At 55.5% G+C, this 274631-nt stretch overlaps 19 protein-coding genes across 31 annotated transcripts; 11 read left to right on the plus strand and 8 right to left on the minus strand.

The window, feature by feature from the left end:
• Positions 1-17250: 17250 nt before the first annotated feature.
• LOC117652381 (leucine-rich repeat-containing G-protein coupled receptor 6-like) lies at positions 17251-24492 on the plus strand. Its single transcript, XM_034397242.1, has 9 exons — positions 17251-17637; positions 20850-21256; positions 21330-21445; positions 21521-21775; positions 21859-22360; positions 22435-22761; positions 22838-23100; positions 23191-23460; positions 23583-24492. The coding sequence occupies exons 2-9, from the start codon at positions 20954-20956 to the stop codon at positions 24064-24066; spliced, it is 2520 nt and encodes an 839-aa protein (XP_034253133.1). The 5' UTR covers positions 17251-17637; positions 20850-20953; the 3' UTR covers positions 24067-24492.
• Positions 24493-24551: 59 nt separating this feature from the next.
• On the minus strand, positions 24552-30901 carry LOC117652380 (piwi-like protein Siwi). 2 transcript variants are annotated; one of them, XM_034397241.1, is made up of 17 exons: positions 30776-30901; positions 29511-29601; positions 29410-29430; positions 29234-29324; positions 28873-29151; positions 28596-28810; positions 28269-28463; positions 27973-28146; positions 27587-27882; positions 27328-27436; positions 26943-27253; positions 26701-26855; positions 26464-26594; positions 26225-26393; positions 25813-26080; positions 25587-25734; positions 24552-25485 (listed from the first exon to the last, which is right to left on the minus strand). In XM_034397241.1, the coding sequence occupies exons 2-17, from the start codon at positions 29586-29588 to the stop codon at positions 25369-25371; spliced, it is 2757 nt and encodes a 918-aa protein (XP_034253132.1). In that variant the 5' UTR covers positions 29589-29601; positions 30776-30901; the 3' UTR covers positions 24552-25368. The 2 variants fall into 2 exon arrangements, with proteins under 2 accessions (XP_034253132.1, XP_034253131.1); XM_034397240.1 differs by lacking the exon at positions 30776-30901 and adding an exon at positions 29927-30085.
• Positions 30902-31580: 679 nt separating this feature from the next.
• LOC117652382 (T-complex protein 1 subunit theta) lies at positions 31581-34704 on the minus strand. The gene is made up of 10 exons (XM_034397243.1): positions 34526-34704; positions 33943-34113; positions 33728-33859; positions 33433-33631; positions 33287-33348; positions 33074-33211; positions 32753-32998; positions 32468-32671; positions 32075-32311; positions 31581-31993 (listed from the first exon to the last, which is right to left on the minus strand). The coding sequence occupies exons 1-10, from the start codon at positions 34583-34585 to the stop codon at positions 31799-31801; spliced, it is 1644 nt and encodes a 547-aa protein (XP_034253134.1). The 5' UTR covers positions 34586-34704; the 3' UTR covers positions 31581-31798.
• Positions 34705-34915: 211 nt separating this feature from the next.
• On the plus strand, positions 34916-46212 carry LOC117652379 (PHD and RING finger domain-containing protein 1-like). The gene is given in 16 exon segments (XM_034397238.1): positions 34916-35077; positions 35823-36120; positions 36203-36283; positions 36378-36522; positions 36611-36780; positions 36853-37023; positions 37101-37421; positions 37514-37690; positions 37782-38015; positions 38984-39201; positions 39290-43197; positions 43200-44009; positions 44123-44217; positions 44724-44852; positions 44980-45107; positions 45184-46212. Coding segments are annotated over 15 exon segments (6900 nt in total). The 5' UTR covers positions 34916-35077; positions 35823-35829; the 3' UTR covers positions 45206-46212.
• Positions 46213-46568: 356 nt separating this feature from the next.
• On the plus strand, positions 46569-48085 carry LOC117652388 (c-Myc-binding protein). The gene is made up of 3 exons (XM_034397248.1): positions 46569-46778; positions 47063-47184; positions 47280-48085. The coding sequence occupies exons 1-3, from the start codon at positions 46764-46766 to the stop codon at positions 47581-47583; spliced, it is 441 nt and encodes a 146-aa protein (XP_034253139.1). The 5' UTR covers positions 46569-46763; the 3' UTR covers positions 47584-48085.
• A 58-nt stretch (positions 48086-48143) lies between these two features.
• Positions 48144-49762, minus strand: LOC117652386 (prefoldin subunit 3). The gene is made up of 6 exons (XM_034397247.1): positions 49609-49762; positions 49320-49398; positions 48992-49116; positions 48752-48917; positions 48574-48686; positions 48144-48495 (listed from the first exon to the last, which is right to left on the minus strand). The coding sequence occupies exons 2-6, from the start codon at positions 49392-49394 to the stop codon at positions 48408-48410; spliced, it is 567 nt and encodes a 188-aa protein (XP_034253138.1). The 5' UTR covers positions 49395-49398; positions 49609-49762; the 3' UTR covers positions 48144-48407.
• Positions 49763-49942: 180 nt separating this feature from the next.
• LOC117652385 (60S ribosomal protein L19) lies at positions 49943-52210 on the plus strand. The gene is made up of 6 exons (XM_034397246.1): positions 49943-50095; positions 50643-50749; positions 50820-50983; positions 51064-51172; positions 51254-51335; positions 52042-52210. The coding sequence occupies exons 1-6, from the start codon at positions 50091-50093 to the stop codon at positions 52166-52168; spliced, it is 594 nt and encodes a 197-aa protein (XP_034253137.1). The 5' UTR covers positions 49943-50090; the 3' UTR covers positions 52169-52210.
• A 267-nt stretch (positions 52211-52477) lies between these two features.
• Positions 52478-53738, plus strand: LOC117652384 (cilia- and flagella-associated protein 20-like). Of its 2 annotated transcripts, none has more exons than XM_034397244.1 (4): positions 52478-52678; positions 52889-53087; positions 53178-53294; positions 53369-53738. In XM_034397244.1, exons 1-4 carry the CDS (start codon positions 52521-52523, stop codon positions 53651-53653), a joined length of 759 nt encoding a protein of 252 aa, XP_034253135.1. In that variant the 5' UTR covers positions 52478-52520; the 3' UTR covers positions 53654-53738. The 2 variants fall into 2 exon arrangements, with proteins under 2 accessions (XP_034253135.1, XP_034253136.1); XM_034397245.1 differs by having other exon boundaries at positions 52893-53087.
• A 1817-nt stretch (positions 53739-55555) lies between these two features.
• On the plus strand, positions 55556-56867 carry LOC117652782. Its single transcript, XM_034397876.1, has 2 exons — positions 55556-55929; positions 56642-56867. The coding sequence occupies exons 1-2, from the start codon at positions 55796-55798 to the stop codon at positions 56865-56867; spliced, it is 360 nt and encodes a 119-aa protein (XP_034253767.1). The 5' UTR covers positions 55556-55795.
• Positions 56868-57312: 445 nt separating this feature from the next.
• Positions 57313-58682, minus strand: LOC117652880 (mRNA turnover protein 4 homolog). Its single transcript, XM_034398067.1, has 4 exons — positions 58497-58682; positions 58117-58282; positions 57658-58036; positions 57313-57580 (listed from the first exon to the last, which is right to left on the minus strand). The coding sequence occupies exons 1-4, from the start codon at positions 58522-58524 to the stop codon at positions 57374-57376; spliced, it is 780 nt and encodes a 259-aa protein (XP_034253958.1). The 5' UTR covers positions 58525-58682; the 3' UTR covers positions 57313-57373.
• A 185-nt stretch (positions 58683-58867) lies between these two features.
• On the plus strand, positions 58868-70284 carry LOC117652878 (F-BAR domain only protein 2). Of its 6 annotated transcripts, XM_034398057.1 has the most exons (19): positions 58868-59064; positions 59605-59696; positions 59763-59979; positions 60061-60318; positions 60396-60494; positions 60615-60711; positions 60799-61062; positions 61662-61817; positions 63232-63294; positions 64192-64285; positions 64382-64503; positions 64603-64807; positions 64891-65176; positions 65256-65473; positions 65559-65714; positions 65818-65950; positions 66032-66234; positions 66309-66538; positions 66644-70284. In XM_034398057.1, exons 1-19 carry the CDS (start codon positions 59035-59037, stop codon positions 66706-66708), a joined length of 2988 nt encoding a protein of 995 aa, XP_034253948.1. In that variant the 5' UTR covers positions 58868-59034; the 3' UTR covers positions 66709-70284. The 6 variants fall into 6 exon arrangements, with proteins under 6 accessions (XP_034253948.1, XP_034253949.1, XP_034253950.1 ...); XM_034398058.1 differs by lacking the exon at positions 63232-63294; XM_034398059.1 differs by lacking the exon at positions 61662-61817.
• An 86-nt stretch (positions 70285-70370) lies between these two features.
• On the plus strand, positions 70371-73701 carry LOC117652879 (adenosine 3'-phospho 5'-phosphosulfate transporter 1). 4 transcript variants are annotated; one of them, XM_034398066.1, is made up of 9 exons: positions 70371-70457; positions 70676-70829; positions 71281-71474; positions 71566-71768; positions 71855-72079; positions 72162-72312; positions 72393-72607; positions 72690-72815; positions 72898-73701. In XM_034398066.1, exons 2-9 carry the CDS (start codon positions 70798-70800, stop codon positions 73057-73059), a joined length of 1308 nt encoding a protein of 435 aa, XP_034253957.1. In that variant the 5' UTR covers positions 70371-70457; positions 70676-70797; the 3' UTR covers positions 73060-73701. The 4 variants fall into 4 exon arrangements, with proteins under 4 accessions (XP_034253957.1, XP_034253955.1, XP_034253956.1 ...); XM_034398064.1 differs by having other exon boundaries at positions 70386-70565; XM_034398065.1 differs by having other exon boundaries at positions 70386-70829.
• Positions 73702-74153: 452 nt separating this feature from the next.
• On the plus strand, positions 74154-77125 carry LOC117652566 (gelsolin-like). Its single transcript, XM_034397585.1, has 10 exons — positions 74154-74308; positions 74646-74844; positions 74933-75073; positions 75152-75275; positions 75458-75573; positions 76114-76294; positions 76373-76494; positions 76599-76697; positions 76780-76917; positions 77003-77125. Exons 2-10 carry the CDS (start codon positions 74647-74649, stop codon positions 77069-77071), a joined length of 1188 nt encoding a protein of 395 aa, XP_034253476.1. The 5' UTR covers positions 74154-74308; position 74646; the 3' UTR covers positions 77072-77125.
• A 215-nt stretch (positions 77126-77340) lies between these two features.
• Positions 77341-79089, minus strand: LOC117652218. The gene is made up of 4 exons (XM_034396958.1): positions 78692-79089; positions 78450-78608; positions 78107-78330; positions 77341-77494 (listed from the first exon to the last, which is right to left on the minus strand). Exons 1-4 carry the CDS (start codon positions 78779-78781, stop codon positions 77341-77343), a joined length of 627 nt encoding a protein of 208 aa, XP_034252849.1. The 5' UTR covers positions 78782-79089.
• An 89-nt stretch (positions 79090-79178) lies between these two features.
• LOC117652449 (heat shock factor 2-binding protein-like) lies at positions 79179-81452 on the plus strand. Its single transcript, XM_034397386.1, has 6 exons — positions 79179-79361; positions 79575-79767; positions 79844-80076; positions 80271-80527; positions 80603-80801; positions 80879-81452. Exons 1-6 carry the CDS (start codon positions 79317-79319, stop codon positions 81119-81121), a joined length of 1170 nt encoding a protein of 389 aa, XP_034253277.1. The 5' UTR covers positions 79179-79316; the 3' UTR covers positions 81122-81452.
• LOC117652448 (NF-kappa-B-repressing factor) lies at positions 80404-84163 on the minus strand. Of its 2 annotated transcripts, none has more exons than XM_034397384.1 (10): positions 83927-84163; positions 83432-83610; positions 83208-83341; positions 82526-83042; positions 82206-82448; positions 81990-82116; positions 81708-81892; positions 81454-81627; positions 81191-81363; positions 80404-80540 (listed from the first exon to the last, which is right to left on the minus strand). In XM_034397384.1, the coding sequence occupies exons 1-9, from the start codon at positions 84146-84148 to the stop codon at positions 81201-81203; spliced, it is 1944 nt and encodes a 647-aa protein (XP_034253275.1). In that variant the 5' UTR covers positions 84149-84163; the 3' UTR covers positions 80404-80540; positions 81191-81200. The 2 variants fall into 2 exon arrangements, with proteins under 2 accessions (XP_034253275.1, XP_034253276.1); XM_034397385.1 differs by lacking the exon at positions 83927-84163 and adding an exon at positions 83880-83910.
• A 6479-nt stretch (positions 84164-90642) lies between these two features.
• LOC117652614 lies at positions 90643-179184 on the minus strand. 2 transcript variants are annotated; one of them, XR_004588175.1, is made up of 4 exons: positions 178724-179184; positions 135932-136061; positions 103794-104067; positions 90643-90850 (listed from the first exon to the last, which is right to left on the minus strand). XR_004588175.1 is itself a non-coding variant. In XM_034397660.1 (3 exons), the coding sequence occupies exons 1-3, from the start codon at positions 178738-178740 to the stop codon at positions 103885-103887; spliced, it is 330 nt and encodes a 109-aa protein (XP_034253551.1). In that variant the 5' UTR covers positions 178741-179184; the 3' UTR covers positions 103622-103884. The 2 variants fall into 2 exon arrangements, 1 of the variants encoding a protein (XP_034253551.1); XM_034397660.1 differs by lacking the exon at positions 90643-90850 and having other exon boundaries at positions 103622-104067.
• Positions 163038-165166, plus strand: LOC117652613. Its single transcript, XM_034397658.1, has 6 exons — positions 163038-163556; positions 163663-163881; positions 163965-164101; positions 164186-164399; positions 164475-164681; positions 164764-165166. Exons 2-6 carry the CDS (start codon positions 163675-163677, stop codon positions 165091-165093), a joined length of 1095 nt encoding a protein of 364 aa, XP_034253549.1. The 5' UTR covers positions 163038-163556; positions 163663-163674; the 3' UTR covers positions 165094-165166.
• A 53846-nt stretch (positions 179185-233030) lies between the features above and the next one.
• On the minus strand, positions 233031-239482 carry LOC117652519 (toll-like receptor Tollo). The gene has a single exon (XM_034397484.1). The coding sequence runs from the start codon at positions 239230-239232 to the stop codon at positions 235048-235050; it is 4185 nt and encodes a 1394-aa protein (XP_034253375.1). The 5' UTR covers positions 239233-239482; the 3' UTR covers positions 233031-235047.
• Positions 239483-274631: the final 35149 nt, after the last annotated feature.

Here is a 274631-nt window from a genome sequence, read left to right on the forward strand (position 1 = left end):
ACCTGGCTCACCGGTCGGGCGAGCCACATTTCGTCCTCTCTTGTGACTGTGTTCCCTGTTTCGCACCTCGTCGTGCAGTCTCCTTCTCCTTGTCTGCACCCCCCCCCCTCTCCCCTCCACTCTCACTCTCGGCATCACCTGCCGGCCGCTGCGCTCGGCCTGGCTCGGCCGTGTTGCACCACCGAGCTCATCCTCTCCGTATCAGTTCATGAACGCGCAAGTCACGCAAACCGAACGGCTGAAAAATCTCCAGCACCACTGGAATCGCTCGTGTTTAATCATTCCCTTTCTTTCTCTCGCCGCTCCCGCTGCTCTGCACTGCACCACTGGCAAAGGGAGAAAAAAAAATAAAACCGCCGAACCCAGTGATTACGCGCATCGTGACCCACATCGGCTTGGCGCGGGCACACTGGCAGGTCAAGGAGTCGAGATGCCGCCGCGGCGCTCTTAAATCTACGCCGATCTAGCCGCCCACACTGTTGGCTGCTACCGTGATGGGCAGCCGGCAGGTCTATCGGGGCGTGATATACGGCGCGTGCCGAAACAGAAGGTAATTAACGCCTACACAGTAATTTTTTTAAAGCAAAAAAAATTTAACACACACACGCAGGAATTGGCTTGCTTGTGCCTGTGGGACCCATCCCCGGCCGGACACGCGCGCAGACGCACGCACACAGTCGGCCCGACAGTGCTGCCAACCGATAGTACCGACCGTTGGCGGACTTTTCCCAGGCCGGGCGGCTCGAAGGCGCACCGCCCTGCCGTTTCGCGTTCCCATATTTCGACGAAAAGGCGGTGCGGTGCGGCTTCGGTGTCGTTCTCAGCCTTGTGCCTATTGGAGTGTGAGAGGCCATCTCGTTTTCTCGATCCGCTGCCGCCGTGCCGTGCCGTGGCGTGCCGCCGTGCGAGGCTAGCGCCACGGCGCCATGAGAGCGGCCGGTCCACTCATTCATGTCCATGCACTTTTCTGCCTCAAAATGGAAGGAACAGAACAGTGGTTGTTGCGACAAGGCGTGCTTTGTTGTGCCATTGATGTCGGCTGCCCCGCTCCGCCCCGCGCCCAGACCGCGGTCCTGCATGGGATACTCGGACGCCATGCTCGGCCAGAAAAAAACTATCGCCGACTTCCAGTGCACTTGTCTGTTCTCTGTAGTTGCCATTGACTTCTTCTCACTCTTTTCAGCGGCATCTCTGACGCGTAGCCAAGTTTAACCGGGCCTAAGTGGCCGACTAACCTCTCTCATCCGACAGCCACTAATTAGCATCGCCCAACCAACGAGCAACTTGCGGAAACGGGCAGAGAGAAAGAGAGAGAAAGAGAGAGCAGCAGAGTCGGCGAGTCCGCAAACACGCTGACGCCTTTCGAAGGTTTAATGTAGAACCGTTGGCGCGCGGTTGTCTTCCAGCGTCCCAGCATGCATTGCATCACTGCGGGCCCCACTGCTCTGGAAGGCTGCCGGCTGGAAGGACGTGCTCTGGAACCAGGAACTGGAACAGACATCGCCCGGCGGCCGGGAACCGGGGTGGCGGCAGCGCGGCGTCAGGCCATCTGGATCATCGCGGATCTGGAGGCTCCAGACTGGAGCGGCCATCTTCTGGCGATCTTTTCGGTCCTTCAAAGACAGACCCCTCGCGTTGCAGTTGACCCGCTTCGGCGGTGTCGTTTTCTATTTCATTTTTAGTGTCTAGGCCGCATTTCCGCGAAGAACAATGAAGTAAACTCGAGGTGCAATTAGGCGAACGTGGTCCTTGGGGCGGTCCTGGCCCGTCCCGGCCGCAACGGTCGCACTCCCGTCGACCTTTCCTTTAATGAGCCTTTTGTGGCACCGCGTGTCCTGTCGTGTGCTGTCGTCGCGTGGCGAGTATCAAGGATCTTCCGAAAATTAGGCGGTTCGCGCCGGAACCTTTTTGACGCCCTGCGCGCAGCAGCGGGGCGGCCAACAGGCGGAAAAAAATGATCTAAAGAAAAATGGAACTTAAGAAATTTTTCATACTGAACAAAACGGTTAGGTCAGGTTTTCCGTGCCATCATTTTCGCGCCAACAAATCAACAAATGTTTCGGTCATTTGACAGCAGGCTTGTGTTTTTCGTTGATGTTGTTTTTTTTTTTTGCCGTTGCGGCCTGCGGCGTCACCTCCTCGTCGACACTGCGACCCGCTGGACCCGGCGCAGACGCCGCACCCTGGCCGTGCCATGCACCACGTTGGCCAACATACGCAGCCAGTGCCCGCAGTGCCGCCCTGATGGGAACGTCTCTTTGTTGCCGTGGTGTTGGAGGGTCATCACGCGCGGGTCATCGGGGGTCATCGGGTCGCCAGGAGGAGGTGGAGGAGGCGGAGAGCGCCAAGAAGGAGGACGACGACGAGCAGGGCACGCAGCGGCCGCCGCGGTGGTACACTAGGAAGCCGCGCGCCACCACCATAAAGACGTCGCGCATCGCCTCTAACAGTGGCGGTGGCTGCGCGGCTGCTTCCCAGCGTTACGACGCCGCGCCGCCACGCCATCGGGTGCAGAGCAGAGCGTGCGGAGTGCGGCGCGCGGAGCCTTCGCGGAGAAAGTTGGGACACTGGGAGCAAGGGCAGGCGGGCGACCTTGCGGCGCGCACACTGCCTGCCCGGCCCGGCCGGCCTGCGCCTGCACTGCCGGCCGACTCACCACGGGGGCGTGGCTGGCGCTGCACCACTGGTAATTGTCATTGCGTGCAATGACCAATAAGCAGCGTCGTTAGCGCCGAACAGAACAAGCCGGCCGGTCGGTCGGATTGGGGCGCTGCCACTGCACTGCCACGACTGCCACTGCACTGCCCGCCGGCCTTTGCCCAAGGGCGGCAAAAAGCGCGCGAAAAGAAGTGCGGCTCGGCACGGCGCGGCGAGGCAGTGCCGCAGCGCCGCCAAGAAAGGAAAATGCCAGCCGCCGGTCGCCGCGCCGCCGCGCCGCCGCCGCGCCACTACCGTGCACTACTGTGTAAATGTCTCAACGTATGGCAAAACCGGCGCGGCCAATTAAGTGGAAAATAAATTTGAATAAAGCGGCTAGTTAGGGGACAGTCCTTGGACGGTGTCGCGGCCGGTCGCGGTGCAAATGGGGCGTGCATTGTAGTGGATGGATGTGGACAGCGCGCTGTGCGGCGGACACGGCGGACACGGTGATAGTGGCCGACGGGTTGCCAAAGCGACGCGACGCTGCGTCGTTACACGACGAGCGCGGACAGCGCCCTTGGGGACCTTGGAGGCGCCGGGGCTCGCCGCGGACATCGCCGGGGCTTTTCGTCGCAGGCTTTCGTCGCACTGTCTCTCTCGCGCTCGCGCCGCGTGCCGTGCGGGTGCGAGAGAGGCAGGCACAGGCTGGACAATTTGACTGTCCGGCCGAGTCGTGACCGGCGAGGTCCTCCACGCCACCGGACTGGCGTGGCAAGGACGCCCAATCTGTGGAACACAGCCGAAGCAGCCGAACATTGTACGCCTCGCCCGGAATGTTGACCGACTTTGGGTATTTAAGGATAAACTACTGCCACTGGCGCCGCCGGGGGCGCGCGGGGGCACTGGGAGAGGTCAGGCCGAACACACGCGCAGAAATTAAGCAAGACGGGGAAATGATGGCTCTGGTTGCGGCTGCAGCGGCTGTCTCTCTCGCACCCACACGGCGCTGCACGCCACCGCACTGTGCGAGAGAGACCCCGACGCCCCAAAGCGAGTCGCGCACGTGCCAGCGGGCAACGGGGAAGGCTTGGCCCGGGACGGGCTATCCTGTTTTCGCCACGCCACGCCGCGTCGCTTGCCCAAGGATCGGACGACATGCGCGCCAAGTCAGATCGAGGGGATAGGGTCACTGGACCACAGCCGGCCGGCCAGCCAAAGGCAGTGCACGTCTCTCTCGCACCTGCACGGCCCGCGAGTGCGAGAGAGACAGAGCGGAGGGCCCGAGGGACGAATTTCACGGGCCGCGGACTGCGGACACCGATCAGATGCACGCGTCGGGGGAACGGCCCCGCGAGGGACGAACGCGACCCCGATTCGCGCAAATTTTCATATCTGCCACTTAGTCTGATCAGCCCGAGCGATTCGATAGCGTAACTAACTTCCAACGAGCCTGGACCGACTCCTGGAAAACGAAAGGATAGTTTCCTGGGCCTGAGAAAAAATTGAATAACCCTCGTTTTACTACTGCCGACTGCGTTCTCGCCATACAACGGACCTGCTGCGTGGCCCCAAAAATGGGTGAAACGAATCCCGTTGAAAAGTGTTTCTAGCCTCGTAAAGGGGGCTGGCCATGCAAACCCAGCGGTTTCATAATGGCCGGCTCCGCTCCCCGCGCCCTCTCCCGCCCCGCACACACGTACAGGTTGCCTGGGTTGCCTACCGCTGACCGCAGCGGTGGCAGTGCAGTGGCAGCGACGACGTAACGATTATTCAGATTAATTCTCCTCAAACGGCATTCTTACGTGCTGCCGCGCTCTTCCGCACCGATAGCGAACATCCGGCCAGCGGAGCGAGCGGCGCGGGAAACTTCAAAGCGAGCGAGAAGAGTGGTTTGTCGTTTTGACGCCTGCGGAGCTCGGGTCGCGCAGTCCCGTTGCACACAGGTGTTTTGCAGTGGAGCCTACCCCGAGGTTCGCAGGCGCTGTCACCCGGAAAAACTCCTTGTAGGCGTCACAAGATAAACCGCCCGTTGGATTTTGATCTTTCTACGACGCGGCCGATAGCGGTCTAGTATCGAGTAAATCGTCATAATGCAATGCGGAGAGGCGAAATGACCGATAGCCAATCGCGGCTAAAATTGACTGCGACTGCGTGGAGAAATAATCACCCCGCCGCGACTATCGGCATCCAATCAGAATACTTCAGTTGACCGTTGCGGCGAAAAGAAGCGCGGCGATTGGTCGGCGCGGCGGCGGGCTGAATGCCAGCACCGCCATAGCAGTGGCGTAGCAGTGGCAACCCTTAGCTTGTTGCTCTTTAGCGTCCAGCCCGGTCTGGGCCGGCCTGGGCCGCGCGGCTCATAAGCGGGAACCCTGCCAAGCCCTGTAGATTACAACGTACTTGGCGAAGGAGCGCACGCACCTCTGGCCGGCACTTGTGGGCCTGCCTGTACCGCGGGTTGGTGGGGGGGGGGGGGGAGACGCTCCCCATTCAAAGGGCGACGTCGTGACGCCAGCGCCTCGCCGCGGCCCCAGTGGGCCCCAGGCTGAGCGGCGCCGCGTCGCTCTGTCTCCGTCGCACTCGCGAGGCATCCCGCCGGAGCGCGAGAGAGACAGAGCGACGCGGCGACGGCTCGCCGAGCGGCCGCCGCAGCGCGGGTAGCCCTTCGCGCGCAAACCGATTTCCGCGTGTTTGCCGCGTTTCCCCGTTTTGTTGGGCCGACACCCTAGTGGAGCAGGGACTGGACGACGGCGATGGCTCTTTTCGGCGCGTCACCGACTTCTGTTTGAACGTTGTCGGGACAGTCGCGCGGCGACGACACCGAAGCCAGGCAAAGGGCGGCAGTGCCGCGCAGTCGGCCCCGCACCATGCATGTGAACCGTGCGACTCTGCGAGGGGGGGGGGGGATCGACAGGTGAGGCAGGGAGCGGAGGGGGTTATCTGGAGCTTGTCATCTGGAGGATGCACCGAGCGGAGTGGTGGGGGTAGCCGCATGGAGCCATGAGAGACCTGCTGGAGCCGAGCCATGGCCGAGCCCTGCGACTTCGACTTCGAGATTCGGCACACGTTGTTCCAAAGGTCTGCAGCGCAGGCGAGTCTACGTCCCGTTCTACTTGAGTCAAAGCTCCACGGTTCTTCTATTATTTTTCAGTCTCTGGTTTCATTTTTTCCCGTTTCGACGGGTTGCCTCTGCTGTTCCCTCCCGGAGTGAAAGGGCTTCTGCAGGCCGGCCCGGGCCATTTCCACCAATCGAATCAACTTTCCATGCGAGCGTCCACGGATGGAATGCAAATACGGACAGCCTACACTGCTAACTATGCCCACCTCTCGTTTATTTATTTTTCAAAGAAGCGCAGTATCCGTGGAGCACCGAAGCGACCCGTGCGTTCGCGCGTGCGCACCTGTGCCTGTATTGTGGCATTGTGGTGGTTTTACTCGCAGAAGAAACGGCAGGCATGCAGGCCGAGCGGAGCGACCGTGTCCCCGCTAACCTTTCTAGGGTCGGGCCGGCCGTGCTGGGCCGGGCCCAGGCTGGGCCGCGCGGGCGCAGTGGAGCGGTTCCGAACGCTGCCCTCGCCCTGTCTCTCTCGCACCCCTCCGGCCCTCACGAGACGCACCGACGGAGAGAGACAGAAGTTGCGCGCTGCCAATGCTTTGGCCAATGGCTTGCCAATGCAGATTAGCCGACGCACCACTCCACTCTGTCCAGCCGGACAGCTCCCCCTCTCCCCGCGGGCGCCGTGCCGACGTCCACCCCCGCAGCCAGGCAGTAAGAAAAACATTGTTACGTCGACTGGCTGCGGAGTGGCGCGGCGCGGCACGGGGAGGGGGCAAAATACCATATCGCTCCCACGTCAGTTGGCGCAGCCGCGTGGACGCCGGAGTGGCGAAGTGTGCGATCCGAGCGGCTCGGCACAGCCACGGTTTTGATAATTACTGGCGACCGACACGTTTCTTTAGCTAAGCGGAAGGCAATTTTTTCGACGAGTGAAATTCCCCACGAGGACGCTATGGTGCTTTCCCTATCTGACGACACGGCGACTCGAGCTGCAGCGACTTGAACGCCCGGCGTCGAGATGAGTGTTCCACGGAGAGCGATCATCACTTTCGGCGAGGCGTTCTTTGGTTCGGCTCAAACAAAGGTCCATCAAATACTGCTCGAATCTCGTTGTCGACCACTTTCATGGGCGTGGTACTGAAGAATCGGCGAAACAGTCACACCCAATTGGTCGAATAAACGTCGCGGCCACGCACGGGGCGGGGGGAGTAGAAGTGCAGTCGAAGCAGGCAAGTCGAACGCAACGCAGAATGAGCCACTTTTCCCGTTGCGTCGCTCGACGTAACTTAACGACCGCGGCCCATCGTGGGATCGGCGCATCGGCGCTCGGATCGGCAGGTTGAACGGAAGGGAAGCGGATCTCTCTGGGCGATCATCCTTCTCCCCCTCTTCCTCCTTATCCCACTCCATCCGATCGGCCCTTGGGGCTGACGGGCATGGCGGATGCCAGCGAGGAACGCGGTCATCTCGACGGTCATCTCGGCGAGGACCAAGGTGACTGGGGCAAGTCGATGACGACAAGCCTGCACTTTGGGAAAGCGCATCTTTTCGCGAAACTCCCCGTAAGAGGCGGTCGTTTTGTCGGCGCGTGCAGGGAGGCGCAGTGACTGGGGCCTAACGACGCGAGGAGCGGCATTCCGCTGCGCTGGGTGCTTCGCCGTGCTTCGGCTACTGCTGTTCCTTTCGCAATTAGCGCTATCGACATGTTGCCGCGGCACTGCCGAGGGCTTGGCCGAGGGCTCGCATGAGGTTCAACTGGGAATGACTGCCTAATCTAACCCACTCGGCCTATCGACTCGTGCGCATCAAACCGCCGCGACCCTGTAACGCGCTCGGGCCGCCCCTGTGTTGGAAAGAAGACCCTGTAGTTGGAAAGAAGACCCTGTGCTGGAAAGAAGACCCCGCAAACAGGCGGAAATTGTCGGCCCCACCCACGCACACTAGAGAGCCCCCACTCGGCGTCATGACCTTTCAGAAACAAATGTAAAATACGATTCTAGGCGGGGCCGCAAATTGGCGCATGTGCTGTTATATTCGCCTTTATGCCGCGGCCTTGACCTCTACCGGCCTGCCTGGCTTGGCCTGGCTTGGCCTGGCTCCGCCGGGAAGTGAACATCACGTGGATGGAGCCTTGCCCGGGGCGCATCCCGCCAGCCACCCACGAGGCGCGACCTAGGCCACCTATCGACCACGCCCAGGTTCAAGGAGGACTGGTGCTCCAAAGGCCAGACGCCCAAAGTCAAGATAGTTGATCCTTTGCCTTGTCTCTTAAAGATGATTCATCACTTTTTCTATATACACGCAACCCTCTGGTACTCAGATCAGATCTACTCAAATTTTGGCATTCGTCCAAGAGCATTTTCAAGAGCAAAGTTTGCTAGTTCTTAATTTTTTTTTATTTTTTGAAAAATTGATTTGCTACAGCCAGACAGCGGCAGAAAATTAGGCCGAAATGAAGTCAAATCGCCATGACACAAAAGTGTCCTACTGAATCATCTGTTGGGCCCTAGAAGAGGCCCAGCCACCTGGACTCGCAGTTCCACCAAACTCGAAATGGAGAGTGAACAGAACGGAGAACGGAGCTTTGTAACCACTCGAACCGTTGAATGGCGGTTGAACCCCATGGGTCCACTCAAGCGTTGAAAGTGTAACTGGACCCTGCATCCACTCCTGCGTCCTCCGTGCCGGACGGTGCCGGAAGCCAGGGACACGGTCCGTGATGTGGTGCAGTTTAGCAATGCGGGGAATGGAATGGAGCCACTCCGCTCTGCTCCGCGCCAGTCCGTGCGCGCCGCCTCGCTGCCACACTACCACACTCTCACTCCAATTTTTTCCCGCCTTCTTCCTGGATCACTCTCCTCTCGGACATGACACTGGCGACGGCACAGTCCAGACGGTCGGTACTCCTTGGCGGCGGCGGTGCTTACCTGTGGGACGCATGGCGAGGTGAAGTCCGATCCGAACACACACAGATTACACAGACAAGTGGCGGGAGCGAGGGGCGGCTTCGGCTTATATACGGCGGAGGGGAGGGGGCAGCCGGTGGGGGCGGCGGGGCGCGGCGGAAGGGTGGGGGCAGCGCCGGCGGAGGAGGCAGTCTCGGCCCAGCCAGCCGGCCAGACCCCAGCCAGCGCCCTCTACAGTGTCGTCATAATAATGTCATCGAAATAAATATAATGCTCATACCACTGACCCGATTTTGTTCCGGGTTTAAGACAGTTCAAACGAGCCACCGCCAGGCTCGGGCAGACAGGCAGAAAAATCTGCCGGGGCCTTCGGGTTTGGGACCAGTAACGTCACAAAGTTGGTCAAAGAGTGACTGAATCTCCGAAAGTAGCCGTTTTCGCTGATTTTGGGCGGCCACTGCGTCCGATCTAGTTGCGGCGAACGGCCTCCCTCGACGTCCTAGTATTCTTAAGACCCCACTCTTTCATGCCCTGTATCGGGAAGACGTTGACCACAACGATTTTGGCTTTGACCGCAACGATTTTCCGACCAAGTTGGTCAAAAAGTGGTCGAATCTCGGAAATTTGCTGATTTTACTGACTTTGGGTGGCCACTGTGTCCAATCTAGTCGCCGTAAAAGGCCTCCCTCGACGCCCTAGTATTCTTAAGACCCTACTCTTTCATGCCCTGTATCGGGAAGACGTTGACCACAACGATTTTGGCTTTGACCGCAACGATTTTCCGACCAAGTTGGTCAAAAAGTGGTCGAATCTCGGAAATTTGCTGATTTTACTGACTTTAAGTGGCCACTGTGTCTAATCTAGTCGCCGTAAAAGGCCTCCCTCGACGCCCTAGTATTCTTAAGACCCTACTCTTTCATGCCCTGTATCGGGAAGACGTTGACCACAACGATTTTGGCTTTGACCGCAACGATTTTCCGACCAAGTTGGCCATCTTCGTTTGGACTGGAACGTTCGGCCCGGGGCGACAGCCTGACTGCCTGCCCGACCCGTTGCTGACAAACAATTGGCTAGCGATTATTGTTTTGCCCGTCCTGCCTCGTATTTCGCATTGTTCTCCCGACATTTATTTTAGGCCAGGCTCACTCAGGGCAAGTGCAAGGCCTCGCCGCGTTGATTCCGTTTTGAAGTGACGCTGGAGGGCATTTTTCCCTGGAAGGGCCAACTGTCCCTGGAACTGGCGGCGTTACACTTTTTGACGCTTTCCAGACAAAAGGTGCGAGGCCGTGCCGTCGGATCAAGTACTTCGGTTCGACGCGAGCGCGACGGCCTACCGATTCGGGCCGTAGTTTCGATCGGGTTCAACGGGGGTTGAATGCGTGAACGTCCCGCTTCCACTTTCCCCGATGTGGAAATGCCGATTTGGCAAGCGAACTCAATCAGTCGACCTCCCGCGCACGAAGCACCGAGGAGCAGCGCGCCGCAACGGATACTGACCCGCGCAACCATTTAGCCTGCCACTGCCTGCAGGCACCCAAAGTTTAGACTTACGGTGGTTCATTTGAAAACAGCGACCTTCCCCACGTGAATGCATGCTCGTGTGCAACATTCGTGTTGAGCTTCCACAACTTTCGGCCGCGGCGGAGTCTTTCCGACGAGCGTTTAACGACGGCGCCAAGACCACACCAGCTGGACGCTGCATTGCTTGCTCGGAGGGCGGCCCGGCCGTTGCCGTTTCGGAGTGGAGTGGAGCGATCCCCAGGGAAGTCCCACCTCTTCAAGGTTCCCAGTCTCACGACCAAGACGGAGGGGCTGGCCTGCCGGCGGAGCGGCGCAGCGGCGCGGCACTGCACCGAGTCCCAATCAGTCCCATCGTCGTAAACACTCAAATAACAGGGACCGTAAGAAAAAATTGAGAAAGACTTCTGAAAGGCGAATAGTTTGCGGAAAGCCAAACCGGCGCCCGCACTCACACATGCTCGCGCTCACGTCATGATATAAGGCTGGCAATCGAATTGATGCCTGTGTGTCTTTTTTACCCACTTCACTGGCAAGACAGGGTGTGCTAGTTACCGCCCATGTCTATTATGCGTTTATATAATGCAATTGCAGGCACTGAGAAAATGCGTAAGGCATCCATTGCGCGTGAAAACCGTTCCAAACACCGTAACGTTACGCGGGATGGAAATCCACTGGAAAATTTTGATAGGCAGCTCCACTGACTTTGTCGCCGCGAAGCCTTGCCATGCCGAGGGTCGACTAATTTGGATCCTGAGGCCGGCTAATTCCCTCGTCTCTCTCGCACTCATGGGGCGCCCCGTGAGGGTGCGAGAGAGGCAGCCTGCAGTGGCCGTCGCCGGAAATTCATCACGACGCGCCGAATAGTGGCGCCTGTTGGTCGTGTTCCGCGGCGCCTTGCCTTGGCACGGCGTCGCAGAGGTCGCCCTGGTCCACCGGCCGGCTCGGGGGACACAATTAATGTGTCTGTGGGGCGGCCGAGCGGCGGGCGGCGGCGCGGGGCCGCGTCCGAACGAGCCGACATTTGCCCCGTGACGGCGACGCGCACGCGGCCCCGCAGCCCCGCGCAAGGAGTACGGAGCACGGAGGCTGCCGGCCCATTGTGCCCGTTGCTACTGGCCGGGTACCTTCACCTTCACACTGGAAAAGAACACACTTATTACCGGCCGGCCGGGGCCCCGTGTGTCGCATTACGCCAACCTACTATCTTTTGCGAAATCGTTCGCCCAAGAGCATTTTTCTGCCAAGAGCATTTTCTCCTCCCAAGAGCATCATTTCCTCCAAAAGTATTCATCCTGTTACTGATGCTGCACATCACCTGCAGTGTAGGCATCTGCGGGCAGAGCGCGCGTACAGGTCAATGCTGCGGATTGCGTCAAATATTTATCTAAGACAGAGCGGTGGCGGCGGCCGGCGGCGGCCTGACAGCCGCCCACCTCGCGCCGCTAACGAAGACGAGGCGCACGTATCGCAACCCGCACAATTAATGCACCGAGTCGGAAACTTCAAAGTGGTGAACTCCGCGTCGCAAGTCCGAACCTTGAGGCAGAGGGTCTCTGCGTTGCGCATAGAGAAAGGCCTCCATTCACATGCGTACGCACAACATCCATGCTTTATGTCTTCCTTGGCCGCCTCTGGGTGCTGGATGTATCCCCCTCTGTATCCGGCTGCTGGACGTGGCTGACGCCACGGCGGGGCGGCTAGCCGCCGACGGCGACGCGGCACCGCCCATCGCGCTGGATCCTGGACGACCGGCCGCGTCCCGCGGGGCGCGCAAGGACGGCACTTTATGGAACTTGGAGCACTACAATTTCCCATTAGAACGCGCACAAAGGAGTGAACTTCGTCCCGAAAAACAATCGTAAAAGGACCGGCGGGCGAATCCTCTTCCTCTACTTCATGCAGCAGTTATTTTCGGGCGAGAGAATCGATGCCGACTCTTTCACCGATGATCGTCGTGAACGTGCCCCGTCTTCCCGGACGTGCCCGCGTGGGCGTGGGAGTGAGACGCCCCCCTCTCCCTCTCGGACCGCGTCGGCCACGTCGGCCACGTCCACGCGAGCCGTTCCAAAATGCACGCAACGAGACGTTCGTACGCTCGGCGTAGCGCAGCGTAGCTCGGCTCGCCGGACGCAATCGGCTTTTGAGTCGCAATGACGGTGCAGGCCGCGGACTCGTGGGCGTGGCCGCTGCGGGGGATCCCAGGCGTCGACAGAGAGAGAGAGAGAGAGAGAGAGAGAGAGAGAGAGAGAGAGAGAGAGAGAGAGAGAGAGAGAGAGAGAGTGAGAAAGGTGAAGGGGAGGGTAGGGGCTGCCCGTGGCCTTGGCGCTACTACTCCGGTGCCGGCTGTTGCGTCACCGCTTCCGCGCCGGGACTCCCTTTCCGTCCCTTCAACTTCCATTTATTTCTTCCGTCTGGCGCCCTTTTGTCTTTTCGTTGCCACCGGTGGCTCCCAGGAACTATATTTGTCAGAGTGTTTTATTTTTACGGTGTTTATTATCGGTAGTGGAGTGGTTGACAGTGAGGGACCCAAAATGGCGGCAAGTCACTGTGGGCCATTCATACTACTCGCAGTGAAGTGATAAGTATATCGCGGCTCCGCTTCCCGGCGCGGGTTCTGCGGTCAAAGACACTTTTCGGTGAAAGGCCCGCGGGGTCCACGACGAGGAGGACGATGACGGCGTGGAGGATGCGTCGCCGCAAGGCCGCGAAGGGCGTCCCCTCGGCCAGCCATTAGCGCCGACCCGAGCCGGCCAGCAGGACGGCGACTCCTGGTGCAGGCGATGCAGTGCCTCGGCCGCTCTGTCTCTCTCGCTCGCCGACCCCAGCCGCGAGTGCGACAGAGACAGAGCGACGAGAGCACTGTTCGGGCTGCGCCAGGCTGCGCATGCCGGGGCCCCGGTAGGCAGCCTTGTGATCTGTGAAAGTGCCGAGTGGCTGGCTGGCAGTGGCGCATGCAGCCTAATACTTGCCGGACTATCTGCTGCGATGCCATCTCTCTCGCTCTCGGTCAACGGCCGGCAGCGGGCCGCGCTAATGCAGTGCGGCCCAAGGGCGTCACTTGCCGAGTCACTTGCCGCGTGGGATCCGCCGCTCTGACTGGACCAGTCAGTTCGCACCGTAGGACTGCCAGCAGGACTGCCAGGGCTGCCAGGGCGCCACGCCAATGCGTAGTGAGAACAAATGCCGCTCTCAATGACCGGCTTACCGCTGTAAGTGACATCTTAGTGCGTCGAGCGAAGGTTGGCCGGCCTGGCCGCAATACTTTGCATACGAATTATTCGCATTCATTCATTTTTTGGCGTGCAGGCGTTCGGACGCTCGAAGTGAGGCCCGGTACAGTAACTGGTGCGCCGGGCGTGCCGTTGCGTCGCCCTGTTGTGCCCGTCGTGGTGGTACCACTGGTACTGGTTGTGCCCGCGGATTATGCCACTCGCGTGATTGTAATGTTGGCAGCCCTCTTGTCATGCGGCGGTTCTCTGCCCCGATCGGCGCCAATTTAAACGCCTGCCACGCTTTCTCCGCGCGACAATCTCGTGAGGAGGGTAACTTGACTTGGTGAGCAGGCTGACTTACAAGTGGTCAGGGTGAGTGCGCTTTGGTTAGTTTGGCCAAATGTTCTAAACTATTGTCATCAAGCTTGAGCGTGTGTGTGTTTTCTTCGTCTTTTACTGGTGCGTGTCATCTTAATTAGGTCCACGTTGCCTCCACCACGCCGACGCGGTGCCGACGAGGTCCGGAGGTGCGAACCGGACCTAGCCTTTGACGCCTTTGACGCGCCAAATCCCGCTCTTTTGTTTTCCAACACAAAAGCCGGGGCACGGCGCGCTGCTCGGCGTGCGAACGCTAACGCTGCGAACGGCTTCAACGACAGGACCGGATCAAAAACGGTGTGCGGGAAATGGCTTGCGACACGGCTCCGGGCCCCGCCTGGCCCCGCCTGGCCCCGCCCAGCTCTGTCCAAGCGGACTGATTCAAAGCAGGGGCACGCCCCGTGAGCGTGCGAGAGAGACAGGCCGCTCGGAATGAGCCTGCAGGGAGCGCGTTACGTGGAGAGCATGCTCCGCACTTAGGCCACGGGCAAGGCTCGGCCCGGCCAGCCCGGGTCAAGACGGCCGCACCGTTTGATCTAGTTCGGACACTGCTTGCGTCGCGGCGACCCTCGCGGCGACCTCGGCCCTCAGCCCTACAGTGTCGGCGACGACGTCTCTGTCTTGTCATATTATTTCGACTGTCGTCATCCCTGTCGTCCCAGGGCCGAAGGGCCGACCCGGGGACGCGCGGGTCAGGGCAGGTCGAACTAAGGGCCATTGGGAAAGCGGCTGCGTCGGGCGGCGTCGGACGGCGCGGCCCGCGGCACGGTACAGCACGGCGGCGAGGCTGCGACAGAACTTAATCAGCAGTGCCCTGAACGGCCATTCACAATTTACCCTGCCGCACCCAGCGGGCCGGGGCGGGCCGAGCGGGCGGCCGCTCTGTGGAGCCAATACCCCGCTCGGCACACGTAACGCGGTAACGCGGTAACCCGAGAGCAGAGGGCGCTTTGTGGCGCGAAAAGGAACAATGTCTCAAAGGCAGGACGACGCCCGCGGGCCGCTGGCTGACGGGCCATGCCGACGCACTCGGTGACCGCCTAAGGGTTTCTTCATTCGGCAAAGGAGTGCCAACTTAACGAAAAGTTAAAAATACGGTTATTGCAACTAGATGTGTGCTAACGAATACGAAACGTTTCGTAGACATGCTTTATTCCAGAGATATGATACACACACGTGGAAGGTGTTGGTTTTCCGGTTAAGTTGGCACAGTGTAGGCCACGATTAGCGCGTATTTTTGAGGCGGTACCCAAAACGCCTTTCCTTTCCGCGTGCCTCGTGCCCGGGGCCCGACAGGTTGCGTGGCGGGGCTGGCGCACGGCTGGCTCGGCTGGCGCCAGGATCCCCGGAGAACGGATCACGATCGCCAAACGACGGCGAGGACGATCAAGATCGCACTTGGCGCCGCCGGTGACGTCACGGGCAGTCAATCATCATCGGGTGACGTCACGCAGGCAAGACAAACGCACACAATTAGAAGGCCATTAACAGTGCGGGCCCTGGTGGCCCTGGCGGGGGCGGCGGAGCGCGCGCGCTGGAAATCGTGTCGAAAGACGTGGACGCGGTCAGCGCGATGGACGGCCCGCGTGTGAGGGCCAAGGGGTTCCCGTCGCTCTGTCTCTCTCGCACCCCTGCGACACGCGCCACGAGTGCGAGAGAGACGGAGCGGCGATGCCGGGGCACGCCGTGTGGGACGTCCGCCCGCCCACCACGCCGGTGCGATGGGCTGCCTAGCTGTGGGCGCTGCCGAGACGAGCCCTGTGGCCCTGTGGCCCTGGCATTTGGAGGTGCTCGTTGCCTCATGGTGTGCCCAGGGATGCGCGATGCGGGGCTGGCGGGCTGGCCCTGATGCGTGCGACCGGTAGGCCGATTTCGCACAGTGGTTCGTCGCTCTGCCTCTCTCGCACCGCTGACACATCAACACTGCGCCGGCCGGTCCAATGGCGCGAGACGTATCGCTGCCGGCACAACGAGGAGCCTCCCTCATTCGGGGCGAGGCGGACTAATGGGACTCCACGGCCACGCCACTGTGAAGCCACGGCGAAGCCGCAACGAGGATGAGAAATCGCCGCCATCGCCCCGGTAGTCGGGGAAGTCGGCAACAGGGCGACGCCAAACTTATTGACCAGGACTCGTCTGCGAATCTGACATCGCTTCATCACTTTGATAGGGAACTGGCTGAGGGGTGGTGCGCTCCGCAGAGAAGAGTGGATAGACTAGGACACTGTGGCGCTCCTGGTTGCTTCGTCTCCGTCTGATTGGCTGCCTAAGCCTGCGGCGCTGCTTGTCCTGCCAGTGTGTTCCGCCTGCACGATGGGTTGCCCGCCTCCAGGGGCGTTGTGGCTTCACGCGACCTCGCCCCACCCCGGAGCATGGCACTCACTCGCGCGCTGAGCCCCTGTGGAAGTCGGGGTAGGCAGTCCCGTTACACAGGGGTGTTTTGCAGTGAAGCCTACCCCGGCATTCGCAGGCGCTCAGCCCCTGTGGAAGTCGGAGTAGGCCGTCCCGCTGCACAGACACGTTTTGCAGTGTGCCCAGGCAGTGGATTCACAGGCGCTGGGAGGAAGGGTTTTCTGAGGCAGCCCCGGTACAGCCCTGTAAAACTTCCACTGGTATGAACGCCCCACCTCCTTTTATGGCGGGAGTTCAGCAGAGGTCATCCTCAGTGACCCTCGACGCTTCTCGTCTGGAAACGTTGGCCAACGACCTAACACCATTCAGAGGGGAAACTTGTGTCTCGACCGTTTCAGCCAAAAACGAATTAGAACGGCGTTACTTGATTTCTGACCGCTTGGCTACAGCATGCAACAAAGTGGCGCGCTGGCGTGTCGTTCTTTCAGCGTGTTGATGATACACTAGGTCAACAGTCGCCTGCTGGACGCTGCCCGCGTCGCTGTCCCTCCAGCCTGCCCCTCTGTCCGGCCGCCGCGCCGCCGCCGTCTTGCAGCATGTGATCTAATGGGCCGTGTCCGCGCAGTCCGAGTGTGCAGTTACTGAGAATGATGCGCTTCCGGCCAAGTAGAGTAAGGCCGCGTACTGCGTCCACGACGTCCACGACGACGTCCCTTCCAGGACCGCTTGAGACGAGGCCTTCTCAACCCGTGCTTTTCTTTGGCGGTTTTTTCTAAGCCACTTTACACTGCCTCAATAATTGGGACACGACGTGTAGGTTGAAAGTCTTTGGAAGCGCAGTGTCGTCCACTCAGAGTTGCAGCAGTAACACCTGATCACGATTCCGTCGCTTCCAGTCACCTCCAGATGAGGAGGGTAGCCGCCGCCCGTGCGGGCACTCGGACGCTCGGACCGCGCGCGCCGCTCACACTCGGACGCTCGGACCGCGCGCGCCGTTCACACTCGGACGCCATCGGGCCACCCAGCGCGCCGGGACAGCGACGGCGCACCGCGGCGCCGGAACGGAGTTCGGGCGACAACCGCATCGGGCAACGGAGCCGGCCGCCCGCGAGCGCCCCTCCCCCTCGTGTGTGTCTGAGGAGGGGAGGGGAGGGGAGGGGAGGGGGAAGTGCCGGAGGGGACCGCGTAGTTTGCTTTGAGGCTTCGCTGGGAGCGGAGGAAAACTGTATCGATCCGAGGCAGGTATTCGCGCTCGAGCCGGTGTTGGCAGTCGCGCCACCGCGATTTGGCCTCGGCGATTTCGGCAGAAAAGCGCACCGCTCCGCTCCGCCACTCCCGCCGCGCAGGGGAAGTTCTGTCCGATTCCCGGCGTTCTGACGTTTGGACGCGCGCCCCGCCGTCGGCTGCTCCACACACTGCCGAGTGCTGCCGCTTCGTGCGACGCGGGCTCGTCTGCTGCGACAGGATCTGCGATCCTGCGGTCGGCCCCCACGCCGCCGCGCTGGGTGCTTGGATGAACTCTCGGGCAGCGGTCACACGCAGAACGGCGCCGCACTGTCGCTGGACACAAGTGAGTTCCAGTCGCGAGGCGGCCGACATAACCTTACTTTCAAGGGCCAGTCGCTAGTTTCCCTTTGTCACTCGTTTCTTTGGCATTGAATCGCGTTGCACGCCAGTCGAGGTGCTGCCTGCATTCACTCGGTCTGCGAACCGATGCATGCGTGGAGCACAGACTCGCTGTCTTTCGCGAACGGCGCGTGCAAAACACTCTGCGTTTCCGGGCGCGGTCTTTCGGCGTAGCAGACGAGCCGCCGAGTGTTTGGCGGTTTCCGCCACGCCTCGCTCGGGCCTCAGGCGGCGCGGCACCTCCAACGTCCCAGCATCAATGCGGTTGGAGAGTTCCTAGAATCCTCAAGTCCGACCCGCCCGCTTTTACCAGCGTTAACGTGCCGTTTTCAAGGCCAGGCAAATTATTGGATGTCCTGTGCCTGGGGCCTGGGCCTGCCTGGGCCTCGGAGCACCGCGGTGAGGCCAGCGCTGCTCGTCAGGGTCCAGCAGGCGGGATGGACGGCTGGGCCGCGTGCCCTGTGCGGCTGAATCCGAATCATCTCCCTGGATTTCCCTCGTGGAGCACCGAGTCCTCGCGGCGGCAGTCTGCAAGCCGTCAACAGCACACGACAACAGAGCAGCTCCACTGGCAAACGGCATGATGAGTCTGTTTGACGTGGTGCGCGGCAGGGCCAGGCAGGGCCAGGCAGGCAGGCCAGCGTCGGCCGAGTCAGCTGGAGGGCACGGCTGTACACTGTACCACGACGACGCGAAGGCCCGAAGGGTTCAGCCTGCCGCTATGCTGCCGCCGAGGTGACCCGAAAGGCCAGCCGAGCCAGCCGGGCCGAGCCAAAGGATCGTTCCGCCGCTCTGTCTCTGTCGCACTCATTGGTCGGCCCGCAGGGCTGCGAGAGAGGCAGAGGTGACTGGACAGCATTGCGAAAGGAATAAACACGGTTCCATTTATTTCCGCGCTGACCAATCTGACCGGGCGTGACCGCACGAAGTACGTGGCCGTCCGCGTGCCGCACAGAGAGAAACAGAGCGATGAATGCTCGTTGCTTGCGACCCCTAGTCCGCCCTGCCTACCCTTGGAGCGCCGCCGCTCCGGCCCAAGGCGCTCAAGGCTACGCCTTTGCCTGACGGCCGCAGTCACGAAAGCGGCAAGGGACACTGATACTGTGGCGGTCTCGCAGTGAGCCCCACCCACGCCCCCGCCGCGAAGGCCGCGAAGGTCATGGCGAGACGGCCGTCGACGGCAGGCCCAGGTGCCTGTCCGTCACTCCGTCACTCCCCGGCGTGGCGGGCTGCCTAGCGCCGCCTCCTGCAAGCTTTACAGCGGGGCCCGAGGGCTGGAGCTGGCCGAAGGCAACCCCGCGGCAGAGGTTGCGTGCCCACGTCGGTTCTCGGCTGGCGTGCAGCCGGGCCGCCAAGGAGCTTCTCACGGCGACGTGCTACGTGCTAGCCTCGCGCGAGGCATCGAGGCATTCTGCCGCGTTCTGCCTCGTCCGGCCGACGCGAAATGAGCGCGCTCGTTGGCGGACGGACGACGGCACGCCTTGTTTGCTCTCGTGCGGCGTCACTTAGACCGGCAACCAGCAGGCTTTACGTCACCCTGGCCGCCCTGCGCTGGCCCTGGCTGGCCCTGGCTGGCCAGGACACCTTTGCGGGGCCCGCGGGCCGTCGACGTCACGCGGCCGTAACGGTGTGCTTGCCCGCTTGCCGGACGGCCCCCGAGTGAGTCAACGCGGACGCCACACTGCCGCCGCCTATGCCAGCCAGCCTATGGCACCGCGGGCAAAACAGTTCCACTGCGGTGCACAGGATTGAAGGGAATGACTGGCCCCGCCTCGCGCCTCGCTGCGAATCGAGCGCGCACGGCCCACACAGACACACTCATTCACTCATTCACTCACTCTCACACACACCTACACACACACACCTACACACACTCACACACACTCGAGCGTGATGTCGCCATGTCACGCCGACGTTTGTCGCGTTTGTCTTCGCGCCGGCGGCGTGGTTCCATGTCGTGGCCGGGATGGCCGGTGTTTGTCTCGGCGGGGAAGTCCAAGTGCCCGCCCGCCTCCCGCATCGCCCGCATCCCTTTCTGGCCCGCGAAGTGCTCGCCGCGGGTCGTAATAATATGGTGCTGTGCGCGGCGGACTCGAAGACCAGAGTCGTCGCTTCGAGCACTACGGTCCAACGGCGCCCGAATCCAACAGACACATGTCCATCGAAGTCACCACGCGCGCGATGAGAACGACGCCACGGAGTCCTTCCTGCTCCCGCGACATTTTGCAAGTACAATGTCCCGGTGTTATAGTGCCGGCCCCGCCATTGTGTTGGGCGCAGCGCGATCAACGCCATCCCGAACACCTTGGCGGCAGTTAGCGCGCGAAAACACGTCCCGAGCCAGTGCCATTACAGGGCGAACCGCGGCACCGCGGGCCGGCACTCCCTTTTCACTCCATGCCGCCAGCGAACTGATTCCGCGGAGCCGTTTCGTCGCTCTGTCTCTGTCGCTCTCGCGGCTCGGCCCGCCAATGTGCGAGAGAGAGAGCGTCAGAGCGCCGTGTGCCCGGTGTGTGAGAACACGCGCCAGCCGTGTACCCAACTCGCCTGGATTTGGCCGTTGTCCCCTTCGATCCGACTAGGCGCCGCGGGGCTCCGCCGCTCGCATTGTAGCACCCGAGCGATTCAGCAGATCGGTTCGACGCTGTGTCTCTCGCACCCTTACGGAGAGCCCCATGAGTGCGAGAGAGACAGAGCGACGAAACGACTCTTCTGAATCGCTCGGCAGCTGAATGGCGCCAAAGGACTCCGCCCACCAAGGTCGCAACTGCAGCCCGATTCCGAGAGTCGCTTTCGTCGCTCTGTCTCTCTCTCGCACTCGTGGCGCGTTCTTGTGGGTGCGAGAGAGGCAGGGCGACTCTCGGAATCAGTCTGCTGCATGTCGTGGGAGTGCGCGGTGAGGGGAGGGGCGCGGCGCGCGGGCGGCAGCGCTGGCGGCGCCTGTTGGGACGCGAGTACACAGTGTAAGGGGCGCGGGGCGCGCGAGACCAGGTGGGAGCGCCTGTTAGCGCTTTTAGCTCCGGCGATGATGCCTCCGGCGCGGCCGAGACTGGCCTTCGGGCACCTTCGGGCCGTTCCTCTGACTGTGGCGGCCGTCGGCCGGTCCGACGCTACTTCTCTAAGTGTGCCTCTGACGTCTCCACGTTTTGTTTGCAGGCGGGCGCGCCTACTATGATCGCTTCCCTGCGCACGGGGAACACCAGGGCGACGAATCGGACGTCGTAGCGGCCAGCAGCAGGACGACGACGACCAGCTCCGCGATGGCGCTCGGCAGGCGCGGCAGGCGGGCCTCGGCCAGGCCCACGGGGGCGGCCCTCTGGGCGTGGGCCGTGCTCGCCCTGGCGCTGACGGGGTGCTTGGCCTCGCTGCCGGAGCTGGAGTGCCCCGAGGAGTGCGAGTGCCACTACTTCCGCATCAACTGGGTGACGGACTGCTCCGAGAGCAACCTCACCGACATCCCCAACGACAACATGAGCCTCAGCGTGTACATCCTCAACATGAACGGCAACAACGTGACCACGTGGCCCACCTTCCCCGCCGACATGAAGCTCCGCCGCCTGCAGGTCTGTATCCCTTCTTGCATGTCGCCGTGCCTGCGCCTCGGCCTTGTCTCACTCGGCGTGACTCGTTTTGCAGGTGGCCGACAACCGCGTGCAGCGCGTCACCAAGGAGATGTTCCAGGGCCTGGGCTACCTCATCGACGTGGACCTGTCCGGTAACAACATCTCCGCCGTGGACCCCGAGTCCTTCAAGTGAGTGCCAGCGGGCGGCGTGCGCTGTGCTTCCATATCGTCGTGCCGATCTTGATCTTGATGCTTGCCCCACAGGGACAGCCCGGGCCTGCTGACGGTGGAGCTGCAGAACAACCCCCTAGGCCTGGAGCCCGTGGACGGACCCTTCCTGCACTCGCAGACGCTGCTGTACCTGGACCTGAGCGACACCAACCTCACCAGGCTGTCCACGCTCTTCTTCTCGGGCATCAGCGCGCTCAACCGCCTCGACCTGTCCGGCAACCCGCTCACCGAGCTGCGGCCCGCCGTGCTGGACCCGCTGTCCAGCCTGGAGCACCTCAAGCTCAACAGGTACAGTGGAAAGGCAACTGCGTTGGGGGGACGATGTGGCGGCTTCATCCGCTGAGTGTGAGCGACACTGTGTGCTGCTGCAGGTGCAACCTCACCGCCTTGTCCGAGCACGCCTTCAGCAAGCAGGAGCACCTCAAGACGCTGGAGCTCTCGGGCAACTTCCTGACGGACGTGGACTGGACGGCCGTGCTGCAGCCGCTGGTGCGCCTGGAGCACCTGGACCTGCGCGCGTCGCGCGTCACCTACCTGCCCGAGGACGTGTTCGCCAACAACATCTGGATCCGCAGCCTGATCCTGGCGGAGAACGAGCTGCGCGACCTGGACGTGGCCACGACACTGGGCCACAACCTGCGCCACCTGGACCACCTGGACCTGTCCAACTGCCACCTGCGCGGCCCGCTGTCCGAGGACGCCTTCGCCAACGCCACGCGCCTGCGGTCGCTGCTGCTGTCCGGCAACAGGCTGTCCGCCTCGGACCTGGCCGTGGCGCTGGCGCCGCTGTCCAAGCTGCAGAAGCTGTCGCTGCGAAACTGCTCCCTGCACCGCCTGCCCGACAACACCTTCCACCGGTTCACCGACCTGCAGGTACGCCTGGGCTGACATGCCGCCTGGCAAGCACACTAGCTATTCAAACTAACGCGCTTTATTCTCTCTTCCAGGAGCTGGATCTGTCCAAAAACCCTCTCCAGGATGCGTTCACGTCGCTGCTGTCCCCGCTCGAGGCCCTGGAGCGGCTGGACATGGGCTACAGCAACCTCGGCTACATCTCTCGAACCACCTTCTCCAAGATGACGTCCCTCAAGACCCTCATCTTGTCGGGCAACCCGCTCAACACGCTCGAGTCGGGCTTGTTCCAGAACCTGACGCACTTGGAGACGCTGGAGCTCAACAACTGCGGCCTGGTCCGCGCCATCAACCCGGTCGTGTTTGACAACGCCACCTACAGCGACTTGCGCGAACTCCGCTTGGCTGGCAACCCGCTCAAGGTGGGTGGAGGCACACTGGAGGCACACGTCCCCCTCAGAGCAGGCACGCCTCACGAGTATTCTCATTCTGTTGCAGGTGACCAGCGACTCGGGGCCGCTGCTTCCCAGCCAGCTATGCAAAGTCCGCGTCCTCGACCTCAGCAACTGCAACCTGACGGTGCTGCCCCCGGACGCCTTCAACACGACGCAGAACATCACGCGCCTGCTGCTGGGCGGCAACCACCTCACGTCCACCGTGGCGGCGGACAACGCCCTGCCCTTCATGGAGCACCTGCCGGCCGTCGAGATGCTGGACCTCACGTACAACAACCTGAGCCGCCTGTCGCCCGCCGTCTTCAAGTGAGGCCCGGCACCCCTTGCCCAGCGATTGAGCAGGCTCTGATCACGCCCGGATCATGCTAACTGATGCGCTCATTCCCCTCCCCGCAGGAAAAACCACCAGCTGGCGACGCTCAAGCTGGTGGGCAACCCTTGGCAGTGCGACTGCTCCATCGCGGAGCTGTGGGAGTGGGCGCTCAACTGGCGCGGCGACCTAGGGCTGCTCGTGGGCTCCACCATCACGCCCGAGGACACGGTGGCGGGGGGCGCCAAGCGAAAGAAGAACCTGGTGTGCTCGTTCCACCCCAAGACCAGCCCGCTGTCGCGGTCCTGGAAGCGCGGCCGCGAGTACACGCACACCTTCAACCGCACCTGGGCCAAGTAAGTCGACTGTCCCCGTGGGGCTCGCCGTGGGGGTGCGAGAGAGGCAGAGCGACAGAGCTCTGCTCGCAATCTGCGTCCGGCGGCATCGCATTGCAGGGTTGACGTTGGATCGGTTGCAGGTACGTCCGCGAGTCTGGCTGCGAACCCAGCAAGACTCTCACTTCAGCGCGCTTCGCCCGCGACGTGGCCGCCATCGAGATGGACGTCTTCGAGATGGACGACGTCGGCGAGGACGCCCTCTTGGAGGAGGCCGCCGTCCCAGGGGACGCTGCGGCGCTGTCCGAGACCGGCAAGAAGAGGGAAGTCCGGTCCGCGCCCGAGGCCATGCCCAAGGCCGTGCCCCTCGCGGCCCGAGCCTCACCGCCAGGCCTCTCCGTCGGCACTGTGGCGGTGGTGGGCGTCGTCTCGCTCGTCGTGCTGGTCGCTGCCGCCGCCACCATCATGTCCGTGGCGGCCAAGGCGGCGCGGCGCCAGGCGCCCGGCGACAGCCTCGGCCTGCACGCGTCCGTCGTTGGCGTGGCCGCGGCGGACGGGCCTGGCCACGACCTCGGACACGGCCTCGAGATTGGCGTGGGGAGCGCGGAGAAGATGAAGCACTTGTGAGCCATGGGGTGCCAAACCGCGACTATGGACTTTTGTTCCTGACGTTCAAATGCATGGCATGTGAACTAGTTCTTTTTAAATAGTGGTGTTTTAGCGAAGCCGTGTCGCCCGTCGCTACTAGACTGACGTTTTTTGGGGTTCACACCGTTCACACGCGCTTCCTATTGCGTGTTCCCTCGGCGTGTCTTTTCGGCTTTTACAATTGTTGCGCTTGTGTAAAACCAAAGTGATATGTGATGCGACATAATCTATTTTAAGTATTGTGATATCGGCATTATTGAGGTAGGTAATCAAGTAGCATACATAGTCTTAGAAGAAATGTATTGTCAAAGTTGTTTTTTTTTGTGTGTAAATTAAGTTAATAGTACCCGTAAATAATGTTGAGATTGTAATTTTTCTATCCCAAATAAAGTGATTATACAAGTTTTTTCCTTGTTCTTGGGTGTCATGCCATCGAGATGGAGCTAAATGAAGACCAGCAGGAGTTTATACTTTGAAAAGTTTGTATTAGTAAAAAAATATTATTATTGGGTGTTAAACTTATTCATTAATTTTGTTAGAAAAATATTTTAAAATATTTTAAACAAATAGGTGCACACTGATAAGATATAAAAGAAATAAAACAGGGTATTTTAACGAATTCCTGGACCAGTCTGCACATGCGCAGAAGCGGTTTTAATTCTTAGTTTTGTCCTTGACTACCTGTCCAGCGATTTGCTAAAATAGTTTATTGTAATATTCATCATAATTGAACTTATGTCAACTTAATTTGTACTTATGAGATTCAGTCAAAAAAAACAACGAACATTTAACAAATTCAATTTAACATAACATAAAATAAAAAAAGATCATTATTATTGCTTATTAAGTAAAGATGTAAAAGAGTGCCATCACCAATATATCATGCATATTTTTGTGTGAAGGGGGCAAGAGCGGGACAACAACAATACATCAGTTGGGGAATTCCAAGATGTCACCACATTCACACTTTTCCTTGCAAACAGTTCAGTTAGATGGGGAAGACTGTATGCCCACAGCACAAAAATAAGTCTTAATAGAGAAATAATAATGATTGCAACAACAATACAAACAACAGGCGCAGATACAGGGGAGGAACAAACAGGTTTTTGCACCCCCATCCCTCCCCCCCGCAAATAGCACCTAGATAGCCGCGAAAGGCCATACTTTGCCCCTGTAAGTAGGCAAACAGTGCTACAATGCACTGGATCTGCCACTGAAATACAACAGAAGTGTATCCGCCACCAGTATTTAAGATAAAATTTTCAAAATTATTCAAAAATTCTACAAGAAGTACAAGAGATCTTCTAATTGTAAGTGAGGCTCTCGGTGAAGTGAATTTCCAACAAGGAATGCCAATTTGTGGGCGTACTGACACGGTGCTGGAACTCGTACAGTGCCCTGAAAAAAAAAAAATCAAAATCAAATGTATTGAAGGCATACGTTTAAATACTGTATTCTACGCATTTACAGTAATGCCAATTCCTTCAAATAAAACATACACTCCAATTATAATAAAGATGACACAATTTATAGGTCAACCATTGGAGGTGATTGGGTTTCAAGCCACTTGTGTCATGTATAACATTGTATGACGTTGGTGTCACGGTTCCATCACGAACAGATTGACTGACCAAGAAAAAGTCGTACCTGAAATAAAAAAAGCATTGTGAGAAACGTGTAGTTTGAGGCATAAAAGGATGCAATAAATTCAATGATGTCACTCACTTTTCCGGATCAGTGATCACATCGTCGGCAATGGTCCCTGGAGGTGGATTTTGATTCTCCTTAAAAAGACGAGTATTGATCCTCTTAGTGACAATAATGAAAGCCATCGATACAGGTTGTTCACCATACGCTTGAGCAAGTTTATCTAAAGTTGTCTGCAGCTCTGTGTCATAGACATATTGTATCTGCCCTTCTCCCACACCATCACGATATATGAAGATTTTAGCAGGCAGTTTGTTGTTAATCTCACGAAACTTGCGGACAGCCTCTGAAAGAAAGATAATCATGGAAGAATTTTAATGAATGACTACAAAGAGGACAAAATTCATCATCATATTTATACACAGAAAACACTCAACACAGAACACTTTTAAATGCAAAAGTTTATTAATAATAAAATAATTATAATTACTGATGATGTTTAGGGCCAGATTGTTGCTCAACTCCTCTCCACTAGTGTGAGCTGTCACTGCTGAGAAGTATCTTGTACAGGCATCGTCCAAAGAGGCCACCATAGCACCATAGGAGCTAGCCTTGTTTTGGCTGTCATGGCATACATCAAAACCAACTACCATGATACCCTGCAACTTCATCACGTTAGTAATAGGAATCTCAATAACACAAACAACACACAGAAGCAGAAAATACCACCTTTGGGGGAATATTTACACTCCATGGAGCACCACCAAGCTTGCAATTCATTTGAATCATCACTTTTGTGGCAACGCTCATGGACCTTTTGGGATCATTCAAATTTTTACCCAATAGTACTTGAGAGGGCACTGGCAAAAAATATTTATGATTTTACATCCAATTAAGAACATGACACAGAAACATGAGTAGACTGCAGATGAATTTTAAGCTGAAAATATGACAAGCAACCATTACCTGGACGATCCACACAACACTTTTTCTTGATTGCTGCATATCTTGCACCATTATTGTTAGGCACAATTACCATGACCATCTTTGGCTGATGGTGATTCAGGATCTGAGTCAGGGCGTCAATATATTCATGTAGGCCATCTTTTGGCAAGTTAGCACTAGCAATAAATTTAGAATAGTTTTTACTGACAGAGAGCATAACAGAGCATTTAAGCAGTTGACAATGTAAATGTACTTGAACTTACATTTGAGGAGGTTGCACTGTGATACCCATCCCTCGCCCAGCTCTTTCCAACATTTCAAGAAACCTGCCTGCATTTTGTTTGTCTCTTGGTGAGACCAGCACAAACCAATCAGTCAAATGCTTGGGCACAATTAGAGGGTTTGACTTGACAGAGTTGGTCCAGTCAATACTGGGCAAAGTTGGCTCCTTTACAATGTCACGTTCCGAACTGTCACGTCCCAAATATATTTTTTCAACACCAAGTTGGCGTCCAGGAACCCTTACAAGCTGATTGTCCAAAGACATGTTGAATCTCCCGAACTCTGTCATGACCTGCCGCACACAACTTTCAATGGTTGTAACCAATTTAAAAATGGAAAGGAGCAATATTCAGTAAAATTACTTACCTGTGGGTTTGTTTGTAAACGCCGGTTGAATGCAAGCAGCCTATTGACTCTTTCTGCTGGTTGGATACGAGTATGCCGTGATACAGCGGCCATAAGCTGCCATTTTCCTCTTAAAAAAAAAATTGTAGAATAGAAAATGTTGAAAGCAAAACGTAGATGCGGCAACACGGCTTAGGCAATCTTAGGTACAGTCGCACTCCAGTCTTCAATCCTGTACAAAACTTCAATCTATTTTTCTGAGAAGAGCAAGAAAACTCACCGCATATTATCTGAAAGTCCTGTGGCATAGCAGACTTCAGGTATCAGATCGATAATTTCATCTCTTCCGGCTCGAATTTCTCTTGCTTTAGCCTTCGAAACTAGCAATGGCTGACGCATATCACGAATTTGAATTTGATACTTTGTTTGCATATACTGAGCAAATGTAATATCAGCATTTTGATAAGTGAAGGAGCTTGCTGGATTTTTGTCATAATCCACATCAGTTATCTGGTAAGTTTTGTTATTGTACTTTGTAAGTACTATACATCCAATTATCTCCTTACTAAACTTATCCTGGAAATTTAAAGAAACCAGTACGTTGAAAAAGTTGCAGTATGATCACATCAGTTGGAGTTAAAAAAAAAAAAAAAAAGCAGAACTTACTCGATAATGATGAGGACCAGCTTCCCTCAAACATTGAGCCAAATGATCAAGAACTGTATCTGTCCTCATGATCTTATGAGTAATTTCAGCACACATGAGAATCCCGGCCTCATGTTGACGAATACTTGTCTTGTATCCAGGCCATAACTCAAGACCAAATTCACGAATCTGAATCTAGTTTCAAGAAGAGGGAATTAAAATTAAACTTAAGGTCAGGGCTTAAATGTTTTCTATGGTAAAAAATTAACAAAATGTAGAGAAAAAAAATAGAAAATTCCAAGCAAATTTGGTAGTACCTTGACACTAGGGTCTGGGTCATAATAATCACGCCCTACTAACTGCAAACCAAGAGCTCTAATACAATTTCGCATTAGAATGTTGAACACCTGTTGATAGGAATAATCTCCATACTTCACTTCATTGACATGTCTCACTGTAATTGTGTATTTGGTACCAGCATCACTTTCGGATGTCCAAGTGATGGATTGTCCCTAAAACATAACAGGTGAGTTAGTGAGTATCATCCCATGTCTTCAAAGCCATCAAACTAGCTCATTTGTCTTGATCAATGAAAAGAAAAGTGAATAAAAAGAAGTAAGTAAAAATCATAAAATTCAACATACTGGTGACGTAGTGAGACGCGAAGATGAGTACAGCACAGTTCCATCAAAAATGTAACCCCCAATTTTTGTTTGGTGAACTTTCAATAATTTCTTTCGTTCAAAAGTCCTATCTTCCTCTGGAGCAATGTCCACTCGGTATTGATGCAATGTCCAGTCAGTGATTGATGTTAACTTGAAATAATTAGCGGTCAATGGTGAGGGATTCCCGGCATTACCTGAAACACAACTCAGTATCAGGATTCACAGTGCAACAAAGAGAAAAAACCATTTAACTCACCCTGCTTGGTTGTGATTGTATCCGGCTTAGTCCTCAAGAATTGGTACTCAATAACACGCCTGCCGCGCATTGCACCGCGACCCACGGGTCCTACTGAACCATCTGATCTAGCTCCATCCTCATCCAATCGACGACTTGGTCCTCCTCGTCCTCCCTCGACAGAACGACTGGGTCCTGCTTGCACTCCTTCAACAGAACGACTCGGCCCTGCTCTTTCGCCCTCAACTTGACGGCTTGGTCCAGGACTGCCTCCTTCTTCAGGGCGCCTTGAGGTCGAATCTGCAAAGGGAGTCTCAATGATGCAAGGCAAATAATGGGGATCATTTAAAAGCAAGCAATAAATGCATGTTTTTTAATTTACTAAGACTCAGTTGCTGCATTTGCTGCATTTGCTGCATTTGCATTTGCTCCAGTCTTCTTTGAGCTAAATTCTGGGCTGGGGGACCTCCTCGCTAAAGAAAGCAATAAATTAATGCGCAAACCACATAAATTTTTTTTGTGAAAATTTGAAAAATGCGTAAGAGCAAATTCATTTACCCCTCTTGGAGATGCATGACCCTGCAAAAGCAAAATAAATATTTTACAAAAACATACAGTTGTGTACGTGTCTTTGTTTGTACTCGCTTTTTGGCACCTACCTGGGCTCTGTCTGATTCTGCGCCTCCCTGGCCCTCACGGTTCCAACCTCTACCTCTACCTCGGCCTCGTCCTCCCATGATTCAGAGAGCCCTAGAAAAAAAATCAAACTAAATCAAGATTGTTGTCGTGAAGATATTTACAATAGATGCAAACTTGCATTTTGAAAAACTATATTTTCCAGTTGAAAGCTAATACAAAATTGGAAATTACCCGGAAAAGAGTTTATTGACCAAAATAGAGAATTTTTGAGGACTTGAAAGGCATTACCCTTGATGGGCCGAAATAAACTAAAGAAACGAGTACGTAACCTCCGACGAAGTGATAAGGGGCATAGTGAACTAAGAACAATAAGAAAACAGACGGTGCGCTAGAAATACTGTAAAAGAACTAAAATTTATAAAAAACAACTTCTTACAGGGCAGCAGTTGCAGACGACTCTATACCAGACATAAGACGGTAATAGCAAACCGCTTGTTTTCGTTCAGGGCGCTCAGGGACCGCCCAAGCCCAAATACGTGTGGAGTCAGAGCGAAGCGAGAGAGGGGGAGCCCGAGCGTGACCGACCGAGCGCCACCGAGCGCCCAAGCCAGCCCAGCCCAAGCCAGCCCAAGCGCCGAACCGTGCCTTGGGAGGACGCCGAGCGTTCGAAACTCCCTTCTGCATGTCCATAGACGCTTCACCTTTCAGAAATGCGCGGTCCAGTCGCTGAATCTGCTTCTCTCATTAACTCATCAGTAAGCGAGTGCGACAGAGATGGGAAACAAAGTGTGTTTCTAGGGCGCGCGACGCAGCTGACGCAGCGCACTTGTGGAGGGGGTAGGGAATGCCAAAATGCCACAACCGACGGTCCCTTCCTGGCCCCTACTTTCTCCGATAAGTAGGGAATTTTTTCCAAAACGAAGCGATTTTTGATGTCTTTAGAATTGCGGGTCGCAGCAGGAAAGAAAGAAAGAAACAACAGTAAAAGCTTGGACGTGAACCACACAATCGCGAAACGTTGGAACATCCGATTTTATTTCGAAGTTGGGGATATAATTAATGCTAATGAGTAAATTACCAGTGAGTTAAGAACGCTAAGAATTTTCCTGGCGGGGCAAACGTAAAGTGGGGAATTGGCCAGTTAGCAGTCGCTCTCCAAGCGTACGTACAGCTAAGGCGCAACCGCAAAGTCGACGTGGTCGTTAACGACATTATTTTCAACTTTAGGGCAAAGTCAGGACAGTCCTAATCTGCTTTACGTTTTACAAGCAAAAGTGGAACTTACACCAGTCACTGAAGCAGCCGGCGATTCTGGGGACGAGTCAGTCCGCAGATGGACCTTGAACCGGCAGCGTACTTCTACGGAGAGAGACACCCACTGGACTAGATCGCGCACAGCACAGCAAATGACGTCTCCCCCCACCCCACCCCTCATGAGGGAGAGGGGGGCAGTCAGAAGGTCTCACTTCGCTGACTCAACAATCCACACTCCCAAAAGTTGAAACACGCAGTTTGTGACCGGTAGCGCCTGTCAGCATAGAGACAAAAGCTTGTCTCCATGCTGGCAGGTAGACCCCGTCCCGCGACACAACTTGGTAGCCACCGTCCTACACCGATGTGATGCGGGACGGATGACGGATCGGTGGTCTACTTAACAGGGGCTCCTCCCTCTCTGCCTCTCCGGGTGTATCACTCCATCCTAGTGTATTTCCATCGCCACCACACTGGGTTCTTAGATTTGGTGGGCCTGGTGGGGCTGTGTTGCGCCTGACTGGAGGGCAAGGCAGGGTCACCGAACGCAGTGCCGCCCTGGTTGTGTCTCCATGCTCTGGCAGTCCCTTGCAACCCTTTGACGAATGCGCTCTATTTTTAGTCACCCCGTTCCCCCCTCTCGCTCACGCACTGGAAGCGCGAAGGGCTCAAGTCACGGCGATCCAATCAGACTGGCTGCGTTAAGGGGAGGGTGAGCCCAACGCGCAACACAAAACCCTATGCCATGTGTATACATATAGCGTGGGCTGTGGCACTCGTGGTGCGCTGCGTAGGCCAAGGTATCCAGGGAAATAATGACTACCGAACAAATTATTAAATTAAGCATTTCATTTTATTCTAAAAAAAAGGGGCGGTTAGATCACATAAATGCATTGCAAATAACATGAGTTACATTAAGCACTGGGTGAAAATGGTGTAGGCACTTGTGATGAAGGTTGACATGAAAGTTATGGTAAAACACTGTCCATAATAAATAACAGTTCTGCAAGATGTGGTTGCACTGGTTAAGGCACCGTCATTTAACTTCTCACGTTGCTCAATCTTCATCATTGTCAGCACCTGGCCTCTGACTGGGGGGCTTGGGACCTCCTGCTCTCTTGGCCATGATGATCTGATCAACTTTAAGAATTGTGCAAGCGGCATTGGCAGCGTACTTCATGCCCCACATCTTGGTGAGGTAAAGGTCCAAGATGTTTCCAGCTACAGCATCACAAGTGCTTGCGACTTCAGCCTGTAAAGAAATGCATATTGTTTGAATATTGAGCAATTCAATGTTGGTGATCATTAAGAAATCACAATAAAGACATCTTACATTAATGTCAAAGCCTGCAGTCTTTTGGCCTTCTTCATGAGCAGCATATAGCTTAGACACTAGTTCATTGGCTTTAATGCCAGTATTTTCAGCTAAGATTTTGGCAAATCCCTCTAATGCAACAGCAAACTTCTTCACTGCATACTGTTCAAGACCAGGTCGTGTATCTCCAAAAGAGGTCAACTGTCGGGCAAGCTCAATTTCAGTTGCACCCGCCCCAGCTACAAGACGACCATCCTGTCCATGAAAAAAATAAAAATTTCAATTCACAGGGCACCATCTGACTCTCACATCCTTGCATGTTGTGTTCAATTCATATGGGGGTTCATGTTAAAAATTAAGAAACCACAAGAGAGACAAAAAGAAACATGTCCCTCTTTAGAAAAGAATTACCTTGCTGATTCCCTTGAAAGTGTTTACACCATCATCAATCGCCCTTTCAATGTCATCCATGTAGTTGTTGGTTGCACCACGCACTACAATCGTTGCTACCTTTGATTCCTTGCCTTCCAGGCGGAAAACAACAACATCTGTGTCACCAACCTCATCAACACAAACAACATCAGCATAACCCATCTCTTCTTTTGTTGGTGCAGTCTGGAACAAGGGTGAACAAAATCAAGTCAAAGTAAGTTAATAACACAAAACATTCCAAAGGGACTTTGCAATAAAGCTTACCATTCGAGGCAAAGCAGTGGCACCCACGGCTTTGCATAGTCTACGAAGATCCCATTTGCTTGTGAGGCGAACACCCATAAGACCATACTTGTTCAAATAGTGCAGTGCCATGTCACCAAATTTGGCCCCACCAACAACGACATCAGCTCCAGCATCAGCAATAGCCTTAATTTGACTTTCAAGCATGCTTTCCTCTCCCCTAGAGAAGTTCTTTAATTCATCTGCATTTTTAATAAGAACTGTTCCCTGTAATATAGGCAAGAAGTGATAACTGACTTATGATACTAGTATAAAAATTAAGTTTCAGTTAAATGCTCATACCTTGGTTTCAGTTTGCATAATATCTACAGCACAAGTGTACACTACAACTTTAGCTTTGTTCTTCTTGGTAATATCACCTTCTACCTGGCGCTTGAAAACCATGCCCTGCACAACTGATGAACCATAAAGACCAGAACCCTGAAAATAACAAAGAGCCTCTGTTAGCCAGCACAGTTTGAAAACTTAAACCTCATCAGCTTATTATTTGCTTACCAGGATTTTGCAGACTCGAACATTGTCCACATTAAAGGATCCCCCTTCCGGTAACACAGAAACTAAGAAAGAAAGAACAAGTTTTGGTTAAAAACAAGCAGATGATAATGCTAGTAAAGTTAAGGGCTAAAACCAGAATAGCTTACTGCATGCTTTGCCGATAAGTTGACTGATGAAGTCCTCTTGTCCATACTGTTTGCTCATGATGGAAGTTCTAAGGGCTTTCATAACTTGAGACTCATTCCTGATGTCTTCAACTTTGTCAACAACAAGGGAGGGAAGAATTTCAAGAGCTTTGTCTAAAGCCAATTCAAAGCCTTCAGAAATTTCAGATGGTGTGAGACCCTATATGATAAATTTTATTTTAGTAAGAAAAGGAATAAATCAGAGCAGACAGAAAAAGATTTAAAATGTTACAAAATAAATTTTATAGAGAATTACCATACGGAGTAATTCTTCAGCACCCTCCAGAAGCGCACCACACAGTATGATAACAAAGTTTGTACCATCTCCCACTTCTTGTTCCATCATTTCTGCTGCAAGGACCATGAGCTTAGCAGCAGGATGTTCCACCTGGTTTAAATTAAAACATAAATAATGATGTGCATGAAAGATTTGGGAGATTTAGCTATAAGACATACATTTAAAATACTTACATCAAGTTCACGGATGATGGTCCCAGCATCACTTGTAACAAAGAGTTTCTCAATGTGATTGATGACCATTTTGTTCATGCCATTGGGGCCATACGCAGTGCGAACTGTCTTGGTAAACTCTTTGCAGGCGCCAATGTTGCGGTACACTGCTTCTTCGAGCCCAGAGAAGTGCTGAGGGAACGGGGCGGTGATGTTAGATTTATTGTAAACTCAAATGAGTAAACAAGAAGACTGCAGTCAGAATGGACAAACTTAAAGCAAGAAAATTGTAGTAGATATGACTAATTAAATTTCAATTCATTGACAAAGCAAACTTTATGGATTGAGATTTTCCTACGATGTGACACCCAACTCTAGCACAATGAAACCTGTGGTAATACGTAAGTTAAATTTGATTCCAGACATATACAAAAATAATTTTCGAACATCGATCTCAACCCGACACGGAGGTGGGCATTGTAAGCAACAAACGACGAAAACTGGAAAGAAAATCTTAGCATGTGTTGATACAATGAAAGAACATGCTCACGACAGAGTTAGGTTATGCTTTCTGTCGGTTTCAAAATAAATGATGAGGACTTACCCGAGCTCCTTCTTTCATCATCTGGGCGAAGCCCGGAGCTTTGGGTACATGTAACGCCATGGTGTCGTGGAGAATCTAAAGATGTTTCGTACTTTCGTGATAAATTGCTTGAATATCCAATTTGATCACACCACACCGCACGGCAGCCGCTCCTTCGCACCTGACAATGCGTGGGTGCGTTCGATGTTGGTCAGTGCCTCACGCTAGTGCTCTTTGCGTTTTTATTGTTGACAGCTGAATATTTTATCAAAATTACTGTATTTTCCGAAACCGACAGTTTTGAACAAGGGAAGAAAAATCTAAGCGCAAACCAAAATGCGCAATTTTTTTTTTTTTAACGTTTGTTTCCCGCCCCGCAGGTCAACGACCAGAGCTGACCGCCGATGAACTACCTTTAAAAGGAACGCCCCCAGTTAGTTCGTGAAGAAAAATGGCCCTTATTTTAGGTCGGCTTGGTTGTCAGTTTTCTTGATTTGTTTGGCCCTATCCAGTCTCTGTGTACACCTTCAGAAGAATATTTTATCTCACTCATCAACGCTCATTCATGCCTCGGTGGGTGTAACATATTTTAAAACACTCCAGTAGAAAGTTCCCTCTGAATTTACAATAGCGGTCGCTCCAGTTGGCAAGTGATGTCGCTGAGCAGTCATTGTAATAACGAACTTTTAACTCGCTTTTCTTTCACCGATTATTTTCTTTGGGTTAAGTCAAGCTCTATCAAGGTTCAGCACTGTATTACTTACCGATCCAAGCACCCACTCTTCAAACCAATGTACCACTGGTGCAATTCAACCTACAAGTCACCTAACCCCTGTAGCTGCTATCTTTCGATTCTGTTGATTTCTTTATTGGTTCCGTTACTTTTCCGCTGGAATCAAGTTACTCTATTTTTTGGCACTCCCTTATTGTTTAAAATATTTGTGTATCGGTCAATGGTTTTGTTTGTTTACATCTGTAGTACAGTATGACATGTATAGCTACTCTGAGAATGAGTGTCTGTTTACTGTTGTTGCTTTTCTGGGATTTAATTTGTACAGACTTTCTTGCATCAATTTTTTTGAACCCTTTGAAGGGATCGAACTTTGTTGTAGAACCTAAGAATAACTATATTTCTGTTTAAGCAGTACTGATATCACTGTTTGAAACTCATTACATTGTTTTTTGGTCTTTCTCTGTAAGATTTTTGTTTTTATTGACCTCCTCCATTCATTTCTGTCTTTCTCATTTAATTTAGTTAAAAATGAACTTTTGATTATGAGCCCTTGTTTATGACTCGTGACTTTGTCTTGCTTTACAGTTAGAAAATGCCATCAGATAGTGAAAATGAATCTTCAAGTCTGAAGGCGCGTCTTAAGGCCAAATTAAAGGAAGCTGGTGTCGTCAACTCAGATAGCAGTGATGATGAGGACAAATCTAAGAAGAAGAAATTAGGACTCAAATCCGGTACCTCTGCAATACCAGGAACACTTCCTCAAAATGGTCAAGGTGGGAGCCGTGTGAAAAAAAATAAAAAACCAATTGCAAATGGAATTGATAAACCTGCCTTAAGTTCAGATGATGAAGAAGATGTAATTACTTCTAAGTGTCGTAAACCGGTAAGCTGCAGTCATACATTTCCAAGCATTTCTTTCATCAAAGAGAAACTGAAATAGACTAATTTCTGCCTCCTTACTACAGAAGCCATTAGAAAGTGATGAATCTGAATCTGATGAATCAACAGTGTTAAGTGCTCGAGCATCTTCTAAAAAGAGATCCAATGTGAGTTTCAAAAGATGAATTAAAGTGCCTAGTCATTTCATATATTAATTCATTCATTCATTCATTCATTACAAATGTATGAAATTCTTTTCAGGTGTTGTCTAGCTCTGAGGATGATGGTCCTGGTGATTCAGCAAGCTCAGGATCAGATGCTTCTGGTGATGAATCAGAAGGTGATGATGTCAATAGTGATGAGAGTGAAGACGATGATTCTGACGCCTGCAGCATGATTGACAATGGTATAGTTTCTAATTTATTTTTTTTTTAATGAAAATGTGCACACTTGGAAAAGGAACTGTTTTATCTGGTGTGTGTAATTTTTTACAGAAGCTGAAGAGGGTGAAGAATCAGATGTTTCTGGTGAAGAGGAACCTCATGGAGAAACGTTGTCAACTGAACCATCAGAGTGCTCTGGCTCTGGCTCTGATTATGAAAGTGACTGGATAAGTGATACAGATGAGCCTTGTCAAACAAATACTAAGTCTTCTGGGAGACATGTTAGTGAAGATTAATCATGAGCTGTATCCTCTTCTTTTATGATGTGTTACTGAATCTCATTCTTTGCTTAGGTTGCAACATCTAATTCAGCTGCTGCTTCGTGTGGCTTTGCTTCTGACAGTAGTGACGGTACCTCAGAAAAATGCCCCATTTGCTTGTTGCGGTTCAGCAATCAAGAAGTAGGAACACCAGAGTCATGTGACCATATTTTTTGTGCTGAGTGTCTTGAACAGTGGTCGAAGGTATTTCCTCCCTGCTGATGAAAATCTGTCCTTTCACTGATCTTAATTCTAACTAGGTATTTTTTTCTATTTTGTAGAATGTTAACACATGCCCAGTGGATAGGCAGGAGTTTACTCTAATCTTGGTTAGACGCCGTGTTGGTGGTAAAGTGGTGAGGCAAATTGCTGTGGAGAGATCAGAAGCAAAGGATTCAGATGAAGTTGAAGACCCTACTTATTGTGAAATTTGCGGCAATTGTGATCATGAGGATCGTATGCTTCTTTGTGATGGATGTGACCTAGGTTATCACATGGAGTGTCTTGACCCTCCTCTGAGTCATGTGCCAATTGACAATTGGTACTGTTCAGAATGTGACCACAACGCTTCAACCAACGCAAATGGTCCAATGGCTGAAGCGGTATGTTAATACATGAAGCTGTTGTTTTCCTCAGTCATAATACTGGCTTGTCAATCTAAACCATATGGCTCCAAATGGTGATTTTTTTCTAGGTGGACGTTGGCATTGATGAGGTTCGAGAATTGCTGGATGATGCTCAAAACCTAGTTGGTGGAGCACCTCTAACTCGTCGTGCGCAACGAATGCTTCCAAGAACACAGCAGATGGAGCGCGTCCTTCGTCGCATACGAACAACATTTCTCCAGAGACAGGAAGCTCTTCAATCTCAGGTATCATTTAATGGACTAACGAAAATAGGTATTATGTGCTAGTCACTTCATACTATGTTGCTGTTTTATTAAACAGCTATATTTGTTTCAGCCTTCCACATCATCTGGTATTGAGTCTCAGAGTGGAGAGCCAAAGAAGAAGAAGCGGAGGATTGTGAAGCGTAAATCAACTACTAAGAAGAAAAGGAAAGCCACTACAAAGCGTAAAACCAAACAAACATCTAAAAAGAAAAGCGCTGCAACAAAACGAACAACCAAGAAGAAAACTACAGGGAAAAAAAGGAAAGCAAGAAAACCTATTGGCAGCAAATCTAAAAGGATGAAGGTTTGTTCTGATGGCTGAAATTTAGTGATGTCTTCATGTGCTGTCTTTGACTTGAATGAAAATACTTACTCAGACTGTCGTTCTTAGATATTGCATTTGCATCTTTTAACATGTGATTTACGTTCTTAGACATACTGTGTGCATGGCTTTGTTTTTACTTTCTAATGCAATATCTCATACCTCTGACATAGAAGCAACACCATGCCAAGTGTTCAGTGTCATTCCATTTCCGTTTTATTATTTTTATTATTGATTTGACTAGTTTTTAATTTTCTTTTACAAAATGTCTCCTTTTTCTGTATGTGTTTCTTTCATTGGATTTTTAGTTTGACTTGACTTTTTAATCTTTCATCCTGTAATTATTTAGATAATTAGAAGTCACAGTTAATAAAGCTGCACTTTTGTTTTGGGACAGTTACTTGTTCATTTTTCATTTGATTACACAAGATTGGGTTCACAAATTTCCAAATCCTTAACATTTAAGTTGTGAGAATGGTGGAAATGCTAGTTTTGGTCCGCCATCCTACCCTCTACAAAAATGAAATACATTTGAAAAATAAGTTACATAAATTTGTGTGAGTGGCATAAAGCCTGGTTAGCATGTAGTTTGATTTTATTTCGTCCTCAGTGTCAAATAAAACTGCAGTATTGTTGGAAACTTATTTTTAAAATTTGCAGTTTAATTGTTCTATGCCTGAGCCTCCAGGCAAATTATTATTATTATTATTTTTTTGGAGTGTTTTGCTGACTGATCTCCTAAAGGTCTGCATGGAACAGCAGCATTGCTTATGATGAGAATATTGAACGAGTTCTAGTAGTATGTAGTTTCTCCTCAGATTGTTTTTTCGTGCATTGAGAAACTGTCCATGCCATGAACACTCCTATTTTTCTTCTTCTTCGACTTGTGTTACTGATCTGAGCTGATTCAATGATCATGAATAAGTTTTTCCTTTATTTTCCATGTTTAGCGATCATCTCGAAAAAATTCTCGGAGAGCCAGAGTTATCATACCTCAGTCAGTAAAGGGGAGGCTTGCTGAGCAGTTGGGTATGCGACCACCGCGTCAGCCGTGGCAGACAACTCCCGAGATAAGGTCAACTTCCAATGCATCAGGAATTGGATTGGAGAGAAGCCGTGCTGGAATACCTACCCTTCACCTGTTTGGTCAGGTCGACTATTTCTCTGGGTTCGTTTTTCTTTCTCTTTCTTGGAAAATTTTTGATTGGCGAATTGTATTCTGTTTGAGAAAACTTACGCTGTTGCTTTTGTTGCAGTTCTGATGAAGATGTTGGAAGTGGTGGTGGCGCTGCTGCTGTTGCTCATCGCCCCCGTGAAACACTGTCACTGGCTCAGCGATTACTCAATCGAAAGCGGCTTGCCGCTTCATTGCAGAATCCCAACAGGCGATCTCGAATAGTTGAACCTGTTGCTTCTGTTGGGGTTGACTTAGTGGAAAGCATTCTTATGAGTCAAACCAAAATGTTGTCTAAGAAAACGGATGTGAAGATCAACATTGATGGCACCTTAGATATTCAGTTGAAAGATCCATTGGTGAAACCAGCTTCATCTGACCCACTCAAGGAAAGATTAGGTGATACCACTATTGATGTGAGAGACATTTCGCCTTCATCCACTGGGCGTGTTGCTCAAGCTCCAATGTACTCTGGTGGGAGACGAGGTGGTCAAAATGCTCAAAACAACGCCTATAATCAGAATTACAGTGGTGGGCGGAGAAGTAGAGGTGGCGGTGGCGGCAGTACTGGTGGAGGAGGAGGAGGAGGTGGTGGTGAAGGTGGAAGTGGAGGAAATATGAGCAACTCCGGTTTTCGCTCTAGTTTTAATAACTCAGAAAATTCCCGTGCTCAATATGAACAGTTTTTGGGTAATAACCATAGTGGTGGACGCCCTCCCACAAGAAATCAACCACTAAGATTTCGTTTGAATGCCCCTCGGAGACCCCTGAGAAGAAATGTCATGAGGCGCGGAGCAGCTCCCACTGAGAATGATGAAGAAGAGGAAGATGTCCTAGATAATATCATGGACTGTAGTGGGCAGGACCCTGTCAAAGATGGTGAAGGTGGTAGGGAAGATGATGAAGTTGACATTTACAGTGACATAGAAGCTGAGAGCCACAGAGATGGCTCTGGTGAAGATGAGTTTGGAGCCCTACTTCCACCTCCTGAACCACCTGCCTTTTTAATGAATTTGGGTGACCAAAATAGTGATGAGGAAGCTAGTGACAGTGAACTTGTTATAGATGATAGAGCAAAAGGAGAGACAGAAGACAAATATGACCCAGCAGAACCATGTAACGATTCTGATGAGGATGCATCTGCCGCAAGTATTCCAAAAGCAGATGACATTCCTCTACCCCCTGAACCAGGACCGGCATTGACAGCTGTTGTTGGTTATTCAGATGACAGCCAGTCAGAAGGTACATCAGATAAGGACACTTCTGCAGAGACTAAATTGGACTCAAAGAATGCATCTAAAGAATCAAATGACCTTACTGTTGACTGTAGCAAAGGAGATGATGAGCAATCTATTACTACTTCAGAAAAGCTCAATAAATCTGATGCTGCTATTGTAGATGAGTCATCAGAGGAAGATGATGATGATAATGACTGTCCAAACTTTTCAATTTATTCTGCTGACAGTGTGAACATTGCAAGGCAGGTTGGAGATGAAGAATCTGATGATGACAAAAAGAAGGAAATCTCAGCTAAAGTTAGTGAGGAATCAAATTCAGGAACAAAGGAAGCAACTGCAGAAACAGATAATGAAAATGCTGATGACAGTGTGGATGTTGAGGATGCTGAAAAGAAAACTACAGAAGAGTCCCTACTTCAAGTGGACATTGAAAATAGTGAAAAGAAAGCACTTGAAGATAGTGCTGGGAGGGATGAGTCTGATGAGAGTGGTTCAGAAGAAGCCGGAAGCAACGATAGGGATGGCACAACTCTTGTTGAAGAAATATTTGGTAGTGATGAAGAAAGCCAAGCTACATCTACAGCTCCAACAGCACCTGTTATGCCAGGCTTAGAAGGGCTGGAAACAGAAGTTATTTCTGATTGTGAAGAAGCTATGCTGGATGGAGATCTAAGTGAAGCAGATAGTGATACAGGACGCCGAAGTCGAAAGATTGGAAGAGATGTTCCTGGAGACTCGGCAGATTTTGAAGATGGAGAAATAGTTGATGAAACTCAAAAAGGGAAGAAAGACAAGAAGAAAGATAAGAACCGTAAAGATGGTGATGAGAATATAGGCACAAGTAAAGCAGATGATGATAAGAAGAAACGAAGAAGAAAGGATAGCCCTTCTAAGGACCGAGCTCCACTAAGCAGTAGTGAAAATAGGAACCGAGAGAAGGATAAGGAAAAGGATAGAGACAGAGATAAAGATAAGGATAAGGAAAAAGAGAAGAAAAGGAGTAAAGATGACGATAGGGGCAAAGATAAGAACAAAGATGATATTTCATGGAAAAAACCATCAAAGAGCACCAAAGATAGAAACTATAGAGACGGCAAGGAAAAAGAAAAAGAGAGAGAAAGAGGTAAAGACAAAGACAAGGAGAGAAATAAAGATGACAAGAGAGATGAAGAGCGGGAAAATGCAAGGAAAGAGCGGAAAAAGAAAGAAAAGAGGAAAGATCTTGAAAGGTATGATGTTCGCAAAGTGCTTTCAGATAAAACGCTCAGTAGGCAGAATAAAGATGTCTTTGGGCGCGATCTGGACATCAGAAAACGTTCTCGCACTCCCCGATCTCGCTCCAAGTCTAGGTCAAGATCCAGGGGAAGAGGTGCTCGCTCTCGAAGCCGTTCCAGGAGCCACAGGAGAGCCGGACGTTCACGCAGCAGGTCCAGATCTCGTGGACGGTCGCCAGGACCGGCAGCAGGACGGTCTCGCCCAGCAAGACACAGGAGTGCTTCCAACGATCGCGCTCGACTTCGAAAATCTCGATCCCGTTCCAGATTACGAAGATCTCGGTCACGCAACAGGGCAGGTAACAGGTCCCGATCTCCGCGTCGCTCTCCTAACCGATCCAAGGACCGTCCAAGGAGGAGTAGAAGCAAGGAGAGACCAAGGAGGAGGTCTCGCGACAACAGGGTCGATGCTGCTGTCAATCGTCAGCGGAACGAACCGGCCGCTAACCAGCGTCCAGAAAGGCCAGACAGGCCTGAACGGCTGGAGCCCCGGCGGGAGCGCGAACGGGAGCAGATTCGTTGGTCTCGTTCGTGGTCTCGGTCTTGGTCAAGATCATGGAGTCCCTCCCTCAGTGGCTCTCCACAGTACCCTGCCACCGAGGATGAAGCTCCGGTGGCGCGTTCCTACTCCAGATCTTGGTCACGAGAACGTGTGGAACACGTCAGCACCACAGACATGGCTGGAGGCAAGCACAAAACGCACAAAAATTTGACTGTTATTGTTACGAATAATAAGGAAGATTCTCGCCGAAAAAGGAAAGATGGTAGAAGAGGAGGAAAGAGGCACGCATCACCAGCTCCTTCAAAGGAAGTGTTTGCATCAGGAGACAACATTCTAGTGAGTGTGAACTTCAAGTCAAATAAAGGTGAGCCATCTGCTACTACCTACCCTGCAGAAAAGCCTTCAAAGAGGAAGCGAGATGAGGGTCGCAGTAAGCGATCCAAGAAGGACAAGAGTAGTAGAAATGCAAGAGCTGAAACCCCACCAGTTGATTCTAACAAACCACCTGAAAAGAGACGGAAGCCTTTACCGCCAGAAGCCTCTCACAAACCTGTGGCAATTATCGACCTTGAACAGTCACCCTACAAGGAATACACACCCTCTCCCAAAGACTTGATTATTTTGAGTGACAGTGACGATGAAAATATGCAACAGACTGAGCAAGAGCTACAGCAGATGAAACAGAAACTCCACGATGAAATAAATGCTGTCCCTGAAGAACCTCTCTTAGCAATGGGTCCAAAAACTCCTCCTGAACCTCAGATTAAATTTTCTATTAATAATAAGAATTCGTTAAGAACAATTAATAATCCACTGATGGAAGAGGAGGAAGAAGAGGAAGAGGGGGAAGGGGATGGCACTGTAGGCAATGAGACTGGGACAGCTGATGCAGAAATTGACGGTGGTCACAAAGGGCCCAACACGCCACCCGAATCTCCTATGGGACCCACCACACCTGGATCTTCGCCAACATCACCGATGCTTATGATCCATTCGAACCTACTGCTTCTCCTAGATCAGAATCACCAGATGAAGGGTCTTGTGCTGATGGACCGACAGGAGCAGATAAGTCTAATGAATCTTTAGAAAATGGGTCCATGGGTGCTCGAACAGAAGACGATGCTAGACCAAAGACTGACAATGTGGAAGATGCTCGTGGCTCATCTCCCAAAGTAGATGGTGAAACAATATCTCCTGGTACCACAGCTCCTGAGATGGATGATGCGGATAAATCGAAACAAATGAGCCCCACTTCGTCTGCTGAGGCAGCCGCTGTCAAAGTGCCTTCAAAAGCTATGGCTGCTGCTGGTGGATCAACAGAAGTTACCTCTTCAACATCATCTTCAACCTCACGTTCTGCACCTCAACGAGCAGTTTCTCAGTCTGAGAGGCTGTTGGCTTCTGTTATTAAAGGGGCCTTAGCTATAAGACCTGCATCCAAGCCTGGCACACCGGTTAAAACAGTCCCTCGTCAAAATGGAGAATCAAGTGTACAGACAGATGTGATTGATATGGATCTCGACTCTCCATATTCACCTGGATCTAGTGAAGGAGATGACCTGTTTGAACCCCCACCTGTCTACAATTCCAGAGGGACACCTAGCAAATCGAAGTCGAAATCTGCCTCTGGAAATGCAAACAAGTCTGACAAGTTTGATACATTGTTTGGTAGCTCGCCTGTGCAGAGAGTGAAGTATGGAAATGTTTCTCGCTCCAAGTCCTCAGGGAAAAATGCAGGCCGTAATCAAGCCAAGCTCAACAAAATAGTAAAACACATAAGTAAAATTCGTAAGTATTGCCATAAATTTTACAACTTTTATCGAGGCTTTAACAAATTTTGTTTTTGTTTTTCTTCCTCTCTTTTTAAATTTAACATTGTGTTTTTTGTGGGTTCTCTAAAGGAAAAGATGGAACCATGAGAACAACGGATGAGGACCAGCTTAAAATTCTGGATGAAGTGCCAAGTTCGGCTGTTGAGATGCAGGTGAAGGACAAGGTAGACTTCGGCAACCCCATTTTGTTTCTTTGCATGAGTTTAGGCATAATTTTGCTACATCTTTTATTTTTGTTAAAAACAGCAGAAGGTGCTTTATAAAACTGAAGAGCTTTCTTAATGATTGACCAACTAATTTCTCCTCTTGACAATTTCTCTTTAGTATCCAAATTACTCCACTTGTTATTCAATTCACTATTTAATGCAGTCTTTGACTGGGTTTAATGTCTATCAAAGAAACAATTATGCTTAGGTGAAAATTATTGCAGTAGCAGTCATTCTTCTTTGTTGTTTTGCTTGTATTATAGTTTTGGGTTGCTGAGATACTTATTTTCTTTATAATTTGCTTGTCAAAAAATCTGGAATCTCTCAAACATACCACAACAACAATTTTTTTAGTTCTTATTTTATCTTCTATTTTTGTGGTACAGAAGCACTTCTTCAAATGTGAAACTAAAATCAAAACCAATCTTCAGATGGTGTGAAATGATTTGTTTCTCTTATTTCAGTTTTTAAAGAAACTTAACCGGCAAGAACGTGTTGTTGAGGAAGTCAAACTGGCTCTAAAGCCTCACTATTACAAGAAACACATTAACAAAGATGATTACAAGGAAATTCTGAGACGCTCTGTGCCAAAGGTAAGTAAGACACACCTCTCTCTCACTCTCTTTCCAAGCTGTGTGCTCTTTATTTCCTGCACCAGCTAGCCATGTATTAACCAAGTGTCAATATGGAAGTTTGAATTGAATTTATTTTGTTGTTTAGATTTGTCACAACAAGTCAGGAGAAATTAATCCTATTAAAATTCGAACACTCGTAGAGGCGTATGTGAAAAAGATTCGGTACCTGAAAAAGAAAGCAGCTATTGCGTCTGGGCAGCTTAAACCTAAGACGTAAGTAAGCCACTGCACTTAAAATCTTACTATTGTACAGATTTTATGTTTAACAATTTTCTTTTGTGATATCTAGGACCAAGAAGCAAGCAGACTGAAGAGACGAGTATTTATGATCCTTTCCACCAACTATGTAGGGTTGGTTATGACTGTTGCCAACACTCAACATACAGAAGGTGTGTGGACACTGGAGCTCTCAGGAAGTTACTTAGTTTTTCATTATTCTTGTTTGTTGTGTATAAAATAGGATGAATTTGTAACTGTCTTGTGTTCATTCCTCATGATATGTATTGTAGCAAAGTGTGTATCATAGGTGCATTGAGAACCCGGTCATGGTATTTATTTTGTACCATTGGTCTTGTAGTCCTGTAAAAAAAAAAAATATCGAAAGATTTAAAAAAATTGTCAATTTTAAATGAACTTAATATCTGTACAAACTTACTAGTATGTTTTTACACTTCATGACTTGAGTAAATTTGGCTAGCTTTACTCTAGCCAGAATAGTTTTGTTGAGCATAGGTAGCCCATTGTATTCAGTCAATTGTCAGTGTCGACTGCAAGTGTCAATATATTTTTCTTATTTGAGGTTGAGAGGAGCATGTGATTTTATTTGTTTACTGGCATTGGCATAGTTCTGCCAGTTTTATTGTGATTTTAATTAAAAACAAACAAAAAAACTAATGTCTAAAGCAATCATGTATGAGGCAGACTGCCAGCAATCTGTACATAAAGCAAAATGCTTCATATCAAATACTGTATGTAATTATTATTTAATTAAAATAAGCTTTAAAGTAGTATGAAGCATTGTTTCCGCTGTGAGTCTTAGATGAAGCAGTATTAATTTATTGGCATTGTGTCCACCACCAGACCATCATTGCCTTTGTTATCTTTTAAATAACAAACTATCAGGTACTGATTCTGATCAGATGAACCTTCACTATTGTGTACATAATATGTTTGGATGATTTGCATTTCCAATGTCCTGTTTTGAAATATTTATATAATTTTATTCAATAGTGATTTTTTTTTTAATTTTAGTTATGAGTAACAATATTGTATGAAAGTGATGGGATTTGTGGAAATAAAAAATCAACTCAGTTTTTTACTAACTACTTTCTATGAAAAACATGTAGTCAACACTACACACCGCTACACACGCCCAGTTCTGGTTCTACTCTACCGAATTGACTTGAAAGAAACCGGCTGAGTCCGACGTCCATGGTCCCCCGTTCGAATTTTATGAAATTGTTGCTACCCAACTTCCGCTCCAGAAGGAGAATCACGGGGAATGCTTGTGCGTTCAAAATTATGACGAGCCAAGCTGTGTATCATTGAGACTGAGTGTCTTAACCTTTTTTTAACAGAGCGATGAAAGTTTAATGTGGCTAATTTTTCAGACGCATAGCGGGCGAAATCATTGAAGAATATACTTGCTTAGTGTTGTTGGTTGGTTAACTTGCTAGGTGCTTTCTTTCCCTTCCGGCGCAGTGGATTGTAGCCTGTCATTTGTCAGGCGTCAGGCACCATCACAATCAAATTCGTCCCACGGAATCTATTGAATCTATCATCCAGTAAAATCTCATCCTCGTCTTTCAAAAGGAAACGAGCCAAATTTCAGTAAACGCGGTCTACATTTTTCGTCAGACCACATCAACCATGACAGCTTACAGGGTAAGTATGATAGAGATCCTTTTCTGAAGTCGACATTGTTAGTTGATTTGTAGGATCACCGGCCCGAATAGCACGCCCCCTTGAGGGGCGGTTATTTAACGTCGAGTGACTGAAGCAAGGAATTTCCATTATCAATGGATTTGAGACACATTATGCATTCGAGCTTAACCTATACCTCTATCAAGAATGAACACCTACATGAATAATGCTCGCCTTTCATAAAATCTTTTCTCTTTGATGTCATTCATGTTCTACAGTGACGTTAAATGTTTCTTTGCCAACAGCCAGTCGATTCAAAGAGGGAGGAGTATCGCAAGTACTTGGAACGAGCTGGCATCATGGAATCGTTAACAAGGGTTTTGGTTTCCTTGTATGAAGAACAAGACAAAGGAATAGATGCTTTGGAGTATCCTTTAAATATAGAACTTAAGAGTCCTGTCTTCCTTCAATAGTTGATAATGATAACATATGCAATTGATTTGAACCTTAACTTTCTTTAAGATATGTGCGGAGCCACCTCATGGAGAATCACCCAAGTCAGAATGCTAATGAGGAAGAACTTCGAGCACAAATTTCAAGACTTGTCTCTGAAAACAATATGCTTCGCAAACGTCTTAGTCAATATGAAGATGTTCCCCCTCCCATAGCAATTGTGTCGCCTATGAAAACACTCTCTCTTCAGGACACTGATCCTGGATCAGCACACACTGGGCAATCCAAGACATCTGCTCAACATGGCAGCTCTCCATCTGAAAAGCAATCTGAACATCCACCTTCCACCACTTCAAGTCAAAAGGAAGAATAATGTGCAATCCATTTTGGAAACTCCTGTGATATTTGTAACTAAGACTTTATTGTTTATTTCTCAGTTAATGTGTATTGCCAAGCAAGTTGCTGTGCCGCATCTTTGCACATCTCGGCAATCTAGTTGCAAATAGGAACATTGAGCATTCACTTTTTGTGACTTTGGCTCTTGGATTATTAATTTTTGTTTTCCGTATGTTTCGGTTGAACTTTGAGTATCATTTCCCTACAGTTTGTTTGGAGCAGAAAACAAATTCACTGTCAGTGAAGTCACTGGATTCTACTCAAATTTAGTTCCATCCCCCGCGTGCAGTTTTATATCTGCAGCAGAATGGTTTTATTTTCATGCAAGTATGTTGGGCTTTTGTTAATTTACTTTCGGAAGGGTAAGCACCTTAATGTAGGTGCCTCAAATTAAATTTTTGGCAGGAGTTTTTGTAGTTAGAACTTTCACTTGAAAATAGAAAATTAACAAGTAGCAAATAAAAGATTTAAGTTGGAAATCTGCTGCATTTTCCCCCCTCCAATTTCGGAAGTGAGTTGGGATACAAACACTCATCATTTGTTAAAATACCAACATTATTTTTAATACAATATTACAGAAAGCTGAGCATACAGTTACTAAACATTTTTAAATAAAGCAAGAGTTCATAAAGATACTTCACTGATAAGATTTGAGTTAGTTCTGTTCAGACAGTACTCAATGAATACATCTGATGAAAGTGAATGGCAATATAATAGTTTTCAAGGAATATGAGCAATAATAATTTAAATCAAAATCAACAAGACACGCAGTGAATAGATGTGAAACCATGGAATCGCAGATCAAGGAGCAGCTTTAGCTGCCTGTCTTCGTTTTACATCCCAATTATAAACTCTTGCCATGTTGACCTCAGTGGTGGTGAATTGGTCCCTGCAAATAAATATTTAAGTTAGGCGACTAAAAAAACTCCAAATTTATAAATAAAAGAAATGGAACATGAGACTAAACCTGAGGAAATGTAAATCGTGTTCCACATATCCTAAATTCTTCTTGGCTTGCTCAATATTTTTGGAGAGCAAATTCTTGGCATCATCCAATGTGTACTCCAACATGACATTGGCCTGTGAAGAGAGATTTCATAAGTAAACCACGATATACACATGACAACTGAAGATCAGAAACTTACCCCAAGCCAAAGGCAAACTTTATTTGTAGGTGCAATAAGCGCTTTCATATAGACTTGATCTGAAAGTAGGAATTGTGTCTCCATATCTTCTGTGGCATCTTGCTTTTTTTGAAGCATAACAATCATTTTAAGGGACTTCTCCAAATCTGGTATTTGATTCTTAAGTCTAAAATAAATAGTGAAAAGGAACAAAATTACATCAAAGAAAGATGGGTGGAGTATCTCAAGAACCCAACTTACCGCCTCTTCTTCGATTCCAAGTTGAATTCCATAAATTTGTATTTTTGATGCTGCTCATCCAATCTCTTTAATACCTTGTCAGCATTTTCATTTTCAGACTGCGTCATAAATTCATCAATATTGTCCTGAAAACAACACAGACTATGATCATTTCTGGATAAGTGCAAAAGAGAATTCACAAATCAACATGTGGATGTATAGAGTGCCATCTAAATTAATAAATTTATTCATGTCAGTGTGAAAAATGACTGACATGAAGATGCCACAGCAAGAAAACTAAGACATTGTCGAAGCAGTCGTAGAGTATCAAACAATTAACAACACTCACAACAAAAACTGCTTCTGGAATTCCAGCATAGGACTTCTTCGGGTCATTGTCGATACTTTCTCCGTCACCCGACATTCTCCTGAAATAAACCGAACAAATGGTAAATTTTGAGAAGAAACTAGTACCGGTTGGTCGCCGTATGAGTGAGGTTAGCAAATGTGCCATTCTAATTATTAATGACCCTAACACTGACTGATGCAGACAAGATTCAACTAAACAAGTTCAAGAGAACCAACGAAGGATGGGAATGAAAATCACTGTCATAAATACACAAACAAGTCAAATTCACCTGAATCTTGTATCTCTAAAGAGAAGGTAAAACTAAAACACACACACACTTCTTTCTTCTGCCTCCCCTCTCTTTTTCTTTCTTTCTCTCTCACTTTGATTCCACTCTTCGCTCTTCTATCTGTCTCTCTCTTCTCTCCCTCTCTGTTCCGTGCCTCTCCTCTTTCTACGGCTAAAGCTTCTGCAGCCAAATCTCAAAGAAGAAGAAGAAAAAAACAATAGTCAAGTTCGTACTTCATTTACATTAGTTTACAGCAATTTTTTCATAAAAAATGTAGAATTGCTCAAATTTTTTGTTTATAATTACAAGAATTGTTTTCTCCTCCGTTTACTGCTTTAATTTAGAGTTTGCGTAGCAGTGAAGTGATTCACCACAAGTACCCTTCTTGACCAATGTCAAGATGATATCCCCTTCCGGTCCGGCACTCAGTCCTCCATTTTGTACGTTGTGATCTCTACCACGTCGGGTTCAACGGAGGCACCATGAGGTACGGCGTTTGTCCCCGCATTTTCTGTATTTTTGTGCATATAGACTTCGTTAAGCTTCAATTTTGTTTACGCCCCATTCATGTTATATGAATTTTATTATTTTGATCAATTTTGGGACTTAGATTACCTCTTATTGCGCGTCTGTCGTGCGAATCAGGGGTACCCTAACCACATGTTGTGATGGTGTGGTCGTCTATACCGAGCGTATTTCTCTGACGCTCTCAATTCAGGATTGCTCATCTGTAAATTTGATAAGTTTGCGCTCTGTGCCGTTAAAGTACCTGGCCAATGTTTGAAGTAATGAATGTTTCTATGTCCTGGATCGGCTCCACAGTAGTGCGAGTGCGTGTACTCGTCTCTTTAGTTGAAGTGACGAATCTTAATTTATGGCTTTGTCGGTTTTTTGTTCGCGATGACACCCCGCGCTCGAATTGGAACCAGTGGCTCTGTGTGACGGTCAACTATGTAGCAACCGCACCTTGTTTACCTCTTGACATAACCTAGTCCCCTGCGTACGTAGCTTAATTGTGTCATGTTTTGTTGCAGTTCCCTGAAGCTTCAGAAGCGGCTTGCCGCTTCGGTTATGCGATGCGGCAAAAAGAAGGTTTGGTTGGACCCTAACGAAACTAACGAGATCGCCAATTGCAACTCCAGTAAGTGATATATGTCATTGGTGGGCGAGTGTTCATTGCCTGGAATGATGTTGACATTTTTGACTTTCAGGACAAAACGTCAGGAAGCTGATCAAGGATGGTCTTATCATCAAGAAACCCGTCGCCGTACACTCCCGTGCCCGCGTCAGGAAGAACACTATTGCCAGGCGCAAGGGTAGGCACTGTGGTTTTGGTAAGAGGAAAGGTACCGCTAACGCCCGTACTCCCCAGAAGGTATGCACAATGTTTTCTGTTTTTGTCTTGTTTTGTGTCCCACTATGAAAGATTTTTAAACGTGTGGTATTGTTATGTAGGATCTGTGGGTGAACCGTATGCGAGTTCTCAGACGGCTCCTCAAGAAGTACAGGGAAGCTAAGAAAATTGATAGACATCTGTACCATGCTCTTTACATGAAGGCTAAGGGTAAGTCATTCATTCATCTGTTTGTTTGGGGGAGGGTTTGTAAACATGTTCATTAACGCCATTCACTTCCTCTGTATCTAGGTAACGTTTTCAAGAACAAGCGTGTCCTGATGGAGTACATTCACAAGAAGAAGGCAGAGAAGGCCCGTACTAAGATGTTGAAGTAAGTACAATTGTTCCCTCTTTGTGTTGGCATCCTTAGCCATTGATATGCTTCAAACTCAGTAAAAATGTTTATCTGAATTATCATATGTCCCCTCTCTGATAAGGGAAGCTCCTCATTCAAAGTTAATGAAAATAATATCCCTATGTCCTGGAAAGAGGCATTGTATTTGGGTTGTAATTTTACCATCTATTTCAATATGATAGGCACCACTAATGATGAATGACTTGATTGATTTCCAGTGATGCTTCATAAGTACAACGCTGATGGTCCTATCATAATTAATATTGTTTTTAAGTTCAGCTCAGCATGTTGAATGCTGCTGGGAAGTACATATGGTGGAAAATTCATATTAGGGACTTTTCTTAAGGCTGCATCTTTATTTCACTATATTATGCATTAAGCATTTGAAACAATTAGTGTGACTGAATTTCAGTGATATACATATAATTTTTTTTTTTAATTTGAAGTTTTTGCCTAGCTAAGGGTGCATCTCAAATTGATAGGTACTGCAAATGATGAACAACATGATTGATTTCTAGTGATGCTTCTTAAGTACAACGCTGATGGTCCTATCATAAATAATTTTGTTTTACGAGTTAATCTCAGCTTATAGAGTGGCTGACTTGGATTGCTATTTCTAGGATATAAACCCTTTTAAGACAGCTCTTTGGTGTGATACTAATAACTAATTTCCATGTTACAGTGACCAGGCCGAGGCCCGCCGTACGAAGGTCAAGGAGGCACGCAAGCGAAGGGAAGAGAGGATTGCCCAGAAGAAGCAAGATCTTTTGCAATCGTACCAGGATGAGGCTGTTGTTGCCAAGAAGTAATCTGTCATAAGTTTATTAAATGAGGCTTCTCACAAAAACCCATGTCTTGTGTCCTCCTTCCATCCTTCCCTCCCCTTTTAGATTTAGTTTCAAATGACCCCTATTATACGGACTGGGCTTTTGATTTGTGGACTACTGCATAAGGCATGGCAACCTTGTACGTTGCTGGTTCAAAATTGGCTAAACTAATTTCACGGTGAACAACCTTAAATTGATTTTTAAAAAATGGCATCTTAATATTGTGACACGATCTAGGGTACACAGCACAATGCTCATCTTGAGTAAATCGTCGCATATCACGAAGCACCGCTTGATTGCGCTCTGCTACAGTGCCAATTATTGGCTTGCTGCCATGTCAACGAGGGGCGGCCCAGGACAGGCCTTGCCGGCGCGCGCGTGCCGCACTGGCCACTTTCAACTTCCACCATGTTTAGCGGCGTCCTGCAGACGGAGCTGCTGTCTATACTTTACAGCTGCGGGAGCAAACCGCTGGCCATATGGGAGAGCAAGGTGCATAGCAAATACTCGCAGTGCCCTAGGTTGGCTTGTTAGGTTGCCGGCCTGTACGGCGCTAGATTCAAATTGCCGCGCACCGAACGGGCTATCTCACCAAATTCGAAAATAATACGCATGGCGGCATGCTGAGGGCAGACCGTTTCGGGTCACTTGGATTCATTGTTGGCGCAAGTGTAACGCATGCCTTGCGGTCCCACTGCGGAGGCAGGCTAGGAACGGGCACATCAAGCGCATCACCGACAGCGACATCCGCAACTCGCTCGTCCTGGAGCTGACGGGCACCAACGTGGCGACGACCTACATCTCGGCGCCAATCAACCCGCACGCTTCCCTGGGCATCAAGCTGCCCTTCCTGTGCATGGTCATCAAGAACCTCAAGAAGTACTTCAGTTTCGAGATCACGGTAAAGACGCGGCCCCGCGCTGGCGTAGGGTGTGCAGTGGGGCGCCACCCCGACTTTGACGTCCTTTCTTTACTCGGATCGGATTGCCAGATTCTAGATGACAAAAACATGCGGCGCCGGCTGCGCGCCAGCAACTACCAGTCCACGACGCGGGTGCGCCCCTTCTGCTGCACGATGCCGCTGGGGCTGACCGAGGGCTGGAACCAGGTACACTGGGCAAGGGAGGCACACTGGGGAGACAACACCGCAAGTCCCTTACTCGCCACCTTTGCCCGCGACAGATCCAATTCAACCTGGCCGACTTCACGCGGCGCGCGTACGGCACCAACTACGTGGAGTGCGTGCGCGTGCAGATCCACGCCAACTGCCGCCTGCGCCGCATCTACTTCTCGGACCACCTGTTCTCCGAGGCCGACCTGCCGGACTCGTACCGCATGGGCCACGCCGACGACGCGGAGCTGCACCGCCAGCACATGATGCACCGCCAGCAGGCCATGCAGGCCAGCATGCTGCAGCAGGAGCAGGACATGATGCAGGCCCAGCAGCCAGCGAACGCCGTCGCCTGAATCCTGTCGGGGAAGAGCGACGGAGCGCCCTGTCTGAAAACGGCAACTGAAACTCCCTGTGCATTTCGTTTCTAGCTTTTAGACTCCTCTGTACGAATAAAGACAACGCCAGGACCCCGGCTTCATTGTGTGTGCAAACGTAACAATAGGGGTGGGTGCCAGTTGGTGACATTGCCATAGAAATGAAGGATCGGCGCCAGCCTGCGACCTAGCCGCCTCCAGTCCCCACCGACATGACGGAGGAACTTCCAGCAGGTGTGTCTCTGCGTCTCACTCGAACTCTCCTACAGAACACACTGAGGGAGCGGGAGACAGAATGTCAGAGCGACGAAACGACTCTCCGGTGCGCGAGAGCCCCTCGGCGGTAGGCCGTCGGCCGCCACGGGTGTGCGGCGGGCTGGCCTGCCCTCGCTTCCGCAGGCGTTCGCAGTGCTCTCCCTCCGACCGCAGGTCCGCCGTCCCCCGTGCGGACGACGTCGCGGACGCCCTCTTCCAGGCAGGATGGCGCGGACGGCGCGACCGGGGGGTCGGGATCCGGCCGAGAGTCCCTGCCTGCCCGTCCGGTGGGGTCCGCCACCGGGTCGCTCCCGGGCAAGGCGGCGGGGTCCGCGACAGAGCAGGCGAACCACGCCGGGTCCACGGCCACCAGCACGACGACGAGGTCCTCTACGTCTCGGAAGGCGTCCACAGTCTCGGCGGCCACAACGGGCTCCAATTCGCGGAGCACCCCGTCGAGGAAGTCGTCGTCCTCCGGAGACACGACGACGACGTGCACGACGTGCAGCTGGACGGGCTCCAGCTCCGGGACGACCTCGTCAGGAGTGACTTCGTCCGGGACTCGGCGCAGCAGCAGTGTGTCCGGGGCCTCTGGCGACCCGTCGCTGGGTAAGCGCTTTTCTCGTCGGCCCCCTTGGAGACAAGTCCGCCAAGCCCTCGTGCGGCTGTGTCCCGCTTCCAGGGTCGGACTCGGAGTCCAAGAGCGAGGCCAGCCGGCAGTCCGTTGCCGTCGTCGAGGGGGTGCTGGACCTGGGCCGCGGCAGGCGCAAGGACGTGCTGTACGACCTGCAGGAGGACGAGGAGGGCGAGGGGCTGGAGGACGGCGCCAAGGAGGCGGAGGCATCGAAGAGGACGCCGACGGCCAGCCCCGCGGCCAGCTGGTCGGGCAGCGAGGCCGAGTGGGATGACGAGAAGTGGGTGAGTCTGCAGTGTGATTCGAGCCCATCCGAAGCCCGACCTAGTTTTCAACTTTCCGGCGGAAAGTTGGTTCGGAAAGAGAGTGAAAGGTCAACACGCACGCAGCTCGCTTTCGCTGCTTTCGTCTGGTTTGTTCGAATTACACGGAATTAGAGGTCGTTAGCGGTGAAGCGTGCCGGGGATGCCGGGGCTGACGGGGTGGGGGAAGCGGCCCGCCCTCCGTGCACTTCCGTGACGCGTCGCCGAAGCTTTTCTTCTGCAGAACACGACGCCGTTTACCCTCCTGTTGTTGTCGACGACAAGACTACCCTTTGCCAACACGCGTCTGCCAGCGCGGCGAGCTGTTCATGTTGCCCGCAACCCTGTTCAGGACATCTTAGCCGATCTCAGCGGCATTTTGAAGGACCGTTTCGCCCTCACTCGCCCCTACGGGACGCGCCGTGAGTAGGACAGAGGCAGAGCGGCGAAACGATCCTTCGGAACCAGGCCCGGCCGATAATAACTTACTTGTTATCGGATCGACCGAGGTCGCGGCCCGGGGTCGCATGCGGGCCAAGCCCGGGCGGTTTCGGAAGGGGTAAGGGCGGGCTGTAAGGGCGGCAGGGGCCCGGGGCCGGGGAGGGCTTCCTCCAGACACATGGCGCGGGGTGCGGGGCGGGTTGCTCCCGTCCCGACGTGCCCGTCAAACGAGCAGCGGGCTCCGTCGAGGCCGCATGTCGCGGCGCAGCGGGCGCAGCGAGAGCCCAGGTCCGTGAGAGGTGGCAGAACCCACTGCAGCGACGCTGTCGTCACCCTGCCTCTCTCGCACTCACGGGGCGTCCCTTGCAGGCGCGAGAGAGACAGAGCGGCGCGGAGGCCACCCTTCCGACACCCGGTGCTGCGGGATGCCTATCTCAGGCGTACCATTCCTGTCTCTAAACGTGTCGCCCGCGTGCCTTGCAGCTCCAGATGGCGGACCACTATGACGCCCAGCGCCGCCCGACCACCATGGCGGGGTGGGAAGGGCGCAAGCAGAAGTTCCCGGAACTGTTCCGAAGCGACGTCAGCATCTGCCCCAGCTACTCGCAGTACCAGGTGCCCTAGTAAGTCCGACTCTTTTGGCAACTTAGTCCGCCAAGTCCACGCGGGTGCGAGAGCGACAGAGAGTCAGTCCTCCCGGCCCTGCGGCCTGCTCCACGGAAGGTGTAACAAAATGTGCCAGGCCCTTCCCTGCCGACACCGACATGCACATGTAGGTCAATCCGATAGTTCGGCTCCGCGCTCCGCACCGGCCCGGGCCGATCAACCCCAAAACGCCCACCCGGCAGATCAACTTGCAGGTACTGTCGCGGACGGGCGTACCCTCGTCGCTGTCTCTCTCGCACCCCTAAGAAACGCCCCGCGAATGCGACAAAGTGAATTCGCCGGCCGCGTGCCTGCACGCACGCGATCCGACCTCCAAACCCCCAAGCGCTCGCCATCCATAAATAAAGCTTCAAAAAATAAAATAAAACTGTCGGCGGCGTCGCGTGATGCTCCCTGTCGCGGTGTCGACACATCGCTCGCACGCACGCGAGGCCACGAGGCGAGGCGGAGGGTGGCCGTGGTTATTGGGCACGCCGTGGCGTCGCCCCGTCATGCGGCGCGAGGAATCCATACGGGGAGGGAAGGCCAGGCGAGTCGAAGCAGAGGCCAGAGACGGCGGCAGCTTCATTCCGGACAGTGTTCTCGTCGCTCTGCTTCTCTCGCACCACTTCAAACAAGACAGCCACTTTTCCTGCCTTCTTCACGCCTAGCCCTGTGTCTGGTCGGCAGCTGGTCCGTGTGCCGGCGGCGCTACGCGGCCTCCATGCGGCGCATCAACCGGATGCTGGCCGAGGACATCGAGGACCTGGCCCTGCTGCAGACGCGCGCCCTGGACGGCGTGCGCGTGGTGCGCTGCTTCAGCCTGGGCGCGCGGCCCCACCCGCCGCCCCCCGACCCGCTCACCAGCAAGCAGCGGCGCCGCGTGGAGCAGCTGCTCAGCGGCCAGGTCTGCTAGCCGCGCCGGCCGCACCCCCGCGGGCCGCCGACCGAACACGTTTCACGAGGTGGAAGTCTCCAAGATTGAGGGGAAAAAAACTTACATGAAAATAGAGCTGATGAACCTTTTATTACAAATGATTACATTTATCAGCCCATCCACACCAGAACAATTTTCATACTTCTCAGTTGATGTTAGTTGAACAATTAAGAAGGCATACTCTTAATATAGCCAATGATTTTTGAAACCAAATTTGTATGCGTCAGTATGTTTAAATAAAAAGTCACTTCTTTGTACTTTGAATGTACCTCTCAGAATTCATGCAGCAGAATTAATATCACAGAAGATTCTATGGGGGAAATGCAGAATTTGGCAACACTTCCAGATGTGCAATTATGAAGCTGCAGAGGGAGCTACAAAGTTTTGGAAGCCAAACCATGGCAAAGGCACATGAAAAGCACACTTCACATTAAAGTGTAAAATGTTTACTTTGAATAGAAAACAATAAAGATCTAATACAGAATTCAATCTATGTTTGAATCATCCATTCTATTGTCATCATCTCCTTCAGCATCATTTTCCTTTTCATCAGCTTCCATTCTTAAACTGAAGTCATCTTCACCACCAATACTTGCTTTTTTAGATTCGAACCTCTGAAGTTTGCCAGTAGACTTTTCCCACATGCATTTTAAGGTAACATGGAATTCAGCCATAGTGCGACCAAGTAATTTCTGCGAAAAAAGGAGCAAACCATTAAAACTACTCACTTAAGAACTTAAAACTTTAGCCTCTTTGGAATTTTACTCACCAGTATGCGCGCTTTTTCTGGGGTGAGAACTGAACCTTTCTTACAAAGTTGATAATCCTGAAGTAATGTGACCACTCCCCGCTGTAGACTGGTTGGCATTCCCCACTGCCTTAACTGTGGCTCCATAGCAAATGAAAACTCTTCAAGAGGGCCAGCAGGCAATACAACATCCTCAGTTGCCACAAAACCAGACCGAGCAAAGTCTGGCTCTCGGAAATTTTTAAAGAAGTCAACTATTTCATGTTTGCTTTTGTTGGTGAAAAGCAGGCCACATTGGCTAACTAATCGTTTGGACAACTTGTGTAAATTTGGGTAGAGTTCATCTGCCTTATTCCTTCCAAAGCCTAATTGCATAATTTTGTTCTTGCCGAAGTAAAATCTAGGAGAAAATAGAAACAAGGATATAATAATAAATTTGAACGGGAACCAAGAATCAGTAAAATGTAAACAATTTAATACCTGCTGTCGTCCCTCCAATCATTACGTAGATCCTTCAGCTTGGTGTTCCTCATATTCTCCACAGAAAAGACAAATATTCTTTCATACTGTTCAACGCATTGCCTGAGTTCTTCTATTTTCTGCTGCTTGAATTGAAGATCCTTTGGTTTGGTCTTCGTAAGGGATACTGCAATGAGAGAAGGTACACAGAACATAAACAATTAGCAAATGGAAATGGAACCATGGGGTACAGTAAGAAGATGAAAATATGATTGAAGAGTCATTTAAATAATCTTTAAACCATCTTTGAGATTAATGACAATGATAAAAATACTTCAGTTATTATGAGGTTATGAATCCTACGGAATGCATGCGCTACAAGAAAATGAACAAAACCTTACTTTTAACGTCTCTTTTAGACTTCGGCATGTTGAGAGACTCTTAAAAAATTCACAGCTGAGTATCTATGAAAGTTCGATCCTTCGAACGGAGGCGTTAAATTTATGAAATGTGCAATTTAACAGACACCATGTGCGTTGACGCACGACAAAACATAAAAGAAATCTCGAATTGAGACGATCGACTGAACTCAAATTTCGATTGTTTGAAGTCGATACTGAGCCTTAAAACGCTAAAGCGCCACTTCAGCGTCTGTTACAAAACTGTTTTGGTTCCAATGATTTACAAAAATCATACTCTTCTTATAAAAAATATTTTTTAATTCTGTTTGGCTTATTTCAACATATTTCGATGAATAATGGAGCTATCGATCCATGAGGTTCGATGACTCGGTCTGCTAAGGGCAGTTTCGAAGTGACGGGATGTTAAAATTGGAATTAATACGTCAGTAATTTGTATGATTCGAAAGAAGTGTGATCATCTAGTGAGGGTGATCAAAATTCTAGATCTTGCTGAGCCTGTTATGGGATTGCCATCACAATGACGGTCGACTTCAGTGATTACTTCTGGGTAAGCCCAACCTGTTAATGAAATCTTGTTTACGTTTACTTTTGCGTCTTTTGACTTTCCTGGAGCGTCATTTAGGATAGTATTTTGCATGGGTTCCTCGCGGCGATGGAAGGTCGCTTCCGTTCACTTTGCCGAAGCTTGTTTTTTTTTGCCCCTGCTTGGTTAGGATCATCAGTCAGACAAGGTGAACTTGCCAATTGTTTTTAATTGAATGGGCGGTGGCTTTGAACATTCATCGACCAGAAACCCTGAGTATTAAACCTAATTTTATCAATCGCTCATACTGAACCGGGGAACATTAATTGCGGCAGGTTTTCGCAGTTGCCCTATTCTTCATCAATTGTGTTAGGATTTATTTACATGAGTTGTATCTTTCTTGATTATATTCATAGTTTTCTGCAAATTTTTCTATTTTAACTGGCACACTTTGCTCGTGGGTCTGTATGGGTTCTACTGTATCAATGTCAGAAAGGTGCCACTCTCCATTTGGATGCAGTGACACTGTTCCATTTCTTAATCTTTCCTTGTTTTCCTGTTTAGGGGGAGAAAAACAATGGGTTTGATGTTCTGTACCACAACATGAAATATGGCCTCACTGCAAGTAAGGAGTTTGCAGATTTCCTGCGTGAAAGGTAAGTTAATCTTATCATTTTCTGAGCCATCACTCAATTGTAAGTGTTTTTCTTGTCTTGCTACAGATCATTAATTGAGGAAAACAACTCTAAGATGCTTGCAAAACTTGCTAAGCAGGCTGGAACAGGATGCATCAATGGAACATTTGCTCCAGTATGGCAAGTTTTGCGTACATCTGCAGAAAAGTTACTCACACTTCATGTTCAAATGGTTCAGAAAGTGTCAGAACTGGTAAAAGAGGTGACAAAATATGCTGATGATCTGCAGAAAAAACACAAACAGGTAATTAAATATAAATTGATAGCAATCCTATGGAATATTATTTCTTGCCATTCTCATGGCTTCAAATATTAAAATTTACAGGTGAAAGAAGAAGAAGGTGGAACATTAGAAGTTGTACAAGCAATCCAAGCAACAACTCTTACATTGCAAAAGGTTAAAGATTCCTACTTACAAAAGAGCCAGGAATTAGATCGATTGCGTAAAGAAAATGCATCACCACGTGATTTAGAAAAGGCAGAGGTGAAACTTCGTAAGGCACAAGAAGAATACAAGGCTCTTGTTGAAAAGTATCATGTTATCAAAGAAGATTTTGAGAAAAAGATGATTACGGCCTGCAAGGTTAAAAACTCTCCATTTCTCTAATTTCTACTTGTAAATTTTGGAACTTTATCATAAATGTGGCCCTTTCTTCACAGAAATTTCAAGATGTTGAGGAATCACATTTAATTCAAATGAAAGATTTCTTATACACTTATGCTGAATTATTGCAACAAAACCATGAATTGATTGGTCAGGTAAACATGATTGATTGTGAAGCCGTAAACATGATTCAGCATTTTTGTCTATGTTGAATCCCCCATCTCTTAAGACTAGCTTGTTGCAGATTTTGAGTGACTTTAATTTTCTACCCTTAGGTTCACCTAGATTTTAAGAGACAGTGCCTAGAAATGACTGTGGACAAATTGTTAGAACAATTTGTTCTTGGGAAATACACAGGATTAGAAAAACCTGGTAGGTTGTTTCAAATTTTTTTAAATATCTTATAGAATATGGTTAGCTTTTGTTCCTGTTCTTCAATGTATGCGTGTGTGCTTACAGGCATCATCGATCTTGAAGACTTAAATATTCTCAATACTACACCTTCTTCGTCCAGTAGCCAGCTCAAGAATGTTGTAGGGGATAGTTCTGATAAGGACACAAGCAGTAAGGACGACGGCAATAAGAGTTGGAAGCGTGAAGGTAATGTGGATAATATTGGACAGCCTCCTGGGCAGCCTCCAGGCCAACCACTGGGCAACTCGCAGGCCAAACCTTCCCGACGCACCACCTCCCTCCTGAACCTCTTCATGTCTAATTCACAGGGTATGTTGTAGTTGTGGTGTCTGTACTTTGGAAAATATTGTTAATGTGTGAAACTTTTATTTATGTGTCTCCTGTTTTGTTACATAGTGGGATTGTCATGCTTTGCCCTTCATTTCAGTGTTTGAATTCTGTATCTTTTCTCTGTGCTGGAATTTTAAGTGTCTTTATGTGTAGATGCTTATTTTATGTCAAATTAAAATCATGTGGGGTTCCCTTTACTTCAATGTGAGCAAATTATTTGTGGTGCAGGTTAGAAATGAATTCTTAGTTACAGTAGAAATGTAGAGCAAACTCAGTACAATAAGAATATATGTTTGTTAAGTCTAGAGTAACATTCAATGTTGCCATTTTTAATTTAAATATTTTTTTAACCTCATTAGGTATAAAGTTGGTTTAAACTTACAGTTCGGTACATAGTTTCACCAAAGTTATACTAATAAATTAACAATTTTACTCCAGTAACAATTTGAGGGGCCCCTTCATCGACTTAAAGTGATTTGCTTGTGGGTACAGGAGTGCAAGAGAAACTATAAGCTAGGTGCTTAGTGCATTCGATGGTATCTTGGGGCGATGCAGTAGCCGTACCTTGTGTGTTTCAGGCAGCAAGGAGAGTAGCGGGCATCCCGACGGCGGAGGGCCCGGGGCAGGGGGGAGTCAGGGCGCCGATGTGGCCACCCCGACATCCGCCCCTACCAGCCCCGGTGCCGATGCTGGTATCACCACGCTCGCTCGCAACCCTTTGCGCGGATCCAAATGTAATCCTTTACTCCTCTACCGTTTGTCTCACCTTACTGTTTTGTTTAGTGGCTTTGTGGTCTCTGCTTTGCATGTCATTTGATGTGTGGCCAACATGTGTGACTGGACATTATTCTTTGCAGTAGGAGCATCCAGAGCAGTTCTCTGTTTGATAGAAAAATTGGTTGGTTGTGAAAGATGCAACCAAGTGGTTGCCGTGACCCAAGTTTTCTTGGCTGGTCAATTAATACCACCCTATTTTGAATTTTTTTATTTTCTGAATGCTCCTGGTGCGATTAGAAATATTTTACTGTGTTTACTGACTACCACATATTCTCAACCTTTAGGCAGTGGTATTTTGCTCTCTTGGTGATGGAGACATTCTGATTAGGCTTTTGCATGTAGTTTCAATTTACACCTATGTACTTGAGCACCGTTCGGCTAAACCTGTTTAAAATTGTGTTTAACATTACAGTCACCAGTATTTATTAACTGCATGCCATTTCTGTTCTAGTACAGTATGTCACATTGGTTGCAGAGCTGGTACTCTCTTTGGAAACATTTAATATTTTGATCAGCACCAGCACACAGTTTGGGTAAATGCAAGCTGGTCAATTGCACTGCTTTTTCATATTTGAAACAATGATAGCATGGAACATCAATTAATAAATGTGCAACAGGAAAAGGGCAACATGACAAGAAGCTTGTTAATGGTGTAGATCTAGACTTGTTGGGACACATGCGTTTGTCTTCCATGCAATCAATATTTTAGCTCATAAGCCTTAACATTTTCTTTACAGAACTTCTGCACACAGGCATACCTAGTAATTAGACACTGTTTCTGTCCCTTATCCCCCGTAATCCTTACCTAGTCGGGTAGTTTGCCTGCTTTGTTGCCTGGTGCTTTGGTTTGTGGGGTGACAGCACAGTTGCACCCTTATTATTGTATTTGTTTATTGTAATGTACTCACTTAACTGTTTTCTACCTGTTTATTAATCTGTGACACAGTGCGAATCTACTTTAGTATGTACTTACTGTAGGTATTTTAAATTTGCTACTTATTATAAATAGTTGCTGAGGTACTTAAATCTAGGATAGATGATATTTTTTGTTGTCTGTTTCTGAACAATGTGTGCTGTCAAGCTTATCTTCAGTTTTTTTTTTTTTTTTTTTTTTTTTAGTTTTTGTGTTTAGATGCCAGTTTAAGTTTTTTTTCATCAGACTTGTTTGTCAGCATCCCTATTTATTTTTGCAGTATTTGCTCTAAAGACATTGGTCCATTTTATCAAATCAGTGTACCCAAAATGTGTCAATTAACCTAAATGTTCTTTTATGGTTTCAAGGCAATGTTTTAAATCTTGGTGGAAGGATGAGCTGCTTAACTAGCTGTTGCACTGATGAGTTGATTTCTTGCATTCATGGATGTGTTGAAGGCGATGGAGTCTCTCCTACGGCAAATCGATCTCCGGTCTCCAGCCTCTCATCCTGGACGACAGGTCTTTTGATGTGTTATGTTCTGTGCTTCTAAAAAAAATTGCAAATCCTATCATGTGTGGTTATCATCCAATTTACAATCCTCACTTTTCTTTTTATTCCCCTTCAACCTTTATTGAAAGTGTAATAAGTGCTTGTTCAGTTACACAAAAGTAGAACCTCTTCTTTGAAAACCCTTTTTTACACAGTAAAGTCTAAAGTTAGGATGACTGAGATGCATGCGTCAAGTAATGTAGGTCTTTGTTTATTCTTTCAAGATGAGGAAGTCATCAATTTGTTAATTTATGCTCAAGTCATTTGTTGTTCCTGCTTCTAAATTTATTTGTAATTCAATTTGATGCACAGAATTATTGTTTTAGGACAGATCTTTGCTTAGCACACTTAGTAAAAATAATATTCAGTTCTGACACCCCTCCATATAAAGTCCTATTAGCTTAGTAATCAGCTAGCATGCATGACAAAGGTTGTTGGCCAATGTTTTTTCACAGCTTGTGCTCTTCACTGTATGCTATCTGAAAACATTTTCTACAGTTACTTGGTTGAGCTCTTCAGTATGTTCCTCTGTTATAAACCTATTAGTATTAGCAGTAACCCTTTCTCCAGTGTCCCAGCTTCAGGAAGCTCAATTAACTGTAAGTTTTAAAGAACCCAATTAAGAATATTTGGTCTGGCAATCAAGAAACGGTATTTATTCATTGTCCAATCCATTCATTTGTATGTAACTAAATTTTGTGTTAGTGTAATTGTTTTTGAAAAAAAAAAAAAGCCTGTTAACAAAAGTGAATATTCACTTTCTTTGCCAAGCAATGGCTGAACTTGATCATCCTGAATCAACTTCCACATTCCTTACTATTTGATTTCATCTGCTGTCTTGCATCATAATTCTTCCTCTCTTTCAGGGTTCCTTAGGAGTCGCAGGGACAAACGCAAAGAAAAAAAAGCAAAGAAGAAGAAGGATGGTAGCACAGACAATGCAAGTCAGAAGTCAGATGGGTGAGTGAAGATATTGAAATTTGCTACTTATCTATGAATCAATCTGCTTTCCAATTTTATACCGCCCTCTCCTTTGCTTTCTTGTCTTGGATTCAGTGAGGACAAATCTGGTACTCCCACTCCTGAAGTTGATGATGAAGGGTACAATGTACGACCGAAGAGTGATACATGGGAAAATGATAAGGGCTCATTTTACTCAAGTTCGGACTCAGATTCAGGTAATATTTTTCCGTCAGCATTGCTACTCAATTTTTCTCCTCCTCAGGAAACATCTCTTTTACCCTGTGAAACAATCTGATTTTATAATTATTTTTCAGAGGATGAACGGGAAAGGAAAATCCACGTTGAAATCAAACCATTAAGTAATGGTGCTGCTCCCATGAGTGCTAGTGTAGATGAACTTCGGGCCACTGTGGGCAACCTGTCAATATCTCCCATTGGGGCCACTATGGGAAGGAGAGGATCTACAGCCGAGACAGATTTGCACATGAAACGTTCTCAGTCTGTGTCTCAACAGTTAGGGTATGAACTGTTTAAGGTGGCAGTAGTAACTGTTGTCTTATCCCATTTCTTCATTGACGTTGTTTGGTTGATTTTGATTCCAGGAAGCCCAGCAGTGATTTATTGGGGCTGAACCTTTTCCAAAGTCCTACAACATCTGCAGCATCGACTCCCACTGGCAGTGGCAATCACCCCTATGCCCCTCTCACCAGCCCTCCGCCACCGGGTGGCTCACCAGCTACAGCGTCGCCTTCAGCAAAATATGCAGATCTGGGAGAATTGCTGGCCGAAGTTGAAACACAGCCAGCCCTTCCCCCAAAACAATCAAGGCAGGGTACTGCTGGTGGTTCTTCCATAGCCATACCAAGGCCGCCTTCAAGGCGTGGAGAGGCAAGTCCAGAAACCTGAGCCCTTCCATCATTTGCTATGTTTAGCTTGGGTAGTTATTTTCAATGTTCCTGTTTTGTAGGGGCCCGCACCGAGGGGCCGAGTGAGTCCAGGTCCAAATGCTCTCTCCATGTCCCGAGCAGACAGTGTTGCAAGTTTAGAGTTCAGAGCCGCCGGTGTAGCTGTGGGCTCGTCTCGAGGCCCATCTCCATTGACTATTGGAATGACAGATACTATACCTTTGGCAGTGGCTTTCCATGAAATCGTTCATTCATATTTCCGAGGCACGGACGAAACCAGGTATAGTGACTGACTCAGGGAAGAAGAGAAATCACAAATTGAAAGCTCAGGCTCCAAGGCCTAATCTTTTCTAATTTTTTCCTAGGTGTCAAGTGAAAATGTCAGGGGACATGATGCTTTCATTCCCAGCTGGAATAGTTGCTGTTCTTGCAAACAATCCAAGTCCTGCTCAACTAACTTTTCGAATAAAAAATACACAACGTATTGAGAATGTTCTCCCCAACAAACAGTTAGTTCATATGTAAGTTTCCCTGGTGAAGTTCCACCCTTTTTTGATCTGCTATGTTCATTCTTACTTATGAGTTTCTGCTTCCACATTTTACCTCAAATTAATTTTATTGCAGTGATACGGCCCAATCAAATACTGACAGCATGGTTTTTGAGTTTAATATGAGTTCTCTCACTGGTCTTCTTCGCCGACAAGCTGACCAAAACCCCACTGCGTCATATTTCAACGTGGATATTTTAAAATATCAAGTATGTTTGATAGAAAGTTAGGGTCTCTTCATCTCAACAGCTTGAAGTAAATGTTTCCTTATGTGTTTGTTTCTTTGCTAGGTTAAGCCAAAGAGCGGAGCAGGATCATGCCCATTCCACTTAGTTGCATACTGGAAGTGTGAGCCTACTCATACTGACCTAAAAGTGGACTACAAGTATAACAGCCATGCAATGGCTGCTCCGTCCCCTCTTCTAAACCTTACTGTAGCTGTGCCTGTGGATGGTGGAGTCACAAGTCTACAGTCAAAACCATCTGCGCAATGGTTTGTTCCTAAATTATTTTCTTTAATATGCACTTTCTGTATGTGTTACCTAATTGGTTTAAAATAATTTATAGGTTAGCTGAAAGTCACAGAGTTATATGGAAGTTTACTGAGTTGTCCCAACATAGTGAAAATCATGGAGTTGGTTCATTGAGGGCTCGCCTAGAAGTGACAAATGGACCAAGTCAACAAGGCACAATTGCTACTCAATTTAATTGTGAAGGGACCACACTTTCTGGCCTAGAATTAGAGCTTGTTGGCTCTGGCTATCGATTGTCTCTGGTGAAAAGAAGATTTGTATCAGGTAGGTGGCAGAGTTCTTTATTTAACTTTTTTACTATGTTTAGTAGCAATGGTTCTTTATCCTGAAACCTTTTCACTTTGATGAATATGCCATTCCTACTTGCAGGGAAATACATATGTGATGGTGATCCTGACAACAGATCAAGGTATGCTGCTCCGCCTGGCAGTTAATATAGGCTTATGGCATATATTCTCCCTCCCGTTAACCTCATGGACTGAGCTGCTGGTGTTAGAGCCTAATTAAACTTTGTATTCCTCACAAAATTTGTGATAATCTTCGAAATAGAAATGCTCACTGTGTTACATTTTTGATGATATTTTCTTGTAAGAAAGTGAATATTTGGTGATGGAGAATGAAATGAAATTTAGTGGGCAGAGTGCTTGTTTAGTATCAGGATATGCTTTTTTAAATCTGATATGAAATTTTAACACGGTCTTGTGAGCTGTGAATATTATTCTCAAATGTTAATCATACATTTTTAGTTATTGCAATATATTTAATGTTTGTTAAAATTATTTTGAAGAGATCATCTTCAGCAAATTTGTTCACCAAACATTTTTGTAGTATCACAGCCATTGCAATATTTTGTGTAAAACTGAAAATTAAGGTGACTTTTCTAGCAGGTACATTTTTATGCCATTTATAGCAATGTTTAAGCTTGGATGATGAAGATTGAGCAGTACTGGTACAGAACGTGACTTGTTCATTTCCCTTTATCATATTATGAAACAATTTAAAACATATTTGCTAGGTAAGTGCGGTATTTGCTCATAGGCATTCACATTTCGAGTTACCATTGAGTCTGATTCTTTCTAAAATTATGGCCATGATCGAAGAAATCATTTACTTTGTATTTGATTTGTTACGGCCAAACCTTGTTTGGCTACACTTTACAACCGAAGCTAATGTTAATTTTAGTAATAACTTTACCTACCACAGAATCATTTTGTTGAAAGTTGGGAGCTCAGTTGACTTGGTTTTACACATGAAGTGTTCAAAGAACTGTTGACAATATTGTGAAATCGAACTCTTTGTTGTTTCTTGTTCAAAGATAAAAATTGCACCATGTTGTTTGGGGCATTGTTTCTGTCCACGCTGTTATAATGAATAATTCTTTAATATGTTGATAGATTTATTGTAAATCATACTATGAAGATAAAAAATATGTAAGTGTAAATATATAAATATATATATCTGTAGAAGTATTAAAATGTAAGTATGTTATATCTGTTTTTTAATAAGTAAGAAGGTGTATTTTTTTGTCAGTACATTGGTGTTAGGACTGAACGTCACGGAAGAGTTTCTTGGGATGTTCAACGCACAGCTCGCAACATGTGCATTAACACGTTCCAGGTCACTTTTAACAGTTCTTCGTAACAAAGATCCAATCCATTATGCCCTCAACCATTTCAGGTACTTTATTTTTATGTTGTACCTAACAGTCACTTAGTTAGAGGGTTAGTTCTTCATGTGCAACTTTAAAGCATCATTTTTGTTTTTATTTGATGTGTTTGTCCCTGTAAGTTATGATTTTATCCCATGTTTCCTAACAAACAAGCATGCAATGGACCTCAAAAACATTGTTTTGCCTTCTGCCTGCTGTGGCAGCTTGTCCGCCTATTATTTCAAGCAGCATTCAGCTCTACTTACATGAGTACTGTACATACTGTGTACTCTTGTGTGGTATATCTCAGAGACTCAGTCACTTTGTATTCATATCTCCTCTATCAGGTTATGATTCTTCAACTGACTGAACTGCCGTTACCAAATGTGCACATGAAGAGCCCATTCCTCAGTATTCTCTACATTGTTAGTCTAAGTTAATCTTATGTTCAGTTACATGTTAAAAATGAGAAGTGCCAATTTGCTTTTTTACAGACGTTTTGTTCTTTTCTACATATGGGCTTATTTTTTTATAATTACCATACCAGTCATCTTGTGATGCATGCACACTTTTATGATTATTGTCTTGTTTTGTATAGCAGCCTATGTGGAAAGGTCTTCAAAGCATTGTGGCATTCTATATTTTGTAGTTTAGTCACCAAAGATAAATTGTTTTAAATAGAACATTTCACCTTTTATACAGGTTATGTTGAACTTGTTTCCTGAAAAACAGAACATGTCTTACACACACCATTCCTTGATTATTGTGGTTTTAGACTGATTTAGGCCTGTCAATTTTAGACTTTTTCTCTTTGTTCAATGGTGTTGTGTAATCAGTGAGTCATTGTGTTCATAGATCATTGTTGCAATGTATTTTCATATTATCGATTGTCTTAGATAGTCAAACCATTATGCCGCTACTTTTGGAAGCAATATTAGTGAGAAATTACGTATCAACTTTTGTAGAGCCCATTACTGCCTAAAGTAGGTGCACTACGTTAACTGTAACCTGCTGAGCATGAAAGAGGACATTAAATTTCTGCATTTTGTTTGTCAGTTTAATTTCTGGTCTAATGTGGTATGTGGAGATTATTTAAGGTGCCGCCAAAATGTCAATCATCCCCCAGTAACTCGTGGTGACGGGTCTGATGCACGATAGTGATCATCATGTGGTCGCCACCAAATCATTGATTTATTTGGCATTGGACACATCAGCAGAAATGCATCTATATTAGTTAAATAAAAAATATAAATATTTTTATATAAGCAGAATTTGGTTATATGCCACCATCTTGGCCTCATTTGAAGTAAGGTCCAAGTGCAATGAAGTATTATGATTATCTTTTATCCTCAATGTATCATGTTCTAAATCTCTTTCAATGAAATGGTTGAGTTTGAAGTTGAGTTTTGGATCTCACTTTGATCTACTTGGCCTGCTGTAAGTTATGTTTGCAGTCCTTGCTACTTCCAAATACTGCAGCTGGTCTAATACGAATTGCCCAGGGTGTTTTTCACTAGCTTCTACAGGGCTTCTCTGCTTATTTTGTGGGAGTTTGGGAAAATGCTTCTACCTATCTCTGTGTTAAATTATTGTTTATGCCTAATGTCTTTCTGCTACCTCATACTTTAAGCAAAGTTGATTTTGTAAGGTTTTTACACTACCACTGATACTATTTGCTGTTTTAAAATTGTAGAATTGTTTTACTCTTACCTCTTCTGCCTTTTGACTTAGATATGTATTTTAAAATATTTTGCTGTGGAAGGAAGGAGGAGGAAAGACAGAATTTTTAAACTAGAACATTTACAGTGCACTTTTCACTTTTCATCAATTTCTCATTTAGCATCAGTGATAGGTGATAAGGGATCAATAATGGCTAGGGACAACTTTTCTTTCTTTTAAAGACCGATCTCGTTCAGAGATCATGAAATGAATCTCAACAAACACACATCTTTCAGGAACCTCAAAGCCTTTATTACTGTAATTTTTCCTCTTTATAGTATTTTTTTTTTCACGTACTTTTAGTAATGAGAAGTAGTCATGAAAAACAACTTATGGAAATGAAACTCAGGAGCAAAGATTGAAGAAGAGTGGAAGCTTGAAACCGCTAATCTAATTACTGTATAAGATGTGCAAAGATCAGTGCAAAAATCATAATTCCTAGTTGTGATTTCTATTAAGAAGAAACTAGGGAACTGAATGTGATTTTTTTAGTCCAAGCTCACTGCCAGTTCATTTTTGACTGGGGTGCCAACGATTGGGCTTCCACTCTGCCTTGGGCAAAGACCTTTGTTTGTTTGAAGCATGTATTTTCTTTGAATATGTATGGAAACAAATATTGTTTTAATAAACATGGTTATAATAACATTTATTGCTCTTACTGCACAAACATTTTCCTTTGGTTCAAACCTCGAAGTTACAAAGTGAAAATGATCCCACGCAAGGGAACTCCTTCCCTCTCCATTACCGGAAGTGCCGGGCCGGGGGGAGGGGAAGGGGGTAGGACCGAAAGGGATAAGGTTGACGTTGCGTGTTGAGGTTAGGGGGCGTTTCCAGGATTTAGATAACAGCTGTTGGGTCTTAAAGAAAAATATTTAGGCCTCAAATGCCTATTCAATTTATCATGCTTACTTTATTTCATAATAGGTGAGAATTGGTTCTAATTAATTTACAATCTGCACTTATTTCTGTCTGGTCTGTTGGCCCAGTTCTTTTATTTCATTGTTTCTTTATTTTGTCAAAATTATAAATTACAGGCTTTGAAACGTGCAGTCGTTCGGAGGAGAAGGCCGAAAATATTTTCGTCATCAGTCAAAGTATCTGAAAACTTGATCTCAACTCTTAATAGTCTTAAAAGGTTACGCTACCCTTTAAAATCATGGCTCGAAGGTATCAAGAATTATTTTTAAGGTGAGTAGCTTCTTTCAGTCAATATTTTCTACCATGGCATGATGCCACCCATACCCTTATAGACGCAGTCATCACTATTGGGGCGATTTGCACTGTGATCATGTGAAAGTGCTGTCTTCAGCAACATTTTCCCCATTCATCAGATAAGCTTGTCAGTTTCTGTGCCAGTGTAACCCCGTACATTCATCAGCATTTACTATAGCTGCAAACAACTCCTAGCTTGTGAACTGTTTGATACGTTTAAAATGAGTCGGACTGATTTTTCTATGAAGCTCTGTAGAAAAAACAATAGTTTGAATTTAAGGCAGTGCAGGAATCGCTATTCAATATTTTGGGAAGTCCCACTTAGGTGACTGGATTTGTTTCATAAGTTACTGTGTTGCTTTTTAAAACATATAGTTTTTGTTCTGAATTCATTCTTATTTGTGGTTTCTTTGGATTGCTTTTACAGCCTGCTGATCGTAACACTTTTCTTCCTGTGGTACCTCATCTCCCGCTTCGTAGAAAAAGCTTTCCCTGAAGCAGTCATACAAGATTATTGGTTGTTGCGACTTTGTGTCAGTTCCATTGGATATGGTTGCATTCTCATACCAGGCTTTGTTGCTTATAAATATGTGAATGCAACGGGCTATTTAGACAGAACAGGTCAGAAAACTTCTCACTTAACCCATTTCTGTACACGGCTATGCAATTATTATTATTAGTAATGAGATACTTTTGTTATTCCACGTTACAGATCTTGGATGTTTTGGAAGGATTGTGAAGCTGTGCCTTGGAGAACCAGATCCTGATTTAATGAAAACTGCTGAGTCTTCAACTTCATCTCTGGTTCAAACTCGATCTTCCAGTAAGAAAGCTTTCCAGCTTTTATACTGTTTTGTTGGGTTGCAAGTATCATATTTGGTGTGGGGTGTACTCCAGGAAAAAATAATGACTCAGGTATGTTACAAATAAAGTCAGTGTCATTTGTATTTTAGAAGAATTGTTGTTTTCTGACACAGTGCCCTGTTTTCTTTTGGTTTTAGGAATACCGCAATTCAAGTGACGAAACTGCAAACTTCCGTGATTCTGAGTTTCTGGTGTTTGTGAATCGTGTGTTAGCATTTGCATTCTCCGGCATACATCTCATCTTCACAAGGCATCCTCGTCATAATTGTCCATTATATAAATATATCTATTGTTCTTTGACAAACATTCTGAGCTCTTGGTGTCAGTATGAGGCCCTGAAATTTGTAACTTTTCCTACTCAGGTAAGGACATCTATTGTCCAGTTATTTTGGTAGATTAACTTAAATGAAAATGACATGTATTATATCTGTCTTGTGCTTGCAGGTACTTGTCAAAGCGTCAAAAATAATTCCTGTAATGATCATGGGGAAAGTTGTTTCAAAGAAAAAGTTCGAGTATTATGAATATGTGACTGCAGTAATGATGTCTATCGGAATGGTTATGTTTCTGTTAAACAACAATGGAAGTGACAAGGGTAAATTATGGTGAAATTTCAAGCTTGAATCTTCTTTACAATAGGACTGGAATTCTCTAAAGTTTCAATCTGTTTTTCAGGTGTGAAAGAGACAACAATCTCTGGGGTTGTTCTACTGGCAATGTACATGTCAATGGATAGTTTCACATCCAACTGGCAAAGCGAACTCTTCTCAGCATACAGCATGAGTTCCGTACAGATGATGTGTGGAGTCAATCTGTTTTCTTGTCTTCTTACAGGTGTTTCCCTTTTCTCACAAGGAATTCTGTTCAGATCCTTTGAGTTCATGACAAAAGTGAGTACATCAATTTTGATTAAAATGAAAAATCATGTTCTTTTTCTTCCCTTTTATCACATATTGATTTTTTACCCCACAGTTTCCATCATTTGGAATGGATTGCTTTCTGCTATCCTTGTGCTCCGCCACTGGTCAACTTTTTATTTTCCATACTATATCTACATTTGGACCAGTTGTATTTGTTATTATAACTACTCTAAGACAGGTAAAGTAGGCAAAAATGAAGTTCCTCTGGGTTACCACTTAAATGTTCCTTTCTTCATTTCTTTTCTGTCTGCTTTCAACAGGTCCTAGCTATTTTGCTTTCTTGCTTTATCTACCAACACCACCTCTCAACTTTTGCTGTGTTTGGAGTTGCTGTTGTTTTCATTGCTATATTTTTAAGAATTTACTGCAACCAAAGACTCCGCAATATAAGGAAACAACAGCTGAGAAGCACTCAAGGATAATATTCCTATTGACAAAATATGTATCCAAAGACTTGATGTTCCTCTATTTGGAGACCTGTCTTGTTATTTAATTGTATTGTTCAGTCTTACTAGTGTTGTATATTTTCAGTCCTTTTTGGGAATGTTTAGATATTTTTCTAAGTCTGTGATACTTAAACCTAGTTTAAAAAAAATGTTTTAAAAATATTACACGGAATGTGCCTTTTATTCCTTTTAAATATTGACGATCGTTTGTCCAGTGATGTCTTAGTATGACAAAATTCAAATGTACTTAACTTATCCAGAGGCTGCTTTGTAAGGCTCAAAAAGTATTTACGTTTTTTTTTTTTTTTTACTTCTCCTAAGCCTTTCTGGTTCTATTTTAGGGGTAATGTGACATTTTAGCTTCATGAATTGAATGTGTCCTCTACATAGGTGTCTTGTGGACAAAATGGTTCAATTCTTAGTGTGTGAGATACTGCAATGAATCCAGATGCTAATTACAATTCTGTGATTGTTTTTCTCTTAGGAACTTATCTCTTAAACAATTATTTATTGTGGGAATGTTAGATTAAACATGACAATTTTTAAAGTGTGCTCTTGTCTGTTTTTTTTTTGTGTGGTTGTTTTTGTGGGGGAGAAATAAATTTTGAAAATATTTTTTATGACGCTTATTTCTCCACTTAGAGTGAATATATCCCGTTGAATCCCTCATACACCATGCACCCACCGAGAAAAATGGGCGACATGCCTAGCAGCTGGGGAAGACCAACCGTATGTTCAGGTGTAGTGCAGTGCACCAGCTGTGGTTCGCCCTGCGCCGTGCGGCACGGCGGGCGGGCTAGAGGCTGGGCCTGACGCATTTCGGACGCGGCCGCGTTTACCAGCAAAAGCCGACGTCATCGTCCCGTCCGGCGCGATGACGAACGCCACCTCCCCGCCGCCACGCTCGGCTGGCTGGTGGCGTAGCTGGCGGTGGCTAGCGGCAGGTCTTGTCTCTTTCCCTCTGACTAGCACAGGGCAACAGGGCTACGGGAGTGATAAAGACAACTTTCCGATGAGTTCGGTGGCGGCAACGCGGTGTACGCGAAGCTCTGCGAAGTCGTCCCCCCACCCTTCCTCTTCTCGCTTCTCACAGCTGTTGGTGGAGGTGCGGGGCGGGGCGGGGCCGGACACACCAGCAGAGCAGCAGGGCCGAGCAGAACAGAGAAGACAGTTGCCGAAGAGACTTCGACGCGTTTGGACTGAAGAGCATCGACACTAGGTTCAGGTAGGTGTCCATCCGCACAAACCAGTGGTGGCTAGGGCTAGAGGGGCTATAGCGCCTCGAAAGCAGCTCAGCCTGCGGATTTTCGCAGGCCGACCCGCCGACCGGTTTTGGCAGGGGACAGCAGCAGTCTTTCATAAGTCCCCAGGACAACAACAACAAAAATCAGCATAGCCCAACCGACGCAAACCGTGTCACGAGATCGAAAGTCAGTTTGCTCTGACGTTGCTTGCCGTCGTTATGTTTAGTTGAACTGCCTCCAGTGTGGTCGCCCGTGCGTTGCCGTCAACCCAAAACAACGGGAACGACTGACGGTCTCTGTCTCTCTCTTTCCATCCAGGATGGTGCGCGCCGTGCACATGCTGGCGCTGGCCCTGGCGGTGCTGGTCGCCCAGGCCGCGGCGGTCCCCGCCAAAAGCCAGAGCCAAAGCCGCAATCCCTCGCCGTCGCGGTCCCCGTCCCCCGCCAGGCCCGGCTCCCCGTCGGCTGCTTTCGGCGACGCCGGCAAGAAGGCCGGCCTGGAGATCTGGAGAGTCGAGGTGAGCTGATAAAGCAGGGTGGCGAAACCACTGACGCTACGGGCCCGGTGGCAATATCTGAACTTGAACGGCGTCATATTGTCGGCAGAATTTCGCGCCAGTTCCGTACCCCAAGAACGACTACGGCAAGTTCTACTCCGGCGACTCGTACATCGTCCTGCAGACGCGTGAGAACCGCGGCACCTTCAGCTGGGACATCTTCTTCTGGCTGGGCAAGGACACCTCCCAGGTGAGCGCCCGGAAGCAGCGCGGAGTCGTTGTTGTTGTTGTTTTTGTTGTTGCTTGAGGAATGGGTATTCCCTTCCAGGACGAGTCCGGGGCTGCCGCCATCCTGTCCGTGGAGCTGGACGACTCGCTGGGCGGCTCCCCGGTGCAGCACCGCGAGATCCAGGACCACGAGAGCAAGCAGTTCCTGGACAACTTCCCGAGCGGTGAGCGTTCAAGGAAAGCTGGAGAGGCGCCTGCGAAGTCGCGGGTAGGCAACACTGCGTGGCGGCGGGTCCAGCGGGTTTGCCTACCCGCTCTCGGTCAGGCGGCTTGAGGTCAGGCGGGTATCGCGTCGGCCAACCGGCAAAGCCAACCGGGGCATCTGAACCGTGACTCTTGATTGCAGGTGTGCGCTACCTCCCCGGCGGCGTTAACAGCGGCTTTCACCACGTGACCATCAACGCGGGCTCCGACAAGAAGCTGTACCAAGTCAAGGGCAAGAGGAACGTGCGCGTGCGCCAGGTTGGTTGAGTCTCGAGGCGACACCAGCTTCGCCGCGCTGCGAGTGTCGCGTTTTTGGTGCGGGAAAATTCGTGAAACGCGGTCAAAACATTTACCGCGTAGCGCGCGTCACTGCCGTCTCTGCTGACTGCGATTTTCACGGCCGGTCATACCAACAACACGACCCGGTATCTTCGGTTCGTATCTCCCGCCAAGGCGCGATCAGTTGTCAACACGGAGACGCTGTCCGCGCCGCGCCGTCCGCGCCATCCCCAGTGGGGCCGTGCAGAGGCTTACTCATCCTGGCCGGACAGATTAAGCGACACTGTTTGTGGCGTGCCCATTGACGGGCTCGCCTTCACGGCGTTCTCGGACCGAGTCTCGGACCGCTCTTGTCATCACGGCCGTTTAGGGACGCGGCCGGCGGACTGTCCAGACTGCCAGCAGAATGGTCCGCCGCCCACGAAAATGGCGGGGAGACAGTCAACAAGCGCCAGATGGAAATGACTCGGTCGGTCCAACTCATGCCCTTGCATTTGCCCTGCCCGGCCCGGGCCGCAGGTGTACGCCGACGTGTCGTCCATGAACAGGGGCGACTGCTTCATCCTGGACACCGGCAAGGGCGACATCTTGGTGTACGTCGGCGGCAGCGCCAAGCGCGTGGAGAAGATCAAGGCGACCCAGGCCGCCAACATGATCCGCGACCAGGATCACCACGGCCGCGCCAAGGTGTCCATCATCGGTGAGTCCCGGGTTCGACTCCGCCTCGGATCCGCCTTTGTTTCCCAGGCGCTTGCGTACATTACTCGCTCTGTTGCAGACGAGTTCAGCCCCGTCATCGACGTGGAGAACTTCTTCAAGGTCCTCGGTAGCGGCGCGCCGGGCAAGGTGCCTGAGGAGGCTGCCGGCGGCGACGACGCCGACTTCGAGAAGCAGACCGACGTGAGTTGGATGCGAGTGCGGCGAGTACCGAAGCCCGGAACCGAGCGCGCGCACCGCCACCGTGCGAGGGTTTTGCAAACGACTTGACGGCTCTTTGTTTGCAGTCCACCGTCGTCCTGTACAAAGTGAGCGACGCGACGGGCAGCCTCAAGGTGGACAAGCTGGCCCAGAAGCCCCTGAGCCAGAGCGAGCTCAGCACCAACGTGAGTGCGACCGCCTGCGACAAGCCGCCGACGCGAATGTGCATGGCCAATATTGATTCTTGTTTACATTCCGTGTTTGTAGGACGCGTTCGTTCTGGATGCGGGGGCCTCTGGCATCTACGTGTGGGTGGGACGCAAGTCCACCAAGGAGGAGAAGGCCGAGTCGATGAAGAAGGGCGAGAAGTACCTGGCCGACAACAAGTACCCCAGCTGGACCAAGGTCAGATAAATTTCTAAGACATTGATCCGAGACTCGGACGCCGTAAACAAAAGTATTTGAAAGTATTTGCGTCTTCGTTTAACAGATTCAGCGTGTGGTGGAGGGAGCAGAGCCGGCTGGATTCAAGCAGTACTTCGGTGACTGGAGGGGATGAGCTACAGCCAAAGAGCAACTGAAAGCAGTCTTTTAAAAATATTTATTCGATCGTAAAAAAGCGACAAATGTGAATCTCTAAAACCAATTAGAAATAAAATCTTTTTTTAAATAAAAATAATCAAAACAGCCTACTTTATCACCCTTTCCGAGACGACAAAGACTTGGGCCTTCCCCATCGCTTTGCGCGACAAATCCCTAGAATTTAGATAGTCCCGCAAGTGACGCAACCAGCCTCACTGCGCCTCGCCTGTCTCTGTCTATCCCGAATCACAGTCTAGCACAATCTGCTCCACATGAATCGGATTCTCGGTTTTGCCTCGGCGGCGCCGATAACGCGGTGACCTCTGCGGCCGCCACTTGGGGGTCGCCGACGATGTTGTGCGCGCCGACGTGGGCCGCTGCGGGCACCGCGGGCCGGTCGCTGCAGGGGCAGAGGACAAAACGGAGGTTTAAATGGGATAAAACAGACCGGGGGGGGGGGGGGGCATTGCATACTCGGACCACCAGACAACACTCCGGTACTCACTTTGGAGAATCCTGCGTCGTGCTGTCCGGGACCGCGTCGTCCGAGCTGCGGTCCAGCCGTCCGTCGCCCGGCTCGCCCGGCTCGTCCAGCAGGCCGAGTTCCTGAGCGAGCTGCCTGTTGCTCGCCACGCGCGCCCCCAGCGACGCCGCCAGCCTGCCGGCCTGCGAGTCGTACTCGTCGCGGAGCAGGGCGAGGCGGTGGAGCGCGGCCTGCGTCGTGGTGGCCCCCGCGGCCTCCGCCAGCACCTGCCCGTCGTCGTCCTGCCCTTGGTCCTGCCGGCCGGCACCGTCCAGCTCCACCTCGACCTGCAGCAGCGTCATGTCCTCGATGGCCTCTGCAACAACGAGTGCCCGATAAGCTACGAGCGGGCAGGTCGGCACCCGCATCTCCTACGAGGAGAACAGTGTACCTTCCAGCATGCGGCAGTACGCCGCCTCCGCCTCCGCCGCGTGCCCGGGGGCCGGGGCCGCGCCGGCCGCGGCCATGGCGCTGCGGACCGCCCCGCACACCTGCTGGTGCTCGGCGGCCAGCTCCTGGAACGTCTGCTTGAGCGCCCGCGACTTGGCGAGCAGCGAGGGCACGGCGGCCGGGTCCCAGGCCGGGAAAGGGCCCGTCTCCTGGGACAGGCGGGTCTCCTCGGCCTGCAGCTCGCCGATCAAGGCGCGCAGCTGCGCCGTCTCCAGTTGCAGCGCCCTCTCGGACAGAAGTTCAGAGGCTTGGCTCGTCAGCTCCTGCAAGGATAAGCAGGCGTGGAGGGTCTGTCGAAATGGTTGCCTACGCCACGGGCGTCAGCCGAGCAGGCCCGACCAGGCGTCATGGAGAACACCAGATTCCCCATGGTGGAACGAACCTGAAACTGAACACCTTTCTGAACCAACTTCTTATGAGCATCTTCCGACTCGCGGTTGTAAACGAGTTCCAAGTCTTTCAGCTCCTTGATGCATTGCAACAATTCCCTTTCTTCTTTCTCCGCCAGGGCCTCTTGCTTTTGGAAAATATCAAACTTGGACTGCAAACAACAATTTCGGCATTGAGAAATAACCTGGTCAGAACTAGTGCGCCGTGCTGCGAGCGGATCCACCAACAACGGACCTGATACAACTGCATTTTCCGAGCCAATGAAGCCAGACACTGCTCTGCCTCCTTTGCGAGCTGTTCGGCCACCTGAATATCGCCGTCCATCGTCGGCACTATCACTTACAGAAGCAACTAAACTGTAACTACAAGTTTCTAATTTATATAGCGTTTGCTCAGCTCCCGCCACTTCCAGTTTTAGAAAACTACGGTGTTTCGGTGGTGTGCGTTCAGGTACGCCCTTGTGTTCAGGCCCTTTAACCGACCACCGGTCTTGAAATATGACAGGTATTAATAGGTCGGCGGGTGATGATCCATTTGAAAAATGTCAGAGACGATTCGATAAATTTGTCTTCATGGCTCAATAACTTGAACAAAGTTTTACGCACATCCTTTATTTTCAGACATGTTTGATGGCACTCGCGCGGGACAAGTTGAAAATAGGGTGAGGGCACCGCCCTCTGTCGACAGATGCCTGTCGCTGGCTACGCGCTTTACAGCGTGGCGGCGTCCATTCGAATAGCTTCTGCTAGCCAGTGCTGGAGAGCTTCGAACCAACGGTGACTAGCTGATCGGCTTGACAGTAGTTCATGGCGTGAGAGAAGTCAATTTTGTGACCAAGAAAGGCTTTGAACTCGAAACGATGCAGGACGCAGACAGGCAGCTCAAAGATGCGGCGGAGGGCATGGTAATAGATACTGGCGCGACTGGCTCCTGAACGCGTCCACCGCTTCCAGCCCCCATGGCTAACAATGAATGCTTTCCGCGGGTTTCTATGGCATTGTCAATCACCCCGAAAGCCTAAAATCGCGCCACTTTTATTTCTGCACCACTTGAACCTTCATTTCGGCCCGCAAACAGTTTCCCAGAGATTTGTAAGAATGCATCTTTTGGCCTCCAGGACGAGGCATGTCGCTGTCTGACGCTGGTCGGTGGGAACCTCGCAGGTTTACTCCAGGATCTGAATGGTGCTCCAGAGTGCCTGGCGCTGTTCCAGCCTGACATTGCAAGGCTCGAAACTGAGGCCAAAACCCTCACCCGGAATTTGGAAGACCTACTCACTGCTCGTGCATCGCAACTCAAAACAATAGCAGGTATTTTCATTTAAAACACTCTCGATAGCCACAGAAAAGCAAACATGATTAATTAAACTGCATTCTGCCTTTACAGATATGGCGGACAGATGCAATGAGCTGGAAGAGCTTAGGAGCAAGGTTCTGGCCCTACAACACGAGAAAGAGAAAGCCTGTGCCCAGTTGGATATCATTCAAGGCGACAATGTAAGGCTAAGATCCCAGTTAACACACCAAAGTACCTTCTGTGCTTCACTTGGATCTGTACTGGGCACCCTTGTATGGAAGGCATCGAGGGTTCCCCCAGTTGTGGACCTTCTTCTGTCTGGTGTAAGTTGGAACGAGTCTAATCAGAGCAAAAAACATTTAGCTGGAATGAGGCACAGCACTGTTTATTCTTAAAGCCACAGTTAAGAACAAATAATTTACTTAAAAAAAAAGATATCAATAAAGTGGATAAAAAAGAACTAACACACTCAAAAACAAAGGTACAATCAAAAACTTTCTTTGTTTGCTCAAAACAGAACAAGGCTGCAGATTTTTTATGCATTGTGAGTGGGACTCTGGAATCATTTCTTGAGACTTTCAACACTGAGATGCCAGGACCATCAGCTGATGAAAGCCAATTCATCATGGCCATGGGGGGCATTGTCACCAACATGGCTGCAGCCCCAGCAGGGAGACAGTTTCTTGTTAGCGACCCAAATGGACGAGAATTAATTTTACAAATTATCAGAATCTTGCCTGTGATTCCAACTCCCTCTGGAAACTGCCTGAAGAGGTTTGGATTTGGTCTGGAATAGAAGCAACAAGATCAGGAAGGCAATCTTAATTGTATTTTGTTTCATCCTTACAGGTTGCTACTGATGGCACTCTACAATGTAAGCATAAACCAAGCAGGGCTCAGTTTACTTCATGAAGATGGTGAAGGAGCAATTTTCTCAGTTGCTTCAAATTGTTTAAAGCCAGAGTCCACAAGCGAACTTCGAATAATGGCACTGAGGCTACTACAGTCTTTGACTTGTGATATATCAAACCCATCACTTCTGTCCCAGGTTCAGTAAATCTAGATTAGTTGGCTAAGATAAGATATGTTAGCTGAGATAATTCTATAAGATCCATTTATTTGCAGGTGCCAAAACAATTAATTATGGAAATGGCCAATTCTGAAGACCAAGAACTTAAATCTCTGGCCATTGCAGTGAGTGAGAACATGCAGAAGGCACAAGAAAGAGTAAAGCAAGCAGCTGTCAGAAATGGACATTTACCAGGGTTTTCAGGCAAGACACAGCATGTGGAGGATCTTGCAAAGGAGAACATACCAACAATGGCATCTCCACAAACCACAGCTTGGCGACTGCCAACACACCCCTGATCTTACAGTACAACTTTGAATTGAGCCTAACTATGTTGCAGTTTGCTAGGAACAGCAGATTTGACTTACCTTAAAAAATTTAAACACTTCCTGGAGGAATTACATCATACTTGTCTGTGCTTCCGCCAGCCTCCAAAATTTGTGAAAGCAATCGAGCAGGGGAATTTTTTTTGCTAACTACAAGCTGACGATTTTGATCCTTGCCATAGCTGAGACTTCTTAAATTAAACCTCCTAGCAATACTGCAATGAAAATGAAATTCCATATATAAATAAAATTATAGAAATGTTTTAGTATAAAAATAATAATAAAAATTTGTACATTGCACTCACAGATGAATTTGAGCCCGTTCTTCCTTAGAATAATCAGAGGCAAATACAAGGTCATGACATGCACTACTTTGCTGATACGTCTTCAACATTTGATTAATGGAATTTTTGAATGCAGGACCTATGCCACCTTTTGCGTCCAACCCCAACCCAGTTCGCCTTACTCTTTGTTCCACCCTGAAAGTATCGAATAATTAAATTGTAATATACAAAGGCAAAGTTGTTGTGCAAGGAGAGGCATTTTTTTTCATACTTACTCAACTGGTTTTTCTCGCCCCTGCTGGTCTTTTCCCAGACCCCCACCACCCCATCCCATTAATTTCATCATTCGACTGACTTTGCTATCTTCTGCCAAATGAGCTGGGGTCTCTTGAGGCGCTGTTTGGGCTCCAGTTAAATCTGCGCCTTTTTCAACTACAGAACCTGCAAATCTATCTTTAATCTAAATTAAAAGAGTTGAAAAGAAAAGAAACCCCTTAAACATTAGTATTTTGTTAAATGCCTCTCATATGTAAAGAAACTGAAGATGCAATGCTTACTTTAATGGTATAGCAAGATTCCTTGAGCGTTTCCAAGGCTTTCAGGGCACAATTTTTTCTGGCGTCTGCCTCACTAATGCCTGTGGCTCTTGCCATAAAATGACCATTCAGAGACAACGTCATCTCCCTAAAAAGAGAAACAACAATTAACAAAGACTAAAGCTCTTTGCAACATAAAACACACACATAAAAAAAGAAAAAAAATTCAGGAATTACGGGCCAGCAGATGTTTGAACAACATGTTGCGACAGATTACTATGGTTTTGTCCGGCTGATCTTGACAATATATTATATGGGGTCTCATTAGAGGTCGCACTCTCTATCAAAACAAAATCAGAAAAAGTATTGTTTGTCTTCATTCTCTTTGGCTGCTGAGGAACATGGTCACCAGTAGTCTCCTTCCTCTTCTGAGATTTTGAATTGTTAGAGCAGCTCTGGTTAGGAGCGCTGTTAGGTGAGCTGGAAGAGAAAATACAAGAGATAATAAAAGCATGTTGAAGTTCAAATGCCATAATTTATTACTATAGGGATATTACATGTCAGCAGTAGTAGCACCTGGGGCCACTTTTGGCTTCTTTTTGCCCCTCCGTGTCTTTGCTTTGGGACGCTGTACGGTTTTGGCATCCTGAGGATTTTCTTCTGATAGAATATCACTATCCTGGGGTATCTCTTCTAGCTCAATATTACCATCCTGGGGAGCTTCTATAGTTGAATTATTTACCATTGTCTCAACACCTTTTTTAATCACCTTCTTCTTTCTCTTTTTGTTTTTCTTAGCTGTAGTACCTTCATTCATCTCTTTCTCTAAACTTTGTACGGATTTTGTATCTTTCTTTTTTTTATTTTTTGTCTTTTTCTTAGTCTTCTTTGCTTTGGGCAGTTGCTCGGAGTTGGAAGCTTGGGATTCTTCTTCACGTGGATTTGGTAAGGTATTCTGATTAATGCTGTTTGGTGAATTGTTGTCTATTGTATTGCTGTTGTCATTTTCTTCAGTTGACTTACAAAAATTGATGAACCCTTTCCTTGTGTGTGCTGTGCCAAAATTATTGCGTCCTGCATCCCAAGATAAGAGAGAAAAAAGAAAAATGTTTTAATGTCTCAATAACAGCATTACTATGTACAGAATTGCAAGGTGAGAGCTGAGTAAAAGGAAGAAGAGAGGCAGTGTTCTACATTTGTTTGCTTGTGCAAATAATAAAAACTCACAATTAGATCTACCTTTGGCCTTTGTACTTGCGGCATCTGACGCTTGCACAAAGGTGCGCTGCAGCTTGGTCTTCGTTTTTTCCCGGTGCTCATCAGCAATGCCCTGGGAAAGTTGGGCAACAAGACGCATAGTTTTTTCTGGGTATCTATACAAGAGAAGCAAAATGTATGTACAAAATAAAGGACAGGACACAATAGATCAATAACAGATGATCAAGGGATTTATGATAAGTTACCTGCACCCCATAAACTCAACATTGTAGAAAACTTGTGCAAGGCAAACTAGCCTGTCTTCAGGAAACTTATCCTTGTGTGCTTCAAGAAAACTACGTCGCAACTCCCAGTGGTCATCACATTCATGTTCAACACGATACTGTTCAATATCCCAGTCCGTTGGAAACGTCATTGTAAAGCACTGAAACCAAACATCCCCAATGAATGAAAATTAGTTTGCTTGGAACATGACTTCAAAAAAATAAATCAATATAAGTTAGAAGCGGTTGCTCTCAAGAAAAGAAACAGTTCAGAAAACGAACATGACATGGGTTCTAGCAAGCAAACTGGTGCTTGACGGTACTTTCAATCATCAAACATTGTCATTGAGACATAAATGAAATAAAGTAACGACAATGAAATCGAGAAGCAACAGCTGACAATTTAATCATGTGGCTGGTTCAATACTACCGTTCGCCAAACAGTAAATAAACAATAATCAGGTGATTTAACCTTACCTGGCTGCACAGTGCGTGATGTTGATGTTGCAGTGCAGTGTTGCCGGACTGCAATGAGTTCTCGCATCGACCGCTAGGTGGAGACACAGCCCACTCGCCATTTCCGGCGCAAGGCGCGCGATTTAAAGATGGCGGCACTCTGGTCCAAGGAGCGGGAAACGGACGAACATGTAGGGGTTGCGGATTTGTTCTGTAGAGTTGGTGACGATGACCAGCTGCCATTATGCACGCGACAGTGCCATAAAATCAAGTAAAGACTACGTAGTTGACGGTTGTAGTAGCGTTGATCTCATAGAGGGAAACCACACATTCAGTCGATGTACACGGACGCGTTCGGGGCGGTGGACAAGTGCCCGCGGACCCATCGTATTAAATTAAGCCCGATTTAATACCTCTTCAACCCCTTGGGTGCCTTTCCTCGCAGAAGAGCCGACCGAGACCGAACCAAGCGGTCCGGTTTAAGTCCCGCCATGCATGGCTGATGATGTAAAGCGGTCAGCCCTGTTTGTGTCCGCGGCGAGCGCCAGGGGATGCAAGTGTGTGTGTGTGTGTGTGGGGGGGGGTTGTGTGTGTGTGTGTGCGCGCGTGTGTGTGCGTGTGTGTGCAAGTGTGGCGCACGCACCTCGTGGCTAATTGAAACATTACGTATTTAAGGCTCTGGGCAATCTGGGTGGCGCTGTCCGCAAGGTGGGGAGAGGAAGGGCGGAAAGGGAAGGGGGGGGGGGCTCTCGGCCTTCCCTCCTTCTTAGGAGTGTTAAGCTTGCGGCCAGGGGCGCCCCAGCGGCATGCCGCGCGGCAATCTACCGCACGCTTCGTCGCTCTGTCTCTCTCGCACGTACAGGGCGTCCCGCAGGAGGTGCGAGAGAGACAGAACGACGAATCACAGCCTGCTGTTGCACTTTGCCACAGCAACCGACATTCACTTTGGTGGGACGAGTCTCAGTCGTCGCGTACGCCTTCGGCCCTTCGTGACGTCGGGACACGTTAGGCGGACAGGCGGCGCACCTCGGGCACCTTGGGCACCTTGGGCACCTTGGGCACCTTGGGCACCCACCGCCTTGCTGCCATCCGTCTTGACGCGTCACGGCCCGCTCGATTCAAACCGTTTATTTCCCGCCCCAAGCCACCCGGCACCCGCCCTGCCCTGCGCCCTGCGCCCTCTGGCACTTGGATAAAGTGAGCGTGCGAACGGACGCGAGCGAGACGAGTGAGGGGTGCCGGGCGTAGCCTGGCGTAGCCGCGCCTCGACGGCAGCGGGGCGGCGGCGGGGCGGCGGCGCCACCAGAGGGCGCCGGGACAGGAGGGCAGACTGCTTGTAAATAATGCACGAGATTCACTAACGGGAATATACGTACGTACACACGGCGGCCTTGCTAGCCTCGCCAGCCCCCGCCTGGCTACGCCTGGCCAGTGGGACCACGGACGAGGGCCGGCGAGGCGGAGAGCACGCCGGAGCCTGCGGGAGTTGATTTGAGCGCGGAAAAAGGGGTCCGCGAGGGCTGGCAGTCCGAAGCTAGTCCGAGGGGCGGCCGAGACACTGTCGGGGGTTGGTCATCGCCGCCGTGCGGTGTCGGCAAATGCAATTGGTCAGGCGTCGGATGGGTTGCCTGCCTTCACGGCGACCTGGCTGCGACGCTCCCTCCTCACGAGTGGTGGGTTGCCTACCTCCACGGCTGACTCTCGCTCGAGGGACCGAAGAAAGTGCGCCGTGCCAGTAATCTAAACTGAATGCCCTCCGATCGCCCCGTCCGTCCGTTCGTCCGCCGGGCGCTCGGGCAGTGGAGGGCGCGCCCCGAGACATGTCCAGCTCGCACAATAGTTAATTAGCGACAGGGCCCTTGTTTATGCAGTTAAATGCTTAGCATGTCAGTAATGAAGCAATTATCCGTTCCGGCGGCCAGCCGAGAGCCTGCCGAGAGCGCAAGGGCCAGCTGAGGGCCAGCCGCCGTGGCGTGCTGTCCGGCCTGGGAGCGCGTGGGTCGCAAAGGGCAGCGTAGGGCGGCGGGGGCAGAGCGGAAGTGCAAAGGAAGGGGGGGGGGAGCCGGCAAATCCAGTCTGGTTGCGAACAGTGCTTTGCAAGGGGTGACCAACTCGAGATTTTCATGCACACTGATTACTGAATTATTGAAATTCAAGTGAATATATTGATTGCGTGTTATTTTGATGGTGATATCCAGCGCGGTTTCACCACCGCACTGTAGTCTCCGACGCGGAAAAGGCGGGGAAAATGCGCGCGGTTTTGAATATGGGGAGAATCGACTGGCGGGAAATGTGGGTCGGATTCCGATGGGCGCAGACGCGACGACGCCGGCCGAAGACAATTTCATTATTTGGCGTGCGGAACGCCCGGCGTGGCCGTGGCGTGGGCCAGTATGGGGAATGCCCGGCATGCCGAGGGTGGGGGGGGGGGGGCAGTTTATCGAGGAGGTGCATATCCACAAGGAGATAGAGCCCCACCCAGCAGAAGCAGAACCCCGTCTAGGCTTTAGCGGCTGCAATGACTATGCAACCCAACAATGAGTGCTCCAGGGAATTTTTAAATGGCACCAAGACGCATTAACAATAATAAAATTTCGCCGTTTTTTTCGGTGATTTTAGGGAGTTCTGCCGGACACATCACTGCTAGAAGAATCGATTGCAGAGAAATAATTTCCACCCACGGTGGCTGCCCAGGCTTACCGACTTAGCAACCACCGTTGGTAAGCCTGGGCGTTTGGAAGGCGTTTTGTTTTTGAGTCGTGGCAGCGCTGGCGTGGCCGGTGCGGCCAACGACCTTGGCGCGCAAATGACTCCATTCTGAACCAGCTTATCCCCCGGCGGCGCCACCGTATAAATTGAATTAATTGAATTAACGAGGAAGTGATAGCCGGGCGACGAAACGCGACGAAACGCCACCGATTCGGCGGCACCGCGATAAGTGCGGCCGAAACGAAATTAATAAAGTCGCTCTAATCTATCGTGCGGCTTTGCAGTGGCTTTTGCAGTGCCACCGATAAAGCTCTTACCGCGCGCCCTCGCTTTCTGGTCGCGGGTTCAAATCCGCCTCCCTCGCGTCGGCTTTACGAAGAAAAAGCCACCGTATCAACATTAAAAACGAAACACTTAATTTTTTTTAAATATAATTTTTTTGCGCTATACCTGCTGGAAACTCGTTAAAAATAAAAGCATTGAAAGTTTCGGAATTTTCCAAAGAATTTTTTTAGCACGAGCTCTCCGACAATTTCCAAGATTTTTTTTTCCAACACTGCGGTTTTTCCATCCGATCTACATAAAGACCTGCTTCGATTAAGTGACGCTCACGTGGCAGCGAAAGCGCAGCGCACAGCGCGCAGCCTGCTACCAACGGCGCGGCCGGGCTGGGCACGCATGCCACGCGGCGACGCGGCCGTTTTAGCAGTCAGTCTGGCTGCCAGCACTGGCTGCCGGCACTGGCCACCGGCCGGCCATTCGGATTATGGGATGTTGCACCACACTGCAATTACACGCGCTGCCTGGCTGGCCGACAGGCCGCGCCTCGCACGTCGTCACCGATGCCTCGCTTGATTTGCAAAGTATGATTTACGGGCTATCCCGCCCGGCATCGGATTAGACCAGACTGGCGGCTAGACGGGCTAGACCTCCCAGCGCGCCGCGCCGCGCGCTCGCCGCCACTGCACTGCCCACGCAGTGCCGCGGTACTTCTCCAAAACTAGCCTCCTCGCAGGGGCTGACTCGCCCAGATTCGCTTTCGTCTTCGCCTCCCCGTGCGTCCGCCGTGCCCAAGCACCCCCTCCTCCTCGCCTTATCCCGTGCCATCGGACAATAAGATCGTGAGATGCTGGATACCATAATGAGATAAGGTTTCTGCCGATAACTGCCCAGAACTGGCGCTTCGCTGCACGGAAAACAACGACGACAACAACAACAAAAGCCCGGACGGCGAGAAAAGGGCCATGACTGAGGGCACGACTCGCGACAAAGTCATTTGCAGCGGCCGAGTGGAAACGGAGTGGAAGCCCCTGTCAAGTCGGGGGTAGGCAACCCGCACGCCAGCTGTGCGCATGTTTGCCTACCTCGAGCTGTTTTCGGGCCTTTCCACTGCCGGCCGGCGGATTCGCTCCGATCAGCACTTCTCTACCGGGGCCACGACCCCTGCATCCCCACCGTCCTAGACGCCCTGTCCCTCCCGCCATCACGGGGCGTCCCCCGGGGTGCGAGAGAGACAGGGCGGCGCAGGGACTCTTGGGGCCGCTCGGCCGCTGCATTCGGGCGGTGGGTTGGCAACCCTATCCTCGGCGTCCGTCCGCGCGTCCGCCCCTTGCAGCCCCTCGCCGTGCTTCCCTCAAATGAGGCAAACTTGACGTCACCGACGTGCCGCCCGCCCGGCCGCCCCGCCTCGTAATAGGGGCTTCCCTCTATCCGTCACTAGAAAATGATTCTCTTTTTTGGCGCGGGGGAGTTGGGCCCCAAAGTCGGCGGGGTGGCCGGCGCGTGCCTCTGGGATGTTGTGTGGTGAGCCACCCCGCAAGGGAAGGGGTGGGGGGAGAGAAAGTTGCGAAGGGAGGGGGCCACCACTGCCAAGCCGTATGCGTTAGAACCCCCAGCAGTACGTCAAGCTGTACGCCATTTGACACTCCCACCCGCCGCAGCACCAAAAAAATTCTTGATAATTGCAAAACAACAATGGCGCTTGTTTTTCCACTGGGGGCTCCCCCCTCCCCCTCCTCTCTCCGACGGCCTCTTCCCCGATTCGTGTGCCCCTCGCCGCGCCCGCCACTCGGCTCCGTTCTCATCGTCTGACGAGCTGCCTAATTAAGCGAGTAATTCCAAAATGGCGCGGCCTGTACGCGGCCTGTACTTAGGCCCTTGGGCTGCACGCTGCACGTCTCGGCGAAGCATCGCACGCAGGGCCGGACCGCCGCGCACGCCACACTGGAAAAAACAACAACATCCGAAAACGACAATTAATCAGTACCTCCTAGCTGATATTCTTAGACGCCATCAACAAGTGCGTGAAGCGGGCGGCGGCGCGGCGAGGCCCACCCGTGCGCTGCCCGCCGGCGGGCTGCGCGTTTTCGTCGCTCTGTCTCTCTCTCACCTGCACGGGACGCCCCGTGAGTGCGAGAGAGACAGAGCGGCGGGAAGCACTTGCATGGATTGCTCTAATCGCTGGCGGCCCGTGTAATTTTCTTGTTAGCGGCCGATGGCCAGACGATGGCCAGACGAGGCCGGACGAGGCCGGCGCTCTTCATCAGCAAGACGGACTGCTGCTGCTGCTGCAGGCGTCCCGGCGTCGCGGCGTCCCGGCCAGGCTAGCGCCTTTTGCATATCATTTCGCCCGTACATCATAATCGCCGCACTGCCTCAGCATGCAACGAGCCGCACTTTGCAATATGGCTGAGTTTCGCTGTTGACGCGCCGGTCGTCCGAGCGCCTCGACGAGCCACAGTGGGCCAGAAGACTGGTGGAAGCGGACAAAACTCTAGACGCGTTTTGAGCTCCAGAGTCGCGAAATGGGACTCGAACCGAACGTGTGACCCCACCAATGGATTGCTCTTTGAACGAGGAGTCCATTGGTGGGGTCACACGTTGGGTTCGAGGCCTGTTTAGCGACTTTGGAGCTCAAAACGCGTCTAGAGTTTTGGCCGCCTCCACCAGTCTTCTGGCCCTCTGTGCGAGGTGCCCGTCGTCGCCCCGTCTCCCTCGCACCACTGCGGCCCGGCCCACGAGTGCGACAGAGACAGTCCGCCACGCCTCGCAGCACGTGACAGCACACCGGAAGCGGGCCGTCTGTCCGTGTGTGTCCGGCTGCAGAGGGAAATAATTAAAATGCACGCTTTGCTATTTCCCATCCCCTTGCTGCGCCTTGCTCGCTACAGGCTTGGGATGACGTCATAATGGCCGTCATTAGTCGCTATTAAGATACCCAGGTAACGCAATTAGCGGCAATCTTGGACGGCCCTTCGCTCGCCTTCACATTTTCGGGCCCTTCGCGCGACGTGGACAAACTAGCCCGACCTGACCTAACCTTGCTCCTGCCCAGCTCCAGCCTAGCGCTGGCGGGCATCGCGGCGAGAGGGTTGCACTCCCCACCCCGCATGGCTTCACCTGACCATGGCGAGGCGCGCAGATTCCTTTTCACGCCCTATTTTTCACCCACCGCCCTTCCTGATGGAATAGGGTAGACGGACGGCCCACAAAAAAAAAAAAAAAAACCAACAACCAAAAAAGAGGGATTTTTAGCGACTTCCTCGACACCCCCTTGGGTTGACTTCGCACGCGACTCGCGACAACGCTAATGGGGCATCCTCGCAATTAATCTTGCTGCCCCGCTCCCCGAGGCCCGCCGAGCACCGCGGCTAGTGAATGCTGCATTCTTTTTTATGGCCGGCTTGCGGTGTGATGACCACCGGACGGCCGTGGCGGCCGAGGCCGGGCCGCCCCGTATGTGCACAAAATATGATTAAGGCCTGTCGTATATTACCCCGACCAAAGGGCGCCTTGAAATACGGCTGGCATGTGTGGTCTGGGCTTCGCAGGCTTCGCGGGGCGGCATCTTTTCCGGAGATTTACAGTGGGCCAACACGGGCAGCTCGGCAACGCCTCCGACGAGGGCACAATATCCCTCTTAATCCGGCGTGATTAATAATCAATCTTGTTTTGCTTCACCGTGAGGGCAGTGCTTGGGCGCCGTCATCGGGGTGCTCGGCCGAAACTCGCAGGTGGCGTGTGGTGCTTTCTGGGGAGGTTACAAAAATCAACGACGTGGGCTTGCCCAACATTTATTTTGGCAAATTTCACTTGTGAAACCTCTCCTGTCGGGTGGTTCTTCCCGGTGTGGATTTTCGCCCGGCCGGTACAGTCCTGCGAGGCGGGGCCCCGCTTTCCCACACCGTGGGGCGGATCTTCGCATGGCGAGTCCTGATTGGCCCGGATGACGAATCCCTGGAACAAAAGCGAGCAAAAAAGGAGGACAAAACGGGAGTGACTCAGATAGCGACAATAATTGGCGTGTTTGCAGAGCGGCGTCGTCGCGTGCCTCTCTGCCTCTCTCTCCCCCTCCCATCTCTCCCCCTCCACCGGCCACCCCCTCCTCCACTTCCGGCGGTCGACGGAACGTCACGCACCGAGGGCTTTACGGAGTATTCGGAGAAATCAATCCAAAATGGCGGCTGGTCGCGATGGCGTGTTCGCCTGCTCGGCCTGCTTGGCGTGCTCGGCGTGCTCGGCCGTGCCGCGGGTCGCGCCGGTCGTGCCGAGCGCGCCATTTTGGGTTCGGAGGATGGCCACACGCCAGGCACGCCGGGCACGCCCAGTGGAAAGCACGTTCCAAACAAAAAGGGTTCGACTTGGCATGACGAGCGTGTCACCCGCCGACTTGGACGCCAACAGAGTGTCAAAACGCAACGCCAAAACAAAAACACTTAGCAAAGCTTTGGTTGTTATGGCCTCCGAAAAAGGTCTCTGCAAAATGATAAAGTCTTGGCTTTGGTACGGCCCTTTCCACCTCTCTCTCTGCACTTCCCCCTTCCGCTTTCTTCCCACTCCCTCTCACTCTCTCTCCCTCTCCTTGTCGCCGTCTTCCGAAACACTTGACGAGGGATGGACAGCGCGCCCTGCCCTGGCCGCCGTCTCATGCACCTGTCCCAATCAAGATATACGCGGAGCGAGAGAGAAATTGTGTTTGTTTAACGGAGGGTCCGCGCGGCCCGAGCAACGTGTAATTTTCTACTCATTCTATGCCGGCCGATGGGGCAGGCTGGAAGGCTGTGAGCAAGGCTGTGGACGCCGTCGTCGTTGTGGGCGGTTGCCCTCCGCGTTCCAGGGCCTGCCCGCCCTGGCCCCGCCCTGGCCCCGCCCCTGGAGTGCCCTTTCCTGCCCACCCTTCCAGGACCCCGAGGGGTTCACATGGCCGATGGCGTAGCTAGACAGTGTGTGGCAAACGGTGCGGGTGACGCGCCCTCACGCTCCGCTGCCTCATTTTCGAATCCACTCTCCGCGGCGTGGCGCTGCGCTCACACGAGACGGGCCCCGCCGAAACGCCGGCGCTCTGTCACTGCGTGGCCACTGCAGGGTCACTGCGTGAACCGCGAACGGTGTGCTGCCGTTATGCGGGAATGGCGCACCAAGACCGCCACTTATGCAAAGGGGCTCCAACGGGACCGGAGGACGCGGGGCGTAAGTTACTACTGTTTAGGGCGCCCGCCCCGCCCCGCCCCGCCGGCCTGCCTCCCCCGAGCTACGCCGACGCCTACCCGCCCCGCCCCGCCCCGCCTCGACCACCCGGCCGTGCCAGTGGACCACACCTGGCGATCTGCCCTGCAGCGCCAAGTCACTTAACCTGTTATTACCCAATTCTCGAGAAAACAAACACAGTTTGCAGCGGACGAGGGGCTTTCGTCATCAGCATGAAATTGAGTCGCTGTCAGGGGGCAGGCAGGCAGGCGGGCCGGGGGAGCGGCGAGTGGGAGCGAGAGGGAGCGAGGTTTACAGGGCAGGTGCGCGCGTGCACACTCACACACTCACACACGCGCGCACGCTCAGTCGCCTTGGTGATTAAAAGTGAGTGGGCCGGGCCGGCATGCCTGGCCATGCCGCGCCGCTTGTTTTCGTGCAGCAATAGACGAAAATCTGGTAATAATGTTGTTAGCCGCGACCAGGGCGGCCGGGCCGGTCGTTACAGCGTACTGCAGCTTCCGATACTTTGGATGCACCTGCACTGCAATGCCATGGCAGTGCACCTGCCGGCTGCGTGCGCGCTGCAATCAGCCCGAGCAAATAAAGGTCCCCGAGAAACAAAGAAGCGCCCGAAAAAAAGGGGCAACTCGTCTTTTGATTTCGGCCTGCGCCCGATGCGGCTCCACGGAGATGAAAACACTGGCAGAATACGTCCGTGGAGCGCCCCACTGCGAAATGGCGCGCAGACCGCGAGTGCATACACCAACGGCAAGCCCAGTGCATGGGAAAACTCACGACTTGAACAAATTTCTGAATTTTTTAATTAATTTTTTCTGTTGGCACTAACCGTCGAATCTGGCAGAGAGCATCACTTGGCGGACGCGGCCGCCGCCCCCAGTTTGACTCCTCGTCCTGCGCTTCGATCGTTGCCACGCAAAAAACAACAACAACAAGAAAAAAGAGCCGGCTGGGACCAAAAGTTGGTCGCAGGGGCCGCTGCGCCTAACGATGAAGATGTCGTCGTGCCAATTTTACGTATGTATTCGTGAGCAATCGGCAAACTTTGTGATTTTTTTTTACATTTTTTTGTGCTCGTGCGCACCGACGAGCGGATTGTTCGTTTTCGTTGAACGAGTGTGTGGGAGCGCGCAGTGGGGAGGGCGATTCGTGCCCGCACGGTCACTGTTTCAGGGAAAATCGCAAAAAGAAAGAAATCTCTCTTTGAAAACCAAAAATAAATAGAAGCAGCAGTTTTAAAAGTCTTCCGCTGGCCAAATGGAGAGGCGGCCGCGGAGTCCAGCAGTGGACTGATTCCGAGAGTCGTTTTCGTTGCTCTGTCTCTCTCGCAATCATGGGTTGTTCCATGCAGGTGCGAGAGAGACAGAGCGACGAAAACGACTCTCGGAATCAGTCCCCAGGCCGTCCAGCCAGGCTGCAGCGGCTGTAGCGTTACTTTGGTCAGTCTGGCCACCCCAACGCTCCGCGACTGCAGCTAGGGGAGGCCAGCCTAAGATATTAAAAATGTTGCCAACTTTTCCACTCGAAAGAATCCTCACCCGGTCCGTCCCTGGCTGGCCTGCAGGGCCTGACGTGCGGTGGAGGGATGTCATTCAAGCCAGGGCCCCGAGTTAGGCCCGGGGCGGCTTTCAAATGCCCGGCCGGCAGTCGCTCTGTCTCTCTCGCACTCATGGGGCGTCCCGTGTAGGTGCGAGAGAGACAGAGCGACTCTGCGGAGGGGCTGCCCGGCGTTATTAGCGGGGCTGGGATGAGAAGAAGCCCCGTGAGGACTCCACGTGCGCCGGAAATGAGCAAAGTCCTTTAAAAATCTTTGCTCCTGAAGTCGAAAAGCGGATGGCAGGCAATGGAAAGGCGAACCACACTGGGATTTCGGACTTGTGACGCTCGACACGCTTCGCGGCGATGGCATCTTGCTGCAATGCTGTCCGGCGACGCGGCTAGACTTAGACGGCCACAGGCGTCGTCGAACTGGGTCAGCACTCGCCAATAATATTTGTGTTCGGCGCTGACAGCGGCGGGGAGGGGCGGGGAGGGGCGGGGCGTGGACGGCCTCCGCCACCGACTTTGTCAAGTTTTTCCGGCCACGTCGCCGCCACATCACCCGCAAGCAGCGAGGCAGCGAAGCAGCGCAACTTGGCGGTGCAGCCGCCAGATTCCGCCGCTGTCTCTCTCGCACTCACAAGGCGTGCCGTGGCGTGCCGTGCGGGTGCGAGAGAGACAGAGCGACGACGCCGTCCTTCGGAATCAGACGGCAGGCCGTCCGTCCCCCAACCCTCCGCCGTCGAGAGATTGGCGCCAAAAACAAAGCCAGGCGGATGCAGCATCCAGCAGACTGATTCCGGGAGTCTCTTTCGTCGCTCTGTCTCTCTCGCACCTTTTAGGGGCGCCCGTGAGTGCGAGAGAGACAGAGCGACGACTCTCTCGGAGGGCGGAAGCCTCGGCAGGGCACATCGCCGCGCCTTCAATTGAACAGCGAACAGTGTAGGAGTGACATTTGCGAGCGTCCTGCTTGAGGGTCTTGAGGGCGGCGGGGAGGCTCCGTGCCTGACGGGCCGCTTGTCGTGCCGCGCGTCGTGAACCTGACGAGCGATTCCGGGAGGATCGCTCTGTCTCTCTCGCACCGCAACGGCGCCCCCCGCGGGTGCGAGAGAGACAGAGCGACGGCTCGGCGAGACGCCATAAGACGCCCGCGGCGCCGCGTCTATCGGGGGGACTTGTCGACGGCAAGCCGCGGGAAGCGAGCCGCCAAAGAGGTCGGCGCTGGAGGCAACGTCTCGCGGGGAGGGCGGCAAAAAACAGGCGGAGCCAGTGTTTGAACCCCGGACGGCGAAATCCACAGTGACTACACCAACGCCCGAAAACGGGGATATTTAAACTTTTTGCCGCTGATTTTGCAGTGTAATCCTTTGAGCCCGCTCGCTGCAGCTCAGTGTACTTTTGCGACAGTTGTTCACGGCCGGCAGTGGCCGTGCTGGAGCACTGCTAGCCGAGCGGCGAGGCGCCGAGCAGTCATAGCGCGAGGTTTAGCGGCCGCTTAGTGGCGGAATCAAGGGAAGCCAGGCCCAGCAAGGCCGGCTAGGGGTGGTCGGGGTGGGGGTGGTGCCACACGTTGGCGGGCCGGGCGGGCCTGCAACTGGGGCAACGGGAGCGATTACCAACTTGGTAAGGGCACATGCTTGTCGGGGCCGTTTCGGCCCACAAATACCCCTTACAGTGCAGTGCCACCGATACGGCCTCGATGTGGCCGACCCGCCATGACGAGGCTTCGCTTCAGCTCCAGAGCGACGAAAGAGACGAGAGAGATTTCGTGTAGCGTTTTGCGTGGGACGCAGTCATGCCCGCGGAAACATAAAGACATCACTTCCGCGTCACTGACGCGTCACTGACGGCAGTGGCGTGACGCGGCGACTATTCAGCGAAACGGAGCCGTAGTCTGGCGGCGCTTTTTTAGCGAGAAGAGAACACTCGCCGAGATTCGGCGATTCGGCCACAATGGCCGGCCGGGCACGCATGGCGCCAAGCCTAGCCAAGCCAAGCCGAGCCAAGGGCGTCGCTCCGTCTCTCTCGCACTCGCCGGGGCGCCCCGTAGCGGTGCGAGAGAGACGGAGCGTCCGAACAACGGCGGCGGTTCGGTAACCAGCGAATGAGGGCGCGATGGATGAGGCTGGCCGACGGGACCGACTTAATTCCGTCGGAAAGAGAGAAGAGGAGTCACTGGTAATTTCCACGTCAGCCAGAAGCAGCAGCAGCAGGCAGCCGGGTCATGTCGCGTCCGCGTGCAGACCACCAACAAAGCGGCCGCACCGCATCACTTCGATCATCTGGGAAAGGAAGAGCGGCTGCTTTTCGGCGGGGCGGGGCGGGGCGGGGCGGGGCGGGGCGGGGCGGGGCGCGGACAGCATAATAAGGCCCTACTGCACGCGCTGCGCTGCGCTGCTGCCCAAATCCAGGCTAGGGCTAATTTCTGTTTATGATTGCGTTGCCTTCCGGATGGCCGTGCCATCGCTAGGCCCTGAAATATGAATCCCGATCGGGAGCGGCACGCCGCGCCACGCTGCACTGCACCAGCCTGGCGCGAGGGAATGCCCCACCCGCGGCGTTTGTCGCGGAGCCTGTCTCTCTCGCGCCGCTGGGGCGTGCCGACTGTTGGCGAACTACCGCTCCTCCGCGGGATGACGCGTGTGCGTCCGTGAGGTGGAAATAACGTGAAAAATGAGTGTTCGCCCTCTGCCGGCGCGCTGCCCGGCCCGGCGGTCCGCCTCCCTCCCGCTGATGGAGATGTCCGCCGGCATATGGACCTCCGCCTCGACTTTGGGGGTCATGGCGGCGATTTGGAGAGGCGGCCGGTCATTAGGCCGTCGCCATCGAGGTGATGAGTTGCTGCCCCGCCCCGCCCCGCCCCGCCCCCGGTGTGGGCACAACAACAGATGACCGGCGGGCGGCACGGCGACGCGGCGGCCAGGGCGTGGCCCTCCCCGTCGCCCCCCCCCCCTCACGGCGCCAGACTGCAGGCCTGCCTTGTTTGCCCAACGTCTGTTCTAATTGAAAGGGTGGCAATCATTCAATCCAGTGATAAACCAGCAGGCGCGGGGAGGGAATGCCAACCCCTTCCAGGACCTCCAGGACCTGCCAGGCGGGGCCGCCAACATAAACCACCTGGACGCCGTGGAGTCAGGCTGCTTGCCGACCCAGCGGCGCGGTGGGGGGCAGGGCCAGCAGTGGCCTATCTGGATAAGCGATGGGACTCAATGTTACCTACTTACAGTGGAAAAGTAGTGTGTTTTGCCGAGCTCTCAGTTGGAGACGGCTTGACTGTAGGCAACCAGGACGCCGACGATGACGACGGGGCTCCCGTCGAACACACTGTGAACGCCGTGAACGCTGACGGAAAACGGAACGCATTTCGCCGCTCGCTCCTACACAACAAAGTGGTCGCTGGCACAAAGCGCGCGCACTCGAGACGTAAAATGAAAATTACAGTGGGTGCCATACAGCGTGCAGCCATGGCGTCTCCAACACGAATCATGTCTGCTGCTCCCAAGCCGGCCGGCCGGGCGTGGCACGGCGTGGCACGGCGTGGCACGGCGCGCCCTGCTGCGTCATACCGATGCAACAAGTGTTCGCTTCAGGCGCCGCGTGCCACGCACAGCCACGCCGTGCCGCGCCCTGCCCGTCAATACAAACCCGCGTCGAAATACTGCGCCGGGATCGATAAGAATGTTTGCAACGAGTGTAGTCATCCGCGGACGCGGCGCCCACGAGGGGGACCCGACCGCTTCCCACGATGTCCGTCTGGCCGCGTCTGGCCGCGTCTCGCCAAGGATGGCCGGCACGAAGAAGACCCTAACGGGCTGGGCTGGGACTCTAGGCGCCACCAGGGGGCCTCGCCCTGCAGGCTGATTCCGAGTGTCGTCCATTCGCCGCTCTGTCTCTCTCGCACCTCGCCGGGACGCCTCATGAGTGCGAGAGAGACAGAGCGACTCTCGGCATCAGCCTGCGGGGGCGGGGGCCCTCCTGGGGGCGTGCTGCAAGTGTGCTGCACCAGTTTCCCGGAGTGCAACGCGTCCAGCTGCGGGGGACTTGACCCGTCGCAACTTTTATCGTTATCTCCACGCTGGGGGCGCTGGGGCGGGACGGTTTACGCGTTGCGAATTTCTAACAATTTTCCCGTGCTGTGAGTCTGAAGTAAGGCTACTTCGTGTCCAAGTCTTTGAGCAAAAGAGGAAGGCCGTGGTAATTATTTCGTCTCTACTGGCCGATCAGTTTTCATCAGACAAAAAAAAATTATTGAGCTACATTGGCTAGTTATTCTTTTTATTGTTTTGAGGATACAAACAACAGGTTTTTTTTTCGGACTCGGTCGAAACTGTCCCATGGCACTGTAGGCTCGTCGCGCGCGATGAGAGCCAGATCGCAGCGCTCACGGCGAGGAAAAAAAAACGTGTAACGCTGCAATCGGTGGGACACGGCGCCCGTCCTCGGACATCGCTACTACACTTGTCGACTCACCCAACAGGGGCTGTGAACAGCCTGGTCACAGGCACTGCCCGGCAGCAGGCTGCCCAGCAGTGCGCGCAAAGCGCCCACAGTTGTAATCAGGCAGACAAAAAAAAAGGAGAAGAAGAAGGAAAAAGGCCACCGTTTTTCCCCACTCACAATTTTTATATTTATTTCCCGTATTTTTCTCCCCCTTTCAATGGCGGCGACACGGGCACTCGTTAGCTCCCCGCTAAGGAGGTGTAAGTAGGGTCGTCACCGACCATTACGTGACTTGCAGCTGCCGGGCCGTGGCGAGCCGCAAGGGCCGTGGCGCCTTGCACTTAACAAACAAAATCCCGCCATTATTCCAACCAATATCCACTCGGGGAAACATTTTTTGTGCCCGTCTCGAGGCGCCCATTCCCTCCAGACGCGCGTCCGAGACGACCAATCGCTTAGGCGGAAACGGACCTCTAAATTTAGCGCGGTAATGAGACAATTTCGAACTGCTCCGGAAACACCGAGTTGCTGATCTGCTCTTCCGGCGAGAGGCTGTCATTGCAAGTCGCGATTTCCTTCTCTCTCTGTCTCTCTCTGTCCATCTCTCCGTCTCCCAGGAGGAAGCGAGCGATAAAAGAAGAATGGCGTGTGTGGACGGACAGTGGCACGCCAAATCGGGTTTCGCTTTTGAGCGTGTACACAGAACACGACACTGTCGCCACAATGTAAAAAGCCTCTCTTTTCCCTATTGCGGTCCGGTAAGGGCGCGTCCGTGAATCACAACGCCGCTAAAATTTATTTTTTTTTGCAATAAAAAAAGGAGCATTTTAAGTTTCTGACTTAAAGTCGTGCATTTTAGTGGAAGTTATGTCGACTTAATTTGAAATTTTTAAAAGCAAACGGCAAGTCTGATCAAGCTAAATTTTGCAGAAGTGCTGTCTCTCTCGCTCTTGCTGAAAGAAGAAGTCTGAAAAGAGACAGTTCCTTGGCGGACGGTCCCCGGAGTAACGCGATCATGCGGGATGCACCGGCCAAACAGAGCGTCGGATGTTGCGCTTATGCGGAAAGTATCCGATGCACGGCTCACGCAGGGACACTGGGACACAGAAGCACCGCCACGACCAGGCCAATCGGACGGCAGCCCCGAAGCACTGCCAGTGTGCCAGCCCAGCCAGCCCCAGACGGACTGTCACAATGGACATGTAATTGTCCGGATGGGGCCGTACCGTTTGTGTAACCCTGACCCTGCCCCGCCACGCCCCGCCACCGGAAAACGCATCCACCGTAACTGCGCTCGGCGCGACGCCGACTTACGTGCTTCTTGAGGTGGGCCGGGGCGCGATGTGGGGGCAGATGTACATACTGCACGCCTATCGGCGGTGACGATCGGCTACCAGCCAAAGCGTGCCGCCGTCGCTCCGTCTCCCTCGTTGCTACACTTACGAATGGCCTGCCCCACCTCGCGCACCCAAGAGGGAGACAGCGACAAAAAAAAACAACAATTTCAACTTTTGCTCAAATATTTTTGTTGGTGAACTGACGACGCCTGGGCTACGTATACTTGCCTCCGCTGGTCCCGCTCTGTGACGTGATTTCCATTCCCATTCCGAGATATTATTGTTTGCGGGCCTACCGCAGATCTGCGCCGCTCACTGGAACCGCTCGCTGGAACCGAGGCTGGGCGCGGGGCGTGCTGGAGATGGGGAGGAGATCTGCGTATGATTGTGATTGCAATAAATTCGCTATCACGTTGCCCGGGCCCCGAGTTGAGTCGCATATTCGGAAAGTATTATTTCCCGGACTCTGTAGAAAACGCCCTTCCCGTGGAGAAACTCACTTGAACGCGACAAATTTGAATCAGCGAGCCAACGAGGTTCCCAAGTACCGAAAATTCTTGCCATTTCTAACGGTGTGCCAAATTTCGGAGAGGAAAAGGTATCGAAAAGCAGCTGGAAGAAACAGTGTTTAGTGGCGCCAGAGGCATTGTTCGATCGGTTACAAAACGATTCCCATGCTCGTTGCCGACATTTGCAAGCGGTCCCGCACTTCCGCGACGACGCGACCGAACGGACAAAGTGACGCCCAGTGCTTACAGTGAGGAGACAATGCACATGCACGGTTGCACCACAGAGACCGATGCCGCCTGGATGCACCCGGCGACTCGGCGGGGCGGAGACACTGCGAGGCTCGGCAAAGGCGCTTGCAAAAACATGCATTGTCTGAACGCCAGAAACCCAATCTATGACGACTGTTTCCATCAAACGGTTGTTGGGGGCGCGGGGCCCGTTTCTGGGCCGCTGCGCGCTTTCTTTGATATATCTGTTTCATTCGTAGGAAGCGGCGACGGAGGGCCGACTCCGAACGGTGCTTCATCGCTCTCTCTCGCACTCGCACGGGACGCCGCGTGAGTGCGAGAGAGACAGAGCGACGGAGCGGCCCCACGGAACCTATGCGCGGCGCGCAGTTTGCGAGATGTCCCCCGAGATAGTGGTACGTATTGCATTGCGTTGAGCTGCATTTCATTGACCCGCCTTGCGCATCAAAGTTTCCGTCGCGGACAACGACAGAGCGCGATGGCGGATGTTGCAAGCACTTCACTCGACCACTCGAAAAAAAAAAACAACAACACGAATCGGGCGATACCCGCCTGTGGCACTTCACGGGGCAGCAAAGGTGCCCCCGCCGTGTCTTCCACCTCAGCAGGTCACGCTTTCGCAAACTGGGGCGAATATAAGAAAGGAAAATTAAATGAAATCGTGAAAGTTTCCATGAATGCCGCCAGGGATGACCGGGCAAGTTGCTACCACCTGGAGGCTTTGGCCTTCAGCGACCCGCGAGCGACCAGATGGACTGCGTGTGAAAAACTTTGTAATGAAAGGTCGTATTTAACTATTAGCGGAGGCTATGGCGGGGATATGGGCTCAAATGACGCCATCTCCGTCGGGGGAAACGGTTTACCTCGCGCCAAATTGCCCAATGACCTCCGGAAAAATTGGGGAAAACATGAAAAAGTCTTCCTTCTTCGTCTTCTTCTTTCGGGGCGCAGCGAGGGGCAGCACGGGGCCAACAACCTGTCAAGTTGCTCCGTTCGGTAGTCTATTGAATTCCTTCCCGACCCCCCTTCCCCCCTCTCGGTCACACACACAGACGCTTTTTCCACGTCTCCTCTTCCAGCGTGTGGGATTATCATAAGTCGAGAATACGGCAAAGCAGCTTTGGGTGGACTCTTTAATCAGAGAATGCTTGTGGCTACTCGAACAAATCAAGGTGACAAAACGCCTTATGCATGTGACCCGATCCCTGATTGTGCCTACGAGTGTGCTGCCTGTGTGCGTATCCGTGTGCGCGTGCGTCTGTGTGGAGCTGATGTATGGCTTTTAATTCTTCGCCACTTTGAAAAGGCCAGCCCCGCCTCTAAGTAAATATCCCGGTTGCGGTCGGCCAGCTGCTTGTCGCGGGTTCGCGTCCCCGTGCTGCAACACTTTCGCCTTCGAGGCCCCACGTGCAGGCTCCGACCTTGTGGCGTACATGCACCAAAGATGAGACTTTCCTGCTTTGAGCCGCGCGGATGAGGCAAGGTCCCTTCGCGCTCCGCGCATACGGCAGCCAAGAGGTCATCTCTGATTGGCCCGCCAGGCCGAGAGGACTAATAGACGACCAACTCGCTAAATAGGCAATCTGGCCATTGGGACTTGGTGTCCCTGTGGGTCGCCGTGGCAGTGTGGCAGCCAGCCTGCAGTCGGCCTTCGACCGCCGCATATACGTAGTACAGTACAACATTCACTTTTGCTCGGGTGTTTCGTTTTCTTCGTTATTCCACTCTCCGCGGGAGTCAGGTGAAATACAAGTTTACTGGGCGCGCTTGGAAATGGCGAGACTGTCCAGTGTGGGTGCGTTGGGCGCGCAGCCGAACGAAGCATAAAGCCAGCCCTTGGGCCCCTCGGCCGCTGGGCCCTCGCTCCATTGCATTCGCGGAGTTGTAGCGGGGTAATGAGCAGCAGACCGCGAAAAAATGAATGGCATTCTTCCAAAAACAATCAAACGGCGCGCAAAAACGAGGAAGGAAAACCAGCTTGCTTCCTTTTCCGCTTGCGCCCTTAGCAAGCGGGCACACTGGCAGAAGCGGGATTTTGCTTTTGGATCGCGGTGGTTACGGTGGAGATGTGTGACGGCAAGCTGCCGAACAAGGGCATCGTGTGGGCCGGCCAGAGGAGTCTCCTTCACGGTCACCGAAAATACGGAGGCAGCCAGCAACTATCGCCGGACACACTATAACCTTTGAGCGCTGGAAGTTGCTGGAAGCATTTTTCCAGTGGACTGCGAGGGAGTCGCTGCTACGGCCGGTGGGTGGGTGGGTGCTTCGGAAATTTCATTCATTCATTCACTCAGCCGTTCATTCACGGCGTCCACACACAAACGCGGGATCAAAATATATCGCCCCCTCCCGAGGAGGACCACCCGACGGTCAGTGAAGAGGACACGGGACACTGCCGCGCCGCGAGCCACGTGTGCCAACGCAAGAATTATTTGCTGGCATTCTGCTCGCCTAAAGGCCCAATAAACCGTCGCCATTGTACTGACACGCCTTTTACTGCAGAAAGTTGCGGCGGATCTACCCCACGTTTCATCGCCAACTTTATTTAATTTTTCTTTCACAGTGTGCCTGCGCTGCCTGTGGGGTGCGGTAGTCCGACGCCACGTTGACAACAATAATTCGTCGAAAAAAAAATTATAAATGCTTGAATAAGCTGACCTAGCCAGCCGAGGGTGATATTATTGGAAGGATTGTGGATGGGGTTTTACCGCGTAGTGGCCCACCTATCGCTCGGTGTGCCTCGGCGTGCCTCGGCCCCTGAAATTCCTGCGGGGCCATCACCCGGACCGCGGCTGTGTTTGCGTGGGACCGTGGGACTAAACGCGACACAATAATCCAGGCCAAACTCAGCAGAGCCGCCGCAGAGCCTCCAGAACCGCGGACCCCTTTCCGTGACGAACTTTCCGGGCCGGCGAGCTCGGCCGGCACAACCCGCGAAATCGCCCGCGACTTTTATCAAACACGTTGAATAATGAAGGCAGTGTCGTTTCGGCCTTTCGCACTACTACATCGCTTCGCTCCAACTTGCGCTCTCTTTTGTTTTCTTTCGGAAACTGGTGGAATATTGCTGGGCGTTCCGCTGGGCTTTCCGCGCCGCTTTTCATGGCTTCGGCGCGCCCTTTCGCCGCTCCCTCGCGCAAAGACTGGCGCGCCGCGGCGATTAATTAGAAACGAGTGCAACTTTTCCTTCTGCATCGAGATATCGAAGCGAGATATCGAAGCGAGATATCGAAGCGAGATGCTGGACTTTTCGCAGGCGGCCAGTACAGGCCCGGCTCATCAGTCGAGCGGAAGCAAAAAGGAAAAATTCAGCAGGGAATTACGCTATTTCACGTCAAACTGAGTAAAAAAATGTTGAAGAGTTACAAAATAATTACTGCATTTTCGAAAGTTGCCGTTGGCAACTTTTCCGGAGCAAGCCTTATCGACTTCGAGTCGCTCGGGAATCCCGTGGTTCTGCTTGATGTGCTCGGCGAAGCGGGAGCACGACAAGCTCGTCACGCAAAAATGTGTCCGATTGCGGAGTCCTGTGGGCGCCCGCCCCGCGCCCTTCCCGGAACAGGCCGCACTTTTTGACGACGGCGACGTGTGGTGGCGGCGCGGCGGTCGCTCGGTTACCTGGCCGGCTGATCCCCCACGACGTAATCTGCACCGGCATTGTCTAGGACGCGGGGACAATGAACCTGTCACAGTGGAGGCGCGCCAGGGGTCAAACCCTCCAGGATGACGACGACACCCAGGACGGCGATGACGTGGGGCTGCCGGACGTCTCGTCACCGGGATGATTGGAACAGGCATTGCAGCATGATGGCCTTCTCGGGGTGCAGCCGGCAGCCTTCGCGCATGCCAGGGCCTCCAGGATGCCGTCAACCTGGACAGTGGGCAGCTGCTCCTAGTCAAACAAAATGAAAAAAAATTAAAAAATCCACAAAAAAAATCTGAAGTTTATCAAGTTAATTTTTTTAGCGGTTGATGAATGCGCAAAATTAATTGAGGTGATTTTTTTTCCGGGTGGGACGTTACATTTCTTCTTGCCAAACGCAACTGCCGCCAACTTGCTAGGCAGAAAACGAAGCAAATTAGCCCTCTCCTTCCATGCAGAACACACTGCCGCGCTGCCTCGGCACTGCCGCTGTTTGAGCGCAAGGAGGCAAACATACGCCCCATTCCCGACCGTCCCCGACGAAATGGCCGGCTGCCTCTTGGGCTGCCTTCGTACAGCTTTGCGCAATTATTTGCAACCCTCACGCGGCCGCCCCTGCAGCGGCCTCTCTCTCGCACCCCTACGGCCCGCCCAACGAGTGCGAGAGAGATGGACGCCATGTTCGGCGTGCACGTCAAGTGTTGGATAAGATGTCGCCGCGCCGGTTCGCCATTGACTGCGGGCTGCGAAACGAGCGGACAAATATTTATTTAGAGTGCGATGCCTGATTCCTATCCAGCTGCCAAAGCCACAGTGTGGTGCCGTCCCTCCAGCGTCACTCCGTCACTCCGTCACTCCGTCACTCCCCTCGCCGCGAAAACACGAAAACGCGCCGCAGCAAAAGTTAAAAGGCGCAAAGAATGGCCGGGGCGGTGAGGCGCTCTGTTGGTTCAGGCCTTGGGGCCTTTACTTCGGGGTGCGCACACTGCGCAGCCCGTCCTCGTCGGTGCCCCTGGTGTTGGTGTTCTGGTTCCCCTCGGTGCTCCCCCCCCCCCCTTTGAGCTGTCCGTCACCCGGAATTAGCGACTCCCCGGCCAATCTAGCCGCCAGCAGTCCGATCCCTGTCTGTCTCCCTCGCACCCCTACGGCCTACGGGGACGCGCCGCGAGTGCGAGGGAGACAGACAGCCTGCCAGAGTCGCGTAACAGCGCCGACCCGCCCCGCAGATACAACTGCAAAAAGGGTCGAGCTGCACGCGCCGTCGCTCTGTCTCTCTCGCACGCGCACGCAGCGCCCCGCGAGTGCGAGAGAGACAGCCAGAGCGGCGTTCGGAACCGCTCTGCAGCCGCCAGGGTTGTTCGGTCCTCGCCCCAAGACTCCCCCGAGTGACAGCGCAGTGCAGCAGGCAGCGATCACTGAGAAGGAAAGCCAGAGAGAGAGAGAGAGGGATGGATGGACAGAAAAGTGGTGTAGGAAGACGACGGTGGAGAAAGAGGGAGGGGGGGGGGGCAAGGATCAGTCCGATCAATGGGCGCAAGCGTGATGCCACACACGGGGCGGTCAGATGGAAAGCAGATCAGCGGACTCGACAACGACCTGGACACACACACACACACACACACACACACACACACACACACACACACACGTATCAATCATCTGATAAGCGAGCAAGCGCGGCTCGCGTATATTAATACGAGATCCGAGGCCGCGATGGTCTCCCGGCCGTCTCTCGACACTCTGCCCGTCCCGAATGCTGCCTTTTTATCATTTTATTATTTTATTCCTGGACCACACAACACTCGGGCGAACGCTGACGGCCGCCGCCGTGTCCGAGACGTCCGAGACGTCGGAGCCGCCGAGGCCAGACGACGGCCCGCGTCGGCCCGCGTCGGTGTGAGCTTGATAGCGCGGGCCTCACTTCTGGGGAAGCGTAAAAAAAAATAAAAAAATGATAAACGGTCGGTCGAATGGACGGTGGAGCTTCGATCTCCGAAACGCGCGTCACGGCGGCGCTACCCGTGCGTCCAGCCAATCTCAATAAAAAGCACCATTTTATCTCGACAAATATAACGGGTGCGAAGCGCGCTGAAAGTGGCTGAAAGGGGCGCTGCGCTTTTTTGCCCCGCTTTAATGACTCACACAGGATGTCCCCAGCTGGGGCCCCGGGTATATTTAGGCGGGCTGCGGCGCGGCTCCGGCGCTGGCTGGCTCGGCTCATCACTGGCTCCTCATTGACACCGATTCGATGCTCATTGACAGCAAGTGCCAGTCCGCTGGCGGGCTTCGAGTGGACGCGCGGAATGAGCCAGACGCCTTGCCGCCGGTCGCTCTGTCTCTCTCGCACCCCTACGGACCGCCCGTGAGTGCGAGAGAGACAGAGCGACGAAAGCGACTCTCGGAATCAGCCAGCTGGCCCCGTTCATTCATAACCGCGAGGTCGAAATGCAGCAGGACGTTCACCAGTCCAAAACAACAAAGTGAATTTTCGAAAAAATATATTTTTTTTTGGCATTTCGGATCTCTCTCTCGGCGAACCATGGGCGGACCCAAGTCGGAGAGTGCAGTGGTGAGGCGGTGAGTGACAAAGGCTGTATGGGCGCCGAAAAGTAGCAGGACTCTTATTCCGTCCGATGCCTCGAGGATTGACTCGGGATGACAACGCTCTGCAGCCGGATTTGGTCCAGACGCTGCCGCAAAGGGGGGAGTGAGAGAGCAAGAGAGAGAGAAATCCCCGCTGGGGGACGGAACGGAACTTATCGAGAGCAGACTTGTCGAGTCGGGCAGACGTCGTAACGCGTTGGTGCAGAGAGAGAGAGAGAGAGAGAGAGAGAGAGAGAGAGAGAGAGAGAGAGAGAGAGAGAGAGAGAGAGAGAGAGAGAGAGAGAGAACGCCGCAAAAAAACGAGGGTGGGACGGAAACAGAGCGAGTGAGACGACGCCCCGCGAATGCATCCGCGGCTTCCTGATCCTGCTTGCTGTTGCCGCGCAGCACAAAGGTCATTATCTGGGCTCGGACTCATCCGTCTCTCTCGCACACCAGATCAAGAAGAGGATGACCATCGCGTGCCGCAGCCCTCCCGTCCGCCCGTCTGTCTGTCTGTCTGTCTGTCTGACTTTTCTGTCCGGCCGGGCCGGCCAATAAGCGCGACACCCGTCCAGCAAATCGTGCATGGTGTCGACTGATTGATCGAATTGATTTATTTATGAGTGGAGTGGCTGGGCGTGAGCGGCGTGGTCTAATGGAGTCGGGCCACTGTCCGCTGGCCCCGCTGGTCCGCCGCCAGGCCGAGGCGTGGCGTCGCCGAGACAAGTGTTTTCAACAAAACAGGCGAGCAAAAAAAAAAAAAAAACAACAACAAAAAGGTGACCACGACGCGTGGCATGACACTTCACGGCGCGATGACCCCCTCCCCCTCCCCCTTGCCCGGAGTGTGATCCTATTAGCGGGCTTACGCCGGGCTTACGTCGCTGCCACTCAGACGCCAATCGATCCTCGTCTTTTTTGCTGGAAGCCTGGAAGGCGCCGCCGCCGCCACTGGAAGGAGAGCCTGGAGAAGCCTGGAGAAGCACTGCGAGAGGAGCAGTCACAGAACACGGTTCGAGACGGGCCGCGGGAATTTATTTTGAACCGAATCAAAGCTTTTCGGTAATCTTCGATCACTCAGCCGGGCCGGGCCGGGCGCCGCCGCCCGCCGCCCCAAAGTTGTTTTCCAGTTGTTTCCCCCCCGTTTAGTTCGGCCACCAGCGCGCCGCTCTTTCTTAACCGCCTTATAATTAGGCTGGCACAAATTAAACTTTTAAGTCAATAAGATTTGTGCGGATCGCGGGAGCGGCCAGAAGCCCGAAGGCTGAGGCGGGGGAGGGGGTGGCGCACAAAAGGATGCGCCCCGCCGCACAGCCACGCCACTGCAAGGCCGCTCCCAGGCAGTTACGGCGGTGTTGCCGCGAGTGCATAGTCAGCCGCAGTCAGCGTGTCCGCCCGGGAAAAGAGTTGAATTTCTCGCGCAAAAGCATCGGAAAATGAAAATGGCGACGCCGCGGTCTGTCCGCAATAAATCCCCCGGAAGGAGGAGAAGTGGCCTCAGCTGAGAGGAATCAGGAAAAAGCGAGGTTGTTCGGGTATTCGAACCCGGGGCAGTGCGTCCGTCTCAGAAAGGGTGGCTCCGTTCCGTTGGCAGCGCGGCCGGCACGTCAAGGCAGCTCGCTGAGGCGAGTCCGACCAATCAGCGTGGCCCATGGCGTGGCTCATGGCGTGGCGGCCGCCCCGCCGGCCTGCCCCCCGGGCCGTGGCGAGCCGCGCCTCCACAACGCGTGCGGCCGGCATGATAGCAGCCAATTGGATATTCCGGACTAGATAAAACTCCCCTGCATACAAATAAATACATTATTGCACGGGGGCCACACCGACCGCCGGGGCGCGCCAGGGTGATAGTGCGATCTGCGCGCCGGCGCGCCGTTACAGCCTTACAGCGTACATCCCGCCGGAGTACATTTGGCTCTCCTTGAGGGAGAACACGGCACTGCATGCGACACGCATACATGCATGCCGTTTTTATCGGACAAAGCACCGGCAAGGGGTGGGGGCACTGGAAAAAATTAACTACAAAGTTGGAAGAAAAATTGACTGCAAAACCTTGAAACTCGCGCGCCGGTGGAAGCCGTGGAAGCCACACGACGACATCAGGTGTAGTACGAGACCTGCTTCCCCGCAACCGTGGCCTACTTGGGGTGCAGTGTGCCAGCAGCGTGCAGCGCGGTGCACTACTTCGCGTCGTCCCCGTCATTAAGGGGCCTAATTAAATTGTGAACACACGGTGCAGGGGCAGTGGCCATGGCAGCGCCCGGCAGCGCCCGTGGCAGTGGACCTATCTGGGAACCATCTAGCCTAGATTTTGGATCCGGCGTCCCCGCGTCCCCGCGTCGCCGGCAAAGGCACTCCATTGCCATTTAATTATCCCTCATCACGTCCGGAGCGCCTACACCGGGAATAACTACTTACTTGGACAAAAAAAATAAAATAAATTAAAAATGACATAATCCCAGTAAAGACTGTAAACAGCCGCTTTGTCTTCGCACTCCAGCGCCCCGCTGGCAGCGTGAGTGCGAGTGAGACAGAAGCCGCCCTTCGGGGTGAGTCTGCTGGCGGCTGGATTCCATCTGACTCTCATTCCGTCAAATCATCGGAAGAGGAGCATGGCCCGCGGCAAGGCCCAAACGGAATTTACAAGTCGAGTCGCTGTAACAGTGTGGCGGCAATAATCCGCCCAACAGGCGAATAACGAAATCAAACGGGACGGCCTCCATGTCGATCCCGGCGGCAGAAAGCTGGAAACATCGAGAGCGAATCCACCGAGGAAAACTTTCGCCAGAAAACAGTACAGCTGCGTTTATATTTGATTTTTTTTTCGAAACAAGCCGCGGGGAAGGACCTTCGGAGAGTCGTCGGACGGTCTTCGGAGAGCCTTCGGCCAGTTTTCGGGCACCCTTCGGACACTGGGCCGACGCAACATTTATTAGTACCGACTTGTATTTGTTCGTGCTGCGCCGGCCGCGCCGCGACGCGCTGGCCGCGCGCTCTAGCGGCCGGATAAAGAATGCGCCCTATTTTTCACGCTGCGCTTGGCGGCGGGCGTCCCCGAGAGTCCCGGCCGTCCCGGACCGTCCGCGGCCGCCGAGGTTAAATAGTGACAATGGGCTTTACCCCTTCTGGATGACGTTGTCTGATGACCGTTATATATCACATTACACACACATCACCTGTGGTGGGGCGGCCGGTACCAACCACACCTGTAGCGCTGCGACCGCCGCGGCCTCAGCACCGGGCCGACCACGGCCCGACATGCATTTCGAGCGGAGTGATGTCCCCGCGAGAAGGGCCTGCACTGTGCGACCACCGCGACCGCAAGGCGCAGTTTGGAACAAGCACGTCGAGTACGACTGCAGGCCGTCTCTCTCGCACCCACACGGAAAGCCGCACGAGTGCGAGAGAGACAACGGTTCGCTCCACTGGAACGACCGAAATAAACACGCCGTTTGGCTGCAGTTAATGGCTTTGGCTCCGAGACGAATGCAAGGGACTCACGGCACCATTTTTTAATGCGCCAATTTGGCGAGTTTCACGAAAGGAAATAGATTTTTTTATCTCGTCGCTCGCACTGCACTGGGAACTACACGCCATTTTCATGCGGCGGCTGGAAAGTACAGCATGTAGTACCGTCCGTCTTTATCGCAAGGCGGTGATTCTAATTGCCCGCCTAGTTCCCATCAAACAATAAATAACAATAAGGCGGTGGATAACGCGCATCCATCAGCCGGTTAGCCGGCCGGCCTTGTCTTCATCAGTGTGCAAATGGACAGAGCAACAAGTTGATCACCTCTTTTACCCCGCGCAAAAAAAGGAGGGAAATAAATTACCGGGATTAGCGGTGTGGTGGCTTTAAAAAAGATCACTCCTGCGTTTCCCAAACAGTCGAAACGATATTCTCGCGAGCGCCGCTCCGACAGTAGTAAACTAACATTGCAACTGTTTGCTCTCGAGCTGATTTTTTTTCCTTCTCCGCGTTGAGATGGATGGTTTGATAGGTAGCACCTGAGAACGCGGACGGGCCGTGGCAGATTGGCTGAGAGGCTTCCACGGACGGAGATTGAAAAGTTCGAACCGCCACGCCCCCGGCCAGGCCCCGCCAGGCCCCGCCAGCATTGTATGGTAATCGGAGTAAAGTCAACAAATTAGCGACGGCGGGCTCCTCGGGTACTGAAGCCGCACCTGCAGCAGCGGACTCACGTCGGTCGCTCTGTCTCTGTCGCACTCCTGGGCCAACCCCGTGGGGGTGCGAGAGAGACAGGGCCTTCGGAATCGCTCGGCGGCGTGAGCCATTGCGTGCGCTCCGACGACGGGGTGGTGCAGGTGCTCTACCACTGCCCCCTCGCTCTGTCTCTCTCGCGCGCGCGGCGGTGCGAGAGAGACGGGGCGACGCTGCTGTCAGCCAGGACGCCGTCGTCGACCGGCCCCCCGCGCGACGCAGCGCGACGCAGCGCGTGGGGCCATTCCGCGCGTCCGCCCGCCGTGTCCGGCACACTGTCCGGCACACTGTCCGGCCGCATTGTACGCGCTTACTGTCCGCCTCCAAACGGCAGCGCTCTGTCTCTCTCGCACCCCTGCGGGGCGCCCCACGAGTGCGAGGGAGACAGAGCGACGACGGCGGCGGCGTTCGGAGGCAGCCGCAGCGCCACACAGGATGCATTGGGCCAGTGCGTCACTTTACGACTTCCAATTAGGCTGCCCGTGCATAGCGAAGCCTCTCTCTCTCTCTCTCTCTCTCTCTCTCTCTCTCTCTCTCTCTCTCTCTCTCTCTCTCTCTCTCGCACCCCTGTGGCAGGCCCCTCGAGTGCGAGAGAGACAGACGGCCGTGAGTGACTGCCGAATCGCTACCGGTGGAGGTGAGGCACCCATCTTGCGGCCTGCTTTGCATGAACCGAATTAGGCAGTCCACTGGGATTTATTTGGGAGCGAGAGCGGACGCACTACACTGATAGTGAGCGCGGCCGCACCGCGCAAGATGGCGCCGAGTTTAATTCACTCTACCCCCGCGCGAGGCTAGGCCGCGACCCGCGTGAAAACGAAAATAACGGTGCACTTGCTGTCTCCCTCCCACTCGTGGGGCGTGCCGTTGGCGGTGCGAGAGAGGCAGAGCGACGCGGGCCGTGACCCGCGACCCGGCCGAGGGGGGCGTGTTGACATTCTGCAGTGCACATAACGCCCCTGCGGCTGGCCGCCCTGCCGCCCCGTCCGGGCCAAGGCCCCCCCCCCTTCCCCCTGCCAGCGCATAGATTTGTGGTCCCGGTGCGATAATTAGCATGGGCGTCTTGCTTGTGGCCGCGGCAAGGCCCAGGGCGCCGGGGGCGGTTCCTGTCTCTCTCGCACTCACGCGGCCTTCCGCACTGGTGCGAGAGAGACAGCGACGGAACGCCACGCGGAATCAGTCTGCAAAGGGCGCAGCGGCGCGGCCTAGGGCGCAGCCAAGCCTGTCGCGGACAGGAGCCGCGGGGCCTTCGCGAGGACGCTAGGGGCGACACGAGGCGCCCCGCCCCGCCCCGCACTTGCCCGTTTCGCACGGTGCTGGAAATATGCAGCGGCATGGCGCGTTGGGTCGGATTATCCCCGGGCATTAAAACAAGGTAAATATTGCCAGCACCTGTGGCGTTGGTCCGCGAACTGTCACCGTCACCGGCTGCGCTAGCTGCGCTGCACTGTAGGGTTGGTTTGTGGGCCGGCCGAGCAATTTCCCATACACTGGCGGGGCCGGGCGGGGCGGCCACGTGTCCGCCAGCGCTAATGGGGTTAATCTCCCTGCGCAGTGTCTGCCGGCGAGGCGGGGCGGGGCGGGGCGGGGCGGGGCGCGACAGCGGCAGTCACACGGTGGTGGTGGGCCTGGGGGCACACTCCTCCATGCAGCCCTCAGCTTACACTCCAAGGGTTCAGGTCTCCGCGCAGGGTGCCTTCGGGACCACCTCACAGCAGCAAGCGGTTTTGGCTCGAGCTTTGTCTCATCCAACCTCACAGCTTTCTGTGGACAGCGTGTCCAGTGCAACCCCCACCATTCAGCCGCCTGGAAGCCACCCCGTCTCCGACAGTGTCAATGCCTTTCGCGCGTGACTGTACAGTACGCAGCGCACGCACAGTGCTGTGCGCACGCTCGCTGGGTGGTGGCCGTGCTGCCGTGCTGCACATGGAGTGCGACATAACGGCGGTGCAGCGCCAGGCCACGCCAGGCCACGCCAGACACTCCATAAAGGAGTCGAGCCGCCCCTCGGCCCGGCGCGCGGCCAGGCGGCCAGGCCTCTGCATCTCATTAGTGGATTAGCCAGGCGCCCCCGCCAGGACCGCCAGCAGACTCAGAGTCGCTTTCGTCGCTCTGTCTCTCTCGCACTCATACGGGACGCCCCCATGAGTGCGAGAGAGACAGAGCGACGGAAACGCCCGCCAGGCTGGAGTCTTGTCCAGGGTGCGGGAAGCAAAACTCAGACATCAACGATATGCGGGAATTTCCGTAGGGCGACAGTGCCGAAGACGCAGTGGTGGAGACGATCTGGTGCTGGAGAGGGCGCCGCACTGGTGAAGTGACACTGGAGAATTTTCCAGAGCGAATTTCTGCTGGGGAACAGACTGGAATGGCGCTGCTGGAGCGCGCTGGAGCCACTGGAGAATCGACCAGGATGGCGTCGGGGAACGCAGCCACCGGCAAGGTGCAAACCGCGTGCGGCACTTCCGGTTTATTCATGGCCGGAAACGGCGAGGCGGCGCGGCACACGCAGCACGCGCCGTCCGCGTCGGAAAGACGCGTCGCGACGCCGTCCTGGCCGGCCTGGCACAGCCTGCACAGCCTAGGCCCTCGTAAAAATTTAAAATGTTGAAACATCCCAGAGCAGGCGGCGGCGGCGTCGGTGGCGGTCGTCCCCCGTGGTTCGGCCAGCCGGCGCCGTGCGCCTGCCGAACTGTGCGCGGGGGCGGCGGGGGCGGCGATGAAAAATTGATATTCGAGTAGCGGCCGGCCGGCGGTGCACAATGCGTGCGATCTGCCCGCGCGAAGTATGAAAATAAAAGGGTTACGCGCAAAAATTTGCAATTGTTTGATGTGTTTCTGCCTTTGCGCGCCTTTCTGTTCTTTCCGCCGCTTCATAATATTCAAACAGCCCGGCCGCGCCCTGCGGGGAATCTGTGCCGACTATTCACAGGGCGGGCGATGCAGGGCTGCGCTGCGTTCCCCCCCCCCCTCCCCAACCCCAACCGGCCAGCTCACTGGAAGTACTGAAAGCGCCCGCCGTCGCGGCGCCGCACAGCTTTTTCTTTGTGGAGCAAGCACGACACTTCAATATTTAAAATGCGCGCGCTCCGCCGCCCCCATTCTGATCGCGTTTCGCTTGTTTCGCCGCGGCCTGCCTGCACCCCGCGTCATTCTATGGCGCAAACTGCCACAATGACTGCAAAAAAAAAGAAGTGAAAAGAAGACGAAGTTGGACCAATAGTAGTACGCTCGCCGAGTTCAAATACACGACCGCTGCCCCGCGAATTCTTGCATCTCGCTGCTTTTAAAAGGGCTTTTCAATGGCGGGGAAACCCAAGCTGTTTGCACGCCACGGCCCGTCCCGCCCCGCCTCCACTCGATGCACCCCGTGTCCACGGAGGGGAGGTCGTAGGCCGGAAAATAGAGACGAGGTGGCGAGGGGCGCCAAAGGTTTGTGTCCTGCCGGCCCTCCTTGGGGGACGCGCAGATACACCATTTACAGCATCAGATATGCACGCACGCCCCGCCACGCCCCGCCCCATTCAGCGAACCACCCTTCTCCCTCCGCCCCGATCCCTCAAACAGTTGCATTCCTTTCATCATCTTCGCGCTGCGTGCCGCCACTCTGACGGACAGTGGCTAGAGCTCTGGCGGGGCTTTGAGACTCCGAGACGCGACCGATGGATGGGGAAGCTTGCAGTGGAGGAGGCCCCAAAAAATACACCGTATCTTGATGCCGACCCAGCTGTCTTCGTAGGGGAGTTTCTTCGCCGTGAAGCCGGCCGCTGCTCCAAAAAGATAATTTCACCCTTTTCGGCGTCACCGTTCTCCATCCCTCTGTATCTTCAGTCATCCTTTGGCGGAGTCGCTAGCGCGTCCGCTTATCTAGTGTCCCTGATTTTAGTTTCCGGGTCGCTCGAAAAGCACGTTGGTTCTAACTTCAAGAAGGATCTCTCCAGTGTTCCTCCGCGACTCCACGAGCGTGGTCTCTGACGTCGGCCTCGGCCTCGGCCACCCCCAGCGCCATCAGCGTCTCGCCTGCAGCGCCACCGTAAGACCCTCCCCGACGCCTGTTGTGCTTCTGCTAAGTAGCGTCGCTAGTCGCGGCGCTAGTCGACGCCGGCCGCCAAATTTGCTGTAAAATTGATTGTACGGAAGGGGCCTTTTTGCAGTGCAGTGCCGCCGCGGCGCCTTGGCCCATTTGCATCTCTAAGACCCCCAGGCTTTGCTTGGCGTCCTCCGGGAGCGGAGCGCGCGGAGCGGGGCGTGCGGAGCGAGGGCGCGGCGCAGCAGCAGCGAGAGCGAGAGAGAGAGGCCCGGAGGGGAGGGCTCATTGATGAGCGTAGAATGGGACACGTGTTTTGATCCCGGAACGACGCCCCGGAATGTGCTCTCTCTCCCTCGGCCTTTCTTCCGCGACGCCCGGCGACGCCCGGCGACGCCTTGGAGGCCGTCGTCGTCTCGGAAGGGCGCAGCCGTTTCAATTATTCATTCCAGAGGGCATTTCGAGAGTCGCGTCGATATCTCGCTCGACTCGCCTCGGTCGCTGGCTTCGTCCGTCATGCACAGTTTTCGACCCCCGAAGGGTTTCCAGCGTACCTACCCCGTTTCCCAGTGTGCTTTCAAATTGCCGCGTTGACAGGGGTCGCAACGAACGCTCGCCGTTTGCGCGACACCGATGCCAAAAACGGGTAGAATGGTCAAGTTGGCACTGCCTGCTTTTGTCTCATTTGCGGCCCCCGTTGCGGCCCCCGCCCACCCCGCTCAGTTCAACGGCCGTCCCGTCGGGGTGGGGGGAGGGGGAGGGCGCCGCATGCAGTGGCACCACCGCCAGCACCGCGCCAGCCCCGCCAGCCCGAACAAAGTCTAAATGGCCCAAATTGCTCTCCCGGCACTGACCCGGGACGGCAAAAAATAAGTGCAGTGCAGTGCAAGTAGCGACTGGTGAGTTTCGGAATGGGCGAACGTATGCAGGGGGTGGCCGCGCCGCGCCTCGCTCGCCGCGCTCGCCATGCCCGCCATTGTGTCGGCATGAATGAAGCGCCGCCACACTGCGAAAAACGGAACCCGCGCTCGGACACATTTCCATTACAGAAATTTGGCACGAATGAATGCCGAATAATTACGATAAAACGTCCATTTCCGTCCCTTCTGGGCGTGCCGGCGCCGAGTGCGCGCCGCGTGCGAGGGCGGGGCGGGGCGGGGTGCGGCGGGGGCGCGTCTTAGGGGACCGCGTGATATGGAGGAAGGCCCACGCGCACAAATGAGAATTTACGCTCCTCGATGCGCTTAAGTCGATGTGGCCAAAGTTTGGCCGCAAGAAAAGCTTATTAAACGATCTCCGAGGGACCCGGCCAAGGGCGAGGCCAAGGGGTGGGGGAGGGGGCGTGAGTTGCGGCGAGGGATGATGTCACCCCGAACGGGTACTGGGTCACTTTGGAGTGGTACCGAGTAGCTGCCAACCCAACCGCCGCGCGCAAAAAGGTCAAAAATGAAATCTCCGCCGCCGCCAAGCTCACCGCCGCCATCCACCACAGCATCAGCGTTTACGGCTGCGCGTTGATCCTGCAGGTTAATAACAGGGCCCCGTATTTTGGCGGGGTGGCTGGCGCGAGGGGTGGCTGCACTGATAGCCTGCCGGCCACTCATTGCCGGCTTCCGGAGAGACAGTGGCCCTGCTGGTTCCGGGTTCCGGGAGCCTAGGCCCCAGTCATAATCCAGCAGTGGGGTCGTCCAGGCCGCCGCTGGGGCGCGCCGCCGCTGAGCAGCGCTGAGCCGCTCCCCTCTCTCGGAATGCACGATCTTGTCCGTGTAGTGTAGGGAGAAACTTGGAGACTGTGTGCTGCATCGCTGGCGGGATGCCCAGCTGGCCCACCCCCTGTTTTTACCCCCGAACCCGAACACGCCCCCGAACACCCCGCCACGCCGACCGGCAGCCCCGCTCCATGACGTGCCGCTCCCCAGAGGCCGTGGCCGAGGCCGTGCCGTGGCCGAGGCGCGCCGTGGGCCGTGCGGGTCCATAGTTGAGGATTACTTTGAACTACGTTCAACCCAACCGACTTAAAATTAAGTTTGAATTCCGCAGTCGGGCCGGGCCCTGCCGCCTTGCCCCTGGTCTGGCCGGCGGCCGCTGGACGCAACCGAGTGGGAGGGGGGGGAGGGGGGTGGCATTGCGGTCTGCAATCTGTATACACCAACACCAGGCGCGGGGGAGTGGACCCAAGTTCCGGGCGGCGTCACTTGGCGCCCGACTCGCCACATACCGACGTCGCCGTGCAAGATCACACACACACACACACACACACACACACACACACACACACACAGTCACATTTTGCTCATACCCGGCAGGACTCGCTGCGCAGGTCGTTGGACGCTGTGGGTGTGCGGACTTCAGAGCCCCTAAACGCCCGTGCGAGAGTGAAAAAGAAAATCATTAAAAAGTTTCGAAGAAAAGAAGTAAACCAACAAAAATGAAAGCTGTAAATTATTAAACGCATTTTTTTTTGGGGGGGGACGCGAAAAACAGCGCTCCGTTGGTTGGGAGAGTCTTTGGGCTGCCGGGGGCAGTGCACTGTCCTCTGTCCTCGCCGCTGTCCGGCGTGACGGTGCCGGGCTTTCGGAATTTGCATCATCACGGCGACCAAAAAAATAGCGCGGACAGGAGTGCCCGTCTCTGTCACACCCGTGGGGCTCTCCGCCGGGGTGCGAGAGAGACAGAGCGACAGCGGCAACAACGGCCACCCTGCCAGCAGCATTACACGGTGACTTGATACCGCACCACCAGCGGGCTGTCTCTCTTCCACCCCCACGAGTGCGAGAGAGACAGAGTGCCGCTTGCTCTGCAGCACCGCGAGCAGGGCGCTGTTGGCCGCGCCTGGGATCGTGCTCGCGCCGACCGCACCGGGCGGACCAGGCCGCCGGGCCGCCGGGCCGGGGAGGTGAGGGTGGAGGGACATGAGTTTGTCACGGGAAAGGATTGTTCGGGGGAAGGGGGAGGGGGAGGAAGGGTCTCAACAATTTGTCGCCGCGGTGCTTCTCTGGCTCGGCGCCGAGTGGCACGACGCCGCCCCCCCCCGCCCCGGCCCGCCACACCCCGCCCCGCCACACCCCGCCCCGCCCCGCCACGCGCCGAACGAGGGGCCGAAACCCAATACATAGTTTTGTCTGGCCGCGTCCAATAGAGTGATGAAGTCGGTGACAGCGGCCCCGTCCGCCCCGTCCGCACGGCGCTCGCTGCATCGCAGCCCTCGCCCCTCCGAAGGCGACGGCGACGACGGCGGCGTCGACGGCGCGGTGCTCCTGGGAGCCATTCCCATTTCCCCTCCTTGTCCTTTTCCTGTCACCAGCCACCCAAATCACACAGCCGCACTCACTCACTCACACACGCACGCCGACCAACACCATCGGCGCCCTTTTCCCATTTTCAGCAGTTCTCGCGTCGAGTGGTCACGCAGTCACGCCCGGCTCGTCATTTCGGCGGGTCGACTCCTCGATATGCTCTCGGAGAGAAGAGAGAGCTCGAAAAAGCAAAACACGCGCAAAACAAACTAGTCGAGAAAGCAGAGCACGGCGGGGCTCGGCTGGCGGAGCGCCCGGCGGGTAGGCAACCCGAGCGCAGCCGTGCGGGCGGGTGGCCTTTTTCGCTCGGGTTGCCTACCCGCCAGGCGCTCCAGCTGGGCTCCGCACTTTTTCCCCGAAAAAAAGAAGAAAACCGCGAAACAGCGCGGTTCCTCTTCGGAAGGCGGGGAACGGAGCGAGAGCGAGGCATCCTGTAAATCGATTATCTCTGTCCGGATTACGATTCGGACTGTATTCAGCCGGTAATGACTCACTTTACACGAAAAGTTTTATTTTGTTGCTCGAGGGCCGTGGACTCGGCCGCCCAATATTGGCGGGCCGGGCGTAGTCTCAAGGAAGTCGCTCGCGATGTGTAAGTTACTTTCGCACCCGGGGAAGGGAAGGGAAGTTTCTCTCTCGGTCGAGCGATTTCATAAATGCGACGGCAATTTCGCCCGGAGACGAGTGTTTGTCTTGGACCCCACCCCCACCCCACCTTGGACTGGCCCGCTGCCTGCGCAACCGCGGCTCTTGCGCCTCCCTGCCGCCTCCCTCGACCACCCCGTCAGCTTCAGCCGGCTACTGAGTATCTTGGCAGCCGACTCCCTGCGATCGCACAGGCCCCCGGGGCGGCTTAATTTTTGCCTTTTTTGTTCATAACGAGTCCTACACAGCCCATCGTCATCTCGTCACTCGTCATCTCTGTTTCACCCTCTTCCTCAGACACACACACACACACAGACACACACACACACACACACAACACACACACACACACACACACACACCGCAGGGATATATCTCTGCCCCTCTGGACCGCCACCCCTCCATATTTCTTGGTTACATCTCCGGTTTGATTCCACCATTAGGCGTTGACGCGTGGGGGCAGAGGAGCTCGTGCGGGCCCCGACCCCGCCCGGCCCCAGAGGCCCCCCGAACTGCGTGCTGTAAGTAAGACTTTCCAACACATCAACCCGCAAACGTGTCTCTCCTTCGGGGGATTCGGACTGCCAATATCGCCCCCTCAGTCCCCGTGATGTTCACAGCGCACACACGCGGCCGCAAAAAGAAATAGAAAAATATGAATGGGGCTGTCGGTATTCGAACCCTCGGCGAAGACGAAGACTCGTCTCCTACAATGGAGGCGCCATTATCGCGCCGGAGCACGGCCGCTTCTCGTTTGCCGGAAATGTGCCTGATGGGGCATCCCCTGGCATCGCGCGGGAAGTCGGCGCTCCGGACCCGTTTCCGCACGGCTCGGCACGGCACGCCACGCCACGCCACGGGGACACCACCGCCAGTCCTGCGCCAGCCAGCATGCGCTATCGTGTTTACCGCTCGCTGTGTAATGCAAAGTTTGTTGATATTTTGATGGCGAAATCACCACCATTTATCCCTGGCCGCGGTGGCGGCCTGGTGATGGTGATGGTGGCGGCAGTGCCTCCTCCTCACTCCGCCATAAGTCACGTGGCTCGCGAAACAAAGTGCGCACCTCACCGGAGTTTTCCGTTCCGCTCCGTTCCGCTCTGTTCCACTCTGTTTGCGCGATTAACGCCGTCGATTATTAATGACGGGAGCAAACTATTAGCGCGAAAATCTCCCTGATGCGCCGCGGAAGCCCCGAAGCGCCGCGTCGAGGCGGCGAGTGGCGAGGCTTCAACGGGGAGGCAAGGCGAAGGCCGCACAGTGGGCCAGAAGACCAGTGGAGGCGGCCAAAACTCTAGACGCGTTTTGAGCTCCAGAGTCGCTAAATGCGTCTCCAGCATTGGGACAGGTCAAGAGACGCCAGCAATGCCTCCGTCGCCATCACACACCCTAAAGATGAAAAAACTAGTTCTATCTCTCTCGCTCCGCCGCGGGCCGCGCCAACTCTTTCCCAGTCTCTGGCGCAGCGAGGGTTTCCATGAAACAGCCGGGATTACGGCCAAGAGCTTTGCCAAACTTTCAAGCCTTATGCGCTGCTCTAGCTGCGCCCGCCGAATATAATGCAAACCGTTTGACTTGCATCTCTCTCTCTCTCTCTCTCTCTCTCTCTCTCTCTCTGGGTGAAACCACACCCTCCGTGATAAGTCCACTGCAACTTTTTCCTGGTTGGCGCCGCTGCTGCCCCGAGCTAGCCTATTCCCTTGAGTTCTATCTGTCAAGTTTGGGGCTTTCGGCGCGCTGCGTCCGCGCTGCGTGTATTGTTTGCCAATAAAACGATAGTTCGCAGCTTGCCGATTCCCAGGGACGGCAGCGCGCCCCACCGTGAGAGGGGCCGTTCTGGGGGTCCTGTTCCTTGTCGTCCGACCCGTGCAGGTGGACGCACCCTGCGCGAGCAGCTAGCGAGATACAGCCAGTGGCAAGCATCCACAGTGCAGCGTCGCCAACCAGGGCCTGCCAACTTCAACCCAAGGAGTTTTGCCTGGACAGAAACGGAGATACCGGGGCGTGGCTGCACTGGCACTGCACTAGGCTGGCCGCCTGACCCCAGGCTGGCCAACCCCGATATTAATGAGTGGATTCCCCGATAGTGGGCCTTGATGAGGACGCAAGGGCCAGCCAGTGTGGCGGGCCGGCGGTTAGGCTGCAATCTCTAGGCCGCTCTGCCTGCTGCGGGGCTGACAGCCTGAGGTCTGGCTTGCTGGCTTGGGTCAGTGCTTGGAAGATTGGCAAACTTTGGGAAGCACGGCTAGCCAGGGCAGCCAGGGCAGCCAGCCGCGCGCGGTCCGAGCAGCCGGCGCGGTCCTCCACCCCGGGGAGCCCCCCCTCTCCCCCTTGCCCGGAATAAGGAAAAAGTGGCAAGTTCGATGGCCATTTATTAAGCCGAATACGTTCCATTAGGGGGCGCCAAAGTCCGGCACACTGTCAATGACAAACGACACATCTGTCCGTCGTCGCTGTCCACGGCGCGTCTCAACTCTGCTCTGCTTTCCCGTCCTCCCCGCCCTGTCCCTCTCCACTGCCTGGCCTCGCGCGCCTCGGGGCACAAACCCGAAAAATACACTTCTTCCATTAAAGAAAATTTTGCGAGCCGCCCTCGGGCCATGGCAGAAGCAGCAACTGGCGAAGGGAGCGCGTCGAGGCGATGCGCCCCTCTGGAGCACTTCCTCGCCGCTCTCTCTCTCTCTCTCTCTCTCTCTCTCTCTCCCTGCACCGCGGCGCGGCATTCCCTGACACAACTACACGCACCATGTCGTTATTCTCGTCTTTTGGCAACACATGAAAGACGTCCACGGCAGCGCGCAGTCACACAGCCCTTGTGCCACTGTCGCTCGCATCCAAATGATGACGTTGTTGTTGTTCCTGCATCGCCGGGGCGTGGTTCGCAGTGGCGGGCCTACACTAGAAAAAACCGCCAGGGTACGCTAGAGTGACCATGTTCGGAGTAGGACGACCTGTGTGAAAAGTTGCCACGCTCACGCGGGGCGTGCCATGTCCCTGTCCCGCCCCGTGCGAACCCGGGCAAGTGTCTCACTCGCCCTGCCCGGCCCCTTGATCGGCCGATGGAACGAGACGAAAAAACAAAAACGACAAAAGGAAGACGAGAGGTAGCACCGCGCGGGAGTTGAACCCATGCCCAGGCGTCGTCATCGTGCGCGGCGGCACGCGGTCGCTCGGAGAGTGACGATTTGGCAGGTGCAAGTTGTTAGCGGAGGAACGCGGGACGCGGGGCGGACGCTCGAAAGGGACCGGCCAGCCGAGCGAGTCACAAGAGTCGTTTCGCCGCTCTGTCTCTCTCGCACTCATGGGGCTCTCCGTGAGGGTGGGAGAGAGACAGAGCGATCTTCTGAATCGGTCGGCAGGCCCGCCAGGCCCGGCCGACACGCCGCAGACGACTAAACGAGCAATCAAAGGCTGGGGGCGACAGGGGGGGGGGGGGTTGGTAGCACTGACCACACCTCGCCCCACGCAGGGCGCGCAGGGCGCGCCGCGCGCGGGGCTGCCAGCTGGCATTACCGCAGAGACAGATGAAAAAACTTGGGCCGCACTTTGAAACTGCAGGCCGGCGGCCCCGGCGCGCGTTGAAAAATGCATCCTCGAAATGTAATCGGTCGGGGCGTGGCGGGCCGGGGCCGGCCAGGCGGGCTTAAATCAAGGGAAAATTAGAATTAATGAGCGGGCCTGGCGAACTGAGGCTCTCCAGGCTAGGCGGCACGCGCGCCGCGGCCGCCGCGATGCGCGCGCCCTCTGGCGGAGGCCTCCGGTTCTGTTGCCAGCCGCTGTCATCCGGGCCTAATCTCGTCCGGAAAAGCCTTGAATAGCAATTCGGAAAACAGCCTCCGGACAGGGAGTCGCTGCTCTGCGTCGGATGATGTAATAATATTCCCCGAGCTAGCTGCGCGCTGTCACACGCGGGGCGCGGTCGGCACGAACAGGCACTCCATCGACGGGGCGAGGCGCGAGGAGGGCTGGGGCTGGACAGCGTCGACTCGCCACGGATTCCTCAGACAGCGCGGCCCCCTCGCCGGCCTCGCGGCCCCAACACTCTGTCTCTCTCGCACTCACCGTGCCTCCCGTAGGGGTGCGAGAGAGACACAGCGACGAGGCGCTGTTGTTGGCAGAGCTGGGGAGGCGAATCTTGAACTTTGTGCCGTTCGTCTCGTCTTTCCTGCGAACTACGCGTCGCCTTTCGTCATTCAACACGACTCGCACCTCACGCTCGTCCCGTTGTTCTGCTGCGCCCCGACGGTCCCACGACCCCGGGGCGGGGAGGTTCCCGGGGAGGTTCCCGGCGGCAGCGCGCGCGCCAAACTCGTGCGAGTCGGTGCCTCAAATTATCAGCCCGGGCGATGGGAATCAAATTCAATTGCCCGGGTTTTACTTCAACCGGATGGCCCGCCCCGCTGCACGAGAGCTCGCCCGTCTCCCTCGCACTCGGCGCCTTCGCCGGCCTTCGCCCACCCCTCCCGCGAGGCGCGACGCCCGCGCGTCGGCCAGGGGTCAGGTTAGGCCCAGCCGACCGTGGTGCCGGCCGCCAGCCGCGCCGCGTGTTCACTCCGCAAATTCAATTAGCCGCCAATGTCCAAAACGCACGCAGCGTCTGGGGGAAAAATGAAAACAGCTGACTTTTGCATCTGCAGCCTAAGGCAAGCCAAAGCGCACTTTTCAACCCCTGCTGAAGTCCTGAGAAAACTGCCCCCTCCGTGGTCCCTGACATATGAAGTTGTTGAACAATGTTCATAAAGTTGGCATGAAAAACATGTAATTAGGGTTATGTCGTCGCGACTCCCCTTTGTTGACGCTTTCCAAGCTCGCAACTAGATTCTCTTTAAACCCTTTTTTACCGCCGTGGGTTGTTTTCCCGCTCGTTTTTGGGAGTGTTTCCGTGCGCCGGGTTGGCCGTCCCGCCGGCCGTTCCGGCCAATCACGCGCCGCCCCGCGTTGCTTTGCAGCGGAACGGAGCTTCAAAGCGCCAATTGACTGTCGTTTACTTTGTTTCCCGCCTTTGTTTTTGTCCCTTCTCACTCCGGTGTGTTGGTGCGCCTCGGCACGACGGCTGGCGGCGTCGGGACGCTTCGGGCCGACTGACTTGGCGCTTCGCGCCGCCCGGCAGCGCAGCGCCCGGCAGCTATGTCTCTCCATCGGTCTGTCCCATTAGACGACTCTCAGTAACGCGTCGAATAAGAAGCTCCGTTCGCACACCACGATCCCCCAGATAGCCTGGGGCCTAGCTCCTAGAACCTGCGACCTGGTTTCAAACCCTGCTGCCTATTTATAATCCTTTGAAAAGCATTTCAAACGTTGATTTCGATAGATTTTTCTGAAGGCAGCTTGCTTGGTTAAGGTTACCTTGTCTGGAGTTATCCCGGGCCCTTCCTGTTGTCTGGTTATCTTCCATCATTCGCCCTATCGCTGCCCCGGTCATCGTTTTGCACTGAATTAGACGCTCGCTGCGCATGTTCCTATCAGCCAGACAGACGGACAGACAGACAGCCCGGTGAACAGACAAACAGACAGAGAAAGGGGAGGTGCTTCCTGTCTCAGACCTTGGCTGCGAATGGTTCGTGTTTCCCACCGTGCGCGCAGCGTGCGCACTGGATTATGCGTTATTACTCGTAATTAGATCATTTAGAGACGGGCTAATTGTGCGGAAGGACGTATGGTCTGTTGCCATGGCTGCTGTTTAGCGTGCACCTGCAGCAACTCGCTGTCCGATTGGCCAGTTCGTTTTTTACGTATTGAAATAGAAAAAAAAACGAAACCTGTTAGAGGTGAGGCTGAGGCTCCGCCGGAAATAGACAGGCTGAATTTCAAAAAAAAAAAAAAAAAAAGAGTCCGTTGGCTTGAAGGGAATCTTTTTTTCCGGTGTCGATGATTTGAAATTTAAAAAGCGGTAGTTGTTGTGCGAAACATCGGGGCGCCGAGCCGCGGCATATTGGAATCCTCTTAGGGCTGCTCTGCATAATCATTATTCATTTTCATTCGACCCGCAATAGAAGCACACGGGCGTTATGCTCGTGTTTATTCGGGGTGTTACACAGCAAAAAAAAAAAAAAAAAAATCGCGAGTCGCTAAATGGCGTTGAATCTCGGTCCGCCTGTCGCTCACTCTTTTTACACGCGTTTCCCAGCAGTCCGCCAGACATTCCATTTGAAATTACGCCGAGGTGGTGGAGTGCTCTCTCCAACTTGTGGCGGCGTGGCGCGGGGAAGTCCCGCTGGAAAAAGGGCGAAAAGAGGGGGGAGTGGGGGGTAGTGGAGCCCTGGGGGTCGCTTTTGTCACGTCCCCGTTGTTTTTGATTAAATGTTTCTCATGGGTTATTTCGGAGCCGCATGGCCTAGGGCGGTGCGCTAGCGTTACATTTTCGTTTTTCGCGTGGCGAGGCGGGGCGGGGCAGGGCGGGGCCGGACGAAACAAGTCATGGAGACACACAGCAGGCCACAGCGCAGCTCAAAAACGCCTCCCCGCGGGCTGGGCCCGGCTGGTGCGGTCACGGGACCGTTCCCACTCCCTTGTAAAACTGCGTGTCGCCTAGCTCTCTCACTTTCTCTCTCTCTCCCTCTCGCGCCCCAATTAATTATTTCCGTCCGAAAACGCGCGCGGCCGGGGCGGGGAGTCGAACCCGTGACAGAATTCTTTACTGCCTCGCGGGCCACCAAAGACTCTTATAATTGCCCACGCTTCGAGGGCGGGTGTCGGATGGCTCAAAGCCCCACACGCGTCGCGTCGCGGTCCCAGCGCCTCCCTGCACCTTCCTGCCACGCGCTGTGCCGCCGCCGTGCCGCCCCTGTCCCCGCCTGGCGCCTCGCCCTATGAATGATTCCCCTGTCAAAAATTAGCGGCCGCCTCGCTGTCGGCCTGTCGGCCCGTCAGCCCGTCGGTCACGGGTCTCCACTCTAGCCGCCGGTCTAACAATACGGCGAACCAGGACCGAACTCGTCACACCCCTATCCCTGCTCGTCTGGGTGCACCGCGGCAAAACCGCGCCGCCAGCTCAAACCGATCGCGAAGAAGCCAAAATTAACCCTTTCCCGCGGCCCTTCTACTACATTTCGGAAAGATTTTGGATGTGTCCCTGCAGCTCGCGCCTCGCGCGGTATTGCCTGCGAAGCGCACACACAACAATGCCAGTCTTGCAAACATCAAAGCTGCACCCACATTGATTACGTTCCCATTAAGGGAGTTGCCTCCCCGTGCATGCGTGAGCATTGTGTGTGTCTGTGTGAGTGAATTTACGTGTGTGTGTGTGTGTGTGTGTGTGTGCAGCACATGTTGGGGTGGCGCTGCCATTATACATATTAGTTATTAGTTTGTCACTTAGGGAAATTTACCGCCGACTCGTTGCGTGTCTCTCGCACGTGTCGCGCAGTGTGGTGGCGTCGCTGCACTGTCACTGCACTGTCACTGCATTCCGGCATCGCGCGTCACACTGTGAAACGCGACCCTAAAGTATTGCCGCCCGTTCAAAAACGCGGCGCAGCCACAAAAAATCAAAATAAACCCCCTTAAAAACCACAGTGTTGCGGTGCGTAATCTCCAGGCGACCGGTTGGATTGTCTCACTTGGAACCTGGGCGTGTTCCAGCGTCACTCGCGGCACGCAATCATTTTCCTCCCCCGAGGTCCTCGATTAAGTGACAGCCTGCACCTGTCTCGTTGCGTCCGTCCTTGCTAGAGGGGTCCAGCTGCAGCGCGACGAGGCGCTTCGAGGAGTCCGGCGATAACTCATCGGGAGAGAGAGAGAGAGAGAGAGAGGAGAGAGAGAGAGAGAGAGAGAGAGAGAGAGAGAGAGAGAGAGCGCTCGCAGTAGCATACCGCTCCGAGGAGGTGCCAGCCGGGTGGCGTCCAAATCGAATTACTCGAAACGCTTTTATCCGAACACGATACGGGCGTATTGTGCAGCCTTGTTTGATAAACCAATCAACTGGCCGTGCGTGGATGGAGTGTGTTTCGGGAACTGTTCGGAAGGTTACGAAAGCGATCGGGTGGGAGAGGCTGGCCTTCAAGGGCAAACTGCATTATTTGCCGACATGGTCAGAATTTTTAATTTTTTTTTGTGACCAGCCCTGTTAATATTTTTTGAAACAGTTGATTTTTTGAGTTATGAAAAATCCAGTTGTAAAAATCTCCTCACTCCTCATTTTTCAAGTCATCCTTGATATTTTCGGGGCACGTATGGAAAGTCGCTGCAACTCCATTTGGGGCCCTCGTCGCTTACACCCCGGCGGCGATAACTGTCGCTGGTTCGAGTCCCAGCGGGGGCCCCGCAGTCCAGTCGGCCGAACCGTTGGCGAGCCCCACAAAAGCGACGTGCCAAAAGTGCAGAACGTCATTTCTTTCGGGCGCGAAATTCGGTATGCACCGAGGGTGCAGCGCCCTGCCGTTTGGCCGCGCGGCCCGCATGCAGAATCCTCGCAGAAAGCGCAGCAGAAAAAGAGCAGCAACAGATGAATATGCACTCGCAACTTAATGCCTCGTTTGTAATGCAAGGACTGTTCACCTCGCCGGCCCCCTTTCGCCTTCTCGTCGTTTGCATGTGAATGTGAATCTGTGCGACGCTCACTCGCGCCATCGCCAATTTGGAGCGAAGAAATCGCCCGGCCTGGGCCTGCCAGCAGTCAAGCGGGAGGGCTCTCGGGAGCGGCCGGCCCAAATCCGCCCAGAGTCCGAGTCAGGAGTCCCCAACAGCCCAGCCACCCCTGGGAGGTGGGCAGCCCGTCGACCCGGGCATCAATCTGAATAAAAATAGAAGGGAGGGGGTTTGACGGACCGGCTTGCGCTGGGCTAGGCGAGGCCACTTCCTCTTCGATGGCGGTCGAATTAATTCCCCATTTAGTGGAGGGGCTCACCGCGGCTTAGCAGTGCCGGGGCTGAGCCGCTCGACTCGCTACTGGTCTTTGGCGTCGCGCCGCTCTTTTCTCCGAGGCGTCGCTTTGGACGGACCAAAGGGGCGGGCGGCCGGGACGCTCGGAGGCTGTGGGGCTGAGAAGCGAGGGCTTCGTCCGATCGTTCGTTAACGTCCGCGGGTACATAACACCAAGCTTAGCCTCGGTGCTTGAGGGGGTGGTCTTGTTTATTCACCAGGCCAGGCCAGAGGTTCCTGTGGGACCTCGGCTTGGATCTGTCTCTCTCGCACCCGCAGGGGCACCCGCAGGGGCACCCGCAGGGGCGCGAGTGAGACAGAACGACGGGAGCTACGCTCTTGCCGTGCGTGGGTACGAATGGGTAAGCTGTCCCTCTGCCTGTGCATTTTTAAAACGGTCCGGAGGTGACTTTCCGGTGGAGGTACTCTTATCAGCTCGGCGGTGATAGAAGTCAACCTTTACTGAGTGTTTTTGTCGCTGCGCTATAAATTGGGTTAGTGCCGCACCCCGGCTAGCGCGGCTCCAGCGCGGCTCCAGCCCCGCGTCGCTAATACCGCCAAGTTTCATAATCCGGCCGTTTTGGGGCGGCGCGCGGTCCGCACAGCAAATCCCTTTCAAATAACCCACAGGGCCGAGCCGAGTCGAGACGAGGCTTGTTAAAATGTTGCGCGAATAAGCTGCTTCGGAGGTGAACGCGATCGGAAGTTTGTGTTTCCCCCTCCATTGAGCCAGTGAGCACACAAACAAAGTGGACCAAAAAAAAAGGCTCGGTTCGGCGGATTCGAACCCACGGCCCGCGTGCGGTTTCCAAGGTCACGCTTTTTCAGCAGCCCCACCCGCTTCACATGCTCCCACAAACACCGTTTCTTGAACCAATTTGATAATTGCAACAGCAATGTAAGTAAATAAAATTGTTCTGAATATCTTGTCTTAACAAAAGGCCTTTTTGGGGTGTGATTCAATTGGATAACCCAGAAACCGCGAGAGGACGAGGCAGTGATCCGCCTTCCAGTGACGGAGCTGGTTCTCGTTGGAAAAAAAGGAGGGGTGGGGGCAAACCTGGGCAAACAGTAGTCCCGCCGACGAAACAATGCAACTTTTGGAGCGAAACAGTTACAGAGTGCTCCAGGCACTTTCCCTGGGGCTGCATTTTACCCCGGCCCGGCCCGGCTGGGAACGCGCGCTCGGCTCGAAAAAAGAAGCTCCGCTTGTTGATTATTGGACAAGGCCGTTGTTCTGTCTCAGATTCGTTTCTCCCTTTCCGAAACTTCGTCTTTGTGTCAAGGTCTTGAGAAACGCCCACTTTGCTGCACACACACACAGAGAGAGAGAGAGAGAGAGAGAGAGAGAGAGAGAGAGAGAGCGTGTCTGCGGCCCACGCTAAGCACGCCGCCGCGACGCTCCCCGTCACCGCTTTGACATCTCACTTACGCTAATAAAACATGTTGGCGGGGAACTTGTACACGCGCCGGATCACGGAGAATATTATAAGGGCCGAGCGGCAGCAGAGGCAGTGGTGGTGGTGGAGGAGGTGGTGGTGGTTGTAAGCGTGGTGAGTGCTCGCCTGCCTCGAGGTTCTTATTATATTCATTTCAAATTATCCACCCAGTTCAGCCGTCCACGAGCAGCTACGCACACACAGACACACACACAGACAGCCACCAGCCATGCGCGCACATTGTATCATCGAACGGGCTGGTTGAAAAAGACACCTGAGGGGATGGCTGGGCAAACTGGAGTTACACTTACACGCTGGGCGTGCGCACACAGACTTTATCCATCACTTGTTATACTCTCTGATTTGGCGTTTTTTTGTCGTCGCGATTTTCACCACGGCCGCAACCACGTAGACGGACAGACGAGCAGACAGACATACGAGCAGACAGACAGACAGCGGCACTCCGCGACGTCAGGGCGGTGCGGGCCACAAATGAATACAGACGAGGATCGGTTTCGGAACACGACGGACAGAGAGAGAGAGAGAGAGAGAGAGAGAGAGAGAGAGAGAGAGAGAGAGAGAGAGAGAGAGAGAGAGAGAGAGAGAGAGACAGACGGACGCAACAATCTCGCGCCACCTGCACACGCGGCATGCGTTTGTCCTTCTCCATCTTCTTCTTCTTCTTCTTCTCGCCCGGTAAAAAGTGCAGTCGCGACCCGGGTGGTGGGCCTGGCCGGGCCCCATGCAGTCCCCGGCCCAGCGGGTGATTGCAGCTCGTTAATCGGGAGCCCGTTAGTTACGTGTGTATGTGTGCGTGTGTGTGTGAGCGCGTACAACGCCAAGGCGCCGCGGTGCTGTCAAACCTCCCGGATCCAATCCCGCACAGAGAGCGCGCGCCGCGCGCCAGGGAGGTATAGGTGCCCATGGTGCGGTGCCATGCCATGAGACTCAATGCGTGCCTCTGTTGCAGCCGGGGTTATAGGGCCCTGATGAACGAACACATTCCCGCGAGAAACGCCACACACACACACACACATACACACACACGCACACACAGCTCGTGTGCGGCGGGGCTGATTAGCGCCGGTACACACACTACTTTTGCTGGCATGCGCGCGGAGCACGCCAACGAGTGGGTCCCGGTGATGACACGGTCGTGAACCTCGCCGACGACGGCTGGCCGACGGCAAGCCAAGGGCGATGGGCCGCCGCCCTTTTCAAAATTCGAGCCGTCGCGCCGCTTTCGCGCTTTCGCAGTGGCGAGTCGGGCTTTAAAATGCGGCCGGTATGAGAAATTCCGCTGGGCCCTGCCGCCGCCGTTCCGCCGTTGGCGAGCACGTGCGGCTGCACACTGCTTGACTTGCGAGGCTCGACGTCGTCCGCCCCGTCCGCGCGGGCGTGGCCCCACCGAGTCGGGGCGCTCAGAGAGTCGTGCGACGAGCCGGCGGAGCAGGCCGTGCCGCAGGTAAACGTCCGCGGAGGGAATTTATTTCAGTTTTATGAAGTGAACCCAGGCCGCTCCCTTCTCTTCCCACCCGCTCCGGCGGACGATTGTTGGCTCTCGCGAGCGAATATTGGCAGCCGGCATCCAGCTTTTGTGGCGCGCTGCTCCTCTGCTCAACTTATTGGCCCGGCCCGCGCCGAGCTTTGCATGTGCTTATTGCGCCGCCGGATGTCGTGTCGCCATTGTTGTCGCTTCGGCCGCGCCCCGAAAAAATGTGACACGGGGCGGCGAGTCACGCGGGTGGCAAGCCCAATGCGCGCCCGCGGCACTCCAAGTGCAAATTTGCTTCCGGAGCTGTTCGCCTGGATGTTCATACAGCATCATCATCATCATCATCATCATCATCATCATCATCATCATCACCATCATCATCATCATCATCATCATCATCCATCATCATCACCTTCACCATCATCGTTCATTTATTTTTGGAAACTTTTCAAACTCATTGACAGCCAGAAAATAGCGAGCATTAGGACACGTACGCAATCTGACAGCACGAAAAAGGCCAATAATTTCGGGTGGCGAAAAAGGGTTAAGTAACACGTTCTTCGTTCGGTCGCCCTTGTGCGGATCGGCCGGTCACGACGCTCGGCGATGTGGAATTGCTTCATTTCAAACTTCACATAAATCGAAGCCTCGTTTGGACGGGGAGGTGCGAGAATAAGTTCTGGAAATGATTTCCACGGCCATCGTGTTTACGTTTGCCTTTATGAAGAGGGGGGGGGCGACGGCCCGACAAGAATGGCAGTCCCTATCCAGTGGCGATCCCATCCCATGGACATCAAAGGCAGCATAAAGGCAGCACAGCCCAGGAACAAATCAAAAATGACTGGGCTGCATTGGCGGGGCGTGCGCGCTGTTCCAACAATGCAGCACGGCTTTCCCCCCGGAAACAGACCCCTCGTCCGTCTCAATACAGGCAAGCCTTTACGAGTGCCTATTTCTAATTGCCACAATTATGAAAATAAGCAGACACAGACAAGCCCCGTCGCCTCCAACGGCCAGCGCGCCGCCGGCCCGCTCGCCCCTCCAAACCAATTCCATAATCAAAATTTATGGAAATTCATTTACGCATCTGACAGATTCGATTAGTGATCTGGCCGGGCAGCCCGGGGTGCCCAGTGCCCAGGGTGTCGGGCCAAGGAGAGCCGAGGCCGAGCCGGCCGAGGCGACCGCTCCACTCCCCCACTCTCTCTTTCTTTTTCTCATGTTGCGTCCTCTTGAGGCTCTGTTACTTTTTCACGCCCTTTCTGTAACGTTTCGCGCTGCTTTCTTGAACTGGCCGCCGTGTCGGTGGCGAGTCGGTGGGCGGGGAAGGACAGCTAATTGGGCTTGGCACAGTGTAGAGACATAGAGTCCCGGACGTCCTGCGGGGTCCCCCCAAGGGTCCCCCTCGCGACCCGTCAACACGCCGCCGGGCAGCCGGCAACCACCGGCAACGGCACTGCCACGGCCGGCCACGCCACTGCCATGTCGCCGGGATGTTCCCCGCCGACCCCGCGGCCTGCGCGACATCCTCCAAGACCCGCGCAAGTCCGCTGCGGCCGCACGGGAGCTACGCCACTGCTTCGAGCCCTTTTGCTGCCCGGTCAGCCCGGGATGCAGCGGACGGCGATGTCGCCCGCGCCACCTCTGGCGTCCTCACCTTGACCCCCCCCCCCCCCAACCAGACTTCCCGTTCCTCCCTGCCTTCGATACACGTCACCTGCACTGTACCGTAAGCCACCGAGCGTGTGCCGTGTAGTGAGGACCACTACACACACACACACCCACACACAGGCGCGCGCACACACACACAGAGGCGGTAGCGTCGAGCAAATCGCAGACAAGAGGGCGACCAACGCGAGTAGATAGAAATGACACGTCGATCCTCACCACACCGTGTTCAATAATGCAGCAAAATGTGAGTTTTTCGCGTTTCGCAGTGCATCGGTCGTCACGGTAAAAGGCGTGCGACGGCGAGCGCCGTGTTTGAGAGTGTTGTCGGCGGGGCCGGCGGGGCCGAACGGGGCGGGGGGCAGGCTCACCTCAGGCCGCTGACAAGCTCGTTAGCTCGCCAGTCCTCGCGGTAGGGGGCACACCGGGCTGCCACGGCGCATCCACGCAGCGCGGGGCAGCGCGGCCAGGCGCGGTGCACTACGGTAAACGGCCGCACACACACACACACGCACACACACACCTTATCAAACACGGCGGCAGTGTCCCCGAAGAAGACAAACGTGTATCGCCTGTTGAAATTGACGCGGGCCTACGTGCGGGCAGAGACAGGAAGCCGAAGCGACACGCGGGCGGACGGACGGACAGACAGACAGACAGACGGACGAGGACCTGATTTGGATGGAACGTGCCGAAGTGGTTGAGGCCATTCGCTGCGGATCGCGTACGCGACGCCAATCAGCGGCGGACGCCCCGCGGAGCCACGGCCTGCCGGCCTGCCGGGGCGGCGTGTGTTTTTTATCGACTTTTTGCGGCGACTTTTTAGGGCCGTTTTCACGGCAGGTGGTTTCACATTAACGTCCCGGAGGTGGCAGTGGCCGAGGGGCGCCGAGGGGCGCCGAGGGGCCGTCGGGTGGCAGCGCCTGTCACGCGGACCACGCCGACGAGCCCGTGACACCCACGCCGCGGCCCCTCACAGTGGGCCAGAAGACCGGCGGAGGCGGCCGAAATCGCAGACGCGTTTCGAGCTCCAGAGTCGCTGAATTGGACGCGAACCGAACGTGTGACCCCATCAATGACTTGCTCTCCGAACGAGGAATCCATTGGTGGGGTCACACGCTCAGTTCGAGTCCTGTCCAGCGACTCTGGAGCTCAAAACGCGTCCATAGAGTTTTGGCCGCCCCCACCGGTCGTCTGGCCCACTGTGAGTTGAGCCGATTTTCCCCGTTTGATTCCTCCCTGCGGCTCGGCCGTTGCAGGGCGGCCGTTGCATTCTGAGCGCTCGTTGCGCCTCGCTCTTGTTTGCCTTTTTGACAGTGTGCGTGGCGCCTTTCTCGTCATATGTTGACCCGCGCAACACAGGCCTGCTCATTAAAGCAGACGACGAGGCGAGGGAGGGCCGTCCTCCCCGCGCTGCAACGCGTCGCTCTGTCTCTCTCGCACCTCTGCAAGGCCCCATGTGTGCGAGAGAGACAGAGTGCTGCAGGAGCATGAAGGCGTCCCCAGAGGTCGGGCGTTCGTCCGGCCGGTCGGCGCGGACGGGGTGCATCGCAAGGCCTCTCTTCTGATTGGCGGGGTCCTTTGCCTCCGTGCTCTGCGGGGCTTGGTGGCAATCCAGTCCACCTGGCCGAGCGCCCGGACCACGGCTCCAGGACGCAGACCACGGCTTCAGCCTCCTCGTCTTCACAGCCGTGCTCGCCGAGGTCTTCCGAACTCTTTTCCCCACTTCGTCTCCTGCTTCCGTCACCGGCAGGCCCTCCCCCGGCGTCTGGGCGCGGCCGGCCAGACGGCCTGAACGTCGTTGCAAGATTTACTCAAAAGGCCGTCGGTTGTTACTGTCCCTCCGACCGCCGGGCTGTTTCCAAACCGGCGCCACTCTCTCGCTCTCCTACGACGCCCCATGGGTGCGAGAGAGAGCAGCGAGGCCGCTACACTGCGGGTCGCCAAAGCAAACAACGCCAAGGGAGACGCGACGCGACGCTCGCAGCGGCATTCACTGCCGGCGGTAATTTACGTCTCTGCGCGGACATTGTATGACACAGTCATACTGCGCGAGGAATACCGGTAGCGAGAAAAGCCACTCCACGCGTTCCTCGAAGTGGAAATCAATAAAACGGGACGCTACCTCATCTTATTTGACGTCACTTTTTCTGTTGGGGAAACTGCAAACGGGAATCGCAGTGTAGGCAACCCCCGCTGCGCCACTGCCCCTTTCCCGCTGCTCCACCAGAAACGCAGAGGCTTCCTCTGGGCAATCCGCACCCCTCCGGCCCTCCCCCCTCCACGGGCTGAGACTGGATTTAATTGTTGACACGAATCCCCCAGTGGCGTGGCGCGGCCGATCGGCGAGCATCGCCGTAACTGCACGTCCGGTCGCGCGTAGATACGGGTTTGTTTGGCGACGGCGGCGTGCTCCGAGAGGGGCTTGTGGTGGACGGGGATTCCTCGCTGCGAGCGGCGTAACTCTGCGGACGCTGAAAAAACGGACGCATCTGTGCGCGAAACCCCGGAGCTGTTACTCGGTTGTTGTGGCGGGCGTATCCACCACGCCGCCGCACTGCACCGCCTGCTCGTCGCTCTTGGTGGGGGCGTGGCGGGGCGGGGCGTGTTCCGTCTTTATCTAACGCTAAACTAATTTCGCCGGCGACACGGACACGGCCTTTGCCGCGGTCCACTCGGTCAAGCCGCCTTGTCGCGCAGCGCGCTGCACAGTGGGCCAGAAGACCAGAGGAGGCGGCCGAAAATCTAGACGCGTTTTGAGCTCCAGAGTCGCTAAATGGGACTCGAACCGAACGAGTGACCCCACCAATGGATTCCTCGTCCGGAGAGCAATCCATTGGTGGGGTCACACGCCCGGTTCGAGTCCCATTCAGCGACTCTGAAGCTCAAAACGCGTCTAGACTTTTGGCCGCCTCCACTGTATTCTGCCCCACTGTAGTAAAATAAGTGTCGAAACGCAACGTAAATACACTGACTATTTTTTTTGGCCCGGTAGCGGAGCGCCTAGACGATAGGCAGTGCGCTGGGCAGGGGTGCGGGCGTGTTGCCTACGCGCAAGGCGTCCCGCGCTGCCCGCCGCAGTCTAGCCTGACGTAGCCGAGGCGTAGCCGCCATCATGGTCGCCACGCTCCGCTGGCGCCCGTCCCGTCACGCCGCAGACACGCCCCCTCCCCTCCAGCGCCCCCCACTCCCCCTCCCCTCCCTGCTCTATGCAGCGCGGCAGCGCGTGGCCGCGTGGCCGGTGCACCGAGATAACTGCCAGTCGCCGCGGCCGGGGTGGACTCGTCTCCGGGAGGGGAGGGGGAGGGGAGGGGAGGGGGCTGCAGGTAAATCCAGCGTGTTTGATGGCAGGATCGTGACCTGGGGCCGCTACGCCCCGCTCCTTCCGCGAGGCCCTGGTCCTCTTCGGCGCCCCTCCCTGGGCCGGGCTTTGCAAAGCTCCGAGGCTGAACTTGTCACCCCGTCTCTCTCGCCCTCGCGGGGCGCTCCGAGGGGGTGCGAGAGAGACGGAGTCGGGCTCGGCCCGGCGGCCAAGTGGGTAGTAATCCACTTTGCGGGCCGCCCTCTCTTTTCTCCCTGGATGTGTCAGCTTCCGGGATTCGGGATGACGACGACGGCCTCTCTGGCGGCCCCGCAGCCTCGCGGTGGAGAAAGTCAACACACTGTGCACTGTTTCATTCATTAGTGGAGCGGGTTCGGTGCGCGGCCCGGCCGGGCCCTGGAATGCATTCCGAGTGCCGATCCGAGTGAGTACCTGGCGCCACTGCTTCTGTGAGGGCTCTCTGCTCTATCGCGCGGCGCGCCCGGCCGGGCTGCATGAGGATGTTGGACCGTGCCCGGCTGCCCGGCCTGCCCGGCCCATTCGTTTCGGAGGCTGACCTGCACCTGGAGAGGCGTGGCGGCTGCGGCGCGGCCCTGCGCGATGGATTGATCAGAGGGCCCATCCATACTGCGAACGAATGGAACGCCCGACGTGCGTCGGTCACCCGGGCCGCAGTGCGTTCCCACACTGCAAAGAAGAAAAAAAACTTTCAAAAAACTGAAAAAAAACTAAAATAAACCTGAAAAAAATTGTAACAAAACATGCAGAGCTGAATAAGTAACTCCAGCACTACACATTAAACTTTCGTATCGCCATCTCCTATCGGCCTCTGCGCTGCTGGGTCCTCCTGGATCGGCCCCCGAGGACCACTGCTGTAAATAATTCCGAAACAAAGCATAAATCCTTGCGGGGGTGTCGCCTTTGACCGGGACGCACTACTGACCCCGAGCCGGGCCGAGGCGGTGCTGGGGGTTGGCGCCGTGCCCGCACCTTGGTCACGGTCTTGGCCAGGGAGCGCGCGGCCCTGCACAAGTTTGGCGCCCCACCCCGCCGCCGCGCCCGCCGTGCCCGCCATGCAGATCCAGGGCGGGAAGCCGGCCGCCCAATTCTGCCTGGATAAAGGAGAAACTTGAATGAGGAATCGCTCTTCTTGGGCCGTGCCATTGACAGAGTCGGTATTAATGCGGACCCAGGGCGGCCCAGTCACAGCGCCGCAGCCGGTGTAGCGTGTCACCTGCACTGTCACTTGCAGCTGCAGGGTCCGGCCGCTGCGTGCTGGCGTGCGCTGGACACGGCGAGGGAACGTCCCTAAATAATCCAGCACGTCAGGGGCGGCCGGTGCGGCGTGCACAAGGCGGGCGGCCGCCCAAGCTGTCCGTCTGGCACGATTCACTGGCGGAGCGTTCCAGCTCCACGGACTACCACACCGCCCGAACCGCTGGCGGGGAGGACTCCGTGCTGTAGAGCCGCAGGGAAAATCAGCGCAGTTTGGAAAAAGTGAAAAAAGCGAACGCATTTTTGGGGTGCAGTAAGTCCTCCAGGACGACAAAAGGCCCCTCCTGGAGGACGCAGGGCTCCACGCGACACGCGCGGCAGCCGATTCCCTCCAGGCTCCGCTCCAGACTTTGCTCCAGACGCCCTAGTCCCCAGCAACTCGATGCGAAGGTACCCTGCCGTGCCCCCCCCCCTCGCCGCCTTGCCAGCGGTTGCGTGTGACTCAGGTAACACATCAGGACGTCCCTGGATGGGGCCTAGCTAACGAGGTGTGTGATAAGCCCCCCCCCCTCCCCCAGACAGGAGCACCTTTTATTCCCCCACCCCGCGCACCTTTCCTCAATTCCCAGGCCCCTCCAGTCCCCCCGGGCAAGAGTTTGAACCCACGGGCGCCGTCGTCGGCTCACTCTATTCAGCAGTAAGAGCGATAGAGACAGCAAGTCGGGGTGCGCGCTATAAATAACGACATTTCTCTCACTACTGCGCTTTTATCGTGTAATTTACGGTGGAGGGGCGTCCGTTTTGGCAGTGTGACTGGCGCTCGTCAATGAGTCATCCCGTTGGTCAGAAGGCGGTGGAGGCGAAGCACAGCACAGTGGTTTAAAATGCGATTTTCGGGGGAATAAGTCCTAGCAAGCGTCCCGTGCGACCAAATGCTACCAGAATTGAACTGAATCATCTGTAGGCAATAGGCAAAGACCAGTTCAAAGGAAAGTGGTCCGATAAAAATTGGATTTAAAATGCTAAAAATGGAAAAAGCAAATAAGAAGAAAAATGACGAATATTGAAAAAGTGCAAAACTAAAAAATGCTCAAAATACTTAGTTTAAACTTCTAACCCATTAAACCATTTTGTTACTAAGCAAAACAAAATATTTGAACAGAAAAACAATTGCACTGATGTTTTTTTCCATTTTGAATGGTGTCCACCAGAAGCGATTATCCCAAAACTAATCAATTGGCACGTTTTGGGTTGGTCCCCTTGCGTTCTTGTTGCGGACGAGTGCGGAAAAGTTATCATCGGGGCATCTTAATAACATGTAAGGAAGCGCCTCGCACCAATAACTCCGCCCCATCGGGCCCCATCGATGTCCGAAACTCCAAAAGTGTGTTTTTTAATGTGTTGAACGCATTTGTAGCAAAAACCCGCCACCGTGAGCCAAACCGCGAACGAAATGTTGCGCTGTGTGCTGCTTTCCTTTGATTAATGATGAAACGAAAAGAAAAACACGCCAACATACCAGTACCATCGCCCTCATTGGAAAAATAAGGGTAGGAAACATCTAAGAAAATTAGGTGAATTTGATCAAAATACAAAAGACTAAAATCAAACCCTTCCCAGTGGCTTCCAGCGTCATATAAAAATCTATAAACGTCATTTTATATTGTATTGGAGTATTATAGTTCGTTTCCACCCCCCAGAATGCCCCCTGCGACACTTTTGAAAAATCGATTTATTCCCCCTAAAAGAGGATTTTAAACCACTGTGCACAGGCGAAGCCAGCGGGTGTAGTCGGTGTGCAAGTTCCTAGGCCAGAGCCTGCACTGCAGGTCGTGCCCGGCCGAGCGCCTGGAGTACCAACAGCCGCGGGCCAGCACACTAACTCCCTCGCTCTGTCTCTCTCGCACCTCCGCGGGACGCCCCGCGAGCGCGAGAGGGCCAGACGGCGACTGCAACGCCCGCAACCCATCGTGGTCATTGTTGCAAGTCGAGGGAAAACAATTTGGCCGCGTCGTGTGGAACTCATCGCACAATCCCGCTGCATTTCTGCATTCGTTTCCTTCAGAATGGAACTCGGGTCGATGGGTCCGATGGAAACATTACAATGCCCCTTCGAACTGCTGTCCAACGTCACTGTTCACGCGGGAAAAAACAGTTATAAAAGTAAAATAATTGAGCTCTGCTCAAGGCAAGGCGCTCGACCTATGAAATTTAGAGTCACCCGCCAGAACATAAGAGGCTTCGAGTACTTCCGTCTTATAGGTGACACACCTAGGGTCCGAGTGTGTGTGGGTGTGGGAGTCCACTGTGTGTGTGTGTGTGTGTGTGTGTGTGTGTGTTTTGTGGTCAAGAAGTGGCTCGGTGAGGCCACCGCCCCTTTGCATTTCACGTCGGGACAGTGAGGCCTGCATGATCTTATTATAGATATCTATCAGCTGTAATCCACCCCCACCCCCTCGCCTGGGATGAATGGGCCACACACACACACACACACACACACTAACACGCCAGTCACGGCGTCTGGCCGTCGCCAGAACACGGTTCTATCTCCCGAGCATGATCTGATGCGTGTGCAACTTATGAGCATATTTTTCCCTAAGGAGGTAGTGCGCGGGCGAGAAGGCAAGGCAGCCCGGAGGAAACGGTACGGCACGGCCCGATAGTATCGTGTGTGTGTGTGTGAGTGCTCGCGCGTGTTTACACAAAATGTTTTCGTGGAATGGCGTGGAAATTAATGAATGGTTTGAGAAATGCTTTGGCCTGCGGCGCCTCGCAAGTTGCGCCTTAACCCGCCCCCTACACGTCGTGTCGAAAACCGCCGAATCACTTTCAGGAGTGGGCGTATCAGGGTCGGCCAGTCGGGGGCCTTTTAAAAGTTTTTTCTCTTGTTGTCTCTTCCTTAATTATTGGTGACACTGGAATCCAAGTGGGGCTCCGGCGGTGTCCCCCCGCGTCGCCAGTGTGCTGGCTCACAGTGTCGCGCGTCCCCCGGGGATTAAATTCAATGCGGGGAAACGCTCGCTTCGAGAAACGGAGCCGCGCTGCAGCCCGAAGGGAAGGGCCCCAACAGTAGCGGCCCCATGACTCACGGCCGCGACATAATTCAATTCTAATCAAGTCGACGTGAAAGGCCATTTTTTTCCGGCCTCCCATTGCGGCCGCCTTCGGTTATGGCGAGTGCGGACTGACTGTCCCAAAAGTGGCCAAGTGGCTGCGGTCCTACCGGCGGTACCTGCAGCCAGGTAATGCTGGCCGGACACTCATACTCCCTAAATACCAACACGCAGCCACAAGGCAGCCACTTACGCCCGGTGTGCAGGGAGAGGAGGGGTGAGGGACCCACGGACCCCGCCATCACTGGCTGCCAGGCAGGGCCGGCAGGGCGCATGCAAGAACAGGCACGTTTACTTTTTAGAAATAAGAAGCAGTCTCGGCGGGCACGGCCGGCACCCTGAGGGCTTTCAGGGAGGCGATGGCCCGCGCCGGGCAAGCTCCGTCCTCTTTCCCCGTTTCGGGAGGAAAAAAAATCAGAGCTGTTATAATAGCGAGCTAATGGACGAGACTACGGCCTCTCAAGGAATAAAACTAGAAGCGTCGTGTTTCTCAACTACTGTTCTTTTACGGAACGGTCGCCTCGGTGAAGCAGTGCGCCGGGCGCAATTACAAAGTGTCTTCGTTTTGCGTTTCAGTGGTGGCGCCAAAAGAGAGACATCCAGACGCGTTTTGAGCTACAGACAACTTTAGACAGGACGAACCCATTCGTCCTGTTTTAAGGACTCTGGCGCTCAAAACGCGTGTAGAGTTTTGGCCGCCTCCACCGGCTTTCTGGCCCACTGTGCGAGACTCTCCACCTGGAGTGTACTCGTGGGACACTGGCGGTGCACCGGAAGGGGAAGGACCGAGGCAGATAAGCGCCCTGGTTCCAGCGCGTCCAGCATCGAAGTTCAATAACATGACATCCACGGCTGCCGGACTGCTGGACCGGACCGACGGACGGAGGCAGCGGGACAGGTCGCCTTGTTATCCAGGGATCCTTCTGGACCCCTTTTTGGACCTGGATCGCTGGATCCAGCGCAGTAGCAGCGGCCTGATTGGGGCGCAGACAACAGTTTGAGGGTTTTACTGCCCTATACTTTGGATAGCAGTGTCCGCCTGGAAATGTGTCCAGGAGCCGGCCGGCTGTTACGTACGCTCTGTACTCCGGGACCTGCTGGCCCGCTGCACTAATGCACCTCATTCTTGACGCCTTCCTGCAGACTGATTCCGAGTCGTGTCGTCGCTCTGTCTCTCTCGCGTCCACGGCGTGCCGTAGGGGCGTGAGAGACAGCGTCGAAGTGACTCTTGGCCCGGCAGGTCCCGGAGTGCACCACCGTGAATGGGGCTCCGTCTTTGAACGAGGAAAGTGATGTGGAAAGGGGGCGGCCGTCGGTGGCGCTGCTTATGGTTTTCAGATTCAGGAAAAAATTGCAACAAAAATGCAAATAAGCTGGTTCTTGGACAGTAAAATGTTCTAAATTTCTTCATTTGATGTTTGGTGAACCGTCCGCCCGCGGTGATCCATCTCCGAGGCGTCGCGAATCCGGCAGCCGCGACGGACCGGCGGTGCAGCGGCTGAGGTGTCACTGCGGCCACTCCCGTCCTGCTTGTCGGTTGTCTGAATAATCGATGCTAATCGACCGCGTCACCGATTGATCGATCTGCCGATCTCGAAACGATATGCAGATCGAGAGGTATCGACGGCACGAGTGTTTGCGCGTCGGGGTGTGCCCGTTGGGCGTGCCGGAGCGACGCAAAGCGACCGAGAGCGGTCCCTGCGGCGCCATTCAGAGTTGCGTCTCTCTCGCACGTATGGAGGGTCCTAGGTGTGCGAGAGAGACGGAGCACTGCTCAGTCTGCGGCGGCGCGCGCCGCTCTCGTCCCGTCGGAATGCGCACTGACTTAAGGCGGGTTCACGAGTCGCTTGCGGCGAGCTGCTCTGCGTTGCGGTGACCTGCGACGCGCTGGCGCTCCGCATCAAGCGCGTGGGCGCAGGCGGTGCCGTTCAGGAGTTCCTTGCGCGCATAGGTCGCTGCGTTGCGGTGACGAGCCCTGCGTTGATTTTCAAACACGTTTGATATTCTCCGCAAGCACGTCGCCGTAACGCAAGGACAGGAGTAGTGGGGGATGCTGCCGCTGGCTGCCGGGCGACGCGGGACTGCGCGGGCCAGCGCGGGCCGGCCTGCGAGTGGGGGTGGGGGTAGGGATTCTACAGGGTGGGGGAGGTTGTGTCGCCGAGCCGTGCCTAGCCGCGCCTAGCGTTTCCGCAGCTCTGTCTCCGCAACGCAAAGAAACTCGTGTGCAGGCACGAATTCCGAGCACCTTGCCGTAGCGCAGAGCAGCTCACCGTAACGCAGAGCAGCTCGCCGCAAGCGACTCGTGAACCCGCCTTTACGCCGCCCTACGCCCCGCGGACGAACGGACTGAGTGAGAGAGCAAATAGTTATTCTCGTTTTTGTTGTTGCGGGCCCGAAGGCCTGAATGGGCGAGCGATCCGGCCAAATGGGGAGCAAAGTGAGGGCACTGCCTGGCACTGCCAGAAACAACTGCCAACAAAACGAAACCAAATTGGACACAGCGAAAACCAACACCCGAAAGAAGCCAGTAGGCTGCGTTCTTAGAGGTCACAACCACTGACATTACCGCGTACGTATCAATACAAAATGGAACACAATCACTGTGGTTCGAATCATCGCGTAAGACTGCCACATTAATTTTTAGGCACGAAGTAGCCTTATAGTATACCCAGGACTCAGCCGGCTCGAGATTTGATTTGTGTGGCCCTTTATGCATTTCGGAAGTTTTCTATACGATTTTAATGAGATTTTGCAGACTAGTAGAACTTTGAACGCTGATTCTGATGTTGAAATCTGGTCAAAAATTTGGTGGCCAATTTTGAGAAATTTGCTGTCAAAATCGCCGTTTCCATGGCAAAACTCGACTCGTCAAAGGAAAAAAAAGGGAGTGGGGGGAGCCGAGCCGGGGCGGACCAATAGCGGAGCTTCTTTTTGGGTCTGTACAGCTTACTCCAAAAGCTGAAAAAGCAACGTTCGAAATGAAAAATTTCTTTGACTGCAGGTAGACAAGATGCAACAATAGAATTGGTGCCGGTTCGAACGCAGTTTTTCGGGTAGAACTATCCAATAATACTTCTTGATTGGAGTGTTTTTGGACATGCGCAGTGTTGTTGTTGTGATTCAGTTAGCACTAGGACCACTTCGCTCCACCTCGCGACTTGCAGTGCTCATGTTCCTCGAACAAGACTCACCCGCGTTTCGAAACCATCCCTCCCGAGTTTATGAAGTTTGTCAAACCAACCGTCGTGGTGTTGATACGTTGTAAGGGAGAACTATTACACAGAATTGAAGAAAACATGACTAGAGAACCATAGCCTTTTGAAACAAGCCAAACAATTCAACGTCCACAACAATGGAGGGGCAGTTTTAATGCGCGACTGCTGGCGCTTTCAGCTTCGCGATTTTCGCAAGGGCGCAGACGCCGAGAAAATAGTTGCCAACCCGAGAAAATTAATTTACTGACTTCTTTCTGCTAAGAACATTTTAACCATGATGGACTTCAAAGATGTTCCATTGTCAGAACACTGCGGAATACATTAGCATTGGAATTTTTTGAATTTACCAGCATTTTGATTTCTATTTATTGTCAAGTTTAAATTTCGACGGATGGCACATCGACCACATTGGTACCACTGCCATTGGTAGTCCCCTGAGCCACAACTTCACAACACCACTTCTTTTCTTTCTCCACACTCTTACACAATAATCAAATTGACTTCGTGACTCCTAGGATTTCTTGAAATCGTATTTTTTTTCCCTCGCTAAACTTTTTCTTTTATTACAAGTATTAGAGGGCAGCAACTCCCCTTCATTTTGAGGGGCCGGTCTGCGCATGCGCGCAGCACGATCAAGGAAATGCAAAGTTTCTGAGAAGCCGGCCGCACCTGCACTGCACAATACATCGTTAGCCCGCCAAAGAGCAAACTAGTTTTCAAATCGGTTGTAAAATTCAATTAGGCCTGTTTAGAGCAGCGAGGCGGGCAGCTCCCTGTTGTTTAGGCCATTTGTTTGCCGGTGCGCGCTACAGTTTTTACGCGGCTTTTAACGTTTCCGCGAGAGCGATTCAACAGAACATGAGCCAGCAGTCAACCGGTAGCCGCGGGGAACGTTTATCGAGAGGCGCGGAAAATATTTCGGATATCGGGAAGCTTTTGTCGACAGTTTGCGGATTAAAAAGTCCCGTCAGAGTTGGCGGAGGTTTCTCTGGCAGTCCGCCTCGTCGCTGGCACTGTGCAAACTCGCTCCGCCTGAATGAACTTCCTCAGATTCCTCTCTGCACCCGGTTCCCGGTTGTTCCCGGTTTCTCACGCAAGCGTGCTTGCAGGGGTACGAAACAATAATTGACCGTTTGGCCGTCCGGCCCGTCTCGTCGCCCCGCCCGTCCCTGTCCATAGGCATTCCGTATTCAAATAAGGGGGCAGTCTGCATGCCCCGCACCGCCCTGGATACGGGGTGTCCCAGGACACAGCTAAAACAACGACCAAATATTTTATTTTAGTTAACTTGCAAATTTAAAACTTTGTGAAACTGATTGTGGCTGCGGAGTTGTCAAATACCTGCAGATTTCCCCGTACCTTGGCCGTCTTCCATGGATGCCTGGTTGCTTGTCACGGTGTCCAATCAAGGGAAGAGTGCCTGCTGCAACCCTTCCCGCTTGTCCCCTTTCCTCGAGGGCGCAGCGCAGGGCTGTGCGACGCCCTTCTAATTCGCGGGCTGCTAAGCCAGCAATAAGCACCTCGCTCATTTTTAATCCGGCCCTATGAATATCATACGAGGCAGGGCTCTTTAGTCCCCCACGTGTGTGATTGTGTGTTTGTGTGTGTAGGTGGGCAGGGACAGTTTGCCCAGGGCACGGGGTGCGCTCTTTGGACTTTGTGGGAGTGGCCGTCTGAGTGGGTGTGTGTCGCGTCGCGCGTGCTGTGGGGTAAACCACCTTCCATTTTGCGGCGCAAACATTCAAACCAGCAAAAAATAAGCCAAGGAAAAATGTGGAAAGGACACGGGGGAAAAGCATTTGTCCTTCGAACCATGTGTCCTGTGATATCTACAAACGTTTTTCCACCTTCTTGAGCTGCTGTGTTCACCTTCTGCTAAAACTTCCAAATTAGCATGTTGTGCTCCAACTCCCGGCCGCTCCACCCCGGCGCATCTCCATACGTCTCATCTACATTACAAGATTTCCTCACTTCGCATATAATTTTGGCGGCGTTTTTTATCACGGCACTCCCGCCGCGATGCCTGTCGTCACTCGCTGCCCAAGGAGTGAGTCTGTGCGATGGTACCGGCGGAGCACTCCCTCGCCGATCAAAAAGCAGACGAAGCAATTAAGCGCGGAGACGGGGCGGGTGGGCGTGCACTTTTACATTGCCGCGGGAATCGCTCAGGCAGGCATCAGGCAGGCATCAGGCGAGCGTCAGGGAAAGACAGCGGCCGTCTGCTTATTTGCCTTTCCTCTTCTTTTTTATTTCCTCTTCATTCATTCCCCTCCATTTCTCCCCCTGACCCTTATTAGTCGGCTCGAGTGGAAAGGTAAACATCTGCGAAATTAACTCAAGACTGACGTGGATTGGCGACACCTCGTCAGTCCGTCCATCAAGGCGTGCCTCACTTCCGTACCGCATTAGCGCATCTCCCTCATGTTCTTGCTGTTTTTCCTCGTGGCGTGGGAGGAATTCAGCGAAGAAAGAACAACCCACCTTTGTTTTTGTTTAGTTTTATAACGGTATTCCTTACCATAATTGAATTATAATACCGTTTCTTGAAAAATTTGTCGGAGGAAGGCAGTCTCTTTGCAGGTTACTTACCTTTACTCCTCGTCCGTCTTAGCGGCGCCATCCGACATGAATCAATTATTAATGACTGAATTTCCGACCGGGCTTTTGGGCGGGGTGGAATAAGGGTACACGGGGAGGTAGCGGCTCCGAACGTCCGGGGCACAGCACCTCTCACAGACACACACAGGCTTTGTCTATGCGATGGGTAATCGCTGGGCGGGTCCGGGGGGCGTACGTACGGATACGATGACGCGTACTTGGGGAATGTTTGGACCACCTCGATGTACGTTATCCTGCATCGGCGACCCGGCCGCCCCTCGCCGCCACGCCCCTTCCGCCGGGCCCTGCCTCGAGAATGAATGAATGAATCAATAGCCGTCTTGGCAGTGTAGACGTTGAATGCAAACACGGCGAATGATTCACTGTCATCGCGGTGCCAATCTCGTTGCGACACTGTGCGACACGGCGCGCCGCGATGAATGGCTTGGACTTATCGACGTTCGGACAAGGTACAAAATGGGCAAAGTTATTGGCGGCCGTGCCCGCCGATCCTCTTTCCGGCAACGCGATTGGCCAGGCGTCCGTCCCGTGGTGTGTCAGTACCGACGCACACAAAGTTGCAGAAGACGTGCGGGACGAGCCCCCTTCGCCGGGGCGTGGTGTAAACGTGTCCAGACTGCCACACTCGCTTCAAGTTTGGCGGGAACGCGTACAGTACAGTGCTAGAAGACCTCGTTCTTGGTGAATTGGAGACTTTTGCGGAGTGTAAAGACTTGGAACGAATTTACCGTCGATGCCGAAGACAGCTGGGCTTGAATCAACAACAGGATGGTTCAACACGAGCCCTTGACCCAATTGAGATCAACGCTATCCTTGCACCGAAAACCACCTCATATCCTCCCAGCCCGAGATCCCCTGGGCGAGCTACCTCAGTGAAAGTGGCATCTGAGAGGGCACCACATCGGCCTACTCAAATCCAGGTATCCCGTCCGTGAGGTCGCAGTACGTTTCAAGAAAATGGAAATGTGCTCCAGGGACGCGGCCCCGGTGAATGACTGGACAAAAGTGTCGAAGTGGCATCGGTATCACCGATAAGCCATCGCGGGGTATCCATTCGTATCGACTGTCCGGTTACGGCTAATCCCTGCCGTGATCCGTGCCACGTAGAAAAAAAGAAGGATTAATGAAAAACGCTTGTCGCGTGGCGTGTTTCCCGGTTGTCACTAGCGTGATTGACAAAGTCCGTCTGTCTGTGTGTGTGAGTGTGTCGAGGACCGTGATTCCATTCCCACTGTGTGCACCGGAGGCTGGATCATCATCACATTCTTGCGGCAGCAGCGAGTCGGGATGACCCTGACAGTGACCGAGGCGGGCCGAGCGAGCGCGCTGCCTTTGTGCAGTCACTGGGTGCCCTGTGGGACCCCTCGGTGCCCCCCGGGACCCCCACTGCCTCTGGGATCAGTCTGGGATCCCTGGCCCGTGCGGTGTGCTTGTGGCTTCCAGCGCGCTCATGCCGTGTCACCCGCACCGCGGCCCCATGACCCTCCATGACCCGGCTGCTTCTGGCTGGTGCGTTATGAGCAGGGCCGCTGTGCGGCCGCTATGGGAATCCACTGATCCCCGACTTTTTCATGATTTCGTTCCAGTTTCCCAGGGAAGAATGAATGAATGAATGAAGGGGCACGGGAGCACGCTCGCCCGGTATCGGTAGGCCTCGCCCGACCGGCTCATGCGGGCGTAATTTCCGTACTCCCTCCCGCCGCCGGCCGGCCGGTCAGACGCAGCGTGCGTCAGGCAGCCGGAGGAGAACTCCGGCGGCGAGGCCGGAGTCACCGTCCGCGGGGAACGTGCGGGCCGAGGCCTGGGGGCTCCGGGCCGTGGCCGAGGCCGTGGCCGCGCCGTGCGCTGACCACCGCAGGAGAGCGATTATCGTCATTACTGGAGCTGGTTCGAGCCCCGCGCGGGGCGGCGCGGGGCCCACCGGCCGGCCGCAGAGCAAATACGGCGGGAACAGAGCCCCGGCCGGCGGGCGCCGCAGTACCCACGCATCACCGCGGCCGGGCCGGCGCGGATACGAGAAGACCGGCCAATCAAAATGGCGCGCGGGGCAGCCATTGTAGTCGGGCGGCGGGGCTCGCGGCTCGCGCTCAAGAAGACGTCGACGCCGGCCTGCCCGCGGCAGTCTGCCTCGGCCCCTCGGACACGGGGTTAGGGGGTCGCCGATCGCCGCAGGCGGACTCGGCACACGCCCTGGGCTCTGTGCTTCTTTCGAGAGGGTCGACAGAAATCGAGAAATCGAAGCCCTCTGACGGAGGCGGCTAGAGTAGGGGTTAAATGGACGCCCACACGGTGCTTCCCACGACGAGGTGGGTGGGTTCCGGCCGTTCCGGCTTAGTGGCGGATTACACGGTCTCAAAGGCAGCAGCCCTCGTTGCAACATGTGTTTCCTGCAACAATGATTTCAGCAACGACCTGGGCATCCATTAAAGCCGCCAGCAAAAACAGAAACGGTCGGGCCAACTACCTTTCTTTACCCACCTCTTCCGCTGCCGCCGCGAGGACCTCCACGTGCTGTGTGTGTGTGTATGTGTGTGTGAATCCATATTTGATGGCCTGCTGTTGCTGCTCCTGGAATCGCAAGGAAAACAGTGATTACATCCTTTGGGTCCCTGCAGCCCTTTGTTAAAGTGCCCCGCCGATTACCTACGCCTCTTCAAGTGTGCTGACTGGCGCTAAGTGGGGGGTGGGCGTGGTGGGGGTGGCCCGGCGCAACAGGTAATCGCCACCCCTTGCTGCCCCCTCCCCACACGGGCCGTGCTTCGCGCTCCGCGGCCGGCGCCAGTGGTTTTTCCTCGCCGCGGCGGAAACACCCCGCAAATTCGCAAATAATTTCTCCTCCACCTGTTTGCCGGATGGTGGCGAGTCTGTCGCCCCGACGACGGGCCTGGCGGTCGGTGCCGCCTGCCGCCCCCTCCACCTCGGCCTGTCCAGACCCATCTCGTTATCGCCTTCCCCCTCCAGCCGAATTATTTGAATACAGGCCCGCCGCCGGCGCGCGCTGTGTGAGTGTGCGTGTGTGAGTGCGTGTGTTGTAGGTATGGCTTCAAACCTAACCACTCATAACCGGTTCTGATTCTTCGACTCACGGAGGCCCCACAACGCCCCGCCACCCCCTGCCGGGGTCCTGGCTGGGTCCTGGCGGGGTCCTGGCGGGGTCCTGGCGGGGTCCTCGCGCCTCGCAAGGTAAAGGGGCGCAAGTGCAGTCTGTATCTGATCGGGTTGACGTGAATGGAGGCCGACGCCGGTTCGCCTCACACCCGCTGGCCGCAGGGCCCAGCAGTGCCCGGCAGGGCCCCACACTCGCTTATAGCTGCTGCCGATCGGTCCGTCGCGTCTAGCCTGCCCTAGTCTGGCCCCAGACGGCCCGACCGCTCGGTGGTCACTTCCAGACTGACGCCTTCACGGCGGACGGACCCTGCCACCGTGTTCCTGATTTCAACACCCAGACCTTCAAACTTGTCTTTTAATTCGTCCCTCACCCAACGTGAATTCCGTACGAAAATTAATCGACAGAGGCCGGGCGGCGTCCGCTGCGTGGCGTGGGGTACATCGGGCTGCCGGGGTTCGATGACATTGTCCGTCTCCTTCGCACTGCCGGCGGGGCCCGCGGGAGCAGTGTGCTTGGGATGCAAGCCGTTCGAGTATGATTCATGGAGTTGTGACAGCTTGACTGCATCGCTGAATGCGATCCCCCTCCGCCTCCCTCCAATCTCCGCGCGAAGGGCGAATCACTGGCGGGCAAGCGGGGCAAGCGCTTCAACAGATGATTTATCCGAACGCATTGTGTTAACCCGGTTAGACGGCCATAGACTGCCCATAGGCCTGCCATAGGCTCGCCATAGGCTGTGCGCAGATTAAAACAGACAAAAGAAAACAACTAGCGACAGTTTGGCGAAGGGCCTTTGAGGCAGGCAACCTCGCCAGCAGCGAGAAGGCCGCATTAATTATTTGTAAACTTTACTGCCGCCGCGGTGCGCGCTTCGCTTTCCCGCATCGGGAAGTCGACAGTGCGGCGTTTGTCAATACGAACGGTCGTCTCCCCCTTTTTAACAAGCAGCCTGGGCGGGCAGGGCGACCGAGGCGGGCCGAGGCGGGCCATGCACCGAGTCTTCAAATATTTGCCGGCTCCCTTTGCCTCGCCGGCCCCATAAAATGTCTTCCTCGGTGCTTACCGCCTTCGCCGTGCGTGTGTGCGACTTGTGTGTGTGTGTGCGAGCGGTAAAAGTGTATGCGCGGCTCCCTTTTTTCGTGCGGAACACTCATGGAACAGCTGGCATTATTAATTGAAATCGGCTGCCCGCTGAAAAGTCACCCGAGACAGTGAGGGAGGGAGTGAGTGAGTAGGCGGTCCACTCGCAAAATCGCAGACGGCCGAGCAAGAGCGCGGCAAGAGCCTTTCAAGCGTCGCCTTGCAGTGCAGGCCTTGCATAAGGCGTAAGTCGAGACGGCTCTGCACTGCAGAGAGGGCTCTGCGCGCTCCGCGGGACGGGCGACTTTTAGGGCGAGGCATCATTTATCATGAGGTTAGGCCGGGCGGGGCCGGCCCTCGGCCTGGCCGTATAGTTCGTCAATCACGATGGAGAGTTCGCCACGGCAGGCCTGCCGCGCCGGGGCCGCCAGCAAGGTGAGACAGTGAGACCCTAAAGGATACTCTTGCTACTTCGGGCCGATCGGGAGAAAAATCGGCGGTCAATGCGGCGGGACAGGCTTGATTGGCTGGTCGGGGGGAGGACCTAGCCTCTAGGGCGGCCGTCCGCATGGAAACCGGAAACCACAGCATCCTTCCAGTCAATCGTGGTCCAAGTTATCGCGTCTGCCCGCTGCAGCCTGCTGCCCTACTTCGCACCCACATTCTCATACGAACCGGCGGCGCGGCTCGATGAAAAATTCACGATGCGGAAGACGAATGCGCGGCGGGAGTGCGGGGTGGAGTCCTTGGGTTGGCTGCCCCGTGCGCCCTCTCTGAACAGCGCTAATCGCTGCCGTTCTGTTGGCAGTGTACGGGCGTCATGAGTGAGGCCCTCGCGGGGAGTTCGGCTCGTGATACTGCTTGATGGGCCGCAGGGCCGGCAGGGCCCGCTACCGCAAGGCGGCCGAATCAAACCCGCTAACAACATTATTAATTTCCGCCGAACAAACTGTCATCGCGCTTCGCGTGCTTCGCGCTCCGCTTGACGGACAGCTGACTGCGCGCGGCGCGGCCATCCGCGGGGAGATGGAATCAAGCCGAGTCCTGGAAACTTTTGCGGTTCCGTCCTGAAGGGGCCCCGCTAAATTGCACTCAATTTTCGGGAGAGCGCACGCACGGGCACGCAATATTGAAACTGACTGTCGTCGTCGTCGGCGGGCAGCTGCTGCATCACGATGTGCACGCGAGCACGCATATGGCCCGCATCGCGGCCCACAGTGTACGCACGCACGCACGCCGGCCGAACCCGGCGAGCGCTCATTCTCGATGCAATTTGAGACGCCGGCGCCGCGGCCGCCGCACAGTGGGCCAGAAGACCGGTGGAGGCGGCCAAAACTCTAGACGCGTTTTGGGCACCAGAGTCGCTAAATGGGACTCGAACCAAACGTGTGACCCCACCTATGGATTCCTCGTTCTGAGAGCAATCCATTGGTGGGGTCACAAGTTCGGTTCGAGGCCCATTAAGCGACTCTGGAGCTCAAAACGCGTCTAGAGTTTCGACCGCCTCCACCGGTCTTCTGGCCCACTGTGCGCGGCTAGGGACGGCTTCGATCACTCCACGCACCTCGGCGGCGGTGCAGTGCAGTGCCGCCAGGGTCGCCGCCGAGCCGTTTCGCGTCACGCAAGGAAGTCCTTTCGGCAGCGACTGTTTGTTGATTTTCCTGCTCCGCAAGCGCCCGGCGGGTAGGCAGTCGAGTCCACGCGGTGCAGCGGAGCACAGCGGGATGCCGAAGCCACAGGCGTCCCGTCTCTGGAGAGAGAGAGAGAGAGAGAGAGAGAGAGAGAGAGAGAGAGAGAGAGAGAGAGAGAGAGAGAGAGACGGCAAGACGGCGGGAAGTGGCGGGCTGAGCCCCTCGCTGGTCCACGGCTCCACGGCGCGTTAACGAGATCTCTGACTCACACGGGGTTTGCGGCTAACCGCACCCTGGCCCGCCCCGCCCCGCCGGGCCCCGCTCACATATGCAATCACAATGTGTCTAACCAACCGCAAGGCCGCGAGTATCAGAACACACATATGGATGGAGGTATGTGGAAGGCTGCATAATGCCATTGGCTTTTGAATCGCGGATGGGGCCGCGCCCCGAGCGGGGATCGAACATCGAACCGGCAGACTCGCGGACGAAGACCCCAAGGGTGGTTCACTCGACGCGCATTCGAGTTTTGAAAGAGCATCGAAAGGCTTTTCGGTCTCGACGCTCCGTTCTTACGCCGGCCGGAAGGCATAGGTCAGCCGGAGTTTACTCGACAAGGCTCGCCCGCGGCGACTCCGCCGACAGTGTACGCCCCCGCGGTACCGCGAAACGCGGCGAGGCACACGTGGAACACGTGGAACACCGAGATAACGAGAATAGCGTCATGCCAAGCAGCGAAAGCACACTCAGCCCACAATGTCCATTGATGCAAATCTTGAGTGATTGCTGGGAGCGGCTCGGCTGGGCTCGGCCCTTCTAGCCAATCCGCCCTCGGCCTGCTCGGCCACACCGGTCGGAGGTCACCCATTGTGATGAGGATGCACTGCTGGTCTGGCGAAATGGTGACGTACAGTGCCTCACGAGGCGGTGTAGTGCACCGGGCAGGCAGGGCCCCGCCCCGCCGCGCCCCGCGCTTTGCCAATCACCGGCCCGAGCCAGCCCCATCTCCCGGTGGATTCGGCACCCCGCGACCCGGGAAGGATTCCAGGATCCCTGGGTGTAAAAAGAGGAAAGCCCCCGCCGCCTCCAGTGTAGCTACGCCAGCTACGCCAGCGATAAACCTCGCCGGCTCGGGTTCGCCTTCATGCTTGCCATCATGAGGGTGGGGACCTGATCGAATTTCAGTCACCTTGCGGCCTCGGCGGCCTCGGCCCGGTGCGCCTCGCCGGCCCCAACAATGGACACACCTGCCGCGCGGGGGAAACCCGGAAAACCGCAGCTTTCTCTGCGCAGCGCCGCCATTTTCCGAGCGCCTTTCCAGGCCGAAACTTATTCCAGTGTGCGACAAACCGCCTCCATCACTGCAAATTTCCCGACGGCGGTTCCACTCTCCTCGCGCGCGCTTGGTCGCGCTTCCACTGTGGCGGGGTCGCGTCCGGGGCGGCGCCACGCTGATGCTCTTCTTGGCCAGGCCAGCCTCCGCCACGACTCGGTGAAGGGCGGCCGACGCGGAGGCAGCCCCGCTGTATGATGATGTGTCTCCCCTTTATGCCCGCTTGCTCGCAGCTTGCCGTGACATATTCACTCCGAGAACACACACACACACACACACACACACACATGCGTGCTGGTGGCGTGCCGGCCTGCTCCTTACACGCATGAACGGGCGTTACCGGCGAAGGGTGCGCTCCAAAAACGCGTGCAGGCTGGTGTCGAACACAGCGCCTTCGTCTATCTCTCTCGCACTCACGGGGCGAGCCAGCAGGGTGCGAGAGAGACGGAGGCGTCGCACTGCCGGCCGAGCGAGACGGCCTTCGTGGACGCGGCGAGGCGGCGGTGCATTATGGCCGCCAGGGCCAAGTGGTTTCAAGGTGCGCCCCTGCCCGTCTGGGGACCCGATCGGAAAACTCGCCCCGGAAAACGGACAGCCGTACCCGAAGACGCATATCCACGAACAGACACCCCGCCCGCGCCAGCTAGCAAGCACCAGCTAACCGCCTCGCACGGTCCAATTCGATAAGCGTCCGAGCGAGATGTCACTCCTCCAGTCCGCGCCTAAGTGAAAGGCGCCCTGTTTCTCCTGCAGGGAAGACTAGACCGATTTCCCCGGAGAGCGCTTCCCGCTTCCCCGAAAAAAAGAAGAAAAAGAACAAAAAAAGAGGCGCCACCTTCGCTTGTTCCGCTTCCGCGCGCGCGAAGTCCCCCGAGCAACAGTTGTAGCGCCGCCAGTGACAGATCGGCAGCCTTTTGCATGTCCGAACAGTGGCCGAGTTCACACACACGCACACACACAGACACACACGCACACAAACAAACACAAACACACTCGAACAATGATGAAAGCAGCCCGAAAGCGAGGCGGGCGCTGCGGGTATTCGAACCCGAGGAACACCCCCTTGTATCGACTTTTTTTAATGGATCGAATCACCCACTCGTTGCCGGCCAAACCGCAGGCCAGCCTGCGGCTCCCCCTCGTGCCCTTCGTCGTCTTCGCGTAGTCCTCGCTCCTCGCATTACGGACAGAGATTACCGACATGCAGAACAGAGTCAATGATGTCAGCGACCGAATTGAAATTCCCGACTGTAATTGCGGGAAACCCAATTCGAACGGCGGAGAGAAAAATACCGCAGCGATTGCAAACAACAACAACAACAACAACAACAGCAGAAACCCCGTCGGGGGAAGGGTGGCCGCGTTCTAGGTGCGCCAGGAGGAAATTACACATTGTGTGAGACGCGCCGAAACCCGGCGGCGGCCACTGCAGGCAGACTGATTCCGGGGGAGTGACGCTCCGTCTCTGTCGCACTCACGGGGCGTGCCGCAGGGCCCGCACGGGTGCGAGAGAGACAGAGCGACGTCCGGCCGGCCTCGGCCACCGCGCCGCCGGCGGGGCGTGCGCGTGAAACTGAGTGAAACTGGCGCAAGCCTTTTTCATGACAGTTACTCTCGCGTGGAGGCCGGGCCCGCCGGGCCGGGCCGGACTGGGCGGGCATTACAATGCAAGCGACAAGAATCAGAAGCGGAAATGAAGCCCCCCTCCTCCTCTCCCCGCGGAGCTTTGCCGCTGCGTACTTCACCTGCCGGTCGCGATCCGCGCGGCGATGCTTCAGCAGATCAAGGGGCGTGAGAGGGTGGACGTCGCTCGTACGCACCAAGTCGCCAAAACGCGTCGAAAACGTACAAGCCGCCACGCCACGCCGAAAACCCGAGTGTAATAATGGTACTCGGGAAACAATCTTCTCTCGGGTGGTCCGAAAGGGTGTTGGCCGTCCGCCGGCCCCGCCGAGTGAAAAGTGAGTTGTCGTCGGTTTGGCATGGCAGCGCGGCGGCGCGGCCTCCATGTAGTTCGCACCCTGTTTGTCCGCGGCGCGCGCCCAACCGTGCGAAGCGCGGCAACGCCCTATCTCCAGACACGCACATAATTCAGGCAGCGTTTGCAGCGGTATTGACGACTTTATGCGACTGCCCCGCCGTGCCCGCGCAGTGTGGGAAAACAAACATGGACCGCCCCCGGGGCCCTGGGGCGGCGCGGGGCGGCGTCCCTAGAGTTTGTGCAGTCGCTTTTTTCGAACCGCCTCCGCCGCGAGCGGCGCGGTCCATCATCATCGGACCGGTGTGCGGAGCGGAAAAAGTGGCCCCTTTGATGATTCCCTCAAAGTTCGAGTCGGCCGGCCGGCCAGGGGATTCCACCCGAGTTCACTCGAAAGAAACACAAGTCAATCCGACCAGTCTGAGCGCACGACAAGTGCTTCTCGGCGGGATAAGAAACTTTGGGTGCTGGATTAAAAACCATGCGGCACACTGTGAGAGATCCACCGCCGGAGTACGCCTTTCGCACGTACACAGTGTGCCACACACGCTCCTGATTCATGCCCCATATTTTGTCGTGCGTCATGACGCTGTCTGCCCCGCTGTTGAGTTCATTTCCGAGCCCGCCCAGCCCCAACGGGGCCTCCGTGGGGCCGGCCGGCCGGCCGCCTGGCTGGCCGCCCGGCTCGGAGGAAGGCTGTGTGATTTCACTCATAACTCAGATTGCGCGCCGCGCTACGTGTGCTTGGCTTGCTTCGCTGTGCGACCTGCGGACTGATTCCGAGAGCCGCTTTCGTCGCTCTGCCTCTCTCGCACACGCACGGGACGCCCTTTGGGAGCGACAGAGGCAGAGCGACGAGGGAGACTCTCAGTGTGCTGGCCACGCAGCGACGCCCACGACGGACCCTGCGCGTGGCGAAGATAGCCGGCAGGCAGACGGACGGGCCGACGGACGGCCTAGGGGCCGCGGTGCGGCGGTGGTGGTAGTGGCACACGGAGCCATCGCAGATAGCCTACATTGCGGGCGCGATAGGTAATCGGAAGTCCAGGAGGTCTCCAGTTGCCGCTCGGCCGGCTAATCGTTGGTCGGGCCCTGCAGCCCTGAAGCAGCTCCTGGAGCACGCCGGCATCTGCAGGTGTAGCCCCGCCACCCATCTGCCCTGGCCGGCTCCAGCCGAACTGGAGTGAGGCCGCACGGTGTGTGGCCACGGCGGCCACTGGCCACGCAAGGGGCGGGGCGGTACCGGTCCTCGTATTTGTTGAGCAGCCTAATCGCCCCAGGGCAGCGCCAGGGCACCGCCAGGGCCGTCTCATTACAATGCACCTGTTGACGTGAGCCAGAAAACAGCGAAATGGCTGGGGTGGGTGGCGGGCTCGTCAACGTCCGTCTAGGGCTGAGGGCCCCGCCCCGACCCGCCACGCCCTGCCACGCCCCTCGCCGAAGCTAATTCAAACATTAATAATTCCGAAGGGAAAAAAGGAGTCGACGATGGAAGTCATTTACTCGTACCTAATGAGTGAGTGATTAATGTGTTCGCAGTCTAACCCGATCAGGCGCTGATGAATTTCGCAGGGATCGCGTTCCCTCCAGCTTCCAGTGGCGGTGCCTCCAGCGGCGGTGCCGCCCCCCTCCGCGTACCTCCCAGGGACAGATTTCTGTGTCGACTTCCTGCAGGCTGCTGTGGCGGCGCCCTGTGTGTTGGCCCTAGTGCCCGGGAGCTCCCTTATCTCAAAGGGCCCTTGTCAGATTATGTCCCTACGACTTCCGTCCCCGCAGCCCTTTGTCTTACCTCAGGTGTGTGTGATTCAGACTGAGCAGGTGCGGTCGCTGACCGGCCCTCTTTTCTCGACCGCACAGATGTAAGGGCACTGATTTCATGTCCTTGTAACAGTCGAAAAAAGCGCGTTGGAAAACATTTGAAATTTTCTAGAATTCTGTTTGTTCTCCTCGTTTTCCCGGAGTGTGGATCAAGAGAGTCCCCTGTGGACAGAGGTGGACAGCACACTGCTGGTGATTCGCGCCCCTTTCACTGTGGGTGCCCTGTCCAAATGTGTCCCTTTCAATTTGCTGCCTCCCACCCACAGGGGCCACGCCGGCCAGGCCCTCGACGGGACCCCAACCCCCACACTGTTGATTGATTGCCCGCATTGAGAGAAAGAGGGAAGGTGAAAGAGAGAGAGGGAGAGGGACTCACCTCCCGTCACGGTGGCTCTGCGCAGCTCAGCGAGTACGTCGAGAAATTGATGAGGTTTTTATGCTCTCTTATGTTTGTAAAAAAGGCAGACTCATTTCCATTCACTGAGAGCCTCGCTGCTCTTCTGACTAATTGTCGCTGTTAACAAACCGCCGGCTTCTATCCATCATAGAAGCGCGCGCGAGAGAGATAGAGGACGAATCTAGAGGGCACAAAAGGGAGACAGAACTCACCTGCCATCCCTCAAGCTGCTCCAGAAGCAGGAGAGAGGGAGAAAAATCCATCTCCGCTTATTTCCTCAACTTACACACCTTAAACGAGTGTGACCGCCTCTCTCACTCACACACTCGCACACACACAGGAAAAGCGCGCACACTCCTTAATTTACATCTTAAACAGGGAAACATACCTAACCTGAGACGACTGAAATTATTAATTTCGGGACGCGCGCGCGACAGCGGTACCGCGCTGGCGGCGTCGGGCCCAACAGAGAACATGCCCTCGTGCTGAACTCACACACACAGACATCGCCACGACGTCGGTCATCCATCGTAAGACTCGTGCCAGCATCCAAACGAGGAGGCCTGGGGTTTTTGCTTTTCGGCGTCTATAATTGCTATTTCAAACGAAATTTTTTGAAGGGTTTTACTTGAAAACGACCGATGATTATATTCTCCAATTTCTGTGTTCCATACGACACGCACACACACACATACACACAAACCACCGCGGGCGATGCAGCTAGCCGCGCCATGTGTCCACGCCTATGCACGCGCCGTGTGGACTTAGTCCGCCCCGCGGACCACCATGCGAGCCCACACCGCGGACACGCACACACCTACACACACATCACCACCTCGTCAGGCAACACACACACACGCACACACATACACGTACTCATGTGCGTAGGGCTCCAAAGCGCGCGCTCACGCACGAGAGCAACTTCACGTCACAGCAGCACTGTAATCATACACCGAAATTCTAGATCCTAGATCCATTAATGCAATAATAGTGCGTAGCCAGGTGAGTTTGCTCGAGTGTGTGTGCCTGCCACTCTGTTTTATTTGTGTAAACACGGTGGCTTACACAGCGATCCGGGTGCACCACGAGCAGGGCGTTGTCACCTCCATGTCGAGATTAATTACTGTGCGAGCAGGTAGCGGAAATGTGACTCCCCGTTACACTCCGTTAATTAAATCTATTTCTCTGCGTTATCATTTCCAAATTTCGTGGCTTTCTGCGATGACGGGGACTCCGTGTGGGGCCTGCAGGGGCCGCACCACAGTCGGGTCCCTCCGGCCGAATCCAAGAGCCAAGCCGACACGCGGAGCTAATACGGAAGCGCAGATAGAATTAAATCGAAAAAGAAGCGCCGCCGATCCAACAACAACAGCAAGGTGCCGGGCAACAACAAGAGCGAGGAATTCATCCCGCCGGGCGATTAAAGCTACACCGGATTCCTCTCCTGGAGTCCGAGCGGGAGTCCGAGGGAGTCACTGGGGCATACCTACCGCCCGTCCTCGCCCGGCGCGGCTGGCTCGCCTGGTTAGTGAGATTGAGAGCGTGTGAGGTAAGCGGAGGAGGGTCGAACCGTAGGGCAGGGCAGGGCCTCAGCCAGGGCAGGGCCCAGCGCTAACCAGCCCTTCGTCAGCCTGACGGACCAATTCCACACCAAACAATTATTTACTCTCGAGACAAATCACGCCTCATTGGACGGAAAGAGCAAGGGCAGGGTGGGCGTGCTGGAATTTCGTTCCGTGGCGCTGCTGTGAGTGCTGTGGCGAATTTCTCCGGCCGCTTTTCCAGTGAGTCATCCTCTCGCCCCCCTCTCTGCTCAAATTAATCAAGGCCGTATCGAAAGATGACACCTCGGTAACTAGCTCACCAACTCCAGAGCCGCCGGGGCTGCGGTCGCGGGTTCGACCCCCGATGGCGGCAGAAAACTTTTCTGATGGCTCGGGATATTTAGAGGTCGGCAGCGAGGCGAGGGCGACTGGCCGTTTCATTAATAACGTTTGACACGTCGCGCCGCGTCGCACAACGTCTCTCTCGCACCCACGGCGCGACGCCCCGCCAGATTCTCAATCTTGTCCTGTCATGTCGTATACGTCCTCTATGTAAATATCGGGAGACCAACGGCAATGGAGACGGATGACCGGTCCAAATAGACTTTCCCCGAATTGAAAAAGAAATTCACGACCGCATAAGGCGTTACGCCACTCCGAGAATTGCCGCCACAAGTTTCACTTTTTCGGATGAAAATGGGCGCGTGGGCTGGCGGGACGGCGGGACTGTCTGCATGTGTAAAACACTGCCACTCCGCCAAACTAACGCTCCAGCGGTCTTCATCATCATCCTTCAGGCCTGCGGTCCCTCCTGCAGGCGGCGCGGTCATCAACAAATATCATCGCGCTCCGCGGCGTCGGCGGCGGGCTGGTGGCGCCCCGCCGCGTCCGTCCTGGATGGAGGTGTCTCGCGGAACACAGGAACGGACTAGGGCCTTGCCGTCGATTGCCAACGCTTTTAACAATTTGAAGAGAGTCTGCAGATGGATTTTAGGTGGCTCTATGGACGACAGAGTTGAGGAGGTGCATTTCCCTGCCGGCCTGCCACCGCCATGCACCGTCCCGCCGGTAGCGCTGAGAGCCGTCGCGAATGGCTGAGCCCGGTCGGCCCGCCCCAACATCCAACAGGTTCTGCCTCTTCCGTGAGCGCCGCTACCCTGCAAACAGAGGTGTTTTATTCACTGTGTTATGACACAGCTGGTAACGTGTTAATGGTGTTTCATTGACACGTTTCGAGCATACACACACAAATCGGTGTTATTTTTACACCGGATGTGACGAGACACGCTATAAACGTGTCAATTTTTGGCACGGATGGGAAGACACAGCGCTGCCGTGTTCTGCTATGACTTAGAGGATTTGGTGGACTCTGCCATAATTGAGAAACTTCTCAAAGTAGCATAAAAACAAAATTGTTGGATCAGAATTTATTTAAAACAAACCAAATAATCATTGGCGGAAGTTTAAAACAAATAGAAATAAAATTATTAATTTATTTAATAATACAAACAAAATTATTTACATTTAAAAATATAAAATCATTCACTTATAAATTCAGCCCTAAAAAAGTTGACAAGACAATGTATTTACATCTATTTAAGTGAAAGACGGAAAGAGGAGATGGGAGTAACAAGTTGTCAACCTTAAAATGTCTTCATTTAAGTGCTATGAGGGGAAACTTATAGGCGTTTAGATTGCCAAAGTACCCCAATGTTACAAGCGTTGAGTACAATAGAAGAATAATTTCGTTGTAAACATAGATTGTTTTACAACGCCAAAAATTGAAGATCATCTTCCTCACATGACACTAAAATAATTGAGCCAGACATGAAAGTAGTTCCATGAACTGTTACCTCTGGCGACACCATGACCTCACAAGTCTCTCTATTTACAAAGGGTAACATTCTGAACACAGTGTCTCTGAATTCAAGGTCAAGAAGTTTGATTGTATGACCCTCCTTGATATCGTGACCCGAGTAAAGAAAAGAAGATGAGTACACACCTGGGCCAGAGCTCAGCTCCGAGCACCTCAGACTTCATAACGATAAGCAAAAGTCCAAGGCAAGTTCTTAACATTCCTAGTACTCGCATCAATCCCTAAACCATGCATGGCATGCTTCAACCTCATACAATATTGCTGTCTTGGTGGGCCAAATAATAAAATTTGATTTATTATGTGAATTAGAAAATGAAATTTATGTACCATTTGTTCAGGATACAATGCTTTAAAATTTGACATAAACGACTCAATAGCAAAGGCCAAGAGATGAAGTTGTGCCCGAGGGATTACAAATGCGTAACACATAGTAGAATTTGAAGAAGCTTTGTGTGGCACAACAGGCGCTCCTTGGCTTCAATGAAGATTGTTATCATCACATTTAAGATCTCCAAGAACAAATGGAAGAACATATGCTAAACATAACATCTGGGCTGCAGACTGTCGCAGCGAATTGTCTAAGTGATCACTGTGGATGTCACTCGGCTTGTCACGATGCAGGTGTCCATAATCAAAATGTTGCAGTTTACGATTCAAGATGTCTAGTGAAATGAAATGATTACCACACAAAAATTTTAGAAACACTCTCATTCTACTTCCAGAACTCCCTCCGCTATTACATGCATAATGTCTTGGGGAAAACATTTAGTACATCAAACGCAGCCAAGCCCATAAACACACTACCTTCATTAATGCCATAATGTCTAGACCAAAAAAGTTTGGTCGCCTTTGTCACAGTTCTGTCTTCCACTGCTGCAACATGGTCTGTGTGTGACACCACATCCCTTAGATGAAAGTACTCCTCCCTGAAATACATCCTCCAACGGTCTTGGTCTGTGTGACATCTACGGCACATTCGAATAGTTTTAGTCACAGATTTCTTAAAGCCTCCAAGCAGTGCAGCAGCAGGGTGTCAGCAGCAGCAAATATTACAGAGCCTTTGTAATTCTTTTCAACATTATTAACAGTGATGGTGATGCCCTCTTTTCCAAGACTTTAATATCTTCTATAAATTCAGCCAAATTTTCTTGATCCCATACTTTACAATGTGACAGTACTTTGCTACCATCAGTAAATTATGAGCTTGTAGCGTGGATCTATATTCAGGATAAATATTAGCCAACACCCAATAAAACATTCAAGTTTGTGAGATTTTGAACCCAAAGGGTTATCAAACTTCCATTTCATCATAATAAAAAATAATTGCAAGGGAATTGACATGTTGACTGAATATAGCACTATTTTTATAATAAAGACCATCAAGATTGTTTTAAGGGCATCCCTTGACAGTTTGGGATTGTCTACACAAGATCGCACTTGGGGATTTTGAAGCAATCTTTTTAAACACTGGAGGAACGGAATGGAATATGCACAGTGAATCGTTCGAACTAATTTAGTGGTAGGTTTCCTTTTCCAACGCCAGCCTTTACCCACCTTGACCATTTTTGGCATAATCATACCCAAAGACGAGACCAAAAAACTATCTAGCATAGTTTTTGTCGATACATGTGAAAACACAGATGAGGCTGGAAAACTCCTCAAGTAATCTTGTACTCTGTTGACATGAATCAAGTTTGTGTTGGGGTTAGCTGCCTCCTGGATCTGGCTCTGAAAACAAAATATAATATTTATTTAATGCAGAGATAGAACATAATTTAACTTCACACAAGAAAGAACTAGCTTACCAGAATGAATGAGGCATATCTTGATAAGATGTTCCGAACCTGATAAAACCTTCAGCATTGCAACATTTGATGTTCGGTACTTGTCCCTTATCATAAGGAGAAATTTAACCGCATGCCACTGGACCTGGTCCAACCCAATGAGTTCTTGCACGTATTCTGAAACACAATTTAAATTTGTTGTTTAGTCCAAATAAGGAAAATATGTGATAAAGAGTAGGCATCATTTAATTAACAGATTCTTTACCTGGAGCGTCATCCGGCCTGTTGTCAATTTGAATTTGGTCACCCAGATCACCATTGTCTCCAAGATTGATGTCAGCATTTTGGATTGGATCCTCGTGTGCTGCTCCTCGGTGCTTTCTTTTCATATGTTTCTTGAAACTGTCCCAATTGCTGTATGTTGCACGACATCCTTCGCTTGCACAGGTCACATTAAAATGTGGATCATACCGATGTGTTCGAACATAATGATTCATTAACTGGGCTTGACTTAAACTTTTGAAGTGACCATGTTGCATTTTATGCGATTTCTGAACATAACTGAAGGCCTTCTGCACTATTCTTGAATTTCAAAAAGGTTGTTGATGTTTACTCAAGAAAACCTAACCCTACACTCGCCGCATGCTCAAATCCGTACTACCACGGAGGAAAACAGAAAAAAAATGGGTGCATTCTAATACTTGTTCTGTTTCAAAAGAATCCAATCAAATTTGGCGATTCTAAAACAATAAAATTAAAACAAAGATCCCCCTTTCCTAACAAAATTGTCAGTCTTACTTAAAATTAATTTTGACCATTGTGAGAACGCCGTTGGCACTACCGGTTGACGCATTTTTGTTCTTCTTGGTCCGGGATAAAATAGGCTGTAATTTTTGAACATGTGTGATTTTGAAGTTTTTAACTTACTGACGTTATTCTCTGTCCGGATTTGTGATCTGTGCTGGCGGCCATGTCGCTGAAGATGAAAGAAGTTTATCTTAAACTTGGTAGTGAGCGCAACAAGTGCGTCAAGTTTCAAAGTGGTGCCGGTACTAGTGATGTCGACAGTCTGCGTCTGGCCTTAGGCAAGGCTAAAGAAACGGACGCTGATCTCTGCAGACGAATGGATGGATGCACCGTCGTTTTCCAGAAATTGAAAATCAAGAAGTCTACGCAGGAGAAGGTGCTGGTTGATATTGACGATTTGGAAGATATCGAGGATGAAAGTGATCTCGTGCCAATCTTCTGCCCGATTCTAAACTCTCCCAACATGGATGGGCCTCTTGTCATTGGTACCGGAGAAACAACTCTACAAGTGCAGCCTGATGGCTCTTGTGTGATTGAAAATGGACCGTGTGGCACCCCGTCGTCACCTCAAGATCATTCATCGGCCGACTGCTTAGTTTAGACAGCTCTTGTTCACCTTCAGTGAATAGCATTGTTCGTCCTAAAAGGGCCCGGAAAGATCAGGTTAGTACTCTTGGGTCTTTGACTGTGCTTCTAAAGTCTTTTTATACCTGGACTCAATTATCATTATATTAGATTATGAAACTAACTTTTGTTGTCTTGTCTGCAGAACTGTGCTTTGATGACTTTGCCTGCTTTGCCTTCAAACCTGAAGGCGATGATTGGCAAAGCAAACAGTTGCATGGAGAAATTTATCGCCCACTACGGTCATTACCTAAGAACTGTAACGGAAGACTTGATATCGAAGGCTGATTACAAAATTTTCTCCCTGACAATAATTAAAGCCCATCCTGAGCTGTCGGATCCAACGAATGTAGAAAACCCTAATGTAAGTTCATGGTTTATTTTTCATGATGTATTTTAGGCATCATGCGCATTCACTGTCAGACTAACCTTACTCTTCTTTTCTAGCATCTGGTGAAAGACATGTTAAGCATGTTCGTACGCAATGCTCGCCGCAAGGACAAGTTTGTTCCTTTAAGTCTGACTGATGACCATGAAGAGCCAGCAAGGAAAAAGCAACGCAAGTTCATCATGCCGTCTGAAAGGTGAATAGATGAGTGATGCGGCCAGCATATCTTAGCCTCCTCTTTATATCAACTTTTCCATTTCTTTTCTTTTTCCATTTACAGTGTGACATCACGGACGGAGGCAGAAGCTTCAGAAATGAACAAGCTTCAGGAAGCTCTCAAGGGAATCGGTCCTAATGTTGGTGCCACTACTCATCACACAAGGCTCATCAGAGAAACGTTTGTTCCAAGACGGGAATGGATTTCTCATCTGCCACCAGACTCTAGTCCAACTTTAATTATTCATGAATACCCACACTTACAGAAGGTGGACCTTGTAAGTTAATCATTAAACTTTATTAAAAGTGTTTATAAATGAACTCTTAAGAAATTTATTTTATTTTATTTTCAGATCTGCTATGAGTTTAGTCTCATGAGGAAGAAGGACGTTTTATCTCTTCAGTCTGACTTGGGTGATGCTGTTCAGAGCATTGCCAACTTCATCTCGCTACCATCTCGCACGGAGAGGGAGAGGGCAGACTTTCTTTGTAAACTGTACAATGACGTCAAGCCAAAGAATGTCTCGAAGAAGCTGCCCCCCTGCTTCTCAATTCAACAGGTAATTTTTAAATTAAGTTATTTTATTAGTTTATGCTCTTTATTTTGAAAGCTGTCTCTAACTCTTAATTTTATATTTTCAGTGTCAAGGTGATCCTGATGTACACCTCAAGTCAGAAGCCGGTGAGGGAGCAAGACTGGTGTTTTTTTTTGACACTGAAGACAAACTGGGAGCTGCGTTTATTGTTGGTGACACACTTGCTATGCCTGTTAACAACCCCACTGTCTGTGGCTCTCTCCTGGCACTTCTTGCGTGTTATCATGCTTGGGACCTAACTTATCCCCCAGCATTCAAGTGTGTCCTTCTGATCTTTGACGTTCATGGTCTCGGTACTATTACGAATGATCTTAATGGGGCCTTCAAAAAATTCAATATTGATTATTCTCGATTCAAACTTTCTCAGACTTTCTAAACTTTCTATGTAATGAAGAATTAATTTAAATTGTAATTGATATCTTCGTATTTGACGACATGAGTTTAACTATCTCTCTCTTCATAAGTACTCTATAAGAATTTTATAATTATTGGATTTTTTCATTTTATGTTTTATAATTATGATCTCTTGATCTCTTAATCTATTTATCTCTTGATCTTGACAAGAATTTTGTGATGTATAAAATGTGGTCTGAATGCATGCTGTGCGAGTAAAAAGCTTCAATACTATTTTGTACCGTTTCAGTTTCGAATTCCCCCCAATCCTCTATCCATAACACGGCAGAGCTGTGTCCTTGCACACTAGAATCGTGTTATGTGAACACCTTATAGACGTTTTGTCAAACACGCTTCTTTCGTGTCAAAAGTGGGACGAGCTTGACACCGCAAAGTGTGTTATTTAACACACCTCTGTTTGCAGTGTAAGCAGCGGATTTCCTCAGAACCTCTGAACAAACATTTCACCTGCTGCTCCTCCCCACACCCACACGCACCGCTCCTCGTGGCGTGCGGGGCGGGACGAGACGCGAACACATCCAAACGGTTTCTATATATTTCCACCCAAACGGAGTCGAGCCGGTGCACAAGCCTATAATTATGATGTGCAACCTCGCTGAGTCCGGCGGGCACGCCGGGCGCGCCGTGGCTCGCCGGCCAGGCCGCATACCCGGTACCTGCCGGCCGGCCTGGCGGGGCACTGCGGGGCACCCAGCAGGTCGGCGGCGGCGGGTGGCACGCTAGGGTGTCCAGACGGCCAAGGGTTCCCGACGAACCTGTTCATCGTTCAATCGCCTCCTCCGTCTCATGACAGTGTGACGATTCACCCGACGCAGAAATCCCTCTCGAAGGCACTGCGGTCGCTGCGAGCGACGACTTTGAGGAGTACACACCCGAGTCCCGATTCCACGAACGCGGCAGCTCCTGAGTTTGAGTCGGTACTACTTGTGCACCCGGGGGACGCGGTGGGACGCGGTAGTGATAAGGTGTGCGAGAAACTGGTACGTGCCGCCGCGGTGTTCCCACGGGCGTCGCGACGCCGTCACAGCGCGCCGCCGCCGCCTGGCCACCCTAGGTTTGCCTTGCCTCGCTAGCCGCGGGCAGCTTGTTTGTTTTCCTGATCATCTCTGAGATCAGCCGCAGCCAGCACCATCAGCCGGCCCATCTCTCACGTACAGGCCGAGCCCAGCCGAGCCGAGCCTTGGGCGGGGGAAGGGAAGAGGTACCTGCGCCGACGGCCGCGAGAGCGCGCTGCCTGTGCCTTCGGGTGCCTCCGGGTACCTCCGTCTCCTCCGCCACGCGGCGTGAGCAGCGCGCGCAGCGCGTCGCTGGAGCATGGCGCGCGGGCCGAAGCATCCGCCTCAGGAGCCTCCAGTCAACACACCTTCATCGCGGCTGAGAATGCAAGGAAACGCCCCGACTTTGGGCCTCCTTTACACTGACTTGCTGCAGTGACTGCAGTTCCAACGCCGCACATTTTTAAACCTGGCCCTCGTTGTGCTCCTTGCCGATTTTTCGACTCAAAATTTTGAAATTAAAACCCCTGATTCCAAAGAAATTTCTCAAAAAATGTGCCTTTTGTCTCTGAAATTTGTGGCCGAACCGCTGCGTTTGTAAATAAACCAGCTGCTGATTGGCTGTCGGATCGAACTGCCTGAGCGCCCTGATCATAACTGGATCCCTGGAGCCAAGATAAGAGCTGCCATCGCCCACTGCACACTGACCCACATCAGCGGGGCCACATTTTTCCGCGCTTTCAGTCAAAGCTCTGCCTCGTGCCTGATCCAGTGTTGATGCACCAACTGCCCGCCCGAGTAGGGCGAGGCGAGTGGGAGAGCCTCACTTACACTTTCACTACACTACTAAGTCTTTGTCAATTATCCTTCAAAGGTCGGAACGGACACTCCTTGAGCATTTGGTAGATGATGCCCCCCGCGTCCCCACCCAAAGCCATTCGTCACGTTTTCAAACAGCCGGCCCCCTCTCCCTCCCTCTCTTTTACCTACGTGTATGTAAGTGTGTTTGTGTGCGCGGCGGGTCATATTCAGTTAAACGCCTGTCTCCGTACGGAAATTTATAATTGATACCCTCGATGACCTTGGGTAAAACCATTCGAAATCATCGGTCCTATTCCAAAACTCTGATTGTGTTGCTTCCCACGACTGTGGCCGCCCCGCGTCGCAAAGCTGGATTCCTCATTCGATCGAGACACGGAGCCGCAAGTCCGTCCTGGATTACACGGACAGTCGCACCTTGCTGAATGCTGCCGTTTCTTCGAGGCGGCAGTTCGATTTCGCTGATCCGGCCGCAAAATCCTTGATGCGTTCGGGGCGACTTTTGCTGTTTGTTTGCGGCGTGCGCATTCATGTAAGGAAGCCGCGATTTTCTGCCCGGATGGACTCGGCAGCAAACGATCGGCCGCGCGTCGTCCGGTGTGCCGAATAATTTTTATTCCGAGTTTTGACGTTTTTGGGCGGCCGTCGCGTTCTGCAGCTGTGGTGGCCCTTTGTCACCGAATCAGTTGGCCAGCGTGCGCGCTGCCTCTTAATCCTTCCCTTTGCTTCCCCAGACCACGCCGTCGCACGCAGTCACGCACGCGAACGCAACACGCAGCGACCGTACGGCACGCAGTGCACGCACTGAGGACCACACAGAGTCCTTTGCGTGTGGATGTGCTTTGTGCATGCCCCGGGCCCACTTCGACTTTTGGCCTTTCTTGTGTGTGTCTGTGAGTGTGTCTGCGTGCTGCTGTGCCGCCTCTCTGTCCACAAAGCGAGAAAAAGCTTGGCTGGGGGTCAAATACCTTTCAAATAATGCCGCTTTTTTCACTTATTTTTTTTAGCGTAAATGAACAGTAAAGGGCATTTTTATTTGTTTCCACCCCTTCACTGCCTTCCTCAATCGAGAGGCGCAGTGCGATCGTGTTATGGCTTCGCCGGAATCGCACCGGACGTTTCAGTGCGTTTCCACAAGGCGGTGCTGACGGCCGGCCGGCCAGCTGGCGTGGCGTTCGGTAAATCATCGATTGAAGGGTGCCGAGTGGGCCACGCGGTCTCTCTCGCACGCGTGGGGCGTGCCGGCGTGCCGCGGGGGAGCGAGAGAGACGGCGAGCAGAGCGCGCAAAGAGAGGCGTCGGGACGATCAATGAGTCCATTACCCCGGTCGGCACGTGCTTTGGGAGGCGTCGGGGGCGGCCTGCGCGTCCTGCTCCAGGACGCCGACGACGGAGGCGTGTTGGCGGCCCGTCGGCGCGCGTCAGGTGCATCGACGCTACACTAGCAACTGCAAACTGCAAATTATCCCCTAGGCCTGCGGCGGCCTGCGGCGGCCTGCGGCTTGCGGGCGCCCCGCCGCGCCGGACTGCGGGGCAGAGGGACGCTAGGGGGGCGGGAACAGCCCAATCCGTTTTTGATGAGGTATAACAGCTGGGTTATTTTGACAGGAAGCTTTCATGCCCTCGTTAGCTCTGCCTCGCAATGGCATTAGGGACGCCTTGATAATCATGACGCAACATTGGCGGCATGGCTTGGGCGCGGCAGTCGCACTTGCATATGCAACCCGCACAAAAAAAAGTGAGTTACGTGTTTGGTGCACAGTCCCACTCGTCTTGATACTGTCACAATCTGTCCAGGATTCATCCAGTGCCATAGTGTTGGGCCCCCTAGATAAAAAGGGAAATCAGTCTTCTGAAGTGAATGATGGCGTCATATAGGATCCGAAAGAATTGGACCTGGCGCCAACACTCACAGTCAGCCACACACACACACACATTGAGATTCCGAGATTTCCCCCTCTTGGCGCTATCTAGGTGGCCAGGGGCTCTAATAACCCTTTAGCAGCCGAAATGTTTGGACAATGACGTCCTGTATCTCTTCATCCTCGCTGTCCATCGGAATGATTGCTCCGCAGCCCGCGGCCCGTCCTCCTAGCACCGTCCCAATTTTTATGACGGACATGTCGACGCGCCATCCGGCGTCGTCGCCGCGGGGCGGGGCGGGGCGGGGCGGTCAGCCGAAGGCATTCCGGAGGAGCCCGAAACGAAGCACTAAAGGGTTGGTGGGACGACAGTCGGAGACTGTTGTATAAAATTTTATTCCCAAGCAAGCACAGGACCATGAAATTTTACACATTGCCTCCTTAACGACGCGTCGTTTAGAAGAGGGTTAATGAACCTCCAGGATAGAACAGCGCTTGTGCAGGTGGGCCTGCTGGCGCTACGTGTGTGTATGTGCGGCCTTGCCGTAAATCTGTCGGATGAGGAGGTCGCGACTCGCAGTTCGGGCGCGACCGCCGAAGCCGCGGACCCAGCTAGCCGAGCCGAGCCGAGCCGGAGCCGCATCTCGCTGAACGATCATGACTGCGCTCAGAGGTAGTATTAGCCTTCATGGTGTTCATATTTCACCAAATAGTGGAGAGGGCACACTCCCGCGGCACGGCCCATTCTAATTAGGAACGGGGCAGCTCTCCCGAAACTCTTAAACCATAAACAACGGGAGAAGGTATACTCACCTGGACACTCACCTGGATACTTACCTGGATACTTACCTGGATACCTACCTGGAAACTTACCTGGAAACTTACCTGGATACTTACCTGGATACTTACCTGGATACTTACCTGGATACTTACATAGATACTTGCCTGCGAACTTGTGGATAGATGACTGGATACTTAAATGGCTCACCAGGAATACTTACCTGCAGGACACTTCCCGGTTTCATACCCGACTTTTAATTATTTTTCGGCGCGGTTGGTGCTACTGTTCGGTATGGCTTTCGCCAATTCCACTTACTGCACCCCTCCTATCAACTCGATTCATCTCATCTAGTGGGCGTTGCAGGCGTTGCATCGAAAGGGAGCGAGTGGGAGGAGCGGAATAAAGCAAACACAAACTCCACCCACACCGCCGAGTTATTGCGAAGGTCAAGCCAGGTTGGCCAGCCCGGCCGGCCCGGCCCAGGGCTGGAAGCACATAAACAAGCAGAGGTGCCAACGTAACCACCCGGAAACCTGTTTGATATGCATCGAAAGTCATTGCCTTGGCGATAACGCGCGCGGAGCTCACAACGGCAGAAATGACTAATTTGAATTATTCGAATGAGCTTCCAATGTATCGCCCGCTCCACACACACGTGCACTCACACTCGCGCAAACGGACACGCACACTCATTAGTAGAGCGAATACCACCCCGGGCTGCCCTGGCTGCCTCGGCCGCCTTGGCTCGGTCCACTCCACTGCGATTATCGACGAGCCCTTCGATTGGCCGGGAGGCGGCGGCGTGGCGTGGCGTTGCCGGACCGCGAGACTGCGAGAAGCGTGATTTGTGGCGAAACGCCGCCCTGCGCCTCTCCTACGCCGCCGGCTGCAGCCTCCAGCCGAGTCTTCTGTCTCTCTCGCACCTGTAGGGCGCGCCCAATGAGTGCGAGAGAGACAGAGCGACGAAAACGACTTTCGGAATCAGTCTGCAGCGACCAAATTCCACCATTCAGCGGCCTGTATCTCGCCAACGGTCGCCGCTACACACTTCGCGTACCAGGGTCGGATAGCAGGAAATTTAATTTCCGGATCGACTCGTTTGGCGGAGTACGCTAGACACCCTTAACGAGACGCAGGCGCTGGAAAAATGCGGCGTGTTCGAATGTCCGGAATGTCCGGGTGCGAAAAACGGCGCGCGGGAGCAGCAGGACTCGCCGGTAAAGAGAATGGGCGATGAGATAGGCACGCCGTTAAGGATGCGTCTCACGGCAGGTCCTGCAGGACCCAGTGGTCCAGTGCGGTGATTACAGCGCCGGGGTGTCCTGCCCTCGGTGTTACGCTCGCTGCCCCGGGGACGGGAGGGGGCGGAAACAAACAATGGCCTGGCGAGGCATGAGTCCGTGATGGCCGCGGCTGCACCGCCTGCACAGCGCCGCGCCCTGCCGCCCTGCCCGCCCTCAAGTGCCTCTCGGCCGTCCCCGTCCGTCCGAGCGCTTCAATTTTTCTTTCAAGTCCGCAATATCGTTGCGGGCAGAGCAGTGCGGTGCAGTGCGGAGCCGTCGGCGGGTTTATTGTTAACCGGGCGGGGCCCCGGCGGGGGCTGGAGGGGCCCTCGGCCGCCCTCGGGGGCAGCGGCCGATGCCAGATACGCGCTTAGTGCGCCTAGTCGTCGTCGCCACGCCCGCGAGTGCATCATGGGAAGTCGCTTCGGACCATGAATCAGTCTTCATCCCGCCGGAGAACAAGGCACCGAGACTTTAACGGCGGACGGGCCGGGCCGTGGTGCCGGGGCGTCGCACAGTGGGCCAGAAGACCGGTGGAGGCGGCAAAAGTTCTAGACGCGTTTTGAGCTCCAGAGTCGCTGAATGGGACTCCAGCCTACCGTGTGACCCCACCAATGGATTGCTCTCCGAACGAGGAATCCATCGGTAGGGTCACACGTTCGGTTCGAGTCCCATTCAGCGACTCTGGAGCTCAAAACAGGTCAAGAATTTTTTCCGCCTCCACCGGTCTTCTGGCCCACTGTGCGTCGACGCGCCCACGCGGTCCTCCCCCAAGTGAGTCAAGTCGAAGCTCCGCGCCGGCCGGCCGCCTGAGCCCTTAATGGTAATGGTAATACAGCGTAGGCAACCCAGCCGCTTCAGCGCAGCGCGTCGCGGCGGGCTGCCTACCGCGTAGGCGCTACAGCGGCCCCGCCGTTTCCTCGCGTCTCTCTCTCCGCGCGCTTGCAGCAACTTTTCCGCAGTGTAGTTTCTCTCCCCGTCCCTTGCGCCTGCTTTACGCGGTGCACCGGCAGACGCAGCCGGCTCGTTCCTCGACGAGTCCACAGCGAGTCTCTCTGTCGCACTCGGGGGTGCGAGAGAGACGGAGCGCCTCCTCGGAGCGCCCCGGCCGCGACGAGTACGGCGTGCTAACGCGGCCAGATTTACGCCCGGCGTTAATAGCAGCTCGCCAGGCAGCCAGTCCCTCTGCCGCGGTTCGTCCGAGCGCGGCGGCGCGGCGGCGCGGCGGGTCCAGCGAGGTGAGAGGGAGCGACGCCGCACGCGCCGCGTCCGCCAGGGGGTGGGAGGGAGACGGAGAGAGGGGCGGGGGTGGAAGGGAGAGGGGATTACTGTGGCGCCCGCAGCCGCCCTGCCGGGCTAGGTAGGACCCCGCGACGCTCTTTGACGGCGTGGAGCAGACAAGCCCGCCGCGCGACCCTGCTGCTGCCGCTGCTTTTTCCAAGTTTCGTTCACACAGTGCACCGCCGGCAGAAACGACGCGAATTTCACAGCGTATTTTTCGACGGGCCCCATTGAATTCACACTTGAGGGGAGCTTTCTTTACTGACAAAGACGCTTCTTTCTTTTTACGAAGGCAAACGCCGGGGAAAACTAGGAACGCTTGTCGCGGGTGTGTGTGTGTGTGTGTGTGTGTGCCGTACGTGCACGAGTGTGTGTGTGCTCACGGGGCCGTGTGTATCGTCATTTTATTGACTCCTAGTGTGCCTTATACTGTAGGAATGGACCCGTCCAACGAGGTGCTCCTCGCCAGGGCAAGCCAGGGCAGCGGCCCCCCTGTTTAGGATTCGGCGCGAGCGGCTGGCTTGGTCGTTCCCCCGACAGGGGCCGCCACCGTCGCCACTGTCAGTACACTGCAGGTGAGGGGCGGACTCCAATTTCTTTGAATTGCTATCGCGGGGACATCGCGGTGACCTGCGGCCAGGCGTGTGCGCGAAGGTAGGACTGTCTGTCTCTGTCGCACTCAGGGGACGGCCGATAGGGGTGCGAGAGAGACCGAGCACTGGAAGTGACGAAGCCCCAACCTCCCGCGGCATAATTTGTCGCCGAGGCGACGAAAATGATAGATATCATGGAGAGAATTCGAGCGCCGGGGCCGTCCTCGTGCGGGGCGGGGCGGGGCGGGGCGCATGAGTTACTGGCCTGCAGGACGCATACCGCACGCCGCATTTCATCGGAATTCTTCCATTTTCTTTTGGAAAAACGAGCGGGGCAACACGCGCCATGCTGATGGGATAAGGAAGGTCAGCCGCGACGCCCGCCGCGATCCGTCCAGGATTATTGTCCGAAAACCACAGCAGTGCTGCCACGAGACGCGAAATTTACAGTGGCAATGTCTATCTCGAGAAGCTGCCGAGAACACAGCCTGAGGTTGGCAACCCTTTCGGCACTGGCGCATCGTGGGAATGTTTGCCTATTTACGTGGCACTGGAGGGCTCATGAACCAAATGCACGCGGCGACAAGCTAGCCAAGGACTGCTTCACTGGACACTGCTAGTTTCAGAGCGTTTCCGCCCCAGATTTCCCGGATAAGTCCGTGCGGTAGTTATCTCGGCGCGCTCCGTTTTAAATTGTTTCAAATAACTGCCGCGTGAGAGCGCTGGCGGCGGGCCGGGCCGACATCATGTGGGGTACGGCCCGGCACGGCACTGGTATCGCACGCATCTGGCCTTTGGGCTCCGGCAATGCTGGCCTCCTCAAACAAAGCATTCGTCCTGCTGGCCGGTATGCCGCGCCGCACCGCGCGGCTACTCCAGCCTCGGCCCACCAGCTTATCGGGCATCGGGACAGCGGCACGGCGGCACGGCCCTGCCGCTCACCAGCAGCCACACCACGCACTGCCCTACGCGTACTCATGAAGCAGCGCCCGGCGACGCGAGCGAACGCAGAGCGTCGCAGATTGAACCAAGCAGTGCAGCCAGGCTGTTCACCTCCACGCTGCCACCCTGCTGCTGTCGAACGGGCAATTACAGAAATGGGCTGCCTCCCCCAGTGCCGCCAACTTCCCCCAGTGCGTCTGCCTCGCCGCTGGCACACCGCTGGCCTCGGGGCTTGCTGCAGTCGGCCCGCTCGCAGTTGGCACCACTGATGTTTGGCGAGAGTGTCATCACCCTGCTCCCCCTCCCCCCGGCTCCCCCCGCCAGCCTCCGCCCGCCTCTGCCGGCTTGACATGGCGATGTTTCTGGCAAAGTTTGAGATAAGTACACCGGCTGCAAAGTCCTTGCGAGCTAACACCTACACAACGCCGCTAAGCCCCCGGCAGCCCCTCGCAGCGCCCGGCCGCGCCCGTACACGTCGCAATTTCGTGCAGGACAGCGTGGTCGCAGTGCGCGTAACCGAAAGCGGGGAGAGAGAGAGAGAGAGAGAGAGAGAGAGAGAGAGAGAGAGAGAGAGAGAGAGAGAGAGAGAGAGAGAGAGAGGCAGTGAGGGTTGCCAACCCTCTAACAGGGAAAACCGCCGCGCCGATAGGTAGGCAACCCCACACACGCCGGCTGCCGCGGCCAATTTGAATGTCAACGTCACTAATTACGGTGTGCGCCCGACCTTATCACGCGTGTCGAATTAGGGAAGGTTAGGTGAGGGCGGAGGGTGCGGAAAATGCACCCCGCTGGACACGTAACGGCTACACTGCTGGAGATCGGTTTGAAATGAAATCATCCTAGTTCAAGAGCAGTTGATTCAAACTAAATATTATGCCACCCACGTGCGCGGTGACTTTTATCATCATCCAGGCCACTGTAAAAAGTCCCGCGAAACGTCCCTGAACGTCCCGCCACCGCCACCGCCGTCGCGTTACCGGTGCCCCTCCCATGAGCTCCGGGCGTTGTCAACGCCCGATTTTATTTCCTGATAGAGGTCCCCTAGTGGCGGGTGGCGGCCCTGGCGGCCCGGGCGGCCCCTCGGCCAGGTGCTGAGCAGCAGACTGACTCCGAGAGTCCTTTCCGTCGCTCTGTCTCTCTCGCACCTACATGGGACGGTGCATGAGTGCGAGAGAGACGGAGCGACGAAAAGGACTCGCGGAGGCGGTGCGCAGGGGCAAGCAGGGCACGGGTTTCCGGCCGTCCTCTCGCCTGCAGGCAAAGGCAGACCCAGGCGGGAGGCGCCACCTGGGGACGGGGCGCGACGCGACGCGGGGACACAACCGCTCCACATGCTGCCGCGGCGACGCCACGCCGACGCCAAGGACAAAGGACTCTAGAGGCGCTTTCCCCGGAAGAGGAAGGGCCTCTTCGAACGGAAACCGAGCGGCTGCCCGAACGGCAGCGCGGTAGTGTTTCGAGTGTACGGACTGAGATGCTGGTGGCGGCGCCGTGGTGCGGGCTGCGGGGGCTGCGGGGTTCTCCAGGGACATTAGTATTCGGTGGCGCATCATACCTGCGCCTTGCCGCGGCGTTCCGGCGTGCCGTGCTGTGTGAAGTGCTGGGACACGCGCGACACCAGGGGCGGGAGGGGGAGGGGGTGCATAGGCAACCAGCAGGAAGGCGATAAGCATCGCAAGGTACATAGCAGGTGTTTAGACGGGCACATAGCAGCGCCTGCAGGGCTCTGACCCAGCGGGGCGGGCCCAGGCCTCGGCCCGGGCCGCGACGCGTATGGAACCAGGTGATAGCGTCACCGCGTCGTCACCGGGGGCTTACTGCGGAGGAAGTAGGGGGAGACCGACCGGAGCTTGGGGGTTTTCGTCCGTCTGTCGCGTGGGCGCGGGGGCGGCGGCGCGTTGGCGGCGCGCAGATCGCCGACGACGACAAGAAGTGCTCCCGAGCCATTACGGCAGCGCCCCGCGGCCACGGCGGCGACACGGGGCGGCACGGCGGCGCGCTTGGGGTGGATGCAGAGCGGCTTTCATCCCAACCCTTTTCGCGCCACGGCTGCCGAGGGAGGTATGTCTTCTGACGTGCCGCCCCTCGCGGGATGCTCATGATGCGGTGTGCGAGTGAGTGAATGTGAGTGAGTGTGCGAGAGAGAGGCCCACAGTGTGGGACTTGCCGTGAGTTCACCGTCAAGCGACTTGGCGCGCGCTCTGCCTTTTGCTGGATTATGTCGCGTCAGTGTAGGACCACCTCCCTCGTCACACACTTCCCACACGCCACCACACTCGCGAAGCCTTGCTCTCCGACTGCGTCCCCAAGATACCAGGTCGAAAAACAGCTACATTTTAATTTCAATTGAATTTAAATTTGCCAATGCGCGTAGCGTTTGCTATTTACCGGGCATGCACTGGGGGCTTTCTGCACCCCTCTCTCCAGTCAAGCCAGGGAGGCCGAGGGACTCCGCTGCCCTCCTAGCAAACACTCGGCTAACTCCGGGGCCCTCCGCCTACCCCACGAGGGGCTCCAGGAGGGGCTCGGCCTGCTCAGCCTGCTCGCCCGGTCAATGAATGGGGTGAATGATGCACGCGCATCCGCCCGCAGAACACCCACAGGGCTCGCGCCACTCGCGCCACTCACGCGCGGTAGCAGCGCCCCGCCGGCCGGTCGGTTCCGGAGGATCGTCTCATCGCCCTGCCTCTCTCGCGCCCGTGAGAGCGACAGAGACAGCGCGACGAAACAGCCAAGCAGCCTCGGCTGGTCCCGCCGCAGCCACCGCTTGCAACAGAATCGGTGACGACTTTGGCGACCGCCAAGCTCTCCGCAAACAACCCCAACTCCCGCAGCCCCTGAGCCGCCGCCGAGGCCCGGCCGTGCCGCGCCGTGCCCCCACATCCTCCTCGGAAGCCACATCAGAGGGGAGTCCTGGCGGGGGGCGCGTCTTGATCCTTGACGGCGTGCTCGCGGACGGCCCCCGGCGTGTCACCGGCGTAGCGCGTCGCGGTGCCGCGGAGCCCTCCGGCCCTCCAAGAAGTCCGTCGTGCGCCCCGCCGCGCCTACAGGGTCGGGTCGGGTCGGCCGACGCGGCGCTGCCGCGCTCACGTTTCACCTGCGTCGTAATGGACTCGTTTCCCCGGCAAAACGGCGTGGAGGCGCGACGCGGCGAGCGGTCTATTAATGCGGCGCCAATAAAAGTAGCGCCTTGCAACGCACCGCCGGATTGAGCAAGTTTGCATGCTGTGCGTGTGCGTGTGCGTGTGTCTGTGTGTCTGTGTGTGTAGGTGTGTATTTGTGTGTGTGGAGGAGCCGCCTATCCCCAGCCAGTACCCACGCAGTCTCAACGAGCGTGCATGTGTGTGTGCGGCCCGCGGCGGGCGCGGGGTTCGCATTGCTGCAAGGCAATATAAATACTGGTGATGCGGGGGGCGCCGAGCCGCGCCGCGTGGAGCGGTGAGCGCCGGCCGGCGGCGGGTGACTGCGGGCAAGCCGGGCAGGCCGGGCAGGCCGACCAGCAACTGCAGGCCATGAATCGCGCGCAAGATATACTCTGTTTGCAACCGTCCATTACCTTTCGCCAGGCCTTCGCGGCAATCATTCAAACGTGCCGCCACGCCCCGCGCCCCCACCGCGCGCTACGCGTCCACGCGCCCCCAGCGGCCCCGCGGCTCACGGCCCGACGAGGCGAGAGAGACAGAGCGACGGCGCCCCACCGTCCGAAGACGCCGTGTCACGAAGCCGCGCAGGCCAAGTTTTTGACGTGTCCGTCTTACCCCCGCTGCTGGAGTACGTCGCGGTGATGCAGTTTGCAGGGGCCCGTAATTCCGAAGGGGGAAGGGGGCCCTGGGGGGCGATGGGCGTAGCGGAGGGGGGGGGGGGGGGGGGTGTCCGCATGCTCAAAGACTCGCCTCATGATACGCCTAATGTCATTATTATTCTCAGCAAACGACGCTTGGCAGTCCCGCGGGGAGGAGCCGGGGAGGGGGGGGGCGAAGGGCAGGTGGAGGAGGAAGGGAGGTCCTTGAGAGTGTGGCGACCTAGTTAGGCGCAGGCACACACATTTTCGTCGCGTCGACGAGAAAATGACGTAATGAAATTACCCCGGTAATGACAAGAGTCGGCGATACACTAATGCCCCCTCTGTGTCGCTCACACACGTCTCGACGCACCCATACACTCGCACGCACTGATCAGTGGATGCACGTGTAAAGGACCGCGTTGGACTCCGCGCGGCAGGCTGCTGCCGGACAGAGCTTTGTCTTTGTCGCGTCTGTCTGTCTTAGCGGACGCCCCACGAGTGCGAGAGAGACAGAGCGATGAGAGCGCCGTTCGGAGTGAGCCTGCTGCTGGACCGCGGCACCGCGGCGCTACCCCTTGCCCCGAGGTCCGCCGTGGTCCGCCTCGGCGCGCTGACTCACAAATGCGTCTGGCGGGGCGGGGCGGGGCGGGGCGGGGCGGGGCGGCCGGGTCGCGCGGTCCAGGACAATGGGTGCAGGGCGGGGCACGACGGCGAGGGACCGAGGGAACGATCCGCCCCACAAAGTGTCGCTGGCGTACAGTGTGCCCTCGAACGCCTCGAACCCATGCGGCACGGCCAGCCCGACCTCTAAAAAAAAAAAAAAAAAAAGCCTCTCAAATAATTTTTATTTCCTACACTCTAGAGTTCTTACGGATGAGTCATATCCATAAGGTACGGAGAGTACATACTGATCCTCCGTTATTACATCAATATGTGTCTAAAGTATGGACTTTTATTTCTGTATTACAGTTGACAAACATCTCGAGCTGCCATGAACTTTTGTATGGATAAAATTGTCCGCAAGTACAATCACACTTGCAGGTCTATGAGTATGGAGCAATCTAACCTATCACACTAATCCATGCTTACAACGACTCAATAAAAAATTTTTAAGAAAGGGAGTACAACAGTCATAATACATCCATCACGGTACGCTTGCACAGAAAGCGCAGCAATCTATTGGTAGATACGCAACTTGGACAGCTTTCAATTTTAAAAACACTAACCAACTAGTTAAATTAATCAGTTCTTACCTGTAGTTGTAGTGCATTGGTGCGTGATGCCAAGTTGAGTCTCTCCGACCAAAAATGGGAACGGCTGATCTCCACACGCAGACACAAATGACTTCAAAATCGGAGAATCATGGTCAACACCATATTTTGATCAAGGAAATGAGTCATACCATTGTTCTTGAAATAAAAAGGCACTCAGATATCACCATCAATTTGTTCTTGAAGCTATGAAACACTATTAGAAGTTTCCTCACTTTTGTCCTGGGAAAATGTTTCCCCGCGCTTCGTGAAGATAGGTTAGTCCGCCCGAAGCTGGGTTGAGATTTTTAGGCGCAACGGAACCTGTCAACCCATGTCGCGCACCTCCGCGTTCCCTTGGTTCAATTTGGTTCATGCTTTCACGTTTTTGTAGATCCAGACCGGTGGTAAAAGCTTCGAAACGAAGTAAAAGAACGAACTGGCAAACGGGCAAAAACACTGATTCACAAACAAACAACAACACAGCGGCGAGGCCTGGGCGGGCGGCAAAGCTGCTGCCGCTAGGTGGCGCCACTAGCGCCACTGAGCTAGGCTACTATGACAAATCGCTCGCGCAGAGTACTTGTTTTCATCGAGTTCGACGCTTACAGGCCTCAACAATATCGTACCAGCTCTGCAGCTTCTTCCTACTTCTTCCCTGCTTCATGTTGGCACATCCGCAGGAACTCCAGAGTGTACATTTCCGCCTTGATGAGAGGCCGAAATGAGCCGAGACTTTTGATCTCTGTGCTCGCGCGAGCTGTAAGTACTCGCGCAAGTTCAACGCGCTCTGGCCGCTGTACAGTACGCAGCACCTGCCGTCAAGGGACGCCAGCCCAGCCACCCCCGCGCCGGCTGCACAACGCCCCGCAGCCTGGCGGGGCGTGGCGGGGCGTGGCGGGGCGTGGCGGGGCGTGGCGGGGCGTGGCGGGCGTGGGCGGCGCTGCCGCCGCGGCCGGATTACAAGCCGAGTCGATCAGACGGTTTAATCTGCTTACATCAAACACCCAATTAGTTTGTTGCGCTGACTCTTGCGGGGGCTTTGGCACTGCTTGGCTGTGCTTCCCTCTGCTTTGCGCAGTCCCTCACTTTCACAGTGGCCGGCAGAGGCAGCTCCACTTTATTCCGATCTGGATTATCGCCTGGGCTGGGCGGGTATCGCCGAAAAGCCACCGCCCCATTCCGAAAGCCTCTGTCTCTCTCGCTCGTCCTCAGGCACACTGGAAAGCTCACAGGCGGGCGTAACTCGCGAGGCGACTCGCAAGGCCCCCCCTCCACCAACTTACCTCCAGTGGCGTGTCCGTCAGACAATGTAGTGGTAATAGGATTATTGTTCTAACTCGCCGCGTTGACTCGCTGGATTTGGGGGCGAGGAGTGGAGAGGTGCGCCAAGCTAACCGCTGTTACTGGGAAGCGGCGGTAGGTCCGCGTGCCTGTGTGTGTGCGCGCGCGCGCTGTGTGTGTGTGTGGCCACTCCTCGTTGAGGACACGCATCCCATCATAGCTGAGACGACCACTTCTCCAGCGGCAAGGCTGCCGTTGTGTCGTACGGGTGGATGGAGCCTTGCTGTCTTGTTGTTATTGCGAATGGAATTTCACGAGCGCGTGTGTGCCCATGTCAGTGTGTGTGCGAGCGTGCGTGCGCAGCGTGTGTGTGTTTGTGTGAGTCATGTCACGCCGCCGGACGTCGCGCAGAAACAATGAGACACCTGTGTGATTCGACGCACGCCTCGCACCAACACACACACACTCGCCGGTGCAAACACTTTTAGCTGCAGGACACACGCAGTCTCTGCTGATCGGCTTGTTAGCGTGCATATCTCCTGGGAGCATCACGAGGCCGTAGTGGCCGGGCCGGGCCGGGTCGGCCTTCCCCGCAGGCCGCCTTCCTACGCCAGTCACGTGCTGCGGACAGCGTATTCAAAATATCCGGACGTTTCTATCAGCGGTCTCTTCACCTCTACGTACCCCCCGAGTCTGGTCCGGACGGCCCGCAGACTTTACTGCACATTCTAAGGGGTCGGCCAGCCGGAATGACAGCCAGCCCGGTCTGTCCGGCCGGCCGGCTGGCTGGCTGCTCCGTCTGCTCGTCCGCCTTGACCCCTCCCGCGGGGCCGCGGGGCCGCGGGGCACAGACGGACCCGCCCGCTCGCGTGAAAATTCAATTGTCGCTGCGCTGCGCGTCTCGAGGTGTAAGTCGACGGGGGCGCCTTCATTGTCAGTTAGGCGACAAAGGCGAGCCAACTTGGCTCCGTGTTTTCCGGTGTGGGGCCGAGTTCGGCAAGCGTCGCGCTGCCGCGTCGGAAAGCGACATTTAGTGAACGCTAGTTCGGAGATGTAGTTGACATTCAGCAGTGTTGGTGGGAGGTGGGAGGTCCTCGCTTTGCAGACCAGCCGTTCGCAACAACGAATCCGAATCGTTTACCGCTTGTCTTTTCTGAGCCAGCGCTGCTGTGCTGCTGTCGAGGCACCCCTCGCCGCTGGGAGACACTGGGGGAAGGGGTGCCGCTTTGTGCGACTGTCCGTCCGACCGGCCGGCAAAATTTGAGATTTGCGCGCCGCTGTGTCCTCTTCGCCTCGTCCTCGTGAAATATCCAGGCCGCGTCCTGGGGGATTTTTCGTCCGGGACGCGGCGCCCTGAGAGAGAGAGAGAGAGAGAGAGAGAGAGAGAGAGAGAGAGAGAGAGAGAGAGAGAGAGAGAGAGAGAGAGAGAGAGAGAGAGTCCGCGCAGTTACGACGCTTTGCGGCTGGAGCGGGTTCACAGAACTCTGTTTTCGGCACGCCTGGCGTCGCTCCACAGTCGCTCCGGCGGGCACGTTTCATCGCGTCGTCAAGTCACTGTGGGCCGCTCAAGCCCCGCTAACGCAATCTGGACAAAATCTCTGCGTGATCAGCCTGCAGTGGGATTTGAACCCGAGCCGCCGCCGTCGCCGCGGGCATTGTCGCTGAAATGGGGCATTCCTCTGCTGAGACAAACGCGAGAGCCGACCCCCTCAGCCTCGCCCTCGCACACACACTCTGAAGAGGAAAATTCGCAGGGTGGTGTGTGTACGAGTAAAATCCGGTCGCATCAATAACTTGCCGTGGTGGCCGTTCCGCTCTCGCCGGGTATTGAACCCGCGTCACACAGCCGCACGCGTGCACCGTGCGCGGACTTCGGCCCATAATCAACATTCACTGCAGGTCGTGCCCAGCCAGCGACCTCTCTCTTTCTCTCTCTGCCAGCCGGTCTGTCCGTCTGTCCATCCGTCCGCCCGCCTGTCCAGCAATCCCTGTGTACAGTCACAGAATGATATCAACCAAAGTGTATTGGCTTTTGATGGCGCGCGGCCTGCAGGGCTTTGGAATGTCGTCGCGTTTGTTGGCGTCCACCACGTTCCACTACACTAACAGGCGCCCGTGTCCGTTTTGGCCCTTCCAGGTGAAAGTGGCGGTCGCCGTGTCGTTCGGTAATTTAGAACGACCGCAGCACGGGCCGCAGCGAGCGACGCCCACGCGTCTCTCTCCGTCTCTCTCGCACTCGCGGGCCGCGCCGTCAGGGTGCGAGAGAGACGGAGCGTGGCCACACCGTGTCGCTGGATTGTGTTCCAATCTGTGGCCACAAGTCGTTCCTCAAGTCCTGATTTGGACGCGTGTCCTGTGTGGTGTAGGGCCCTGTAGGGCTGTGGGGGAAAGTAGTTTCCAAAGGGACTAATTTCAACAGGACCTCGCTCACAGACCATGGTCAAAGTTTCTCCATGCTGAATATTCTACATTGTCAGTATGTACAGCTAAATTTGCAACGATCCGAAACAGGGGCACAGAACTGGAAAGGTGCGCTGAAAAGAATTAGAAAGAATTAGAAATTTTAACATTATATCGAGAGTTCAAACAGCACGGTGTGGGCAGCACTAGCGCGCTCGGCTCAACAGATGGGCAAATTGAAAAGGGCGCCGGTGACGAGCCGTGAACGCCGTGAACGAGGTGGGCGGGCGACGCACGCGGCGGCGCTCTGTCGCCATGTAAATCGTGGTGACGGACAGACGCGCTGGCAGACACACAAGTGACACGCGGCGACATTCACGAGAAACCCCGCCTCTATATTTCTCATCCTCGCGCTTCTGGAGGTCGCCGTCGTCGCGTTCAGACTAATGCAAGCCGACTCCGTTTTCTTGTCGGGGCTTTGCCGGCGCCGGGATTCGAACCCCCGTCACGTCGTTGGCGCGCCGCGCGCACCGCGTGGACTGTCCAAAACGAACCAAAGCGGCGCATCGCATCCCGACCCGCACGGCCCAAGGCACGGCCCACGAATCTCAACGCGTCCCAAAGATTAAAACAAATCGGGCCGACAAGGCCCGCGGTCGGGCTGGGCCAGCCGGGCCACTGTCGAATAGTCCGCGCCTCTCTCTCGCACTCCCGGGCCGGCCGGCAGGGGTGCGAGAGAGACGCACTGTTCGGATTCAGCCCGCGGGCCGGCCCTCGAGACGCCGCCAACGGCAGCCGGTTTCAGACTGCGCTCGTGTGTGAGTGTGTGTGTGTGTGTGTCCCCTGAACACGTTCGAACACACGACGTCCAAATCCTCTCCAAACATGCGTGCGTGTCGCCGTGTCGCGCCTTCGTGTGTGAGATGTCACGCCGCGTTAAAAATACACGCGGACAACCCAGCGGGCGAGCCGGGCCGAGTCGGGGCGCACTGCACGGGGAGGGGCGGAGTGGGGCTGGGTCCCCCGCGCAACATGCCTCTGCCGTGCTTCCAAGACAACAACTGTAACGCCGTGCAGTTCAAGGAGGAGAAGGAGAAGGGGAGGGAGAAGAAGGAGAAGGAGAAGGAGAAGGAGAAGGAGAAGGAGAAGGGAGGGAAGGAGAAGGAGAAGGAGAAGGAGAAGGAGAAGGAGAAGGAGAAGGAGAAGGAGAAGGGGGTTGTCCGCTGACCGCCACATGATAAGCATTGCGCGACTCATAAACAACTTTCGTCGCATTCCCCTTCGGAAAAACCGGAAAAACACTTCAAAGTCCGATTGCGACAAAGTCCGCGGGGCGCGCGGCGAAATTTCCATTCTCCATAGCGAAGGGTGTGCGCCTTGCCGCGCCGCGCTGCCGCCGCCGACGACGGCGCCGCTGATGTGAAAAAAGTCACCTCTGAAAAATGGTGGAGGGCGGAGGAAAATAAAAATTCCCTCCCGCGAGTGTGTTGTGTGTGGCACGCGGCGCGCCAAGCGGCACGCCAAGGTGCATAGCCAGGGCCGCGCGGCCGCCGTGGCGGGGTGCGGCTGCGTCCGCGTCGACGCCCCCGCCACCCGGAACGGCGCGACGCCGTGGCGGCCGTCGCGGCGCCTTTGCACGCAGCCCGGGGGTGGCGCGGCGCGCCCGTATATACCTTTGGAATGCAAAGCCCGCCCCGCCCGCCCAGCCCGCCCAGCCCAGGGACACAAATTAATAAAATATGGAACGCACTTCGGCGCCCTGTTCCTCGCGTTCGGGGCCCCGAATGGGGGCCGAATGGGGGTCCGGGGTGCAAGTGTAGGCCGGAGGAGGGGTTCGTGAGTGTCAACGACTCGGCCAGTGTCTCGCCCCCACACTGCTGTAGGTCTCGCTCGCACGGCCGCGGCGCTAGCACAGAGACACGACAAGATAAAGAAAGGGATGAAAAATTGAGAGGTCAAACTGTGAGGGGCGTTGGCGCCCCGCTGGGGGCAGTGATACATACTCGTTCTGTCTCCAATTATTGAAACTAAAGGGTCTGCGCTGTCGGGTCGAAGGGCTGCAGGCGGGGAAGTCAAGTGACGCGTTGGACCCCTTGGCGCCGCGAGGCCGGACTAGGCGAGCCAGCCGGGCACAGCCGGGCAGAGGTGTCGAAGATACCCGAGGGTGCCCGGAGGTACCCGAAGGGGATCACGTTTCACTGGGGCCTTTCTGTGAACACCGCCACCTCGGAGAGACACCGCGGCACGGCGCGACCCCCCTCCCCCCCCCCCTCTCTCTCTCTCGACCGGCCGGTACCTCGCGTTGCTCACACCTGTGGACGATTTCAGAGAGGAGGGCGACGGGGCCTTGAGGGAGAAGGGGAGAGGAGGATCCCTTCGCGTCCGAAACAGGAATAATAAAAAGTAATGAAAGCATGCCTGCACCGCGTCGTCTGTCTCCGTCTGCCCGGCCCTGGCCCGGCCCTGGGGTGAGGGGTGCGAGTGGGACGGAAGACCCCAGGAGGACGCGCCCTCCGCGGCCTTGCCGGCCCTGCCCGGCCAATGGACACTATCACGCCACGGCCACGGCCTCGGCCACGGCAAGCGCGGTGCGAGCAACGCCGGCAAACGCCACGCGGGCAACAGGAATGCAGCCAGGCACTGTAAACAAAAGTTGTGGCCAACTCGGCTGAACTTCTTTTCACAGTGAGGCATGTTTTCCGCTTCGCATTCGGCACACATGTCCGCCCATGCCTTGTTTCCAGCTCCGGCCCCAAAATACAGTGTAGCTCAGCGGTTCTCAACCTTTCTCGGCTCGCGACCCCAAATTTGTAGCCAAAAATTTCCGCGACCCCCAGGAAAAGTTTCACGACCCCACGGGACCCCTCCTTTAGCATGCCACTGCGTCTGATCCGAGGCGGGCATTTTGCTCCCTCAACGGGCAATTGGTCTTTGGACTTTCCTTTAGCATGCCTCTGTTACGGAGTGCGATTATCAGTCTTAGTTTGGGGGCAGTATTGTCTCAAAGTTGGCCAAAACGCTCAGAAATGTCTTTGAAAAATCATGTTTTGGGTCGATTTTAAGCAGCCACTGCGTCTGATCCGAGCCGGGCATTTTGCTCCCCAACGGGCAATTGTTCTTTGGACCTTCCTTTAGCATGCCTCTGTTACGGAGTGCGATTATCAGTCTTAGTTTGGGGGCAGTATTGTCTCAAAGTTGGCCAAAACGCTCAGAAATGTCTTTGAAAAATCATGTTTTGGGTCGATTTTAAGCAGCCACTGCGTCTGATCCGAGCCGGGCATTTTGCTCCCTCAACGGGCAATTGTTCTTTGGACCTTCCTTTAGCATGCCTCTGTTACGGAGTGCGATTATCAGTCTTAGTTTGGGGGCAGTATTGTCTCAAAGTTGGCCAAAACGCTCAGAAATGTCTTTGAAAAATCATGTTTTGGGTCGATTTTAAGCAGCCACTGCGTCTGATCCGAGCCGGGCATTTTGCTCCCTCAACGGGCAATTGTTCTTTGGACCTTCCTTTAGCATGCCTCTGTTACGGAGTGCGATTATCAGTCTTAGTTTGGGGGCAGTATTGTCTCAAAGTTGGCCAAAACGCTCAGAAATGTCTTTGAAAAATCATGTTTTGGGTCGATTTTAAGCAGCCACTGCGTCTGATCCGAGCCGGGCATTTTGCTCCCTCAACGGGCAATTGTTCTTTGGACCTTCCTTTAGCATGCCTCTGTTACGGAATGCGATTATCAGTCTTAGTTTGGGAGCAGTATTGTCTCAAAGTTGACCAAAACAGTCACAACGGTTTTTCAAAGACATTTCTGAGCGTTTCGGCCAACTTTGAGACAATACTGCTCCCAAACTAAGACTGATAATTACACTCCGTAACAAAGGCATGCTAAAGGAAGGTCCAAAGACCAATTGCCCGTTGAAGGAGGACGAAATACCGCCTCGGGTCAGACGCAGTGGCTGCTTAAAATCGGCCCAAAACACGATTTTTCAAAGACATTTCTGACCGTTTTGGTAAACTTTGAGACAATACTGCTCCCAAACTTAGACTGATAATCACACTCCGTAACAAAGGCATGCTAAAGGAAGGTTCAAAGACCAATTGCCGGTTGAGGGAGCAAAATGCCCGCCTCGGATCAGACGCAGTGGCTGCTTAAAATCGGCCCAAAACACGACCCCAGCTACCTCGCCGCGACCCCTTAAAATTTTTTCGCGACCCCACTTGGAAGGTTGAGAACCACTGGTGTAGCTGCCCTGTCCGCCCCGGGCCCACCAACGGTCAATCTCTGAAGTATTTCCAAGAGTGAAATTTCCACGGTGTAAGACGGAAGGCCGCGGGCCGCAAGGCGACGGGCAGCGAGAATGTCCTCTGGAAACAGGAATCAAAAGGGATCCCGTTGTGGTCCAAAGGGCCGGGCGAAACCGAGTTCCAGATCCGTGCCTCCCAGTGCCCTAGCCGCACAAACGAGAACTGGCTGTTTTCCCCTAGATGCAGGAAATTCAAATTTAAAAATTCAAAATTTAAAAATTCAAATTTAAAAATTCAAATTTAAAAATTCAAAATTTACAAATTCAAATTTAAAAATTCAAATTTAAAAATTCAAATTTAAAAATTCAAAAATGAAAGGGAAACTTTCTAGAGCTTTCTTTTGAGTTCGCGCCCCGTTTTTTTCGAGCGGCCGCTGGCAAGGGATTGGTGGGTGTCAAGTTCCTCACGGCCGGATCAAAATCCTGAACGCGTAAGTCCAAGGCCCGCCGAGGCAGGGAGTCCTTTGGGTGCCGGCATGCCGTCAGAGCGCCCCGCCCCGCCCCGCCCCGGATTAGACTGCTGCCGTTTCGGCCGTCCGCGACGCCGTCGCTCTGCGTCGCGACGCCGGCCCCCCTGGTGCCCGCTTGCCACTGCTTGCCTGTCGCATTAGCTGGACGAGTGTCTGGCCGGTCGCGCCGTCGCTCTGTTTTCGGGATTAATTTAAATTCACAAAAAACAACAATTATTTCCGCCTGCCTGCAGTTTCATCATTTCTCCTAACTTTTTGGGGGAGGGGCGTTCTTCTTGAGCGAGCAGGGGCCGCGGCCTGGATTCGATCCTCGGTAGCGCAGAGCGGCACGCTGCGGCATCACATGTGCTACAAGTAAGTCATACACGACGCGCGTGACTTCGGTGCCGAGCCGAGCAGAGCCGAGCCGGGCCGCGCGGTGCACGGCAGAAGAGTACAACAAACTCCTTATTGCATTATGCCGTTATCAAGAAACGAAGATAGCGGGCCGCCTTTGTGAATGGCGAGTCCCATCGGGCCGAACGAAGAGTCGTCCCCGGACTCCGCGCGGGGGCACGCGCCCAAATGCCCTGGCCGGTTTACAGTGGGGGCGCGGCCTAAATCAGCAGGTCACTCCGGTACGGCCCCTCCCCGCTCCCCCAACAAATCAAAGCCTTTCCTTTTGTTGGTGCTTGTCGCGCCTCGCCCGCAGCGCTACTCCACGCAGCAGGCACTTGCGCGCACGCGCGCGCGGAGTATCGACACATCTTTACGGCGGCGACACGACGACGGAGCGGTGGCACGCCACTGGCACGCCACTGGCACGCCAATGCAGCCCGGACAGCCCTCTCATTTCGGTTTATTTCCCTCCCACGGCCAGGGGCGAGGACGTGGCGAAGCCGGCCGGGCCGGCCAGGGGCCAGGGGATCTGTCACTTTGGTGATCCAGATCTGCCCGTGGGTCTCGAGCCGGGCAGGGCAGGGCAGGGCAGGGCCCCGTCCGGCAGCCTTTGCTGGACCAGTCATCACAATAATTGTCTCACCTCCTCGAGATAAGACGCTGCAGGCCTCCGCGGCGGCACCCGTCCCGCTTGATTAGGCGACAGGTCGCTCTACAAATTCTACAGTGTAGTATCAGGCGCAAACGCGTTGCTACTACGTGTCTCTTGCACTTCCGACCTCACGAAGAAAGCCAGTGCATGGAGTGTTCCGACAGGGTTATTAATTCTTTTAAAACAGGTGTGACATGGTCGAGATGCAAAAGTGTACAGAAATTGGAGATTTTCGGGCGGTGTGTTGGGAAGTGTGAGCTGGCGGCGGGGGACGCAATACAGACGGGCAACTTGTCGCCTTGCTCGGCCTGCTCCAGATCCCGGCCGAGGGAGCGGCACTGCCGATGTCGCGATGGTGTGTGCCGATGATGTCCCCGCCGGGTGCCCGGCGTACACGGCGTAGCGGCCGTCGACGCCCCGCCCCGCCCCGCCCCGCCACGGTCAGTCCGAACACGCCGACTGGCCGATCGACAAATGGAATCGGAAACGACTCGTCCGGCAATAAATTCCGGCAGCCGATCGCGATGTAGCCCTTGTTGGAGGAGGCTGGACGCGGGGCTGGACGCTGGACGTCCCCGCCGTGAGGCCGGACCGGACCGGACCGGCCGCCAGGGCCAGGGCCTCGGCCGGGGCCGCCAACACCCACCGCCTGTTTATTTACACAGTTTGCGACCATATTTTCCCGCGCGCCGTTTCGTTTCGGCCAGCCAGTGTAGCCGCAATTTTTCATCCGAAATTGACCGCGAAACGCCGATGACGTGACGCCGATGCTGAATCGTCGTCGGGCGCGGCAGTGGCGCGGACGGGCGCGGACGCCGCGGCGTCGGACTGCTGTCGGCGCGCTGCCGCGCTCTGAAATTTGATGCGGCGGACTTGATGAGGCTCGGCCGGGCCGGCCGGCGATGCGGCCCATCGAACATCGAACACTCCGTACGGCGGCCAGTGGACCCGTCTCCCTCACGTGCCACCCCCTGCGGGTGCGAGAGAGACAGAGCGGACCGCTGGCCGGCAGCCGCGCGGCGCGCTCCTGTTGGAATGACAGCGGCGCGATTCGAAAACGAGGCGGGCACAGGCGGACAGGACGCCCTGCCTTTATAAATGTCCGTCTGGCGGGCCATTGCGCTGCACCGACGCGCCGCGCCACGCCACGCCACGCCGCGCCACGCCACGCCACGCGCTGGACCGCGGAGCGTTGACATACGACCCGGACGTGGAATTGAATCGGAAAGCAAGCATCCCAGAAAGTAATGAGAGCGAGAGAGAGGGGCGGCCGGATAGCGCAGCCAGCGTGCGATCGCGTTCAACACTTGCACCAACCTCGCCAACTTTGAACCGCTCTTTCCTCCCACCCCGCCCGCCGAGAGAGAGAGAGAGAGAGAGAGAGAGAGAGAGAGAGAGAGAGAGAGAGAGAGAGAGAGAGAGAGAGAGAGAGGGAGTCGGAGGCAGAGGGCGGGAGTGTTTGAAAGCCGCCCTGTCGATAAGGACTATGCACTGCGTGCGACTTGCCGTGTAGTACGTGTGTGTGTGTGTGTGTGGCGCGCGCGTGTGTGTGTGCGTGTGTGTGCGCGTGCAGCGCGTTGCAGGCGCACACGTCCGCCGATATGATAAACACGGCAACCTCGTTGCGCTTATCTAGTTTCTTACGGCTCGTATTGGCCGCGTGTTTTTGTTTACGTTTTCGCTCCGACCAATCGGAAATAGCCTGGCGCGGTCATTCGGCATTCTAGACCGGCGTCGGTTTCCTTTTGCAGTCACCGTTTTCGCGCGAGAGCCAAGAACGAGGCTGTGGTTAGGTACTTTAGTCAGCTCGGCTAGACTAACCTGACCTAAGCAGGCTGCCTACGCCGCGGCCCCTAACTGGCTGCCCCACAAGCGCGCCGCCGCACACACTGTAGGTACGCGTCGTCCAGGCCTGCCAGTGGCCTGGTCGTCCTTTCGCGGCGGAGAGGTCGGTGTATGATGAATAAAACAAGTGGCCGTTCGTCTGGAGGGTCCTGCACTGTGGTCCCGCGGCCGTCCTGCGGGTCGGCCCTGCGGCATTACGATCTACTTGACCATAACGCGGCGGTGCGGTACGGCGGCGTGGCGAGCCGTCCCGCCGGTACACTGGCAGAACGGTAATGAGAATCATTACCCAGACGCACGCATGTTTGCTAATGGCCGTGCTTTAATTTTTATATTCGGCCATCGGCCTGGTCGGTCAGGGCTTGGCCGACGCTACGGCCACCGGAACAGAGGCGGCGCGGAAGAGAATTAATTTTCTGCAGGATGTTGATATTTTTGAATGGTTTTGCAACGACGCTAATGGCAGACACTAACAAGGGCTTGTCAAGGGAAGGACCAAAAACAGACACGTCGTGGCGCAAAAAAAGCACACACACAAATTTTAGAGGGTTTTAAACGTTATTTTCGTCAATCTTGCGGCGAAAACTGGTCCTGAGTGTTATCCCCGTGCCCGGGGCATATTTACATCCCGAAACGTACACAAAGCGTACACGGTGTTCACGTAGACGTGTGTGCCTTCCAAAGTGTCCGAGCTGCCGGTAGCGTGGGGGTTACAGTGTGGGTAAGTACGTGACCGGCCGGCCGGCCGCCACTGCACTGCATGCTGGAGCCTCCAGTCCGGGGAGGCAGATGGCTTCCTTATCTCTGCTTATGACAGAGCCGCTCCAGTCTCTCCAGCCGGCGCGTTCCGACGATGCATTTCATTTCGTTTTCATTTCACTGCCGGCATCGCACCGCATTCTATTGCACTCACGACTGATAAGGCGGCGGGGCAAAGAGGGCAGGTGCGAGGTGCGAGCCGAGCGAGCCGCGCACACCGAGAGGGGGGGGGGGGGGGCGACGACGTCGACATGCACGCTCTTCTCCTCCTCCGAGAGCGGCGTCCCCGATGAGACGCGTCTGCGCCATAACTCTCTTCATCGCCGCCCGAATTGGAATCGGGATGTGATCCGAATGACATCAGAGACAACGAACGTGGCTCTGGGATGCGGCGATGCGACGTTCATAGACCAGGCCCCTCTTCGGAAAGAAGTGGGTGCCTCAGGTCGGACGGCGGAGTCACGAATTCGTGGCCAGAAAAGCAGGAGCTTCAAGCTTGAAATCCGCCCCGCGAAGTTTATTGGCAACCCGTCAAGTGAAAAACAAAAAGGTGAATTTATTCGTCCGGGTGATTCCGGTGCGGATGTCGCCGTGCCGGACGCACCGGAGCCGCGGGCACCGGAGGCGAGCACCGGTCGCGCCACTGGCGGACCTAACCTCTCTCGAGAGTCGTCCCCGGCCGGCCGAGTGCTGCACCACAATGATAAAAAATAAAAACAAGAACACTGTGAAAAATAAGAGAGGATGGCGCGTCCAGACAAAGGAATTAGTGCAGTACACTTTAGTGGGGCCGTAAAGGGCGAGACGGACTGGGGCGGGCCGGGGCGGGGCGGGGCGGGGCGGGTACCTTCGACGGACTTGTCTTGTCCTGCCAGCCGCGCCCCTCGCACTGCCTCCGGCGTCGTCGTCCTCTCTCCTTCCTCTCTTCGATTTGCTCCCTCTCTCTCTCCCTCCCACGCACGCGGGACCACACTGTGACACTGCTTTCACACGGAGAGTGAGTTGCGAGCCCGGAGGTCTCACCCGTTTCATCGCATGCGGTGAAGACGGCGGTGATCTGTGAACACTTCCCGGACGGTTTCTTCTACGGTTTGCCGGAGAGTGAAGTTCAACTCCACGGTGTTGTCCTCATAGGAAAGGGATCGGACCCTCCGCGGCCCGACGCGTTGCTTTCGCCTCCCTTTCGCCCGGTTGAATTTCCCGCCCGTTTCCTGTGCCTTACCGGCCGTGCCTGCCTTAGCCTGCCTGGCCGCGTGGGAGACGCGGCGACCCATTGTGTTCGAAGGGCCGAAGCGGGGCGGGGCGGGGCGGGGCGGCACACGTGTGATTTTGGTCCCCGCCAGCCTGTGATTAAGATACAGGGTGTGACGTGGCGGCCGCGAGGGCGTACCTACACTGCAACGCGGACCGGATTCATCGTCAATGGAGCGATATGACTCCTCTCTCTCCTCCCCCCTCCACTTTTATTTATTTTTTTTCGGCCGACGCCTCCACACTGCAGGCGTGTCCCCCGGCGCCAGGCGCCTCCGAGGCCGTCTGAGACGCCCCGAGTGTCATCCACATCGAGATGCTATCTCGATATTGTAATTTTGACGTTTGGAAATGGTCGGTCGCCCGCTTCGGCGGCGAGGCGGCCAGGCGGCGGCGGAGCGCGCGGCGTAGGCCGTCCGCCCAGCAGCGGCCCGCGCGACGGTTGGTTCCATTCAATTTTATTCACTCATTTGTGCCCGTCGCGTACGGATTTGTGGAAATGGATTCCCCTCATCAGTCAGACTCCCACGCCTAGTGTGTGTGCTTCCGTGTGTGCATGTAGGTGTGCAGTGCCTGTCTGTCTGTCTGTCTGTCTGTCTGTCTGTCTGTGAGGCTTCTGTAAGGGTAGGTGAGGCCGCTGAGAATGAATAATCCAGTGTAGTCCCGTTGGAGGCCATTGAAACGGCCGGACGGCGGTTACGCAAGCCGGGCGCACCGCCGGGCGCAGTCAGGTAGATTGACATGGTTTTACTGCCACCATTTCCGTCGCCGACGACGCCGCCGCCGACTACGACACCGCCCGCGCCGCCTCCATCACGCTGGCGCCGGAGGCACGCCGAGGCGTCCCGGATTGAACGGGGTGCCGCCAGGTCGCCGCCGTCGGCCGCCAGGACCCGCCAGGTATGAGAAAAGGCGGCTCTGTTTGCAAGGCTCTTAGCACCTCGGCGAGGATGTTGCGGCCTGCTCGCGGCCTGGTCCTGCCTGGTCGCGCCGATGAGACTGATAAGACGGGGCGCTATCCTTGTTGCAAAGTGCAATGCTGACGTCGCACTCTCATTGCGAAAAAGTCACAAAAACAACAAGGACAACAACAAACGGCGTGTGAAAATAAAAAGGATTCGAGAGCCTTATAGCCTCAGGTGGAGTAGTACTGTAAAAACAAAAGCAAAGATGGTTGTCAGAGAGAAGTTTTCGTTTGCTTTGTGCCCGTCAGCCTGTCTCTATCTGTCTCTCTCTTTTTCTCTCTCTGCCACACAGCGACAGGTCCGGCAGAGAAGCGGGTTCGTTTCCATGTCAGGCCGCTGCTTTCCGGAATTACTGGGGATTACTGTAACTGCAGGCCGCCAAGGTTCCAGGCTCCAGGGTCCCGAAGGTGCCCGTCCGTCCACACACGTCACCTAATGCCAGGTCGGGACCTGGAACCGCGGCAACACTGTAAAAAATTATGTTGTAATTTAGCAGTAAATATGTTGCTAATTTTCTTAGCGATCAAAGTTGTTTTCAAATGACTTTCGTTGTTTACTAACGAGTTGCGTCGTTCGTCCACAAGATGTTTGTAAACCGGTAGACAGCCTTATTTGCATCAATTTTTATTGCCGATTAGGTCACAGACCTAGTAGAGTCCCGGTTACCCCGCAGTAACCACTTCTTAGATTGTCCGGGTTGTTTGTACGCAGCAAAATATTGTTTTTGAAACAGTATAAGTCATAAAAATAATTAGCAACGAATTCGTCGTTTTAAAACAAGCAAACTTGTTCACAAACAACAGCGTTGTCGAGGTTGGTAATTGTGTTGTTGTTTTAAAACAACAATTTTTAACAGTGAAGACGGGGGTCGTCGCCGTGGCCTCTTTTTATTACGAGTCGAGTATTAAATGTAATCCCTTTGTCTGGGTGGGCTTATAGTAATTATGCGAAATTGGGGCGGCCGAGTTGGGTAAGCCCGCGTGAAAGAGCGAGAGAGTGACACGCACGGACGGATGGCGCGGTTTCACTTGGAGCCGTGGACCGTCAGTGGACTTGCCAGAAGGCCGGTGGAGGCGGCCAAAAAATTCTACACGCGTTTTGAACTAAATAGGCCTTGAACCGAACGTGTGACTGGATTGCTCTTCGAAAGAGGAATCCGTTCGTGGGGTCACATGTTCGGTTTGAGCCCGGTTTAGCGACTCTGGAGCTCAAAAGGCGTCTAGAATTTTTGCCGCCTCCACCGGTCTTGTGCAGCCTTAAGAAAATACTCACAGTACTTTACTCAGGAATGGCTGCCCGGTTAGAAGGTTGGGCGTCGGCCGGGCGGGTGAACCTGGATTTCTCCCTTATCCAGCTGGGTGCCCTCGGCGCGCCTTCACTCCCCGGTGCTCGTCTTGTGTGGCGTCTGAGTGCACACACGCATGCACGCCGTGCGCGCGGCCTGCCGGACAATAGCAGCCATATCATAATAAAGCCATAAAACGCCCTGTCCCGTGTGTGTTCTGTGTTTCGGGGGTCGTGTCCAGCAGGCTGACCCCGAAGCGCGTCGCTCCGTCTCTCTCGCACTCACGGGGCGCCCCTAGGGGTGCGAGGGAGACGGAGACGCTCTTTCGGGACGGCGGGGCGGCGCCTCACGCCATATAGCGATGGGGGGCTTTGGGGGGCACCGCGGTGACTCATGTAACATTCCGACGGACAAACTACAACGGATTACTACCAGAAACTGGCATGAAATAGAATTCCGTTCCCGACCGGTGTCGCTTGCAGTGTGCCGCTCATGGCTTCCATTCAAGCTCCGTCAAGTGTAGGAACGGGAGAAAAAAAATATTGCCGCGGCGAGGCGAGGAGTTGAACCCGCGAGACAGCAGCTGTGCGGTGTGGGAAAGGCGGCCTCAGAATCTTCGGGCCGATCTGTGTCAACGAGAGCGTCTTATTAGCGGGCTGCTTTGACGAGCGAGGCAGCTTGGGGTCTGCCATTACATCTGCATTTGGGGTACGGCCCGCTGGATTGTCTCTCCGTCACACCGAGCCGGCACCGCGATTTGTCCGGGTCGTTATCTTCGGGACACCACCCAGTCCGCCCGGCCGGCTCGGAGGGACAGAGACAACGGGCTTCGTACAGACAGTGTACGTCGGGCTGCCTAGCAACGCCCGGCGGCGGCGGCGGCCCTTTGACAAAGTGGCTAACGCAGGAATCGCACGACTGCGTCTCACGCGTTCACAATGCAGCCGCCGTCTCTCTCTAACACACTGCTCACCCTCGATCCCCCCCCCCTCCCTCTCTCTCTCTCTCTCTCCCGCACACACACGCGGACTGCCCCCATTCATCGGACCACCGCGTGGCTTGTTCTCCTCTATGACGTTCAACATCATCATAGGCCGGCCCCCCTGACTCGTATACACTTGTTATGACTCACACACGCAACAGTGTGACGTGTGTGTGTGCGTTATGAGCAGGAGCAGCCCCCCACGCATCCATGTTACAACAAAGCGTGGAAATCAATAGTGAAGAAGAGCAGTGGCCAACAATGATCCGGTTGTTGGTTAGTTCTTCGATATCATTTTTTTCTCGTGTAGTAGGCGGCATGAAGACAGACGCCACTCCAGTGGCAGGAGCATGGCCAATCCTGTATAGTGGTCAAGAAGGCCGCCGTGGCGCGAGCGAGTTTTTTTGTTTTTTGTTTTCAAACTGAGATTGAGAGAGAGAGAGAGTCAGAAAAGACGGCGGGTTTCTAACGGTGTTCCCGAAGGGTGAGAGAGCTCCCTGGTGGTCTGCATGGCGTGGCGGCGGGGCGAGGTGAGCGGACCATCGCACCGGCCCGTCGGCCCGCCGCCCCCACCTCGCACGCCCCGCCACACCGTGCTCCGCTACAATGCTCTTTGTCAAGCCAAGCGCAACAACCCCACCCACCTTATGACCATCCTCGTGTCATTGTTTTCCCAACGTGCATCTCCCGTTGTGCATAAGCACGACGACCAAGTCGAGGAGCGGCGTCAGCGCGTCAGAGATGGACTTGGCGGGGCTTTCAATACCAAAAGTCCGAACAGTAAGGTCACGCTGACAGACAGACAGACAGACAGACAGACAGACAGACAGACAGACAGACAGACAGACAGACAGACAGACGAGACAGACAGACAGACAGACAGACAGACAGACAGACAGACAGACAGACAGACAGACAGACGGACGGACAGACAGACAGACAGACAGACAGACAGACAGACAGACGGACAGACAGACAGACAGACAGACAGACAGACAGGCAGATAGACACAAGCGGTGTGAGAACGCGCCTGGAGACCTCAACGCGCGAGAGGCCCTAGAGCGCCGGGTCGCGCGTCCGTCTCTTTTTCCCACTTTGTCTATCCTCCTCGGAGCGTCGCGGCGCCGCGGCCGGATGTCCGCTTGATGGCTTCGTTTTATGCCCGCTCGGCTCCGCTCAATAATGTTCCGGCGTGTTTTGCTCGTAACCGCCCCTCGCCGCGTCGTCGCCTCGTGTTTCTTTCGCGATTCCTGCGTGTTTTGTGCCGCAGCGCGACCTATCAAACAGTCGTAGTGTATCGGCACTCGAAAAATGAACCTGCCGCGTGCGCAGTGGTGACGGTGACCCAGTTTGAGATCGACGCACCGGCTTGGGTGCAGCCATGGGCGCCACCGCAGGGCACCACAAGTGCGGTTTCCCCATCACCTTTCACCTGATTATCGCCAGCCGGCCGATGACGACCGCGCACTGCACGCCGCGTCTTGTTTATTGTGCTACACTCTCGGTACACATTTACTTGCGTCACTCCACCTGTTACGCTCAGGTCGGGTTAGGCGTTCGGCTTTTCGCATCTGCGCTGCTGTGTGGAGTCGGAATGAGGCGAAGCGTTTCTGGCGCAAGAAGTCCCAGTGTTTGTGGCCTTAAAGGTGTGTGCGTGCGTGCGTGTGTGAATTGGACAGGTGACGCGGCCTCTCGACTCGATTCGCTCCCATTTTTTGCCTAATGACTGGCCTTTGTCACGCCCTTGGTGACAACGCCTGAGACTCTTCCTGCCTTTACCTTCCCTTTCTCTCCGTCTCTCTCTCCGTCTCTTCCCCACGCTTTGCCACCGCGGACGTCGCATTCGGACAAATTCCACGAGATTGGTCCGCACGCACATTCCGTGCGCCAGACAGAGAAAGAGAGAGAGAGAGGGGGGGGGGGACTGAATTGAATTGGCCGTCGCCGCGTCGCAGCGAGAGGGAGGGAGTGGGAGAATGTGTCTGCCGGCACCTCCATCTCCGCTGCCACGCTATTAATTTGGCCACTTTTTTGCCCCTCGTGTGTGTGTGTGTGCCGCAGGGAAGCCGTTGAAACGACTCCAAATGCACCGAGCCCTTGCGGTAAAACTGTCGCTCGGACGGAAAAAATGAAAAAAAAAAATTGAGATGAAATGAAATCTGCCGAGGCTTTGTTGCGCAGCCATTTTCGTTTTGATCCTAAAAAATATGTGGTATTTCCATTTCTTCCAAGGGGCGGTAGGTTTTTGGCTCGCAGTCGCGTGGCCGAGATATATGCCTGCGATGGTGAGAGATCCGTCGGCCGGTGTCGTTATCACGGTTTGATATACTTCCCCGCCCCACCGGTAGTGTCACCCGCCAGACCGCCTGTCTGTCCAGCACGCGCCAGCCAGAGAGATTCCATCATCAAACACATCGGCCCGCTGTCGCCGCCGCAACAGCAGCGCGTGCCAGTGTACCGTCAAGGTACCGTCACCATTGCCGGGCGTGTTTACGAACTGCCCCGCACTTCATTACGCGCACACTGTACTCACCTTTCCCGAAATCCTCCGTCCCGTTTCGGGAACGCGGCGCGCGCTTCGGTTGAACGAACTTTTGTGTGAGTACCGGTCGGCCGGTCGGGGCGGCTCTATGGCCGGCGCCTGGCCTGCACTTCGGCCCCGCTCGGGTCACTGGAGTTGTGACAGACCGAGGCGGCCACGGCGCTAGCGGCCCACCCCGCCAGGCACCTGCCCGACGACATTCCTGGGGACACCTCTCTGTGGCCCAGTAGCACCGCGGCACCGCTGCAGTCCTTGGTCTTGTTGGTCTTGTTGAAGCATACAAGCCCCGACCGCGGAAAGCACGCCGCTCTCTCTCTCTTCTCTCTCTCTCTCTCTCTCTCTCTCTCTCTCTCTCTCGCTCCCGTGCGAAAAGCGACGCCGCGGAGGCGCGACGACGCGACGTGCTGGAATGGCGACCTTCGGCTCGGCTCGCTCTGCGGCCTGGCCGGGATGGCCTGGGTTCGACTCCCCTTGCCGCCGGCAAATAATTTTTTTTTGCTCGCGCCTCGTCGCACTTTGCGGCGCTTTGCGCGGATAAACAAAGACCGACGTTTCTTTCAGGTTTGGCCGCTGCAGGCACCCTTTCTGCTTGCATCAACAGTGTACGCACACACACACACATGGACTCACACGCGCAAGTGTGTGTGCGCGTGCGCGCGCCACAGGATGCCAGACAAGTCAATACGTTAATTGCATACGTAATGCGACGACAAGTGCACTATCGAGCAACGCACGCTCCCTCTGTTTATGCCCGTCTGTCTTCCGATCCGCGCGTTTGTGTCGGTCTGTCTGTCTGTCTGTCTGTCTGTCTGTCCGTCTGCTCGTCCGTCTGCCTGCCTGTTCGTGTTGTTCCACCCGCCGTGTCCGGTCAGAGACTCATCTCTGCAACGAGATTCTGTTCGCGGGAGTATGACGGGGAGGAGTTAGTTCTAACAGTGACGGCTCCGGACGGACAGGCAGACAGATAGACAGGCGGACAGGCGGACACCGAGGATGATTGCGGGAGCCCGACTGATAAGAATCTGCGACGCATGGAAGCTGGCGGGACTTCCCTCTCTGTGTAGCGACGATACTCGTCACGTGGTCACAAGGCGCGTCACGGTGACGTCACGGTGACGTCACGGGTCTTCATCACCGCCCGCTTCACACACACACGCCGCTATGCAGTTGGCCAGGCATTATAATTCCTGCAGGAATATTTGCATTTTTCACCTGCTGCCTTTTCTGCTGTGCTGGCTGGCCACACTGCTGAGGGGAAGGGAAGGGCCCTTCAGACTGCCCCAGACGCCGGTTTGGATTATTGGCGGTGCCGAGCCGAGCCGAACCGAGCCGAGCCGAGACGGTGCGCTTGCTTACTCATATGCAGTGAGGGAGATTCCCATTGCATGCCCGCACCTACTCTCTCTTTCTCTCTCTCTCTCTCTCTTGTCTCAATTAAGCAAAGTGTCACAGCGCGGGCCCTTCATTGTGGTAGACACGCTCTGCGAGACGAGGCACACAGACAGACAGACAGACAGACAGACAGACAGACAGACAGACAGACAGACAGACAGACAGACAGTCAGACAGGCGCCGCGCGCCCGAAATGATGCAAATCACTCGAAAAATAGCAGGCGACCGGCTAACGCAGGCTAACGGCGGCCGGGATGCCCGGATTTCAATAAAGTAACGGTTTGGTTATTAATTGGTCCGCCAGAGGATCCCCGGAGACTGTCCGGTGCCGCAGCGACGAGCCACGCGAGCCTCGTTAGCGGCGTGACAACGCGTCACACGTGCGTGACGGGCGTGACGCCGCGTGACGAGGCGCCCGTTCAGATTCGCGTGACGATTCCTCGCACGCACACCGCCTGCACACTGTGTCTCGGGTGCGAGTGAGACAGGCCGGCCGGCAAGCGTGCGTTCGCGTGCGTTAGCGTGCGCGGGGCCGCTCGGAGGCTGCTGCTGGTTTACGGACCGCCGCGGGCGCAGCGAGCCAAGCGCAGGGCCCGATTCCAGGACGACCTCAAATTTTCTAGTTAATTAGAACGCCGGTGATACGTCACGGAAGGGATAAAAGGGCGATGAGAGCGTCTAGTTACAGCGGCATCGTACCCTGTCAGGCTTTCTAGACCATATTTGGGTTCCTTCACAAATTTTACGATGGTTTAGGCCTAACCACCTCGAGTAAGCTGTCGTTAGTGGGCAATCATTGCCAGGCAAATCCTCACCCAGTCAAAAGTTCAGTTTTCTCCAGTGAGGTCCACTTGTGCTTGTTTTGAACACGTGCATTTATTCCTTCTCCAGTTTTGATGTTTGGTTCAGACCGGTAGCTAGTGGCATTTCGATTCGACGTTCTTTACCAGCACAGCCTTCACCGGCTGCTCGTTGTTTTGCACGAGGGCTCGGCCCAGGGCCAAGACCGGGGCCCTGAAGCGTGCTCAGAGGGCGCTCCGGAACACAATGCAAATATGGAATACTCTGGAATCATTAAATATTGCCCCTGCAGCGAACAGAACCGAGAACCGGGAGCCCTTCGAGGCGACTCCCTTCGGGGACTTGGGCTCTATATTATGTTCAGGGGCCTTTTCATAACAAGGGCCGGGCCCTGGCAACGGCCCTAATGACAATTAAGTGCACCCATGTACGTGCAGTCTCGGTGCAGTCTCGGTGCAGTTGGTGGTCAGGCCCGGGGTCACGGCGTTCAGTTGCCCGTTTTGGAGTTAATGGCGAACGTTAATGGTTGTCACGCCGTTCGCTCTGAACTATTTTTCCCGCCGTGCTCTCTCTCTCTCTCTCTCTCTCTCTCGCTCTCTCTCTCTCTGGCGAGAAAGGGCCTTGTGGGTATCCCTGAACGCCCTGCTGCGGTGCGGGTGTACAGTGTCGCCGCACCAGTTGGCCGCCCACACGCCTCAGACCACTCTCCGAAAAAAATCGCGCACCACGTTTAATTTTTGCATTTGTTCCAGAGGTTCGGTCCGAACAACGCCATGCCCCGTCACGAGACGTTCCATAGACCGTTGCTTATTGAATCGAAGTGGACCTTAAAACACTAGGTACTTTGCTTGGACTTCCCTACGGGCTCCTTGGTGTGTGTGTGTGCGTGTGTGTGTGTGTGGGTGTGTGTGTGAGCGCGCGCGCGCGTGTGTGTGAAATTGATAGGGCGTCCTCTCCCCCAAGTGCATCCGTCGCCTAATTTCATTGGCTGTTTGGCTACTGGTCGGCCACTGGTCTGCCCGCGGTGCTGACAGCGTCTTTACGGATATAACTGCGCGATCCACAAGACCAATTAACAAGGGGGCGTTTGTTTGGGAAGCAATCTACATAACATTATCTCATTACTCCGAGCCGTGCTGCCGGCCGGGATAGGAAGCTATAAGCCCGCGTCCTTTTAAAAAGAACAAAACGAGGAGGATGTGTGTGTGTGTGTGTGTGTGAGTGTGTGTGTGCATGTGTGCAATGCCTGCGCGTTTGTGTGCGTTCCGCCGTGTGGTGGGGTAAGAAAAACCAGTTTAGGAACGCATACAAAGTCATTTTGCGACTTTTCTTCACCTTTTCGCTTTCGTCGTAAACGAAGCCGGAGTGCGCCGTCCGTTCTAGTTGAGCTAGCACCAGGGAGACCAGTTTGAAAAGTTGCTGGCGATTCGCGAGTGCAGTTGTTCCCCTCCCCGCCACCTGTTCACTGGAACAGCCGCCACCACAGCCTTGATCAGAAGTCCACAAAAAGTCAACCTGTCTACGCCGTGCGCCGCCAATTTTTTTTTAAATTGAAGGCTACAAAAAATAAATTAATATCGAAGAGATGATGTGATTGATAGAAAAGACGTAAATGGTCGTGAGCAGCTTATTAGAGCACCTCGTCGTCCTGTAGTGGGTGGCCTCCACGCACGCCGCGGTGGACTCGATGGACCCACTCGAGATCCCCGATAGCATGACCTCCACCGGGACCTCAGCGCCGCGCGCCGCGCCCACATCGCCGAGGCCGCCAGCCAGATAGACAATCCCGGACGGGCGCAGTTGGGGGCAAGTTGGGGGTGGCGGGGCGGGGCGGGCGCTCCAACTGGACCAGCCAGCCAGCCTCGGGCGTAAATGGCAGGTTGGCGGTGGGTCGCGCCGGTGTCCCGCATGCTTTGATAACGTGGCCCCGGGGCCTCTCCGAGCCGCCACCCCTCCCTGGCCCCTCCCTGGACCCCGCCATGCCCGTGGTGGTCTCGTTAGGTTAATGTCGGATCGGACTTATGTCCACACACAAAGAGTGATCAGCTGTGAGCACGATCCGCCCCGGACTGCCCTCGGCGTGCACGCCGCCCCGCCCCGCCCCGCCCCGCCGCGACTGACGAAGCGAATTCCTCGAGGGCTCTGGGCGCTCTGGCCGCTGCGGCCGCGACCCCGTGTCAGGGCCCCGCCGCGCCAGGCCCGCCAGGCCGTGCCCCGCATGAGTTGCATAACGGAGGCAGAGTGGCTCCGAAAACTTGAGCTTCGCAGAGGCGGTCCGCATTCGGAAGGAAGCACCGCCCCGAATACGAAAGACGAAGCCACGAACCGCGCCTCGAAAGTCGTCAACTCGTCGCAGTTCGCTGTCGGTCGCTAACAGTGTACACACTTGTAGCGGGTTGCCGACGTTCCAGGCATCTGCTGCCCCGGTGAGCGGCGACTCCGTGGCGCCCGGCATGACCAGCAGCCACGCCGGGGCGGGGCGGGGCGGGGCGGGGCGCGGCGCGGCGCCGAGAGAGGGGCCCAGGGCTCCAGAAATGGCTCGGCGCACCGCTACCGCCCGAGCACGGTTTTCGATACAGCATAATGAGCAGCGAAAACCTATCGGCCGTTTTTAACGAGTAAGCCGAGGAGTAAGCGCACCGACACTGGAAGGGGTAACAGGGGGGCCGGTACGTACTTACCCGCCCTGCTTCGGCGCCCGCTTACCCGGAGTCCGGCCTGAATCATCCTAAGCAGAATTAATGTAAATGTGTCGATGACGCGGTCCAACTTTATGAATATGTTGCGCCGTTTGATTGGCCGTTTCGATTACACCGTGTTTTGTGTGGCCTAGCCGGGGTAATTGAATCACCCGATCTGGTCCAGCGCGGCCACTTCGCAGGTGTGTGTGTGTGTGTGCGTGTGTGTGTGCGTGAATAAGTTTAGTACCTGCATGTGATACTGTGTTACGCGAGTGTAGTCCTGTTTCGCCGTGTCCAGCCAACCTTCTTTTGCATTGCAGTGCCGCACAGTGGGCCAGAATCCGGTGGAGGCGGCCAAAATTCCGGACGCGTTTTGAGCCGCAGAGGCGCGAAATGGGACTCAAACCGAACGTGTGACCCCACCAATGGATTGCTCTCCGAACGAGGTGGGGTCAACGCTCGGTTCGAGTTCTGTTTCGGAACTCTGGAGTTCAAAACGCGTCTAGAGTTTCATGGCCGCCTTGCCGGTCTTCTGGCCCACTGTGCGCCGTCCCCCGCGAATGCGAAATGATCAGTGCGGCGCAGCCTGCGCAGCCGATCGCTGTTTTCACAGTGCACCAGCGAGAGACGAGCCGGCTGCTGCGGCGCGTGCTTTCGCGTGTCGCTCTGTCTCTCTCGCACTCGCGGGCCGCTGCGGGGGTGCGAGAGAGGCAAAGCGACGCCTGCAGCGAGTCCCTCATCACACAGACTGCGCATATCAGCCGAGCCGCGGCGCACACAATCGTCCTCTTGTTTTGCCAGCGATACCTCTCGTCCTTCCGCAACCCCCCTCCCCCTCTGATTTCCCCCCTCGTCCCGCCCCCGGCTGCCCGCGGCGTGGACACATTTCGTTGGGATTTGTCCCGTCCGCGTCCGCGCCCTCGCCGCCCCCCCCCTCGACCTCCAGCTATAATTTCAATCACGGGCTGCTCTATTAGAGTATCCTCTCCGCGTTTCAGCGGGCGGCGGTCTTGCCGCGGCCTTGCCACAATGTCGCATTGTAGCGACCGCAACATCTGCCGCGGCCGGGCGGACTACCACTGCACTGGGGGAGCGAGCTAATACACACACGATGAAGATTCATATCGTATACATGCGGTTTGCCGCGTTTTGTCGTCGTCGCAGTCGCAGGCTTTTTCTAGGTTACCCCGCTAGAGGACGTGTAGCGGGGTTCAAGGCTGTCCCGCTACAGTGTAGCAAGTCAGCGCAGCGCCACTGGTGTGCTGGCTGGACAGGCTGGGCTTTTTGGCGCGGCTGCTGTGCCTTGCAGTGCGTAAAATCTTTTACAAAGTCGAGTCGTCGTAACGCCTGCTGGTAAAGCCTTTTGCAGTCCGTCCGCACGGGAGCTGACTGCGAGACGAATGCACGGCGGGCTGCCGCGCCACGCCAGTCCCATTACTCACCGCGTGTTTTGGCTAGCGCACCTCAGTGCAAGCCGTGCAAGCAGGGCATTGGTCAAACGGTAGCAGAGCAGTGGTGCGACACCCCGGCTCATTCCGAGAGTCCCTCGCTGTCTCCGTCGCACTCGTGGAGCGTGCCCTACGGGTGCGAGAGAGACAGAGAGAGCGCGCGGCCGGCCAGACGGCATGCACGAGCGGCGTGCTGACTCAGCGGCACGCCAAATCATGTTGCACTTCGCCGGCCTGGAAGTGGCACCTCGACGAGCACCTCGACCAGGCCGTAAACGACACTGGTGTTAAAGTGTCGCGACGGTCCGGCGACACTCCCGGTAGCGATATATTTTCTCTAACCCTTTCCTTACAAAAAAGAGAAGAAAAAAAAAAAAAAAAAGGCCTCTTACTTTGACATTTTATGGGTCTGAATAAAATGTCGCGAGGAGCCGTGACCACTAACATGTTTTTCCTGGACATCCGTTTAAAATTGTCCAAAAATAATTTTGCTGCTTACACAAAAACAAAAATTTCTCAAAAAAAATGTTGTGATTTTTTTTAGTCCTGCTTACACTGTACGTACGTACGTTCAACGGCTCTGCTGTCTACCTCCCGGCTGACGACGCCCACGCGGCTCACGCACACCCACCCTTTCGGCGAAACATTTCATCATTTTGCCGGCGGTCCGGGACGTCCCGGTTGTCACAAAGGGACAGGCAAATCAAATCGACGCAGCCTCTTCGCTGCAGTCTGTCCGGCTCCAGTCCCTTTGCTTGTCCCCTTGCCTCGCTTATCCCTTCGTTACTGCCTTCCCTTCCATCAGCCCTTCCGCCACGCCCGCCAAGCACGGCGGATCGCCTCGTGGAGGTGTTGTCCTTTTCCCTTTCAGCGCCGTCCTTTCAGAAACCCCTTTAGCCCCGTCCCGAGCCGACCCGGCCGAACCGAACCGAACCGTCGTCCCAGAGTCTATTTTCGCCCGTCTATAAAGAACTAGGAAGACAAATGCGGCCGCGAGCTAATTCGCAGTGTGCTACGCTGATCGATCGCCGGCCCGGGGGACGCCAGGGAGGACGACGCGGGCCTCGACCACGGCGTCGACGGCGTCCTCGGGGACAGCGCGGCCGGCCAGCATGAGGACCGCGTATTTACCTGCGGATGCGAATTCCGACAATCCATCCCACTTTGGGCGACTCCCGAGGGGCAGTTGCTGAGAGTCCACTCCAATTCGGGCCGCCCTCGGGGCTGCCTCGGGCGAGGCTAGAGGACCGCTGTGTCATACCTGTCGCTGTTTGCCGAATTAATGCAATGAGTCACCGAGGACCGCAAACAGGACCTTTGTTGCGGTGTGGGCCGACCACTACATGAAGGATGGCGCGCCGAATTTGAAAGGAAGGGTTGGAACTGCTCGGGCACCAAGCCGCGGGTCATCGCACACCGAAATGACGATTTCCAGACTGTCTTTTTGAACGTTGCATCCGGGGCTTCCGTGCGTCGCACAGCCGGAAGCCGCGCTGGTGCCGGGAGACTCGGCCCAGACCATCCAGGCCCATCCAAGTCCCATCCAGGCCCCATCCAGGTCACGGACCTCGGGGCGCTCTGGGAGAGTCCTGGACCCTGAAGCCCGAGCCACCGACCGAGCATCGGCAGAAACGCAGCAAACAGCACAACCCTCTTCCGAGTGCACCTACGGAGACAACATCGAAATCGAACCCACGTGAAATTTCGATTTCGTTGTTATGAAATGTCCAAACTTCCGTTGGGTTGGGCAGCCACGTGTGAACGCACCGCTGCGACACACGTGAGCGTGAGCCTGACGCACTTGCTGTCCGTCCTGAGAACGACACCGTGATAAATTTGGGCCTTGTTGGGAGTAAAAGCCATTACCAGGACGACGAGGGTGGGAATTACCGAGGGGGGCCGGGGGGGATTTATAAGTATAATATGGAAGCAAGGAGTGTGAAATGTTCCGAGTGCGGGGGGGGGGGGGGGGTGCGGGGCGGCGCGGGAACCTCCAGGCACACATGGCTGCCTTGGCTCATGGCACTGCTACCCCTGTAAGAAGGGGGCGCCTCCCCGAGCCAGCCACCCTGTTTGTCGACCATTCATTGCCAGTGAGAGGCCATTGCGTCAACAGGCGGGGAGTGGCGCTGGGCCGCGCCTGTTTACCTGGGATCGCTGCAAACAAAGTGACACTTGCTGGTAGACCTGCCTACCGCGCGGAAGCCCTCTGTACATACAGGACACACACACCACCACAGCACACATACACACACACACACACACACACACACACACACACACACACTGCCTGACTTTTCCGCCGAAATAATTGTTGTTGGCTGGTTGCGCTGCAGTTACCTGCAGACTGGAGGACACCACCGAGAGCGGAAATCTTGATCAACGTCAGTCCGCTGGATACGCGCCATCGACCTTCGATTCCAGTGCAGCGGCGTATTGATGGCGGACGGAAGCACCGCACGGTCTGGCCGCCAAGGTCGCCCCGATGCTGATCCAAAATCGGACGCGCAACGGCCTTTACTCCTTTTTTCCACGACCCGAGCAAAAAAAGTGAGGAGCATGACGGAAAGTCTTTTAGTGTGTGTCGACAGGAGCGTCATGTGCACGAGCATATGCCGGGGGGCCACCCTAGCTTACTCACTTACCCTTACCGCACACACACAAACACGTTCACTCTCTCTCACACTCGCGCACCGCGCGCACAGCGTATCAGCCTGTGAATCTTTCCGAACCCAATAAACCCTGATTCGATCTGTCCGCGACACATGGCGATCGGGCGGCGCGCGCACGCTGCCTTTTTAAATTCGTCACGAGCTCTTTTTCCTACTTTTTTTTTCTCCAGCCCTCTTTACCGAGGGTGGGTGGAGCGGGGCATCAGCGTCGTATCACGGCGCGGCGGCGCGGCGGCGCGGCTCGGACGCGCGAGTTTTTGTGACAAGTCGCGTACACCCTCTGTGGAGAATCGCGATATCAAAACAGGCCGAAATAAATGGCGTTTGAATCGTGGGTGACAAACGCAGGCGGGGGAAGCGCGAGCACCGCGACGAAGCGGGAGGGGAGAGAGAGAGAGAGAGAGAGAGGGAGAGAGAGAGAGAGAGAGAGAGAGAGAGAGAGAGAGAGAGAGAGGGAGGGGGAGGGAGAGAGAGACGCTCCCACTTAGTTAGCGCGCGGCTTTTTGCCTGCCGACCTGTCAAATTAGCGCACAGATACCCTTCCCGCCGCGCAGCCACACTGCCGGCAGCTGCCGCGCCGCCGCCCTGACGTCCCACGCGCGTATTTATACAGCCCCGCTTATTTACAGGTGGAAATTTACAGCGCGGCACCGACAGGGCCGCCAATTGGAGAGAAGCGACTTTTAAAGAGGCCCACCTACCAGGGGCCTTTCGGGCCGGGGCATAAAGGGGTTGGTAAACCTGGGTTGGGTAGTTGCCCTTCTCTCTTTCTCTCTCTCTCTCTCTCTCTCTCTCTCTCTCTCTCTCCCACCGGAGAGCTCCACCGTAAATTTTTCCCGTCGAGGCTGCGAGGCTCGCTGCGAGGCTAGCTGCGCGAACAGGTGGCGGGCCTGGAGAGCCCCTCTAGGGTGACATGTGGCAAGCCAGGCCTGCCATTAGTCCGCCATGTAGTCAAAATATTCAGATGGCCGTGCCTTGTGTGTGTGTGTGTGTGTGTGTGTGTGTGTGTGTGTGTGTGTGTGTGCGTGCGATACAAGGGCGCTAGGGTTTTAGGGTTGTCATCGGGGATGTTGAGAACATCCAGAGCATACTGCCCTGCGGGTCAGCTGCGCCGGCGCTTACAACTCTCTGGTGTGTGTGAGTGTGTGTGTGGACGCGTGCGTGTTGTGTGTGTGAGTGTTGTTCCCGTTTTCACGCCAAGACGGTCGTCTGCTTCCCCGAATCGGACGACAAGCCGCACTAATGTGAGGATGTTTCCTTTCGGGTGCTGCGACGCGACTTGCGGCTGACGCGCGAAAAACTACTGAAGCTCGGCCGAAAATATGCCACGTTCGTTGATTTGTGGCGGGCGCTACCGTTTCAGTTTCGAGAATTTTTGGCGGCACTAAATCAGGCCGTTGTGCTGAAGCGTGGTGTGGGAGAACGGCGAGTGCGAGGGGCGGGTGGCGGCAGGCTAGAGAGGCGGTATCACCGTGATGATCGATCCTCGCCATTTGCATACTAAACGGATAGTAATCCGAATGTGAACTACCTGCTCGAAGTGCACCTGCCCGGGCCGCGCTGTCCTCGTTTTGTTTTTGTTTTTTATCTTTTTCGGCGGCGGCGCGCGGAGAGGGCGGAGAGTCTGCTATCGCAGGTCATCGGGGAGGTGCACAAGGAGGCCGACACAGGCGTCCCTGGCCTCCCTGTCGCCGCCACGGCCCGGCGGGCCAGCCCGGCCGTGCCGTATGTCGCCCAGATGAAGGTCGGAGATTCGTCATCGGGGAGGCTGCGGCCTGGAACGGGCCTGGAGCCTGGAGCCTGGAGCAGCCGCCAAAAAGACGCCGCTGGAGCCGTGTCGTGCGGTCGGCGCGGTCGCCGCCAAGCTTCGCACTTTATTTTGTCAAACCACGTCATTTTCTCGATGGTGACATCAGGGTGCTCCAGGCGCCTCAAACTGTTGGTGCTGGAGAAATTTTTGGCACGGCCAAACACACACTACACAACGGCTACAAAAAAAAAATTTCTTATTTACTTTGTCTTGGATTCTTTTCCAGATATTTTTAATGTTTTGGGTCGTTTAAATTGCACGCTGGTGCCAGCTGTGCCTATTTACGGCATTTGAACCCTCACGGTCACGAGCAACACTTCCCAGAACCCCATTCCCGATAATAGTCCATCTGGCTGCTCATTGAACCCGGTAAGAGCGGTAAAAGGTCCGTCGGGGTGCGCATCGATGCCCATGATGGAGTCCTCGGCCGTCTGCCTCGCCTCGGACCCCAGCTCGAACCTCGAACGGACGCGCGGGACGAGCGATATGGGCCGGAGCGGCTGGAGCCCCGCCGACAGCTAATTATGTATCTCTGCAAATAAAATTTATCGTCGGCCGAATCTACTGGCCGTGTACAGAACGCCCCTTTCAATAAGCTCGTTGATTTATGCCCAAAGCTAAGGTGTGCAGACTTGCACGGCGAGAGAGGCTTCGCGGAATGAAGCCGTTTTTAGGTTAGGGTTGGCGCTTCGCTCTTGCGCAACGAACCTGGAACAGTCCACGCCATCTGCTGGCCGGTGGGATAGGTCAAGCGGCCGGCCTGCGAGTCCACTGATAACATCGAGGAGGCACTGGAGTAATCACACAGTGGACCATGATTACACACGGCTCCGCCGATTCCAAACAGTTTTGACACTTTAACGAGCCGCCCGAAACGTCACTGATAATTTTCATGTCGTCGTCGGATGGCCGTATTCAGTTTTCCTTTGCATTGAACGCAGCCGGCCATTTGTTTGCGTGACTGTACAGAAGCAGCGTCAACGCCAAACCAGTAATCTGACTGAACGGGTCGATAGAAAGGACCCACCGGAGGAATCCGGACTCGGGAACCCATTTACCTACCCACGGAAATCCAGAAATGTAAACAGGAATGTTGCGGATGCTGGTCGATTATTGAATGACAGGATCGGAGCCAGGGTCCAGGGTTCCCGAGGGTTCCTCAATCACCGAGACCTGCCGGACCCTGCAATTACGCCAGGCCACTGGCAGGCTGCCTTGCTGGCGCCAGCCTGGAATAAGTTGAGGCATCCCGTCGGAATCCGGCATTGTGTTGACGCGGTGCTCAGGTTACCAATGTGCAAGTGGGTCAACAAGGCAAAACTTTGACACAAAAATGCGGACGTTGTGAGTGAATCTCCCGAGACTTTGCAAAGTCTCAATCGATTTACCTGTAGACTGTTTGTTTTTTCTTTGAGGAAACGGTGTTCTAAACTGTCAATTTACCGGCCAGCCAGCTTGAAATCGCCGTTGGCTTCGCAGCAGGAACAGGTCGGCTGCCGACTGGCAACATTTTCTTCCTTTTCCTTCCCTATCTTTTTCTGTAAATGTTTAAATTCGTCCGTGTGCAGTACCGCGCAGGTAGGGCCCGCCGGGCGGCCGACCCGAAGAACCCGAACGGCGGGGGTTGGGATCGGCGGCCGTCTCGTTAGGAACGTCCATACACATAATTTGGGCGTTTAGGGGGTCTGACGGGTGGACGGTCCCGCCGCCCCCTGCGCCGCCCCCTGCGCCGCCCCTGTCTGCCTACGCCACTTGCCGCCAGGACGGGGCGGCGCGGCGCGGTGGGAGGTTGGCTGCTTTTGCAACAAGTGAGTCTGCCGCCGCTCTTGCCTACGACCGCCCCCCCCCCCCCCCCGCGCCTTACCTGCCCCCGCCTCCAATTTTCCCTTCCTTTCCTGGAAGCTGACGCACCGCCGCCGCGGCCCGGCTTAAATAAATAAAAGCAAACGGCCGAATAAATGAATGGATAAGTGAACCGCCGAACATGTATTCTGCAATTTATTACTTGTTGCGATTGAGTTTTCTGGGCGCGCTGTGCGGCTCCAGCCGCTGCCGCGCTGCTCTCCAAGGGCGCGTGTACACTGTGACAAACACATTGGGGGCTTTGCACCTCGGCGGACAGACGCCTTGGACGCGGTGTCGGCCACGCCACTGTCTCGGCTCTCACCCCCTCCGACCCTCCCCTCCGCTACACCTTTCTCATCCCAGCGGCCCCAGGGCGGCCCCTCTTCGGAGTCCTCGGAGTCCTTTGTTTGTCTTGGGCCGGTGAGCGCGCGGCCTGCAGTCTGTCTCTGTCGCACCCGGACGGTGCGCGGCGTGAGTGCGAGAGAGATGGAGCGTGTGGCATCGCTCGACCGGCCGGCTGATTCAACTTCTATCTGTTCGCTGCCGCCCGCTGCCGCCCGCTGCCGCCCGCTGCCGCCCGCTGCCGCGGACGCGGGGCTGTGGGGCTGTGGGGGTGGCGGATAGGGCGCAGCTGCCTGATTCGCCGCCGCCGTGAACAAATTCAAGTGTGTTTGAACTGCCGCGTGTATCCGTGCGCTCGGCGGGCTGGCTTCTCAGGTGGCGGGGTGGGCTGGACCAGTCGGGACGACAGAGGTACACCACTAAGTCAACACTAGGAAAGCCACGAAAAAGCAGGCCCACCTACACCGGTGGGAGCAAATTATTGATTCCACTGTGCTCGGTTCGTTGTTGTTTTTTTGTCGAGGGAAGTGTCGTCTTCACCCGGATGCGTTCGAAGCAGCTTCTAGTTGCTGCCAGTGTGCGCGCAAGACCACCCCTCGGCTCCCCAGAGCCACGCAAGTTGGCCTGCCAGCGGCTAAAGTCGCGCTCCGCACACACGCTGACGTTAGGCCCAGTCGGCGCCCAGCAATGCTTCCGTCGCTCTGTCTCTGTCGCACTCTCAGCGGCCCCCGTGAAGGTTTGAGAGAGACAGGACGAGCGGCCCGTCAAAGGGCCCAAAGTGGTGCGCGAGACAGGCCGCCCCTCGCCGCACAGCGCCGCACAGCGCAGATCCGCGCGCCTTTCGCCTTGAGTCCTTCTGACGTTAGGAGACCCTCGGTGGCAACTGCACAAACATTGAGTCCCTCGGCAAACACTCGCAGCGAATTTGTTGTCCTGCTTGCGAATCCCATTACTAACCTGTCCGCACTTTACCGAGCAAGCAAGTCGCAAGCGGGGAGGGGGGGAGGTTGCGGCTTGACAGGGACTTGTGAAGGACTCCGCGGGGTGCGCACGCAGTCTCCGCGGATCGTAATGGGTGGGCCGCTTCCAGGGGGAGGGGGGGCAAAAGGGGAGGGGGGCGACATGATGTGCAAAGCAAGTCCTGGTCGGGACAGCCCAGATAAGGCGAACACTGTGTATTGGGCCGGCCAGTGATAAACGCCCCACGGACGGAGTCGTTTCGCCGCTCCGTCTCTCTCGCACCCCCTCGGGGCGCCCCATGGGTGCGAGAGAGACCGTCCGCGACCAGGGCGAGCCAGGGCGCGGACATGCAGAGCGTGTGTGCAATTCATATAGCATGCCGCAGGCCTCGGCCAGTCGTCGTGCTCATGCTCAGGAGGGTCCGGAAGTTGGCGGCCGGGCCGGCCAGGCCACTGCCTCCGTCTCTCTCGCACTCGCGGCCCGGCCCCAGTGAGTGCGAGAGAGACGGAGCGACGCGTTCCGACTCGGCCTGCGGGGCGGCGTCTTTATCAGGCGGCATTAATCTCGGTCCCAGCGCGGCGGCGGCAAAATTGTCGCGGCTCAATTTTTCATTTTTCACGGAAACCGGAAGTGCGGCTTTGCACGCACACACCACTGTGAAGTGCGTTTCACTCGGCGGCGATGCGCGCGACGAGTTCGTCCGTCCTCGCGGCCTGCTTGGCGGCCTGCTTGGCGGCCTGCGGGGTGGACGACGGCGAGACCGCAGAGGAAGCAGGAAGTGGCCGGAGCCACCTGGAGCTCCTGGAGCCGCGCCGCGGGGGCGGGGCGGGGCGGGGCGGGGCGGGGCGGCCAAGACGGCCAGGTCCCCGGGGACCTCCCAGCCTTCCAGGCGAAGGCGAGGGCGAGGCGCAACTGCGATGTGCTGCCTTACTTTCAGACCTTGAAAGCAGAGCGCAAAGTTTGAGGGCGGAAGCGGGCGGACGGGGGGCTGGTTGGGGCAGGTGAGGGCAGGCCGGGGCCCAAGGGTGCCGTCGAGCGCGGCCTTACAGTGCAGGGCGAGCGGCCAGTCAAAACACGCACGCCCTTGGCTGGCCTGCACGGCCAGGGTGGCGGTCTCCTTGACGGCGGCCCGGTGCCCGGCCATTCCGGGGAAGGTTTTCGACGGGGTTTTCAGAGAGCAGGCTGCCGCCGCAGGGAGGGTTGAGGGTTGCGAGCCGGGGGTGAGGCAGGTGTGTCCTCGGGGCCCCGGGGGTTCGCCCCGCCCCGCCACGCCACGCTTCGCGCGGAATGCGGCTACGCCAGGCTACGCCGGTATCGCCCTGTGGCGCACGCGGTACGCCCCGCGGTACGCCCTGCGGTACGCCCCGCGGTACGCCCCGCACGCCCCTCGCGGCGCGCGACTCACGCGAGCAGATAGCAGCGCGCCACTGCGGCACGGAGGGAGTTCCGTCGCTCTGTCGCACTCACGGGGCGCTCCGTCGCGGTGCGAGAGAGACACACAAGGACCCAAGGCCGTGCCGCCACTGTCCGGCACTTCTTTCCCAATTATTATGCACCGCGCTGGGAGAGAAACAGAAAGAGAGAGAGAGGCGTAGAGGTGTTTGCAGCACTAATTCCGTGTGCCACCGACACTTTGCTGTAAAATATGGACCGGCCGCGCCGCCGCCTCGCGCCGGGAAACGCCGTGAAACGCTTATAAACTCATAACAATGTCCGTATAGGCGTAGCGCGGCGCGGCGCGCGCAGCGGGGGGGCCGTGTGTACGGTGTAGGCCGGCACAGATCTCGCCGGCTTACTCCTTTACCTTCTTCTTCTTCTCCTCCTTCTCCTGCTACTTCTTCTTCTTCCTCTTCTTCTTCCCTTCCGGCGCCACATTACAACTTGCCCAGGAACTACTTCTCTGGAGTTTCCAGGACGTCCAGGCACGCGGCCTGCTTAGCCTTGATTTCATTAAAACTTCGGCAGATTTCCAGGACGCCGCCACCCTGCGGCCCTGCGGCCAGCCGGTCTGGACACACAAAGTGCAGCGCGTTGCCGCCCGCCCCGCCCGGTCGGAGGTTCGACTCCCCGCCAAGGGCCGTCGCGTTTTACTTTCGACACAAGTTACGGTCGGCTGTGGACGGTCCTGGACAAAGCAGCACAAACTGCAACGCCCGCGTCGTTGGAGGTGGTGGGAAAGAATGAATCCTCAAACCGATGAGACGGGAATGCTTTTCTCCGCAGTGGCGGCCGAGTGGCCAAATTCACTTACTTCCCGTATTGGCCCGTCCGTGCCTGTCCATGTCCGCCCGGAGTCCGGAGTCCGGACGCCCCCGGCCCGGGAAAGGCTGAAGGCGCGGAGCCAACTCCGGGCTGCCGCCCCGCCCCGCCCCGCCCCTCTCCCAGTTGAAATGTTGACAAGGATTCCTGACGGGCGTGATGGCCAAGAAGGCCCTTGCCAGCCCGCAGGCTCTCCCTTGCTTGACCCCCCCCCCTTCCCCCTCCCCCTCTCGCAGTGACGACTTTTGATGGTGCCTCGTCCGCGCGCGCATCGGCCATCCCGGGCCGAAACTGCCACCCCTGTGCAAAGGGTACGACGCACGCCGGGGAGTATATGGGGGGTTATACGCATTCTACTCACGGCTGCCGGCGAAATTCGCCCTCAAAAGTCGCGTAAAACGCGTCCACCTGCTGCTCCGGAGCTCGTTTCTAAAAGTTCACAGAAATTGGAGATTTTGCGTTAAGATCGCTGAAATTGTTCGCAGAAGGCGGAAAACACTGCTGGCGCGGGCGTGGGTAGTAAAATGTAGGAGAAAACGGCTCTCATAGCCGAACCAGTTTGGTTGATTCGTTCGTTAGCGACCGCGGCGCCCTCTATGAGCGCCCCGGTCGACTACTGGTTGGTTTCGCAATGCGTTGGGCTACCACAGGCTACCGCTCCGGGACGGCGGGTTACGGTAACGCAGTGACTGATGGTGCGCGCCCTGTGCGCTGCCCGGGGCGTGCTGTCCGAGGCCTTGTTTCTGCACGCGCGTGACCAAAATAGCACGACAGAGTCCGCGCCGCGGCCGCATGCGCTTCTGTCTCTGTCAGCGACCGGGAAAAATGAAGCCGCCGACAAGCGGGGGGAGTGAGCGCGCAGACAAAACGCGGAAAAGTGGGGCAGGAAAGGGTTTGGACCCTCCACGCCGACATGGCGAGTCGTAACCTTGAACTTTTGGACTCCACGGTACACGACTCCAAAGACTTGACCCCGTGTGATTCCTTTGGGAGCTCTGGCGGTTCAACGTCTTCGAGTCCCTTAGCCTCTGGGTCAAAACGCGTCAGTCTTGGCCGCCTTCGTCTCTGCCCATTGCGCTCACGTGTGCCAGCCTCGCGTTACAGTAATGACAGCTGAGTTACTTGGCTCGCATGACCTGGAGCTCTTTCCGGAACAAATCCCGGTCTATAGACCCCAGGTCTTCTTCTGGAGAATACACTCGTGGCAATCCCTGTATCGGATATCCTCTGCCCTCTGTTCGTGTGCTCGCGTCGTCCTGTCCGCGTCAGCTTCGCGCCTATCTCGCGGCCTCCGAGATTTGCGTAACCCGGCCGTGACAGCGCCCGGGTTGGCCTCCCGGGGTAACGGGTGGAGGACAAACATGTCGGTTTATCCTACCTGCCCCGCCCACGCCCGGAAGACACACGGCACCCAACGCAAGCACGTCAAACACCACCGACACACACACACACACACACACACACACAGCGCCGCCCATTCGCTAATAGAATGGACGTCACCGGGTCCGTTTTTCACGGCGGCCCGCGGTCATTGTCAAGCAACGGGAATAAGCGGATTATTGCGTGGACTGTGCGCGGCGACGCCCGTCTGAAGAATGGGTTAATTCTGGAAAGCCGCGCGGACGGGCCAGCTTCCATGAGTTCTTGACTTGGAATGACCTTTTTCACTTACCCACACAGACACAGGTGCCTTGCGGTTAGTTCTTTTTTAAACTTTTACAAAAAAAATATTTGGAATTGTTTTTTTATTTTTTTTTTAATAAAGGTAAGGTACGACGAAAACAGACCACCCAAACTTCCCTCCACCTGCGATGCGGCGGCGCGGGCGGCGCCGCGTACCTGGCCAAAGCCAAAACACACGGCGTCGCAACAAAAGCACGCATTCCCTGGAGACGACTGTGTGTTTAGTCCCGGCGTGTTTGACTTCCGCCGATCAGGGGAACAGTCGCTCTGTCTCTCTCGCACCCTTAGGGCGCGCCCCGTGAGTGCGAGAGAGACAGAGATGCAGTGATGCAGCGCGGCGCCGTCTGGAGCAGGCATAGTGTCGCCTTTGCGCGGCGGAACGAGAGCCGAACGAGAGGGCGGTTCGAGGCAGAGACACGTAAAGTAGGGGCCGCCGACGCCGACCCCGCCGACAGCCAGCGGCGAGCCCAGCGCGCGCAGCCAGCGAGACAGCCAACGAGGGCACACTGCAGTCCGGCCGAGGCGCAGCGCAGGCCAGCCGAGCAGCATTGTTGGTTTAGGGAGGTAATTGCAGTGCTTAGAGGTGCACACCGACGGCGCCCCCATCAGGAACGCCCCCGGGCACGCCCCCGGGGCGCCCCGCCCCGCCCCGCCCCGCCCCTGGCTGGTCGACCGGCTCCGCGCCGGCCGGCGGGGATACTCGTTGGCTCATCAGCCGAAGATTCCCTGCTCCGCAGTGCTGCCAGCTCGGTCCGGCCGGCCAGGTACTGCCCTACCTGCACCGCGGCCTTCCTGCACGGCCTGGGCTGCCAGCTCGGTCCGACCCGCGCGGTGAACCTGACCTAGCCTCGTTGTGGCGTGCAGGGTGCTGTGCAGTGTGCAGGCGGCGACCGCAGTACAATTTGGTGCCGTCGCTCTGCTCGGGGCAGTGTCCATTTTGCGTGCACCGGAAACTCCGCCGACAAGATGGAAGCAAGAAAATACTTTAGATTGTTTTTGTTGTTTCCATTCAGTCTAGTTTTCTGCACGCAAAAAAGGCGCGGGGTGTTTTAAGTCCAAAGTCACGGCGTAGCTTTCAGTAGGGTGCAGGGAATCAAGAATATCGGCCTGCGGTTTCTTCGAAATCAGGCGATCCTCTCCCTCGTAGCGTCGCCTGCCAAACTAGTGAAAAATGAACGCCCCGGCAACAAGAGAAAGAGAGCAGCCCGAACACAAACGAGGATTGAATCCATCACTGCGTCGTCGCCTCCGAGGCCGTTCGGGTGTAGGAGTAACCCGGAGTAACCCTTCCCATTTCAGGGCGCTGATGAGCTGGGCTCTGCTCTTGTTTCACAGGGTAGGTGCGGGTCCAGGCCAGCCCGGAGGCCAAGGGCCTGTTGACCCGTGAAAATCCCTGGCTAGTTTGTTACGTCGGCCCATCCCGTGGTCCATGCCGGGCACGCAACCTGGCTCTACCTGTCCCTGTCGCACCTGCAGAAAGGCCCGTCCGGGCGCGCGAGGGAGTGAGAGAGAAAGGAGATGCACCTGTTCGCGCTGCAGATCGCGTTTCCGCCGCCGCAACATCAATGTGTTGCGTGTTTGAAACATTTCGAACCGATTAGCAACATCTTCCTCGATGCAGCTTCCAGGCCCAAATTGAGAGTAATGGCTCTGCCGGTTCGCTACACCGGATAAATAAACCACAAGGTTTCGCGGTTTGTGTTATTCATGGTGATGTTCCGCCGCGGGTTCACCGGGTTCGCGGGTGACACACTCGCGGACGAGGCTGGCGGGGTGCTTGGCGGTGCTTGGCGGTGCTTCGCGGTGCTTCGCGGGGGCGTCGCTCCTGTCCGAGGGCCCCGCCAAGGGCACGACGCGAAGGGCCCGCGGAAGGGCGCGGAAGGGCAGCGGCATGAATCCTAGAGCCACGCCGCCCTTCGACGGAGTCCTCGGCTTGGCGGCCTCAACGCCGGGATGGTTTATGTGTGTGTGGAGCCCTCTTTTATGCGCTGCCGGGTGTAAACAGTGCAAACAGTGTAGGCCGCGTGGATGTGCGGACTGCCCCCGAGTTGAAAATTTAACGTGTCGTATGGCAAATGAGCATTTTTTTGACTCGATGTTTAGTCCGTCCAACGAACCTCCCGGCTGCTGTGCAAAGAGGGAAATCTTGCTTGAAGAATACTTGACGTTAGCCACAAAAAAATTAAATTATTTTGGCACAGGAAGTAACTTTTTTCGAGTGTCGGTGACACAGTGTCTTTGGCGGGGCTGTGGTCCGACTTACGGCCCAGCACGGCGACGCGCGCGTTACTACTACACTGTTACAGGTGGAGGTGGGGCGGCCGAGCCCCAAATCGGGCGCGCGGACGTAAAGGGGAGCCATTGCCATCCGCCTTCCCCGGCACTACACTGTGGGGCAGGAACGGGGAGGAAAGGTCAAGCAGGGAGGTTGAAAGTCACCAGTTTTCACACGACTTTCCACTGATAAAAACAGCTCATTTCGGAAAAAAAATATTTTTAAAAACGTGGCGTTGGACGCTGATTTGTCGTCGTGTCGCCTCGGCTCCTTAATTATGGACGAGCTCTGAGTTATTCAACCCCCGCACTGCAAGTTTGATGCAAGGCGTGTTCGAAGCGTCACCCCTCGCAGCGAGAGCGAGAGAGAGGGGCCGAGAGCGGAGCGAGAGGGGAAGGGAGGGCTGCCAGTAAATCAGCGCGGCCATCAAGCCAGCGAAGCCAGCGAAGCCAAGGGGCGCTGGTGCACTGCCTCGGCCACTGCCTCGGCCACTGCCGCCGGCATTAGGACTTTCATTTGTTCTGCGCTTGGAATTATTAATCGGACCCATTTTTTGGCCGAAACGCTGCGAGTGCACGCCAAGGACGGATGCCGCTCTTGTCTCGGGTCACTGCTTCGATCAACCTCCACCACCGCGGCGAGAGTCGGCAAGGGGTACAGTAGTCCAAGTCCTTCTAGTCCGAAAATTCGTGTTGGTATTTTTTTAAAACTTTTGCTTGTAAAGCAATTTTTCCCTTTGAATAATTATCGCTGTGAGATATGAGCCCTTTAGACTGCCCTTTGCTCGGTCGTGGAATGGCGCTGCGACATCGCGGCGGCGGGATACTTTGCGACGCGCCTCCCCGAAGTGACTCGCCGCTAAATTGGCGCGCGCTCCGCCCCGCGCTCCGCCCTGCGCCCCGCGCTTTGATTGAGTTAGTGGTCCGGGACCCGCTACTCGTGACCTTGCCCGCGCCGCCGCGCCGCCGCGCCGCATGCATGTAACGGGCCTGTGCGTTCTGCCAGCGAGTGGTACCTCCTGGGTGCCTCTGGGCGCCTCCCGGTACCTCAACGTGCCCATACTACTGCCAAGCCGCGCAGAAATTAAACACGAACCCAGCGCGGCCCCGCGAGACAAAGCTTGTGCTCGATTTCTCCGCGATGACAAAACGATCGGCGGGGACACGGCAGCGCTTTCCGGCGTTTTGATTCGAATTTCAAAGAAGCGCCCGGCGAGTTTTGAGGACCGTTGGCTGCCGTTCGCTGCCGTCGGCTGCCCTGCCTGATGCCTCGGGAAGGACTGGTCCAGCGAGGCGCTCTCTGGCGTGTTTGCTTTTTCTCTTTTCTTCCAGTCCTTTTTATCGACAAGGAACGGTTCCCTGGCCGGCCGGCCCGGCGCACCGGCAGACACTTTATTTGTCGTTTCTCCAATCAATAATTTTGTCTCCTTAGGACCACAACACGGCGGCCCTGCGCGGCCGGCTCCTGGCCCGAGGGTACCACGGCCTTGCCTGCCTTGCTCGGCCGGATAAATGTCTCTTCCTGTGTTGTCAAACACTACTCGCTGGCTTTCCAAATCCTGTCCGAGATGTCCGTGTTCGAATTCCAGCCTCCGACGCAGTCGTGGCGCAGCCGGCGCCAAAACGGAGCGCCCCGGCCGTCCTTTCACCCACCCTCTTGCACACTGTCAAGGAAGTTTATTCAAAATTTTAAGTTGGCTGCAGTGTACTGTACTAGCAGATAGCAATGAATCGAACAAACTTCAGCTCTTTTGACGGTGTACGAACGGACCAGGCGCCAGCGACAGCTCTGAGGGTCGAAGCGGGGAAAAGGGTTAGTTGGCCAAATAGTGCATTTGCCTGTGCCCAGCGAACTGGGGGGTTGTCCCAGTACTGCGTACGTTGCAGCAAGCCGAGTTTTCCGCACACATTGCGTTTCTTCCTGCAGCACAGAATTGAACTCTGCGACACAGCGGGCGCTGTCTGTGAGTTCCGAGGTTCGGCCGAGCTGTGTGACTTCCCGAACGAGCCCCGGTGCGCCCTGGTCCATGTCTGCCGTGCCAGCAGGTGACTCAGACTCTCAGACACCCGACGCGTGAAGCTTGCATCCATTTTGACGCGACCGTCTGGCCGGGCCGGGCCAGGAGACGGCATCGATGACTTATTGGTTTCGAGGGGGTGGTCTTATTTTGAAACACCATTCTCGCCGACACCGTGCTGGGGCACCCAGCCGGGCCTCCAGGGCCGGGCCCGAAGCGCCGAGTCACGGGCCCAGCAGTGCAGTGCCGCCCAGCTGCGCCGCGGCCCATACATGCTGACCCACAGCGACATGGAAGTCCAGTCCATGAACCGGATTCATTGACACCGGCATTCCCGCTCGGCTCGCTTTATGGAAAGTAGTTCTGGTGACGTCAGCGGCGCGCTTGCTGCCGGACGCGCAGTTGTCTACTTCGGATTCCCGCCGCGTTTTTTGTCCGTCGGTCTGTCTGCCCGTCCGTCCGTCCGTCCGTCCGTCGGGCGGACATGACGGCTCGCCACTTTGTCTTTGTCACACGCATGGCCGCTGCACCTGCGCGTCGTCGCGATGCACCGGCGTGCACCGCCACGGGATTGTCGCGAAGGCGTCGCCCAAAAGTGCATTTAGCACACCTGCCCAAGAGTTATTGGGGCGGAGGGAAGGGACACGCCGTCAAACTACAAGAAGAAGGAGAAGAAGAGCGAAAGAAATGGCGGCGGCTGCTCTGCTTCCCTCGGCGAGAAAGCGCGTCGCGGCCCTCAAAGCCCCGCACCCCGTTCGCCGCTTCGCCGCCACGGCCGCCACCCCGGCCGACCCTTTCTGCTGCAGAGCTGCGCCGCTGCGCCCTAACGATGCACACGACGACACTGTCAAGCCCACGTGTTTTCTGCATCCGCTGCGCTGCTGCACTGTCGGGGCTGCGCGTCCGTGCCAGCGGGTACAGCACAGCGCAGTGCGCAGCCCAGGCACAGCGCCCCAGTTTGACCGTCCAGAAGAAGGGGTACCACTACTGGGTTCAACCGCCCCGCACGTCCTTATCAAAAGCAACGTTACTGTGACCAAAAAGTTTGTCTTTTTAGCCAGGCGGGCCAGAAAAATGATTCTGAATCATCAATCAAGATCGCGATCTTTTTCTGAAGGTGAACCGCGGGAAATGTACGAACGTGCGAACGGCACATAAAACCGAAAAAAAAAGAATATTGGTGGCGAGACTTTTTTCCGGCGTCTCTTAACGCCCTATGTAAAAGCCCCCGCGCCTTGCGCCGTCTTTCCCTCACCCCATTCCCAGCGCGTCCGTCGCGTTCATCACGTTTATCCCCTCATGTCGTTTGTCCGCCCCGCCCCGCCCCGCACCGCCGCGGCAATGAATGGCCTAATGCGCGACGCGGTCACTGTCAGAAACACACTGACCACGGCCACGCCGGCGATCGGCGCGCTGCCCGGCGCTGCCCCTGCAGCCCTGCAGGCCGCCACCGCGATAAGAGTCGTGTTCTCCATCACGCGCGCGGATTTTGGCGCGCGGTTCGAATGACGTTCGCTGAGCTCCACGACGCCCTGGGGCCTCGCAGCCCGCGCAGCCCTCGTCGACGGCGAAGACGATGCGCACGCACCGGGATGAGGATAGAGTGAGGCGTCTACGGGACGGCCGATGGGTGCGAGAGAGAGGGACGCCTGACACAGTGCGGAATCAGGCGACTGTTCGCGGCGGATGCGCCTCCCTAACGCGAGCCGACGCGAACCCTTCGCCTCGCCCCGCCCCGCCCCGCCCCGCCCCGCCCCACCCCGCCACGCCCCGCCACGCTTTGCAGCCCTTTCCGATGGCGAGTCACGAGCGGCGAGGAAATCCCGGCGAAATGACGAGAAAACTGCGAAATGGCGAGACATGCCGCCGAGGAGCCCCAGCGGCCCCAGCCCCTCCACTGTACGGCCGGAATGCCACTGACTCTGCTTTCGCCATATTAGGCTGGCGGCGGCTGCTACATGTTCCATGTTCCAGCTGACGGGGCGGGGCGGGGCGGGGCGGGGCGCTGAGCCAAACGACGACATCCACCCATCCCGCTGTCGTACCCGCCGTCCCCGCCAAGCAGCCAGTTTTTCGAGGCGTACGGACGGGTGACGCGCTGGACGCGCGGGCCGCTCTGACGGCGTCCTCCTCACCGCCGCTGGCGCGCCGCCCGCACTGCGTCGCACTGCCTCGCCCCCGCCGCCCTGGACCGGCCAACGGTCGGGTCGGACGGCCTTGCCACACTGACTCATCATCGTCACACACTGCATTTGTCCGTTTTCGTCGCTGCGTTTGCCTGCCTGAAATAATTTTGCAGTTCGTCGCTGCACTTGCCATGCAAACGAGTGAAGTCGGACGCCGCGCGTCAATGAAATATGGCGCGTATATCATGCACGATGCCAAAGTTTGGCGGCGGGACACGGACCGCTGATAAAACAGGTCGTGTGTGTGTGTGTGTGTGTGTGTATATATATGTGTGTGAGTGTGTGTTGGTGTGTGTGTGTGCGTGTGTGCATGTGCATGACCTTCCTGCCATGCGCACCTCCATGTCGCACAGATACATCACACCCCCGCCCTTATGCATACTCGCTCTCTCACTCACACAGACTCATTCCACACACACCAATACGCACCTTATAATTTGTCCAGCATCAAGCAAGATGGGTGGCTATTCAAGTTTGGCGCTAGGAGAGCGGCGCTCATAGCAAACTGGTGGCGCAGTGGTTAGAACGCTGCGTTCCTGACTGGCAGGTCTCGGGTTCGAAACTAGTGCCATGAGCAAATTTTTCGGCAACGGCAACAAACTTCTTGAGGAGGTCTATCCGGAGAGGATTGAGTACCAGCGCTGGCAGAGCGAGCACCATGTCCTCCGGTAGCTCAGTGGTAAAGAGCTTGATGTGGGGAGCGGCAGGTCCCGGGTTCGGGACCGGTAGTATACACAATTTTTTCGGCGACCAATTGCTTGGGGGGGTATATCCAGAGAAGATTGGGTACCTGCGCAGGCAGGGCGGGTGCCATGGCGTCCCGGTGGCTCAGTGGTTAAGAGCATGACGCGGGAAGCGGGAGGTCCCGGGTTCGGGACCGGTAGTATATACAATTTTTTCGGCGACCAATTGCTTCGAGAGGTATACCAGAGAAGATTGAGTACCAGCGCAGGCAGAGCGGGTGCCAGTTGTCCCGGTGGCTCAGTGGTTAAGAGCATGTTGTGGAACGGCAGGTCCCGGGTTCGAGACCGCTCCAGGTACCCTTTTTTCGGGACCAGATTTCTCGAACGGCAGCTCAAGAGGGTTGCGACATCGCCGCCGACAAGCTGGTTCGGTGCTGAGCGTCAGGTAGAGGAGTTGACTAGACTCGGCACTCGGGGTCGCGGGTTCAAATACCCAATGTGACCCTCTGAGGTAAGGCCTCTGAATCTGGACTCTCACTGTACCACAGAAACCGCGCGCACTTCGGGTGGGCCAGCCCAATACGAACTCCACTAATCTGTCGAATTGCGCGGCAGGGATGCGTCGGATGAAGGCCCGGTTCCCATAAGAACACCGAAGCTGATCGGCGGGTCTCCTTGAGACTTTCGTATTGCCACTTTTTGCTGCCGATTTTTTCCATGAAACGCATCATTGCCCAGCGGTACAATGTAGTTCAGTGTGCAAGCTACCAGGTGCGAACTGGTCTTACTTCGGCGTCTTGGGCCCGCCGAGACTCGTTTCCAGGACCGAGAGCCCCAAACATTCCGAACCGTCCTGGAAACGGGTGACAAACGTCGCCAATGACACCCGTTTCCAGGACCAAACGGCAAACTGATTGAATTTCGCCACTCCCGTCCTGGAAACGGGTGTCCGGCTACCTCAGGGACGCGTTACGGTCCTGAATCTTTCAGGACCAAGTCTAACCGTGCAGACTGGACCTTCACCTTCAGAGGCCGGGCAAGTCCAGACGAAGTTGGGATCGGAGCCGCTCCCTCTGTCTGGCGAGGCCGGCCCGTACTCATACACACATACACTCGTGCGCTGGCTCACACACACGCACACACACACGCACACTGTCACGGAAGGGGCAGGTAGGTAGAATGGAGTCGAGCTGAGAGGGGCCGACCTCAAGAAAAATGGCTTGTTGTGCATATAGATATAGAGAGTCGGGATTTGTATACTCCTCTCTGTCGTTCCCCTTTCATCCCATCCTCGCCGTCCTCGCTGTCTCTCTCTCACTGCCTGACCCGCTCGGCCCGGACCCAGAGGGGCCTAACTACCCCGTTAAAATGGAATTGCCCTTTTGACATGTTATGTCCGTGTGGCCATTGTTGGGCCAAGGCGAACAATATTGGCTCCGGGTCTTAAATTTTGCGCATTCACAAAAATAAAATATTGAATGCTGCCTTCTACAGAAGGGCGGACGCGCCTTCTGAAAAGGGTTTTCAATAAACGGTTTAAAGTCGTACCTCCGCCACTCCTCGTCCAGAACAAACAAATATGAAAAATGAAACTAAAGAACTTCTTCAAATAGAAGAGGAGCCGGTGGATATCACATGATAATTTGCCAGAGGCGTGGCCGGCTCTTAGAATATTCATGTTGATGGGGTCTCTTTGGTTCGGGGCGGTTTCCTAAAACTCAGCCGGCGCCAGACAGACCAGGCGAACGACTGACGGCACTCGAATTCGGCAAAGACAACCCAACCTCAAAGACAACGAACGGACGTCAAGGACAACTAGGCAACCTAACCTCAAAGCCAGTCTACGCGAACTCAACAGCTCTACTGCGACGGTGTCCCCGCAGCAAACGGACTGGTCACATATTATCGTTTCCTCTCCGTGAACGTCAGGCGGTTCGCGAATCCGCTGCATCCCGCCGTTTAGGTGGGGCATAAAGTGCCAGCGCTCCTCAAACACTCGCGTCCGAAATGTGTGCCGTAAAGGCGCGTCTCTTCCTCCTCAACCTGTTCCCGGACCGTCCCGGACGGCGGGGCTCAGAGCAAATACGGTAGTGCTGTCGGAGAGCCGCATTTTCCGTTCGGTGGCATGAAATGCGCGGACTCTAGAAAGCTGCGAAAGAGATGAAATGTGTGATTTTAATGGCCGATTTTTAGGGATGCTACTTTTAGGTGCCACAGGGACCCACATTTGGACCACAGCATTTTCTTACTTGTGGCGGGAAAGTGACCCGCCTCGGCGGCCGGGGGAACATTGACGGCGCATCGTCTCGGTCGTCTCGGTCTGCCCCGCTGTCTGTCTCCCTCACTTCCGAACGCCGTCAGGCCATGTCAGTCGGCGACGCACATCAATAATCGAAGTAACGAGTAACCTCAACGTTTCAGCGCAAGCAAGCCGAAGCAAGGCGAAGCGAGCGCAAGCCGCAGCAGTGTTGTTGCTGACATTCAGTCAGCGGTCTACGGGTGGACGAGCGGGCGGACGGACAGACAGACAGACGGACTGACAGGCGGCAGACCGCATGGACGCGCTGCCCATCCTAGCTGAGGGCTCGCAGTGTAGCGCGTGCCCGGAATGCATGTAAAACTGTTGGCCGCGGCGTCAACGACGCGCGATAACACTTTCGGCCTCTGCGAATCCGCCCCGCCCCGCCCCGCCACGCCCCGCCATCATCAAAACCGATCGCAAAAGCGGACCAACGGGAAAAAATGAAGCGTCTTTTCAAGTGCCACCACCACGCGCGCGCGCACACACGCACACAGACGCTCCATTCGTATGTGCAAACACACGCGCACACACACACACACTAACGCGTGCGTAATACGCGCCCCGCCCCCGCGCACGAATAGCCGAGTAAGGCCCCTGTACTCTGCAGCGTGCAAACACACACTCGCACACACACATCACGCACGCAGTAATCGTATATGTGTGTATAGTTATTCGATCGTGCCGCCGCTATTTTAGGAATTAATTATTATTCCCGGGCGTACCGCTGCCTGCCCGCCTGCCTGCCTGCCTGCCTGCCTGCCCGCCTCGCTGTTCGGCTGTCGTCTATTTGGCGAACGACGTCGCGCGGCGAGCAGGGCGAGCATGGCGTGCTGGGGGTTGCGGCGGAAACGCCCCATTTCTGGCGCCGCACGCGGCCGGGCCGAGCCTAAGCCCCGCCAGACACCGCCCCCGCCAGGGCCCCGCCAGGGCCGGCAAAGGGAAATATAATATATTTGATAAGATGAATGGATTTATACGGTCGAGCGGCGTGCGGCTCACGGGCTTATTTTTACCCGCATTCCCGCACACCACTGCGAGGCCTCGCAGTGGCGGGCCACCGCCACGACACGATCAGTAGCATGGGTACCCCATACTACTCGGATCTGGAACTGCTTTCGACGAATTTTCAGGTGGATTATCAGCTGGCGCTCCACTGTGGGGTGAGTATCTGCGGGCTGCAAGGGTAGCCTGAAGGCCTAGGACGCCGTGCTGAAGACATACCCCCTGGTCGAGCCGACTCTCCCTGGCCGCGTCCGAGACGAACACTGCGTACGTGTCAATCCGGCCGCCGCCTCGATCCCGGCCTGCTCCACTGGGAGCGCAACGAGCTTTATTTACCGTATTAATCAGCGACTTGTCAGCGCGGCGGTGGGCCCGTGCGGGCCGGGGCGGGGCGGGGCGGGCCCCGCGACACTGCCCGTGCCGTGCCGCACGCAGAGCCGCGCTGCGTCCGAGGCACGTTGGTTTCCCAGGCGGCCGCGGCTCCGCGACGCGCCCCTTCGGACGCGGCCCAGTTTAGCGAGCGCGGCGTGGCGCGGCGCGGCGGCGTACCAGTGGAGCAGCACATTTCGGAAATGCGCTTTTTCTCGGCCATAAGCACGGCCGCGTAATCAGTATAACCACCCGGCCGCCGTGGCGCAGCCGTGGCGCCCCGCTTTTATGGATACGGGTATTGATAGAGTGGGGTGGGGTGGCCGCCGGGATCGCGGGGGTGGAAGGGGAAGGGGGGAGGGGGATCCTGAATGTGGGCGCGCGGCTGGCTGCGGTAATGCGCTCAAACAGGTGAAATTCAGAAAGGAAAGAAATGACATAAAGTTTCAACAGTTCTAAAAATTATAAGAAACGAAATGAGTAAAATATTTTACGTTTTTAATTATTAATAAGTAACAAATCATAAAATTTTATGAATATGAATAGGTACCTATAGTTTTGCGAAGTTCACGCGCACGCGCGGCGAGTTCAGATGAAAACTTTTACGCGCCTGCGAACTCTTGGGAGTGGCCCTAATGGCCGAGTTTGTTTCTTAGCCCGGGAGGGACGGTGACGGTCACGGCGGCTGTTCGAAAGCCCGAAAGCCGTGTCGTGGCGTCGGCTTTCCGATCGCACGCGACAGCAACGAGGCGGGCTGATTGTTTTGCCTCACGACCCCCCAATTCCGCCACGAGAGGAGAAAATACCCGAAAATTAAAAACGAATCCTTGCGGCGGGGCCGTTCACCCCGGTGGGCCAGAAGACCGGTGGGGGCGCGGCTAAAATTCTAGACGCGTTTTGAGCTCCAGAGTGTCTGACTCGTACCGAACGTGTGATCCCACCAATGGATTCCTTGTTCGGAGAGCAAGAATTTCGGCCGCCTCTGCGCCCCGCCTCTCTCTCACGGTGTAGGTGCACCGCCTTACGGGAGCGTCGCGTCGTGACTCACACGGGGGTGACTTTATCGTAGGGCAGCCGACGCGGCCCGACGGGTTTAACGATCCGAAAAAGGACCTGCACTCGCGGGACGAAATATAGAGAGCGCGATGACGACGGTTTGGGTGCGCAGGTGTGTGCGGGCAACCCCCCCCCCCCCCCCTCTCTCTCTCTCTCTCTCCCTCTCGCCGCACCACGCCCCTCGCGGGCTTGACCCACCCTTCCGTGCTGCAGCTTGTGGCGGGCCGGCGGGCGCGGGGTGCAGGGCGCAGGCAGGGGTGGAGGTCAACCCGGTGACAGCGTATCTCGCCTCCGCTGGCAAAGTGCTCTCCTTCCCTCATTCTGCCGCTACGCTGCGCCGCGCTGCCCCCCGTCTCTCTCCCTCCTCATCGGCACCCTCTTTTTCTCTCTCGCTCCCACTCCCTTTTCCATCCCCTTGGCGCCGCCTATCTGATAGCGGCGTCAGTGCCGCGCGGGTTATCAGCCAATCGTGCGTGAAATTTTAATAAAACGAAATACTTGTTGAAATGTCTGGCCGGCCTGGCGCGGCTGGCAGCCTCGCCGCGTCACGCGATGCGCCGCCGAATTAAAAGCCAGATAAGGGGAGAATTTTGGGCGTGGCGCAATAATCAAATAACTGGTGGAACTGGGACTTCCCCGACGGACTGTACCGCGTCAAAGGACTTCCCCGCGGACCCGGGTGCCGCTTTCACACGCGACTGTACGTACGCGGCTAGCAATGCCGCACCAGGCGGAACCACCGCCACCGAGACCCAGGCCTGCTCGCTCATCGACAGGATTGGTTTCTGCACCTGTGCGTCAAAGAGGCCGTGGCGGCCGCGGCGGGCCACACTCCTTCCCTTTATTTTAAAATGCACCGCGCCACAGGTGTTCTATCGGTGTGGCGGCGATTTATCTCCTGGCCGCGCACAAAGAGGCCATCCCAAAGAGGTATCCACGGAGCGGAGGTATCCGCCCGACCGGCGCAGCGTGCCGCAGGCCGTCTCTCTCGCACGGGTCAGTCAGGCAGCCTTGGAAGGTCACTGAAGGTCACGCGAGCGGGGCTGCGGCGCTCGGAAACTCGGTTTGCCGTGCCGAGTCGCTATGAGCGGCCAAAGCCATCAGCGAGTAGTTGCCTACGAATGTGGTGTGCTGGAGTATGCTGCGACCCTGAATTGAATGTTTTCATCGGATTATTGACTTACTGTGTGTCAGGAAAGTGTATCGCCAGTCTCTCGAAGGCGTTTCCCCTCCTCGTGGGATACAATTATTGTCCTCTCAATAACATAATCAATTCATAACTTCCCCCCTGACTCCCTGACGGCGTGCCTGCCCCCGCTTCTCGCTGCCAACTTGACGGAAATGAACGGGGGCCAGTGCGGCGGGCCACCGATTCCGAGAGTCGCTTTCGTCGCTCTGTCCCTCTCGCACTCAAGGGGCGTCACGTCGGGGTGCGAGAGAGACAGGGCCGCTTCCGTCTTCGTTACGTGTCTTTGTGGACGCTTCGGTTGGTACGCCTTGCCGGCTACGCCGCTTCGCCCTGCTTGCCGTGATTGCGATGAGCCTAATGCGATTTTATCGCCAGCAGGACACTTTTCGACGCGCCGATGAATCATATGACGTATCAATCATGAGGCGACAGCCAGGTGCGCGCGCATTCGGCCAAGTCCGCCGACGCTCTCTCTCTCTCTCTCTCTCTCTCTCTCTCTCTCTCTCTCTCTCTCTCTCTCTCTCTCTCTCTCTCTCTCTCTCTCTCTCACTCGCGCGCCGTCCCGCGCGGGCGCGAGCGAGACACAGAGCGACGAGACGGCAGTTCGGACTCGTCCTGCAGATACCGCCTTGGTTCCGAACTTGTCCACCGGGAGCTGAGTGTGGCGGGGACATCCATTACCACGATGTGTGACAGAGACGGACAGACGCACCACGCCCCCCTCCCCCTTGGCGGTGCAAAAGAGCCGACACTCCGGCGAGGCGCGGCGAGGCGCGGCGAGGCGAGTGGGCCGCGCAAAAAAGTGAGGACTCCAATCGCGCGAGCGCCGCCTGTAGTCCGTCACGTGTTGGTTCGCGTCGTCCTGCGACTTCTTGACTGGCCGCGCCGCGCGGCTTGGCGGCTCAAAGACTCACAGTGGAGGTGCAAAAGACGAAAGAGGCCGCCTTGCTTTCCGCTTTCCGTCCGCAAGCCTTTCGCGCTTTTTTTTCTTCGCCGGGGTCGGTTCAGATAAGCGGCGCGGCGTTCCACCGCCTTCCGTTTTTGCATTCCGCATTTTGCTGCAGGGCGGTGCGCCGCGCTGCGCCAATCGAACGGCGCTCCGCCTCGGCGGTTAATTGTCCGCTTCCGCGAAAAGGCCACGTCACGAAGCCACCAAGTTCGGGGATCACTTCGCCTGCACTGCGGCGCACCCTCCGTCTCTCTCGCACTCGCGGGGCGGGGTGCCGCCTGAGGGAGTGAGAGAGACAGGCCGTGACGAACGCGGGGGTGTCCACTGCCACCGGTCCACCAGCGCCACCTCCGGCAGGCTGGTTCCGAGTGGTCGCTCTGTCTCTCTCGCACGCATGGACCGCTCCCACGGCCGCGAGAGAGACAGAGCGACGATGCTCTTCGAAATCGCCACCGCCCGCCACGCTCCGCGGGGGCTGCTCTGCACCGCCCTTGAGATAATGAACAGAGCTACCGTGCACTACTTTTCGGGTGAAACTGGCTCTCGGCCGCACCGCCGCCGTGCCGCAACAGACCGTGCAAAAAAATAATGATAAAAGAAAAAGAGCAAAAGAACAGTGTTGTGTTCGCGGTAAATGGTAACTTTTGTTGAGGCATGTATTACACCGAATTGAAGGAGGTGAGGGTGGAAGGAGACAATGCACGGCCATGCAAAGCAGGCAGTGCCTTGGCAGTGCCGTGCCGGGCGATGCAGGCCGCCGTTGCATAATTTGTGCAAAAAGGGGCTCGCAGCAGAAGCCGGCAGATACGCGATCAAATAAAGAAGATCGCAACAAAAACAAACCAGACAATTTTTTTTCGTGTTCTTTTTTAATGCAAAAGAACGAGTTTTTTTGTTGTTTTTTAGGGGGAGCGCTGGTTTACCCTTTGACCTGTCGCGAGCAGCGGCGAGCAGTGCGTGGCGGCTGCCCGAGGCGTGGCGGGGCCGTCCGTCCATGTCGAGTGATTCCGTCTCTCGTGCGAGAGAGACAGAGCGACGAATAACGAGTCTCCGGAATCAGTCTGCTGGGGTCGCCTAGTTGTCCCTTTCCTCTCATTAGGGTGTTCGCCAGGGAGTGCGTGCGAATACACGACGCGCCTCTCCGCGGTTTCGGAATCGAGAGAGAGAGGGGGGGGGGGGGGGCGGCAGCGAGCCCTGCGCACACACGCCCCGGGATTCCGCGTTCTCGCAACAATGGCCACCCTTTGGCCTTTCTCACACCTCTGCATTACCGGCCACCAAAACCTTAATTGGCTCAAATACTCGCTGGCACCACACTGTCCAGGCACTGTCCAGGCACTGTCCAGGCTGTCCACGGCCGAAGGGGAGGGGGAGGGGTCAGGGTGCGTGCGACCACCATGTCGTCCTCAAGCGAAATTCCTTCACACCCGGCTCGCCCTGCCCGCCCCTCCGCTCTCTTCTTGTCCGCGTTAACGATCCGGCGTGTTCTCGCCCCAAAGAGCCAAAAGCCTCCGCCTTTTTGGAAACGCGCCGCACCCTGTAGCTCTGCCCCTTCATGTAGGTCGCGCGAATCGCATGACTTTTCATTGGCTGGCTGGGTAGGCGGGGCGGCGGCGGCGCGGGAGTGCTGCTTTTGTCCTTGCCTGTACTTCACCTTGGTCTCCATTGCGGTTTGGCTCCACGGAGGAAGAATCTCCTAGGGACGCGTCAGGCCGCCAGTCACGCACTGGTTTTCACACTTTAGATTAACTTTTGAAATACGGTGACGCGAGCGGAGGGCGCCCTTTGGGGGCTTTGTGAGAACTTCATTCTCGGCTGATGATTGGGTTGGGAACATTGTTGGTTTGCTGGCAGGGCTTATGGCTCTCGATCAGGCGAGCGCCTCCCGCGGGAACGGCGTAACTGGAAGGACCTTCGCGGCGGATGAGAGGGTTCGCCTCGCCGGGCACCCTGCTGTCGCGTTGCCGTCGGCCCCGCCGGCAGCATCTGCCACTGCTTATCATATCAGCTAAGCTAAGACGTCCTTAGTGCGCTGTTTCTTACAGATCTCATTTGAATTTGCGCGCCGCCGTCCCCGTTTCCCGCGTGACAGTTTTTTCATCCGCCATTGCACTCGGCCCTACACTGCTCCACACCATGCACGCACGCACGAGCCTTTCTGCTCCGTGACAGCCTCGTTATTAATTTCCACTGGCGGGATGAGAAATCCTGCTGTCACAACGCGCGGCACACGCCGGCCCTTTCGCACGCGAGCGCGAGCCCGAAAATCGGCCCTAACTGGACTGACCTCCACGGATTTGTCGATTTATCGCCGCGCAATCGAAGCTGAAGGCAAGCATTATATTAATGCGCCGATAATGCGCCTAATTGTGCTGCGGGCCGAACTGGCCGACGGTGGCGACGTAAATCAGAATGCGGAGGTATTTTGAATGCAGCTTGTCAAGCAGGCCGGGCGAGGCGGGCCCGCCGCGAGGCTAGCGGTACAGTATGCGGGCTGGGATGAGAAAGGGATGCCAACCGCAACATTCGTGTAGCCATCCCGCTGAATCATAATTATTCGCCCGTGCCTGCCAGGCACTGCCAGGCCGCCGTGCCACGCCATTCCCATAGCGTATAGGCTCGGAACGGCTTGGTTCCGCGAGACGTGCAGCATTTTTGCGCCATGCACTGCTGCCAACCCAACCTGCCAACGTCCCGTTCCATCATTAGCCGCGTCATTTCCGCGTGGGAACACGCGGAATTGTCATCTGATGGAGCGGCGGCGTTATTAGGATTTTGAGCGGGAGGCTGTGCAGCCTGCAGCTTTGCGTTGTATTATTCATGGGCGTGCATTAGGGGCCGTAATATTCTTCTTCTAGTTCGCCGTCCAGGAATGCCCCTGTATGTGAGCGGCCCCATGTGTGTCCCCTGTCGACGCTACACGCCGCCGTAGCGGTTCAGAACCTACATGATGCATGTAATGTGGTGACAGAAGCCAGCGGAGGATTGCCATTCATTCATTTATGTATTCATTCATTTTCTAAGTTCTCATGGTTTCCATTCATTTTGACATCCAAAGTCATGTTGTTTTTCATGTCCAGTGTGTTTGCTCTTTTGGATTATTTTTTTCATTCATTTGAGTCTTGCATCGACTTTCATTCAATGAACTAGTGTAATATGTATTTGCATTATTTTTAAACATGTAAGTGTTATAATTTGTTTCCTTCCTTCTTTTTCTTTCTTTCTTTCTTTCTTTCTTTCTTTCTTTCTTTCTTTCTTGGGTAAATGAAAAGGCAAAGACTTAATAATGTAACGAGTATAATATTTATTTATAAAATGTTTGTTAATATGTACACATTTATACAGGAAAACAAAAGATTTATGTACAGTCAATACATAACAGTTTATGATCTAGTATCAGACTTTCAGGAAAAAAACATATACATAGCGACATAGAAAATTGAAGACATTTCTATATAAATAGGTGACCAGTATGATTGTGGTGATCAGCGCGCTCTGTGCTGACTAATTCAACAAAACTTAACAACTTGAAACTAGCATTCAGAGTGCCAGCGCCGGTGTATCCGTATGTGATTCAGAAGCAGATATGCCATCAATATCAATGTATCGGCATCTTTTGATTCTGCATCACATACGGAAAAGACGCTCCTTCAAGCTCAAAAAGAAATTACAAAAACACAACTCTGAAATCCATCGTCAACTCAGTAAAATGAAGTGCTTGTATCGGTTGTTGAGCCACAATTATTACAGGGTCTTTTATCACACTTGGAAGATTAAGTTGCCAATTGGAGGCCCTCTGTACATTAGATCACAGTTGTACCCCATTCTTCGGCCCTAAGTATCACAATTTCGCTTGAAATACAAGCAAATAAATAAATAACGTAACTGTGCAATATTAACAAAACATACAGTCAGATTGAATGGGTATTTACACAACAGCTATACATATGCACAAATTATACACTTTTATGCAGGAATATCATAAAGGTAAATTTTTTCATATAACTATCAACTCATTGCAGACCATGAAAATGTGGCATTGAATGACCAATCAATGGTGACTTTACAGTGCGTACAGGGTGAGATAATACAATGCAAGTATGAGCAACAAAATCACAAACATTTGGTTCAATTTTAACTTTACAGAGCATAAAAAGGCGACGTGCCGAAGCTTGACTGGTTCATGAAAGTCACATTAATCAGACCTAACTATATCCTTCCCGACTTTGATAGAGTGGCAGCATGTGTGAATAAGAGGAACACGTGGCCCTCGAGTGAGATTCAGGTAACAACGGATTTTCACTTGTGACGATCGAGACTTCGCGCCTGTCAATAAGACTCGTTATTCCAGAACGTGGGGGCAGCTTCCGTTCGTCCCGAAACAAAGGCGATCCCCAAAAAAATCTATAGACGAGTCTGGCGGGCCAAAGGTTCGGTGCTAACTCGCATTGTGCTGGATCAGACCTGGCGAGCCCGACGAGCTATGTCGAATCGCCACCCAGAGTCAGCCATTGTGAGCCACCCTTGGCTGTCCTTTGCCAGCCGGAGAGCCACGCAGGGCGCTGGGCTGGGCTGGCCTGGGCCACCATTGTGGCCAGCCTCCTATGATATATAGTCAAACTATAGAGTACAAACATGCTCACATAATATGGCGCAGATTCATTCAGTGGTCATCGGCCGTCTGGCACAAAGGCTAGGTCAGTATAGAGATTACATCACAGCTTGGCGTGGCTACGTGGGGGGCAGCGGGCGCCAAAACGCAAAATACTGGCATCGGCAAAGTGACAATAGTACAGGGGAACCATTTAGCTACATTCACAGCCATTCAATCAAGATATTTAGAGAGCAGTTTACGTGCGTATTCACAATGACTGGCTTTTTGTGTTTAAAAGTCAAGAAATCAATAAAAATCACCGGTCTACAATTTGAAAATTTAAAATAAAAAAAAAACAATAAATAAAAGACTTTGCCACACAGTACAATCATTCGAGCAATGAAGTGGCTCTGCTCGACACAGTTAACTAACTAAAATTATAAATAAGGTACTTAACAAACTCAGTCTGTGTCACTGAAAACTAAAGCTTGGAATGCCAAATCGCAAACAAAAAAACATAAATATGAAAAATTGTCATTACTCTTTTCCTCACTTTCTTTTCCACAGCATCCATGACTTTTGCCAGTGACAATAAATAGTAACAGTTCGCAAACAAAACCCTGTCGAATGCGTGCCCGGGCCCTGCCGAGCCGCACTGGTAGGATGACTCACACACACACACTCACACACCCAGCCAGCCGGCTCACACAAAGTAAGTCCTGCCGGGCTGGCCGGGGGCGGCCTGAATGACCGCAAACTCCCCGTTGGCTAGCCTACACAGGGCGGGCTGGCACGAGGACGGCGCCAGGGCGGGCGCCAGGCCGCCCAAGGGCCCCGTCAGCGGCCCCGTCAGCGTGTCCGGGATGGTGCTGTACACGTGGCTGTCGCGCTGCCGCCTGAAGGAGTGGTGCAGGCCGTACGGGTTGTGGCGGTCGATGGACACGTAGCTGTGCTGGCTCTGGCCGTCCGAGGGCGCCGTCGCGTAGTTGTACAGCTGCTGCAGCTGCGGGCTGGCGGCGCGGTCGTCGTGCGCCTCGGACTGGGTGGGGGTGGGCCCACACGTGGGCGCGGGGAGGAAGTGCTGCGGCGCGCTGTACTTGTACCAGGCGTCCAGCGAGGTGGGCGCCGCGGTGTAGCGCGCCTTGCCGGGGCCGTGGCCGTGGCCCGCCTCGGCCGCGGCGGGGGACATCTTGCCCAGGGTGGCGGGCGCGGCGCGCTTCTTGCGCGTCAGGGGCAGCGCCGCGTCCGGCATGGCGTAGCGCAGCTTCTCCCAGAAGCGCTTCTCGCCCCAGGAGATGACAGTGCAGGTCCGCAGCAGCAGCTGCAGCTCGGGGTCCAGGGCGAGGGCGTCCAGCGCCGTCGTCAGCAGCAGGATCACCTTGTGGCGGCGCACGGCGGCGCGCTTCTGCTCCAGGGAGGCCTGCAGCGCGGCGCGGAACTCGGGCCGCGTCCACTCGTTCTGCAGGAAGCTCAGCGACAGCACCAGGACGACGCGCCGCGACGCGTCCGACGCGCCCAGCACGGCGTCGGCCAGGTAGCTGGCGCCGCCGCTCATCAGGTGGATGTCGCGGTAGTGCAGGCACAGCGAGTAGCCGCTCTGCTCCAGCTCGGCGGCCACCACCTGGCTCACAAAGTCCTCGTCCTTGACGGAGTAGGCCAGGTACGCGTCGTACAGGCGGTCCTTCTCGTCGCCGGCCTCCGCCATGGGGTCGCTGAGGATGCGCACGCCGTAGCGCGAGTACGCCCACAGGCGGACGTCGTGGCGGAAGATGAAGACCAGGGCGAGCACCAGGAAGACGACCACGATGGAGGCGAGGGTGGCGGCCACGATGGTGACGTAGTCGTGGGCCAGCAGCGGCGTGGTGTACACGGAGCCGCGCTGCACCACCGAGGTGGCCACCACGTTCTGGCTGGCGTCGCTGCAGCGTGCGATGACCTCGGCCACGGTCTCGGCCGCGCCCTTGCACATCATGCGCGCGGGGTCGGCCGCCCTGCCGCTGTCCCTCATCCAGGCCTCCATCTGGGCCACGTGCTCGCAGTCGCACGTCCACAGGTTGCCGTCCAGCGACACTTGCGCCAGCTTGCCGGACGCCGAGGCCGCCGCCAGCTGCTGCCACGGCTTGAAGTCCTCGATCTTGTTGTCGTCCAGGCGCAGCACCTCCAGCTCGCGCATGGCCGTGAAGGTCTGGTTGCCGACCTTGTTGATGTTGTTGTGGTCCAGGTACAGTTCGTTGAGGCTCTTGAGCGGGTCGAACTCGAAGCCGCGCAGCTCCTGCAGGTGGTTGTTCTCCATGTGCAGCACGCGCAGCGAGTTGGCCCCATTGAAGGTGCGGTTGTGGATGTTGGCGATATTGCTGCCGTTGAGGTACAGCACCTGCAGCTTCTTCTTGCCGATGAACACGTGGCTGCCCAGGTCGCCCAGGTCGTTGCCGTCCAGGTAGATCTCGGTGGCGTCCATGGGGATGCCCTGCGGCACGGTGCGGTAGCCCGCGTTGGAGCAGTCCACCACGTTGGAGGCCCACGTGTGGTCGTGGTAGCACGAGCAGTTGTCCGGGCAGGTCATCTCGCAGTCGCAGGCGTCGAACTCGCAGCAGTGGCACAGCGCGAAGCAGTGGGTCTCGTAGGGGCAGAGGAACTGCGCGGGGGTGAGGTCCAGCAGGGGGCGGGTGGGGTTGCCGCGCGTGTGGGCGAGGCGGCACGTCACCGAGTCCAGGTCCAGGACGCGCGGGTGCTGGCGCAGGTGCGACAGCTGGTTTATGCGCTGCAGCCACTCCATGGTGCAGTCGCAGTAGAAAGGGTTGCCGCCGATGAAGAACTGGGGCAGCTCGCGGTCGTCCGGCACTGGGGACAGCCTCAGCGCGGCCAGCTCCATGCTCTCGATCTTGTTGCCGTACAGCACGACGCGGCTCAGGTTCGCCTTGCGCGAGAAGGTGCCGGGCTTGACGTCGGTGATGAGGTTGTTGTTGAGCAGCAGCGTCTCCACGCTGTTGGGGATGTTGGCCTCGGCGATCTCGGTGATGAGGTTGAAGCTGGCGTCCAGCATCTTGATGCGCAGCTCGCCGTCCTTCTCGAAGTAGTTCTTGAGGCGGTCGATCTTGTTCTGGTGCATGTCGAGCCACTCGAGGCTGTTGGGCAGCAGGGCGTAGTCGAACCAGGCGATCTGGTTGGCGGACACGTTGAGCCACACGAGGCCCGGCAGCTCGCGGAACATGTCCGAGAGGTCGGTGAGGTTGTTGCCGTCCAGGCGGATGGCGTGCAGCGTGGGGCTGGTGCCGAAGGCGCCGCGCTCCACCGACTCGATGCGGTTGTCGGCCACGTTGAGGATCTGCAGCGAGGGCAGCGCGGAGAACGCGTCCTTGGGCAGCAGGCGGATGCGGTTGTCGATGAGCCGCAGGCCGTACAGCTGGTCCAGGCCGTGGAAGGACTCGTTGCTCACCGCCGTGATCCTGTTCTCGCCCAGGTCCAGGGTCTTGAGGAAGTGCAGGTGGCCCAGGCCGGCGGGCACCTCGGTCAGGTTGTTGCCGGCCATGCTCAAGTCCTGCATGTTGGAGCAGTTCTCGAAGGCCTTGGGGTTCACCTCCTGGAGGTGGTTGTGGTCGACGTACAGCTGGTGCAGCACGTACAGCCCGGAGAAGTGGAAGGACTCGACGCGCACCAGGTTGTTGTGGGACAGCGTGAGGGCGTGCAGGTTGCTGAGCGACGAGAAGGCGCCCTCGGCAATCACCTCGATGCCGTTGTGGTCCAGGCTCAGGATCTGCAGCGAGTACAGGTCCTGGAACACGTGGGCGTCGACGCGCGTGATGTCGTTGTGGGCGAGGTTGAGCACGACCAGGCGCACCAGCCCGGAGAAGGTGTCCCGGTTGACGCAGCTGCTCGTCAGCTCGTTGCCGGACAAGTCCAGCACCTGCAGCTGGTCCAGGCCCTCCAGCAGCCCCGGCGCCAGCACGCTGATGCTGTTGTTGTTGAGGTGCAGCTCGCGGAGGTCGCGCGAGGACTGGAACAGTTCCGGGGGCAGGGCGGTCAGCCGGTTGCTGGACACGTTGAGGGTCTGCAGGGCCACCAGGCCGACGAAGGCGCGGTCCGCCAGCGCGGCCACCGCGTTCTCCTGCAGGTACAGCTTCTGCAGCGAGCGCAGGCTGGTGAAGCCGTTGTCCGGCAAGCTCGACAGCGCGTTGCCGGACAGGTCCAGCTCCTCCAGGGCGGCGTTGCAGGACTTGCCGGGGGCGGCGGGGCCCTCGCCCCAGTCCGAGAAGCCCAGCTCCATGGCGTTCTGCAGCTTGTTCCTGCTCAGGTTCAAGTGCGTCAAGGTGGCCGACAGCGGGCAGAACAGCTCGGGCGGCAGGGTCCAGACGTTGTTGTCGGCGAGGTCCAGCACGCGGAGCTCGGCCAGGCCGCGGAAGCTCTCCGAGTTGAACTCCATGGCCATGGCGGACCAGTCCGTGTTGTGGGTGCGGATGGAGAGGTGGCGGAGGTCCCGCAGCGGCGCCAGCACCGAGCCGGGCACGTAGCGGATCTTGCAGTGCTCGATGGACAGCCGGCGCAGCGCGCGCAGCTGGCCGAGGAAGCCGCCGCCGCCGTGGTGCCGGTTCTCCTCCAAGGAGCTCTCGAAGAAGAGCACGTCGCTGCACTCGAGGCGCAGGGCCGTGACGCGCTCCGCCTGCGAGGCCGTCAGGTTGGCCAGCAGGCCGTCGGTGCCGCCGATGGTGCGCAGCCGGCACGCCAGCACACTCTCGGACAGCGACACGTCGGCGTCCACGAGGCCGTCGTCGAGGCGCTGCTGCCACTCGCAGTCCCGCGGCGCGTCCTGGGGGAGCACGCGCGCCGGGACGCACGGCAGCAGCACGGCGAGCACGAACAACAACATGGTGGCGTTCGCCGCGTTCGCCATCACCGCACGTAACACATGGTCACAAACACTGGCGGTTTGGTTTCAAATCCAGGGCGAAACCAAACAGTCACACTAACACAAGCACATAATCCAGCGATAATCCACACGGGCACTAGCACACTGCACTGGTATTCCTTGTCGATAATCCAAGAAGTTGGCCGGTTCACTAGCAACGCGTCGTAGCGGACGTTCGCGTCGTACGTAAGTGTTTCGTGGGAGGAGGTGCGGCGGCAGGACCTCCCTCTGTCATGACCGGCCGGTGACTGACTCGTCGCGCCGCGCGCCGCCGCCGCCGCTCCGCCGCGCTCCGCGCTGGCTCCGCGTGCCAGAGGGACGCCCCCCACCACCGCGCCAGCTTGCCGCCGCCGCCGCCAGAGCTCGCGCCACGCCGGCAGAGGGGAGTCGGCCGGACAGTGTGCCTGCCTTGCTGCCTGCCCTGCCTGCCGGGCGCGGCGGACGGTCGGACATGCAGTGCCAGACAGGTCCCGACCGGACCGGCTGGTTAGTCTTCCTTCCGATCATCTCCCCAATTATGAGCCGGCTAAATTATAGTTTGTTTGCGGGGCCTGGAAGGCCTTGAAGGGCATTAGCGCGGCCAAATCGATTCGTTTATGTTGGCGCGGACAAGCCAGCAGTGATACTGCTGGTCATCACTTTCAATCCCGATGCGCAGCGCTCTGCAGACGAGAGTCGTCTCTCTCGCACCTCTAAGGGAAGCACCATGAGTGCGAGAGAGACAGAGCGACGAGAACGACTCTCGGAATCAGTCTGCCGGCGTGCTCAACTTGACCGGCCCGCCCGTCGGGGGAGGCGGTGAGCATTGCAGCCCGTCTACTGTAAGATCTTACGGCTCTGTGCAGACAATGTGCTTCAAGCTATTTGGCGAGGGAGCGCACCGCGCCGTTGCCTGCGAGTTTTGTTGAGAACGGGTTAAACGTTAGCGAATGAAAATTTCATACAAGTAAACAAATGATAGTAGAGCGTACGTTCCACCCCCTTCCCTCTCCCTTTCCAGAACTGAAATTACTGCATAAGGGCGTGTCCATCTCCGAAGTTACGTGGAGGGGGAGGTCCCAACGGGCGTAAAGCTCTCGACTACTCCCTTCTTTTTGTTTTCGGAACATCACAGTTTTTCCACCTTCAAATTGAAAGCTGATGAGAGATGCGAGAACTGACCGCCGTCCAAATGGGCGGCAACGGGCAGCCGGCCGGCCCCTCTCGGCCGTCGCCCCGCGGTCCGTTTCGATATATCGAACCGCTTTCATCGGGAGCGCGGGAGTTACGGGAGGTTATTGATGGTCCAGCGATGGAATCGAACGCAGTGCCATGCGAGTCATGCCGGTGATGGAGTCGCGAAAAGCGCTGATTGAAACTGTCTATATATTGCTAGTGTAATTGATTTTCTGGCGACGATAATTCCGTTTTGTTTAGTACCACGTTGCTGGAAAGTAGTTGCGCGTTTCTAATTCGGAACCCGTCGTCAGTTGACTGCGAATTGCCCGCGTCAGCACAACTTACTTGCCCTAGCACCTGTTGTAAACACGTTTGCAGGGATGTGCAGTGTTGTCGTGGCTGTTATTTCCGCCGCTTCCGAAATCCCTGCCGTCGCGGCGTAAAAATGTCAAGCGCCGGTTTTAAATGGCGACTGAATTACGGGTGGGGCCGTTGGGGCGCGAAGCAGTCCCAGGGGGACGGCGCTGGGACGGGACGGCCGGGACGGGCCCAACTCTGCTGGCGCTCGCTCGCCAAAGTCAAACCGCCACCCCTCCGCCGCTACACTGCGTGCCGCGCCACAGCGGGGGACATCTGCGACGCAAAGTAAACAATAAACACGAGGAAATTTGAGAAAGCGCGAATTCAGCCAGTTTACACTTTTATGAGCTGTTTAGTGGCCGGGCACACGCCGCCCCCTGCCGCCTTGCGCCGGCCAGCGGCCACTGTGCGAGAGAGAACCCGTTTTTTCAGTTTTCTTTTTTCCCTTTTGCCAGTGGGAGTGATATCAATCAGAATGCTTTTATTTATACCGGTCGCTTGTTTTTTTTTCAGCGGAGTGGAGCTGACAATAAGTGCGAGAGAGTAACGCATTCTCTGCTAATTAAAAGCAACGCCGAGTAACGACCACCTCGTCGCGCTGGGCGTGCCGTGCGAATAGCCAAACGACCACTGCAAATAACGAACACACCCTTATTTCCGCGTGGCAAATAAGCTTCTCGGAGTTATTCGCAGAGCGGAATGTTCTTGCGGCGTTCGAATCGTCACCTATCCGGCGCATGTGTGTTCCTCGGATATCTAATCAGCGTGTACCGAAATTAAAGTCAAATGCAAAGTCGAAGAAGGAAAGGGGTGGGGGGAAACTCAAGTGTCAGCTGCTAGGCGGGGAGCGTTTTGTTGTTGCAACAAAGCAGATCGGGCCGATATGGCAATATTGCATCGGGCTGTGCCGGCAGTGCAACAGTCCACCCCTTCGATAAGGTCTGCAATTTGCCCCCTGATTTCCACCCCGGCAGCCAATCCAAACATAACCACACTTTTAGCCCGAGGCGCCGGCGCGCGGTTCGGCGGCCCTGCTCCTTTTCCCCTTCGCTCGCTCACTGGAGATCGACAGCAATAAAGCAATCGGACAAAAAGTAAAAATAATAACATTAGCAATGCGCGCTCGACTGGTTCCACGTGCGCACTACTATGCAGTACTCGCGGGCTTTTTCGTGGGAACACAAAGGGTGTGTATTCGAAGCGGGGCGGCGTTCAAAAACTCGTTCCTTTTCCCTCCCCCCGCATTGGATACCGTCAAAGGGACGCCAGGCCGGCCAGGCTGCACTATCGCGCGATCGGCTAGAGGGCTACTTGCAGTGGTGGGTGAGCCAGCAGGACCGCCCGTCGGCAGCCTGAGCCATGCACCAGGCTCGATGTGTGAGATAAAGCACAACATTCAGACCGTTTAGGCTCGGAATGCCCCGCAAAATGACAAGATACAAATCTGGTATCGGATTTCACCCGGAAAGAAAGAAGCACCGGGATGAGATGTGAATGAAAGCCAAATGGATACAAATGGTTGGCCGCATTCATCCCTTGGATTCCTGTATTTCCGTCGCCGCTTTGTCGCCAGCATAGCAGCCGAAACCCCGTCCGTTCCACTTGGACGCGAACGCTGCCGCCCTTTGTTGCTCATTTCACAGCCCTTTTTATCGGGCTCTGCATCCGCCGGTCAGCTGTTTGGACACACAAACGCCACGCGTGCGAGGCGCGGAGAGCGGAGCGTCCTGCTGAAATTTCGGCCTAATCGCATTAGTAGATTGCTTCTTTGTTCACTGTGCTGGTTTCAGGAGCAGACGCGTTGGGAAATTTGGCAGCGCAGAAGTGGTCGTGCTTTTCCAGGCTGCTCTTCTTTCAGGGGTTGAAGTGACCAGCTTTCAAACCAGCTCTCTAACGTCGCTTCATTTTGTTTCCAGTGTACCCGTGACCTTTCTTTACAGTCAACCAATCCGATTGTCTCCGCAGTTCAATTCAGTGCAGACTCTCCGGCCCATTTTTTTTCCTGCGTGACGTCACTCCCTCCAAAACAAGAGCGTTTTTGTTCGACTGACCCGCTTTTGAGCGTGCCTGATGTCACCGCGGGTCCAACAGCTTTGGCTCGCTTCACCCACTTTTGGAAAATAGGCACAGCACGCCAAGGCCGGAGGGGCCCGGAGGGCGGCGCGAATCCGAGGACGAAAACAAAGACATTGTATACTGGACGTGTCCTACATTTCTGCCACGTGTTTCGGCCTTTTGGCCTTTCGGCTCGCCTTTCGGCCGTTTGAATGGCCACGGTAGCCGAGGAGGCACGCTGCTCTGCTCGCGATGGACAATTCGACCAATCGGACGGCATTCACGTTCTGATCCGACAACGGCGTCGCGCGTGGCCGCCGTGGCCCCACGTGGCACGACGAGGTGCCGAACGGACAGACTTGGGGCGATCGAGCAAGCGGTCGGTGATTATAAATTTGAACGCGGCGAATTTAGAGAAAGTCTCGGGGCGGACGTGTGGCTTAATAACCTAATCCATTATTAGTGGCGCGACGTCTGTCGACTAATTTGTCGCCCCACGTGCAGGCCGTGCGGGCCGTGCAGAGGAAGCCACATGTGTTCCTCGGGGACCTGCTGCGCGCTGCGCGTCGCGTCGCTTAGCTGCTGCACTGCGTAAGGTCCTCCCTCGCCGCGGCAGCAGTGCAGCGGTTTACAGGGAAACCCTAGACGGCGCCCGGTTTTTCAGTCGCTCGTGATTGAAAACGGAAACAGCCAATGACCGTCTCCAACTTTCCCCTCCAGTGAGGGGCCAAAGTCTAGGCTAAATAAAAACAAATTTACTGCACGTAGGTTTGTTTGCCACGCGTCATTTGATCCATTTAGGGTAAGGCGCCGGCGACTGACTAGAATCAGCAGCCTTTGTGGCAGAAGCAGCAGTAGCAGCAGGTGTGGCTAGCGCGCTAGCGCTCACACGGACACGCACGCACACACGCGCAGCCGCGCAGCGGGCACCGCACCCGGACAGGTAACCCTACACAGCAGCACCTTGAACGACAAACTATCCCGAAATGGCAACCAGATGTCTGCCTGCAGCCGACGTCTGCTGCGTCGGCCCGACACCTTCCGGGTCACCTCGGGGCCGCCGCGCGCTGCGTTGCCTGTGCCGGCGCTACAGCTGGCTCGGTGCAGCTGCAGCTGCGGCCTGCAGCTGGTCAGAAGTGTCTTCCCTCGAAACCGCAGCCCTGCGGACACCCTAGGGACCCACCAGCGGCTTCCGGACACCGCTCTGTCCCCACTGGGCGCGGCCCGGCCCCTCCGACGGGGAAGGGGGGCCGCCACCGCCGGCAAGCTGGCAGCAAAAAGAAGCGTGTCAACTAATTTGTTTCTCATCTCCTAGAGGCTGGAATGCCAACCGTAAGGCACGCCTAACTGCGCCCCAGAGAGGGGAAATTGAGGCACATCCTGTTTCGAAAAAGGGCGAACGTGCGGCGAGGTATGTGGCGCGCTCTCGTTTGTCGCCGAGGCTCGACTTCCGTCGTGCGGGCCGCCGCCAACCCCAGCCAGCTAACCAGGCGACGACGGACACGCACTTCTTCGACACGTCCGATAACCCGCGCCGCTGCCCGGCGTTCATTTTGATCGCGACGCTGATTTATTTTCGAGAGGGGCCGTTTTTTTCGCGCGCTGCGCCGCGCAGCGCTGATTGTTTTCCCCGGCCGCCCAATTTGACGTGTTCATTTGTGGCGTCGCGCCGCCGTGCCCACGACGACAGCCACGAGCGATGGACCGTCGCGCCGCCGACGGAGGAGGAGGGGCACAACAACAACAACAACAACAACAACAACAACAACAAGATGCCCACGCACGCCAATGTTTGCCGTCAAATGCAGGCCGCATTCGTCTCGCGCCCTGCCCGGTTTATGATTGTTCTGTTGACCGGCACACCGTTGCCACGCCGCGCTCCGGGTCGACAGGAGTCACTCGGTCACCGTCTCCTTGTTAGGAGTCTGCGTGCGGAGGGTGTCCTCTCGCTCCCTCTCGCTCGCACAGGCCCAGGCCAGCCTCAGGCCCGCGCCGAGTGCGAGAGAGACGTCCGCCTCATCACCGCCTTTGTCCCGCTGACAGCAGCGCGCCGGCCGAGCGGCCGTCTCTGTCGCTCGCCCGGCGGAGGCGTTCGGCCAGAGGGAGACGGTGAGTGTCTTTCCGGACAGCGCACTGCCGGCGCGCGCTGCACGGGAGCTGTTGTTGTTGCTGCTGACTCGCTGGCACACTGACCAGGGCCACGATTTACGACGCTTTAAACGCTCGTCTTCAAGTCAAAACTGTGTTCGTCGCGGTGACAATAGGACCGGCCGAATACGCGGAATATGGGTCAGGCGGCCGCGGCACTGTTAGGGAAATCGGTGCACTGCAGGCCTGGACGGTGACACACTGTGACGAAGGCGCGTCGAAACGGGGTCGGTCGCGCGACGCAGCAGTGCTGCAGTCCGGTGGCGACGCGCGCGCTTTTCGAAGAGGTTCGGGGAAATCGGGCGGCCGGCCTTGGCGGCAAACGTGGAACGCTATCGGTTCCTTTTGCGACCCGCGGCGCGTGAGTCACACTGTCACCGACAAAAGCGGTCCACTTTTTGACCAGAGTTGCGCCGGACTTGCGTGGAAACACGGCCATTTGCGCGGGTGTGTGTGGGCGTGCGTGTTCGGAAGACTGCGTCGATTTATGTACCTTTTTGTAAGTGACCACCCTGGACCATCTCCTCTGCCAGCTGCACCGCCGCCGTGCAGCGTTAGCGAACGTACCAACGTACCCGAAACGAAGCCTTTCTGCCAGGCACCGCCAGGGAAGGCACCGCCCACTCCGACAAGCCGTTCGCTGGCTCGGCCGGGCCAGGCCGGGCTCGGCGGCGTGGGCGTTCCCGCGAGTAGGCTCGCTGCACGCACCTACACTGCAGCGACTGCAGCACGGCGATCTAATGGCGAGCTCGTGTTCATTAGCGAAAACGAGCGGAAGAACGGTCGAATAAAACTGGAGAGAGAGAGAGGAGAAAAAAGTTGGGATTTGCCTGGAATTCGCATCCCACACCGCGCGCGACTGCGGTGGTGTGCATCGTCCCTCCCCGATGACGAGACAGTCGCTCTGTCTCTCTCGCGCACTCGCGGAGCGTTCCGCAGGGGCGCGAGAGAGACAGAGCGACCTCAAGACGGCGGAAGTGGAAGTGGCGAGGGCAGTAGTTCATCTTCCGCGGGTTTCCCCGCCGCCCTGCCGACTCGTCGCAGAAAAAAAGGGCCTAATTAAAAGCAAAGCGTCGCGGGCGGCGAGCGGCGGAACGCTTGCGGGGCGAGGCGAGGTGAGGTGCCTGCCGTGCCCGCGAAGCAGCGAAGCACGTGGGGCATTTTTTTCACTCTCCGCCCTTTTTTGTGCGCGACAAGGAGCACGCTGGTTGGTGCACTGTGAAAGTCTAAAAGTCTCTTCACTATGCCGAAAAAAAAACAACTTAAAACTTGTAAAAATTGAACAGGTAGAGATCTTCTTCTTCTTCTTCTTGCCTGAGGGCAGCATAGTGACGGCAGTTTGCCCGCAAACTTTATGACATCAGGAACACGGGACGTATTAATTTTTAATTTATTAGGATGCCTGGTTCATCCGCCGCCACCAAATAGTTCTCATTCTTAGTTCCCCCGCCCCCTTTGCCCGGACCCAGGCGCACACCTGCCCTGCGCGTGCTGCTCGCGTTGGTTCCATGGGGGTACGGCCCCGGCTGATGATCAACCAGCGTTTCGCACGGACGCAATCAAACATCGCCCAATGGGAATCGAGCACCCTGAGGCCCTGTCCCTCTGTCTGTCTGTCTGGTTGTCTCTGTCCATCCTCCCCGCGAAGGAAGCACAGCGGCCTACCCTTGTTTCTGTTATCTCAGCTCCTCCATCTCGCCTTGTGAGGGACAGTCACAGCTGCAGATTATTTTCTCTGTCGCTCTTGTATCGCACAATGTTTCTTCAACCTCCAGCCAGTGTGTGTCACCCGTGTTTGGTTCCCTGGTTCTCAAAACGCGGGAAAAAAGGAAGGGTAACAGGAATAGGATGCACATAGGGATTAAAGGGAGCCTTTCATTCACACACACACACCCACCATTCAACCCTTTCTCTCGTCCAATTTGTTGACAAATCACATGAAAACTGTCCGTGGCGCATCCCCGTGTTTTGCCAGGTGCCGAAAACCTCGCTTCCCGCAATCACTTTGCGAAAGCAACGCCCCGTCGGACCGTCACCCGGCAGAGGTAACGGCTAATACTATCATTCCCGGTGAGGCGAACTTGCCGTTTACTTTGACTCACTACCGCTTATGCCCGCAGCGGCGTAGCGCCTCTGCCAAGGCACTGCCAAGGCACTGCCACTTGCCAAACTAACTTGGCTAATTTACTCGTCTTCATAGTTTTGCAGGCCGAAACCGAGCTATAAGCCCGCACGCCTCTCACGCCTGAGCTGCGTGCTGCAAAATAGAGAAGGGGAGCGGGAAAACACCACCGAGGGGGAGGGGGTGGGGCAGAGCGACGTCGCTGTAAGGACAGTGTTTGTGCAGACGCGTCTGAGTGCGCTCGGGTGCCGCATCAAGTTGGTAGGGTATGGATGTGCCTCGTTCTTGGCCCAGCAGGCCGCCAGGCAGCCGAGCCCGAACCCCGAACCTCGAACCTCGAACCTCGAGCCACGCCGCCGTCCGGCCATTTAATATGCGAAACCCGCCCTCAACTGACTCGGCTTTGGGGCGTGTGTGCTGGCGAAATAGTTTGGCGCGCTCCCACCCCGAGACTCGCCCAGACTTGCCCCGCCACAAACATTTCGTCTGGAGCATTCTGAACTAACGAGCCGAATTTAGCGGGTACTTTGTCTCTTTTCGTTCCGCCCGTGTGTCCGCCGTGCCGCGTCCATCCGTCGGCTGTCCAGGCGCCACAGCAACATTCCGGGCTGGAGGCGCTGGAGGCGCTGGAGGCGCGCTGGAGGCGGGGGGTCTTGCAAGTCCGGCGGCATGATGCTGCACAGTTGTCGGCCAGGGGTCACCGAGTCACCCGCGGCTGACTGACTCGACCTGACGTCACCCCGTCCGGGGGTTGACCAGCTGCACCTCGCTGACCGGAAGTAGGAGGAGCGCGGGCCGCCCATTGGCTGGCCGTGAGAACGCCCATCAAGTCGGCGGAAGCGCGCTCGCCATCTTGTCCGTCTGCCGCGCGACTTGCCCAAGGACTGGCCGCCTGCGGAGTGACAAGGACAGAAGACGGGATGATTAAAAATTCTGGACGTCCGCCGCTCCGCCGCTCCGCCGGCGCGACGCGCCGAGGTGCGCACCGCATAGAGAGGCGCCCGTCACGCCACGCTTGAGCTCATCCAACCGTCTCTCTCTTTCTCTCTCCGGGTGATTGATACGTTTTCGCCAATGATGACTAAGGCCGGCTCCACCGGCAGGGAGAACCGCAGAGGAAAAAACCGTTACTTGCGCGACACTTGCTTGAGGGTAACAAGGGGGTGTGCATACTACTGACGGCAGTGCTGCTTTGCGTTGGGAATGTCCGTCCTCTAAGCTGTCGGATGGTCGTCGCGCATGCAGAGCGCAGCGCGCAGCGAAACGCAGTGTTCAACGCGCTGATGATGGGCCCCAAACTTTGACTTCATTCTGGCAACTTTTCGCGGTTTGCGGGGAGCGGAGACGAGTTTCTGGTCCGGATGAAATGTTTATGAATCTCAAATTCTTGAGCTGCTGCTTCGACTCCGCGGACGACGTGCGCTCCCGGAGTTTTACGCTACCGCCCTAACCACATCTCGCGTCAGGATTAAGTACCCGCAAGATTCATTTTGGGACGTTTTGTTTCCGAGTTCACCTCTAGTTTGCCGCAAGTTCAGTCAGCCCAAAGGTACCCTCAGGATCGAGTCGGAAGGGGGTATCCGTTTAGTCTGGTGTCCGATGAACCTTTTCGATGGTGGCCTCAATTACAGGAAGGAAGCACTTTCGCCCCGATGACGGATGCGACTCATTAATCAAGCAGGCGGTGGCTTACGGTGGTGGAACAGTTTCCCGCTATTTATAGTTACCTGAGGAGGGCGACTGATCCCCGAAGATGCACGTTCACCTCTGTCATCCCCACGGGCAAATGGTATTTCGGGGACATTCGGCAGACGAAAATTTAGAACAACAAATCAGTGTGGTGCTTTTTTTTCTTTTTTTATAAAAATAGTATCGAAGGTGGGATAAATCTTTGGAGGAGACTCCAGGGGCACTGCAAGATGGCAACACTACAGCCACACAAAAGGCAAAGGGTTTTGGTTCCAAGACAGGACGCAAGGACTCGGGAAAGGAAAAAAAACTCTGAAGGGCTAAGCCGACCCTAAGCCCTGTGGGTGATCTCCGAAGGGACCGTCCTCGAATCTAGCCGGCCACATTCGCTCCCTCGGTGACCCATTGAACCGCAGCAGGCTTCACCTTTGTGCCGGCTGGGCCCGAGGTCGACGACGCTCCGGGACAGCCCCTAACGGTCCGGTTCAAGGAGGCCCCTCTGCAACTCACGGCCAGTGAGGGACGCACCTCCGAGTCAAGTAGTACCACAAAATAAACATTGTGGTTCCACACGTAGGTAAGGGATTACCCGGCGGACCTGGGCGATGCGCGGAGCGCGGAGCCCCCCAGGCCCCCGGGGCGTTCCAGTTGTGCGTCCCGCACAGTATCTGTTTGCCAATGAGACGTCGTCCCGGCGTCGAATTCCCAGACAAAAGGTAAGATCAACACGCAGCATGTCGATCCGACAATACACTTAACTGGATGGCCCCAGGGCGGCGGGCCGCGGCAGGGCAGGGCCGCGCCGCTAAGAATGGCGTCTTTGAGGCAAGGAAGGGTGGAGCACAGCCTCGCCGAAACGCCGAAATGCGACTAAAGTGTCCGCTTGTCTCATCCCTTTGCTTCTCATCGCGGCGGAATGTTGTTCTGTTTATTCGCCTTTCTTTTGAGGCGGGCTTGTGAAATTTGTGCGCGAGAGGTTCGCTGGTCGCTCCGCCCGCTCCGCCCCAGCGTCGGCGAACCGTCGCAAGGCTGCGCCCCGCCCCACGTAGCCGCGGGACAATTTAAATTGGGTGGGAAGTCGCGTAAATTTCTGTGTCCAGCCTAGAGACAGAATCGCCCTCCCGGCTTTCTCACGGCCCCCGTGTGCGCGTTTGCGCTTCATGGCCAAGATGGGCGATATCTACGATCAGCGGTGTGGGAAATTCACACCAAATTGCCGAGCGTGCTGCAGTTTTCTATGTAGTTTATCGCCGTGTTCTTGTTTTTTCGTGTGCGGCGGTTTGTCTTTCCTCTCGTTGCTCGTCTGCGCTGCTCCTTGCTTGCAAGCTCGGGTTGGGAGAAGAGTGCGGGTTCGGAAGGCATTGGCTGCACTGCGCTTGAGTGGCGTTTGGTTTGGTACCTACCAGTGTAACTCTTTGTCCCCTCCATGATGTAGCCAAGCGTTGAACCGTGTGTGTGTGTGTGTGTGTGTGTACACGAGGTGCAAAGGAAATTACGCGCGTCTCGCTTCACTTGTGCTCCCTCTCCTACGCAAGGGCGGGGCGCAGACCAATTTTTTTTCAGTCTTGTAAGGGCACTGGGAGAGGGGGGGAGGGGGGTCAGAGGGCAGGGAGAGAGAGGGAAGGTATGGGCGGCAACCCGCAAGACATTCCGCCTAACAGACAATGCTCGCTATTTTCTGCGTTCCCCTCTTTTTCCTCGCATATAAATCTGGCGGACCTTGTTGTCCCCGGGGGCAGGCCGGGGGCAGACGCGGCGGACGCGGCCACATGGTCGGCGAGCATGGCGTTTCGCGGCGTCCGCGGCGTTCGTGCGCTACCCCTAAAATCGGGAAAATAAAAGAGAAGCGCACGACCTCTCCCCCTCCTCCTCCCACGCACCGACACTGCAATGGGCAGTCAGTACTGAGCCAATTACCACCCGGAGGCTCGATCCCCTCCCTCCCCTCCCCTCCCCCTTCCCTTCGGACACAATTAAACGGGCCGCTTGAGCGGGCTTTGACGCCAGGCCAAAGCAGCCAAAGCGGCCAAAGACTCCGGAGAGGCTCCAAAGGGGTGGAGGGGTGGGGGACGCAGCGTTTCTTCAGACGGCCGCCAGAGAGCGCAGCGCGCAGCGCACAAGCTTAGCCAAGCGTAGCCTTACATGCTCATTACACATTGTTTGGAGGGGCCAGCCGGGTACAGTACACACAGGTACGCGTACTACACTGTGCACACGGCAAAGACTCAAACGCGGCGGTTTTTCTACCGCTCCCGCTCAGATGATATGCCCTTCGTAGAGAGATTATTCGCATCCTCCGCCGCACAGAAAATAATTATCAAGTACCTTTTCCAGTGAAAAATGTTATTTTTTCCTATTTGCATACTCCGTGTGCCTTCGGCGGTAAGACCGCTGCCTCATGAACAGGGCCCGGCCGGCTCTATTGTCATGAGTTGTTGCACAGGACCCTTCACCCCCCCCCCCCCCCACTACTCACACGCAGAATCAACAGGTGACGCCCCTCCCCTTCGCCGACTCTCTATTGATCACCATCTCTAGGGCTTGTTGGTAGACGTACGTACTGCCAACTTGTATACGCCCTGTATGCCTGCGGCATGTGTGGATGTGTGTGTGTGTGTGTGGGGGGGGGGGGGTGAGTGTGTGGAGCGCGAGCGGTCGTATGTATTTTTCGATGCGGGCTGGACTACCTCCCAGGGGGCAACATGACGACCATTTCCCAACAAAAACACGCCCTTCGACTGATGAAATAACACGAAACGACGCTGTGAAAGTACTCAATAAAACCAAGTTCATTTTTTTGTTTCTCTATTTTTATTTTGGCGTTTGTATTCCGCGGAGCAGCACACACGCGGATGCACACACACACACGCGCGCGTGACTCGGCGTGGGCCGTCGCGAGGGAAGGAAAACCGAAACAGAAATATCCTGTTTTTCGTTTGCTAACTCCATGAGACAAGTCAATTCATTCTAAATTGCGGCTGTCTAGAGGGCACCCCACCGCCATCACTTTGGGCCCCTTATCGTTTTGCCATCAGCGTGTGGCTTTAGAGAAACCACACTTCTCTCATTGAGAAACCCAACCCCGGTGACATCATTTTCGACGGCGGACCCGAAATGGCGGCGCTGCGAACGCCGAGAGTGAGGTTAGGTCCGGCCGGCGTCAAATGGGCCGCTTGGCGCGCAAAGTGAGCGAGGTCAAGTGTCGGTGCGTTGGCCGCTGGGCTGGCTGCCGCTCGGCTGGCTGCTCGGCTTGCCGCTGAGTGATGGTGAACGGGTCTGATGAATAAGTGACGCGGCTTCCCGATAGACGTGATAGAAAAATGGTGAAAAACAAATGAAAGGTACTGCTGGAATCGGCGTGTAATTGGAAGTGGAACAGCAGAGCGCTGACCTGCAGGCTGGCTTCGAACTGTGTCTTGTCTCTCTCGCACTCAAGGGGCGTCCCGCTCGGGCGCGAGGGAGTCAGACGAAGCGCGGTTCGGAAGCAGCCTGGCCGTCGCCCTATTAGCGTGGCTCGAACGCTCTCCACGCGGCCGACCCAAATCGTTCAATGAGCTCGTTATTCTTCCAGTGGAGGGCCCAAGGCAGGCCATAGGCAGGCAAGGCAAATTGTGCTGCCTTCTTTGGCCAATGTGCTAATGCTGGGTCAAGTGCTGGCAGTGTAGGGGCAGGCTGCCCCCGGGCCAGCGATTCTTTCAATTACTACTCCAGCTGTTTTGGGGATCTAGGTTAGGCGCATTCCAAGGGCTCTAAGTCCGTCCTGGAAAGCATTCTAGAACACATTGCCCGCCACCACTTCGGAAAGCGGTCTAAAAATATCGACGTAGTCGGTGTGCCGCCATGCCTGGAATGAATTAAAACGCATACTCATTTCCCTACTCGCCGCCGTGATTTGTGGCCTGTGAGGCCATCCCTTTGGCTCACAGATGCACTCGACACGGGCATTTGGGCCGAAATGAACAATCTGTGATGACAATATTTAACCTGATTACAGCCTCCCCCATCGCTATCCACTGTATAATCGCATCGGACGCTCTTCATAAATATCCAAGCTCAGCACGAGAGAGAGAGAGAGAGAGAGAGAGAGAGAGAGAGAGAGAGAGAGAGAGAGAGAGAGAGAGAGAGAGAGGGAGACAAAACGCAGATTAGCCCGTTCGGCCTAACGCTTCGCGGATGATGGGCTGCCGTTGACTCAACCCTTTCGCTAATCGTCGTGACGGCGTTCCAGGGCCTGCGCGTGAGTGCGAGAGAGACGGAGGCCATCTGCCGCTTTTCCAAATGCAACCCCCCGCGGTATTAACGGGGGAATCGGACAATATACACGTCGCTGGCCGGACCGCGCTTCGCGGCATCGCGGGGGCGGACGCTTCATTATGGGGCAGATTACATTACAGTGTATGGTGAACTCCCCGAGGAACTCCCCGACGCCACCACACTGTGAGTGCCATGCATCAGCGGCGTCGGGGGACGCCGAAAAGAAGCCACTACATCAAGGGGCGGATCAGCCCGTAAGCCAGAGAGTTATTATATTTTACAAATTCCTTCATCATCCCTATATTTCGCTCCCGCCCCCTCCGCGGCACGTCCTCCGGTTAAAAGTGTCATCCAGGCTTTAAAAAAGGGGAAGGAAGAGGAGAAGGACTTTTTCCGAACAACAGGAGCAGTGGCTGCGTTTATCACGATGCACTCACCCCTTCTCTCTCTCTCTCTCTCTCTCTCTCTCTCTCGCGGATTGATGGACGGTCCCGAGAGAATCACACGCGGTGGCGTTCGCTATGTCATTCGAGCCGACTGCACGCACACACACGCACACACAGACACCATTATGCGCGCATATTACATGCATCCGCGGCGCGGGTGTCCATGGTGTCCATGGTGTCCATCCTCCCACAACACGCGAAACGAGGCAAACCGAACGGGACACGTCCGACGGGCCTCTGTATGTGACTGTCTGCTTTACTCCCGAGTTCACCTCATCAATAATTTTCACTGCCAGCGGAAATTTTGCTCTCCGAAGTCCCAAAAGCCCGCGTCGTAAGAAGTGTAATTGTCACATATTAAAATGTGTTGTCCTTTTTCTCAAAAATTTAAGGTTTTTTTGCGGTGTTTGCGGTGGCGCCGGGTCCAACTACTTCTTGGCATGGCGCTAGGACCGGGGGGAGGGGGAGGGGGCACTGCACGCTGGGACGGCACGGCGCGGCGGGCGTGGCGCTGCTGATGAGAACGCAACTTGTTGTGGGAACCGCTGGCCGTGGGCGGGGCGGGCGGGGCGGGGCGGGGCGGGGCGGGGCGGGCGGCCACTGCGCTGGACCGTACCGACCGACCGCGCAACTGCATGCCGCTCCTGCTTTTGCATACAATTCCTAATCGTGATATCCGCACCCAAAAAAGGCGTTTCTTGAGCCAAGATAATGTACTTGCCATAAGTGAATTTTCTTGACACATCCAAGAAAATTCACTTATGCCAAGTACATTATCTTGGTTCAAGAAACGCCTTTTTTGGGTGCGCGGCCGGCGGCCCGCTGTCGTGGTCCAGTAAGCCTCCGGCGGTACGCGCCGGGGGTGGTCCCTCCCCTCCCCGGCGCGGTGCGCTGTCTCTCTCGCACCTCCGCGCCGCGCCCAGCGAGCGCGAGCGAGACAGGCCGGTCTTATCACCGTCTTATCGTGCCGAGTATTGAAAGGCTGCCACGGCCATGATACGCGCCGCCAATTTGGCAAATCCAGCGCACGCTCGACGCATCCGAGGGAGGGACGACGACGACGGCGTCCTCGGCCTCCTCGTCCTCCTCCCCGAAGCCCGCCGCCTGCCGCCCCGCAGGGCCGCAGGGCCGTGGGTCCCCGAGCCGAAGGCCAAAGCCCTGTTGATTGGCTTGTGTTATCCCATTCCCCACCGGTCGAACTCGGACCACCACCGCCGCCGCCGCGTCGCCCAGCACTTAGTCCTGTAAGCGTTTTTAGAAAAAGTCCTCTGATCCCCTGCAGCAGTAGCAACAGCAGCAGCGCCCGCCTCGTGAACATGTCAGCGGGGCTCTAAGCTCCTGTTGTGCGGTCAGCGGCCCCACCCCGCCCGGGCCTCCCTTCAGGTGTCCTCCTGAGTCCTTCGGCCCTTGGCAGGCAGGCAAAGTCCCCGAGATCAAAGAGTGCTGGCGGGGCGGGGGTGGGCGAGTGGGCGGCGCAGGGCGGTGGGCCCGGGGGGAGTCGCCCCTCCCTCTCGGGTCCGGGTGCGCCGTGGCCGCCGTGGCCGTCGTGTCGTGGCTAGTAGACACCCGCCAACTTTGCCGCACGCGCGTGAGGCTTCCCCTCCCCTACCCCGGCTGCGCTTCCCGCTGCCGCTCCTTTGGCGCCTCTTGGCACGCGGTCAAAGGGGAATTATGAAAACGCGGCATTTTTATCGTCTTGCGCGCTGCCAGGCCAGCGGGCTGATTCCGAGATTCGTATCCTCGCCGCTCTGTCTCTCTCGCACTCACAGGGCGTTGCGTGTAGGTGCGAGAGAGACAGAGCGACGAAAACGCCAGGCCGCTGGCTGCCGTTGTTGCAACGGCCCGTGACGTCGTGGCTCCGGAAGGGGGAGGGGGAGGGGGATGCTGTTGCCGGAGCCAAAATGCGATACTGTACCGCCACCGCCAGCGTCGTCGTCGTTCGTCCTCCGCGAGGACACGCTGCGAAAACTGGCAGCGATAAACGCGATGAGTGTCATCGGGGCGAACCCGATTCCAGCGGCTCGAATTTGGGGCGCGACGGGCTGGTTCTCTGTCTCTCTCGCGCCGCGCTAACCCTGTGAGTGCGACAGAGACAGAGCGAGGGGGCGTACATGACGGATGCCCCGCTCGCCCTGAGGCCGCGGCCGCCGCGCCGAGTGGCGCTCTCATATATTCAAACTAGTAAAATCGCTTTCGCTGATCTCACTTTTATCCTTCGCCCGGCCTGCTAGAGGCCGGGCGGCCCGCCCCGCCCCGCGCGGTAATGCTCCAGCCGGGGAGAGGGAAGGGAGGCTTGCCAGGACGCTGCCAGAGGGCTGGGCCGATTCCGAACGGCATCGCTCTCTCTCTCTCGCACCGTCACGAGAAGCCCCATGGGTGCGAAAGAGACAGAGCGACGCTGTTCGGAATCACAGTGCGGGGCACTGCGGACGAGGATGCATATAAATCCGGCCCCCGGGCCAGAGGGCCAGAGGGCCAGAGGGCCAGAGGGCCAGAGGGCCAGCCAGCCTCCGGCCGGGGCGCCGCGGCCACGCCTCCGCATGGCGCGCGAGCATCGCGGGGACGCCACTGTAGGGACGCCGCGTTCAATGCATCATTTTACGTCTTTGTCTTTGCACGCGTTCCTTATCCGATCGGCGAAAGTGGCGCTGGGAGTGGCGCTGGAAGTGCACCCATAAACAGCGCCAAGATATCCCGGGACTTTTAGGCGGCCGGGCCGGGGCGGGCGACCCGGGCATAAACCCCCAGGACCACAATAGCCGAGGAACCGCGCGCCCCGTGTGCACACTGCTGGCACACAGGAATGCGGCGCAGGTGCACGGCCCGTCACCTGCACTGCGAACTCCGCGAGACGGTGCTCGGTCTCTCTCGCTCCGCAGCGGGTGCCTCATGAGTGCGAGAGAGACGGAGACACTTCCTGTTCGGAGCCAGCCCGCAGCGTGCGAGGTGCACACGAGTCCTGCACTAATAAGCTTTCTGTCAACATGGACCAGTGGGCCAGGCTAAAGGCGCCCAGGTACACTGTAAGTGCGGTGCGCCAGTGTGGTGGTGGGGGATCGCGGGAAGTCGCTCAGCTCTGCGATTCCGCGAACAGCGGTCAGGGGGCCGCCCCCGTGTCCTTGCCGGCGAGGCCACCGCCCCCGGCGCCCCCGGCGCCCCCGGCGCCACCACCGCGCGCCGCCCCCGAACGAGGATCTGTGGCGGCGAGGCCTGAGGGAGGCGTTGCAGGCGCCGGTCCATAATCGGTCCTTGCAGTCGTTAGTGGCGCACGGAGGCGCGGGGCCGCAGTCCAAAGACGGCACCGCTCTGTCTCTGTCGCACTCACGGCCCGTCGCGCGGAGGTGCGAGCGAGACAGAGTGACGAGGCGCCTCCCCGGAGGGAACCTTAGGGGAACCTGTAGGGGAACCTATTAACGAGAGGTAATTGTGTTTGTAGAGAGAAGGCGAGTCTCGGCGACTGATCAGGACAAACAGAGGGCGGGGGCGGACCCATGGCGGAACCATGGCGGGACGGGGCGCATTATCCGCAGCCAAGTCAGAGCCACCCTCCTATCCGCAGGACGGCCTCCGGTCAGCTTATGGCAGCGCCAAGGTTGGCAAGGCTGGGGGAATAAGGCGGGGAGCACCTTGGGGTTGTCAACCCTGAGCACACGTACACACTCGCACCCACACACGCACACACGCGCGCGCACGCACGCACACACACACACACACACACGCGCGCGCGCCGACGCCGATCGGCCCCACATTAGTGAGTCTGAAGAATGCGCCGAAATTCCGCGGCCGCACCGACCCGACCCCGACGCGCGCGTCGCCCTCCGCCAGCAGGCGGCTTTCCGTCTCTCTCGCACTCACGGCGCGTCCCTCGGCGTGCGAGAGAGACGGCACGACGGGGGGCTGGGCTGGCTGCGCTGCACGGAAGCCGTTCCCGACGCCGCCGCGCTGTGCCGCGCGCCGCCAAGGTGTTGGTTCGTTCCCCTCCGCGCACCGCGCCGTGGAAAAATGGCCGTCGTCGGCACTGGAGCGAGAGAGAGAGAGAGAGAGAGAGAGAGAGAGAGAGAGAGAGAGAGAGAGAGAGAGAGAGAGAGAGAGAGCCGCGGTCCGCCCTGCTCTGCCGCCGCCGCCGTGCGTTCATCGCGGACCATTGGCAAAGTGGTGACCTGCAGCTATTTTTTCCAAGTTGTTTTTGGCGTATCGTTCTCTCTAAAGCCGGCGCAGCTGTGATCCTGGTCGCCTCGGGGGCACGCATGCTGTCGTGGCGCGCACGCCGTCGTGGCCCACTGCCTGGCGGCCGCGCTGCCTGGCGTCCTGGCGTGGTGGCGCCCCTTGTTAGCAGCGCGGCGACAGCGTGAACCCTATTTACTGCTTTCGGGAGTTTGAGGTGCTATTTATGACGTGGAGGGCGGGGGCGCGGGGGCCGCGCGGGCCGCGAGGGCGTAAGTCGCGGAGGGCGGTGACGACGTCGTCCAGGACGACACACGGCGTGATTGGCTATCCGCCTGATGAAGGGAGGGAGACTGGGACCACACTGTAGTAGCCACACACCACACTGACAGGTGTGCCGAGTCGAACCTCAGGTACATACTCCTTTCCTCAAAATCTTAGTTTCGAAAATTTAATTTTATATGCATATGTGTGTATTTTTTTTTGCGAGCTGTTCTGTTCCTCTTAGCATGCCCCTTCCTGTGCTATACGGTGTGTGTTCAGCCACCGTGCCGATTTCTTTCCCGTCTTGTTTGTTTGCAGTTGGCTATCTCGTCCGCGGCGTGCCCGCTGGGCGCTGCGGCGCTGCGTGGCGCTGCACTGCCAAGGGAAGGACCGAGCGAAGGACACTCGTGCGGCCGCGGCGTCGTCGCCTTTTGGAATATGCTAATTGGATTGCCCTGCCGTTTTGGACGCGACGCCATCATAATAACGCGGCTGTAACGTGTTGGAGGGGGGAGGGGGAGGGGGGGTCCACCGCGCCGCCGGCCCTAACTAGCCTAACGCCACCACCATGCTTGTTCATCTTCCAGCGCCGTGGATTTTCCAGGATTCCCGGCGCGCTTTGGCAAAGTTTTCATGGCGGCTTCGCTCCAGCAGATCGAGTAGTACGGGAGGCAGCTAGCAGTGGTGGCACACCGCGACGGCGGCGGACTCTGTCTCCGTCGCACTCGTGGGGCGCCTGGAAGGAGTGCGAGAGAGACAGAGCGACCTAACAAACGACTGCGGGCCGAAGCGCGGGCCGAAGGCAAGGCGGTCCTGATTATCATTCAACTTATTTCACGGTCCGCTGCGCGCTGCGCGTCGCCGCGATAGGAATGCAAGTCGCGCTGCTCCTATTCCTTGCGGCGCAACAGCGAGCACACTCACACACACACACAGGAACACACACACATACACACAGCGGGCGCCGTCGTTACGGAAGCTGCGCTGTAAAATGGCGGAAGTGCGGACCACGTGTTGCCTTGTTGTTGCCTCCACGGAGTTGACACCGTTATCATCCCTCTTTGTCTTATCCTTATTAACCACCGCGTTTTTCTTCTTCTTCTTCTTCTTCTTCTTCTTCTTCTTCTTCTTCTTCTTCTTCTTCTTCTTCTTCTTCTTCTTCTTCTTCTTCTTCTTCTTCTTCTTCTTCTTCTTCTTCTTCTTCTTCTTCTTCTTCTTCTTCTTCTTCTTCTTCTTCTTCGCCGAGAAGCCACCAGCAGCAGGGCTCCGCGGGGCGTAACGCAGTGCGACAAAAGTTTGCCGAAGCTGGAATTGAATGTGACACACGCTGCCTTGTCGTCCTTCCTGGCCTTCCTGGCCGCGGTGGCCTCGCGGAAAGAAGACCCCGCACCGTGCTGCCACGGCATGCCGACGTGGCGCGGGACAAACTTGCAGTGGCGCCGCCAAAGGCAGCCACACCGGAAGCAAGCCGTCGATGATCGGCCGATCGGACGACGCCGAGGATCCCGAAAACATCCGGCGGTTGTCGTCTGCTGGCGACGCGGGGGCGGGGCAGGGGCTCAACTCAATAAAATTGAAATGTCATTTTGAGTATCAAGTTTGCCTGAGCAAGGGTGGTTTCCCAGTCAAAATAACTCGAGTGCAGTAGAGACACTGCATTGAGAGTGATCGACCTTGTTGGGGAGGGTAGAGACACCGGAGCGGCGCTGCGGCGCGGCGACGCCGCTCACTCCGCGCCACGCAGAAATAGACGACAAAGTCGCCATGATCCCCGGCCCGGGCATATTTGCCGACGGGAGCGAGACAGTTTACACCTACAGGGAGAGAGAGAGAGGGAACGAAATGGAACGCGTCGTCGTCGGGTGTGAACTTTACAGTGTTCTTTACAGTGGTGAAGCCAGCCGCGGTAGTTCACCCGCATTCGCCACCCCCGTCACCGCCGCCAATCCACTTCCCTGGCGGCCTCCTTGTTGTCGGCGAGCACGCCGCCAGAGCCTCCGGCCCGAGGGCGAAATAACGATGCAGGTTTCTCAAACGGAAGGCATTTATATTTTTTCGGCCGGTACGATCCAGGCTGCTCGAGCAAAGGGACTCGTTGGAAATGGCGGACGGGACGCGCGCTGTCGCCGCGGCGTCGCGGCCGCGTCTTAACTGCTTTGTTTGGGATCCACGGGGATGAAAGTCACGGGGAGAAGGTGGGGGGTAGTGACTGTCATACCAATGCAACACCCCTCGTAAAAAATAAGGGCGACACCGCCGCCGCCCCGCGACGCAGCCACGCAGCCAGGCAGCCGCGCGGGGTGGGGCCAGTAAAGTAACCGCAATCCCTACAAACAAGCCGACGCACACGCACCACACACACACAGTGTCCGCCCCGCCCCGCCCCGTCGCGCTGCGTCCAGATATTTATGGGGTTGGCGACGACGTGATGTACCTCCCCGGGCTCCGCGTAGCCCCGCGTAGCCCCGCCGGGGCGAGGCTATCCATACAGTGTGGTGCAGCCAGGCAGCGGATGCCGCATTTCCTGCCCAAGTCCCCCCCGATCGTAGTGTATCGCTTTCTCGCGCGCCATATTTCGGTTTTCCGCCGCGGATTTCCAGTGTGCGTCCTCCCTCTCTCGGTGCGCGATGGGTTGCCTACCCCGCGCGGCGCTCCCCGGGCCGTGCCGAGGGAGGGGAGGGGGAGGGGGAGGGAGCGCCGAGCGCCAGAGGAGGGCAGTGGGGCTCTTGGTGCGGTCTGCGGCGCGGTCCCACCACGAGCCGCGCCGCGCCGCGCCACGCCCGCGGCACGGGACGGGGCCCCGCAGCCTCGCCCCGCTGGTCCTGCTGGTCCTGCTGGCCCTCGTGGCCCTCGTTAGCAGAGATGTATCAGCACCAATCATTTCAGGTCCACGGCGGTGCGCGCAAGGGGCCTAAGGGCAGCCGTCGTGTGTGTGTGTGTGTGTGTGTGTGTGTGTGTGTGTGTGTGTGTGTGTGTGACCGCGCAGAAAGCCCGCCGCCGGCAATCGGACACAAGGGAAAGGGGCCCCGGCGATACAGTACACACATCAGTCATGTTTTGGCCGATCAGACCGACTTAGCGGCAGCAGCGGCGGCGGCGGCGCGCCCGCGAGGCAACACCTGCTCGTCCCAGGCCGGCCTGTGGCCGCCTGTGGCGGGATGACGCTGCTGACGCGGCTGCCGTGTTGTGACAGTGCGGTCACAGCGCGCTGCCGCTCAGAACCAGGCGTGACCCGCGGCACTGCGACGCAGCGCACCGCCACGGCGACCCGACACGCCCAAAAAACGGCAGCATTCCGAAACGCGGGGAAAATGATAATTCCCATCAATAAAATATTATCCGCATTCAGATGTAAATGCACGCGACGCGGGCCGGGACGGCCGGGACGGCCTGGACGGCCTGGACGGCGGCGCGGCCTCCAGGAGGTGCACCGCGAGGCGCGGCAGGAGTTTATCATTCGTTTAGACAACACTCCTCCTTGCAGTGAATAGAAAACCGCTGCCGGAGTGCCGCCGCCGCGCCGCCGCCTCCATGTCGAGAAGTTGCTAGAGGCGTAACAAATGCCGGTAAGTTATGGCCCGCTGAGGACCCCGGCCCCGTCTAGCTCTCCCCACTCCGCGTGCATGCGTCTCGAGGAAGCTGTCTCTAGAGTGAGCGCCGGCGAAAGAAAAACCCGGCGTGTGGTAGTCGAACCCGCGCCCGCGGGGCGAGCGCCAACCGCGCACCTGGTGGTGCCAAGGAGGTCCTGGGCGGCTCCATGTAGGCCGTCGCGTTGAACGAGTTCCCTCGTTTGGCGGCCGCGGCCGGCCGGATCGGAACAGTGAGAGATTAATTGCGGCAAGGCGAGGCGAGCCAGGCAATCATTAGCGAAACTTTAGCCTACCCTGGACACCGCCGTGGAAAACAATTTCACCCTGATGGACGAGTGCGGTGCGATCAGTGTGCTTGTCTGTGGTGCTTGTGCCGGGGCCAGCCAGGGGCGCTAGGACAAAGCGGAGAAAGTCACTCCAGCCAGGGAGCGAAATTTGGAGAAAAGTTTGTCAGCCCGATGACATTGTCCCCCGTTATTTTTGAGAGTTTTCTTGCTCTCCGGGGCGCGGCGCAGTGTATAGCCGGGCCGGCTCCCCGCTGCTGCATGGCCATCCATACTGGCACACTGGCACCGGCTGATCGGAAGCGCAGCGGCGTGGCGCATAGCGAGGCGCGCGGCCTCGGACAGACATCGGACAGGCATCGGCCGGCCTCAGGCACTCCTTTTGGGCGCTGCGGCTCACCAGGCTTGCCTTGAGCCCGCCGGCCTCGCGCCTCGCGCCTCGCGCCTCGCGCCCCCGGGACCCATATTAAGTACCCGACGGGTACCTCGGCGACCCCTGCACCCTCCTCGGGCGCGCCGCCGCGCCGCCACGCCTCGGATAGAGGTGTCACTGTGTCTTCGCCCCCCGCGGAGCGCTGCTGCGAAGAGAGAGAGAGAGAGAGAGAGAGAGAGAGAGAGAGAGAGAGAGAGAGAGAGAGAGAGGTGCAAATAGGCCCAACACACCTGTTGCGTGTCGCCCGGAGTGCCCGGAGGTTGTGAGCTTGGTTTATTGGGTGAGAGACGGGGGCAGGTGGGCCGGGGCTCAAGTTACGAGGCCGATACTCATTTCGAATATCATTATCATCGTTTTGTAAGTCGTTTCGTGGGACGCGGACGACGTTAGTGGTGGATGGTGAGGTCGAATTCCGGCCGCTGTCACAACAGCGGGTCTGTTGCGATCGGCGGTAAGAGGCCGCCGCTGCTACCGACTGGCTGCTCCATTGGTATTCCAGCGAGCCAGCTGAAGTGAATGGGTGGAACGTTTACCAGCGAGGGCGATACTCGCGTTAGCGCTCGCGGCCGCACTGCAAAACACATTCGGAAATCAAGCAGTGTGGCGGTTTGCTTTCGAATTTCGGCCGGCCACGCTCACCGCCCTCCACAAAAGGTGCCGGTAAGTCCGCCGCGTGCAGCTGCGTGCACGCGGCTATTTATGGCGCAGCGCCTTCTTGTAATGATAAGAAGACGGTACGTTTTGGTGTCATAATAGGCGTAAAACGACGAGGGCCGAGCGCCGTGAAAAATGACCACCGTCCACGCGGGGGGCTAAAGAGTTTGTGAGCCGGAGCGACCCAAGCATATCATTTTTTTCTCCCCCTCCCCTTTCTGGGCACTCCAGCAACGATTTTTCTGATAAATGCCAGCAGTCCCTTTGGGTGGACTGGAAAAAAAATTTCTGCGCTATTTTTCTGTGGCTGATTGCTGATTGGGCAAGGGCAGTGCTGCCCCGTGGGGCGTTACCGACACGTGTTCGACGTGGTCAGTGTCCTCTCCTCCCTCATGGCGGCATGAAAGGGCTGAAGGGGGGCCGGGATTGCCGGCCTCCCCGTCGCACAGTGGGCCAGAAGACCGGTGGTGGCGGACAAAACTCTAGACGCGTTTCGAGCTCTAGAGTCGCTAAATGAGACTCGAACCAAACGTGTGACCCCACCAATGGATTCCTCGTTCGGAGAGCAATCTATTGGTGGGGTCACACGTTCGGTTCGAGGCCTATTTAGCGACTCTGGAGCTCAAAACGCGTCTAGAGTTTTGTCCGCCTCCACCGGTCTTCTGGCCCACTGTGCGTCGGACAGCGGCCGCCCGGCCCATCAGAACGCGGAGCAGAACGAGAAGCGCCCGCAAATTAACAGTTTTAATTAGTTTTGCCTTCGGCGAGTCACAGAGTCTATCTGTGGATGCTGCTGTCCCTCTCTGTCCACTCGCAGTGCCCCACCGTCCGCCCTCACTCCCTCTCTCTCCCACTCTTCAGGCCCACTGCGTTCCATCGATTTATGCGCGGACCGTGTGTGAACGAACCGCCACCGGCCGCTCTGTCGCGACCAGGGTGCGCGTCTGTGTGCGTGCGTGCTTATGTGCGTGTGCCATGTGAAATAAACGCAAGTGATGCAGGCTAGGGTCTTATTATAATTGCAGAAACGAGCAATTAACTCGTAATTGAAGCAGCGGCAGCAGCATCCTCGCAAAAGCAGGAGTGGATTTATCTTACAACCCTTCACCGAGGGCAACGAATTCCCAACAGTGTACCGCGACGTGCCGGTCCTTGCAGTCAAACACCGACCCAAAGGAAAGGGCGAGTGAGGGCGAGAGTGGTTTCCGAGGCGGGCCACAGCAAGGCCACTGCAAGGCCGAAGGGAAACCTGGAGAGGTTTCTGACCGTGTTTGCACTATCGCACAGCATCCCGCAGCATGCGCAGCATCCAGCCCTACCTCCCAAGACGACCCTGCAGGTAGTCTCCTCGCCTCACCTGTGCCGAATCTCGCTCCCCGCGCCGTCCCTGGAGTGCGGCGGCGTGGCGTCGTCCTGACGGTGTGCTGACTGTCCCCGCAACGCCCGGCAACGCGGCGACGCCCGCAGCGGGGGGGCGGCCGGGGGCGGCGAACCTGGCAGAACCCCCACACCTTCAAAAAGTGAGCGCGGTCTATGGTCACCACGTTCGCCACCCAGGAAACACCGAAACACACAACGCGCCGATCGTGTCGACCGTGTCGCGCATTGTGGTCTCTCTCTCTCGTTCTCTGTTTGCCGACAAATCCCCAACAAACTGGCACGGCGGCGGGCCGCGTGTGTGAGTGCGAGAGAGACGGCGCGAGTCGCCGACACCAGAAAATCCACCGCGCTTCCGGCTGCGGGGCTGCGGCCATTTTCGTACCGCCGCCGCCGCCTTCGGCTTAGCGACACCTTTCGCACTGTGTGTGTGGTGTGTGTGTGTGTGTGTGTGTGTGTGTGTGTGTGTGTGTTTGTGTGCGTTTGTGTGCGCTCGGGGGCGCTGAGGCGTGTTACCGACCGCGCGGCTATGAAAAGGCATGCGCACGGAGGCTGAAAGCTTCTCATCAAGCGGACAAGATCTCATATCCATGACATTTTGTCTCGCATGAACGCGTCCTTCGCAAAGTCGAACGCTACCGCACCGCGCGCTACCGCATGGCTACCGCAGCGTTGTGTGTGTGTCCGCAACCGCCTCACTGTCATGTCATGTCGCGCGGAACGCTTGTCATTCAGCAGCGAATGGCAGACAGTGGTTTTCGAATAAAAGACACTGAGGAAGGCCGGCGTATAACCGGCTTCGCGGCAGATTGAAGAAAACTAAAATAATTGTAAAAAGCAAAAATTTCGAAAAAAAAAAATTAACAGTACTGTGGTTTCTATTTCAAAAACAGCCACATGGTCGGACAGCGTTCAGAGTCATGCTCTAAAGAGAACCCCCCACCCCAGCGTGATGGCGAGAGGGACTTGAACTCGCGTCGAAAAGTCCCTGATCGACTTGTCTGGAGACACGAACCAATCCCCAGCCTGCAACACCGCGCGAGCCTCTTTCCAATTTCCTGCTGAAATATTGAGGCCTGAAAATACGGCGTGCGGAGAGAAGAGACCTGCCTCCTGTCACCGAACTCTGCCGCATCGTGGTGTTTTTTTTTTGTTTTTTTTTTTTTTGCACGCGATTCTCCGCGATGACGCTGCGACGGTGCGTGCATCTCATTTGCAGCAAGGGTAGCTCGAATAGATTGGGGCTGTTTCTTCATCGCCCGGCCCGGCTGGAGCAGCCTGGAGCCTGAAGGAGCCTCCCCCGCACACAACATGTTGCTGGATGAAATATTTATCACCCGAGATATGAGACGCACCCACCCCTGTCGACAGCATGGCACAACCAGTGCAGCTCTGATCCGACCATAACGCGCCATGCGCACCGAATCTCGCATTTTGCCCGGGTAAACAGCTTTTGAATATTTTGGGTACGTGAGACCGCACAGCAACAGCCGCCCCGCCACTGCTGTTTTCAGGGCTCAGCTAGACTACAGAAAAATTGCCAAAACAGACGTTAAATGGTTTACATACAAATGGCTTTACCCCTTGGCGTATCATACGTACCTGAAAATTTGTTTGTTTTGTCTTTGTTTTTTCTTCCTTTTCCCGCTCGTTTTAATTTAACTTCCCGCCCCCGCGTATTTTCAACTTAGTTTCAATATCCACCCGGAAGTGCACCTACGTTTGCTGGCGCGCGGCTTCGTCTCGGCTTCGTCTTGCTCGCTGCCAGGCTGCATCCCTCGCGGGACCACCTGGCGGCCCGGAAAATCCAACCAGGAATCATGTGACTAGCGAATTGCGTGAGCAGAAACCGTCGCCGTGGCACACCCACGCACACACGCCGGCGTCTCTCGTGACCTTGCGAGACGCGCGAGTATTGCATTTTCGCGCGGGAAGTTCCGGACCAGCCGTCCAGGTTAGCTCCACAGAGAGACTGACCTGATCAGCTTGTCGACATGTTTTGCATCTTTGTGTGGATTCAGCACCCAGGGCTCATCTTTCCGCGAGTTCTGCCTCCGCTGCTGCGGCTGCAGAAAAACGACGCGACCAGCGGCAGCACAGCAGCCAGGTGAGGGGCCTTTTACAAAGTCCGACGGTTTTGAACGAGGCGCCCTTCCCACGGTGTCCACGAGATATTAAATATTCAATTAATAAACCAGCGAGGTCACGGCAAGCTACATAAATGTTTTCTCATTGCCTCATCCCTCTTGGCAACACGATCTTTCCTCGTTTTTTCCCCAACCTGCCATTCCGGATGTGGTGTCATCCCCTTGCGTGCGGACTCAGGGAGACTCCGTCGGGACTCCGTGACCTTTGCGCTCGCATTCAGGGTGGCTTTCGAACCCTCGCCGGCACCAACTCAAGCCTCCTCTTTTTATTTTTTCCCCTTTTTCAAATTTGTTTTTTAGCCACTGGGGTTATGACCCTGATAGGTCACATGGTAAAAGCAGTTTTGGAGTTTTTGATAATGAAACACCAAAGCCATTTAAGGTTTGCTAATTTAGATATCACCCCCGCCCCTTCTCCGTCACGACCACGACGACCCACGCAATATCAGAGAGAGCCCCAAGACATGACGATTGTCAAACGGAGCCCAGACGACGCCCTAGCGACGCCCCAGCCTGCACCGGCTGCAGATCCACCCCGCACCTCCCAGTCTCCCCCTCATAACTACACACACAAATCCTTCATGTAGTTTAATTTGTTTCCAAGGGTTGGCTGCAGTTGGCCGAACTGGTCCACCCCGCCTCGTTTCCGACAGATCACGGCGGCGTCCGGTTCAACCGACCCCCTTTTGTGCCGTCTTGTCCTCTGTTGTTATTTTGTCGCCAAGTTGCTGTCCGTCGTTCGAGGGTGTCCGCCCGACTGCGTGACGAGCACACTTTCGAGCCACTTTTTAAAGAAAGCGAAAACGAAAATCCCGACCCCCTTTTCCCCCTCACTTGGTACGAAACTCACCTACATTGCCATGGGAACGAAACCGGAAAAAAAAGAAGTTTGTTCGACACGTTCTGCTCAGTTTGTGTGAAGAGGGGTGGCGACTTTGCCCCTGGCGACGAACGCCAGCAGGTTGGCAACACTGCCGTGACAGAAGGGCGCAACTTCCTGCAGGCGGCGAAAAACGCCATCGCGGGGATGACTTGCGCATTGCACCATGTGTCTGGGCCGCAAGTAATTGTTGCTAATAGTTGCGACGTAAGACTGTCACGTCGAGTTGGGCGTGTGTCGTGTCGGTGGCAGCGTGGTGGCACCATGGTGGCCCTGGGACTGCACCGTGCTGCTGGCAGTGCTCTGGAATGTGTCTCCACAAGCCAGCCAGCGGCGTAGTAGCATGGCGTAGCCTGGCGTAGCCTCTCCCAAAGGCTTTGTCATGGCCCGTGCCGTCATAGCGACCCCCACCCCTCTCTTTCGCACTGCTTCTCGCTCCTCCGGCGCTAAGGACTCCCTTGCTGGAGTAGGCCTTGCTTCTTAGGAGACGCCACTCCCTGCAAGTCCCCGGCGGCACAGCCAGCCAGCCAGCCAGCCTGCAAGGGCCACAGTGCGACATGCTGGAATATTAGCCCCGCAGCCTGGCGCAGAGATGTCCCTGCGATCTGGAGGCTGTCCCTGCAAGGCCCTGGAGAATTTCCTGGAGAGCTCTGGGGGTCCCCTCGGCGCCAGAATGCTTCTAGGAGTCTGCGAAGGCACCCTGGAAAAACGATGCGCAGCTTGAACGACATTCCAACGACCTTCTCAAAAGGTTGAATGCCAAACGGCAAGCCATTCCGACGCGTTTTCCAGGAGAGGACTGCCGAACCGTTTCAAGTGCGGCTCTTTGTACCCGCACGCTGGTCATGCCGGGGTGGATTTCCCTATCACAACATCCTCGCCGTGCCGTGTGCCGAGGCACGGCCCAGGCACGGCCGCGCGCCATATGCTGCATTCCCTTGATTTGATATGCAGAAAGTGCGTCCCTCCCGCCCTATCCAGCCAGCCAGCGCCTGGAGGCTGCCGGCTGGAGGCTCCAGGTCCATCTGACCGCGCGGCACCGTGGGGCGGCACCGCGTCGGCGGGGCGCGCGGGGCGCAAAGGAGGCCCTCAGGGGAGCCCCTCCATTGATGTGGAAAACAGACGGACGCATTCTCACCACGCGCTTGCCGCAACGCGTTCGCGGGGGCATCTTCCCCGTGGTCTCTGGGACTGGCCGACGGGCCCGCGGCCTGGCCTATGACTCACCCTCAGAGCACGTGCTGCCCCGCGAGCCGCGCGAGGAGCCCCCGCCGCCCCCGCCGCCCCCGCCGCCCCCGCCGGGGAACACATGTGGCGGGAGTTAAACATTTATGGAGCCGGCAGCGCGACCACCTTATGACTAAAACAGAGATTGTGCGGGACGGAAGGTCATCGCAGTGGCTACTTACCAAATTACCCGCTCGAATCTGTTCTGTTTCACGCCAGGCAGTAGTGGCGGAAGAAATTTGTCCAGAAAAGGCCCAAATAATGGAGAATAAGTTGAAACCCATTCGTTTTATTTACCTTTTCAAATTTTCAGGACACTTTTTTTAGGGTGCATTGCTCAAGTCCGCGTACTGTACCCCGATTAGCGACAGACAAAACGGCTTGGCCCTCGCGGACCAACACGTGCGTAGTGTCCCTGCCCTGCTCTGCCCTCTTCCTTCCCTCCTCTTCCCTCTCCCTCCCTCCCACTCGACTGGGCCGCCGCGCCGCCGCTCCCCTAGCTCGGCCTTCCCTACTGAGCCGCTCCGGGCGGGGTCCGGACACGGAGCGTATGCCTCGCAGCCAAGCCGCGCACACACATTGCGTGGGATTAAACAGGATTAGAGGCCACCGTTGATGTAAATGAGCCACCGAGAGTCGCGCCGCCGCAGTGTTGCTGCAGGAAGATGCACGACGATAAAAACGACAGAGACAGACGAATGAAAGAGGATAGAAAATGGGAAGAGACGCAGAGGCAGAGTGACGGCTGCGTCCTTGCTGGGCTGACCTCAGGCCCGTGCAGGGTGTGTGCTGTCTCACCTAAATTTTGGCTCAGCGAAGTGGGAATCCAATCCCTTTTGCTCCATATTTTTTTCAAGAGTAGGAACGAAAGGGTTTCTTTCCTTCTCTCTTGCGCGCGCTCTTTCGTGTGATTGGCCGTGTGTTGCGCTCGCTCACACATGCAGCGAGGGATAATCGTCCACGGCTTGTGAGTCTAGATACGTAGGGTTACCATTTTAATAATACATCGAAAACAAAGGCTAATGTTATCCGGCGGGCGGACAGACGGACAGACGGACAGACAGTCAGACAGGCGGACACGAACGCACTTGCTTAGTTTATGGAGGACACGCCATTGCGTACTTTTAAACGCCTGTTGAGCTCACACGCATCCTTGCGCAGGTGCACGACTACACTCTGCACTTCGCGGAGTGTGGATTACGTATTTTTTCAATAAACTTTTTTGCGGTGTGCTGAAAGCGACGCGGCTCCTTTGAAGTGTCCAAAGCCGACCCACCGCCGGGTCACCCCGATCACCCCTATCCTTTTGATGAATTCGCGTTAATCCCACATCTGTGAAAACAGATCGAATAACGCGAGGTTATATAATACAAACTATTTTCCGGGCGGTGGACCCAGCCGCGGCAAGACTCTAAGGGCAGCGGGGCTGGTGATTTCGTGCCTGGTTTGGGACACTGTCTCTAACATAACAAAGGCGTGTGAAAGTTGGCACCAATTTAAGCAGTTCTTGTCTGGATCAAGGCGAACTTGAAACTTGAAGGTGGAGACAAGAACGGCGTGGCCACGCCGTCGTCGGTCGGACATCAGGATGCATCAGAGCGCCATCTCTGCAGGCAGCACCATCAAAACGTCCTCAACGTCTGCGGCGTCGTCAGCCTCACATTCACATTCAGATTCAGGCGGGCGGGCGACGGGCTGCGGATTCAGATTCTGCCGGGCTGCGCCGCTCCAAGCGCGGCCCAAACTTTTGGCGGCGGTGACTTTCTGCCCGTGATAAGGGCAGTGATAAGAGCCTGTTAATAAAGCGGCCATTAGACGCGTGTCACGCCCACGCCGCCCCGCCCCGCCCCGCCCCGCCGCGTGGACTCTTGCGGTTGCCACTGATCGCTTAGCGCAGCCATCGAGCATGCAAAGCACGTCCTGTGAATCCAGACGGCTTCCATAACCGCCCCTGGCCCGCCGCACCCAGCCCCGCCGCGCCCCGCCCCGCCGCACCCCGCGCCACGCCCCTCTGCGGCCTACTGCCGCGGCTTGCCGCTGCAGTCGCTCTTTGGAAGACATCCGGCCGGAAATTGGCGCGGCCGCGAAATTAAGAGTGTTGTTTGCCTTTCGAAAATGTTAAAAAAAAAATCATCTTAAAGAAATGTGTAACTACTAGTACTATTTAATTATTTTTTTGTCGAGGCTGAGTGGTACGTACAACCTCTCATTAGGATCATAGAAGAGATTGCGAGTCGCGACGTACAGAAAATGTTAGTGCTGCCATTTCGATAAAAATGAACCGATATCGATTCCAACCCCTTCTTTTCGTTCTTTCAAACTGCAGCGACCCCCTGCCCGCTAGTTGACCTGAATCGTCCCCGTCAAGCCAATGCGGTGCATCGGCGGAAGGGTTGGCGAAGGAGGTTCGGCGGGGAGGTTCGACGGGGAGGTGCAGCGGTTGACGGCGTGCCTCCCCTCCAAAGGGGTGGGTCTAATCGGCTGTGCACACACTGGCACGTCTGAGCCTAATCAATTCCCACTCATCAAGTGAGGCGGTCTCTCTGCGACCCGGACGAAAAGAGCAGAAAAATGGGTAAAGTCGTACCGTTGGTGACAATGTGGTATCGGAAAGTAGAGCTGAAATTGTGGTGCAAACAAGGCACTTCAAAAATTAGTGCTTAAAAATTAGTGCTTAAAAATTAGTGCTTGAAAATTAGTGCTTAAAAATTAGTGCTTAAAAATTAGTGCTTAAAAATTAGTGCTTAAAAATTAGTGCTTAAAAATTAGTGCTTAAAAATTAGTGCTTAAAGATTAGTGCTTAAAAATTAGTGCTTAAAAATTAGTGCTTAAAAATTAGTGCTTAAAAATTAGTGCTTAAAAATTAGTGCTTAAAAATTAGTGCTGAAAAATTAGTGCTGAAAAATTAGTGCTTAAAAATTAGTGTCTAGTAAAATTAGCCGCCAATTGTCGACAGTGTTTATTGATGCCAAAAAGGCGCCGGCATGATGATGAGGGGGTGGGGATCCGGTTTCGCCTCCGCCGTGCGTCCGCCCCGAACGCGCGTTACCTTGCGAGAGACGCTCTGCAGCCGGAAGGGCGGAAAACGGAAAGTCGAGTTGGAAAGGCGAGATTCTGGGAGAAAAGGGGCGGCACGATAAGACGCAAAGTGGTGTACGCGAACAGGGCCGGCCCGGCAGCCCGTCACTGTGCCTCCAGCGCGCTCCAGCGCCGTGCCGGTCGCTTAGTCCGTCCATGAATTATGTCACAGGAAGGCGAGAGATGAGGAACTTGGCGGAGAGCGGGACGGGGGCTGTGGCGGTCGGTGCGGTGGCAACGGCCGGGCCCCACCCGCCGGGCCGAGCGGACTCTGCGAAGCGCCGCGAAGAGGAAGAGGCGCCGGCCTGTCTCCCAATCTCATTCCCTGTGCGTGTGAGTGTGTGGCACACTGTGGCCTGTTTGTTGCGCTGCCAAAGCCATGAAAAAAGTCCCGCGCTGTCGCAATCGCGTCTAGTAGTGGGCAGCAGGGCCGCAAGGGCCACCATTGCCGCCCTTTTGGCCGCCCTTGCGAAAGGGACGCACGGGGCGGGGCGGTCGCCGCTAAACACGCCAAAGCCATTTTCTGATTGACTTCCAGCTTCGCTTCCAGGCTTCCAGCGCGCTTCCAGCCGGCTAGCGCGATACAGGGTCCAGTCAGCTGGAACGCAAAGGGGCCGCCCGGCACTGCCAGCACGGCATACAGTGTACAAGACAAGGGGTGCCGCCGCCACTGCCGCCCGGCTGACGTCCACGGGTTGGGGTGGGGCTCGGCCAGGCTCGGCGCTGGCGGCACGGTGTGTCACCACACCCTCCCCGTGTAGAGGGTAGCTGTCCAACTAAACGCACATTTCTCACACACTCTCACCCTCCCCGCTCGCTCCGCGGCCTCACGGCCTCCTCGGGGACGAGTGTCATAAAAATCAGCTCGTCTCTCCTAAAACATTTGCTGTGTTTTGTCCGCGACACGCCCCGCCCCGCCCCGCCCCTCGACGACGCGGGGAGCAGGCGGCCGCCCCAGCGGACTAGCGGAGCCGTAGTTCCTCCTCATTCGTACCAACAGTTTCACCCCAAGGAGCCCTTTGTGTCTTGTGGGGCCTCGCGCAGGGCCTTATCCTAGCCCGCGGCCTGCTTGGAGGCGGCGGGGGTGGCGGGGGCGGACAGACCCACACGGCGGCGCCGCGCACCGCCGCGGTGCCCCGCGAGCCGGCATGTCCTTAAATTAGCCAAGACAAGACGGGGCCGAGCTAAGGGCTAAGCAGCGGGCTTGTAGGGCTTGCCGGGCCCTGACTTGCCCCTACTCGTGCGCCCCCTACTCGCCTCCCCGACCGGCCCAGGGGCTTGGAAGAGCAGGGAATTACCTCGGCGGCAAGCCTTTCAACCCGGTCATGCATGGCCTGCCTGGCTCCGTGCCTATTTGCGCCACTTCCGGAGCCCTATTTTTCGAGCAGCGAGCAGCACCGCGGCCCTCACCAGGACCCGGCCCGTCAAGGAGCGGAGCGAGAACTTCACATCGGCGAGGCACTGTATGAGTGACGGCGAGCTTCTCCTCGAGGAGGGCCATTTGTTGCGTGCATTGCACCCCATGCAAAAACAGCCGTGCTTCTGTCTCTCTCACACTGGGCAAGGCCGCGTCGGGTGCGACAGAGACAGCCTGAGCCAGACGAAGCCCCGCATGAGCCTCACTTGGATTATTCCGAACGGCGCCTCGCCACCCTTCCCTCATCCAGGATCCTCCGTGAAATAAACATATAACGCGAAAATCTCAGCCCACAAATCACGGTGCGGTAATGGGATCCGCTTGGAAATTCCCTGTTTTGCCGACCGCGTCGCGAAGGCCGCCATGCCGGCGTGCGAATATGCGAAATGAGGGGTGGGGGAGGGGGGATATCAAATCAGCGGCCGTCACCGCCGCGGCGCACTTCACACACGCACACACACACGCACGCACACATACGCGCACGTGTTACGTCGTAACCTTACACCCTCTTAGCGCGAATGGCTGTCATCAAACCGCTGCCACCCTCTGTACAAAGTTTCTCCATGAAACCGCCACTAAAACTAGCACTACTTAACTAGTGGCGGAACACCCCCTCCCCCCTTGCATCCTTTTCCCGGGTCGCGCGCACACATGCGCGGGTTTTACACCCCCAATCAGCTGGCTGCCTGCAGGTGGGGGTAGCTGCGACAGCTGCGGGCCACTGTAGGAGTTTCACGAGCGCACCGACAATTTCGATGTTTCGCTATTTTCTGTCCCGGACGGCGGCGTGCTCGGGGAGCGTTGCGTTGACGCGGCCTCGGCCGGTTCCTTGCTCCTTGGCCACGGCCGCGGCGAGCCTTCTGGGGGCCGTGCCGGCGGGGGGAGGTCTTGGCGACGCCTGGCCTCTTGCGGTGTGGTGCCACGAAACGGACCTGCAAATTTGATCGGGCCGGCGCCGCCAAGCCGTGCATGCAAATAGCGACACAGGGACGGGGCCGACGGGGCGGCATAACAGTGCGTCAGTCCGCCCCGCCGCGCAAGTGCTGCAGATTGCATCCAATAACCGTTCCAACTTCGCGAACTTGGCCGCGCCGGCAGAGCGGTCCCTGCACTGCAACAGCCCGGTCGCCCCCCCCCCTTTCCCCGTCGTGAAAAGTGAAAACACAGAGTGTCAACACGCGCAATTGTCTTTATCGGCAGGTGGCGTGGCCCGGGGCATAGCGGGGGCGGGCGGCAGCGCGCGCGGTTCCGAACCCTACTCTCTCTCGCACTCCAGCGCAGCGCCGCGAACGCGTGCGAGGGAGACGGAAAGCGACGAAGACGACGCAGTGCTGTTCGAAATCGGCCCGCGGCACCAACTATATCAACTAACAAGGCGGCACTGGCTATTATTGATTGCCAATAAAGTGGTGTTGTTGCTGCTGCTGTCGCCTCGAGCCGCGGGTCGGACAGTGTGCCGGACGCCGCGCGCCTGGGCCGGAATAATTTTCGCCTGTATGGTAACGTAGTCATTGCGGATTCATCTGGTTTCCTTTTTTTCCACGCGCGTTTTCGAAACCGAGAGCGTAGCGGCAGCAGCACGCGCCGGCGCGACAGACACCGAAAAAAAGTAATCTTTTCGTCTTCTTGTTCCATTT

Source organism: Thrips palmi, unplaced genomic scaffold (genome assembly GCF_012932325.1).
Source record: "Thrips palmi isolate BJ-2018 unplaced genomic scaffold, TpBJ-2018v1 HiC_scaffold_7, whole genome shotgun sequence".
Lineage (NCBI taxonomy): Eukaryota > Metazoa > Arthropoda > Insecta > Thysanoptera > Thripidae > Thrips > Thrips palmi.

Coding starts and splice junctions, on each gene's coding strand:
- LOC117652880 (XM_034398067.1), bottom strand. CDS start 58,524: ATGCCGAAGTCTAAAAGAGACGTTAAAA. Junction 58,283..58,496: donor GTCTAAAAGAGACGTTAAAA/GTAAGGTTTTGT, acceptor CTCTCATTGCAG/TATCCCTTACGAAGACCAAA. Junction 58,037..58,116: donor GATTGGAGGGACGACAGCAG/GTATTAAATTGT, acceptor ATTTTCTCCTAG/ATTTTACTTCGGCAAGAACA.
- LOC117652218 (XM_034396958.1), bottom strand. CDS start 78,781: ATGGACGGCGATATTCAGGTGGCCGAACAGCTCGCAAAGGAGGCAGAG. Junction 78,609..78,691: donor GGAAAATGCAGTTGTATCAG/GTCCGTTGTTGG, acceptor TGTTGTTTGCAG/TCCAAGTTTGATATTTTCCA. Junction 77,495..78,106: donor GCCGCCGAGCACCAGCAGGT/GTGCGGGGCGGT, acceptor CTGCCCCTGCAG/CGACCGGCCCGCGGTGCCCG.
- LOC117652381 (XM_034397242.1), top strand. CDS start 20,954: ATGGCGCTCGGCAGGCGCGGCAGGCGGGCCTCGGCCAGGCCCACGGGG. Junction 21,446..21,520: donor GTGGACCCCGAGTCCTTCAA/GTGAGTGCCAGC, acceptor CTTGCCCCACAG/GGACAGCCCGGGCCTGCTGA. Junction 21,776..21,858: donor GAGCACCTCAAGCTCAACAG/GTACAGTGGAAA, acceptor GTGCTGCTGCAG/GTGCAACCTCACCGCCTTGT.
- LOC117652382 (XM_034397243.1), bottom strand. CDS start 34,585: ATGGCGTTACATGTACCCAAAGCTCCGGGCTTCGCCCAGATGATGAAA. Junction 33,860..33,942: donor CCATCATCCGTGAACTTGAT/GTAAGTATTTTA, acceptor AATTTAAACCAG/GTGGAACATCCTGCTGCTAA. Junction 32,312..32,467: donor CTTTCAAGGGAATCAGCAAG/GTAATTCTTTTC, acceptor TTTCATGGACAG/GATGGTCGTCTTGTAGCTGG.
- LOC117652388 (XM_034397248.1), top strand. Junction 47,185..47,279: donor AAAGGAATAGATGCTTTGGA/GTATCCTTTAAA, acceptor ACTTTCTTTAAG/ATATGTGCGGAGCCACCTCA.
- LOC117652384 (XM_034397244.1), top strand. CDS start 52,521: ATGTCAACGAGGGGCGGCCCAGGACAGGCCTTGCCGGCGCGCGCGTGC. Junction 52,679..52,888: donor TGGCCATATGGGAGAGCAAG/GTGCATAGCAAA, acceptor CCCACTGCGGAG/GCAGGCTAGGAACGGGCACA. Junction 53,088..53,177: donor ACTTCAGTTTCGAGATCACG/GTAAAGACGCGG, acceptor TCGGATTGCCAG/ATTCTAGATGACAAAAACAT.
- LOC117652519 (XM_034397484.1), bottom strand. CDS start 239,232: ATGGCGAACGCGGCGAACGCCACCATGTTGTTGTTCGTGCTCGCCGTG.
- LOC117652782 (XM_034397876.1), top strand. CDS start 55,796: ATGGCGGACCACTATGACGCCCAGCGCCGCCCGACCACCATGGCGGGG. Junction 55,930..56,641: donor TCGCAGTACCAGGTGCCCTA/GTAAGTCCGACT, acceptor TCTGGTCGGCAG/CTGGTCCGTGTGCCGGCGGC.
- LOC117652614 (XM_034397660.1), bottom strand. Junction 104,068..135,931: donor CCACGCCTCTCCAGGTGCAG/GTCAGCCTCCGA, acceptor TTGTTTGACTAG/GAGCAGCTGCCCACTGTCCA.
- LOC117652878 (XM_034398057.1), top strand. CDS start 59,035: ATGACGGTCGACTTCAGTGATTACTTCTGG. Junction 60,495..60,614: donor ACCATGAATTGATTGGTCAG/GTAAACATGATT, acceptor TTCTACCCTTAG/GTTCACCTAGATTTTAAGAG. Junction 66,235..66,308: donor TCAAAACCATCTGCGCAATG/GTTTGTTCCTAA, acceptor AATAATTTATAG/GTTAGCTGAAAGTCACAGAG.
- LOC117652380 (XM_034397241.1), bottom strand. CDS start 29,588: ATGGGAGGACGAGGCCGAGGTAGAGGTAGAGGTTGGAACCGTGAGGGC. Junction 28,147..28,268: donor ACCCAGACCCTAGTGTCAAG/GTACTACCAAAT, acceptor TCTTGAAACTAG/ATTCAGATTCGTGAATTTGG. Junction 27,883..27,972: donor CTGGTCCTCATCATTATCGA/GTAAGTTCTGCT, acceptor TTAAATTTCCAG/GATAAGTTTAGTAAGGAGAT.
- LOC117652385 (XM_034397246.1), top strand. Junction 50,750..50,819: donor GATCGCCAATTGCAACTCCA/GTAAGTGATATA, acceptor TTTGACTTTCAG/GACAAAACGTCAGGAAGCTG. Junction 51,336..52,041: donor GCCCGTACTAAGATGTTGAA/GTAAGTACAATT, acceptor TCCATGTTACAG/TGACCAGGCCGAGGCCCGCC.
- LOC117652448 (XM_034397384.1), bottom strand. CDS start 84,148: ATGGCAGCTGGTCATCGTCACCAACTCTACAGAACAAATCCGCAACCC. Junction 83,611..83,926: donor ATCACGCACTGTGCAGCCAG/GTAAGGTTAAAT, acceptor GTTTGGTTTCAG/TGCTTTACAATGACGTTTCC. Junction 82,117..82,205: donor GTTCAAACATCTGCTGGCCC/GTAATTCCTGAA, acceptor TTCTCTTTTTAG/GGAGATGACGTTGTCTCTGA.
- LOC117652566 (XM_034397585.1), top strand. CDS start 74,647: ATGGTGCGCGCCGTGCACATGCTGGCGCTGGCCCTGGCGGTGCTGGTC. Junction 76,495..76,598: donor ACTTCGAGAAGCAGACCGAC/GTGAGTTGGATG, acceptor CTTTGTTTGCAG/TCCACCGTCGTCCTGTACAA. Junction 76,918..77,002: donor AGTACCCCAGCTGGACCAAG/GTCAGATAAATT, acceptor TTCGTTTAACAG/ATTCAGCGTGTGGTGGAGGG.
- LOC117652386 (XM_034397247.1), bottom strand. CDS start 49,394: ATGTCGGGTGACGGAGAAAGTATCGACAATGACCCGAAGAAGTCCTAT. Junction 48,687..48,751: donor AAGTTTGCCTTTGGCTTGGG/GTAAGTTTCTGA, acceptor CTCTCTTCACAG/GCCAATGTCATGTTGGAGTA. Junction 48,496..48,573: donor CACGATTTACATTTCCTCAG/GTTTAGTCTCAT, acceptor ATTTATTTGCAG/GGACCAATTCACCACCACTG.
- LOC117652449 (XM_034397386.1), top strand. CDS start 79,317: ATGCAGGACGCAGACAGGCAGCTCAAAGATGCGGCGGAGGGCATG. Junction 79,362..79,574: donor AAGATGCGGCGGAGGGCATG/GTAATAGATACT, acceptor TTTGGCCTCCAG/GACGAGGCATGTCGCTGTCT. Junction 80,802..80,878: donor ACCCATCACTTCTGTCCCAG/GTTCAGTAAATC, acceptor ATTTATTTGCAG/GTGCCAAAACAATTAATTAT.
- LOC117652613 (XM_034397658.1), top strand. CDS start 163,675: ATGACTTTGCCTGCTTTGCCTTCAAACCTGAAGGCGATGATTGGCAAA. Junction 164,102..164,185: donor TTCATCATGCCGTCTGAAAG/GTGAATAGATGA, acceptor TTCCATTTACAG/TGTGACATCACGGACGGAGG. Junction 164,400..164,474: donor ACTTACAGAAGGTGGACCTT/GTAAGTTAATCA, acceptor TTTTATTTTCAG/ATCTGCTATGAGTTTAGTCT.
- LOC117652879 (XM_034398063.1), top strand. CDS start 71,075: ATGAGTCGGACTGATTTTTCTATGAAGCTCTGTAGAAAAAACAATAGT. Junction 71,179..71,280: donor TTTTGGGAAGTCCCACTTAG/GTGACTGGATTT, acceptor TTGCTTTTACAG/CCTGCTGATCGTAACACTTT. Junction 71,769..71,854: donor AGGAAAAAATAATGACTCAG/GTATGTTACAAA, acceptor TTTTGGTTTTAG/GAATACCGCAATTCAAGTGA.